Source organism: Sminthopsis crassicaudata, chromosome 5, assembly GCF_048593235.1.
Source record: "Sminthopsis crassicaudata isolate SCR6 chromosome 5, ASM4859323v1, whole genome shotgun sequence".
NCBI classification, from domain to species: domain Eukaryota; kingdom Metazoa; phylum Chordata; class Mammalia; order Dasyuromorphia; family Dasyuridae; genus Sminthopsis; species Sminthopsis crassicaudata.
Genome location: NC_133621.1, coordinates 182,654,899 through 182,943,256, shown reverse-complemented (window position 1 = coordinate 182,943,256; position 288,358 = coordinate 182,654,899). Strand labels below are relative to the sequence as shown.

The following is a 288,358-nucleotide window of genomic DNA, read 5'->3' as shown; positions in this document are numbered from 1 at the left end:
TAGCTGATTAGAGGATCCAGAATATTAGAGAGTGAAAAAGTGGTTGAGTTTATCTGCATTTTTTTTTAGGAAAACATCTTGATGAGCTTTGAAGTTTTTGGCATTCAAGAAGGTTAGCCAACACAATAGTATAACACTTTCTCGGTGCACTAAAAATAATTGTAAGTTAAAAGGCTTCAAGAGTTCAAGAATCAAAGAAAAAAATTAAAAAAAAACTTGGTAAGCAAAGGGTGAGGACTGGAAAAGTAGATAATAATTTCAAGTTTTCAATATTTCTGATGAACTAATGACCACAACACCTACAGAACAGAGTAATTAGTTATCTAAATACATGGGTTTTAACCCACATTCATGTGCTCCAAAATGATTTTTATTTTCATTTCTCTATCTGTGAAATCATTATTATTGATTTAGTTTTAAGTAAATAATTATATTTAAGATCTCATAGTATAACTATTGGGGATTCTATCATTTTGCTGGTACTGTACAAATAGCAATTATATCTGTGAGAGTTTGAGTGCAATGGTGGTGAGGAGAGGGAATATATCTTTTGCAGAAGGATTACCTTTAGGGTCCTGAAATAATTTAAGTATAGATGACATGTGATAGGAATCCATTTCTAATAATTCATACCTAACAGTTTGAGGCAGTTTGGCATAAGTGAGTAGCCTAGTAAGATCCACCCCAGAGGTGACCCTATTTTTGCTTTTTTTCAGTTCTTGTTGAAAAGATGAATAAATGTGAGACAGAGTACAAATAGGACAACTAGACCAACTTAAATGGACAAATTTAAAGAGCAGTCATGTAATCTTTAGTGATCTTATACTATTTATAGTTTTACCATTAACTTGGGACAAAGAAATAGAAGACATTCTTGTCAAATCTTCATATGACACAAGACTGAACAATAGCTAATGTATTAAACTATAATCTGGATTTTAAAAAATCTAACAGGGAAAAATGTTGAGTTGATTATAAGCAAATAAAATTTAATAAGTATAAATGCAAAGAGTTACACTTGGCTTCAAAATGACATCTTTAATAGTATAAAACGGGAGAGATATGACAAGGTAGTAGGCATTCTGAAAAAAATCCAGGGTTTTTATGGGTTATAGGCTCAATATGAGACCATGGCATGGTATATCAGTTAGGGAGCCTAATGCAATCTTACACTTCATTGAAGGTCTAAAATTTCTATAGCTGGAGAAATTATAGTCCTGCTAAACTTTGCCTTATTCACATCATGTCTCCACTAGTTCATTCATTTCTAGGGATTGCAGTAAACTGACTTTGTGTATATTGTATTCAAGATCAATGAATTTGGATACATAAATTGTTCTAATTGAAATCATCATTACCAAACTCTTGAGATTATTCAAGAAGATATCCATGATTCTAGACTTTGATTTTCCATTTTTGTATTACAATTAACGTGGAAAGGCCACTATAGCAAGAGAGGGAACAAAAAGCTTTTACTTGGGACTATTTGAGGGCAATAAGAAACAATCATAGCTAGAACATAATACCAAATAATTCATTTTTTCAGATTATTATGTCAGGGTGCCCAATTCTGTAGGGCCTTGACAGTACTTAAACTTCTTCAGAGCCAGGAAAAAAATGATCTTAGCACCTAGTTAGCAAGAATAAGCAGTTAAAATAAGAAGCTGCCAGATGGTGCTCTTCCTCATCCCAGCAGCCACACACCAGATGAGATTTTCCCTGGCCTAGCCATATTCATTCTTGAGGTATTCATTTTCTTATATTCTCTGGGTATTGTCCTGGGACTCATTCTGCCCAACTCTACTCCACCCCCCCAAATGAATTTGTCTTAAAAAGTCACAGTGATTTGAGGTCTCCTTTTAAGCTTCTTGCCCTAGGAGAATTTGTGAAGCTCACCCCTGGGCCACAACTTCTAGTTATGGTTTGGAGGGTTTGTAACCAAGGCAACTCTGTTGCTCCAAATAAGACTTTTCTGTTGATAATCTATTGTAATGCCAATAATTGCAGCTGAGAGTAATTTCTGTTTGTTGTGTGAGACAATTAGCACTTGAAATAAAAGAACAGATTTAAATAAATTGGAGGACTGAACAGTATGACCTGCTCTTTTAGGAACAAGCAACAGCTTTGGAATATGACTGACTGGTGATTTTTTTTATAGCAGCCTCTAGAGTAAGAGAGAAATGCCATCAAATATTAAACTAGGTCTCCTTTATAATTACTAACTCATGGTGAAAACAATTTGTTTCTTCTCAGCTCCTATTTGGAAATACGTTAACAAATCAAAGTCTGCAAAATGGTGATACTGCATTTTAAAGAGTAGTTTTATTCAAACAACTTGTCTTCATGTGTGATATCTTGTGAAAACTAGTTTCCTCCCAATTACAATCAGTGTTTCTTTACCTTATGTAGACATGCACACCTGCCCAAACACACACACACACACACACACACACACACACACACACACACACTGCATTAAATAATTGTTTCATTTCATGTAGAGTATTTGTGGCCCCAGGTCTATACATTCTTCTCCTCACCTATAAAGTGTTTTCCTCTTTCCAAATGAAAATCACTATGTGAGATACCATAGCCTGACAACAGTGTATTGTACAAACTCATAGCCAGTGTTAATTAACCTTCAGACCCATCACTCTTAAACATTTTTTCTTAAGCTTCAATTAATCTTTACTGTTCCAAGGAGAAATACATTCGCCCTGAGTCAACTATGCTTGTTTTCAGTGACTCACTATTTATATAATGATTCCATCTAAAAGGCATTATATAAACACAATAATAAAAAAAAGCATTGAAAGATAAAAATTGTCACCTCAGTTTCAGAAATGAAGAAACTGAAGTATTTGCTAACTCGAATGATGTCTTATTAAGAGGTTTGGAAATTAGAAATACATTTAAATTCCAAAGTTTATTCCCCAGCAAAGTTGGAAAGGTCTGAAATGAGAAATGTATGTGCAAGGCCAAAGGGAAAAAAAAGTCTGAGCTTAAAAAGCAGCAAAAGTCTGGTGATATATAAGTGGATCACTTAGAAATGAATGGAAAAAAAAATGTTCTTTCTCCTTACAGCTGATGGATATTGTAGAAGGCTTCAAGTTCATTTGTTCAAGATAACTGAGAATCTTAAATACTCAGAGTAATAGGCATATTAGTCTAATATGATCTCACTGCTGACCATAATCTTTCTTCAGATGTAAGAATGGATAGAGTTAGCCAAGAAGCCAAGAAGCCCTGCGTTTAAGTCTATTTTTGAAATACAATTACTTTTTGACCCTGGGCAAGCCACTTAACCTCTTAATGCTCAATCTAGGAAATTTGTAGAGCATGTCTTGATCTGAAAGGATAAAAAGAATTTTCCTGTACCAGTAAAATCAAAGGTCTATTTACCATCCCTCTCTTTTTCTGAGACTGGCATATAAATGGAAAGCATAAAGAGGTAGACTTCTGCTTGATATGGGTTGTCTTTCAATGGAGTGGGTTCATAGGAGGATTCATAAGGACTCCCCCTAGATGGAGTCTGGAAAAACTTTTGGTTTCAAAATAAGACTGTTTGATAGTAGGACGGCTCCCCTGTACAATTGCTACCTCCTCCTATTTCCATCCTCCTCTCTCCCATAACCTTGAAATCTTTCCCTAGAAACTTCTACCAAGAAATTCATGGCTTCTTAGCTAATTGGCAACTAATTGGCAGTATAAGAGGGAGAAGAAGTAAGGGAAGGGAATAAGCAATTGTCTATCACCTACTATATGCCGGACATTGTGCTAAGTGCTTTATAAGTATTATTTCATTTGATTCTCATACCAATTCTGAAAAATAGATGCTATTATTATCTCCATTTTATAGTCGAGGAAATTGAGGCAAAAAGATTAAATGGCTTATCCAGGGTCACACAATTAGAAAATTTCTGAGCCTGGATTTGAACTCAGTCCTTCCTGACTCTAGGTCTAGCACTATGCCATCTAGCTTCCCCTAACAGAAGTGTGAAGCCATCCAAATGTCCCTGAATGAGGCTATACCGGCCCTGTAAAGCAGCGACTCTTTGTCTTCTTCCCTGATTATGCCCTGATATTAGAGATACTCTATTACATGAAGAATCTGGAGTCTTCCATTGAACTTTCAAGACCTGGTTGTAATGATATGACAAATCTTGGGAGCTGTCCAGGATCACCATGACCTTCCTTCTCTTTCCATACATTAAAGATCACGGTGACTGAGGCTCTTTAGAGCTTGCCTTATTGTATCCTTTGTGGCTTTTCTCTCTGGCTTTGGAGAGGTTTATCCCAGTCCCTGGGATGACTGGGAATTGACACACTGCTCTAATTTTGGAGGTACCAACTGATACATCAATTTGGTGAAGTTGGATGTTGTCCTAGTTAGTACACTTTCTCTTACCCTTTCTGCTTCCTCCTATATGACAGAACCAAAGTTTTCCAGCAGTTTCATTCTTTCTTCCCATGACCTGAGGGGGAAAAAAAAGACCTAAAATAAAGTTAAAACTTCCCTTGGAACCTGATTGGCCCTAGCTTCCCTGGCAGCTTTTTGACTATATATGGACATAAAAATCTCAGCCATGTAAAGTATATCCCCAACAGATTTGGTAAATTTCTGAAGCTTGCACAAGTCAATTTACCTTGCATTTCTACATGGAGACTTTGCAATTAATGAGGGTGGTAGAATGTTTTCAGAGAAGACAATGTAAAACAACTTAATATTAAATATTCACTAACTTGAAATTGCTTCGTTTCTTCCCAACATTGAACATGAACAAAAACGTGTATCATCTATGATCATTTAGATGACAGTGGTTATTGATGACCTTTATTTAAATATACTGGAATCCTGAGATCAGGGGCACAATGGGGGAAAATATGCCAAATTTATAGTTCTAGGACTTGGACCAGCTATTTGCAACGTGTTTGGTATTGGGCAAAACTTTCTGAGCCTCCATTTTCTTTATTGTAAAATGAAGGAGTTGGACAAAATATTACATTCAGCTATAGATTTATGATCTCTTGTCTTTTGTCACTGATTGTCTTTAATTCTTTCACAAAAAGTCTTTATATTCCAGCAATGCAGTCCAATACCTTCCTAGCAGACTTCAGGTGGAAACTGGAAGTGCACACACCAGGGATGTTGTAAAAATGATTCTTTTCTGGGGATAGGTAGAACTAGATAGTAATAGCTAGCCTTTATATAGTGCTTTAAGGTCACCAAACCACTTTACATTTGCTATCTCATCTTTACAACAGCCCTGTGAAGTGGATGCTATTAGTAGCACTACTCTATAGTTGAGAAAACTGAGTCAGAAGTTAAGTGATTTGCCTAGGATCACACATCTAAGTACCTGAAATAGAATCTGAGCTAAACTTTTCCTGATTTTAATGAAAGTACCAGCTATCAACTGTACCACAGCTAGGCAGCTACTATTAAATGACTCAATGGATTCTGAGGTTCTTCTCAGTTTTGAGATTCTGTGACTCTCTTAAGCTTTTCCATGTGCTAATTATTCTATCTTTTCCTCCCCCAAAATTCTGAATAGTCCCCTTTTCCTCTGTCACCCAATGTCAGATATGTTGTTTAAAGGCAGCTAGGTGGTGCAGAGGATAGATAGGTGAACCTGGTCTCAGGAAAATATGAGTTCAAATCTGACCTCAGATATTAACTGTGTGACTGTCTCTGCCTCCTTTTGTTTACCCATCAATAGAGATAATCATAGTACCTACTTCTCAGAGTTGTTATGGAGGATCAGATGAAATGATATCTGTAAAGAATTTTGAACAGTGCCTGGCATATTAAAAAATACTTGTGCCCTTCAGCCCTACATAATCCACAATCTTTATCTCCCCTTTTAGATTAAGAACTATAGAAGCAGCTGAAGAATGGGGGTAATTACTAAATATTCCACTAAAAGCAAGTATTTTCACTTACCTCATCATGTTTTAAGGAGAGATCTCTCATTCTTGTCATCTGCACTTCATTATAACTCCTAATCATTCACTTAAATATATTTTTGTGTGTGTAAAATACTGTGTTTGGTGCTATGGGGAATACATGCACTCAGGTTTCTGACAAACGACCATTAGCTGCTCCCTGATATTGTCTTTCACTGTCTAGCTTCTTTCTGGGTTTTGCCCAGTCATCCCTCAAACATGGAATACAATGGTTCCTCATTTCTACTGGTCAAAAATCCTCTTCCTTTGTGTTCAGATGTTATCTTTATAAAGTCTTTCCTGTCCAACACCCCTTTGAATGCCACGGTGAAAGGGATATAACCCTTCTCAAATTTTCTTAAAATCCTCTCTTGAGTAGAGGAAATAAAGTTAGAGTCCAGAAGGCCTGTGTTTAAAAGGAAGTCTTTAATAATAGTTTCTAGTTGTATGATCCAAGGCAAGTAAGTCATTTAACCTGATAACTTCCTAACTCTTTTCCTCAATTTCTCAACTACAATGGCAAACTGTGATAAAAACAAACAAACAAATGTAACTTTCCCCTCCCCTCTCCAGCCATCTACAATGTTATATCTCACCAGTTGCTCCTTCAGAATTTACCTCTAGGATTCTCTTAGAAGGAGGAAGGGATATGGCTGCCATGAGGGTCACCATAATTGTACTCTATATGTAATGGAAAGATCTTCCACTTCTCTCCTTTGAAAGTTAAAGTTCTCTCTCTTCTCAAGATAGCTTTTATTTTTCTCCATTATAAGGGGGAAAACTCCAGCCTCCAGCTTTGACCTCTCATTAGCTTCTACTTTTCTAATGTTGGAAGGAAATACAACTAGCAGGGTCTTTATCAACTCGAGGCTACTTCCAAAGTAGACAGCCTATGTCTTACAAGAAGAACTGTTACATGTAGTAATTTGTGATATGAGTTGCCCAATTAGACTTTTACTGATTAAATCTGATTAAATCACAGGTCTCTTGTGTATTTTATCTTGATCTCTTTTGTATAAAAGTTATTATTATACATGCTATATCCCTCTTGTGATATTGCTGCCTTTTCCCTTTCAAGTTAGGCTAACTTTTCCTTAAAAGGTATTAAGATGAATTTTGAGTCTTGATTAGCTCAAACAGCTCATATTCTGCCTACTGATATTACTTTCTGGTCACCTGAGTACAAAGCAGCCACACAGAGTTGCAGATACTGTCTTAAGCTGGTAGATCACAATAAGCAAGTAATAAGGCAGTTTAGCTCAGCTAAATTAACTTGAGGTGTCTATACTTATAGAATATACTTTTCTTTCTATAGCTAAGTAATTTTTTGGTTATCTGTTGAGTTATCTTCAAATTTTTCATTTTATATTGATATTGAACCTAAACTACCAAAAGACTACAGTGAGTTGGATCCAGTCTAGAACATCCTTTCTAAGACTTTAAGACTGGGTAGAGCAGAAATTGTGACAACAATCCAATCTGATATAGTGTCCTGCACCAAGTAGATGTTCAACAAATGTTTATTGAATTGCATTAGAATATATATTCTACTCGAATTGACCTTAAAATATAACTAGGGGAAACACTATACCACAAAGCCCCCTAAATGTGAAGTTGGAAGATGGGTTCAGCATTTGGTTCTGTCACCAATCATGATTTTAAATAAGCAGCTTAACCTTTCAGTTTTTTCTGAGTCTTATTTCATCATATATAAAGTTAGGATAACAATGCTTATTATTGATGACCTCTCCTTCACTAAATTATCTTATATTTACTTAATTGTGTGTATGTTGTATCCTCCAGTAGAATATAAAGTTCTTGAGGTCAAAGACTCTTTTTGCTTTGGGTTTTGGATCAGCAACTCCAAGCCTAGTGCCTTGCACATCACACATGCTTGTTGAATCAGTCTTCTCACAGGGCTATTGTTTAAGATGTGCTTTGTATACAGTACGGTGTAAATATCAGCCACAATTATTATTGTAGTGATAAGATATAGCCATAAATTAATATTAATCAAAGAGCAATACAATATTACTAGACAATGTGGCACAAATACCCCATAATATGTTCTTGTGCAATGCAGCAGCAATTGGTACCAGTGTAAGTAAGTGCAGTGTGTCTGATCCTTCTCTGAAAACAGAAATTTTCCACACTGAGGCAGCCCTCTTTTCCAAAAGTGATTAGTTTGTGAGTATACCTTTTTCCTTCCTCCCTCACTCTCTCTCTCCCTTTCTTTTTCCCTTCCTTCCTTCCTTCCTTCCTTTCCTTCCTTCCTTCCTTCCTTCCTTCCTTCCTTCCTTCCTTCCTTCCTTCCTTCTTTCCTTCCTTCCTTCCTTCCTTCCTTCCTTCCTTCCTTCCTTCCTTCCTTCCTTCCTTCCTTCCTTCCTTCCTTCCTTCCTTCCTTCCTTCCTTCCTTCCTTCCTTCCTTCCTTTGTTCTTTTCCCCTTTGTTTACCCCTTCCTTCCTATTACATAAAGAATATTCAATAGATATAACTTATTTGGATCAAGCAAAATTATTTGCTATAGGGACTCTCAAAAAATCATCATCACAAAATGAATTCATGTTGGATTGTGTGTGAGCAGAATATGTGAAAAGAAAATTTTCTGAAGAATGATAACCAAAGGGTAATTCTAAATAGCAATGTTTTGACAAATGCAGCTAACACATCTAGGGAAATGTAATCTGAAGCACAGATATTCAAATGGAAGAAAAAAACTTGGAAAGTACTCATTCTGAAAGGGCCTAGGGGTGATAACAGGCAGCAAATTGGCTATGAGCATGTAATGTGATGTGATGGAGAGAAAAAAGACAATGAAATTTTGGGTAACATAAGCAAAGAAATCACATTATATATTAAAAAAATACTATAGTCAACTCTCTTTATATTTCATGTTGAGAGCACTCCTGTAATATAACTTAAGGCTCTAAGTATTTCCACACAAGAAAGATGTTAATAACAAAGGGAATTCAGAAATTAACAAAATAAGTGATCCTAAAATCCTGCCAAATTGATTTATTAGGTTTGAATGGCAAAATCATAGCCCAAAGATGTGTGTGTGTGTGTGTGTGTGTGTGTGTGTGAATACATATATAGGTATGTATGTATCTATTATAAGTCCCCATTGGCTCAGGAAAATAATTAGGATCCTTTTCATAGCTCTATTGTGAAGAACAATAATTTTCTAGCTTAACTAGGATTGTCTGCTTTCAAGAGAACAGTAGTAAGGCTAAAATGTTGAGTGAGGCCCCTGCTAGAAAATCTAAACATGTACGAGTTGCACAGAAATAAAGCATATTTGTGACAGTCATCAGGGAAAACTCAGTGATCACCAAAGAGTACTCTGACAAAAGAGATAATGAAGCAATTCTAACTGAGAAATGTGGAATAGTAGAAAACGATAACAAATCAAGAATCAGAAGACCTGGCTTAAATTTTTATTTCTCTAAAGATTTCTTAAGGATCTCTTTCTGAGGCCCTTTTCAATTCCAAAAATTACAAGGGCTACTTTCCAGTTATTCCTGGATATTTATTTAGCTATCACCTTTATTGTGAGAGGTAACATAGGATCATAGGTTTAGAGCTAAAAGAAATTTTGGAGGTTATCTCATTCAATCTTCTTATTTTACAGGTAAAGAAACTGAAGCCCAGAGAGTTAAATGACTTAACTAAGTCATACAGATAGTAAGCAACAAAGATAAAATTTGAATCCAGTGCCTTCAAATGCAAATCCACTTCTTTCCCCTCTCAAACAATAGTTCATATTTCTATTTATACTTTACAAAGTTTATATTTTACAAAGCAACCCTTAAAGAGGAAAGACAAGAATTATTCCTATTTCATAAATGAGGAAACAGACAAATGACTTTTCTTTGGCCCCATTGTTAGTAATTGGCAGGGTAGCACTCAGAATCGAGTTCTCCCATTCCTTACTAAACTTTATTGCTTCATGAATATTTGAGAGATATTAATGTGAACTTAAGAGAATCTAACATTTACTACCATTCACTATATGCTTTTACAAAGAAAAATTGAAACCAAAAATCAATCTTTGTCTCAACAAACTTATATTACATTGAAATATTTGGAGAAGTAATATGCTAATAATATTAAAGGAGTTACTTAAGGTTAAGTATTAAATTTTTAAATTATTATTAAGGTTAAATAACAGAATGAAATAGAAAAGGAAAAAACTGAACTGAATTGTAGGATGTATTCAATCAGCAATTATGTATCTGTCCTATGAAATGTAACACACTTTGAATGAACTTTAATGTAATTAGAAAGGTATAGGAAATGAGCTTTTTTGTTTCTAAATGCACTATAGATGATTATTATGTAATAAGGAAATATCTTTCTTATAATATCATTTGAGAGTAAAAGGGAATATCATAAGCTCTGATTTTCTTTTTTTTTTTAACTTGTGATTTAAATATTTCAACAGATTTATGGTTTCATAGATATGAGTATTTTGCCATCAGTATGGGAAAAAAATCCCCAAACCTCATTCACTTTGTTTTATCCTGTACCATTCTTGCTTATGTCATTCCACAAATTCCCAATAGAGACTCCTTCTAATGTATAAGACCTTCCTCTGAATCTTTTCTCTTTTTTCTCTATTGATCTCTGTTTCTCCACCTCTTTATCTTTCTGTCTCTATCTCTGTCATTCCATCTCTCTCTTAATTTTGCTGTCTCTATCTCTTGATATACTTTTTGTAACTACTGGATAATTCTTGATTGATAATACATTGTACTTTATATATATCCCTATTATTGCCTTTGAAGTGACCTGAAACTTTGATTTTTGGAAGATTGTGCTATTTCATTTAGATTCATAAAGCATCACCTGAAAAATGTTGATGTTAAAATTTGGGACACATTTTATTTTTTAAAATTTATAATAACTTTTTATTTTTCAAAATACATGCAAAGATAGTTTTCAACATTCATCCTTGCAAAACCTTGTGTTCCAATTTTTTTTCCTTCCTTCTCCTTCTCCCCCTCTCCTAGATAGTAAGCAATCCAATATATGTGCAATTCTTGTAAATATATTTCCACATTTATCATGCTGCATAAGAAAAATCATATTAAAAAGGGAAAAAAATGAGAAAGGAAAAACAAGCAAACAAAAACAACAATAAAAAGGTGATAATACCATGCTATGATCCACAACCACATCTCCATAGTCCTCTCTGTGGATGGCAGATGCAAGTCTATTAGAATTACCTTGAATAACTTCATAGTTGGAAAGTACTAAGCCTATTGTGATTGATCTTCACATAATCTTGTTTTGTGTACAATGTTCTCTTGGTTCTACTTTGTTCACCCAGCACCAGTTCATGTAAATACCTCCAGGCTTCTCTGAAATCAGCTTGTCCATCACCTCTTATATAACAATAATATTCCACTAAGTTTACATAACACAACTTATTCAGCCATTCCCCAACTTAGGAGCACACACCCAGTTTCTTTTTTTTTTTCTTTTTTAAATTAATTTTATAATTATAATTATAATTATAATTTTTTGATAGTACATATGCATGAATAATTTTTTTATAACATTATCCCTTGTGTTCATTTTTCCAAATTTTTCCCTCCCTCCCTCTACTCCCTCCCCTAGATGACAGGCAATCCCATACATATTACATGTGTTACAGTATAACCTAGATACAATATATGTGTGTAAATCCAATTTTCTTGTTGCACGTTAAGAATTGGATTCCGAAGGTATAAGTAACCTGGGTAGATAGACAGTAGTGCTAACAATTTATATTCACTTCCCAGTGTTCTTTCTCTGGGTGTAGCTGTTTCTGTCCATCATTGATCAACTGGAAGTGAGTTGGATCTTCTTTATGTTGAAGATTTCCACTTCCACCAGAATACATCTTCATACAGTATTGTTGTTGAAGTATATAGTGATCTTCTGGTTCTACTCATTTCATTCAGTATCAGTTGATATAAGTCTCTCCAAACCTTTCTGTATTCATCCTGCTGGTCATTTCTTACAGAGCAATAATATTCCATAACATTCATATACCATAATTTACCCAACCATTCTCCAATTGATGGACATCCATTCATCTTCCAGTTTCTAGCCACTATGAAAAGAGCTGCCACAAACATTTTGGCACACACAGGTCCCTTTCCTCTCCTCAGTATTTCTTTGGGATATAAGCCCAGCAGTAGCACTGCTGGATCAAAGGGGATGCACAGATTGATAACTTTTGGGGCATAATTCCAGATTGCTCTCCAGAATAGCCGGATTCTTTCACAACTCCACCAACAATGCATCAGTGTCTCAGTTTTCCCACATCCCCTCCAACATTCATCATTATTTGTTCCTGTTATCTTAGCCAATCTGACAGGTGTGAAGTGATATCTCAGAGTTGTCTTAATTTTCATTTCTCTGATCAGTAGGCACACACCCAGTTTCCAGCTCCCTGCCACTACAAAGTGGGCCCTTATTTCAGAGGAAAAAAATGGGATAATTAAATGTACTGTTCAATTAATAAAATGCACACCTATCTATTCACCTTCTGTTCAGTTATGAACTGGTCTTTATAATTTCAAGGCTATCATTTTTTTCACTGTGCTATGTAGCACCTTAAATTTCTTTTAGGAAAGTGATTTTGATTTCCTGAATCGAATGTTATTTTTTATACTTGACAACTAAAAGAGATCTTGTGTTTTCAATTGACATTTCAATTAAATGTTTTGAAAAATGCAGTCTATTGTAGACTGCCATTCTCTTCCTCTCTGACTCCTAGTGTCATCAAGGATGCACTTGATGTATATATAGATTATTTTTATCAAGACTTTGTAAATATGCAAAAGTAGACATATATATATATATGCATATTCACACACACACATATATATAAATACAATTTTGTTTTTACTGCTTCTGTTTCAGTAATAAATTTTCTTTAGAATCAGTTTCTCAACGATCACAAAACTGTGTCACCTCAAACACAAAAGTGTCTATTTTGCTTTTTCTTTCTTTGTCTTTCTAAGCTCTATTTCTACATACTCATGTAATGTTAGAGTTCAAGTGGTAGTTCATTGTCATTGATAAAGAAAATGGTTTATTATAGAAATCTTTACAGATCTTTTTCATCTATTCTGTCTACCTTTCAATTTCATCTTTAAATGTTCCTAGGAAGATTTTGTTCAAATGAATTTCCTGCCAATCTTTTTGTAGATTTATTTTCCCCTCTACCATTTCTAGCTATTTTATGAAGCGAGGCCACTCATAATATTCCAACATTTTTTGTAAGGTTTTACAAATGAACTTGTATTCTAAATTTGGATTGCCTTTGGCTGGTCTCTTTCTCTACTTGGCAAGGAGATTAAACATTTTCTGAATGAATTGATTTTTAGACTCTTTGATCTGCTTAATATGGCAATGCATTTACATTGCTTAAACTTTCTGAGGAAATTATGACTTTTTCATCTATTTCCAATTTTTGTCATCAATATATTGTTTAAATGGAATTTTGGTTGGAGCTAAATATATGCCCTATCTTTGCATTTTTATTTTTCTTCTGATTTGGCATTGATTTTGATCTTTGCTCTAACAAATTGGTAGTCTAATTGTACTGAGAAAGTGAATTCAAAAATAGAATATAGCTATATAAAAGGTGGATTTTTATGGTAGTGAATAACTTGAAATCATTGAAATCACAGCAATTTCCTAATTTTGTTGTCTCTTCCAATCTAGTTATAGGTCCAGCCCATTGTCTACTTCTAGTCTCTGTACTGATGAACTCATTCAAAAGACTATCTATCTAAATGTATGACATAATCTGGATAATATGCATTTCTCATCAACTTCATTTTTCCTGAGTTGATGGCTAGACTGATCTATTTTAAAGGACTAATATTCCAATGCTCAATGCAATTGGCATAATGCCATTCCCTAAAAGGCCTATGTATAGAACCTTTTAGCAAAGATATACACAGGGTGCTCTAGAAAAAATTTGTAAACACCTAGAGGAATTCTGAAAAGACAGGTAATCTTAGGATAGAAATCTCACCCATAATCTCTCATTAAATGGGATGATGCATGAAGATATAATAAAATCAAAAATGACAGGAGGAAAAAGGTTTTAAAAAATGAATTTCAAAATTATTCCAACAGAAAAAAAAGTGAACATCCATTGGTCCTGACATTTTTGCCGTAGTTTTCTTTCCTCTCCTATACTTGTGGTTATGTTTCACTACCCTATGGTTTTCTGCATTTGTACGCACTGATTCTTGGAACAAACATTTAATAGTGTCCCAGCAAAATTCTCTCCCAGAAGAAATCTCCCCAAACCAGCCCTCAAGTTTGAGAGGGGACAGATGGGGACAAAATAATACAGGTAAGAGGGGCTGAGAAGTGCTTCCTTGAGAATTATTTAGAATTGGACAGGATGAAATAAGCTAACAGCAAGGTTGAGAGAAAGGGAAATGAAAGAAGGAACCCAATTGCAAAGTATTTTCAGAGCCTCTTTTACCTCCAAATATTGTTTTGTAGGACCTTCTCCCAATCATCTTCTGAACCAACTTTGAATGATCTGATCAGAGACAGAAGAGAGTTCATTTCAGAGAATGGGACTAGGAAAGTAGAGAATAAATCAAATTACAAATAGTATCTGAGAGTGTCCCTTCGGCAGTATTCAATTAGCTATCAGTGCCCTGTTGAAGTTCATCTATCTCATTCAGCATTAGTGATGGAGAACAGGCAACAAATTTTGGGGGAAGAGCATAAAAGTGATGGCCCTAAAGAATTGAAAGTATTGGAAAATTTTAAAAAGATATGTTTTCAGCAAAGGAACTATAGTAAAAACAGGCAGAGGGAAAGATAAATACAAATAAATTCCCCAAAGAGAAACAGAAAGAGGAAAACTTTTTATACATACACACACACACACAGAGACACAGACACACACATATCTATCTATCTATCTATCTATCTATCTATCTATCTATCTATCTATCTAGTTAAAGATACTCTTTTTTGTGGTGGCAAAGAATAGGGAACTAAAGAGGTGACCATCAATTGGTGAATGGTTAAATTATGATAAATGAATGTGATGAAATATTATTGTACTACTAAGAAATGATGAAGAGGATACTTTCAAAGAAACCTGAGAAAAATCTGTAAAATTATGTTGATAAGATTACCTGTTTTGAATAGTAATTAATGAAGCCATGCTGTTTCATTTTTTCCTACTGTAGATGTTTACTAAGCAATTCTTTAATAATAAATTCTAGACTTTTCCCCAGATATATGAATCAAGCTCACATGCTTGTAGGTTAACTAACTCCTTTTTTTTTTTTTTTTTGAGAGTTGAGACATTTGCCCTTCACTAGGCTTATGATATTTTTTTAATGTTTCTGACAGTCTTTTAAATAAAATCTGCAGTGCTTCAGCAAGTCTATCTACTAGATCTTGAAGCACACAGGATATACTTCATGTGAGACAGATGATGTGAGTATATCATATTTAACTAAATTCTTTCTTACTATCACCTCCTTTTTTATCTTAGATACCAACTCCATAGAAACTATTTTTGTTCTATTCTCTTCACTCTTCTTAATAGGAAAGAAAGAAGCAAAATGAAAATTAAGTAGGTTTTTTTTTTCTCTCTGTTTTCAATCATTATCATTTCATCCACGTGGGAAAATTATCTTATCCCTTACTAGATCTCCATCTTTACCCTAATATAGCTTTAAAATCTTTACAGTTGTTTTTGTCATCCATACCTTTCATTTTAAAAAAGTCTGATGGATGTGCTTTGTTTTCATATCACAAATATTAAGAACTTATTCTCACTTCACAAGAGGTTTGTAACAAAGTAAAACAATGAAGTAAAGTAAATAATACAGTGACTTTATTTGAAAGTCCATGTGGTATTTCACATTTGTACTATTTTTAATCACTCTATTAAAAAAATAACAGTAACAACAACAGAAATCTATTTTCTCTACATTTTATCCCACACCCCATTGGGGAAAAAAGAGAAAAAAAGATTCTTTGTAATATATATTCAGTCAAACAAAACTAAACCCCTCATTGATTATATATTCTCTCTCTCTCTCTCTCTCTCTCTCTCTCTCTCTCTCTCTCTCTCTCTCTCTCTCTCTCTCTCTGTCTCTCTCTGTCTCTGTCTCTCTCTGTCTCTGTCTCTGTCTCTCTCTCTCTCTCTCTCTCTCTCTCTCTCTCTCTCTCTCTCTCTCTGTCTCTCTCTCTCTCTCTTTTTCTTTCCGTCTGTTTCTTTTAAATAGATTTAAATATGGACACATATATCTATTTAATTTAAATATTTTATATAGGTTATAGAAAAGACACATACATGCATACATGTCATTAGTTATTGATACCTTTTTTTGCCTTTCATTTTCAAAGTTGATTGTAATCCTTCCCCCATCCCTCATGTCTTTGGCATCATACCTTTTATTTTTAAATCTCTCTAAGCTCATGCCATTGTGTCACTTCCAACATGAATTTCTGCTATTTTAATCTTCTATTGTCTGGCTTTGCTCCCATAATCTGTATTTTTCTAATGGATATTGATTGACGATAAGTAGGCAAGTCATGTAATAAGGGTAAGAATTGACAGATGAACAGAGAGCTCCACAAAGACAAAAAATAGCAAGGAAAGCAGCTTTCAGCACTTTGGGTAGATCCCTTGTACTACATAGATGAGAGGATATGGCCAATAGTTGTAGGAGGAAAAGCGTAAGTAGATTTCAATCTACATCACTGGAAGCCTCTTCTAAATCAGTGAGATGGCAGATCTATTTGTATATTTGACTAATTTATGGAAGCAGTCAATTGAAGTTTGGACAGATTGTGGTCCACTTTGGTGAGGTAGTTGCTTCAGTGATAAAATCAAAGACCTTTTGATGTATTAAGGATACAAATATATTTCCTAGAATAGTGTTTAATTTGGTGTGTGATATTTTGAAATACACATAAAAGTTTCGTATCTAATTTTAAAAATTAAACAACAGTCACAAATTGTGTCTAATGAGAGCAGTCAGTTAAAAAAAATCTCCACAATTTGGAATTTATGATATTTCTAGCTTTCTCTCCATTACCCCTGTCTTGTAGTTCATAAAAAATGACCTGTTTAGGGAAGTTTGAGGAGATTTATATGAAATTATATCTGGGACATAGTAGGCACTTAATACGTGTGCATTGATTGATTGATTGTTGCAAAATGAAGTAAGCAGAACCAGGCAAACAATATTTGCAATGACTACAACAGCACAGACAGATAGAAAAACAACAAAGCAATTGAAACTAAATGCTATAAAATTATAATGAACAGGCTTGACTTCCTGAAGACCTACCAGAATGTATTTTTCCTCTCGTTTAAAGAGTGGGAAACTCTGGATGTGGAAAAGTAATTATAATGGGAATTGGTTGAGGTATTGGTTAGTGTTGCTGAACTGTTTTCCCTCTTTCTTTTCTATTCTTTGTAACTAGGAGGAGCCTTTAGGAGAAGAAAAGAGAAGTGTATGAGAAAATGTATGTGTTTCAAAATTCAAAATAATATTTTTATATGACATTTATTTACAAAAAATGCACATAAAATGAATTGATTTTTGACATTATTAATTTTTTGCTTCTTTAATCAAAGCAAGAAATTTCATGGAGAGATATAAGCGGTACATTTGGAAGAGAACTACAGTAGAGGTCCAGACATCTTGGATTACTCTTTATAAAGCCAAAATCTAGAGAAACTTTAAACCATGGTTCTTTAACAGATGGTACATTTGTGTTTTCTAATAAAATATCTCATCTGCATATAGCTGTCATTTTAAGATAATAGCTATGCATGATCTTTGGTAATCATTGAATTTGTCTCATTTATGTTATTTTTGTGTTGGTATAATCCTTCCCAACATCTTCATTTGGTTGGTTTTGACATTCACTGTGTCCAAATGGATGCATCTCCCACTCCCTTCTCTTTTCCTTTTACTCAGTGGCAAAATATATTCTGGCTCTTATTGCACAAGAAGGAATACTGACTCACAAACCCTTGGGTGAATTAGAACCTGTAGTGTTTACTCTGGCAATATGCCCAGTATCTTAAGATGCTAAACCTTTCCACTTTTTAAACTACTTCTTACTTTGAATGAATGTTGAACTATTAGAGATATCATGAAGAGACTCAGTCAGACTAATGGTTACTAATAAATGTCACTTTGTAGAGTAGTTAAAACTTATATTGGTTATGTCTTGTTTAGGAATTATTGAAATAAATATTTGTTTAATCAATATTTTTTTATCTCTTTCTCTCTATGTATATATATTTATTCCTGGAAACTTTGAAGAATAAGATGTTATATTTATAGGAGAAATTGTATTAGCCTTTAGACTAAGTGTGAAAGTTATCCCCAATTGTGAGACTCTCTCAGATTCATACTCTGTGTGGTCTCTAGACAAATATGGCTGTCACCTGTGGGATTTGGGGCTACAGGAATAATTACTTTTCATTCTTATCTCCCACAGCCAGAAGAAAACATCTGCCTTTTGAATTTTGCAATGAAGGACAGAAAACCCTATGGAGATCGCCACTGTTGTTCTGGCCAAAAAGGAAAAAGAAAAAAAAAATAAATATGGAAGGCAGTAGAGAATATTTCCAGTTCAAATCAATGGCAAAATGTTATATCACTGAGAGTAAGGAAGGATCTTTGAAGTCATCTAATCCAACCTAAAGCATGAATTCCTTCTGTATGTAAACATAATTCAAATTATTTGAGGGTAGACATGAATTCTTCAGTTAGGAACAGACAAATGTTGGCTTAAAAAATATCATCAGTTTTAATTATTTATTTAAATAAAAGTCATTTAATTGTTATTTTTTTACTTGGGGGGGTGTAGAAAAAAATCACTAAGCAACAATTTGACCAAAAGCACCTTTTGAGTGATAATTAACTTGCTACTTTTTTTCTTGTTTTATGTTACCATAAATATTCATGACACATTTCCTATCAAATTGTAAGTTCTTCAGAAAACACTGTTATCAGTATAAGAAGAACATGAATCAGACAGATAAAGCTAATTGGTTAGTATTTTTTTCTCCTTTATTTTAAATAAAGCTGTTGGAGGTTCCTAGGGTAATGAAGAGCTTTGTTGTTATGACAACTGCTTATTCCTTTCCCTTTGAATAAGCTTGTGATGGGTTAGGCAAATCATTGGGAATAATTAAAACAAATGATAAGTGAAGACACATCTACTTAGAAAAACAGGGCCATCAAAATTTTAAACTTTTTTTATGCTGATTTTAGGATGGAATTTGCATAACAAGAAATTAATGTCATCCAGTTTAAAAACAGAGATTAGTATAAAAGGTTTCTTTAAAAGTAATCACATAGCTTTCAATAGAATCAGAAGTTCTTCCCAGAATCTGTTCATCCAGTGATTTTTCTCCCATTTTGAACAATATATTCTCTTTAAAAGCTACCTCTATAGGTGATGGTCAACGAGGGCAACTAAGTATATTTTAGTATTGCTCAGGCAACTATTTAGTTTAGATGCTCTTAATTTCATCAGGGAACAGGAAAGTTACAATTCAACTTTATTTTCATAAGTATATTTTTATGTACTTGATTTTGGTCATTACCAGAAGAGGAAGTTATTTTGAATAATCCCAAATAGCCCCAGATTTTCTCAAAATGGCTTTCTTCTCTTATATTCCTTCCTATTACTCCTCAACATGTATCTTTTTCTGGCCTATGACTAAAATGAACAAATTTTTCCCTTTATAATGCTATTTTTAATTTTGCCTTTAATTCTCTCACTTACTCTAGACCATATTAAAAGAAAACAACAGCAAACCAAAAAAAAAAATCCAGAGTATGCCTTCAGTCAACTGATAGGTACACAGGGGTGATGATCTCTATAGGTCTGATAAAAATATTAAGAGGTTCTTACATAAAAGGATTGCTCTTGACTCACCATGAGTAAGATATAAATTTTATATTAGCTCTTCTGCTAATGGAGACATGGTGAGGCTGGATGTAGTTAGACCTATGGTCAATGATCCTGGAAAAGAACAAAGTCAAATACAGAATGTTATTAGCAATATGTAATATTACTAGTAATGGTTCTCCATTGTGTCAGTAGCAAAATGCCTTGCCTTCACAGTCTCTTTTAACATATCCAGTACTTTCTGATGTCTTAATTTTTAAAGGTTCAAGTATTTTAGTGTTTACCGTGGAAAGGAGATGGAAAGAGAACTGGAACATTCTCACTTTACAAAAAAAAAAAATTGAATCAACCTATTCCCCCAAACAGGGGCAAGTAAATGGGTAGTAATCAGAAGTGTGATTTAAAACAACATCTTCTTACTGTCCAATAGTCATGACATTATGCTTTGTACCACTCAGGAAGAAGTTTCTTGGATGAAACAGGACACTTTGGATTCAGAGAACAGTTTCATAAGGGGATGCTCCAGTGAGACTTTGGCAAAAAGCTGAAGGTCTTCAGAGGTGAGAAGAGAAAGCCGTCAGATACAAAATAGAAATACTTGCCCTAAGGGTCAAAGTCTTAGAAATACCTTAATTTCATCTAAAGAGGATAGAAAGACTATGTTTCCAGGGTATGGATTTAATTCCCATAGTTGTCCCTAGCCACTCATCTACATAAATTTGCCAAAAGAGGTTGAGAGGGGAAAAAAGACTAACCACCCTAAGGAAATATGGTTTCATTTTATGTTGGGAAGAGCATATAGATTAAGAAAGAATTTATCTAAAGGATAGGTATGTTTGCTCTCATCTCTCATTCATATAGTTGAAAAGAGTTGAAGAGAGAACACTATATATAAAGCTGGCTAATAGCTAAAGATGGGGAAAAAGACTCTAGTGGTCCATTAAATACTGAGCACAAGAAACTAGCACATTAATCCATCAAATCAATAGAGGAGCTAATGATTCCTTGAGTCCAGCGGCAGAGAAGCCTTCCTGGCCCTGCCTTGAAGCAGTTGTACAACACTTGAGAATGCTCTGAAGAGAAAAGGCATCAAACTCTGCAGTTCCAGAGTTGTGAACTGCTTTTGGTCACTTATGTTCACTACATGTATTCCTCATTACCAATATGCTTTGGGTTCCTGCCTACTCTTTCCTCTTGGACTCTGACTACATTAGTTTAATTTGTGGAATTCTCCTCATATCTATTTGCAGAGGTGGATAACTCTAGATATGGAACTTTGAACATACCATTCCATTTTGTCAATGGTACTATTGAACACAGTGTCTGGCTTAATAATATTTATTGATAGACTTACATTTGACTAATTTTGAGGAACTATTTTTTTTTCTCTTTTTTTCATTAGTTGTTACAAGGGAAAGATAACTCAATAGGCAGAGGAAGCAAGAAGGACATATTTAGGAATTAAGGTGATATAAGAACAAAATATTAATAAATTTTAAAAATAGAATTAAATATTGACACAAATCTGATAAAACTTCCCAGAAACTGGAGAACAAAAGATAATAGGATACCTAAAAGGCAAAAATAACCATATCACTTGCCACAATTTATGGGATACAACTAAAGCAGTTCTTACAGGCAAAATTTGTCTTTAAGTACCTGCATTATAAGCAAAGAAAAAAGAAAAAATAAGAGAATGAAGCTTGTATCTTAGAGTATTAATGAAGGAACTAAGGACAAAAAATATAAACATAAGAGCAGAAAATGACATAAAATGAACTGATAAAAGTAAGAGTTAAAACAAATCCATTAGCAAATTTAGTTTTTAAAAAGATGAAAATAAATGTTACAAATGGAAGAGGGATCACAATAAGCAAAACAATCAATAATATTATTAGGAAACACTACATAGAAATACATTCTAACAATCAGTAAATTGTTAAAAGAGGATCATAAAAAAATTGTCAAGTTGACATACTAGTAAATGAATTATTTAAAAAGAACAATCCCAGAAAAGAAATAATATTAATCAAAGAATTATTCCACATGAAAAAGCAAATAAAAACTTTTACTTCAGATGTTTTCACAGTATCTTTGTATTTTTCCCCCCAAGAACACATCAATTCACACACACAGAGACACATACATATATATATATTACATATATATATAATTCATAAATATAGATTCATCATTAGCCCTTAATTTTTATGAAAGTTTTTAAACCAGATGAAGATCTAACTAACAAAGAAAATTATAAACCATTTTATATGATGAATTTAGAGGCAAATAAAAAAAAATTAGGGTGATTAACATTAGAAATGAAGAGGGAAAATGTCATTATTTGCAAATTAGTGTATCTAGAAAACTCAATCTTGTCAAACAAAAAAAAAATTAATGGAGACAATAAATTAGTTCAGTGAACAATCTGAGAGCAGAATCAGTGGTGATGGTGATAATGGAAGGGAGAAGAAAGAGAAAAAAACATAGAATAGTTGGTCAATCTTTGTTAAAGGAATGAATAAAAAAAATAAACGGACTTAAATTAAAGACTTGTAGGTATTTACTAAGGGACAACAGGCAAGATTCATAAATATGCTTTTTCAAAACCAAACCTTGTGAGTAAGACTTCTGGTAAGAAATTTTCCATTCATAATTTTTACTCTTTCATGCTGGGTGCTTCAATATAGTTCCCAAGAATGTTTGATCTAGAAGAAGAGACTCAAAGTATAGGGATTTCTAGTACCTGTTTCCTCATTTCTTAACAGAAATGAAAAAATAAAAATAAAAAAGATCAAACTTATCCTAATGAAGAAAACAAAATTGATTATAAAAACAGTAAAAAACAAAACAATAACAACTCTGAACTGTATCATAGCATTCAGTCTTAAAGGCAGCATTTTGTGAAACAATATAAGATCGGAGAGCATTTCAAAGATTATTTTCCCACTGTAGTGATATGACATAGAAATCCCTTCTTTTCTCACCGATGAAACAATGTACTGTGTGCATGTAGTAATGGTTGGGAAGAGCCAAGTGAGGCAACGTAGAACATTATCTTTGCTGTGTGTAATGAGGAATCCTGCAGCTAAGGAATGCTTAAAAAAATGGAAGACTGCTGTGCTTACCAGTACTGCTGAGAAGCAGATTTTTTTCCTACATAAAGTGAAGAATAGGGTGAGTTTGAATAAAAGAGAGATAGAGACTAAGCTCACTGAGTAGCATAAAATTCTGGAAATGTGTGAACTGTCCTGCATTTTTCTTTGAAATCTTCCTTACTGTCTGCAGACTTTGAAGAGAACCCTTAATGAGGTTTATGGGAAGAAGCACATGCAGAAATTGTATATATGAAAGATTTGAGAAAATGACTATATTTCATGCATATGAAAGAAAAGACTATAAAATGGTTTTTAGAGTGAGGCAATATGTTTATTGACAGGGGAAAAAAAACCCAGAACACAATAACAGATCATAGCAAGATTAATTCTAGTCTATGCCTATTCTATTCCAGAGGGGAGAAAAAAAAAAGTCATTCTCTATTGATATTCTCAGTTCTTCCTCAAGTTGGTATTGAGTTAATCCAGACAGTTCAGCAGAAAGAGAGCTGGACTTGGTTTCAAATCTCTCTTTTGCTATTACTACTCCGATGTGGGGCATTGGGAAAAAAAAAAATTAACTTCTCTGGGCCTTTTGTTTCCTCAGATACCAAAATAATCTTGTTTTTTTTTTTTTTTCTTTAAAAACGAATAAGCCAATTCATATCACTTAGGATTTCTCTTTAAAATAGATAGAGCAATTTTTTTACCATGTGGAAGAGACATGAGATAGTCTTAGATGGTCCACATTCAAAAATATTTCATTTAGAATTAGAATTCTACCATTGGATTCATTTTCAGTGTCACTGACATTATGTTCTTGATCTTTTTCTTGGCAGATCACTTTATCAATTTCCTTTATTGGAGATTTTTGCCTTCTTGACATATATTACTCTGGTTACTGTGCTGGACCTTCTCTTTTCACTCTAAACTCATCTTTGTAGTGAGAGAAAATGAAAATAAAATCTGATGGTGGAATTGCTTTTCTTTTATTTTGGACTTATGAAATTTGACATGTCTACTTACAATCTAATTGGAGGTATCTAACAGGCAGTTGATGTTATAGAAGAGATTAGGGCTGAATATATCTTGTAGTCATATGAAATGATTATTGAACCCATGGAAACTGATGAAATCACCAAGATATGATTTAGAGAGAAGCAAAGAAAGTCAAAGGCAGGTATACTCACATTTAGAGATATGTGTGTAGGAGTGATGAACAAAAAACAGGCTAAGCAGTAGTTAGACATCTTTACTTCTGCTATTTAAAAAATAAGTTACACACTTCCAAAGTAATATTCCAGATCATGTATTTAATTCCATCAATCTCTACAATATATATGCATATACATGAACATTTATGTGTGCATACATATATAAGTGTTGCTGATATGGATGAGCTGTAATTCATGATTATATAGCTTTATTTGGTTATATATATGATATGAATCTATAATACAAGATCCATGGATTATGGATCACAATAATGAATTTTAATAATAGATATATACTTTTCAATATGCATAATGTATATATGCATATATATACATATATGTGTTTGTGTACATATATACATACATTTGTGTATCCTTGCATTAGGATCTACAATTTACCTTGTATATTACTTTTATGAAAAAGCCCATTATTTTATAGTTCCTAGTCACTGACTTCAAACCTCTAATTCATAAATTCATAAATGAATTCATTATTCAATCAATTAAATTAAGTCATTGATTTAATACTACTGGCTACTAATTTGGGTCTTCGACTTGATGGTCTTAGGTAACTAAGTTAAAAGGAAGAGTACATGAAGTTAATTATTAAGACCTACATTTTTTCCACCCTTTTTATAGAACTATATAGTAAACTGGCAGATGTGTGACTAATGCTAACATCTAGGAAGTGAACTTCTTTTCTTTTTGCTTGTTAACAGTCTAGTGCAATTAATGTTAACCAAACATTTTTTCTACATCATTTTATATATTTGACATATTGGTTTTTAGTGACTTGATTAACAATTTTTCATATCTTTCTCCATTCTCCAACCACCGTCTTTCTCTCTTTTCTTAACAGTTTGTGGAGTATTAAAATTGGAAGAGACATCTGAGGTCACCTAATCCAGAAATTTTTACCTTTTTTGGTTCTAATCTCTTTGGTAGTCTGCTAAAACCAAAATAATTTTTAGATCATAAAAGTAAAACAAATATAATTACAAAGGAATCAATTAAATTAAAATACCACCCAAATTCACAGATCTCAGGTTAAGAACCCTTGACATAATCTGACCTGTTCATTTTATAGATGAGGAAATTGAATCCTAGAAAGACTAAGTAACTTGCATAAAAGTGACTTAGCTGATGGTAGAACCAGAACTAAACCAGAAAAAGCCCTCTTTTTTTTTTTTTTTTTTTTTTCTGAAGTGGGTGTCTTACTCTACAACAGTTTACCAGCTATGTGTCTATGTAGTTCTTGGTAGGCTTTGCAAGTAGCTGTGGTCACAAAGCAAAGAACAGTTTTTATGATTTACAGTATAGAAGGTTTTGTTAGTGATACTCATATCCACATAAATTGCTTTAAATAGCATCATCTTTAAGGAGCAGTGAGATGTCAAGGTCCTTTATAAAGGCTAGATACTTGTGGAGTTTACATGGTAATACTTTAAATGGAATTGACAGGTACCTAATGCACAAAAATATAAGTATAAAAAGACAATAATTGCAAACATATCTATATTGTATTTCTTTTCTAAATAGGAAAGCATAGCTTTGGAAAGCCAAAAATGCCTGCTAATTTAAATGCCAGTTTTCAAAATAACACATGGATATGCTCATGAAATTAGTTTCCATCTGCAAGATGGGAATTCTGAGTTGAAGCCAACCTGAAGAGAGAGAGAGAGAGAGAGAGAGAGAGAGAGAGAGAGAGAGAGAGAGAGAGAGAGAGAGAGAGAGAGAGGCAGATGTGAGTTATTCTGGAAATTTGTTTGCAGATGACTTCTTGTTACAATTATACAGGGTGAAGCACAGAGCAAAAGCTCCAGTTCACAACTATTGATGTCTAAATCTGCTTCAAAATGCCTTAAGCACATTCTCTTAAAAGCTACTGAGCCAATTATTTCAATGAATATTGATGGATGCATCAGACAGGCAGTATGAAATAGTTAATAGAGAGAGCTGTCCTTGAATCTTGGAAGACCAAAGTTCAAAACTTGCCTATGACACATACTGGCTGTGTGAGCAAATCTGTTTTCCCCTCAGTGCTTTAGGCAGATAATAAAAGATTTGTTGTTGTGAGGGTCAAACAAGATAATATTTATAAAGCTCTTTGCAAACCTTAAAGTGTTTAATGATATTAGTTATTATTACTATCTAATTCAATCAGTGAAACCCTGAGTGTAGAATGACTAACTGAAGTTGACGTAGATATTAATAGAAAAGCTGGTACTTAAACTCAGGCCATATGACTGTGAACCTATATAATTTCTTCAGATTATATGCTTGGTAGCCTTACATTGTTTACTTACTTGGTTAGATGGTAATAAGAACTTTAAATACTTAGTAAAAATTTCAACCAATCCTCCTGGTTGATGCCCACTCAGTACATATTGATCAGAAGATTGAGAAGGAGAAGATTATATGGGAGAAGGATCTGGTGGAGGAAAAAAAGGAGAAAGAATTAAAAAGGGGATCAGTAGGATTTTGGACTTTTGAATAAAACCAAAGATTGAAGGGGAAGGGAAATAGAAAGTTTGAGGATAAATTAAAGGAAAAGGAGAATGGTTTGAGCTGAAGAAAGAGAAAGACTCAAGCTGAAGGAGAAGGATGAGAAGACGACTCTAGAAAAAGGGTCTAAAGAGGAGGTGAAAGGGGAATAGAAAGAAAAGACAAAGGTCTTTAGCTGATAAGAGAGGAAAGGAAAAGGAAGTAGGAAAAGAGAATGAAGTTGTGAAACAAGTTAAGCAAGGCAACATATGATGTTATTCACATGAAAAGAAGTTGAATGTGATAGTCAAAGTAAGAAGGAAAATAAGTTTGAAATTGAAGATTCTCTCCAAACAATTTCCCATAACAATGCTTCAGGGGAAAAACTATTAGGAAACGATAAATCATAGACTATCTCATTTTCATTAAATATAGAAAGCAGGAATAATTTTGACATGATCTGGATAAGCATGTGATGTTTGCATTTCTTTCATTGTTCAGTGATAGTACCAATGTTCAAAGGATAGGTTAATCTCCCTTCCAGAAGAAAAAGAAAGGGGTCTTTCTCTTCAAAACACAATTCGAACACAATTCGAATATCCAGATAATCAGAGAAAATTGTGTCATTTGAAAACAATGTTGAATTTCAATATTAATACAAAGAAGAAGGCTGCAAATAGAAAAGAATTATATCTTGCCATTCTTCTTCCTAATTTTTGTCCCTCTTTTTTAATAATTAGCAGCTCTAATACCAGCACTCTTTAATTCCAAGTTCAACATTATGAGAAAATGAGGCACTCAAAAGTCTTTGAACAGTTAACAAAAGGAAATGTACTTGTCCTTACACTCCAAGACTATGCAACAGTAGTACTTAGTTTCTTGGGCATGACAATCCCTCTAATCCATATTGAAATGTGTAGGAGATGGTGAAGGACATGATGAATTGTGCTGTCTTCAGACAGCTACCAAATCCAGGGGGCATTGACTACTGGGATTGGGATTTTTTATGCTTTTCAGCAGGGTTGTGTTATCAGGATAATGTTTTTAAATTTATTTCTATGAGGAAAAATGTAGGCAAGGTGCACTTTTAAGTTTAATCTGTATTATTCTCATTTTCTCCATCACAAACAACATAACCATTTGTAGTGTTTATTAATTTCTGAGGCATAAATGTTCACACTGAAAACTAAATAATTTCCTCTCTGAACAGTAGGTGCTGGGTTCAGCATACTTCTGTTTTCAGGTGTCCACTAAGCTGCATCAGAAAAATCAGAGCCAATTAGGTCTCTGGGACATCTTTGTTTCTTTTTTGGGAAACTAATCTTTCTGGGAAAAAGGAACAAAGAGACACTGTGGCCTGTCCTATTTTTGGCGCAAGGAGAAAGAAGTTGCTTTAGGGTAATATTAATTCTCTCACAATGTGGTAAGAAATTAGATGACGAGGATATGATATAGAGCAAAAAAACCCCAAAAACATAAGTGCAAAGAAAGTTGTAATTACTGTGATTTCTGACATTCTACTGGGGCTTCTCAGGGCTACATCAGGGGACAAAAACAACTCCTGAGTAAAGGTCATAGAAAAAGAAGAAAGAGACCAACTGAGACATGAACCTGCAGTAAACCACCTGTGGGAGGAGAGATAAAAAGATTAAAGCAGATACTTAGGTCTAATGCTAGCAAATGGGACTAGATTGGCAGTGACAGTGATAGTGAAGTGACGGGATCATTCAGATTATGGGGCCTGAGCCAAACTTGGCTTACCCAACCCATGTAAGAAAGCAAGAAAGGATTCCCATTTCAAACACAAAGAATAAACATTATGGAGTAAGAGAAGCCAAAGAGGCAGACTTAGAAGAAAAGAGCAATCCTACAGTCATAAGAAAAGACACAGAGGAGAAAAAAAAAAGGTTGTAGGTACAAAAAGAGTGACAAGAAGAAATTAAGCAAGAGGTGATAGCAAAATTATAAGTGAAATTAAAGCACTTAAGGGAAAAAAAAGCAATAAAAGGAGATGAACTGTGAATTTAGAGGGTTTAAGATGATTTCATGTTTTAACATATATTGGATCACTTGCCATCTAAGGAGGGGTGGGTGGAAAGTAGGAAAAAAAATTGGAACACAAGGTTTTGGAAAGGTGAATGTTAAAAGTTTTATATATATATATATGTATATATATATATATATATATATATACATATATATATATATATATATATATATATATATATAAATCTTTTATTTATAAAACATACGCATAGGTAGTTTTTCAACATTGACCCTTACAAAACCTTCTGTTCCAAATTTTCCCTTCCTTCCCCCTTCATCCCCTCCCCAAGATGGCAGGTAGTCCAATACATGTTAAATATGTTAAATATATATATTAAATCCAATAAATGTATACATAGTTATATAGTTATCTCACTGCACAAGAAAAATCAAATCAAGAAAGAAAAAAAATGAGAAAGAAAACAAAATGCAAGCAAACAATAACAGAAAGAGTGAAAATGCTATGTTGTAGTCCACACTCTATTCCCACAGTTCTCTTTCTGGGTGTAGATGGTTCTCTTCATCACTGAACAATTGGAACTGGTTTGAATCATCTCAATGTTGACGAGAGTCACGTCCATCAGAATTGATCATTGTATAGTCTTCTTGTTGCCATGTATAATGATCTCCTGGTTCTGCTCATTTCACTCAGCATCAGTTCATGGAAGTCTCTCTAGGCCTCTCTGAAATCATCCTGCTGGTCGTTTCTTACAGACCATGTATATATTTTGAAAATAAAAAAGCTTTAATTAAAAAAAGAAGTTAGTGATTTAAGGGAATTAAGAGTCAGAATAGCAATCAGGTCAGGATAAAAAAATTGAATATTATATGTAATAAACCCCATGTCCCCTCATAAGTTAATTAGTTAACTTACATCCTCCAGAGAAGTGGAGATGGAGAGATGCCCATAAGTAGGGGAACAGTTGAACAAGTTATTGTATGTGACTAGAATGGAATACCACTATGCTGTAAATGATAAAGGGAATGGCTTTAGACAAACTTGAGGAGATTAATATGAACTGATTCAAAGTGAAGTGACCATAATCATGAAAACATTTTATGTAATAATGATAATATAATAACGAAAAATAACATTAAAACCTTAGGACTTCTGAATAACACAATGACCAAACCATAGGATTCATGATGATATGTGCTACTTACCTCCAGATGGAATGCATATGGATTCAGAGTACAGATTGAAGTATATCTCCTTCCCTTCCCTCCTTTTCTTTCCTTTTTCTTGTCTTTTCATAGCTGAAATTTTTTAAAAAAGAGTTTAATTAAATACAAATGAACAAATAACTCTTGGAATATTAGAAAATTGCCTGAGATAGATTCAAGGTAGCCAGACTCTATCTGCCTGGATGTAGGAAACATATGATCAAAGTAATTCACACCTTTAGTGATTCAGGGCTAATTATCTTTTTATTTCTTTGAAGTATTATTACAAAAAATTTTATTAGCTATAGTGTATGTGAAGGACTGGTTGTTTTACTGATGGGCTGTGCTGATTCCTTGTAGGGCATAGTTGGATATCTCTCTTTAGAGATAGCTAGAGACACAGTGAATTGGGTGCTGGATCTAAAACCAGCAAAACCCAACTTCATATATGTTCTGATATGAGCTGAGAAAGCCTGGTCAAGCCATTTGACCTTTATTTACCTCAACTATAAAATGGGGATAATAATAGAACCTTCCTCACAGTAGTGTTGTGAAAATAAAATGAGATATTTTAAAAAGGACTTAACAGTGTTCAGAATTTATATTCCTTATAAATGCTTATTCTTTCCCTACTCTCTTACCCACTGCTAGGCTAGATCAAACAGATTAAGGTGCTGGGATTGCTGGATTTTTTTAGAGGCAGCTGTGATATTCAGTTACTTTAGCCTTCAATAAGGGCAATGCCAAAAGTTTTTCCTCCTTGACTGTGCTCTGAGGTTTATAACCTCTGGCCTCTCCTATTCCACAATCTTTTTCATTTTTAGGATCATAAATTAGAGCTGGAAGGAATTTTAGAGAAGAATATTAATAGAACTAAAAAGAGAATTAAGATTTTATATTCTAGGAATATTACCTTGTTTTAGAGGTATAGAGAGCACAAAGAAAGAATATGCAAGTCCATAGCTAGTAAAAGAGAGTAGAATTTCAGATTAAACAGAAAAATAAAGGAGGGGTGAAATAAATGAACATTTCTCAGAAAAGGCTGTTGAAAATAAGATTTCATTTAATTAAGAGAAGGAATATGTGTGGGAAAAGAGGGAGGAAAGGAAAATTATTATCTAAGAAGAATGAAGAATAGTGAAGAATTTATTTGTTGTAGGAGACCAGTGGGAGGTGTTCTAGAGCCTTAGTGTTTCTTTTGTATGTCCACTTTTCCCAATGGTGGCATATATATTTGTGGAGAATTTGTGGGGAAATCTTTCATTATTACTTTTCTTACTAAATATTTGTTTTCTTTAAAAATGGTTGACCAAGTCTTGGGAACTAAGATTTTAAGTGGATGAATACTCACTGATGTTCTGATAAATGTTTAACCACTACTTCTCCAAAAATTTATGACACACATAAATTTAAGCTGTTTGAAACATTTTCTCCATCATTTTCTTGAAGTAGACAATAAGAACAATAAATAAATCCCTGATTTGTAGTATTTGCCAATTTCTGAGATTAAATGCTCACACTGAAAATTTTGTGATTGGCTTTTACAAGTCAGTTCAAACTGACTCTAGTATATCCCTGTAACATGATGTGTTTGGAATTTATGGTAATTAAGCTTAGAATCTATGGGAATTATATTTAGATAATTCAAGCAGAGGTGAAGATTCCCATAGGGGTCATATTTTATTATAAGAGAGAGCTCAATGTAGGGATTGCAAGATATATTGGAAATGGCCAGTTTAAAAACAAAAATTGTTGATGAAACCAAAGCACAACTGTGCCTTACTTGGAGATGATTTTGTCAGAAGTTTGCAAAAACAGCCAATAAAGCCAATGGAATTTTAGACTGAATTGAAATAAGTATAGAGCTTAATGCAAAGGGAATGAATTGGAGACTTTTAGTTTGGTGACTGGGATGATTTAGAAGAGAAATGATCGTCGTCTTCCAGTATTTTCAGAGCTGTCCCATGAAAGAGAGATCAGAATTGTTCAGCTACAGAACAGAGAGTGGATCTAAGTTCAATAAGAGGAAATTTATAAGATGCAAATTTAGACTTGGTACAAGGAAAAATTTCTCAAGAGCTAAAGGTATTTTAAAGCAAAATCATTGTCTCAGGAGGTTTTTCTCTCAATGAAGTTTTTCCAAACAAAGACTAGATAACGACTTGTTTGGTACGTTTTAGGATTCTTTTGGGGGTATTGATTGGGCTAGTTGTCATCTAAGTTGTCATACTTTTCTGTTTGAACATTCTATGATTTTGTTTGTTGACATCCCTCAGACTTAACGGTTTCCACGATCCTGAGGACACTTTTAAAAAGCTATGGAGGTGGAAGTAGTTCACAATTTGGTTCTGTGAAATGAAAATTAAATCAAGTTTGCTTTTTCACGTGGCTTATTTCTCTTTTACTTGTTTCCTCACCAACTGGCAAGTGGCCAACTTTATCAGAGCTAAAACATCAGACAGCTAGAGAAGAGCTTCTCAGTTGATAAATATTTGATTTACAAAGTATTGAGAGGTTTAAAAAAAATGGAAGGGGTTTTTGCCTAATGGGACTTGTGTTTAATATAGTGAGGAAGATAACCAATAACCAGGTCTGTTTTGCTTTTCCATGGTCTAACTTTATCAGCCTTGTTACACTCCAGATTGCATTGAGCTCAGCTGACAACTAGGCAAAACCAAGGAGGACTGGGACATGTTGTACCCTTCTTCTCCACAACCTGTGATAAATATTGTATGGCTGAGCTGTACTGGGAAAAAAATGATTGATCCTTTCTTAGTGATATAGATATGTTTCTGTATTTGCTATATGCAGAATGCATGGTTATGAGAGAATGGGGGGAAAGGGGAGGAGTGAGAGAGATGTGTTAGAATTTCCAATGTCAATGTGAAAAATAGGCTAGGAATATTGGAACATACAGGGTGAATTTTATTCCTTATTTAGGAGGGGGAGTTACTGAGGGAACTTCTTTTAACCTATATTACTCATCACAGTTGTTAAAAGTAAAATGTAGAAAAGTTTAAAAAACAGTTACAATAAAAAGAAATATTCATACTTCTGCCATATGTCAAGGCTATAGGATTATGAATCTGGAGCTGGAAGGGACCATCTAGTTCTCATTTTGCAAATATAGTATCTAAGTCCTGAGGTAATTAAGTAAATTATCACATATCATGCAAGTAGTAAGCAGCAATAATGAGATCTGAACCCATTTTCTTTGATTTCAGAGCTGGTACTCTTTCTAGATTTATGTATAGTTTCCTTACATCCTGGTATAAAGTTGCTTGTATAAGAATTACTATCTACATTTTACAAGCAGGTATTGAAACTTAAAAGTACTTAGATTAAGGTTTCAAGTTCATATAACTACTAAGTTATTGATTTGTGAGTTGAAACCAGGATTTTTAATTCTGATTCAACTTTTTTGTAGTATCACCTATTGCCTTTCAAGTCTGGGAGGTACCACTTGAGCTAAAAATGGAAGGGAGTTACTTGGGGCAAAGATAAAGAGGATGAATATTATAACCATGAGGTATAACTTTTGCAAAGGCATGGAAGTGGAAGATGGGCTGCTGGATTTAGGAATAGACAGAATATGTATTACCAGCATAGAACCAAGGTTATCCCTTCCATATCTTAGGGCTTAGAGGAATAGTGCCTCTGTGATCTGAAAAATATGTGTAAAATTTTTTGGCCCTTCTTTTGTACTGTAAAAATTTTTTTCCTTTTTCTTTTATAGGGTGTTTATGTTACCTTATTTTAAAATTTGGGTTAAGTATTTGGTCATAGTTTATATTATACAGTTATATACATATATTTTTTGCATTTCTGAATTTCTAAACTTTTTTTGTGTTGTCTGCTGGCCTTTGCATCTTGCAACTTCTGCAAAACTCCCCAAAAATTCTCACTTAATTTCTTATGCTGGCCTATAATATGTAGAAACTGTGTTGAGAAAAATTGTGATATAGAAGGGATAACTATAATTTTAACTTGACCTAGAAATTCAAGTGCAAGCCATAATATGAAGGGCTCTAAATGCCAGTTGCTAAAGGTAATAGGGAGCTGCCACTCAATATTCTTGAGGAAGTAAATGACATAGAAGGACCTGTGCTTTAGGAATATAAATTTGGTAGCTGTGTGCAGTATAGATTGAAGAACGATGAGACTAGGACAGATTGACTAATAAGAGGGCAATTGAAATAATCTAGGAGAGTAAATAGTTAGACAGCTATTTAATTTTAATGATTTATGTGAACTCTACCAGAAGATACCTAATAAATATTACAATGGATATATCATTCTAAAATATATGTGTGTGCATATAATATGTATATACATATATCTATAAATATGCATATCAATCTATCAATCTCTCTATCATCTATCTAACAAGTTAATGAAGCTGTTTAAAAACTTTTGATTCAGATAGTATATTGTAACATCTTTCCCAATAGTCATTGGAGTTTTGCCCCAGATCTTCAGCTCAGATGTTGATTTGATAATAATCCCCCTTGGGCAGAAGAAGAAAGGGACCAAGTCTTCTGAGTTTCTAATCTAAGAGGTCAGATGGCTTACTCTTGAAAACTCTCCCATTTGTAAGATGTTGATGATTTACTAGGTACTAAGAAAAATTCTGTCCTAATATAAAAGCTTTATGAATATAATGATGATGATGTTTCCATCTCTAGTATTAATAGTGCTCTATTGGAGTTGATTAAGGAATGCTTGATGATTCAGAGCATTGCTAGTTGATTGCTAGAAAAAGCACAAAAATGAGAGATTTCTTTCTTTCAAGAAGTTTGTTTTTAGAGAAGTGAAATGAATAGAACCAAGAGAACATTGTACAGAGCAACAAGAAGATTATGTGATGGTCAACTGTGATGGAGTTGGCTCTTTTCAACAATGAGGTGATTTAGGACAGTTCCAATAGACAGAGCCATCTGCATCCAGAAAAAGGACTGTGGGGACTGAATGTGGATCACAATATAGTATTTTCACCTTTTTATTGTTGTTTGCTTGCTTTTTTTTTTCTCATCCCCCTCCCTCTTAACTGATTTTTCTTGTGAGCATGATAAATGTGGAAATATGTATAGCAGAATTGTACATGTTTAACATATATTGGATTACATTCTTCCTGTGAAGGAGGTAGAGAGGAGAAAAATTTGGAATATGAGGTTTTGCAAGGATGAATGTTGATGTATTATGAAAATAAAAAGCTATTATTAGAAAAAAAAAAAGAAGTTTGTATTTAGTATGCATATACATTCATATGTCTGTATGGTTGAATGTGTAGAGTGAAATAGGTTGGGGAGCCCCATGAAACAGAAAAAATGGGCCACATGATCTATGTATTCTGGGCTAGTGCTCTGTCCAAATTTCTTTTTTAAAAAAATCCTAGAAATTCATGCATCTTGGCAAATGGAAATGAATAAATTGCATCAATAAGCATAAAATAAAGATACAAATATGCCAGAATAAGATGTAAAAGATAGAAAAATCATAGGATGATGAAACATTAAAATTACAAAAAAGAAAAAATCCATGTTCTATGAGAACATGTGATATCTGTGTAGGTAGTTTGCTATGGACCATCTGGTGATTATATTTGGTTGTTTCCTTTTTTCTTTTTTTTAATCACAATGTCCACAAAACTCTGAAGGTAAAGCAGCAAGACAAAATTGATTAGTTATGTCCTGATTCTGAGTTTATATAAGTTGATCATAAGCAGCTATCATGTGAATATTCATTTTATCATCATATGTAGAAAGGATTATTGTGAAAAAACATTATAAATATATAAGGAAAACAAAAATGTATACTATATATACTAAATATTTAGTTCTACACCAGGTTCAAAAAAGGAAGGGTCATTTTCAACAAAAGGGGATCAGGAAAACCTTTATGTAAAGTAGCATTTAATCTAGGCCTTAAAGGAAAGATAAGAATCCGGTAGGGAGATTAGGACAAGTAAGTGTGCATTTTATTAGTCAGTGGAGATGGCAAAATTTGGACCATATATAAGAGATAAAATTTAAGTGGAATAGAGAAGAAGCAGCAGCAAAATAGTGAAATAATGGAGAGAAAGTTAATCTTGCAGACTGAATTATCAGGATTCAAATTTCACCTTTGACATAAAATTAGTTGTTCAGTCATTTTTCAGTCTCATCTGACTCTTCATGACCCCATTTGGAGGTTTCTTGACAAAGATATTTGTCATTTCCTTCTCCAGTTCATTTTACAGATGAGGAGACTGAGAGAAACAGGGGTAATCTAGCATAATCTCTAACACTTTTCATACCAAAACCCATTTATTTGTATTGTTTTGTAAAAGAGGCAGATTGATGTAGTAGAAAGAACAGATGAGAAAGGTTTGGAGTCAAAAGACCTGATTCTAGTATTAGCTCTGCTACTTAGTAGCTTTGTGACCTTAAATAATAATTATAATGTCTGGACTAGCTCTCTGGAGGGCCTCAGGACCAGTCAGAGTCAGGATTAATCAAAGTTCTTTGTCTTTAGGGGGAGAAGTGAAGGAGGCAGGCAAGCATCGTGGCAGTTTGTGATTCTGACTTTTCCCCCCTTGCCCTCCAATCCTTGCCTATGATTACCTCACCACCAAACATTCAGCAAGCACCAATGGTGAGGAGAGCCATCACATCACCATCTCATCTAAATATATGTATATAGAGAGAGCCATTATCTCACATCAAATAGGCAGTTAGCCTTAAGTTCTCTGCTGTCTGATTCAAGTACACCTTTTCAGAGTTTCAGCCCTTTACATCTCCCACTTTCTTTTGTTTTAGAACACAGGTGGTCACACCTTCTCTGACTTCTCAGGAAGAGAGATGAAAAGCACCAAAGGGAATTGGGGATTGCTAGCGGTTTTCTGGGCTGAAGGGTCTTAGTAGAAACAGGTATGCACAAACCCATCAGCATGGTAGGTATTACACAAGCACATAACAGTAATGCATAGGCTATTAGTGGTGACTCTCCCCACAGCTGGTGCAGGTTCAATGTGGTGTGACAAACATGAATTGTACATGCAAGTAGTGGTATAACAAACAATATAAATTAACATGGTCTTGTAAAAGATTTCCAGAAGTCCTAGAAGGAGGGTATGTAAACAACAGTCACACATATGCCTTCTTCAGCAGCCGAGAGATAGTCCAAAACCAGTCTATTATCCATTACTTCATGTGTCAGGGAATCCAATGATCCCTGCAAGTTTTTGAAGTCTTTCAACAGTTTTTTTATGTGATAGGGAATCCAATGATTCCTGCAGGTTTTGAAGTCTTTCAACAGTCTTATCATTTCTCAGGGAATCTAATGATTCCTGAGGGTTTTCAAGTCCTACAGCAAACTTTTCATGTCTCAGGGATCCCAATGATTCTTGAGGGTTTTGAAATGCATGAGGCTCATTAACAAGTTTTGATGTCCATAAGTCCATCACCACAGCTACCATGCTCTTTCAGTGTGGGCCCAATCAATGATGGAACCACTTGATGTTTCTTAGGTCTTCTCCTTCATTTCTTACAACAAATACTGGGGAATTCCAAGGACTTAGAGAAGGTTGTAAGTGTCCTTGGGCAAGTTGCTCCTGCACTATATCTAATAAGGCCTGAATTTTATCACTAGCTAAGGGCCACTGTTCTACTCACACTGGTGTATTAGTTTTCCATTGAATAGGAACAGGTGAGAGTGTTGGCAGACTTTCAACAGCAGTTCTGCCTAAAAAAACAAAGTACTCATTTATAATCCTAATTGTTTAAAATGTCTCTTCCCCACAGATTGATAGGGATTTTTTCAACTATAAAAGGAGAAAAAACTCCTGTTTCACCTTCAAATATCCATCATAAAAGAGTAGCACTAACTTCTGCTGCTATTGATCCTCCTACTTCAGACATGTAGGTGTCTGCCTTAATCTTTGGCCAGTAACTGGGCCAATTGGCACCTCTAATGACTGTACAATCTGCACCAGTGTCTACCAATCCTTCTAATGGTATTCCATTTATATAAATATTAAGCATAGACCGGTCAGCTGTCATGGCTGCTCTCCAGTATATTCCTGGATTTTGTTGCTTGGAGTCAGATTGGGCAACTATCACCAGATTGCTTCTTAGGAGTTTGTATCAGTAAACCTGATGCTACTACTTCTCCTGGGTGATAAGTCACACATTGTCTATCTGTATTAGAGACTGGGATATTATCTCCACATTCCCCAGTTTCCCACATCAGTGTATGGATAGACACTGTTTTGTAAGTACTCTCAGGAGGTGAAATGGTCAAGCCTACTGTGCCTGGAGGCAAGGGATCCATAGGCTGGAGAGGAACAGATTTCACCTCTCCAGGGGGTATCTCAGTTGTCCCAGTATGCAGCTCCAATTGTATTCTCCCCAATTGTAATCCCTTTCTCCTGTCAGATTGCTTCTTGGCTGATTGGTCATATTTGAGTACTGAACTTCTAAAGACTCTAAAGTCTAAAGACTGCCATCATGCCTCAAGTATTTTTTGCCTTGGGCCCTGGGGCTGGTCTCTCCATTCCGTTTCCCTGAATCAGTCTGCATTCTGATGCCCAATGGAAGCCTCTGTTGCATTTTGACCATGGGGTTTTGGGTCTTGTTCTCCCACCCTGTTTTCTCACTCTGTCTCTTCCAACATTGAGCTTTCAGATGCCCTACTTTACCACATTGAAAGCATTGACAAGTCTCTCTGGAAGTCCCTTGCCAAAAGGGATCCTGTCCTCCCATGTTCGGATCTTGGGAAGTCTGCCTCATTGCTTGGATATCAAAGGTCTTATGATCTCTAAGGGAGCATCCTTGTGTAGTTCTAGTATAATTCTTTTTCAGCATTTTCTTTAGCAAGTTGTCTTATAATTTCTGTTACTGTTTTCACCAATAGTTCATATGACAGCTATCTGCAGACATCCCACAAAATCAGCAAAAGGTTCATTTGGACCTTGCTCTATTTTCATGAAAGCCTCTCCTCTGTTCTCTTTACCTGGGATGAAGCCTGATGCTTTGATAGCAGCAGAAGCAATTTGCTCATATGCTGCTATGGGATAATTAATTTGTGCTGAAATATCTGCATAAGAACCCACACCTGTTAGTTGATCACAGGTGATTGGTGTATTAACTTCAGTTTGCCTATTTCTTTGGGCTTGTATCCTACAGAGTTTGCTATATTCATAAAGCCACAACAAGTTTTGTCCAGGTTCTAAGCATGTCCTTGCTATAGATTTCTAGTCACTAGGGGTTAAAATTTCATAAGCCAAATTCTGTAATAACATCTTAACACAAGGTGACGTAGACCCATAAAGAGTGCAAGACTTTTTTAGATCTTTTACAATTTCTAGATTAAAAGGAGTGTATCTTCTCCTTTGTTTCCTTCTTTCCTGAAGAGTTAAGCTATTCAATCACAGGATAAGTTTCTATTCTCAAATCAGTTGTATTCTGATTTCTTCCTCTTGGCTTTAAGTAGTGCCTTTTGCAATAGAGTCATGGGGTGGAGAGGAAGAGGATTGCTGGGGGGGGGAGGTGCTGGTGATATCACTGCCTTTCCCACTCCTCCTCCTCCCTCTACCCAGAAAGGTGAATTTGATGGGGGAGAGTCAAGAGCCTGCTTGGGTATAGATGGATATAAAGTTGGGCTGTGAGAGTGAGAAGCACCACACCCTTTTTGTTCACTTAACTCTTCATTCCTTTCGGCAATATTTTCATTACCTTCTCCCTTCTCTTCCTCTTTCTCCTCACACTTCTTTGTCTGTCTGTTCTCCTTAAAACTTTTCTTTTTTAAGGCCAAATTGTATTATGCTTTGTGTATATATATATATATATATATATATATATATAAGGTTTCCTTAGAAATGGAATCAGGACCTTTATCATTGTAATATTCACATAGTTGATCTCCTACTAGTTTCCAATTATCTCCTCATTCCTCTACCCACAACGCCACACTGCTTTTAGGTGAATAATAGTGATTGTTCACACTTCTTAGAGCATTCTGGTTTGTTAAGCACTTTCCTCTGACATAACCTTCTGAAGCATGTAAGAGATTGTTTTGTTTTTGCCTTAGAGAAGTAAATGCTTATTGCTTTGGATTGAATTGAGATATGTAGAGCAAATATCTTCTCTGTCTTCCAAATCAGTATCAGAATCTTCCTCAATCATCAATTAATAGTGTTGAAACTGGATTTTGAACCACATTCCCATTTAATTTCTGAGTCTCAATTTCTGCATCCATTTGTTGCTCAATTGTTTCAGTCATGTCTGATTTTTTGTGACCCTTTTTAGTTGTTTCTTGGCCAGGATACTGGTATACATTTGTCACTTTCTTCTTTAGCTCATTTTATAGATGAGGAAACTGAGGCAAACAGGGTGGAAGTTGGGTTCAAGGTCACATAGTTAGTGTCTAAGGTCAAGTTCAAACTCAGGAAAGTGATTATTCCTGATTCTAAGCCTGGTACTCTGTTTCCCATGCCCTTTCCTCTTACATAAAAGAGTGATAATAATACCTACTCTATCTTTTTTACAATATTGTTGTGAAGCTTCTATATGATGCAATTTATATGAAAATGGTTTATAAATATTAACCATTATGTAAATATGAGTGTATGGTGGCAGTCAGGGCATGGAAACATGACCTATGATTCTATAGAGAACATAAACTACTCTGAGTAAATGTAAACAGCAAAAGAAACTCCAACTCTCCCATGGGAGAACATGCACATGATCCTAGCTCATCCTTGGCACTATGCTTTTTTTTTGCTCTCTTTCTTTATACCTGCCTGATCTACGGTTGGTAGGAGGATCTTTATTATTTTGTCCTGCTGCCGTCCAAAACTAGCCCCTCAGGTGTAAGCTTCCCCAATTAACCTATTAACCAATAAAACCTATTTATAACCAAGGTGATATGGGCCCCTCTTTTTTGGCATCTAAGTATTTTCTTGGAGTGTTCACCACCCTATAATTGGTATAAACAAAGCAGAACAGAATCTGCCCTTTATATTTAGTGTAGTTGGCAGGATTACCCATGTTCCCCCAAATCCTGGTGATTATTTCCATGTTTTATCTTGTCTCTCAATTAGGTTGTAAATTCCTTGGTAGCAAAGGCCATTTATTGCTCTTTCTTATATCTACAAGTTCTAAAACAATGATGAAGTGCCAAATGAATGAATATTTATTCAGTACTTAAAGCTTACTAAGTTCTAAGAACTCTGAAAAGTCTGGAGGAAAATAAAATTGAAAAAAATTTAAGTTTCTCCATTGGAAAAGCTTATGTTTTGGGAAAAAAATTATTTTTGGTATACAAGAGTAACTTAGCTTCTGCCTAATTATGGGCAGTTTTTGGAGGGACAACTATGTGCTACATTCTGGAAACTCCAGAAGCAGTTTTGAAGGGAATACTGGAGCTATGAAAATGAATACTATCATGTTCCTTGACTTACTAGTTTTTCAATTCTAATGACTGCTGAGAGCAAACTTCCTCTGGGTGAGATTATTCCCTCATCTTGTGTGTCAATGAAGCCTTTCTGAAATGTCATGGAAACAAGGTGAAATGATTTAAAAAGGTATGCAGCATTTTATTCAGCATTTTCTCAGCCAATCAGGAGTCACATCTCCATGGGGCCATCCCTTTGCAATATCTCTGTAGGATTGGACAGAAGCAAGGTTATATAAGTGTGCATGTGAAAAACTTTAAATAAATGTGAAGTGATTTACATGTATACATTAAGGGAAACTGGATGAGATTCTTGGAGGATCAGGAAAAATTAGGGCAGATATGTAGAAGGGCAATGTCATGCCTTTGACTGTTTTCTGATAGTTTTGTTATTCTCTCCTAGACAGTCTCCATATGATGTTGCTCTGTTGTTCCTATGGTTGATTCTGGCTGTTTTCAGTCAAAAACATTCACACTGGATGCTTGCTTACAGTTTCTAGCTTTGGTCATAGTCTTAGCTAGGACAATAATTATGAGTTGGTATTGCCATAAGTTTTTCAATTTAAAAACTATAGGCTTTCCCTCAGTTCTTTTAGAAAGCAACTACCAGACTAGTAACTAGTTTTTGGTGGAGGAGGATTTTCTTTTACAAGTAATCTGTCTGTTACTTTCAGGACCTTGGCAAAAACTTCATTTCCAAAAACAATTTTTTTGGCTCCAAGTTGCATTTAAAACTAGCACTCTCATTGGGCTTGGTGTTTTTAGACTTAATTTTTTTTTAACCCATTATTTCCTGTTTGAGGCTTCGATCTCTACTAGAGGCTGTCTTCTACCTTTGGGAATTTCTTTATGCCTCCACATATAATTCCAATGGGGATGCTATTTCTGAAAATTCATTTTTTGGAAGCTCTTCCACAAAAATACCACAAAACAGGTGAGTCTGATTATTCACAGTTTTGGTTTTTTTTTTGGGGGGGAGGGATATGTAGGAACACAATAGGTTTTGTACCTGCTATGTGACTAAATATAATCCATTACAAAAGATTTTCTTCAACAAGTCAAGAAGCATTTACTAATTACTTACTCTATGCCAGATGATGTGCTTAGGATTAGGGATGTAAAGAAAGGCAAACATGGGTCTCTGATCTCAAGAAGCTTGTAGACTAATGGGGAAGATGACATCTAATAGCTACATGTCCAAATAACACATATACAGATAAACTAGATGTAAACTGAGAGTTTAAAAAGTTTTCTTGGAAAACAGGTGGGATATTAGTTTAGATTTCAAAGAAGCCAGGGAATGGGGCAGCTAGGTGGTGCAGTAGAATATAGATATATTCTTAGGATACCTAGCTTTTCATATTTACATGTGACAGAAAAGCCCAATCAGTCTATGAAGAAACCCTTATAAGAATATTATAAATCTCTCACATATAATTGTACTAGCCATATTAATGGTGAAAATAGTTTTCATGAAATTACATATAACACTTGCCTTTGAGGAATAATGATGATTACTGATTCTTTTGAGTCATTATTAAGGTTTATGTTGAAACCACTTACTAAGACAATGTGAGTGCCCTGACATTAAAACAAACTTTTTAAATGATTTAATGTACTGGGAATTAGTACCTTCTGCTTTGTGAAGTTAGTCACACCAAACAAACATTTCAGAGACAATGATAATCTTATTCAGTCACTTTTTTTCCCATTTCATAAAGATCTTGTTAGGAAAAAAGAAAGAAAGAAATCCAGAAGTGACTAGTCTGTATATGTCACCTAGTTATTTTCATGTTTGTATTCTTGTTTAGTCAGTGAGGTATTTGAAGACAATACATTTTTACCTTTTTTATATATCCAGTGCTTACTACAATGCAGTCTGGCATATATTAAGTTCTTTAAAATATTTTTTCAATTGACAAAAATTCATTTTGTCTCCTATATCCTTTTAGCCTCCTTCCCTACATTGAGAAAGAAAAAAAAACACAAAAAGAAAAACATTGTCAAATTATGTAGTCAAGTAAAACAAAGTCCAGTTTGAATAACAGTGAGGATTAAGTATCACTCCTACCCATCCCTCTTTACATAAACTTTTACTTATATATACTGCAAGCATCTGCATTAATTTTTCCTGTCTTTCACATACCCCTTTTTTCCTTGGTACATTTTATGTCTCCTTTTTCCATTCTTTTTATAAGGTCATCAAACAGAACTGAATCACTCTCAACAACTAAACTCCCTGAGGTTTGGAGGGAATACCATCTCTTATATTAGAATATGAAGTTTGTTTTTTATTAGTCCCCATTATTTGTTAATAATTGTCTGCTTGTGTTTCTGTTGTTTCCTGCGTTTATACTTTAGAGTTTCCATGTAGCCCTGGTTTTTCATCTTAGTTGTTTGGAAGTTCTTTATTTCAATAAAATACATTTTTTTAATTTATAGGATTATATCTAATTTAATGTTACATTATTTATTAAAAGTCTATATTCTTTGCTTTCTGGAATACTGTATTCCAAATTTCTTTTTTTTTTTTTTTTTGTATCAGTGGTCCTTAAATTATATGTGATATTGACTGTAGCTTCCTGGTATCTGAGTTCTTTCTCTCTAGCTATTTTCAGTATCTTTTCTTTGACATGGACATTATGGATTTTGCTTATAATATTCCTAGGAGTTTTCATTTTCTTCCAAAAGATGACAAATGGATTATTTTTATGCCCTTTTTTCTCTTTGATTTTAAGAAACCTAGTAAGTTTTGTCATCTCTTGAAAAGACCATAAATAGGCTCTTTTTTTTTTTCAGTACTTGCAGTTAGTAATTAAGTTTTAAGGTTATTTCTTCTTGATTTGTTTTCCAGGTTAAGTTTTTTTATTGATGGGAGTGATAGTGATTATTGTTGTTATGAGATACGTTACATCTTTTCTATTTTTTAGTCTTTTGATTTTATTTTAATGTTTCTTGTTATCTGATGGAGTTTATAGAATTATTTTCTATTTTATTTATTCTTATTTTGAGGTAGTTTGTTGCTTGTATAAAGTTTTTTTTTTTTAACTTCTCATGTCAATCTGCTAATTCCCTTTTCAATTCTTTCTTCCATAATTTCCATTTGTTTTCTAATGTTTTTCTCTTACACTCTCACATAAGTTATAATTTTTTTAACATAACAACAACAACAAAACCAACCCCTTTACTTTATTTCTTCAAGGAATTCTAGTTGAACTCGTGCCCAAGCTGTGTTGCTTACCTTATAGATGTTTTGAAGTAATTTCTTCCTTCTGGCTTGTGTCTTAATTATTTCTGACACCATAATAGCATTTTATGATGTAATATTTTTGTTTTTTTTTTAATTTGTGTGAATGTTACTAGGAAGCAGGCTTCAAAACGTGTGGGATGGCAACCCTTTACTCAAAATGACTACTTAGTGATATCTCAAAGTGAAGATCAGCAGCTTTATTAGAATCTCACAAGAATCAGGCAGTCTATTCACTGAATTCTCAGAGAGAGGAGGCCAATTTAACAGAGGCTTAGAGGAGATTTAAATAGTCAAAAACCATAGGAACCTGTGACCTCCTCCCCTTATCTGGTTAATTTTCATTGCCTGCTCAAGTGGAAGTAGCAAAGGCCTGCTAAATTCTAGTCAAGCCAATATAGTTTACTTATTGCAGTTGTGTTTTCCTAAGTTTATGATGATTAGTTTTGCAAATGCTTGCAGGTGTGTTTGAGCTAGTATGAGCACTCTTTTGTAAGGTTTATACAAAAAATTTCATTTTTCCCAAACCCATCAGATCTTCATAACTAAAATTTAGTTTATAAATCCAATCTACTTTAGTTAATGATTTTATGAGAAACCCTTTAATCCCTCACAATAAGGAGATTTATTTAGAGGTAAGTGATGGATTAAGCCAGAGGGGTTAAAGATTTCTAAAATAACTAAGGAGACTTGGTTTATCTCAGGCTCTCAATCATCAAATAGAGATAGCTTGTTTGGAGACTTCTTGGGTATTTCTAGGCCATTAAATTATTAGTCAGGTTCTTCTCTAAGCAGTTGAGTAAAGATCAAGGGGTTATCTCTCTCTCTTTCTTTTTTTTTTTAATTAATTTTATAATTATACATTTTTTTTGACAGTATATATGCATGAGTAATTTTTTAAATAACATTATCCCTTGTGTAACGTGCTCTCCTGGCAGTTACAATTACTAGCTTAATAACCGGTAGCGCACTCAAGAACAACCACGTGTAATCTTAAAAGCCTTTATTATACCTACTCACATAATGCCCTAACTGATGCCCTGACTTGTTGGTTCCCGAGTGAACACCTGGTCAGAAGACCCACGTGTTCACTACCAAAACCCTTACCTCTTTTGGCTATCCATCTTGGCTTGGCCACCCAGGCTAGGAAGCCAGGGTGAAGAGCGTCAGATTAAAGAGAGCGATTGCTGCCTGCAGTGGGCTTACATAGGGCCTGTGAGGTCCACACACAGCCAATCAGCGAGAGAGTCACCCATTACGAAGCTATCTCAATATGGCCAGGATCCCGCCCAAGGGCAGTCCTAATATCCACAGAAATTACTTCCGGGCCTCAATCTCCCTATTTGCTGTGGCACCCATTTAAAGGCCCCTTACACCCTTGTATTCATTTTTCCAGATTTTGCCCTCCCTCCCTCTACTCCCTCCCCTAAATGACAGGCAATTGCATGCATTTTACATGTGTTACAGTATAACCTAGATACAATATATGTGTGTAAATCCAATTTTCTTGTTGCATGTTAAGTATTGGATTCCGAAGGTATAAGTAACCCGGGTAGATAGACAGTAGTGCTAATATTTTACATTCACTTCCCAGTGTTCCTTCTCTGGGTGTAGTTGTTTCTGTCCATTATTGATCAGGTGGAAGTGAGTTGGATCTTCTTTATGTTGAAGATATCCATTTCAAGGGGTAATTTCTTAATGTTTTCTGCTGGAAGATCAAGTCTTTGCTCTTCTTCCCAGAGGCTAATGACTAATAGATCCTTGGTGCTGCATCTTGAGATACCCAACTTAATTATTCTGAGGAATCCTCAGTTTCCTCTTTCACTCAAAAACAATATAAAGAAATATTCTCAATAATTAGAGCTACCATTTGGGGAACTGAATTCTAATAGATTTCTTCAATCAGAGATTAAGGGACCATTTGTTATAGATATTTAAAGGTACTTTAGGGGCAACTAGGTGGCACAGTAGAGCATCAGCCTTGGAGTTAGGAGGACCTGAGTTCAAATTCGATCTCAGACATTTGACACTAGCTGTATAACCTTGGGCAACTCACTTAATCCCAATTGCCCTCTCCAAATAATAATAAAATCAATTTTAAAGAGAATTTGTATTCTTAGAAGGAGGGGATAAGATGATCCCCAGGTCTTTTATACTCTAAGAATCTATGATGATTCTATTGCTTAAATAATTAAATCTAAATAATGTATCACTCAGATAATTTAATAAGTATGATCATGACCTACAAAGGCATCTAAGTAGAAACCTAATTAACAAACTCGTGATAGCCAAGCTCTCAATTTAAGACCAATAGCAGTTAGACTTTGTAAAAGTCTCTTAACTTCCTTTGGCATTAGTTTTTTCATTTGAGAAATTAATGGGTTAAGTTATATAAATTCTAATGTCTCATCTCAAAAAAGAAATTGAGATGCTCATATCTACTTACAGAATTTCAAGCATTACATAGAGGAAAATAGAAAAATATATTAAGAGAAAGGGAGTCTTCCTTTGCCTTAAATTATTCCAGTAGTTGATAATCTATTTTATCTATTGGTAATTAGAACTTATCAGAGTTCATAATTATTTGAATTGTACAAGGATGTATGAATCATACTTCTTACATTTTATGTCAGGGAGCGAACCTGAGGTCATTTATTTGTTTATTTTTTTGTTTATTTACTTTAAAAAAATTAAATGAAATTATCATAGAGGAGACTACGAACAGAATCCCAATTTATGAATTTGATGATATATATATTTATTTAAAGCAGTAAACCATGTTTGTTTTTTTAGCGGTGACTGATGATTCATTGGAGTGACCTAGGCATATTTAGAAGGATGAGTAGCCAGCCTAAGGGGGTTCAGCTTCTTATCATTAACTCATCTAGCTCTCTTCAGGCTATGACAACTTGTTTTAATCTACCTTTGCAATGCAAAATTAAAGGCCAATTACCCAGCAACCAAATACAAGAGAGCTCTAAAGGATAACTGGAGAATGATATAAAAGGTTTACTAATCAGTATACCTAATTGTAAAGAGGAGTAAATAATTTTTATGAGTGTCTGAACTATAATTAAATACAAATAATCAACTTGCAGATTTCCATCATTTTTGTAGTGTGTTCTCTGAGGCAGTGAAAGTTTTCCCTGGAGGGAATGGAATATAGTTTCAGGTAAATTAAACCCTATGAAAAAATAAAAAAAGGGGGCATAATGCAAACCAGGAAATTGGGGGCATAAAGTCTCTTGGGAAGTAGCTGAAAGAATTCCTGAGATCAAGAAGAGGTAGCAGGAGCTTTAGAGGATTAAAGAAGAGGCAAATTAAATAAAGGAGAAGGATTTAATAAACAGGAAATAGGGTAGAATGGATGTAGAGGGAATAGAATACAAGCAGAGATCATATCACTAGTATCCTATGATCCAGTAAAAAATCATCAGTAACTATTCAATGGATTCCAATGAATGTGGGTTTTAAAAAATTGAATAATAAATAGATATTTCTCATATAATATGGGCTATTATCTATTAAGATATGGTACATGCAAAAATATATAAATAATTTCAAGAAGGAGCTAATTTGGGGATTCTTACATTTGTTATGTGTTATGGATTCCTTTGATAGTCTTGGTGAAGTTTATGGATTCTTTCAGAATAATTTTTTTTTGTTCTTTACTTGTTTTTATTAAAGCCTTTTATTTTCAAAACATATACATGGATAATTTTTCAACAATGACCCTTGCAAAATCTTGTGTCCCAGATTTTTACCCCTTTCTCACCCCTACCCTAGATGCCAAGTATTCCAATATATGTTAAACATGTTAAAATATATGTTAAATCCAATATATGTATACATATTTATACAATTATCATATTACACAAGAAAAATCAGATCAAAAAGGAAAGAAAATGAGAAAGAAAACAAAATGCAAGCAAACAACAACAAAAAGAGTGAAAATGCTATGTTGTGGTCCATACTCAGTTCCCACAGTCCTCTTTGGGTATAGATGACTCTCCTCACTAAAAGATTATTGGAACTGGCTTCAATCATCTCATTGTTGAAAAGAGATCTTTGTATAGTCTTGTGGTTGCTGTGTACAATGATCTCCTGGTCCTGCTCATTTCATTTAGCATCAGTTCATGTAAGTCTCTCTAGGCCTCTCTGAAATCCTCCTCCTGATCATCAGAATAATGTTTTTAAGTACATAAAGTAAAACACAAAGAATTACAAAAAACAAATTATATTGAAATATATTCATATATATATATTCATATATATATATCTATATCTATATCTGTGTATGTGTTATATAATTTGTGGACTCCAGATTAAGAATCTTGTGTTAGATAAATTAATGAATAAAAAGAATTGAGTGGTTGCTAGCAGAAGAGAAGGATTATAGGGGTTAGATAACACATATTCACCAAATTTCAAAACTAGGCCTCTGAGGTAATCTACTACTGAATAGAAATTCTTTCTATAACACCCCCAAGTTCCTTTTGTCTCCAGTGTCTTGCAAAGGGCCTGGAACATAGTAGGTATTTATTTCTTGTGAATTAATTGACTGATCATCTAAACTCCAATGAAGAAACTCTCTCCAGAAGCAGTCCATTCTACTTTTAGAGAACATCAGAGATGTAAAGGACCTTGGATTCAAGTCTGTCCAATCAGGATCTGAACCAGAATCTCCTTTATATTCTACATATATTAAAGAGTCATCCAGCCTTTGAAGATCACTAGTGGCAGAGTTTTGATCATTAAGAAATTTTTCTTTGAATCAAGCCTAAATCTGGCCCTTTGCAAGTTTCACTTCACTGGTGACACTAAGTTAGGAGGCAGCTAGGTGGTTTAGTGCAAAGCTTCTTAAGCTGTGGGTTGTGAGCTCATACAGGGCCATTTAGCTGAATGTGACAGCAAAAAATTTGGCAACAGTAAAAGATTTTTGGATTCAATTACCAAAAAATTATTCAAAATCAAATATGTAATGAACCCAAGATGCTTCTGGTAGCACTTGCCTATGTTGCATCATGTGACTTTACTATAGCTTTGGTTCTCAATTATCAAATATGCATAAATAATACCAGAAAATATCTCATCTCAGATTCAAGATAGGATCGCACAAAAATTTCTTGAAAAGAGGTGAGGAATGGAAAAAATTTAGAGAGCCTGGACTTAGTGCATACAGTGCTAGATCTAGAGTCAGGAAGACCTGTGTTCAAAATTAGCCTCAGATATTCATTTAATCTGTTTTCCCTAATCCATTAGAGAAGGAAATGGTAAATCACTCCAGTATCTTTCCCCAGAAAACACCATGAACAGTAGACATCATGGGATCATGAAAAATCAGACAAAAGTGAATAACTAAACAATAGCTACAAACATTAGAATTGTAGTCAGAGGCCTTGGATTTGATGAGAGTAAGATTCACCCACTCAACCTTTCCTTCCCCTTTCCCTCCACTGTAAAAGCTTTTTTCTTGTCTCTTTTTAATGACAAATAATTTGCACCATTCCACTTCTCCCTTTCCCTTTCTCCCAGTACATTCCTCTCTTACCTCTTAATTTCATCATTTTGTAAAAAATATATATATATATTATCCCTTTATATTCAACTCACACTTATGTACTCTGTCTATATATACTCCTTCTAACTGTCTAATAATGAGAATGTTCTAATGAATGACAAGTATCATTCTCCCATGTAGGAATATAAACAGATAAGCCGTATTAAGTCTCTTATGATATTACTTTCCTCTGATTATCTCCTTATGCTTCTCCAGTGTCTTATATTTGAAAATCTATTTTTTTATTCAACTTTGGTTTTTTCATTTAAATATGCTTGAAAATCCTGTTTCATTGGGTGACCATCTTTTCCTCTGAAAGATTACACTTAGTTTGCTGGTGATTCTTGGTTGCAATCCTAGCTCCATTGCTCTCTAGAATATCATGTTCCAAGTTCTCCAGTCCCTTAATGTAGAAGCTGCTAAATCTTGTGTTATCCTGACTATGATTCTACAATACTTGAATTGTTTCTTTCTAGATGCTTGCAGTATTTTCTCTTTGACCTGAAAGCTCTGGAATTTGGCTATAATATTCCTGGGAGTTTTCATTTTGGGATCTCTTTTAGGAGGTGATTGGTGGATTTTTTCAATTTCTATTTTGCTTTCTGATTCTAATTTTTAGCTGTTTTTTCCAAGGAGATATTTCACATCTTTTTCTGTTTCCATTTTTTTTTTTTTTTGGTTTTGCTTTATTGTATCTTGATTTCTCATAAAGTCATTAGCTTCCATTTACTCAATTCTATTTTTTTAAGGAATTATTTTCCTCAGTGAGCTTTTGTACCTCTTTTCCCAATTGGTCAATTTTGCTTTGTAAAGCATTTTTCTCCTCATTAGCTTTTTGTTTTTCCTTTCGCACTTCTCAATTCTTTCTCTAATTTTTTCTCATTCTCTCTTATTTAATTTTCATAGTCCCTTTTAAGCTCTTCCATGGCCTGAAACCAATTTTTAATTTTCTTGGAAGCTTTGGATATAGGAGCTTTGATTTTGTTATCATCTTCTGAGTGTGTATTTTGACCTTTTTTGTCACCATAATAACTTCCAATAGTCAGAAACTTTTTTTAAATTTGTTTTCTGCTCATTTCCCCAGCTTATTTCTGTGGTTTTAACTCTATTTTTTTTTTTAAAGTAGGGCTCGGTTTCCTGGGGGGGCACTGTCCCAAGCTTCAGGGATTTTGTGCAGCTGTTTTCAGAAATCCTTCTAGAAATCTGACCATAAGCACTTTTTTCTACCCTGAAGTTTTTAGGTGTATCCCTGTCCCACTGTTATTTCTTTTATTTATTTATTATATATATATATATATATATATATATATATATATATATATATATATATATATATATATATATATATATATATATATATATATATATATGTATATATATATATATGATGTAATACACATATATGTTATGTGTTAATGATATAAAAAAACAGTTCTTACTCTCAAAGAGATTATCTTCTAATGGAGACATAAAATAAAAATAGATAAATATTTATCATTTGAGGATGAAAAAACTTGCAATTAGAGCAAAGGGGTACATAAACTTGGATGAAAAAATATTACATCTTTATTTTCTATAACCTTTAATAGAAATATATCATTTCCTTCAATTCTAAAAAGTATGTTATTTTTGGAAGGGGACCATAGACTTCATCAGCTGCCAAAAGGCTCATGACACCAAAATACTAAAAACTCCTTAATTAGAATGCCAAAATATTTCCACAAGTAGGTGACATGATTCCATTCTTGAAATAACCTAATGATTTTGAAACAGGGAATGTATTTTAGCATGGAGCACAGCCTGTGCAAAGGCATAGAGGAGAGAAATAAAAATAGAAAGTTTATGAAATAGATCAGTGACTGGGATATAGAATGTGTGAAAAGCAAAAACTTAAAATAAGTATGAATAAGAAAACTGAAGCCAGGTTTTGAAAGGCTTTAAATATCAGAGTCAGGGTAATTTTTCTTAGACATAACAAAAAAAAAAAGCCACTGGAGATTTTTACACAGAGTCTTATTTTTAAGTCTTGTTTTTTAGCATTTGTATGGTGGATCATAAGAGAAGGAAGAGAATGGAAGGTAAAGAACATCAGGGGTGCCATTGAAATAGTTCACTTGAGATGTAATAAGGGACTGAACAAGGGAAAATCTGATGAAATCAGGAATATTAATATTGTGAGTGGAGAGAGATATTGTAGAGGTAGAATCAGTAATGCTCAGAAAGAAGGAAGAGATTAAAATTCACCTATTTATTTGTTTCTTTTTTCAATGAATATGAATAAGACCTACTTCAAAGTTGTGATTCTAATGAGTTGGACATTATTGGTAACTTCAACAGAAATAGCAAAGTTTAGCTAAGGAATAGATTTATGTGGAAATGACAAGTTATATTTTGTTCATTTACCTTAAGATGAATACTAGACTAAACAGATAGAGATGTGAGCTAGAACAAGGGGACAGATCAGAGATAGATATATAGGTCTATTAGTCATCTGGATAGAAAAGTTAGTTGAATCCATAGGAAGTGATCAGACTTCCAAGAGGGAAAATGTAAAGAGAAAATAAGGTACAATACAGAGCACTAAGAAACAGCCATTGGTAGGGATGGATGATCACCCAGCAAAGAAAACTGAAAAGTTGTTTAGATAAAAAGAAAGTGGAAAGGAAGGGGTCGTTAAAGCTGAGAATTCAAGAGAAAGGTATTGACTAAGTCAGAAACTTTCTAGAAATCAAGAAAGACTAAAGATAGACTAAAAAGACTAAAAAAAGACTAAATAGACTAAAGAAAAATAAGAACAGTTTTAGTAGAGTGGTAAGAATGGAAACCACTTAAGTATCACCTCATCATTCCTGTATGGATGATATAATTCTCAAGGTTAAATTAACTTTCTTGGATTCCATATCATCCTGTTGATTCATATTGAGCTCATAGTGCACTGAAATCACCAGACATTTTTTAGATAAATTCCTGCCGAGCCATGTCTCACCTATTTTAGATATATCAAGTATTTGATTTTTTGAACTCAAATATAATTTATCTTTCTTAAATTCAAAGAGTTCAAAGTACTAGTTTGTCATACATTTTTGTATCATCTCTCCCTTTATCTGCCCTCCTAGCTTTATGTCACATTCAAATTTCATAAGCATGTTGCTTGTTTAAAAAACTAAACAAAACAAAACAAAATTAAGGTAACCAATGGGTAAAATTAATGCTGATGATAGTAAATACTCTTGTCAGAAGAAAAGTGCCTTGTAAAGTTGTTAACAGCAAAAACCAAACCAAAACAAAACAAAATTGAGGTAACCAATAGTTAGAGTTAATCGTCAAGATTTCAAAATACATACCCTAATGTTCTCTTAAAGATGGAAGGCACTGATTGATAGAAGGCAATGAATAGCTTTTTGTGGTGGCAAATAGCTGAGCATAAAGTAGTTAGCCATCAATTGGGGAATGAATAACATTGTGATTCATGAAAGTAATTGAATAACATTGCTGTGTAAGAAACAACAAATATGAAGAATTCAGAGATGGAGGCTGAGAAAGACATACAAATTTATATGATGCAAAAAGAAGTAAACAATAAACATGGTATTTACAACATTGTAAATGGAAAGGACAAAAAAATGGAATTTAGCATTGTGGTCTTATAATGATTAAGCTTAATCCTTTAAAAGAATTGAGAATTGAGAAAATGTTTCCCTCCCTTCTTTGAAGGATTGTGTTTATGTTTGTTTGTTTTTTGTATGTGTGTGTGTGTCTGTGTAAACAATGGGTATGTGATATTGTGAATACTTTAAATATAGTTGATATTGTTATATTGGTTGGTTTTACTGATATAGTTTTCCTCCACTCACATCTGACCCAGTTTTAAAATATATATATATTGTCATAAAGAATAGCTTATTAAGTAGGGGTGAGAGGGATGAAAAATTTGGAAATGAAGGTGATATAAACCAGAAGATTTTGCTAGATTAAAAAAAATGAAAGAGGTTATACCTACCAAGTTATAGTATATTGTCAGTAATTAACAAGTAAAAATCATTCACCACTAGTGAAATTACCTTTAATGACATAAAAATAAAATTTTCTTTCTCATGATAGAAATGGAAATAAGCACCAGAATGCAAATTCAGGAAGTCCCTATTCTCTTTGTAAATGATATGAAAGTATTCACCTGAAAGATCACCAAGTTTATCATTTTGATTCATGCCATCAGTTAGAAAAGGTGTGCAAAGTAACATAGATTTTTAGGAATCAATGTCATTAATTGACAAAAAAGTAGTGAAGTAGTGACATACTTTTTGAAAGTGTGTGTTATGTGTGTGCATGGTTGTGTTTGTGTCACAAAATACAAACTAATCTAAAAGTCAAGCACATAAGTCATTGGCACCTTAGGGTGGCAGCAGCTTATCCACAATTGACTTAAGCAGATGTTGCTACTGTTATTATCTTGCATTTCAACATTCATGAATAAATTTCCTCATCCTGAGGCACACAAACACACGCATTCATGAAAGAACCTACACAAATCTCTTTATTTTTAGGAGATTACATAAAGTATTTATGGTCCTCTATCTTTCCAACCAATTACTTTTTCTAAGAAAAAAAGATACATATGAAATGTGATTAAAATTTTACCTTACGACAAATAACATGCAATTAACTCCTACATTTCCACATTTCTTTCAGATATGGTTGGTATATGTCAGAAAATAGCTATCACTTTTAAACAAACTAGCAATACTCCATATCAACTATGGCAGGCAAGTCAAAACACAGTGTAGATTTCTTATCAATCAGAATGTCAAATGATCTCATTATAGTTTCAGGTCTGTATGTAGATGCATTTCAACTACTCAGCCTTTTCTGCAAGAAGGCTTAGTAAAGATTAAGTCATTTACCAGCGACAGTTGGCTAAGGTAAGTGAGTGGAAGCTTTGATGATCCTTGTCAATTATTTTCCAGTAACTTTGCTTTAGACAAGTAGAGTATTAGGAATAACCACTGTCACAGTTATTGCCAAGATGTGACTATAAATCTTTTGAAAGAATATTCCTTCCTTGTTTCCTGTCTAACTGGTTTTGAGACCTTTATTCTAATAACCGTTTTGGAAAATGATTGGGTCAAATAGGTGTCTCACAAATTAATTAACAATATGTTGTTGACTGGGATTTTCTCCTTTCTTCAGAAGAGAAAGAGGTAAAGTTAACTTAACAAGTGAGTCTCCAGTCTTGTGTGTATAAATATCTCATCCTTAAATAATAAATATATTTCTTCTTATTCATTTGAAATTTCTATAAAAAATTGAAAGACTATTTTTTCCCTTCTCTAAATTACCTTCCTTTTGTTTTGAACAAAATTTTATTTCTTGCTTCAGTTTAAGTCTGGTGGTCAGATATTTGGAGTATAGTACTGTCTCATAAATCTTAGGCAAATTAAAATATAGGGTTTGGGCATTCAATAAATATATTAATTATTCAAAATACATGTGCTTAACATAATAGTAAAGATCAGAAAAGACAAAATTGAAAAGGAGTTTATATTCTATTAGAAGAGCCAACATTGGAACACAGTGTAAAATCATAAACCTTAAATAGTTTGTATGAGGGTCTTGTATCATTTCCGGTAGCTCTCACTTGCTATTAGGGACAGGTGGATTCTTTTGGAAGCCATTAGTCATAGTAGTCCAAGGCTGACTAGGGTCAAATGAAATGATATAACTAAAAGGGCAAACTTTGTCTATACCAGTGTGAGCTATTATCCATAAATACTTTCTCCAATAACACAATAAGCTTAGATTGGTTTCCTAGATTTCAGGTTTCTACCTACAAATAGGCACAGGTGGAATGAGATCTCCCCCACTAAGATTCACTCTTAAGAGCAAAGGTGAGCACATGTGTGCATACACACACACACACACACACACACATCTGCTCATGCAAAATGAACTATACACCCACAATACACGAATGATACCTCAGGGAACTAGTTCCCACCCAACTTCCCTTGCTCTACAGAGTCAGCAACCTGTCATAATTTCTTAGCAAAGCTTGAAAGGGGCTGATCAGAATAACTAGCACTGGGAGGCCTCTGGTTCTGATTTATATAGGGTACTATTTCTACACAGGGGGCAGAGGCTACTCTGCAGGGATAACTCTAACTGTGCCAGATGGTAACTTGTTTACAACCTACTGCATCTGTGTCTCTGAGCCCTGTGGCTGCTCTGCAGTGATGTTGCTGACAGTCATCAGCTCTGATCTGCTGACAGCTTGTGATGTATTTATATAGTGCATACAAATCTTAATCTTCCATGTGCATGAGTGGCTGAACATTCTAGGAATGACTCTAGTTGTTTCTGATCTTGGATTTTCAAAATACTGTTTCTCTTTTCTCCAAGAAATTAATAATATTCAAAACCATCTGGAATAGTGTGTCTAGTTCTGGGTGCCACAATTTAGAAGAAAAATTGACAAACTGGAATGTGTCCAGAAGAGCATGACAAAGATGTGAGGATACAAAAGTCAGTACCGCATGAGGATTAGTTGAAAGCACTGGGGATGTTTTAACCTGGAGAAGGGAAGACATAATAGCTGTCTTTAAGTGGTTGAAGAACTGTCATATGGAAGAGGAATTGGACTTGTTGTGTTTGGCCTCTGAGGACACAACTAGGAGTAATGAGGAGAAGCAGAAGAGAGACACGTTTAGGCTAAAGAGAGGAAAAACTTACTGACAGAATTGTCCACAAGTGAAGTGCTCTGATCTGGGAGGTAGTGAGACCCTTATCACAGGAGATCTCCAAACAACAACTGGATGATTGATATTATGAGAATGCATCTTTATAGAGACATGTAAAATATGAATGTTGAATTCATTAAATAACTGTGAATTTCTCTTAATAACATTTGGAGAAGATATTGGCACTGTCTTTTCCTTTTTTTGTCTTTCATAGAACTTTTATTTTCTGGGTGATTATAGAAGAGATTCCTGTGACAGGTTAAAGTAGGGAATCTCTGAGGCTACTTCTAACTTAAAACTAACAAATTACATGTTAACAGATAATACCAAACTATCTTTGGATTCCTTTGAATCACAACTCTGACAAGGGCTCCCTTGATTTCCAACTCTTAGACACTGAGTAACATAGATTGGATTGAGATGAGGTGATTTTCTGCTTATTATTAGAGAAGGATACTCAATTTTAAATCGACTTCTTCCTTGGAAAAGGAAAACCATTTTCATTGACCTTTGTAGTTAGCAATGTTTTTAGAAGTTAAGGAATTGTTCTTCACTCAGGTAAATTATAGAGGAGCGAGAAATATTTCCTGAAGATGTGGGCAAGGCTTCAAAAAAGGTCTTCTGAAGTATTTCTTTTGGTCATGCTTTATTCCTTCTGGTCAATCATGACAGCTGCAGACTCTTGGTTCTGCTCCTACTCTCTCCTCTATCTGACAGCAAAGTCAGCAAAAGCCTTTTGACTACTTTCTATGTTCCAATTTCTCTCTCTGCCGCTTCTGGAATGATAGAGAAGCAGGAGAGAAAAGAATGGGTCATTAGTTTCTCTGGAGACAGTAGTGTAATAGAAAACTATTACTGGTCAAAGCTTTGGTGATCCTGGAGGGTATATTTAAGTAGCAATTAGTTATATTTTACATATTTTAAGACTGTTTTGCAGAATTCTATTATTTCAGCTTTCTGGCAAAGAGAAGGAAGTACAGAATAAAGTAGGATTTTTGTTCTGGTGAGGCAAAGTGGTTACAGTAGTGTCTGAAAAGCTTTCCAAGGAGTGTGTTTCCCTCAGGGTGTTTCATATGTCTAGTCACATTGTTGCACTGGCTGGAGATCTGAGACTAGTTGCATTGTGGTGGTTTTATTTTCTTAAACTTATGGAAGCTCCATAGTAGATACATATCTTCTACTAATTCTCTTTTAATTTTTTTCTCAATAGTACTTTATTTTCCCAAATACATGTAAAAATAATTTTCAACATTCATTTTTGTAAGACTTTGTGTTCCAATTTTTTTTCCTTTTTTTTTTTTCCTTGCTACCTCCCTCTCCAAGACAACAATCTGATCTAGGTTAAATATGTACAATTCTTTTAAACATGGTTCCATATTTATCATGTTGTACAAAAAAAATCAGACCAAAAAGAAAAAAAAACACACGAATTCTCTTTTTTTTAAAGTATGCTAGGTAGAGGGGTAAGGATATAACAAAAGATCTTTCTTGAACCAATTAAAATAATTGCTTTAAATTAATACTACATAAAAGATCAATAAAAAGTCTTGCATGTAAATCTGAGCTAAACAACTCTTTGTTATATAGCAGTAATTTTTAATACCAAAATATTATTTTGTATTTCATTAATATCATTCAAAATAGAAAGTGAAAACTGCAGTTAAAAATATCCTAAAATTTGCTCTCAAATTCTTTCGTATGCAACTTCAACAGTTGAATATTCTTGGAATTTTGAATGTTAATTTAAGTCCTTAAAGAAAGAGACAGTCACTGTGGAAACAGAACCAAACAATGGGAACATTGATAAATAATTTATCTACATTAAAAATTATACTTACTTTTGGATTCATTTCCTGAAGAGGAAAATTTATTTCAATAAGAACTATGGGTGATCTTTTTTTTCCTATTTAATATATTATTTTTCCCAATTACATATAAAAAAAATTTAACTTTTTTTAAAATTTTGAGTTCCAAGTTTTCTTCCTCCTTTAACTCTCCTGACCTCATTGATAAGACAGCTAATTTGATAAAGGTTTTATATGTGTAGTCATGCAAAACACATTTTTGTATATTTCATTCTATGAAAGAAAACACAGACAAAACAAACAAACAAAAAACAAGAAAAATATAGAAAGTAAATTAATCTGCATTCAGACTTTAGTGAAGTCTTTCCTTGAGATGGAAAGTACCATTCATAATAAGTCCTATAGAATTGTCTTGGATCATTTTATTGCTAAGAATAGCTAAATTATTTACGACAGATCAGCATAAAATATTGCTATTAATATGTATAATGTTACTCTGGCTCTACTCATTTCACTTTGCATCAATCTATATAGATTTTTTTCATGTTTTTCTGAGAGCATTCTGCTCATAATTTCTTAAAGCACAATAGTATTCCATTATAATTATACATAATAACTTGTTCATTAATTTTCCAATTTTGGACATTCCCTCAATTTCCAATTCTTTGCTCCTACTAAAAGAACTGATATATATATCAGTTCTTTATATATATATATATATATATATATATATATATATATATATATATATATATATATATATACATCTATAGGTTCTTTTCCTTTTTTTTTTTTAAATCTCTAGGATACATACCTAGTAGTAGTATTGTCTAGTCAAAAAATATACATTGTTTTATACCTCTTAGGACATGTTCCAATTTGTTCTACAGAATGTTTCAATCAGTAATTCACCAATAGTACATTAATATTTTAATTTACCCACAACTCACAACCTCTCTAAATTTCTTTTCCTGTTATATTAGTCAATCTGATAAGTGTGAATTAGTAGTTTTTTTTTTTTAATTTGAGTTTCGAGATTTGTTTTAATTTGTATTTGTCTTATTAATAGTGACTTAGAATACATGTCTATATAAATATATTTGTGCTTAACCACAGCCTGCATAGGGGAAGTGAGGGGATAAAAGAGGAAAAAAAAAGAATACAGTAAAAAAAAAAAAGTGCCCAGCAGAGAACAAACAAACAAAAACCTACAAAAAAGCAAAGACACTCATGAAAATAATTTCTTCTACTATTATAAATTCTTTCCTGAACTGGTAATTTATTGTTATATATTTTGAATCCCTCCTGATGTTCCACTGAACACATGACACTGTTCTGTTTTGTTTTATTTTTCTGTTTTTCTTTTTTTCTATTTTTTTAATAACAGAAAAAAAAAGAAAGTAGAACTGGAAAAAATAGTGATTTAGAGTATTTAGAAACTATAGGTAGCTTTGTTTACTTTGTTTGAAAGCTGCCTATTCATGTCCTTTGAGCATTTATCAATTAAGGAATGGATTTTATTTCTAAAAGTTTGACTTAGTTTTCTCTGTGTTTGAGAAATGAAATCTTTATCAAAGAAACTCATTGTAAACATTTTTTCCACAAAAATGATTTTTAATTATGCATTTTCTGCATTTTATTACCCCTATTTATTCTCCTCTTTCTCTCCTCTTACTCACAATTCTCAAGTGTTTTGCTTTTGACTTTTCCCTCCCCCAAACTGCACTTTTTTCTATCAATTTCCTTATCCAGTATCCTTTATTTCCTTCCTTTTCTACTTTCCTGAGTGTAAGATAGATTTCTATATCTAGTTGAGTATGTATGTTATTCCTTCTTTGAGCCACTTCTGATGAAAGTAAAGTTTATGTGCTCCCCTTCTCACTTCCCCCATTTCCTCCTTCATTGTAAAATTTCTTTCAGGTCTCTTTTATGTGAATTAATTTATCCCATTTTACCACTCTCTTTCCCTTTTTCCCATCACATTCTTCTTTCTCATCTCTTAATTTTATTTTTTAAGATAATCATACCATCACATTCAATTTGTACCTCTACTTTCTGTCTATATATACTTCCTCTTACTGTGTCCTAAAAAGAAGAAAGTTTTTGGAAGTTATAAATATCATTACCATGTAGAAATATAAAGTTTGACATTATTGAATATCTTGTGATTTCTCTTTCCTCTTTACCTTTTTATGCTTTTTTTTTCTATCTTACCTGTGAAAGTGAATTTTTTTTTTTTTAATTTCTTGGCTTGTCATTAGAAATGGTTGAAAGTCTTCTATTTCATGGAATATTAATCCCGTTTCCCCCTCCGCCCCCCCCACAAAGAATTATACTCAGTTTTGTTAGGTGATTCTTGGTTGTAATTCTAGCTCTTTTGCCCTCCAGAATACTATATTTCAAGTCCATTGATCCTTTAATGTAGCAACTGGTAAATCTTGTGTTTTCCTGACTTTGGCTCCACAGTATCTGAATTGTCAGTTTTCGGTTGCTTGCAACAATTTGTTTGTGATCTGGGAGTTCTAGAATTTGGCTATAAATTCCTGAGTTTTCATTTTGGGATCTCTTTCAGAAGATGATCAGTAGATTCTTTCCATTTTTATTTTACCTTCTGATTCTAGAATATCAGGATAGTTTTCCTTGATAATTTCTTGAAAGATATTGTCTAGACTAATTTTTTAAAATCATTATTTCTCTTAGTCCAATAATTCTTAAATTACTTCTCCTGGATCTATTTTCCAAGTCAGTTGTTTTTTCCAGTGAAATGTTTAACATTTTCTTTTATTTGACCAATTCTACTATTTAAGTAGTTCTCTTCAGTGAACTTTTTGTACATCTTTTCCCATTTGTCCAATTCTGCTTTTCAAGGCATTCTTTTCTTTATTGAACTTTTGCATTTTGTTATTACCATTTGGACTACTCTGCTTTTTAAAATGTTATTTTTCTTCAGTATTTTTTTTTTTTTGGTGCCTCCTTTATCAAGCTTTTTCATGATTTTATTATATCACTCTATTTCTCTTCCCAGTTTTTTCTTTACCTCTCTTACTTGATTTCAAAAATGTTATTGAGTTTTTCCAGAGCCTAGGACCAATTCATATTTTTTTTCTTTGAATGCAGGGATTTTGACTTTGTTGTCTTCTTCTGTGTGTTTTGATCTTCCTTTTTTTTTTTTTTTTTTTTTTTACCACAATAACATTCTATGGTCAGTATTTTTTTCTGTTTTCTGCTTATTTTCCAGCCTGCTTCTTGACTTGTAATTCCATGCTCAAGTGGAGCTCTGCTTCTGAAGGGAGAGTGCATTTTTGTCCCAACTTTCATATTTTTTTGGTGCATTTATTTTCAGAGATCATCCTGGGGGCTTGTAAGTTCTTGGTTCTTCCAAGACCCTGTTTTCAACCCTGGAAATATGATTAGGAAAATAACCTTTTCCCCCATTGCTGCATGCTCTTCTGTGCTAATGCCCTTTTTAAAACTAGGACTAAGACCCAACACTGTGACCCAGATCAAAGTATAAGCAATGCAACATAGTCCAGTCCCTGGTGCCAGCAATAAAACTCCTGTAAATCTCTTTCTAATCCTTTATCTGATTCTCTTATCAGCTGTGAGATAAGAGGTATGGAAACTACCATTGCAGACATCAATTCAATTGGCTTGAAGTCTGCTATTGGTTTACTGAGGTCTGGTCTGTGCTAGACTGTGCTCTTCTCTCACCCTGGCACAACAGCCTTTCCTGTCCACTTTCTCAGTTGTCTTGGGCTAGAAAATTGTTTCGCTCTGTCTTTTTGTGGGTTCTAACCCTCTAGGATTTGGAGTCATTACTTAAAAGTCTTTGGAGAAATTTAGAGGAGAAACAAGGAGAGTTTCTGCCTTGACTCTGTCTTCAATTATAGATAATTTAAGAGATTTACTAAAACTTTCAGATTAAACATCAGGCAGATTAATGGATCCAATATTTTTATAAGTTCATTAAATCATTTTTAATCGACACTTTCTAATTTGCCTCATATTAGAATAGGGATTTTTACTTTTCAAAACACTTTGGTGTTGATGATGATGATGATAATGATAGTAATAAGTAATAAGATAGTAATAAAGTCCACATATAGAAAGTTCTACCTGTGGGGAGGCCCACATGTTGTCAGGCCTGTCATTGTGTGGCTCAAAGGAAGGGAAAATAGACATCTCTAACTTTTTCTCTCTCTACCTTTCTTCAAGGGAAATCTTCATCTCTGCCAGGAGGAAAAGCAGGAAATTAGAGTTTAAATCTTCAGGAATATTTGAAGAGAAAGAATCTGACTGATAAGTCCTAATGTTAGAAACAGAGCTGCTTCTCTATGAAAACAGCAATTCAGCCTGAAATGGCATTGCTGCTAAATGCTCATCCTGGGACTTTCACATGGCAGATCATCTTAAAGTTTACAATCCAATCTTGTAAGCATTTATTAAGTATCCACTATTTGTAAGGTATTACACAATAACAAAAGTAAAAATTATTCTCAAAAAGGTCACATTCATATTTATAGCAGCTCTTTTTGTGGTGGCTAAAATTGGAAAATTGAAGGGATGTCCATTGATTGAAGAATAGTTAAACAAATTGTAGTATATGATTGTAATGAAATATTATTCTAGTATAAGAAATGACAATTAGAATTATTTATGAAAAAACCTGAAAAGACTTACATGAACTTATTCATAGTAAAGTGAACAGAACCAGAAAAATATTGTACATACTGAAAACAACATTGTTTTATGGAGAATTGTGAATGGCTTAGCTATTCTTAGAAATACAATGATCCAAGATCTTCTGCAACAAAAGACCGATTGGTGAACCATTACACTTAATATTTTGAAAGACCATGGAAAACAAGAAAGATGTTGGAGAAGGACAAATGTCCTTTTTTTTCCAAAGAGGTAAAGAAAGCAAAGATATACAGGTTAATAATCTGAATTTCAATTCCAAGGAAATTTCTAAAACAAATCACTATAAAAGTTGTTGGTAGACATCTAGAAAGTGAAGCGAAATTTATAAAAAATCAATATGGTTTCATGGTTATAAATTGTCAATGTATAAACTCAAAAAGGGGGAATCCAGATTTTCCATCTGTAGTCAGACACTTTCTTAACTTTCAGCTTATTAGAATTTATGGTCCTACCCCCCAACCTGTTGGAACCAGATTTATGGTACTTGCCTGGAGATTCCTAGTTGAATGACTTTGGACTCCACTCCCCTGCCTTTGTTTAGCTACTGTGTATAAATGTCATTGAGAATTTGCATTGGCTGTTGGATGCTGACTGAATACTGGATTCTTAGAGACAATAGTGTCATTCAGCCCTGGGACCAAACCATGGATCCATTTGGTCCCAGTAAGTCTCTCCCTTTCAAATAAAATATTTAAAACTTTCTAATTTCTATCTTACCTCAGTTTCTCCAGCATTACAATACTTATTGATTGCTTATGATATACCAAGCACTTTAAAATGTTGTTTCATTTAATTCTTGTAACAACTCTGATAGTTAGATGATGAAGTCTTGCATTACTATGTAGGACCAACAGAAAGAACATGAAGTACTCCCGGAGGCAAGCAGGAAAGGATACTGTTGGGGATCAGTTTAATCTCATAGGCCCAGTTTCTGGAAGTTGTGGGTAACTCCACCTTGCAATATCTAGTAAGAAATCCAAATTACATCCTCAAGGTTAAATTTCCTCTATAAATCTGTCTATGATCCATTCTATCTTTACTGATTCTGATGTAAATTGTGTCCCCTTTAACTTTTGGGAGGCCCTGAAATTTTGTTCCCTTTTTGGGAAAGAATTCCTGAGTCTTAAACTCTCCTCTTGGGCAGGGCCACACCCCTCTGTCCATAAGAGATACTCCCAAGTAATCTCTTTTCAACTGGAAATCTAGGCCTGGGACATTGTCTACATTGAGTGACTCAAACTCCTAGTTAAATAATCTCATTCAGTTTTGAGATGAATTGAAGCCCCAAACCTCAGATTAATAAAAGACAACTCTGAACCCAGAATCTTCACAGATGTCTTAACAGGACCTTGCCCACTCCTGAAGATATTTTCTTCTCAGTGTAACACAACTTTGCTATGTTCCTTGACCACTAAGAAGTCTGTCTTCCTAGCAAGCTGGCTTCTTAGTGTAATTAAATCCTATTCTCTGCCACAAACCTCATGCCTGTATTCATTGGGGTCTGCAAATTTTTTCACAAAGCCTGCCACCCACCAAGGGGATCCCTATGCTGGTAGGGAATCTCTCGATATTCTGACATCTCATCATTTGCACCTCATCAAATCCCTCTAGCATTAAGCCTTCCATGGTGGGGTTTTGCCTTGTGTCTTTCTCCTCCCCTCTCCCTTATGCCTCATGATCCCTTTCTTCTTCCTATAGTTATCTAACTCTTTTAGGGTGCTAAATCTCTCTATGGATTTAGCCTGCCAGAGAAGGGCATACTCTCACCTCATGGAGTATTCTCTTTCTTCTGGCTAATTGTGAGTTCCACTAGGAAATTTGTCTTTTCCATTGTTAAATGTTAAAAACCCCTTTCCTTGCTACCTATATACTCTCCCAACATTATTTCATATTTTCCATTCCTAGTGTCTATTATAGCTCTTCATGTTCTCAATAATCTCTTCTAAACAAACCTCCCTTTAGGTAAGGAGAGTGGCCAATGTGAATTCTTCATATGATCCAACTCCATCATTTGTTGCTTACATCAATCATATCATTTGTTGCTAAACCCCAAACACATCTTTAGGAATAATGAATTTCTACCCTGAATACATCAGTAGGTACTATTGAAGGGGATTTGGTTCTAAGGGAAATATAGCTGCAATCCTAAGGTACCCCAACCTTAGAGTGCTATTGTTCTAACAATCTGTCTATGATTTGAAAGTCTTCTGGCCTTAGGATAGTGCTACAAATATTATTCACTGTCAGATAATCTGTCGTCAGTGATAACCAAGTTCCTGAGACAATAGTGAATTGACCACTCTTCAAACATACCTGTAAATCATAAAATTAGCAAATAAATAACATGAAGCTCTGATCTCTCTAACTTTGTCTTATAAGTTTATCTTCTCTGCTAAACCTTTTGGAACTTAGCCTGCTTCATTTGGTGTTACTATTATAATAAAGTTTGTTCCTTGACTCGGAGATGGATTCAAGCCTGCAAACTCTTTTTGAGACACCAAGCAGCACTGGTCTGTGACCCAACCTCTTGGGTCTTCTTTTGAACCTCAACTCTATTAGCTGGTAGAATAAACTGAGGCTGATAGAAGTTTATTGACAGGGTCACATAGGGACACCAGAGGCAGCTTTTGAATCCAGGTCTACCTCACTTCAAGAAGGCTTAGGAAAGTTTTGATTCTGCTGCTCTATTGACTGTATCACCCAGTTAATTCTAGAAGGTAAATCAATATCTTTTCCAAACTTTTAGAATAAAGAACCAGAATCTTTCCTCCTTGTATAGCTAGTATATTCAGGCTTCACTTTATATTTGAACATAACTTCTTGGATGATTGGAGGTCTTTTATTCTGAGATCTCTCTCTAGCATATAGCGGTCACTCCCAAAGCTTTTCTATTTGTCTATATTCTATTTGGGAGACTGATAACTTTGTCTAATTCTGCCTCATTTAAAGCCAATTCATGCACATATTTTTATTCTAACATCATGATATTATAAGTCTTCTTTGAAAATGAAGGTTGAACAACAACTTAATCTAAAAATCTTGGAAATTGTTTTGCCAAAAACAAAACAAAATAAAACAAAAACTACCAGAATTCCCTCATCAGGGATCCCTAATTTCTCAATTCCAACTTTTCAGTTCTTCCATTCAAATGTGTAGTTGGCTATACAGGAAAGAAAGACAAAACTAAGCTCAGTGGACTAGGTTTTATCTTCCAGATGCCTATTCCTTCCTTTATTATGTATATTTGGCCAGCAAAGCCTAAAAGCTTTCCAGCTTTTAGCTTCCTTACATACTAATTAATCTTTAAGTCTTTGTTAGAATTCAGTGGAAAAATCTGTCTAGACTGGGGTTTTGTTTTGTCCTCTCCTCCTTCACCCCCCTATTTTGCTTATGGCTTTTCCAATTTCTTTTATTCTCTTTTTTTTCTTTCATTCCTTAGTCCTCTTCTTTTGCTAATTTGGTTATAGTGTAATATTATAAGCAGTCATCCATTTCCATTTACTAATATAAAAGTCTGTGAAGTAGTTTCTGATATTTATTATTTTCACTTTTCATGGTGACATAACTTCATTCATTTTATATTTTTATGATTTGATTTTCATCTCTTTTTTGTCTTTGTGTTCCTTTCTATCTCTCTGTTTTTATTTTTGTTTTTTTTCCCCCTCTCTCTGTCTCTTTCTCCTTCTCTCCCTCTCTCCCTTTCTCTCTTTTTCTCTCTCCCTCCATATTTCTCCATATGTTGAATTGACTGTAGGGATGGTAAGGGTGGTTGATCTCTCTAGTCACACAACTATGGACATATTTGTAGCATAAAATTCTATACAATGCCTCCTTAGCACTTGATTCAGCCTATGATGATCTAAGTGCTCAATAATTACCATGTCTCTGATAATGGCCTTCTGCAACAAGATTCTTAGCTTTAGCTCAAAGTTGTAAGCTTTAACTCCTTTCAATTAGATTGTTAGGAACTCCATGAGTCTCCAAATATGTCTGTCACTTTTAAATTGCCAGGGCAGCATATTTAGATATTGTAATATGGAAACCTTGGGGAACTGCATCTTCAATGTACTTACAAAGTCAAGAACAGTTCTCCTGAGCTTCTCAAGTCATCTCATCAGAGAAATGCTAAATATAAGGCAGCTATAAGCATGCATTTGACAAAACCAAATTTAAAACAGCTTTCAGTAACTTAATTATAACTAACAATTTGATATATTGGGAGGCTGGTACTTTAAACTCTAACCTAATGTAGTTTGCTGAACTACTAATAAAGAATTTTTCATTTCAGCTTACTACACTGTACAAACAATTTCCAATATATATTTGTTGGTAAATCAGTCAACCTTGTGCCAATCTTCTTGCAAGGTCCATTCTTTTAAAAAATATTAAAGAAGTAGTTCCCAAGGACTCTTCTATTGCCAACATTCAATTCCAAATCAATAGGACCTGGTCCTTTCAGACATCTCAAAATGGTAAGCAGAAAATGGAACATCAGTTCATATTGTCATATTGACTCGATAAATAGGAGACCATAAAAAACATGCAATTGAGAGAAGGTAGAAAAGACAGTGACTGGCTGAATTTCACTACTTTTAAAGACCTAGGCAGCTAATCAAGGAGGTAATTCATTGCTCCTCCCCAACCCCCCAACATGGAAGAGGATGTGGCAGGCTTCATATCAGAGAAACTGGTATTGTTTTGGGAAAACAGTCTCCAAAATCTGAAATGGTTTTAAAAATAAATTTATTAAATTATTTGATAGAAGAGTGAGCTGGAAAGGAGTTAAGGTTTAAATTGTATAAAATTTAGACAAAAGAACTTGTACATGAATGACACATACAGTTAAGCATCTTATTCAATGATTGTGTAACAATTTTCCAATAACTGACATCATAAATACCAGCTCTGGAAAGGATCTCATGGTCACTTAGCACTGTTGAGGTTAAAAAGAAATCCTCAGAAATGTTGGGATTTCAGACCAGTGTTGTGAGGTATCTTAAAAGAATTTGCAAGCTCAAATCCATCTCCAAGTTAAGGGGCGAAGTTTATTATAATTATAATGCCAACTGAAGTGGGCTAAGTTCCAAAATATTTTAACAAATCACCAGAAACAAGGAGATAAATTTATAGGAAAATGTTAGAGAAGAGACCAGGAGCCTCATGCTAGTTATTTGCTAGTTTTTATAGTTTACAGGTAGGTTTGAGAAATGATCTATACACTATTGTCTCAGGAACTTTATTATCACTGATCAACATACTGTATATATGTCAGTTAGCAATATTTGTAGGACTATACTATAGTATTCCTAAGGCCAAAAAGACTTTAGGATTATTGACAAATAGATTATTAGAACAATACTACTTTTAAGGTCAGGAAGCCTCAAGATTACTGATGAATCTTCCCTAAAAGGTAGAGGAAGAAATATAGAACTATATTATTATACCATTCCTAAGTCCAGGAGACCCCAGAATTATTGCAACATTTTCCTTAGAAAGTGTACTCCATCAGTACAACCTAGAAACCGCAAAAGAATTCCCAAAGTATCCTACAACATACTGGGCAAGTAGTTGACTATACTCTGTTTGAAGACCTACAGGGAGATGGAACCCACCAACTCCAAGACTATCCATCCTTTTGCTAGACAGTTTGAATTATTAACAAGTTTTTCTTGATGTGAAGTTTACATTTGTCTCTTTGCAACTTCTATCCGTTTGCTCCTAATTCTTCCCTCTGGATCATGTATAGTGGAAGAAATATTCACTGAATTCAGATGTAGGTTTAATCCTGTTCCTCATACTGTATAACCACAGACAAGTCAACTTGTTGGACTTCTATTTGGACTAGAAGGCCTCTAAATCTGTGCTTTTATGCTCATAAGTCTAATTCCTCTTATAAATAACTATCTTTTACACACATGAAGTAAACTATCCCCCCTCTCCTCCAACCTAGCTTACTGATTTTTCTCTAAGTTAACTGATTTTCATGACATCAACTCAAGACCTTTCAGTATTATGATTGCCTCTTGCATGCTCTTCAGCCTAAATGGTCAATGCATATTATTGATGATTATACTCTAGATAGAGCTAGATGTATTTATGAAAATTGTAACTCACATTGTATCCCAAGATTCCATTAGCTTTTTTGATTACTGCATCACATAGTTGACTCATATTAACATTGCAATCCACTAAAACTTCCAGATATTTTTTCAGACAAACTGCAACCTTATTAAGATTCTTCCATATTATACTGAGACAGTAATTTTTATCTATATTTATCCTTATTAAAATTTATCCTTTTAAATTCAACCTAGCATTCTAAACCAGGAGTTTTCAAAGGGTGGTTCAAGGACCCTTATGAATCCTCTATTTTATGCAAGTAAGCATCTAGAGACATAAAATTTCTCCTAATAACCACTTTGGCTGCATCCCACAAATTTTGGTATGTTGTCTCATTATTGTCATTATTTTGGATGAAGTTGTTGATTATGTCTATGATTTTTTGTTTTACCTATTCATTCTTTAGGATTAGATTATTTAATTTCCAATTAATTTTTGGTCTATTTTCTCTTGGCCTTATATTGTGTGTGATTATTATTGTGTCATAATCTGAAAAAATGTATTTATTATTTCTGCCTTTCTGCACTTGATTTTGAGGTTTTTATGCACTAATACATGGCCAATTTTTGTGTAAGTTCCATGAACTGCTGAGAAAAAAGTTAACTCCTTTTTGTCTCCATTCAATTTTCTCCAGAGATCTATCATACCTAAGTTTTCTAACATTCTGTTTACCGCCCTAACTTCTTATTTATTTTGTGGTTTGATTTATCTAGTTCAGAGAGAGCAAAGTTGAGTAAATATAGATAAGTATAAGGCTACAAGCAAAAGTTCTTTAAAATTTTCAATAATTTTTAAGAGTGTAAAAGGGTCCTGAGATAAAAAGTGAAGATTTTTTAGTTCCTGACTTTGTCACTCGTGTTATTTGTAAATTTGCAAATTTGCTAAGAATGTCAAATGTAACTTTACTCAGATATGGAATATAAATGTTAAACAAGAAGAAGAAGAAAAGATTTTGGGTTTCTCCAATGAAGACCTCCTATTGACTTGACATGGAATTCTTTGGGAATAGCCATTAAAACCAGTTCTGAATACATCTTATTATATTATTTTCTAGCATATTTCTACATCTTTCCCAAAGGAAAAAAATATATGACTTTGTCAAATTTAGACTAATTATATCAATAGCATTTCTGATATGCTAGTTTATTAGTTATAGTGATAAGAACTGAATCTGTGATTTCCTTAGTATCAGTTCAATTGTTTTTCAGCAACCTCATTTGGGGTTTTCTGGCAAAAATATTGGAGTGTTTTGCCAATTCCTTCTCTAGCTCATTTTTACAGATGAGTAAACTGAGGCAAACATTGTTAAGTGACTTGCACAGGGTCATATAGTTATAAGTATCTGAGTCCAGGTGTGAACCCAAGAAGATGACTCTTCCTTATTCCAGGCCTGAAAGTCTATCTACTGCATGAGGTCATTGCCCTTTCTTTGGTATAGGGAAATCCCAGTGAGGAAACCCATATATACCAATGCAGGTGAGTACATTCTTTTTTTTTTTGTTTTTTGTTTTTTTTGTTTTTTTCCCTGAGGCTGGGGTTAAGTGACTTGCCCAGGGTCACACAGCTAGGAAGTGTTAAGTGTCTGAGACCAGATTTGAACTTGGGTCCTCCTGAATTCAAGGCTGGTGCTCTGTCCACTGCACCACCTAGCTGCCCCTGAGTACATTCTTTGAAATTCAGTCTTAGACAGTTGTCTAATGTACTGGGAAGTTAAGTCACTTATCTAGGGTCATACCAGTATTTATCAAAGGCAGGGCTTGAACCCAGGTCTTCTGGATTTATCAGAGGCAGCTAAGTAGCACAGTAGATATAGTATTGGGACTGGAGTTAGAAAGATCTGAATTCAAACGTGGTCTCAGTTACTTCCTATTATGACACTTGTTAAGTCACTTTATCTTTTGTCTGACTCAATTTCTGTAACTGTTAAAGGATTATAATAACACTTACCTCTCAGGGTCTTGGTGAGGATCAAACTATATCATATTTGTAAAGTGTGTGGCCTATAATGGGAATTCAAAAATGTTTGTTTACTGTTTGACTTCTAGAATAGCTCTCCATCCACTACATCATAGTTTCTATGTTTATGGCTAATGCTAATTATAAATATCATCTTCTTTCATAATGTTTTGAAATAAACTTGTACACCAATGCAATATTACCCTTAGCTTCCATGTTTTTCCATTATTTTTTTTTAAAGGAGGTCAGGTATTTATTGATTAAAGATTTCTGTCTTCTGTCGGCACCTCATTGAATCAACAAATCACCTCATAAGAATGGTAATAATCAGGGCAGCTAGATGGCACAGTGGATAGGGCACCAGCCTTGAATTCAGGAGGATCCGAGTTCAAATCTGGTCTCAGACACTTAATACTTCCTATCTGTGTGACCCTGGGCAAGTCACTTAACCCCAGCCTCAGGGGAAAAAAAAAAAAAAAAGAATGGTAATAATCATAGTAAATACCAGCCAATGAGCCAGAATTATCACTTTGCATATATAGGCCAGATTGTATTTGTTATGATTGTACATGGTGTCTTTTGATTTTTATCTTTTCTTCTAATATAATATTGCAAGTCTTGAAGTATCATATAACCTTCAAACATCATGATTAATCAATCAATCATCATCTTCTAACTCTACCTTGAAATTTTCTGAAGACACTTCTGGGCTTAAGTTGCCATAGGTTGGTACCACAAATCCCAAGTTACAAGTTCCTATGACAACTCCATCTATGAATGTAAATTGAGTCTCATTTGACTGGTATCATTGTCCACCATGAAACCCTCATTACGTGATCAGAATTTCCTGAAGTGACACTTGTTGAACCAACATGTCAAGTTCAAAGGAATAGTTGCCATTTTTGTGTTCTTCTATTAGGAGGGTTGCAACCTGTTAGAAATTTAGTATATTACCAGTATTTGGTAATGTATGTAAGAGGGATTCTCAACATTTACATCTTATTGGTTGTGAATTTAGAGCTAGATATGATGGAAAGGTTTTTGTGAGTTAAGGTCCAAAAGTAAGGTGCAGTTAAAACATACCTTATATGCAGAAAACTAGTAAAGCTAGCTAAAGTAAGAATGCTATTTCACACAATTTCAGATTTACTGACACAGATGCAACCATCTATTTACATAATACCAGAAATGCAAATATTACAATTCTTGGCTGTGGTAATCATACACCCAAGAAGATGTTGTAACATTTCACTGTTGAAAGCTCCTTGGAAGAGGTATAAGGGTGAGTCCCACTGGTGCTTTTGTCATTAATTCTGACATTTATTTGTAGTTAAGTGATGTACCCAACAGATGTCTGATAAGTAGACAACTGTATAAAGCTTTAAAACTACAAAATATATCAGTTATATAATTATAGTGTCCAAAGTAATTGAACCAAGGTCTCAGAGTAAATAGCCAGCAATGTGGAATCTACCAGAGGTGTGAAGATTAATTATACAGGAGAGAACTGTTTACAGACAAGGAATTAAGCTTTCACAGCAGCTCTAGAGAAGACTTTTGAATTAATGGCTAATTTCAAACAAAACATTTAATGGCACCACTTGAAATGATTCAGTAATAATTCAAATGGTTTAATTCTAAGCCACTTATGATTAAATTTCAAATATGCTAAGGTATTATTAGACATTTATGGGGAAAATAATTTTTTCCTGAAAATTAAACATTTTTCTTTGACAGTGATTTCAGTTAAAATAAGGTCCATGTTTCCTTTTAATTATAACCAAAGCACTTACAAGGATAAAGTGGCAGCATGATCACTATTTCATTTTGGAGTCATTATTACTGAAATACAAACTATCTCAATCCTTCTCCCTCCTTTGTACCCACCCCAAGGTTTTCTTTTTAATCCCATAAAAGCATCTGTCTTTGATTTCAAGTGGAGTACCTGCTGTGCAGGATGCAATGCAAATCCAATTTGTGTGTAACAAAACCAAATGGGCTGAAATGAACTCTGCATTTTAAAGATGTTTTTGTTTAATCATTGCCATCGCTCCTCTTTAATGAATGCATAATCAAGTTAAACTTCAAGCAAGATATAGAATGGCTCTTCTTAAAGAGAAAGCAAATCCTTGTGATGTCCCTTATTGCTGGTCCTCGTCTTATTCCTGAGTTGGCAGGAAGAAATAACAAAAGTCTTCAAATGCATATTACTTCAAGTTGTTGGGAACTAAGGAACGAGCAGAAGTATAACTGCTCTTTTCTTCACTCTTTAGAAATGGTACAAATTTAGGGTCAGAGAAAAAAAAAGGAGAATAAGGAATTCTTGCCTTTACTCTTAACAATGAGTTCTTGTGACATTTCTGTGCCCCAGATTGCCTAGCTATATGAAATCAGGACAGGATTTTGTCAGTGCAAATGGTAGTAATGGAAGAAAGTCTCTTTTAAATGTGGGAGATTTAATGTATGAACTGGATTTAGAATCTTATCTGTTATGTATCATATGGTCATTTTCTTTTTTCTGGGTTTTAAGCTTTCTCATCATTTAGGTGACAGGCTGGGCCAGGTCATTTTTAAGTTCAGTTCCAGTTCTAGCTATGATCCAGATTTGCACAACCATAGCATAAAGAAAAGAGGACTACATTTAAGAGTCAAGAATACAGGATTGAATTGTGGACAAAATACCTTACCACTTTGAGTCTTATCTATGATGATAATATTCTACCCACTTCACAGAATTGTCATGAGAATGGTGTTTTATAGAACTTAGAGTGCTGTATGAATGAGTGATTGAAACAGACCAAGCATTTCAATGGTATAGAAATTTCCAAGAAAGAACTTCTCTATAACAAAATAACTCAGTAACTGTGCTGTGATTTATAGTCTTTGAAAATGGCCCAAGGCACTGAGGAGTTAAATAATTTGTCCAGTGGTCACATAGCCAGTATATTATAGATTGACTTTAAAATAAAAATAATAATTAAAAAGTTATTATTAGAGAGAAATCAGTTATCATAGAGAACATAGAATCTCAGAATGAAAGAAACTATAGCGATATCTAGTCTTGCCATTTTATTCATGAATTAACTGAGGCACAGAGAAATGCCTTAGAGGATACATGTTCACACCAGTATTGGCATTAGATTTTAATTTTCTTGATTGAACCTTATTTTTCCCTCCTATTTTCCTATTACTTTTTTTTTTTATTACTTTCATTACTATCCCCAAATAAAAAGATATGAGTTCTAGGAGAACTGCCAAATTTTTTTGCATATTTTTTGAAAGTATAGCCATAAAAATACTTACACATGATGCATGAGTAATTGATAATCATTTCAGGAAAGTTTGCTTGACCCAAATCTGCAACTTATTCACTATGAATAAGTCTCTGAAATATTATTTTTACACATGTGGAAGCCCATACAGGAATTAGGGATACAAAAAAGACTTCTCATCCAAAACAACTATATAATCAACACTTTCAAAGTGCTTTCACTTCTTTCATTTGGAATTATTTCTTTGGGAGAAGACCAAATAAAACAACCTATATACAAGTAGTAAACTTATTGTAAAATTTATTGTTATGAATCATTAATAACTTCTTACTTCATTTACTTCGAGGATGCTTTTGTTGATGTGAGATCCATATCACCACTTCTTCCAGGTCTTAGAAGGCCCTTAATTATCATTATCTATTGATCAATTTTCTGATGATGGACTTCTCCAAATTTAGTCATGTTAGTCTTCAGAAAACAAACATATATTTTAGCACTGGAAACATGCTCAAAGTCTTTCCAGATTTGTAGGACTTGGCAGACCTTGAGCGTATATAACCTTTGGAAATCCCAGGTTAACTTCATGTTAAGATACGGAATAATTAGTATAGCCATCAACATTGGTTTGTGATTTACTATCTCGAGTGTATTTTCATATCTGGACATTAAGTGAATTCTAAGGCCATATGAATTGATCACGCTACTTTCCATTTTGACAATCTACTATAAGGAAGGTTCCTTAAAAGTAAAATACTGAGTTTACTTTGAATGAAGAGGGAGGAATAAGTTTGCAAGGCAGACTAGATAGGCCATGAAATGGAAGATATGGATAGTCAGGGAACAGCATGAGGACAAGAAATAACAGGGAAGAGAGGTTGAAGGACACAAGAGTCAATTTTTTGCCTGCTTCATATTTTTTCCCTAGGATGGTCCATGCTAAAGCTCACTAAAATGCAAAAAAGATGAGTGGAATAACCTAGACAAGGAAAAACCAAACACATCAAATACTTATAGAAATACTTTTAAAAAAATCTGATAAAACTGGAAATAAAGTAAATATTCATTGATTAGAGAGTGATTAAAGAATTGTAGTACATGAATGTAATAACAATTCATGTGCTTAATAAATGAGCATATTGAAAACAGAAAAAATCATAAGACATACGTATTAAAACAAATTCACTAAACAACACCAGGAAAGCAATATACACAATGACAATAATATAGATTGGAAGAACAATAAAAATGAAACAATTGAAGTAGAATTCTGTAAAATTATAATGACCAAACTTGCTTCTTTGCAGAAATGGAAGACTATAGATAAGGAACACTATAAAATGTCAAACTTTTGCTTTTTCTTCCCTTTGCTTTTTGTTATTTGTTATAAGGACTAGCTTTCTGGGAAGGGTAAAAGAAAGGGATATTTTGAAAAATGTTTAAAAAGCTAAATATTTGAATAAAAATTATGAAAGTGCTAACTTTTGACTTAGGAGTTTCAACTTGATTTTGTTCCTGTGGTACCCACTAACACTGCCTAGTGGAGGCTGGACTTCTCCTTGGGGATGATGTAGCAGAGATTCATGCTTCCAACAGAGGATTAGATTATATGGCCTCTAAAACCTCTTCCAGCTCTTGAGATTCTGATTTCTTCAATGATCTTGAATAAGACACTTCAGCTCTTCCTTACAGATTGCTTGTTTTAAAGGATACACATCTTCCCTGCTGACTGCCCCATTGATGTGATTATTTCTGTTAAGTGTTTTGATCTTTTTAAAATGAAAGGAACTAAATAAACATAAAGGGCTCTTTTGTATCTTTAGAGTCTTGTATTAGGAAGTCTTGCTTTAGGAAAAAGTGTTTCTATGATTGTCTCTATTTTAGTCTTTGAAAGGGATTTTATATTTGAGTCACTTATAGAAGATACAAATAAAGACCTGGATATTGCATTTTAATGGAATTACCATTTTTAAAAAGTATCTTGCCATAAAACCTTTCAGTTTTTTAAATATAGTATCTAAATTTATATATAATATTGTCTAAGAGGAGCAAAGATGGCCAGTTTTGTTGAAGCTGAAGATGCTGATAATTTTAATATCTTTGGAAACTAGTACAGGACCTCTGAGGCTTTGTCTCAGGTGCTATTAGGGGTTTGCATTTCCTTTCATATCCCAATCTAGGAGTGCATTATGTATCCTTTTGCTCATTGTTGTCTTTTATACTTGAGGACCAAAATGATATCATGATGACTAGTAAAGTAAAAGTAAAAGTAAATTGGAAAACTCTATCACAGGTCAGATATTGGAGTGGAGATGCTTAATTTTGCATATTTCATGTTTCTTTTGAGCAACTGTAGTTCTGCTTTGTTCATAGAGAATTAACACCTTCCTTGATGCAGACATACCATGTTGGACAGTCCTGTGCCAGTGTTTCCCATGTCTCACAATTTATACCAAAATTCTTCAGAGAGACCTTTATAGTGTCCTTGTATCATTCTGGCCTCTATGTGACACTTGCCTTGTGTGAGCACTCATTAAATAGTCTTTTAAGCAAATGCATGTTTGACATTCAAACAACATTGCCAGCCCAATGGAGTTGTGCTCTCTATGGAAGTTTAAATGTTTGGTAGTTCAGTTCAAGAATGGACCTCAGTATCTGATACCTTATCTTGCTGGGTAACCTTCAAAATCTTCCTAAAACAATTAAAGAGGAAGCAGTTCAATTTTCTGTCATAGACTGGCATATTGTCCAGATTTTATAGACATTCAACAATATGGTCAGTATAACAGCTCTGTAGACTGTAAGTCTGATAGGTAGCCACATTTCTCCCAAAGAACTAAATCTTCCAAAGAACTTCTATGATGCCCTGAAGGCTATTTATGGGCCAAAGACCTTTAATACATTTCAAAGACATTTTGTGCATCTGGGCTGGTGGGCACACTACTCAGTGATAAGGACAGTAATAAGGAGAAATGGGCTAAATACTCAACAAACTGTCATCAACCAATATTGAAACCATTAACCATTCACCTCAAGGTGAAGTTAACCCCTCGGTGATCAAACCTCCAATTGGAGAAGAGGTTTTTTGAATGCTTTCTGTATTACTGTGCAGCCAGTCAAGAGCTGACACCATAAGGATGGCCATTATATCTTCTCTCCTCCTCCCCCACCAGCTGACTTTCTGCATCATATCCACTATCCGAGTGACAGATGTCCAGGCAGAACCCATTGGTTTCTCCTCTCCCAATAGTAAACTTTGAGTTCATGGAAAGTATCTCACAACCCTTTTTTGGTTTCATGGCTTTGGGCACAGTTCTTTATTAGACAGTAAGCATTCATTAAACATTTGTCTTTTACAATTAGTTGGTTTTCTAAAACATAACCTTTCACCTTTTTCTCTCCCAGGTTAATCAACTAAAAAGACTATGACTTAGAGTCAAGATTTGCAAAACTACTTGTACACATTTTAAATAAAAAACTTTGAGTCAGTTTAATTTCTCTGCCCTTGGCCGACCAACATATAAAACAAATTCCTACCTTTTGTTTCTCCAATTTCTGTGATTCAGTTGATTCTTCTGCTTATGAGAAAGGTTCTCTCCCCGCTAGTTCTCCCCAAATTCTTCTCCACTTGAACTCTAGTTTTCTCCAGTTCCTTCCAAGCCTTCTCTTCACCATATCCTCTAGAACTGTTTTCTATTATGAACAACACTCCTAATCTCCATTGCCCTGTGTTTTCCCTCTCACATGTCTTCCTTCTTTTGTGCTTACTGAAATTCAATTCTTCTAAAGACTCTCTCTAAGATCAATTATTTTCCAATTCATAGAGTAAGAGCAATAGGAGTTGGCATATTACTTGATCTTCCTTATCATTTTATGACCTTTCTTTTGTTTTTATCTCTAAGCCAGTAGCTCTTCTCCCTTAAAATTCAATCTATATTTTTTAGATCCTTGTTGTTGTCTTCATTGGACTTTTAGGTTATTCCTCTTCCCCCCTGGAGAAGGAGAAACCAATTTCTAGTCCATAATCTTCTTCTCTATCCCTAACCTCTGGAACTCACTGAATTCTTAGGTCTTCATCCTCCTCAAATCTCATGACTTCTAACTTTAGATTGGCTTACTACCCACACTACTTAATTCTTCATACCCCATTCAAGTCAATTTGTTCCATTTCCTAGAATTTCTAGTTATGCTTCCAAAAGTAGATGTGAAAAAATATCTTATTAATATACTTTCTTATAGATAAAAGATTAAAATTCTTGGTCTTTCTAAATTTCCACTCCTGTTTAAACTGTCAATTGGAAGATTCATTTGATGATTGCCTACTTTCCACCCTCTAAGACCAAAGGGCAACAGAAAGGCAATGAATTGAGTCATTTAGAAACAATCATATTATATGCAATTGTTTTTTGAAGTTCAAATATGTTAGACAATTTCTGAATGATGGACCTTGACAATTAGACAGATGAAATGAGATATGATATATAAGGCATTTTACAAAACATAAAGCTCTATATAAATGCTAATCATTATTAAGCTTGTTTGAGCTAAATGTTCAACAACCTATTTTCTGGAGGTCATTGGAAAAATCATTGGCCCCTAAAGAGTAGCACAAGCTAACTACTAAGAAAAGATGTTTCATGAATAAGAGAAAAAAAATAAGACCTTGGAAAATTAGTAGCTTGAAGCATAGTCACATTACAGCAGAAGAATCTACGTCAAAAGTGAACAAGGCATGAAGATTTGTAAATCTTTTTTTTTTTTTTTTTTTTTTGGTTGGGGGATTCAGGTGCTATCAATCTGCATGGCCACTGGATGTCCCCACTCTTCCTCAAATGTAGCTGAGGTATCATTCAACTGGAAGTGACATTTTTCAGGGAACAATAAAAAAAAAATTACTCTAAAAGCACTGTACATGTTTGGTTGGGTTATGTGCTTTGGAAAAGGAATGTGCTGAGGAGAGAAAGGTGCTAATCAATGTTTAACAACCAGATTTCCAAAAACACACTACATACTTTTAAATTTAATCTGCATTATTAACATTTTTTCATCCCTTCCTTAAGTCTAGATAATCAACAGAATGGTAGATTAAGCTTTGATTTATACCATGTTTGAATTTCAGGTGCAAGCTGGCATTAGTGCATCCTTGGCTGTGGATCAAATTCAGTGGAAGGGAATATCACTAAAATAAACTTTTCATCATGTTCTTTGGGTCAGTTTATTTAATCTTCTGCTTCTCTCTAATCTTAAAAGTTTCTTAAAGTGCTCTAAGAAGCATAATAAGTATTGGAGGTGCCTACTGTTGTTGCAACCATAGATGGATCATCAGAGAATCAGAGCAATATGTATGGGTTCCTAGTGTATACAGACCTCTCAGTCTGCTTTCTGTGGATAATCTTTTCTCTCTCTCCCTGAGGCAGCTCTTTGTTCTAGATATCCTTTAAAAGTTTTCAAGAGTAATGCTCAGGTATTAATTTTATATCTAACATTTGTGTGGTACTTGATTTGTTCTTCACAAAAACTTTGGGAAGTGCTATTGTATACACACACACACACACACACATTATTATTATTATTATTAGAGAAAAGGAGGCTGAGACATCAATGTCAGTGGAAAATGAACCTAAATTGGAGTTAACTCCAATATGTTACCAGGACAAGATCAATTTGTACTTCCTCAAAGAGTTAATTTTGTTAAAAGAATTTAATATTTTGTCAAGGATACATCTTTAAGTGTCCATGAAAGTTTCCATCAGTGGGCAATATGGATTTTTTTGTCTTGTAGAATAAATTTCACACCTAAACTAAGGGCATTGCTTGAGCTTACCTTCCATATTTTCCCTGAGTTAAAAAAAAATGTTTTGTATCTAAAAACAATTACAGTCTGCCTTTAAAGCCCTACCTGAATCTCTATGGGAACTCTGAAGTATTGCATAGTTCATACAATATAGCTTCCTTCTTCTTTTTTTTTTTCTTTTTTTTAATTGTACACCTTCCTTAGTACTAGTCCTAAGCAGAATCTGAAGTTTTTTCCATATGTACTTTCTTTACTCTTAAATTCAATAAATTAAAGGCTGCTCAGTCAAAATGCTATATAAATGCTAATCATTATTAAGCTTGTTTGAGCTAAATGTTCAACAACTTATCACATATGTAGGAACATCCTGTAACCCATATGATAGAATCTTATCAGATGAACTACCCCAGGTTCAAGATACTTTGGAAGTCCTCACTTTAAAAAAATCTTATGAGCCTCCATCATTTATATGACACACAAATTCAAGAGAACACAAATTCAGAGCAAAAAAAATTTAATATAGCAATAGGATAAAAGAACATTTCCTCTATAAACCTGGGATATAGCGTATGGGTGAGTCTCTCTTTCTGTCTCTCTCTGTCTCTGTCTCTGTCTCTGTCTCTCTCTGTCTCTCTCTCTGTCTCTCTCTCTCTCTGTCTCTGTCTCTCTGTCTGTCTGTCTGTCTCTCTCTTTCCTGTTATCTCTGTGAGCCTTGCTCTCTGTTGGTTTTGCATAATTCTTGCCAGGAATAATTAACTCTACTGGGGATGAGGGTATAACATTTTTCTTAGCTTTCACCTTCTGGCTTCAACTGGAAGTTCTCAGATGAGATTCTATATCTATCTTCCCAAAAGACAGAGATTTGGCTCTGATATTACTCTTTTAGCTTAAAGTTAAGAGGCTTAGGATTTAACTTTTTAAGTGGACATATACCCACTCTAAGTTTGGGGGACAGTGTTACTGTTTCTCCTCCATACTGCTTTGTATTGAGATTCTGTTCTCTGAGCTTCAAGAATAATAATAATAAATAAATAAATAAATTATAATAAATTTTTGTAACACCATTAACTAATTAATGTTTGTAGACATTATATTTTTAACCTCAAATTTTTTTTGTTCACCAAGGAAAGGGTGTCTATATCCAAGTGATTATCTGTTTAAGGGCTAAGAACTTCTCTATAATGCTAGATTAATACCTGACTACCAAGACAGAAACATTTTGAGGATATTCTTTACATCAAAAGGTCAAGACTTATATAAGTCTAAGGCTTCTTAGTTTAACAGCCCTGAGTATTGTTGATTTCTCATGCAAATGAGGAGGAAATGGCAAAGAAACAAAATCCACATTAAAGCACTTTAAATATCAACCTTTATTACAGATAGGTGATTGACAGCAGTTGGAGAGTTGAAGATAGTAGGATAGTTGGATAGTGGTTAGTTGAAGAAGAACTCTTTACCATTATTGTAGGATTTTCTTTAGTCTTCCCATTCATTGGCTATCTCATCAGGATTATCAAACCAGTAAGAAACATTACAACCAGCAAAAAAGAACAGACAGACAGACATAGACAGACAGACACACAGACACAGAGGAATTCAGGGGAAGAGGCAGCTTCAAGGAGCTAGCCCTGGAAATCAAAAACTGAATTGTAGAAAGGAACAGATGTTGGGAGTTCAGAGATGTTGAAATCCAAGGAGATTTGCTGGGGGACTTTATATAGAAAGGAAGGATGTCCAGATTCTCTATTACTAGGGACTACAAATTACCTTTGCATATGTGTATCCTGAAGGTGTTTCTTATTAATATTATCCTTAAGTTTGTGCCCAGTCTTCCCAGGAGTATTATGTATATTTGTGGGAAAAAAGAATATGTATATATTATAATATATAAATATATATAGCTATATATATTTATATTGTATATTTGTGGGCTCCAGGTTTATGAATATAAAGTTTTTGTAGTACTACTTTAACAATGCTATCTCAGTAAATATCTTTAGTAAGTGCTAATTGAGAATATGGGATTATTGTTAATGGGAAGTATATCCATGAGGTAGCTGTAGTTTTAGAAAAGTGATCTCTTGGGGTGAGTTTATCAGGAGGCAGTAAAAGTAGGAAAAATCCTTTCATCAGTCTTGAGAATTCTACAGGTTGTGAATTCCCAGGCCAGGGAGGCAGTAACAGGGATCCTATGACAGGGATGTGATATTCTTGTGGGCTGGCATTGTATCTTTCTAGTGTTGGCAAGAGAGAAATCAAGGAAGAGGGGCAATTTGATTTTGATTTTAATTGGTCTTGAAGAGAGATGGAATATGGCAGGTATTAGAGGAAATTTGGAGGCAGATTTCAGCTACAAATTTTGTTTCTGTATACATACCATCTTTTTCATGTTTATCATTACTTCTAATCACACAAGTGCCTTCCTACTTCAATACCTCATCACCTCTCATTTGGACTACAACAATATTTGGTCTCTCTATTTCAAGTCTCTTTTCACTCCAATATACAAGTGGCAAAATGGTTTTCCTAAATTTCTAGATGACTACATCACTTACTTACTCAACAAAATCTGTAGGTTTTTGACTAAATATAGAAACAATGATCCGAAAAAGCCTATAGAGAAGAAAGGCAGAAGTTAATGCAAATTTTTAATATGGTGCTTCCTAGGTCTTGAAATACTTTCCTTGAAATAGCTAGGAAAAGAGGACATTGTTATTGTTATTGTCCTTATTTTACAAACTAGGAAATTGAAACTGAAGTAAATTAACTAACTTGTCTAGAATCAGAGTCATGGAGGTGGGACCTGAACTCTGTTTTTCTGAAATCCAGTCAAATCATTGTCCACTATATCACAAACTCATCCACAATTTGTGATTAACCTAAAAAGAAAGTTTGAATGAGAGACCAGTAATTTCTTTGAGTTCTTCAACCCAGCAACCTAAGTGAGGAACTGTATGAGCATTTGCAAATTTAGACTTCAGAATCAAGCACTCTGCCATCCTGGTGCACAATGGGTTGCATATGGTGATTTGCAGCTACCGTATGGGATGAAACTCCTGCCTCAAGAGAAAGTTCCTCTTGTTCACTGTGGTTGTGGGAAGCAGATTGGTTGTTGAAGTGTTATTAGTAATGTGAATTACTTCTGGACAGCTTGAATTGAAAGATAATTTATTCTCTGTGAACTTCTAATTGCAGAAAAACAGTTCATTCACTGCCACATTTGTCCATCTTGTTTGTTCCTCTCTTTTGAGCATGTTAGGCTGCAGATAATAAGACAGATCAGCCCAAACTGCAAAGAAATAAAACTGCACTCTTGAAGAGTTTATGGAATTTGATTTATATGGGTTTCCTTTTTAATTTGTGAAAGTTTTAAAGTTCAGGAAAGCAATTAACTATATTTGTTGAGTCAAAGTTCATAGGATCATAGATTTAAGAGCTGGAAGGTACCTCAGAGATCATCAAGTTTTATTCCTTAATTTAATAAATGAGGAAACTGAGGCTCAAAGATGTCAAGTAAGATTGCAAAGAGAGAAGTCACAAGAAAACCCAGTTTTCTTTAACAATCTCAGAATAGCAAGAATTGTGCTAAAGGAAAATGGCATGGTATAGTGGAGAGGTCAGTAGAATCAGAATTAGGATGACTAAGTGTCAAAAACCTACAGATTTTGTTGAGTAAGTAAGTTATGTAGTCATCTAGAAATTGTAGGAAAACCATTTTGCCACTTGTATATTGGAGTGAAAAGAGACTTGAAATAGAGAGACCAAATATTGTTGTAGTCCAAATGAGAGGTGATAAGGTATTGAAGTAGGAAGGCACTTGTGTGATTAGAAGTAATGATAAACATGAAAAAGATGGTATGTATACAGAAACAAAATTTGTAGCTGATTAGACATGTAAGGTAAAAGTGAAAAGACAGAAATATTAGTCAAGCTTGAGAAAATGGGTGACTGAAATATTCATGGTATCCTCTAGAAAAACAAAGAAGTTCCAAAGGGAAATTTTTAAGGGGAAAGTTAATGGATTTCTTTTATTGAGATTGAAATGTCTGCAGAAAATACTGCTAGAATGTCCAATTCAGTTGTTGGTGATGTGTGGATTGGTGTTCTTGAGAGAGCTAAAGCTCAGAGATGACAACTGATCCCATAGGAGCTGATGAAGTCCCCAAGAGAGAGTATGCAGGAAAAAAAAAAATTAAAGAGAACTCAGCTACAGAACTTTGAAGGATACTCACAGTTAATGGGGTTGCTATGGATGAATATCCAACAGAGGAAACTAGAAAGCAATCAGACACATTGAAAGAAAATCAAGAACTATTGGGGCAGCTAGGTACTGCAGTGGACAAGCTGAAGTCAGGAAGACCTGAGTTCAAATGTGATCTTACTTAACACTTCCTAGCTGGTGACCCTAGGTAAATCACTTTAACCTCAGTTGCCTCAGAAAACAAACAAACAAACAAGAACTATCACAACAAAGAGACCAAGGATTATCCAGGAGGACAAGCTTGTCAATAGTATTGAATGCTTCAAGGAAGATAAGAAGGATAAGGACTGAGGATAGGACATGAGATTTAGCAATTAAGAAATCATTGTTAACTTTGGAAAAGCAACTTCTGTTGAGTGTTGAACTTGAAAGCAAAAGTTTAAAAGAGAATGAGAGATGAAGTGATAACACTGATTATAGATGCATTTTTCAAAGATTTTAAGTGAAAAGAAGAAAGATATAGGATGGTATCTAGTGAGGACAGAAGGATCAATTGAAAATTTCTTTAAAATTGGGAGAAACATAGATATATCAATAGACAACAGTGAAGGAGTCAGTAGACAGGGAGATTGAAAATAAGAAAGAGATTAGAGTAAGATAGCAGAGTCAATATGCTAGAGAAAATGTGAAAGGATGGGATCAAAAATAGATGTTTATCAGGAAGGACCACTTCTCCATTAGAGCGTGGAGTAAAGGAAGAGACAGTCAGTGATGAAGGTAAGGATGAGATGCCATGGACCTCAAAGGAGAAGAGGCTAATTTTTAGAATATCTGCTGTGATGATGGATATAAAGAATCTATTATATTATCTACAGTTATTTTAAATATAATTTCTCTATATTTTGCTATTGGACTTTGTTAATAACATGTAGAAATGCCTATGATTTATATGGATTTATTTTGTATCCTGCAACTTTGCTAAAGTTGTTGTTTCTAGTAGTTTTTAATTGATTCTCTAGAATTTGCTAAGTATACCATCATATAATCTGTGAAGAGTGATAGTTTTGTTTCCTCATTACCTACTTGAATTCCTTCAATTTATTTTTCTTCTCTCATTGCTAAAGCTAACATTCTAATACAATATTGTTTCATCCCTGATCTTATTGGGAATGGTTCTATTTTATCCTCATTACATATGATGCTTGCTGATAGTTTTAGATGATATTTTTCATTTTAAGGAAAACTACATTTATTTCTATGCTCTAGTGTTTCTAATAGGAATGGGTGCTGTATTTTGTCAAATGCCTTTTCTGCATTAAAGAATCAATTATGGAAGAAGAGAAGGAATATCATGTGGTAAATGATGTAAAAATTTTTTTAAGATGTGGCGAAGGAATTGGGAAAGTGAAGAATGTGCAGAGTAGAATGTAGTGTAGAATTGAACAGTTTAACTTTAGGGTTCAGTTTGGTAAATAAGAAAATAAGAGATAGAATCTATGAGAGCATTGAGGGATGAAGAAGTTGTATTTCTAAATGAGGACACATAGAGGTTTTAGATGGGTAAAGAACATAAGGAAAATAATGATAAAGATTTTATGATAAAAGAGTTTATAAACTTGATCATGGAATATGAACATTTATAAACAATGGTGAGATCAAGGATCTGACTATCCTTCTGTATTACTGAGATAGAATGGAAAAGATCAAGGAATTGGAAGGTTATTGTGTATGAGAGGTCAACAACATATATGTTGGTATCCCCTAGTGTAAGGTCAGTGATTGGTCGAGGAATATTATCATTAAGGTAATGAATTCATTGAGAAAAAGTAAAAAAAGTTTTCTCTGTTTCTCAGCTCTACTTAATGGTACCTTGCAGGTGAATGACTATCTTGAGGAAGATGGAGGAAATGGTGATGTAGTATGACTAGTAAAATTCATTCTAAAAGGAAGAGAAGAAACGATTGCTCTTTTATAGTTCTACATTGTCTAAGGGTCAATGAAGTAACAAAGAGAGGTAAGTCTGGGGCTCCGGGTATTGGTGGTAGTGCTTCCAAAAACCAAAATGAAAACTAAGTTGTCAACAAAGGGACATGGGAGAAAGAAGGAAATAACTTAGTATTTCTTGTACTTGGAGCATTGAAGAAGAAACCCTTTTAAATATAGCAATGGAGTAAGAGGAAGGTAGAAATCTCATGAACCTTGCTCATTTGAGTAGAATGATTACTTGATGGGCTTATGAGGGCAAGGAAATAAAATGATTAAAAAGGTATTGGGGAAAGTCAGACAATTTGGTGCATTTCCTTTTAAAAGGAAATTATATTTCCCCATTAGAAATAAGATACCTTTCCTTCATATTTAGACAAACTTATAACCAATGCATCAAATTGTTTGAATGTTGTCACACAAAGAAAGGGTAAAGATGAACAAGTCAAGATGATAAAGTAAAAAGTAGTGTAGCTGACTTCTTCCTCATAACATTCTCCTGGATCTGGTGACATTGAACTTGCAGTTTCTTGAACAAGATATTCCACTTCCAGGTATTTCTGTTGGCAGTTAGCATGCCTGAAATGTGATTCCTTTTTTTTTTTTTTTTTTTTTTTTTTTGCCTCGTCCTGGTCTTCCTGATTTCCTTTAAGTCTCAGCTAAAATCCCATCTTTTACAGAAAATCTTTCCTAATTGTTAGGATTACAACGTGAGCAGATGACCGGACCTTCACACCTAATTCCCTTTAATTTAGTGCTTTTCCCATTGATTATCAATTTATCATGTGTGTAGTTGTTTGCATGTTGTCTCCCCATTAGTCTGTGAGCTCCTTGATAGTATAGTCTGTCTTTTATATTTATTTATATCCAAGTATTTAGCATAGTGTTTGGAACATAGTTGGCAATTGATAATTTTTTTGGAAATACTGATTCAACAGGGAAACAACAAAAGAGAGAAAGGAGAAGAAAAATAAATGGAAGGATAAATCAAGAGAGAGATTAGTTCCAAAAAAAAAAAAAACTCTAGCTGTGGAATACTGTATCATAAAAAGGAAAGAAAAAGAGAAGATCCTATGTTTGAGCTCTGGGTGAGGGAAAGAGAAGAGAATCAGGAGAACAAACATAATATACCAAGTCCAGAGTACTGCTTCTTTCTCACCAACTTCTTTTTCTATATAATTGCATAGCTGTAGTTGCCATCTGCAAGGATCTTTGAGCCCAAGAACATAAAAATCTGACAATGCTTCCATTTCTTCTCCCTCTATTTGCCAGGAAATTATGAGGCCAGTAGCCATGATCTTAACTATTTTTTTTTTTTTTTGTTGTTGCTGCTGTTGTTTTTCAGTTAAGCTTCAAGAAACTTTTAATTCTTCTATGCTTTCTGCTATGAGAGTGGTATTGTCTATGTGTATCTGAGATTGTTGATGTTTTTCTCAGCAACATTTATTTCTAGCCTTTGATTTATATAGATTGGCATTCACATGATGTAGTCTGTATATAATTTAAATAAGTGGTTGACAATATATAGCTTTTTCATATTCCTTTCACACTCTTAAACCAATTAGTTGTTCCATGTTTCATTCTAACTATGGCTTCTTGACCCACATACAGATTCCTCAGAAGACAAGTAAGATGATTTGGGACTCCAATTTTTTTGAGGATTTGTCACATTTTGTTGCCCACAAAAATGCTTTAGTGTAATCAATGAAGCAGAAGTCTTTCTGGAACTCCATTGCTTTCTTCCATAATCCAGTAAATGTTAGCATTTTTGTCTCTAGTTCCTTTGATTCATTGAAAATCTACCTGCACTTTTGGTAATTCTAAGTTCACGTATTGCTGAAGTCAAGCTTGTAGAATTTTAATCATAACCTTGAAGGCATGTGAAATGAATGCAATTGTTCAGTAATTTACACACTCTTTGGCATTATCCTTCTTTAAGATTAGAGCATGAAATAATTTTTTTCCTAAACCAGTGGCCACTATTGAATTTTCCATATTTGCTGGCATATTGAATATAGATCTAAAACAGCATCATTTGTTTTCAAATTTTAAATAGCTCAACTGGTATTGTCACCTCCATTAGCTTTATTGTTAACAATGCTTCTTAAAACTCACTTAATTTCATTCTCCTGTAAGTCTGACTCTAGATCAGCAACCATATCCTTATGCTTATCAGTATTATTAAGATTTTTCTTGTATAATTGTTTTGTATATTCTTGCTACCTCTTAATCCCTTCTGCTTCTTTCAAGTCTCTACCATTTTTGTCTTCTATCATGTGCATTTTTGATGAAATGTTCCTTTGATATAAAGTTTCTACTACTTTTGTCTTTTATTCTAACCATTTTTTTGCATGAAATGTGCCTTTGATAACTTTTGATAACTTTGATAACCTTTGACAATTTTTTCCCATTCTTTTTTCCTCCTCTTTCTTTTTGTTGATCATTTAGGAAAATCCTATATCTCCTTGTGATTCTATGGAATTTTACATTCAATTGACTATATCTTTCCTTTTTTCCTTTCTCTTTTCTTTCTTTTTTTCCCCCTCAGCTATTTGTAAAACTTTATCAAACACCCATTTTGTTTTCTTTGAGATAGTTTTCTGTTTTCGTTGTTGCCAGTTATCTATAACCACATTTTAAAAATGCTCCAAATTACTATTTTAAGAAATGCAGATTAAAGCAACTCCAAAGTTTCATCTCACACTCATAATATTGGAAAGGATGACAAAAATAGAAAATGATTAATATTTAAGGGCCTATAGGAAAATAGGCATATTAAAGTATTGTTAATTGAGTTGTGAATTGGTCTAGACATTCTGGAAAGCAATTTAGAATTATATTCCCCAAATTATTAAACTTTGAATGTCCTTTAATACAACTATATCACTACCGGGATTATAGGACTAGAGCCTACTGAGCTCAAAGAAAGAGGAAAGGGTTTCTCTCTCTTTTTCTCTGTCTCTCTCTGTCTCTGTCTGTCTGTCTGTCTCTGTTTGTGCTTGTCTCTCCACACATACACTCATACATTTGTGTGTGTGTGTGTGTGTGTGTGTGTGTGTGTGTGTGTGTGTGAGAGAAAAACTAAGGGGATGCCTACCAATTGAGGAAATGATTAAACAAATTATGGCATATTTATATGATGGGACATCATTGTAATGTAAGAATTATGAACGTGATGGCATCTTAAAAATCTGGGAAGACTCACATGAACTGATGCAAAATTAAATAGGCAGAAGAAGTGAACAATTTATACAATAACTATAGCATTGTAAAGACAAATAACTTTGAGACTTAGGAACTCTGAGCTGTTCAAAGACAAATCATGATTCCAGAAGACAGATGTTGAAAAATCCAACTCTTGACAAAGAAATGATATATTTGAAACAGAGAATGAGATATTTTTTTATATGGTCAGTGTGGAAATTTGTTTTGCTTGATAATGCATTTTTCTTAAAGAATTTTCTTTTTCTCCATGGGAAAAGGAGAAAAAAGTTTACTAATTAAAAAAAAATAACTTAAAGGAAGATTTTTTAAAAAGAATAGGATATAGAATAAAGGATATCATCATTAGTTGAAGACAGGATTATCCTGGGTTGGTCCTATGCTCTTGGGTCACAAAAAGCTCTTTCAAATATGTTTTCTCTCAGGTCTCAGTTATTGACACAAACAGAACACAAGAATATTTCAGAGAAGACCTTATATTTTCAGTTTGCTTTTTTCCTTCTGTATGATAAAAAGAACAAATGCCTGGAGGGATAGAGAATTCTTGCCACTGAGTAGCTGAAAAAAAAATAGAGGAGTGAAGAGATCCAAAACTTTGCTTGCCACTGAGCATACCATAAAAATACAGTATGAAACCCAGCAGGCTTCTGCAAACAAAGTGTTCCTTTAAGTTAATTAGTATTATTTAGAAAATGAACTCTTCTGCTTATTTACAAAGCTACAGATTTATGTAAAGCAAAACCAATTATACTTAATGCCTATACTGTTCCAGGTGCTCAGTGACAGTGTTGCTAAGCACTAGAGATTAAACTACTCTTTGAAAATGTCTTGTTCCAAATGGAAGAATGCATAATTTTTAACTGACATTAATATTGCCAAATTAGTTATTTTTCTAGGATTTCTATTGGTTAACAATTCCATGGGTTATCTTGTATTGTATGGGAACAACTAGATTTAATATTCATTTTTTGGATATCATCTACACATTAATGAATTACAAAAAGATTAGGAAAAAAAAGCCAAATTCCCAATTTACAATAAGATCTATTGAACAATCCTCATCAGAGGCCTGAGAGTGTTTTGACCATCTGATTCCCCTTTAGAAACCAATTCTGCAATAGTATATTTTGACTTCTGCAATAGAAAATGACTCCTTTTGTTGTGTGATGGAGGCCTATGAAGTCCCAAAGAGAGTGTGTATGGTTCTTCACTTATCTTTAAAATAGAACTGGAAACACCTGGAATTTTATAGCAGTTGCCTGGCAAAAATGAATATGCATACCACAGCAAGTCAGATTTTGCACATCTTTTGTTCTATAAACCTAAAATCTTTTACACACACTCTAAAGGGATTTATTACTATAGCAGTAATAGTAAACTTTACTTATCTTGTGCTTAAATAGCAGATGCTATAGAATAAATACCGTTCTTTCCCCACCCTTTCCCCAGTTTTCAAATTGGAAATCAGACATGGGTTATCTGACTTTCCAGTCTCACTTTATTGCAAAGCAGTCACTTTCTCTGCAGATGGCACCCTCCAGATATCTAGTATTACAGTAGCAGTAGAGATAGAATAAACCTTAGGACTAAGGATTTCCTTCTAGCACTTCTGTTCTGCTAGTTACTCTGGCCACTTTTCTGATCAGTCAATATCCCCATAACCTTTTTTAGTTCTTTCTCTTTTTCCATAGTTTGTATATTCTCATTAATTCATTTAAGCCTGACAGATCCAACATAGTCTGCTACCTCTTTTGATTATTGGTTCTTTAGGGGGAACTTAACCTTTAAACTTAGACCATGTTTTCTAATCATCTAATTCAAATCTTGGTTAGGGTAACATATAGGTAATATACAGATATGATTGTGATCCTCAAAGAAATCTATCATCTGTTGAGGTGTATTTTATGTTTTTGCTTAAAGTGACAAAAATAAAAAATAACAAACCTTGTGGTTAATATTATGAATGTTGCTTTTCAATAGCTATGCTCTCTCTACCTTAGGAATACATTAGAATTTCTCAATTTGAAAAGTAGCACAGTAATATCTATAAGAAGTTATTTTGTAGCATACATTAATTAGTTTTTAAAAAATAACTTTATCAATAAAATATTCATATGAAAGCATAATTGTTTGCAAAATCCAAAATTTTTTGGAAAAATTATATATTTTTTAATTTCAAATTTTTTTTCTCCATCTACCCCTTCTCCTACTAAAATACCTATTATGCATATGAAGTCATGCAAAACATAAAATCTAAATTTTTATATCTTTCCAAATTAAATAGAAAAAGTGATAGTGATGGAATAAGTCTCAAAAATATTAGGTATACATCAAGCTACACAAAACACACAGCCTGAAAATTACAAATTAAAAACACTGTGATGACAGATCAAATCCAGTTTTACAAGGTTGTCTCATTATGATCAATAGTGGAAGAAAACTCCATAATACTGCCATAATACTTTAGATACTGGTCATTTTGGAGAAGCATTTCTTCAACATGATGTCCTCTGGTTCTCTGGTTATGAAACTGATTTAGATTGTAATATCTAAGGAGAAGGAGCAGGAGAAAAAGGAAGAAGAAAAGTAAGAAAAGAGAACTGCTGCTTTTATTACTATGGTTATTATTTTCTTATATTTAAGATAATGTCTGTGGCAAGTATATATAGCTACATTCTTCTTCCTTTTTCTTTTTCTTTTTTTTTTTTTTTGCTGAGGCAATTGAGGTTAAGTGACTTGCCCAGGGTCACACAACTAGGAAGTGTTGTGTCTGAGGCCAAATTTGAATTCAAGTCCTCCTGATTTCAAGGCTGGTACTCTATCCACTGCACCACCTACTTGCCCTTTCCTTTTTCATTTTTAAAGCCTTTTTGATCAACTGGCCTAAAATATGCCCTCAGTTTGAGGAGAATGGATTTCAAGTTGGTCAGAGGAATTATAAATAGGTTCCTTTCTTTTTCACTGCTTGTGTGTCACTGAGTAAATTGATTAATCTTATGTATTCCACTAGATGAGTGGAGTGAGATTTAAATAGCCTTTAAGTGTCTCTCCTAGCTCTAAATCTATTATCATATATCATATGCTAAAATTTTATTGTATAAATTAGCTCAGGTGGAATGAGAGACTTTTAGGACTGACAACCTAAACAGAGAAAGAGAAACAACTCCGATGAAAAGGGGAAAGGGGAATTATCTAAATTAAAGGTCTTTAAAATGGAAATCCATGGGTACCATTCAAGAGGCTCGTGAAATTTTTTTTTATATTTCAATAACAATGTTTCAGCACAATTCTGTTACTTTGTAATTCTCTTACATTATTTGAAACACCTAAGAACATTATTTTGAGAAGGGATCCATGATACAAAAAAAGCTAAAAAAACCTAAACCCCAAACCATAGTCTAAAGAATAAGCAATGTGAAAGGATGGAGAAGTCACCTATCAACTTGGAAGAAGGTAACTATTGAATGGTACGAGTACAAAAGATAACATAGTCATATCAGAATTATGTCAGGGCTACTAAAGTTCAGAATGAATTAACTCTGATGAGGAAATGAAAAAAAATATGTATATATATTTTTCCCCCCTTGAGGATGGGGTTAAGTGACTTGCCCAGGGTCACACAGCTAGGAAGTGTTAAGTGTCTGAGATCAGATTTGAACTTGGGTCCTTCTGAATTCAAGGCTGGTGCTCTGTCCACTGCGCCACCTAGCTGCCCCCGAAATGAAAACTATATTGGACAAAAAAAAAAAAAAAAAAGGATTCTCAATTTTTTTTCACCCATGGCAGTCTGGTAAAACCTATAGACTCCTTTTAAAAATAATGCTTTAACATATATAACATAAAATAAATAGTATTTGAAAGGGAATCAATTAAATCAGAATAGGATTATTAAATTTTTAAAAAATGGATATCAAGTAAAAATCCTTGATTGAGGATTATTGATTAGTAAAGTTAGTATAGATAACTAAAAACACAGAGAAAAAAGAGCTGCTCAATTTTTATTTTAATTCTGTTTTCTCTGAAAAAGAAAATGATCCTTGCTCTAGAAAGAAGAACAAATATGAAAAATGGGAAGTTCATACTCAAGATAAATAAGGAGATGGTAAGAAAGTATATATTCAAGTCATCCAGACTAGGTGAACTATATTTTTGTACACTGAAAGAATTAGGAGATGCAATTGCTGGGCTTCTGTCAAGAATCTCTAGGAAGAGCATGGAGAATGCGAGAGGCACTGAAGCACTGGAACAAGCAAATGTCCTAATTTTTTAAAAAGGGAAGGGAATTGAAGACATAGCTTGTAAGCTAGAAAGTTTGGCTTTAATTTCTGGGGGGGGGAGGGGACAAAGCAAACCCTAAAATATATTATTAAAGAGATGTTTAGTGAATATCTCATAAAAAAGTGGTCATCCTAAAAAGCTAAGTACACTTCATCAAGAGCAGGTCATACCATACTATCCATATTTCCTTTTTCTTATGGGATTGTAGACCATGAGAATGTTTAAATATAATTTATATTTTTACCAAGTCATAAAATCTTTCATGCTTTTCTTGTTAGAAAGGAGAAATCTTCACTACATAATAGGATAACTGAATAGGTTCAGAACTGGCCAGATAACAAGATCTAGAGTCATTAATGATTTGAGATTAATTTGAAAGGAGGATCCTCATGGAATAGTACAACCAAAATTCTTCTCAGGGACCTGCTTGCTTTGACTTACTTAACAAGTGTGTCAACAATTTAGAGAAGCTCATGAAAGGAAAGTTTTCAAAATTCAATGATCCAGAGCTGCTAGAAAAAATTCACACATTGAGTCTTGTGTGGAGTCAAAATGGCAGAGAGAAGACAAGTCTTGGTCTGAGCTCATCCTGTCTTCCCTTAGATGAACTCTAGATCAAGCCTCTGAATGGATTTTAGAGTTATAGAACCCACAAATATTTAGAGAGTAACAAATTTCAAGCAGAACATATTTTGGAAGAAATTTAGGAAAGGTCTGTCTCAATCAGGCAGAGAGGGAGGTGGCCCAGCATGGGTACAGTGAAGGGATTCAGAGTGGAGAGGTATCCACAGTAGAGGGAATCTACTAGGTGGTTCTTAGTCAAAATATAGCAGTTTTGGCTATTCTATTCTGATTCAGAAACCAATGGATCAGCAGACTAGCTGTGAGACCTCCAATGCAATTCTAGAAGACAAAGAGTAAGCCCTTGGACTCCAGCCATGCTCACCCAGCACGGAAAGGAAGTCAGCAGCACTGGCCCCAGAGCAGCATGTAGCTGCTGTTGATTATAGAGAAAGCTTGGGACAATCTTTCCTTGCCCTAAGAGCAGACCTCAACCTTTAAAAATGAGCAAAATAGCAAAAAAGAGCTCTGACCATAGATAGGAGAAGAAAGAACAGACCTCAAACTCTGAAGACACTGAAGGCAAAATGTCTCCAGATGAAGCCTCAGGGGGTGATTTCCAAATATAAAAAGGCCTTATTAGAAGAATTCAAAGAGGATCTTAAAAGAGAATGAGAAAAAAAAATGGGGAAAGGAAATGAGAGTTTGCAAGAGAGTTCAGAAAAGAAAATGATGAAATAATCTGAAGAAAACTCCTTAAAATAGATTTGGTAAAATGGCAAAAGAAAATAACTTCTTATAAATGATTTGGTGAAATGGAAAAAAACCAACCAAACAAAACCCTCCACAATTCCTTGAAAAACAGATTTGGTGAAATGGAAAAAGACAATAACTTTCTAAAAATAGAATTGGCTAAATGGAAAAAAAAATCCAATGAATAAAATAACTCATTTAAAAGTTCAATTGGCCAAATGCAAAAGGAGGCAAAAAAAAGCTAACTGAAGGAAATAATTCACTAAAAATTAGAACTGAACAAATGGAAATGAATGACTTGATGAGACATCAAAAATCAGTCAAACAAAACCAAAGGAAAAGAAAAAATAAAAGAAAACATAAATTACTTCATCAGAAAAAAACAAAAACAAAAACAAAACAAAACAAAAAAAAAAAACTTGGAAAATAGATCCAGGAGAGATAATCTATGAATTATTGAACTACCTGAAAACCATGGTGAAAAAAAAGTCTAGATAACATCTTTCAAGAAATCATCAAGTGATGTCCTAGAACTGGAGGCTAAAATAGCCATTGGAAAATCCATTAATCACCTTCTGAAAGATATCCCAAAATGAAAACTCCAAGGAATGTCATAGGTAAATTTTTAGAATTATCAGCTCAAGGAGAAAATATTTTTTAAATTAATTTTATAATTATAACATTTTTTTTGACAGTACATATGTATAGGTAATTTTTTTTTTTTACATTATCCCTTGTACTCCCCTCTGTTCCCAATTTTTCCCCTCCTTCCCTCCACCCCCTCCCCTAGATGGCAGGCATTCCCATACATATTAAATATCTTATAGTATATCCTAGGTACAATATATGTGTGCAGAACCGAATTTTGTTGTTGTTATTATTGCAAAGGAAGAATTGTATTCGGAAGGTAAAAATAATCTAGGAAGAAAAACAAAAAAAAATGCTCACAGTTTACACTCATTTCCCATTGTTCCTTTTCTGGGTGTAGTTGATTCTGTCCATCATTGATCAATTGGAATTGGATTAGCTCTTCTCTATGTTGAAGATATCCATTTCCATCAGAATACATCCTCATACAGTATCATTGATGAAGTGTATAATGATCTCCTACTTCTGCTCATTTCACTCAGCATCAGTTGATGTAAGTCTCTCCAAGCCTCTCTGTATTCCTCCTGTTGGTCATTTCTTACAGAACAATAATATTTCATAATATTCATATACCATAATTTACCCAACCGTTGTCCAATTGATGGACATCCATTCATTTTCCAGTTTCTAGCCACTACAAAAAGGGCTGCCACAAACATTTTGGCACATACAGGTCCCTTTCCCTTCTTTAGTATTTCCTTGGGATATAAGTACAGTAGTAGCATTGCTGGGTCAAAGGGTATGCACATTTTGTTAACTTTTTGGGCATAATTCCAGATTGCTCTCCAGAATGGTTGGATTCTTTCACAACTCCACCAACAATGCATCAATGTCCCAGTTTTCCCACAGCCCCTCCAACATTCATCATTATTTGTTCCTGTCATCTTAGCCAATCTGACAGGTGTGTAGTGGTATCTCAGAGTTGTCTTAATTTGCATTTCTCTGATCAATAGTGATTTGGAACACTTTCATATGAGTGGAAATAGTTTTAATTTCGTCATCTGAGAATTGTTCATATCCTTTGACCATTTATAAATTGGAGAATGGTTTGATTTCTTATAAAGTCAATTCTCTGTATATTTTGGAGATGAGGCCTTTATCAGAACCTTTAACTGTAAAAAATGTTTTCCCAATTTGTTACTTCCCTTCTAATCTTGTTTGCATTAGTTTTGTTTGTGCAAAAACTTTTTAATTTGATGTAATCAAAATTTTCTATTTTGTGATCAATAATGATCTCTAGTCAAGGAGAAAATATTACAAACAGTAGAAAGAAACAATTCAAATATTGAAGAGCCATAATCAGGAATACCCAGAACCTAGCAGCTTCCATTTGAAAGGACTGAAGGAATATGATATTCTGGAGGGCAAAGGAGCTTGGACTGCGAGCAAGAATCAATTATCCAGCAAAATTAAACATTATCTTTCAGTGGAAAAATGAACATTCGACAAAATAAGGGAACTTCTTTAATTTTTATGAAAAAGCCAGAACTAAACAGAAAATTTGATCTTCAAATATAGAATTCAAGAGAAGTATAAAAAAATAAAAAGGGAAGAAAAAAACTATGTTTTTAAAAAGATTAAATAGTTTACATCCCTGTAAAGGAAGATGATATGTTTAATTCTTAAGAACTGTATCTTTGTTAGAGGTATACTTAGAGGGTGAGGGTGTAATTTGACTTTATTGTGATGATATAAAAAAGAAACTAGGCATGGAAAAAGAATTCTACTGGAAGAAGAGGAAAGGGAAGTAAAATGGGATAAATTATATCACATGAAGAGACAAAAACATCTATTACAATTAATCTCATAGGATTTGGCTCAAAAAGACATTTATTTTGATAAAGAAACTTGTCTCACTCTATAGAAAGTGAGAAAGGAAAGGGGAAAGGAAAGTGAGAGGCTAATAGAAGGGAAAATAGAAGTATAAGGGGAAAGGGATAAAAAAGAGGGGAGGGACTGTAAAAGGGGAAGACTTATTGAGGGAGATGGCAGCCAGAAATAAAATACTGGTGAGGAGAGAAAGGGGGAAAGGAAAGAGAAAAGTATTACTTGGGGGAAATAAAATGGTGGAAAATATGGATTTATTAATTGTAATTGTGAATGTGAATGGGATCAACGCTCCCATAAAATGGAAGTGGATAGCAAACTAGATTAAAAGCCAGAATTCTACAATATGTTGTTTACAAGAAACACATTTAAAGCAGAATGATACTTACAGAGTAAAGGTAAAAGACTGGAGCAGAATCTATTATGTTTTAGTTGAAGTAAAAAAAAAAAAAAGCAATCCTGATTTCAGATCAAGCAAAAGTAAAAAATAGATCTAATTAAAAGAGAAAAGGAAGGAAACTACAATTTGCTAAAGGATACCATAGATAATGAAGTAATATCAATACTAAACATATATGCATCAAATTCCAGAAGAGAAGTTAAGAGAGCAAATCTATACTAGTGGGGGATATCAACCTTGCTCTCTCAGAACTAGATAAATGGAATCACAAAATAAATAAGAAAGAAGTTAAGGAGGTAAATAGAATTTTAGAAAAATTAGTTTTGATAGACATTTGAGAAAATTGAATGAGGACAGAAAGGAATATACATTTTTCTTGGTGGTACATGAAACCTTATAAAATTGACTACATATTAGGGTATAAATACCTCAAAATTAAATGTAGAATGGTGAGAAATTGTAAATGCCTCTTTTTCAGATCATAATGCAATAAAAATTACATGTAATAAGGGATCAGGAAAAATAGACCAAAAAAATTGGAAATTAAGTAATCTAATCCTAAAGAATGAGTGGATAAAACAACATATAAACATAATTGATAATTTCATCCAAGAGAATGACAATAATGAGACAACATACCAAAATTTATGGGATGCATCCAAAGCAGTCCATAGGGGAAATTTTATATTTCTTGATTCTTACTTGCATAAAATAGAGAAAGAAAAGATCAATGAATTGGATATCCAACTAAAAAAGCTAGAAAAAATAAACAAATAAAAAAACCCCAATTAAATAAATACCAAATTTGAAATTCTGAAAATAAAAGGGGACATTAATTGAAGTAAGAAAGCTATTGAATAAATAAACAAAACTAAGAGTTGGTTTTATTGGGGGAAAAAACCAAAAAATTAGACAAACCTTTACTTAATTTTATTAGTAAAAGGAAAGAAGAAAATCAAATTGCTAGTATCAAAAATGAAGAGTGAACTTTCCACCAACAAAGAGGAAATTACAGCAATAATTAGGAGCTATTTTGCCCATACATACCAATAAATTTGATAATCTAAGCAAAATGCATGAATACTTAGAAAAATATAGATTGCCCAGATTAACAGAGGAAGAAATAAATTACTTAAATAGTCTCATTTTAGAAAAAGAAATTGAACAAAGTATTAATCAACTCCCTAAGGTAAAATCTCCAGGGCCAGGTGGATTTACAAGTGAATTCAATCAAACTTTTAAAGAACAATTAATTCCAATACTATACAAACTACTTGAAAAATAGGCAAAGGAGTCCTACCAAATTCCTTTTAATAGGGAGATATGGTGCTGACACTGAAACCAGGTAGGGTCAAAATAGAAAAATAAATTTATAAACCAATTTTCCTAATGAATATTGCTGCAAAAATCTTAAATAAAATATTATCAAAGAGATTGCAGCAAGTTATCCCCAGGATAATATACCATGATCAAGTAGAATGTGTACCAGGAATGTAGGGCTAGTTCAATGTTAGGAAAAGTAATAGGATAATTGACTATATCAATAACCAAACTAACAAAAATCACATGATGATGTCAATAAATGCAGAAAAAGCATCTGACAAAATCCAACATCCATTCCTATTAAAAACACTAGAGAACATAAGTGAAGTTTTCCTTAAAATGATTAATAGTATCTATTAAAAACCACCAGCAAGCATCACATGTAATGGGAACAAAAAAACAAACAAACAAACAAACAAAAACATTCCCAATAAGATCAAGGGTAAAACAATGTTGCCTACTATCATCATTTCCATATTCAATATTGTATTAGAAATATTAATTTTAGCAATAAGAGAAGAAAAAGAGATTTAAAAAATTAAAGTAGTGAAGAAATCAAATTATCACTCTTTGCAGATGTTATGATGATATGCTTAGAGAATCCTAGAGAATCAACTAAAAAACTACTAGAAAAAATTCACAACTTTAGCAAAGTTGTAGGATACAAAATAAATCCACATAAATAATCAGCATTTCTATAAGAAGTTACCAACAAAGTCCAGCAGCAAAAGATAGAGAAATTCCATTTAAAATAACTAGATGATATAAAATATTTGGGAGTCTACTTGCAAAGACAAAATCAGGAACTATATGAACAAAATTACAAAACACTTTCCACACAAATGAAGTCAGATCTGAACAATTGGAAGAATATCAAGTGCTTATGGGTAAACTGAGCTAAAATAATAAAAATGAAAATCCTACCTAATCTATTTATTCAGTGCCATACCAATCATACTACCAAGAAATTATTTTACAGAGCTAGAAAAAATAATAACAAAGTTCATGTGGAAGAATAATTTCAAGGCCATGAATTTCAAGGGAATTAATGGAAAACTTCAAATGAAGGTGGCCTAGACCTAAAACTATATTATAAAGCAGTGGTTATCAAAACAATTTAGTACTGGCTAAGAAACAGAATAGCTGATCAGGTTAGATTCAGAAGAAATAATAATCAGTGATTATAGTAATCTAGTATTTGATAAACCACAAAATCCCACCTTCTGGGATAAGAACTCACTATTTGACAAAAATTGCTGAGAAAATTAGAGAATAGTATGGCAGAAACTAGGCATTGACCAACACCTGTACTAAGATAAGGCTGAAATGGATTCATGATTTAGACATAAAAAGTGATATTATAAGCAAATTATAAGAACAAATGATAGTCTATCTCTCAGATCTCAGAATAAGAAAGGAATTTGTGACCAAAGAAAAACTAAAATACATTATGAAATACAAAATGGATCATTTTGATTTTATTATATTAAATTTTTTTGCACAAACAAAACCAATGCAGACAAAATTAGAAGAGAAGCAGAGAAATAGGAAAAAATATTTACATTCTGGTGTTCTGATAAAGGCCTCATTTCTAAAACATAGAGATAATTGACCCAAATTTATAAGAATATAAGCCATTCTCCAATTAATAGTCAAAGAATATGAACAGACAATTTTTAGATGAAATTAAAACCATTTTTAGTTATATGAAAAAATGCTCTATATCACTATTGATCATAGAAATACAAATTTAGGCAACTTTGAGATACCACTATACACCTCTCAGATTGGCTAAGATGACAGGAAAAATAATGATAAATATTAGAGGGAATGTGGGAAAATTGGGATACTAATACATTGTTAGTAGAGTAATTGTGAATTGATCCAACAACTCTGGAGAGCAATATGGAACTATGCTCAAGGGGCTTTTAAATTGTGTGTACCCTTTGATCCATCAGTGTTTCTACTGGGGCCTATATCCCAAAGAGGTCATAAAAAAGGGAAAGGGACCCACATGTGCAAAAGTGTTTGTGGCAGCCCTTTTTGTGGTGGCAAGGAACTAGAAACTGACTGGATGCCCATCAATTGGAGAATGGCTGAATAAGTTATGGTATATGAATATTATGGAATGTTATGTTCTATAAAAAATGATCAGCAGGATGAGTTCAGAGAGGCCTGAAGAGACTTACATGAACTGATGTTAAGTGAAGTGAGTAGAATCAAAAGAATATTGTACATGGCAACAACAACATTATCATATATTATGATCAAATCTGATGGATGTGGCTCTTTTCAACAATGAGGTGATTCAGACCAGTTCCATTAATCTTGTGATGGAGAGAGCCATCTATACCCAGAGAGAACTGTAGTGTCTGAGTGTGGATCACAACGTAGTATTTCTACTTTTTGTTGTTTTTTGTTTTATTTCTCATTTTTTTCCTTTTTGATCTGATTTTTCTTGTGCAGTATGATAATTGTGGAATTATGTACAGAAGAATTATATATGTTTAGCATAAAAAAAGAATACACACATTAGATGAGAGTCAAGATTCAAGAACTTGATTGACTAGACTATTGGATTTTATTTAATTGAATGAAATTTAGCAGAGATAAAGAGTAAGACTTAAACCTGTGTTAAGAAAAATTCTTGGGCAACTAGATGGCACAGTGGATAAAGTACCAGCCCTGAGTTCAAATTTGGCTAGCTATATAACCCTGGGCAAGTCACTTAACCTCAATTGCCTTAGCAAATATAAGAAAAAAAAGAAAAATTCCTTTGGAAATAAAATCATAAGAATCATGGTTATATAGCAGCTGATTTGAAAAAAAAAAGATCTGGTGATTTTTGGTGGACTGAAACAAAATGAGTATACAACTTTATATGGCATTGGTCCCTCACTCTCCACCCCCTGCCAAGAATAAATACATTGGAAGCTGTATTAATATGAGCATTAATATATTAGAATGAAGAAGTGATGCAATGCTACACTCCCTGGATTGGATCACCTCTGTACTGGACATCATATTTTAGAGATTACAATGATAAAGTAGAGAAAATAAAGGCAACTATGATGATAAAACTTTTTGAGATCCTGCAGTTTCAGTATTGGTTAAAGACATGACAGATGTTTAGCATAGAGAAGATAAAAGTGACATAATGGCTGTCTTCAAATATTTGAGGAGTTGAACCTGACAGAGGAATGAAAAATTTTCTATTTGTCCTAAATGGCAGAACAAGGAGCAGTAAGTAGTAGTTGGAAAGATTTATTCAGATTATAAAAAAGAATTCCAAACAGTTAAAGCTATTCAAACTAGGAATGGACTATTTGAAAAGTGGATGCCTTCTTATTCATGTGAGATGAATACTCCAAAGACTGGATAGTCACTTGTTGGGGCTACCATAGATATAATTCTTTTTTTGTCATAGGATATACTAGATGGTTGCTGAAGTCTCTTCCAACATTGCAATCTTGTAATTCTAAGGATACCTGCCTATCTAGAAATCCATATTCCATTGCTCTGACAAGGAAAAGTAATCTGAAGCAAAAGAAAAATACAGAATTAGAATTGGAAGAACAAATTGTAGGGTTTTTTTTTTGGGGGGGTGAAAGATGGCAAGAAAGAAAGGATTGAGTGAATGGCGCAGGGTGATTTTGAGATGTGATTGGTTTTAGGGGGGATAGCACTGAGAGCAAAAGAATAAAGTATAGATTAATTAGATATGTATAAATAGGGGAATATCACTGAATTAGTAGGTTGGGTTGATGGTGATATGGTTTAGAAGATTTATTAGATTGAGGTTCAGGCATTGAATGTTGAGATTCAGCCATGTGAAGAATTCACAATGGTCATTCTCTTTGAAAAAAGGTAAGTTTATTTAGAAGATGTTACAGATAAAATGAAGAGATACAATAGACACCAGGAATGATAAATATGAAATAGAATTGGGAGAGCATATAGTTAGCAAGGAAAGAGGTTTTAACAATTAAACATGGAAAAGACAAGTTCCCTGGCAGAATTTACAATTAACCAGGAGAAAGGGAATACTCCACATTCCACAAGGTTGGAATATGCCCTTAGCAGACAGGCTAAATCTATAGAGGGATTTAGTACTCTAAAAGAGTTAGCATTAGAAGGAGAAAGACACCATGAAGCTTGGCAGGTGAATGAGAGGAGAAACACCAAATGGCATGAGGGAGGGGTGAAGGGAAAGCTACTACAAGGTAGAGTGCCATTGTGGGCTATAACTCTAAAAAGGATTCAGCAAGGATGCCACGGGCCATGGACAGCTTTAAAGGGGAAATTTAAGCTCAGGATTTGACATAACTCAGGATTTGTGACCAGACACAGCAAGGTGGGGTTATCTACAATCTCCACAAAGGATGGGATTAGAAGATTGAACTGATCCCCATTATTGCCCTTTCCTACTTGCCTCAAGAAGTAGTTTTAGCAGTACATTAGGCTTTCTCTGTGAACCCCACCTAATGGCTCAGGCCCTCATCCTTGGGAGTAAGAATGAATAAATGGGACAAAAGAGACTATTTAATAATCTCAAATTATTGCCTAAATGGTCCTTAAGCTTTTGTTGATCCAGAAATGGATAATGATGCTTCAAACACTTACATGTAAGTGAGTAAGCAATGTTGGATTCTTGGTTATTTATTTATTTAATGGTATTTACTTTTAATGACTGTTACTATACTTTTCTTTTAAAAGTATCAATATTTAATGTAGAAAAAATTTGCTTTTTAAGAAATCTTTAGAAATGAGCAAAACAGTATTTTATTGAAAAAAATTAATGCAAGCCTAAAAGTCTAAATTTCATTTCATTCCTCTGAATAATCTATACAATATTTTACTAATATGTTCACCATAATTCTTGTTGAATTCTTGTTGGCATAATGATTTTTCCAGGACCAATATTTTATTGAATAAGAAATTGTTCGTACCACCACTAACTAGTATTTAATGAGGTACTTACCTGTGTGAAATGCTCCAGAATCCTAGGATGTTCAACAACATTAAAGATGCCAAAAAGAAGAAAGAGTTTTCTAAATTGCCTTTGTTTAATACATTTGGAAACCAATTGCCTGTATGGAACAAATATAATTGTTATTGTACTCCAAAGAAGTTGCTATGACTAATCATTACATATAATTTAGATATCAATAATGTCAACAAATTTTCTCCAAAGCTCTATTGTTGCTAGTTAATTTTATTTTGTAAATAGTGAGTAACATAGTACAGATAGAATATTAAAAACATTTTGGCATCTTTGAAAGTCAGAATAATTCAACTTCAGGTAACATAGTCTAAGAATTAAGAAATTTTGATTTCATTCAGATTTCATTGTTATCTGTGTGAACATTGGTACTTCACTTCCTTTTTCTCAACTGTATAAAATAGAGATAACAATCAATGAACAACTTAACACAGAGAGCCCTGCCATGTGCCAGACTTTGTGTTGAGACCTGGGGATACAAAAAGAAGCAAAAGACAAGCTTTCAAAGAGCTTACAACTTAATGGGGAGGACATCATGCAAAACATATATACAATGTTATTATTTAGCCCTTTTTTGTCATGTCCAACTGTTTGTGATCCAATTTGGGGTTTCTTTGGGAAATGGGAGTGGTTTGCCATTTCTTTCTCCAATTTATTATACAGATGAGGAAACTGAAGCGAACAGGAGTAATTGACTTGCCTAAGATCTATTATCAGAATAAAAGAAAGAGAGGAGGTAGAAGAAAGACAGATGGAGAGAGGGGGGGGTGGGAAAGAGACACACTTACAAACAGAGAGAGAGAGAGAGAGAGAGAGAGAGAGAGAGAGAGAGAGAGAGAGAGAGAGAGAGAGAGAGAGAGAGAGAGAAAGAGAGAGATGGGATATAGTCAAGAGAAATAATTGGATCTCATAGTCCTGGAGAGGGAGGATATACAATACAGTTGGAAAGATAGAATAGGACCAAGTTGTGAAAGGCGTTAAAAGCTAAATAGAGGAGTTTAAATTTGATTCTAGAGGCCATGGGAAGCTACTAAAGTTTATTGACTAGTGAAGTGACATAGTCACATCTGCACTTACAGAAAATTACTTTGACAGAAGTGTAGAGAATGTCCTGGCTTTCCAAGAGTCTAGGTGAGAGTTGATAAGAGCCTGAACTAAGGTGATAGCTACTCAGATAAGTCTGAATAAAGAGACTTGGTAAGATGCAAGAGATGCTGTGGAGTTATAAATTGAAGATTTTTCAACTGATTGGCAACATGGGAAGAGCAAGAGTAAGGAATTGAGAACAATGCGAAGATATCATCATTTCATTTTTATGCTTAAATGCATTTGATGTTAAGTTCATATCATAATATAGGAATCATTGGTTACATCAGTGAGTTTTGTAGCAGGCATATTGTTACTCTGTTTAAAAACCTACCTTCACAGTTTTTCAAATTACTCAATTCCTATAATCCATTTTTCCACCTAACCGCAACTACAGTTAGAGATGTTTGTACCTTTGATCTTGCCATCACCAGTAAGTATTCCACTTCCATATTTGTGAATTCTGAAATCCTTTTTCTGATCATAAGTTTTAGTTATTCTATGTTTCCTTGTCATATTATTTCTTACTTTATTGCTCTTTATGACCTTTAATTCTTCCATTGCTCAGCTCTTTTCCAGTCCATCAATCCTCCACTAGTTACAATCTTCCTTCTTTATTTGACCCCTTGGTGAAGCAGTTTAATTTTACTCTGTTCTCTATTTTTGAGTCTATTGCTCCCTTATTTCATCATCGATCAAGCTTTGCCTCAACCTTGTATTACTTTTATAATTCATTTCCTTTATTTTTATTCTTGTGTTGATAAATGAAGCTGGAGAAAGTCACAAAACCATCCTGACTGGGTCCATTACAAATTTACATTTGCATAATCTCAATTGGGTCCTCCATCAAGAAAATTTATATATCTCCATAAACAATTCACTGTTCCACTCATCACAGTGTCTATTCCAAATCTTTTCACTCTTCCTAGATTTTTCTATGATATCCTTCCTGTCACTCTTTTAACTTCCTTATACAGCATAGGAAAAAAAAAATGAGTTCATTCACTGAGAACTAGCTCTCTCTTCTGCCTTCTTCCTCATGTCATACCCCAATAGTATTACCTTACTATTTCCTGCTTTACCTTTATCTCACCTGAAGAGATGTGACTTTTCTTTGCCAACGAGAACAACTCTAAATATACAAGTGATCCCATTCTTCTCTTCCCCCAAAATTATTTTCTCTAATATTTTTAGTCTCTTAGTAATCTTCTATTTCTCCTTGTCTGTTGGCTATTTCTTGCTTCCTAAAAACATACTATATATCTCTTCCTATTTTTTCCTTCACTTGTTACTAAATCCTTCTTTTGATCACTCTTTTCCTACTAATTATTGTCCTACATTTCTTTTACTTTTTATGGCTAGATTCCTTGATAAAGCTATCTATAATTTGTGCCTCTACTTTCTTTCCTCTTAAATCTCTTCTAAACTTTCTACAATCCTGACAAGCAGAATGTGTTATTAATTTATATGTAATTATGACCAGTACTAAAAACCCATCTTTGCAAGACATAGAGATAAACTTTTTTTTTGGTGAATTCAGTACAAAATTTTAATTTCAGAGCTTACCAATTATAAATGCTTGTGTACATTTAGTCAGTCAAAAATCAAACCTCAGTTTAAGCCATTGCATATACACACTGAAACAAAAAGTACAAGTTGTGAAAAAATGCTTGGGTGCTTCTTTACCATAGAGAAATAATGATGTTACACTATCTTGCACACTAAACATCATAAATTTCAAAGTCAGCATTTTATATTACTGATTTTATTAACTTTTAAAAACACAACTATAGTTGAATATTACAAAAAAAACAATAGCTAGTAGTGAGTATTGTGAAGATGTGTATAGTCCTCCATTCATTCACTATTGCATACAAAAGCCAGCATTACAACGAAGAGCATTTTCTGGCCCCCCATTAAGAGGTTTGACATTGAACCCAGCCTCTGGGATGATGCTCATCATCCTCATAAACTTCTCCATTGTAATGGTGTCTTCTTTCTTGAGATGAGTCAAAGCCCACCAGTTCTACCTGATCCATATCTTCAGTTTCCTCTACTTCCTTTCTTTCAGGCAGCAACTTTTCCAACAAAGATAGCTTATCTGATAAAAGTAAGCCATTTTCTGAGAAGTTTACCTTAAATTCAATTACTAGAATTCCTTTCTCATAAGGTCCATGATAAATTGGCATACCTTCATTCAGCACACATTTGATATCTCCATGTTTAACAATCTGACCAGGATGGGAAGTAATGACTATAGTTCTATTATCAAGAGTTGTTATTTGTTTCTGAAAGCCACACAATGCTTCAACCAACTGGATAAGGACCTCGACGTGTAAATATAGCATTGTCCTTTTGATCCAAAACAATGATAATATCTCCTGGCTCAAGTCCTGGTTCCTGATCACCTTCACCATGGAATGTAATCTTCTGACCTTCTTTCATGCCTTTGTCAATTATGTACCTCCAGAATCTTCTTCTCTCGAACTATTTTTCTTCCATTACAGCTTTTACATCTATCTTTAAGGCTGATTCATTCCCCATGCCCTTGGAATTCCATGCAGACTGATTGAATTTGCTGAACCATTCCAGGTCCTATGTGATGATTTCTTATTTGCATCCAGTACCTCTGCAATTGGAACAACATTCTACAGCTCCTTTCTTACCACCCATCCTTCACATTTGCCACAAATTACACTCTTTTGCACCATTATATAAATCTTCCAAGGTCACTGACAACTGATGAACAACATTTTTACCTCTCCGTTCCCTTTGCATTCTTCCATCTCCTCTAAAAAACATGTCAAAGATATCTATTGGAGAACCAAAGCCACCACCAGAACCACCCTCTTTGATGGCTTGTTCTCCACCTTTGCCATACAAGTCTCTTTTCTTTGCATCAGAAAGCACTTCATAAGCTTGAGAAATCTGTTTGTTAGTTTTCTTATTGTTATGGTCAATCAAGATAATGGTTTTCCTTATACTGAACCAGCCCTGGAATAATCCTACCACATCTTTGTGTATTATCCTCATAATAAATCGCTACAATCTTTTTTACTAATAGTTTATTTAGCCTTTTTTGCTTTAATATTCATTAGGAAAATTGGTCTATAATTTTCTTTCTGTGTTTTGGCTCTTTGTGGTTTAGGTATCAGCACCATAATTTTGTCATAAAAGGAATTCTTTGCCTATTTTTCAAATAGTTTATATAGTTATATAGAATAAATTTTTCTTTAAATATTTGGAAGAATTTACTTTGTAAATCTGTGTGTAGTTGTTTTTTTCCCTTAGGGGATTCATTGATGACATGTTCAATTTCTTTTTCTAAAGTGGAGTTAAGTATTTTACTTCTTCTTCTGTTAATTTAAACAATTTATATATTTTTTTCTAGATGTCCATGCATTTTATATAGATTGTCAGATTTCTTGGCATGCAGTTGGGCTGAAAAACTCCTAATTATTGTTTTATTTTCCTCTTCCTTCTTGGTGAATTCACTCTTTTCATTTTTGATACTGGTAATTTGGTTTTCTGCTTTCTTTTTTTTTTTTTTTTTTTTTTTTTTTTAAATTCAACTTAACCCAAAGCGTATCTACTTTATTTTTTCCCATGAAATCATTCTTAGTTTTACTTATTAGTTCAATAGTTTTCTTTTAATTTTTATCAATTTTTCCTTTGATTTTCAGAAATAATTTGATATTTGGTATTGGTAAATACCAATAGCTTGGTATTTAATTGAGGATTTTTAATTTGTTCTTTTTCTAGCTTTTTTAGTTGCATACCCAATTCATTGGTCTCTTTTTTATTTGATTTCCATAAACATTTAGAGATATGAAATTTCTCCTAAAAATTACTTTGATTGCATCCCATGAGTATGTTGTCTCTTTACTGTCATTCTCTTTGGATAAAATTATTGTTTCTATTATTTACTGTTTGACCCACTTACTCTTTAGGATTATGTTGTTTGATTTCTAATTAGTTTTTAGTCTATTTTTCTATGATTCTTTATTGCACGTAATTTTTATTAGAACATAATCTGAAAAAGGATACATTGAATATTTCTGACTTTCTTCATTTGATAGTAAGGTTTTATGGCCTAATATGTAGTCAATTTTTGTATAGATGCCATGTACCATTGAGAAAATAGTATGCTTCTTTCTATCCCCAATTTTTTGCAAAAATTTATCATGTGTAACTCTTCTAAAATCCGATTTACCCTATTAACTTCTTTCTTGTTTATTTTATGGTTAGATTCATCTAATTCTGAGAAGGGGAGGTTGAGATCCCTCACTAGCATAATTTTACTATGTATTTCTTTCTTTAACTCTTTTAACTTCTCTAAAAAATTTGGATGTCATGTCACTTGGTGCATAAATGTTTAGTATTAATATCACTTCATTGTCTGTAGTGCCTTTTAGCAAGATATAGTTTCCTTCCTTATCTCTTTTAATTATATCTGTTCTTGCTTTTGCCAGAGCTTAAGTCAGAATTGTTACTCTTGCTTTTTACTTCAGTTAAAGCAAAATATATTCTGCGCCAGTCTTTTACCTTTAATTTGAGTATAGCTTCTGGCTTTAAATATTTTATTTTTATTTTTTTGTAAATAATGCACTATAGACTCTGGTTTTAATTCATTTTTCTATTTTTGTGAAAGAGTTCATCCTATTCACATCCTAATCACATTATGATGACTAACTTTGTATTTCTCTCCATATTATTCCTCCCCCCTCATTTATACTTTTCTCTTTTTGTGTCCTTTCTCACCTTTGCTTTTGATCCCTATATCCTTCAATTTATTCTGTCTTCTATCAACCCCCACTTTTCCTTCCCCTTTCCTATGCTGCTTCCCTAAAGGTAAGATAAATTTCTGTACCCAAGTGAGAATGCATGTTATTCTCTCTTTGAACCACATCTGATGAGAGTAAAATTCAAACAATGCTCACTTCCTCATTTTTCCCCTCTGCTATAATAGGTCTTTTGAGCTTCTTCATCTGATGTAATTTACCCTATTCTGCCCCTACCTTTCCTCTTCTTCCCATTACAATCCCTTTTTTCAGCCTTTAATTTTTTAATATCTTCACATCAGTCATCTTTTGTCTCCTTCTGCTTTAATAGAGATACAGTTTTTAAGAGTTACAATTCCATGTAGGGATGTAAACAATTTAACCTTATTAAATAACACAGGTTCCCCCCTTTACCTTTTTACATTTCTCTTGAACCTTGTAATTGAAGATAGAATTTTCTGTTTAGCTTTATCTTTTCATCAGGAAAGTTTGAAAATTTTCTATTTCATTGAATTTCCAATTTTTCCCATAAAAGTTTTGTTGGAGTAGTTGTTTTTTGGTTGTAATCCAAGTTCTTTACTTTCTGGAAAATCCTAGTCTAAACCCTCTTATTCTTTAAGGGAGAATCTACTAAATCCTGTGTAATCCTGACTGTGGTTTTTTGGTATTTGAATTTTTGCTTGAAGTTTTTTCTCCTTGACTGATAATTCAGGAATTTATATACAAATATTTCTTGTTTTCATTTTGGTGTCTCTTTCAAGAGATGAGTTAATTCTTTCAGTGATTACTTTTACTCTATTTCTAGGCTATCCAAAGCAATTTTTTTGAAAGATGTTGTACAGCTTCTTCTTCTTCTTCTTCTTCTTCTTCTTCTTCTTCTTCTTCTTCTTCTTCTTCTTCTTCTTCTTCTTCTTCTTCTTCTTCTTCTTCTTCTTCTTTCTTTGCAATATCTTTTACTTACATGATGTTGATCAGCAATAAACAAATTACAAAATTTTATTTTCTACCAGCTTTTCCAGTTTTTTCATATTTGTTTTTTAAATTTATTCTTAAAACACATAGTAATTATGATGCCTGTTAAACAAACAAACAATTGACAGGCAGTGAATACATGATAATACATGAAAAAGTCAGCAATAATTGTAGATGCTGATTCTGATTTTGATTCGTATTCTCTGTTGTTTAATTTTGAAGCAACACACAGGTTAGATTTGAACTCAGATCTTTCTAACTCTAAATTTAACACTCAATCTATTTACCACCAAGCAACCCAATTTAGGTAGTACCTTTTTTTTTTTTTTTTTTAAAGCAATTTGTTTACATTAGCATCAGAATTTTTGAGTAAGTTTCTATATCTATATAAAAATAATATAAATTCTTAAAATTATATTATTAATGGAATGTTTTAGTATTTAGTTGAATGATTAATATTTAATAGTCTTAGTATATACTTTAGTTTTATTCAAAATCTAGGCATTTGACTTTAGCATAATCTGCTTGAATGATAAGAGACATTTTTTTGTGTGTTTGTAGGGAGAACAGTATCACTTTTATTTGTTTTTTTTATTAATTTTATACTTATACATTTTTTTGACAGTATATATGCATGAGTAATTTTTTTATAACATTATCCCTTGTATTCATTTTTCTAGATTTTCCCCTCTCTCCCTCTATTCCCTCCCCTAGATGACAGGCAATCTCATACATATTACATGTGTTACAGTATAACTTAGATATAATATATGTGTGTAAATCCAATTTTCTTGTTGCACGTTAAGTATTAGATTCCGAAGGTATAAGTAATCTGGGTAGGTAGACAGTAGTACTAATATTTTACATTGAATTCCCAGTGTTCCTTCTCTGGGTGTAGTTGTTTCTGTCCATCATTGATCAGCTGGAAGTGAGTTGGATCTTCTTTATGTTGAAGACATCCACTTCCATCAGAATACATCTTCATACAGTATTGTTTTTGAAGTGTACAGCGATCTTCTGGTTCTACTCATTTCACTCAGCATCAGTTCATGCAAGTCTCTCCAAGCCTTTCTGAATTCATCCTGCTGGTCATTTCTTACAGAGCAATAATATTCCATAGCCTTCATAGACCATAATTTACCCAACCATTCTCCAATTGATGGACATCCATTCATCTTCCAGTTTCTAGCCACTATGAAAAGAGCTGCCACAAACATTTTGGCACATATATGTCTCTTTCCGCTCTTTAGTATTTCTTTGGGATATAAGCCCAGTAGTAGCACTGCTGGATCAAAGGGTATGCACAGTTTGATAACTTTTTGGGCATAGTTCCAGATTGCTCTCCAGAATGGCTGGATTCTTTCACAGCTCCACCAACAATGCATTAGTGTCCCAGTTTTCCCACATCCCCTCCAACATTCATCATTATTTGTACCTGTCATCTTAGCCAATCTGACAGGCGTGAAGTGATATCTCAGAGTTGTCTTAATTTGCATTTCTCTGATCAGTAGTGATTTGGAACACTCTTTCATATGAATGGATATAGTTTCAATTTCATTATTTGAGAATTGTCTGTTCATATCCTTTGACCATTTATCAACTGGAGAATGGTTTGATTTCTTATAAATTAGGATCAATTCTCTATATATTTTGGAAATGAGACCTTTATCAGAACCTTTAACTGTAAAAATATTTTCCCAATTTGTTACTTCCCTTCTAATCTTGTTTGCATTAGTATTGTTTGTACAGAAACTTTTTAGTTTGATGTAATCAAAATCTTCTATTTTGTGATCAATAATGATCTCTAGTTCTCCTTTGGTCACAAATTCCTTCCTCCTCCACAGGTCTGAGAGGTAAACTATCCTCTGTTCCTCTAATCTATTTATGATCTCATTCTTTATGCTTAAATCATGGACCCATTTTGATCTTATGTTGGTATATGGTGTTAAGTGTGGATCCATATCTAATTTCTGGCTGCTTTTATTTGTGACATACTGGAAAAAACAACCAATGACTAAGGCTATTTCTTCCAGAAATTGTAGAGAACAGTGGGAAGTTTGTAGTGATTTGCTTAATGTATGCCTTGAAGCCAGTGTTTTTTATCTATGCTCAAATAATCTTTATGAAAGCGGATAAGAAAACTGCCTATATAGCATTGCTAAGTTAGATATCATAGAACTGACAATGTAGGAAATAGAATTGCACATCAGATTTCAGAGTGGAAAAGAACCACTGAGAACATCTGGTGCCACCTGTAGCTAAAAAACAATCCTGTCTACCACATGCCTTGTAATTAGTCAGCTAGTTTCTTTCATAGTTAACAACTTCATGAAAGGAAAAACTTAATGTCTTTAAATTTTGCTGTAGTGTCAAGAATAGCAAACCTAATCACTATCCCTTCCATTCCTCACCCCACGGACTAATAATACTCATTCCCACTCTAAACATGCTCAATTCTGTCAACTGATCATCATATGGAATGAACTCACGCTATTCTCCACTATCTTGATTATTCACCTTTAATCATTTTTCAGTTTTTCTTAGTTCTTCCTAAAATATGATTCCCCCAAACTTAAAAGTACACACCAGAGATGATTTTGGCCAAGACTGAATATAGTGAGCCAACCATCTATTTGCCTGGTCTTGAACAATATGCTTCTTCAAATTCAGAGACTACATTAGCTTTTGTAGGTGCAGCATCATACTATTAAGTCATATTGATTTCACAATTCATAAAACCTCCTCAAGTCTTTTCAAATTGCTATCTAGCATGTCTCCTTATCCTGTTCTTATGATTGCTTAAGCCAAGAATAAAATTTACATTTATCTCTTTAAAATTCTGTTGTATTAGATTCAATCCAATGTTTAGGCTGTCAAGATTTCCAACACTTTCATGCAGTATGCTAGCTATCTTGCCAACATTATTGTTACTGTAAAGTTTGATCAGCAGGCCATTTTTGACAATTAACGATATTCAGAACTTTAGGGATGCAAAATTTAGTAAAGGAGCCCTCAATAAAACTCATGACCTTAAATTCTATACAAAAATGGATAAAGTATCAGGAACATAAAACCTGAAGATCAACGTGAAGTCTTTATAAAAAGAAGCCAATTTGCCCACTTGAGACTTGGTAGGATGCCATCTAAGATTGCTGTATATCTTTGGATAGGTATGTGTTATTCAAAAAGCATGAGAAAGATTAGAAAGGTGGTCAGAATAACATTGTTTATTAAGAGGTTATATAGTAGTTATGTATAGAAATCTAAGAACCAAAGTGAACCGAGGCATGGTGAAAGCAATTTGTATGGAAATTAATCTTAAAAAAGCCATTTTCAACAACAGTGTACTAAAGATAGCTTGAATAGGAAAAAAAAGACAAAACATAGATTGGCAGGCCAGAAACAAAACCCAAGTGTAGCATAGTGAAGATAGTGAGAGACTTGTAGTCCAAATGGACCTGACTTCATATCTAGATTCACATATTTGTTAGTTGTGTGATTTTAGACTTAGGCCTTTGAGTATTAGTTTTCTCATGTGAGAATGAAAATCAGAGTAATATCTACTTGACAAGATTGTGTTGAGGACCGTATGAGATTTTATATATGTAAAGTGCATAGCAAACCTTAAAGCCCTTTCCATTAAGTGTGAGATGTTATTATGATGTGACAGAAGAATCTAATTATCCTGACACATTCTAGAATTCCCTTTCTTAGAGATAAAATAAATAATAATTTCTGGCCATGTCTTAATGATAATTTCATCTTTTCAAAAAAGTCTGTCCGGTATTATTTCTCACCAAGGAGATATTTGTTTTTTGCATGGAGATGATAGGAACCTTCAGTGAAATTTGTGATTGGGATAGAAATTAGTACTTGACCTGAACTTCAGAGAATTTCAAACTGAGTATAAGGCCATCCCTTTTTATGTACATGCAATCCTGGTTCAGTAATTCCTCAGTCATTTGTTTTTCTGCTTTCACAGCCAATTAGAATATTTCCCCTCAATGTCCCAAGAATAAAAATTTACATTTATCTCTTTAAAATTTCATTCTATTAAGTTCACTGCAATGTTTTATGCTGTCAAGAGCCTTCTAATTTCCAATTCTGTCATCCAGTATATTAGCCTATCCTGCCAACACTGGTGTTATATTCAAGTCTGATAAGCATGCCATTTATGACTGTTAAAGACACGCAGAACTTCAGAGGATACAAAATAAAGGAAATGAGCCAGCAATAAAATTCATGATCTCAAATATCTATTAAAATAATCCGATGAGTCACTTCGTGGCTAGAAATTTGGCTCCCCACAATTGGGGATTTAAAAAGTGATTGTGATTGGATTAGAAGTGGACAGAGAATATGCATACAGAAAGATCAAAATGTAACATACTTCCTATGTTATTATTTTGTACAAACAGAAAAATAAACTTTGTCTCTCCACCATTGCCTAACATGAATCTCCTAAGTCAGATCTGCCTCAGACCAATCTAATGGGTTATTTGTCTACTATTTAGCATTTTACCAGAATGAGCTATAAAATATACCATTTAACATTGTTGGCTGACAACTCATAGATGCTATAACTTTATTTTAGTAGCATATAAGCTTTTACCATTACAATTCACATGTGCAATTTTTCAGTTAATGTTTCTAGAGACTGATTGAAAATAAGGAGCATCAAAGGATATGAACAGACACTTCAGAGGAAGAAATTAAAACCATTTCTAATCATATGAAAAGGTGCTCTAAATCACTAATGGTCAGAGAAATGCAAATTAATACAACTCTGAGACATCACTTGCCCACCTCTCAGATTGTCTAAGATGACAGGAAAAGATAATGATGAATGTTGGAGGGGATGTGGGAAAACTGGGAAACTGATGCATTGTTGCGGAACTGTGAACTGATCCAGCCAGTCTGGAGAGTGATTTGGAACTATGCTCAAAGGGCTATCAAATTGTGCATACTCTTTGACCCAGCAGTGTTATTACTGGGCTTATATCCCAAAGAGATATTAAAGAAAGAAAAGGGACCTGTATGTACAAGAATGTTTGTGGCAGCCCTCTTTGTAGTGGCTAGAAACTGGAAACTGAGTGGATGCCCATCAGTTGGAGAATGGCTGAACAAGTTATGGTGTAAGAATGTAATGTAGTATTATTGTTGTGTAAGAAATGAGCAGCAGGATGAATACAGAGAGGCCTGGAGAGACTTACATGAACTGATGCTCAGTGAAATGAGCAGAACCAGGAGATCGTTGTACACAGTAACAGCAAGATTATACAATGATCAATTCTGATGGACATAATTCTCTCTAACAATGAGATGATTCAAGCCAGTTCCAATGATCTTGCAACAAAGAGAGCCATCTATACCCAGAGAGAGGACTGTGGGAACTGAATGTGGATCACAACATAACATTCTCACTCTATTTGTTGTTGTTCCTTTGCATTTTGTTTTCTTACTAATTTTCTTTCTTTTTCTATCTAATTTTTCTTGTGCAGTAAGAGAATTGTATAAATATGTTTACACATATTGGATTTAACATATATTTTAACATGTTTAACATATATTGGATTGCTTGTCATTTAGGGGAGGGAGTGAGGGGAAGAAGGGGAAAATCTGAAACACAAGGCTATGTAAAGGTCAATGTTGAAAAATTATCCACGCATATGTTTTGAAAACAAAAAAGCTTTAAAAAAAAGGAACAGTGATCCATAAACATGGGCAAAGTTTTTTTTTTTTTTTGGGGGGGGTGAGGCAACTTGGGTTAAGTGACTTGCCCAGAGTCACACAGTAAGGACGTGTTAGATGTCTGAGACTATGTTTGAACTCAGGTCCTCTTGACTTTAGGACCAATTCTCTATACATTGTGCCATCTAGCTGTCACACAGCTAATGACTTTTTAAGACTGCAATTGGATCATAGGATTTTAGAGGTAAGAGGGACCTTAGAGAGTATCTAACCCCACCCCATAGTTTTTACAAATATTATGAAGTGATTTGCTCTGCAATGTATTAATTGGAAGAACCAGGATTTGAGTTCAGGTCTTTTGACTCCAAATCTAGTTTACTATTTGTTTTATCAGAATTTAAGTACAAAAGAGAATTAAAGGAAAGGCAGTTAGGTGGTGCAGTGGATAGAGTGTTGAGCCTAAAGTCAGGAGCATCTGAGTTCAAATTTGGCTTCAGATACTAGCTCTGTGACTCTGGGCAAGTCATCTAATGCTATTTCACCTCAGTTTCTTCATCTGTAAAATGAAGTGGAGAAAGAAATTGCTAAGGACTCCAGTATCTTTGCTAAGAAAACCCCAAATGGGATCATAGAGAATTGGATATGACTCAACAACAACAAAATAGAGTTCAAGACAGATGATCAAAGATAATTAATAAATGTTTAGAAGTATACTAACATTTTATTGGATTATAAAGTCTATAAAAATATTTAAGTCCGAGTACTTAAGTTTCCAAAATTGAAAGCATATGGGGCAATGAATAGATTCTCAAGATAAATATTTAGAGAAGGAATGAAGCCCATTGATAACAGTGACTTCATAATTCATAAATGTTTTGAATTTACCTGTAATGTAATGAATAGAATATAAACCTATTGAAGACAAAGACTACTTCATTATTATACTTTTCTATTTAATTCCTAGTAAGTGGCACAAAGAGGGATATTTTTTCTTTTCCCATTTACATAACTGGAGTCCAATGAAATGAACTTATCATGAGGTGGTGGAATAAGTAAAACTCAAATGCAGATCTCCCAGCTTTTGGGGCTATGATTCCTACCAGACTCCCTCTTCATTCCTGCTGATTGGGTCTGTGGAAAGAATAATTGATTTGGAATAAAAAACTTGGTTCATAACCTTTCTTGGATTCTTACCACCTAGGTGACCTTGATAATAATTAAAGTCACTTAGTGTTTCCAGACTTCAGTTTCTGCAGCTGCTAAATAGTAAGTTATACTTAATGGTCTCTGAGGAGCCTTCCAAAAGAGTTCACATGATCTTTCTTCAGTTCAAAGGCAATCATGGTCTTGTCTTAATTCTGGAACCTTGGGCATTATATAGTTAAATTAAAAAAATCTTTTATATTGTAAACTGAGAAAACAGCAAATATAAACATTATACAAAGAAAAACAAATAAAATTGGATTGTAAGTAAAAATTTTGAACTTCTGTTATATACAGTTTGGTTTTCTTTTTCCACCATACACAGCTTGGGGTATGTGTGTGTGTGTGTGTGTGTGTGTGTGTGTGTGTGTGTGTGTGTGTGTGTGTGTGTGTATGTGTGTGTAATTCAAATTTAACATGGTAGTTCAAACCAGCTTGTTTATGCTACTCTTATGAACTTCCTTCTGGTTTTTCTGTTTATTTATTTAATGATTCATTGACACTTTTTTTCTTCCTTTAAAAAAAATAGCACCTTTTCTAGCATTACTCTCCCAATTCCAACTGGCCAAAGCATGTCTACTATATCTTCCTTCAGCATCTCAGAATATCTCTAAGGAGTAGGATGTTGTTTTCCTCATGATATAGCTTATGAACCTCTGCCAGCGTGTTCTTTTTCTTTTTTAATATAAAACTTTTATTTTTCAAAACACATGCACAGATAGTTTTTGACATTCACCCTTGCAAAACCTTGTGTTCCAAAGTTTTTTTTTATCCCTCCCTTCCCCCACTACCTCCCCTAGATGGCAATTAATCCAATATATGTTAAACATGAACAATTCTTCTATATATTTCCACAATTATCATGCTGTACAAGAAAAATCTGATAAAAAAGGAAAGAATGAGAAAGAAAACAACAAAAAGTGGAAATATTATGTTGTGATCCATACTCAGTCCCCACAGTCTTCTCTGGGTATAGATGGCTCTCTCCATCACAAGATTATTGGAAATGGCCTGCATCACCTCACTATTGAAAAGAGCCACATCCATCAGATTTGATCATAGTATAATCTTGTAGTTGCCATGTACAATGTTCTCTTGGTTCTACTCACTTCACTTAGCATCAGTTCATGTAAGTTTCTTCAGACCTCTCTGAAATCATCTTACTGACCATTTCTTATAGAACAATAATATTCCATAACACTCATATACTATAACTTGTTCAGCCATTCTTCAACTGATGGGCACAGTTTCCAGTTCCTTGCCACTACAAAAAGGGCTGCCACAAACACTTTTTTGCACATGTGGGTCCTTTTCCCTTTCTTATGATTTCTTTGGGAAACAGGCGCAATAGAAACACTGCTAGATCAAAAGGTATTGCACAGTTTGATAGTCCTTTGAGCATAGTTCCAAATTGTTCTCCAGAATGATTGGATCAGTTCACAACTCAATAAATAGTGTATTAGTGTCTTAATTTTCTACATCCCCTCCAACATTCATTATTATCTTTTTCTGTCATCTTAGCCAATCTGAGCGTTATATAGTGATGCCTAAGAGTGTCTTAATTTGCATTTCACTGATCAATAGTGATTTAGAGAATTTTTTTCATATGACTAGAAATGGTTTTAATTTCTTCATATTAAAATTGTCTGTTCATATCCTTTGGCCATTTGTCAATTGGAGAATGGCTTGTATTCTTATAAATTTAAGTCAATTTTCTATATATTTTAAAAAAGAGGCTTTTATCAGAACCTTTGGATGTAAATTTTTGTTTATTTTTCTGCTTCCCTTCTAATCTTCTTTGAGTTTGTTTTATCTGTACAAAAACTTTTAAACTTGATATAATCAAAATTATCCATTTGCATTTCATAATGTACTCTAATGCTTTGAATACAGATTCCTTCCTTCTCAGATCTCACAGTAAACCATCCTTTCTTTTTCTAATTTACTTATAGTATCACTCCTTATATCTAAATCATATAAACCATTTCTGAACTATTTGGACCTTTTAGGGTATAGGGTGTTAGGTGTGTGTCAATGCCTAATTTCTGTTATACAAATTTCCAATTTTCCCAGCAGTTTTTGTCAAATAGTGAGTTCTTATTTCAGAAGCTGGGGTCTTTGCATTTGCCAAATACTAGATTGCTATAGTCTTTGATTTATGAACCTAATCTATTCCATTGACCAATTACTCTATTTCTTAGCCAGTATCAAATGGCTTTGACGATTGCCAGTGTATTCTTCCAGTGATCAACAGTTGATATCAATTAGTCAGCCACATTTAATGAGCTTCTAGAAAGTGGTATTTTACTAAAGTAGTAGATAAAGAACAATTACTACAAAATATTCCTCAAAAATCTGTTACCTACTCTTAAAATCCAGGGAAAAGTAGACTCAAGATTAGAGAGCATAAGTGGCAAAAAAAAATTCATAACTCCTAGAAATCCTTTGGTTGGAGACCTCAAGATATTCTTCTTTGGGATGATATGATTTTCTGCTGTGTTCTTCATAGAGCCTTAAATTTATCTTTGTTCATCATAATCAGCCTATTTTCAGGTTTTGATGCAGACATTGCACTCAATTGTTATTGTTCTGAAGATATTCCTTGGGCATTGATTTGAGAAAGTCCAAATTTTCTTTTTGCTAAGCTTAGTGTGGGAGAAGAGAGTTATTAGCCTTCCTAAGTTATTACTTCTCCCTTTTAAAATTACATATTTGCATGAGACTAAATTTTATTTATATATTCCAACACAAGCAACATGGTACAATAGCATAAATGTAGAAATATATCTGAAAAATCAACTTTCTTATATTGAACCAGACATTAAAAATATTTGCAAAAATTTTTTTAAACAAAGCTACTCTGTTTACTTTTTTGTATAGAAAATATATTTTTCATAAAATATTACTTATGTTGACATGCAATAGGTTTCTTCTTTTAAGATAAATTAAATATTTAAAAATGACTGTTTTTTCTAATTTGGTAAGTATAAATATATATAACCTACATTAACAAAAATGTTTTATTGTCTTCAATAATTTTTAAGATTATAAAGGGGTCCTGAAGCCCAAAATATTATGAACTAATCTAGAAAATTGTTTAAATTATGGAAAACACTTTGATCTACATTGGTAGAGGGAATTTCCTCATCTAGGAGTTCCTTATATTAATGAAATCACAGATCCAGTTTCTAAAGTAACAAAAAGTGCAACTATAATTTTTACGTAGATGCTTTTCTTCTCCTCCTCCTCCTCCTCCTCCTCCTCCTCCTCCTCCTCCTCCTCCTCCTCCTCCTCCTCCTCCTCCTCCTCCTCCTCCTCCTCCTCCTCCTCCTCCTCCTCCTCCTCCTCCTCCTTCTTCTTCTTCTTCTTCTTCTTCTTCTTCTTCTTCTTCTTCTTCTTCTTCTTCTTCTTCTCCTTCTTCTCCTTCTCCTCCTCCTTCTTCTCCTCCTCCTCCTCCTCCTCGTCCTCCTCGTCCTCCTCGTCCTCCTCGTCCTCCTCGTCCTCGTCCTCCTCCTCGTCCTCCTCGTCCTCCTCGTCCTCCTCATCCTCCTCGTCCTCGTCCTCCTCCTCGTCCTCCTCGTCCTCCTCGTCCTCCTCCTCCTCTTCCTCCTCCTCCTCCTCCTTCTCCTTCTTCTTCTTCTTCTTCTCCTCCTTCTTCTCCTTCTTCTTCTTCTTCTTCTTCTTCTTCTTCTTCTTCTTCTTCTTCTTCTTCTTCTTCTTCTTCTTCTTCTTCTTCTTCTTCTTCCTTTCTTCTTCTTCTTCTTCTTCTTCTTCCTTTCTTCTTCTTCTTCTTTTCTTCTTCTTTTCTTCTTCTTCTTTTCTTCTTCTTCTTTTCTTCTTCTTCTTCTTTTCTTCTTCTTTTCTTCTTCTTCTTCTTCTTCTTTTCTTCTTCTTCTTTTCTTCTTCTTCTTCTTCTTCTTCTTCTTCTTCTTCTTCTTCTTCTTCTTCTTCTTCTTCTTCTTCTTCTTCTTCTTCTTCTTCTTCTTCTTCTTTTTGATTTTTTTGAGTAAAAGTCTAGTAGCAGTATTCTACAACTCAGTAACTTTGGGGAAGAGTCCCAAATTGCTTTCCAGAATGATTGAAACTATCAATATTTTCTAGTTTCTATACCTATTTTTGTCATTGTCATTATCTTTTCGTGTGTTCTCTCCTCTTTAAAAATGTTTTCCACTGTAACAAATAAGTATAAGTGGCCCCCCAAAATTTACTCATTGACAGTGTCTGAAAAAGTATATATCATTCTATACTTTTACTTTACCATATCTCTTATTGGAATGAAAAAGCATGATTTATCATTAACCATTTGCAGTGAAAATTGGTCATGAATAGATTATAGTTTGAATTATTTTTTTAAAATTCCAGTCATAGAAATTGTTCTCCTAGGTCTACTTATTTTACTCTTTATTAATTCTAAAAAGACTTTTTTTCAGTTTTCTGAATCCCTTTCATTATTTCTTATGATACAGTGACATTTCTTTACATTCATATAACATAATTTCATCAGGCATCTCCCAGTTGATATATACCCCTTTGTTTCTAGCTCTTGGCTACAACAAAAAGTCTGTTATAAATATAGCCAAATGTATAGGACCATTCCCTTTTTCATTGAACTCTTTGGTGTATAAGCCTAGTAGTGGTACTCTATAGTAACTTTTGATACATTGTTTCAAATTTCTTTTCAGACTCATCAGACCAATTCACAGCTCTAACAAACATTAATGTAGCAGTCCTTTCATAGTTTTTTTCCAAAAATTGTCATTTTTTATCTTTTTTTGCCAATCTTATGGTAAAGCAGAATCTCCAAATAGTTTTAATTTACATTTCTCAGGAGTCAAAATTATGGAGCAGCAGGATGAAATACACTTAAGATTCCATAATCTTTTCAAGCCATCCTGGAAACACACTGGATTGATCCCTGGTTGGGAAATACACATGCAAAAAAATCACAATGAATATTTTTTTGCCTGGGTTGTATAAGGCAATAGACAGAAAGGTCTATGGATACTGGGTATAATGATCTAGCAAAAATGGCTGCAGAGAACAATGCATTTCAGAGAGACTCTGAGGTTCCAGATCCAGGAAAGATGGGTCCAACCTTATGCAGAGTAGAGGACATTTCATAGTCTGAGTAGCAAATACAGAATTGACAGAGGAGATGATCTATGTGTACAGTGATGCTCCAGGGAAAAGAACTATCCCAGTGCCAAGACTGAACAAGGAGTAAATTCAGAAGCAAGCAGTATCTGTGTGGTTTGGACTGAAGGGTTTCAGTTCCAATCTCTGGCCCAGTCTGAACTCTACAGTGGAACATAGGGCAAGAATCCTAGATGGAAGGGAAGCAAGAGTTTTTCAGATTCTAGCTGAAACTTATAGACACAGATCTAGGTCAAGTATTTTCTGAGCTCAGACTAGAAAAGTAGAAATTAGATTTTGTTTTGAATTAGATCACACTGAGAGTACTAATAGCTCACAGATTCTGAGCTTGCCCTGCCCTTGAGCTCTTGGAATAACTCAATACTTGATTCCTCAAGAAAGCAGCAGCAAGATCAGCTTGAGCTATTCCTCCAGAAGCAGGCTTAATATAAAATCTGAAGACAGAAAGTAAGCTAGAAGAATGAGAAAACCATTAAACAAGAATCCCATTATGAAAAGCTGTTGTGTCAACAGGACTGCTCAGGAAGGAAACCCAGCAAAAAGAGACTGAGTCAAAAATATCTACAAGCAAAGTTTTAGAGAAAAAAAAATTCCATGGGAACACATTGAAGCAGAACTCCTGGAAGAGATGCAGAGCAAAAAAAAAAATAGCTTACAATGCTTTTTATAAATGAAATGAGAGCACTAGAGGAAAGCATTTGAAAAAATAAAAATAAGAGCTATGTAAGAAATAATTGGAAAATTAATAGGTTGGCCCAAGGGTTACAAAACCTTATCCAAGGATTAAACTTTTTAAAAATTAAAATGGACTAAATAGAAGTTAATGACTTTATAAGAAAATAAGAATAAAGTTTAAAAAAAGAAATAATAAAGTTGTCAAAAGACTAAAAATTAATAGAAGAAAATGTAAGGTTTTTTATAATAAAAATGCCTATAAAACAAATCAAGGAGGAAGAAAAATATGAACAAAAAAAGAGAAAACGTAGACATAATATTTCAAGAAATTTTAGAAGTGCCCAGATTTCTTAAAACCAGAGGGCAAAGTAGAAATAGAATACACTGGTCATTCCCAGAAAGAAACCCTAAAATGAAAACTCCCAGAAAGATTATATCTAAAATCTTGAGCAAGCAATCATAAGGAACTAAACAAGAATAAATTGTTTACATTCCAATGTGAGGAAAAAATACACGTGTTTCATCAAATCTATAACATATGGAATCATAGAAGGATTATAATTAAAAAGAAGACATAAGAGTGTTCTATTATACACTGAAGAATGAAAAGGGAAGGAAAAGGGAAAGAAGGATGGGAGAAATTGGGTCACATAATCATTACTTGCAAATAGAAAACTGTACATGTGAGAAACAGGGAACTTCACTCTCATCTGAATTGGTTAAAGAAGGGAAACGTGCATAGACAAGTGGTAGAAAATACTTTTCACTAAACATAGAAAAAGGAGAAAAGTAAGAAATAAAAATGAGATGGAAAGTAGGTTAGGGAAAAGTTTAGTCCTATGTAAAACAAATTCTAAGATATCTATCTATCCATCATTTATCTCTGTTTTTCATTTCATTGTTGATAAATATATCTTTCTTCCTTGAGAACTGTTTAGTCACCTCCTTTGACTATTTCTACAGTCATTTATGTGATTCTGACTGTGATTTCTTTATACTTGAACTTGTTCTTTTTTTTTCAAATTGTAGTGTTTTTTCTTTGACTTGGAAGATCTGAATTTATTTATGTCATTCCTGGGTACTTTTACCTTGGAATTTTTTTTCTTTAAGGAGTTGATTGGAATGCTCTTTCTATATCTCACTTGTCTTATGATTCTAAAATGTCTGGTTTTTTTAAAAAAGATTTCCTGAAATATGCCATGTATGTGTTTTATTTAGCTATGGTTTTCAAAGAACTTGATGAAGTTTAAATTATCTCCCCTCCTTTTTTTCAGGCAAGTTGTCTTTGATAATAGAAGTCTTAAATTCACAATTTTTCCAACTTTTGACTTTGTTCTAATATTTTTCATCTTACAGAATCATTGAGTTTTGGCTGATTGATTCTATTCTTTCCCCCAGGGAATCCATTTCTTAGACAATATTTTCTCTCTTTCAAAGATATTCATTGGTCATTTATTTTTTTCCTCCTGAAATCTTAATTTACAATTTTCTTAAACTATTTTTCTCTTCTTTTTCTTTTCTTTTCTTTTCTTTTTAAAGAATATACTTATATCTGAATGGATTATACCCCTTCTTATGATCTTTATCTTCCATGTTTACCAACACTCATGTTGAGTTCCCTGATAAAACTTTTTCCCTGCCTTCTTGGGTTATATTTTCATGTAGTTCTTGACTGGATGGGGAAGTGTGCTCTGTTTCTTTTTAGTTTTACCTTTAATCATTTCTGGAGCCCTTTTTCATACATTTGCTTCAGTTTATGTAAATGAATTGGGCTTCTCTGTAATTTATTTTGCCATTCTAAGCATAAATCTTTTGCATACTTTTCCAAAAGAAAATTTGTTGAATTAAATTGATTTGAACCTTGCCTTAATTAAGCTTTGTATTCTCATCCCTTGCCTTTTCTGTATCTTGATCATAGTAAGTACTTAATAATTTTTGTAAAGTGTGATTTTTGAATACAGAAGATAGGTACAAAATGCAGTGTTCATTAATACTCATAATACATTTTAGGTTTAGTATCTTCATAGCAAATATAATTATTAATGCATATTATTAGATAGAATATCTATTGATAAAGAATAAAGGTATTCTTTAATATCATTGAAATTCTCCTTGCCTTGAACTTCTGGACCTTAGAAAAAATGTTCTCTATTTTGTTTTTATGATTGTTAAAAATCATTTATTGACAATTAATCACAAAAAGCTATTCTTAATAATAGTACACAATACAGTGCTTAATAGATTTCAATATGTATTCATGTTTATTTTATCTTTACCCATTTTCCCAAGAGTTGTATAAATCTAAGTGTTTGCTTTAGGTGATCCAAGAGGTTGTAAAAAAATACTGTCTTTTTCAAAATAGAGAGGTAGCAAAGTACTAAAAATATGAAATATTTCTTGCCCTTTCAGATGAGACCCATTATTAGCTTTCGCTTTGTTATAAGAGACTTCTTGATCTATTTAATGTGTCAGTGTGATGTTAAAAACAGAACACCTCAAAAAAGTTTAAGGGAAAAAATACAAAAAATGTATGTCAATACAAATATGAACAGACATGCAAAAAATTTCCACATTAACCATGTCAATAAACATTTTACTTTAATAAAAAGTTTAATAAAACTTTTTGTTTAGATAGGCAAAAGTATACCTTAAAAAAAAGATAAATGTTCATGTACAAAATTTTGATTGGCAGTCAATAGGCAAGATGTCTGTATAAATTCTTAGCAGAATAATTCCTTCACTCCATGAGCTAAAGGCAACAAAAATATATCAAAGCTAGAATATAAAGGGCTAGAACTAAGCAAATGCACTTGGATAATGGAGCACGTGAGACTAATTGCCAATTGGACAATTCTCTATTAACATGCTTGAAGGATGACCCTTCCCAACTATTCTGTGCTGGCTCGATTGGTGGGACAAAGAAGGGGAAGTGACTTGTGTGGGTGGAGTAGTAGGAGGAAATTGAGTCATTCTCTGGGTGGTGGGGAGAGAGGAAGGAGGTGTGGAGATTGCTAGATCTAATCCCCTGACTTCGACCCCAAAAGACCAAGAATAAAAATTTTTGGTGATCCTGACTCTGGCTGATTTCTGGGAAGACAGAGTTCCAGCACTAGAGTAATTAAAAGAAGAAGAAGAAGAAAATAAGAATTCTCCAAATAATTTAATGCTGTCTGAAATAACTGCAGGAGAAACCTGCCCTCAGTTACAATTCACAATAGTCATTCCAAATTTGTGACCAAAGAAGAATTTAAGTTCATTATCAAACACAAAATTGATAATTTTGGTTATATTAAGTTAAAAAGTTTTTGTACTAACAAAACTAATACAGACAAGATTAGAAGGGAAGCTATAAATTAGGAAATATTTTTGTATTTAAACATTCTGATAAAAGCCTCATTTCTAAAATATATAAATGACTCAACTTTATGAGAATTTAGGCCATTCTCTATGAAGACCAAGTCAGCACCCTGGATACCTTAGAATCAGTCGGAGTCAGGAAAAGCAAAAGTCCTTGGTCTTTATTCTTAGTCTTTAGGGATAGAAGTGAAGGGGATGGACTCACAGTATCTCCAGGACCTCTCCTCTTTGTCTTCCACCCAAAAAGTGACTCTGGCTAGTCTTACTCCACCCCCTCGTCCTTCCTAAAATTCTCTGTATGCACCAAATGATTGGCCCAGCACATAATAGTGGGAAGGGCTATTTTCCAAACATATTCTTTTTTTTTATTTTAAAATTATTTTTAATTTTAATTTTTTTATTAATTATAGTTTTTATTTACCAGATATATGCATGGGTAATTTTACAGCATTGACAATTGCCAAACCTTTTGTTCCGATTTTCCTCCTCCCCTCCTCCCCATGGCAGGTTGACCAATACATGTTAAATATGTTAAGGTATAAATTAAATACAATATATGTATACACATCCAAACAGTTGTTTTGCTGTACAAAAAGAATCAGACTTTGAAATAGTATACAATTAGCCTTGAAGGAAATAAAAAATGCAGGCAGAAAAAAAATAGGGGGATTGGGAATTCTATGTAGTGGTTCATAGTCATTTCCCAGAGTTCTTTTGCTGGGTGTAGCTGGTTCAGTTCATTACTGCTCTATTAGAATTGATTTGGTTCATCTCATTGTTGAAGAGGGCCACATCTGTCAGAATTGATCATCATATAGTATTGTTGTTGAAGTATATAATGAACTTTTCCAAGCATATTCTAATTGAGTATTATCCAATCGGTAATTAGCCTTAAGTACTCTAGTTGTCCAACTTCAGAGCATCAACTCAGTTTCAGCCCTTTAAAATTCTCCAATTGATAAATGGCCAAAATATATTAACAGACAATTTTCAGATGAAGAAATTGAAACCATCCCTAGTCATATGAAAAGGTACTCTAAATCACTACTGATCAGAGAAATGCAAATTAAGACAATGCTGAAGTACCACTATACCCCTCTCAGATTGACTAAGATGACAGAAAAAGAAAATGCCACATGTTGGAAGAGATGTGGGAAAACTGGGACGCTAATACATGGTGGAGTTATGAATTAATACAGCCATTCTGGAGAGCAATTTGGAATTATGCTCAAAGGGCTATTAAAATATGCATAACATATTTTACATGTATTGAACTGCCTCCTGGGTCGGGGAGGGCATAGGGGGAAGAAGGGGAAATTTTGTGGCAGGGGTTAATGATGGAAAAATTACCCATGCATATGCTTTGTGAATAAAATGCTTTAATAAAAAAATAAGGTAAAATGTGCATACCATTTCATCCATCAGTGTCTCTACTGGGCTTTTATCTCAAAGAGATCTTAAAGGAGAGAAAAGAACCCACATGCACAAAAATGTTTGTGGCAGCCCTTTTTGTAGTGGCCAGAAACTGGAAACTGAGTGGATGAACATCAGTTGGAGAATGGCTGAATAAGTTATGGTCTATGAGTATTATGAAATATTTTTGTTCTATAAGAAATGATCACCAGGATGAGTTTAGAGAGTCCTGGAGAGACTTATATGAACTGATGTTAAGTGAAATGAGTAGAACCAGGAGAACATTGTACATGGCAACAGCAAGATTATAAGATCAATTCTGATGGACATGGCTCTTCTCAACAATGAGATGATTCAGTCCTGTCCCAATGATCTTGCAATGGAGTGAGACATCTACACTTAGAGAGAGGACTGTGGGAACTGAGTGTGGATCACAACATAGTATTTTCACTTCTTTTGTTGTTGTTTGCTTGAATTTTATTTTCTTTCTCATTTTTCCTTTTGATCTGATTTTTTGGGGCAGCAAGATAATTATATAAATATGTATGCCTACATTTCATTTACATGTATTTTTCCCATGTTTAACATATATTGGATTATTTATCACAACATAAAGTTTTGCAAGGGTCAATTTTTTTCTTTATTGAGGCTTTTTATTTTTCAAAATATGTGTGGACAATTCTTCAACATTAGCCCTTGTGAAATCTTGAGTTCCAATTTTCCTTCCCTTTCCCCCACATCTTCTCTAGATGACAAGTGGTCCAATACATGTTAAACTTGGTAGAAATATATGTTAAATTCAATATATGCATACTTATTTATACAATTATCATGCTACACAAAAATCAAATCAAACCAGTAAAAAAAAAGAGAAGCAAAATAAAATGCAAGTAAACAACAATAAAAAGAGTAAAAATGCTATGTTGTGAACCATATTCAGTTCTCACAGTCTTCTCACTGTATTTAGATGGTTCTCTTCATCAGTGAACAATTGGAACTGGTTTGAATCATCTCATTGTTGAAGAGAGCCACATCTATCAGAATTGAGCATCATATAATCTTGTTCTTGCCTATATGATCTCCTAGGTCTGCTCATTTCACTCAGCATCAGTTCATGCAAATCTCTCTAGGCCTCTCTGAAAATCATCTTGCTGGTTGTTTCTTATAGAACAATAGTATTTCATAATATTCATATACCATAGTTTATTTAGCCATTCTCCAACTGATGGGCATCCACTCAGTTTCCAGTTTCTTGTCACTACAAAAAGGGCTGCCACAAATATTTTTGCATATGTGAGTCCCTTTCCCTCTTTTAAGATCTCTTTGGGATATAGGCCCAATAGTAACATTGCTGGACCAAAGGGTATGCACAGTTTGATAACTTTTTGAGCATAGTTCTAAATTCCAATGTTTGGATCCATTCACAGTTCCACCAATAATATAATAGTGTCCCAGTGTTCCCACATGCCCTCCAACATTCGTCATTATATTTTCATGTCATCTTAGACAATCTGAGAGGTATGTAGTGCTGTCTCAGAGTTGTCTTAATTTGCATTTCTCTGATCAATAGTGATTTAGAGCACCTTTTTATATGACTAGAAATAGTTTCAATTTCTTCATCTGAAAATTGTTCATACCCTTTGACCATTCATCAATTGGAGAATGGCTTGAATTCTTATAAATCTGAGTCAATTCTCTATATAGTTTAGAAATGAGGCCTGTATCAGAAGCTTTGAATATAAAAATGTTTTCCCAGTTTATTGCTTCCCTTCTAATCTTGTTTGCATTAGTTTTGTTTGTACAACAACTTTTTAACTTAATATAATCAAAATTATCTACTTTGTGATCAATAATGATGTCCAGTTCTTCTCTGGTCACAAATTCCTTATTCTGCCACGGATCTGAGAGGTAAATTATCCTATCTTCTTCTAATTTGTTTATAATATCATTCTTTAAGTCTAGGTCATGAACTCATTTTGACCTTATCTTGATATATGGTGTTAGGTGTGGGTCACTGCCTAGTTTCTGTCATACCAGTTGCCAGTTTTCCCAGCAGTTTTTGTGAAATAGTGAATTCTTATCCCAAAAGCTGGGGTGTTTGGGTTCATCAAACACTAGATTTCTATACTCATTGACTATTTTGTTCTGTGAACCTAATCTATTCCACTGATCGACTACTGTATTTCTTAGCCAGTACCAAATGGTTTTGATGACCGCTGCCTTATAAAATAGTTTTAGACATGGTACAGCTAGGTCACCTTCATTTGTATCTTGTTTCATTAATTCGCAAGGGTCAATGTTGAAAAATTATTCTTGAATAAATTTTGGCAATGAAAAGCTTCAATTAAAAAAAAGTCATTCCAAGACTGCCTATTTTTGATACATCCAACAGATATAATGTGATGGATTTGAAATTTCAACTTTGATTATGATGGCCTTTAATTTGTTGCCTCAAAGCATTCACTCGTCTGTCCCACTCAGATCACATGAAATATAGAGAAACAATGCTTCCTTATAAAAGAAAGAGGATAAAAATGTAAAGTGGTATAAAGACCCAGACTTGTAGAATTGATTTGAGGAGAAGGAGCCTCCATATTGGTGGGAAAAGGGTAATAAACCAAATTGAATTTGTCCTTCCATAGAATTTTCACACAGCCAGGATGTGGTCCAAGCTTCTAAACCTTTTAATTTAAGCATACTAAAGCCTTCATACTATAGGAGTCTGGATAGGGGAAAATTTATCCTATATCAGTGAAAGGAGGAAAATGAAACAATATATAAACTACTGGGAATAGAAGGTACAAGGTGAAAAATAGATCCAGAGAGAAATGGCAGATATACGTCAGCACCCAAGCAAGATAAACCAACAGTGAAAATAAATAAAGAAGGAAAAATGAACAAATATTCTAAGTCAGATTACAGTAAAATGGACAGAAATTCTGTTATCAAGGAAAATGAACCCCCACTGATAGAGAAACCTGATAATAAGTTACATGTGACTCTGAAACAATACCAAAGAGATTTTTTTTTTTTAAAAAGAAAATAATTAAAATGGAAAGGAAACATGCTCATAATGAAGTCAATGAGACAAAGAAAGCAGACTCAATACATGATATACAATATCTCCAAAATAGTGAAGTAAAATAACAGAACAACAGATTTGAAATTTTTAAATAATTGGAGAAATATTGTCAGCACAGAAATAAAAAAATTAACAATTTAAAAATGCTTCAATACTCTATAAATTGAAGAAAATGATTTTTGAAGACAGAATGAATAGATATATTTTAAGTCATTGGTTTTTCAGAAACTACTTCAGGAAAAAAAATACAAGAACTTAATTTGTAATAATTGAAAAAGTACCTCACATTTAGAAGACCAAGTTTTAAAAAATATTAACATAAATTCTTAAAATCGTGTGATTCTTAACAATTTCTGCTTCCTCTTTCCACTCTTGACATTGTGATTTTAGGGAAAAGCAACCTTGTAAAAGTTAGCAAATTAAAAATTTTTTACCTAGTTCCTACATGTTTTAGGGATTGACTGTATCCTGAGGATACAAAGAAAGGCAACAGAAAGACCTTGCCTTTCAGTCTAATAAAGGAGACAACATGAAAACAGCTACCTACTAATAAGATGCATATGGAATAAATTGGAGACAATCAATAGAGGGAAGTCACTAGTATTAAAAGTGGTTAAGAAGCACTTTTGAGGAAAGTAAGATTTTAGCTGGAATGTGAAAGAAACTAGAGAACCAAGGAGTTAAAGATGAGGTATAGGGAATAGCCAGTTGAAGAATATGGACATGAAATGTGGAGAGAAATAGCAAGGATGCCATAGGTCACACATGTAGGAGTAAATGAACTATGATTGGAAAGGTAAGGAAGCAGGATAAGTTATGAAAAGCTTTGAATATCCAAACAAAGGATTTTACATTTGATTCTGGAGGTGATAGGAAGCCACTGGAATTTATCTTGAGATGTTGCCTCTAACAAGTATTAATAAATTGTAGGAAAAATTAATTGGGGAAGATAATTAGTTCTGTTTAGACATGATACATTTGAAGTGTCTAGGTGACCTGGAGATATCCAGCAGTCAAATATTGTAGGATTGGCATTCAGAAAAGAGAATTGGACTAGATATACAGATTTGGGGGTCATCTTCATAGACATGATAATTGAAATAATAGATGATCGTGAATCTTTAAGAGAAAGGGCATAGAGAAAATGAAGGAGGACCCACAATTGTTGCTGAAAAAGAAAAAAAAAAACTTTTACATAAAGAAAAATGATAGAATCTACGTACAAAGAATTTAAATTCTTTATTTCTCTATTCCTTTCATATGTGAATAGTATGATAGCTCAAATGGGTTCACAATGTAAAGTTCTATGAAACCTTAAAGTGTTATATAAATGTTAGTTTCTACTGCTACTGCTGCTGCTGTTACTCCTTCTCCTTCTCTCCCTACCCCCTTCCTTATTTCTGTAAAAGAAGAAGAGAAAGGATAATTTTCTATGAAAATTAAATAAAAGCCAACTGCAAAGAAATACAGAATTCAGGTAAAGTGAGAAAAGACATAATCTATTAGGAAGACTAGATAAAGAACTGCCTCTCAGATGAATTACTGAGAAGATTTGTTTGAGGCCAGAAAAATAACCATGGCTTCAGGGCATTTCAATCCATTCTTTCAATTGCATTTGGGCATTTTTAGAATTTGGAAACTTAAAACTCACAAAGGGGTAAATCAAATAAGTATTTAGAGACTAAGGGAAGTTTAAAAAAGAACTGTTGTTTTCCCCTTTGCCAGAAAAGTAAATTTCATGAGTTTTACCTCAAAAAGGGAAGATGAATTCTGTATCACCTGAAAGCTCTAATTTTGGGCCTGATTGCTCTTTACTGCCCTCTTTAGTTTTGAGATGGAGGAGAATGGAAAAAAATATTTGCTTTTCTGTGAGAATAGGCTTGTATAGCTGAAAGCAGATTGGACAATGTGAACTCCTTCTGAGTAAAGAGGTAGCTAGATTTATCAACATTGCCTAGAGAGCCAATGTGAAGAGTTTTTTAGTTTTCTGGCTTAAAGGAACTACTTGTCACTGCAACAATATAGCACTTTCAAAGACCTCTTTAGGGTAACTGTTAGTCAAAAGAGTTTGTTACTACTTTTTCAGCTTGAGAGCAGCTGTGGATTTGATCAGCAGGAGAGTAATGAAAATTAAAAAGGAAGGAAGTCACAGATAACTAGCATGATGCGGGGCAGATTTTTTCCCTGAAGGGACAAAGAATATTAAGGCCTATAGTCCAGAGTTTAAATTGACCTTACTCATATAATTCACCTTAAATAACTTTTTGTGAACTCACCTTTCCCTCATGAACACTATATGCATTTGGTGAGAGAATGAAACCCAGGTTGATGTGTGGATTGTGATGTCTTGACTATTAATGCATTTTAAATATTGAGTAACTTATATTATTGTTCTTACCTCTTGTCATCTCTAGTCAGAAAGATAGATGGGGAATCCAAGGTGTGTAATGAGAGAGAACCAAAATACTTTGATTCTATTACAGTTCTGAGCATAGTCCTGGGACTGGTCACACCCATAATTGGCAGTCTCCCAGATTTCCCAGCTCTGGCTTTAAACTTAATCTTAAACGGTGGTTAAAAGGAGCAGAAAGCCACTAGGAACAAGAAGATACCAACAACAGGTCATTGGGAACAATTACTAAAAGATGTTGGTATGTTTGTTGATATTTATTAAGTTCATAATTTTTAAAAAAGAAAAATTGCAAAAAGAAAGCTTAATCATGAGATCTGCCAGATGGTTGGACCTAAATGAAGCAGAGCTTTGGACAGGAGGCGGAGGTGCACAGATTGTAGGTGGTGGAGATGAAACTAGTTGTGATTTAGCACTAGCAAAAATATCAAATTTTGGAATCTGTATCCCTCACCTCCATGCCAAGACATCCAGACATTTATTAGGAAAAATGACACCTGTCTATTGTTCTTTCTGTCTTTCCCTGGGAAAATACATTCTTTCAAGAGCTTTCCTTTTTTTTTTTTTTTCCTATTAGGGAAAGTTGTTTGTCATTTTATCCAGCAACAAGGGAAAGTAATCTGGGATTTACAAATGTGTTTGTTCCTTACTACTTTCAGTTTAGATAAAAAATTTTTAACTTGTTGTAAAACATATAAAGTCCTATTTGTTTATCATGTGTAATCTGAAAAGAAGGGAGATGCCAAGTAGAAAGGATTTGTTAACTCAAAGTGGCTTGGGGCTCAAAGCTGGAAATTTAATAGAAACAAGAGTATTTTATGTGATTTAATGACAGTACTAAAAAAAAGGAAAGGAAACTATCTCTAGAAAGATACCTTTAAGAAACGAGATGATATAGCCCCAGAAGTGGAAGAAAGAAGCAATAAGAAGCTATTTTCCTTACCCTTGAAATAAGCACATGCTTAATTTAAAAGGAAAGCTGTAATACAAAAGAGGAATGGGTTGTAAGATAAAGTTCCTGCCCATACCAAAGGAGTGGTGGATGATTCCTTTTGACATGTGCAAAATGATCCTCCTCCATCTTTCTTGATCAGCAGAACTCCCTAATGACCATATCAATATAGTATAGTGGAAAGGACTAGATTGGAAGCCAGTATAATTGGGATATAGTCCAGTTTCTTCTGGCAACTAGTTATGTGAGCTTAGGCAAATCATTTATCATTTTACCCTTGGGGTCTTCATCTCTGAAATGGAGGGTTGAGACTAGATAAGAGGTCATAATCTCTTTTTTTTGCAAAGCCTATTGCCCCCTTTGTAGAATAATTTTAAAAGCTTAAAATAAAGAACATAAGATTACAAAAAAAACCCAATTATACAAAAATGCAATCATCAAAATAATTAAAAGAAAAACAAGCTCATAAAACTCCAGGTTAAGAATTCTTGTACTAAATAATGTACAGGGCCTCTTTCAACTCTATACCTTTAGCTTCAACAACAACAACAAAAAAACATACTTTGTAGATAGAATGTTTCTGGCTAGTATTAATACTATCAGCATTAATTAAATGTACTTATCAATACTAAATATGAATCAATTATTTCTAAAGAATTTCTATTCTTTATGTGATCTTTAATGTAGGTTTTATTTATATTACAAGACAGAGCCCAGTATCTTGAACATAGAGGTGCTCAATTTTTATTAGCTGAATGAAAATAAATTCCCAAACTTTTTTGAAAAAAATTGAATGAATTTAAATAATGCAATATAGTTAACTATATTTCCCCTTTATTTTTGTTTTTAATGACAATTTATTCTCTTATTTGTGTAGATTATATGATGTATATTAAATAGTATAGACAATTGAAACATTCACTTTTGGCTTTTGAGAAAATAATTAATATTAAAGACAAGTTCCTTTATGATTTGAATCCTCATTTTTTTTAATTCTAAGTCTAAGATTGTGGTGATTGTACCAACCAGCTACCATTTTCACTTTCTATTTTCCTTATTTGCGAAATGAAGAAGCTGGAAGAAAGGATCACTGAGTAGCATTATATGAACTCTCCAGTTTTCTTCTCACTGGAACCAGGATCTAGGTTGAACTTTGAGGGAAAATGCTGAATTTAAAGTAAAAAAGAATGCATACCTTGAATACAGGAACAGGTTTGTCAAATCCTGACCCACCGCTTTTCTTTATATACAGTTTTTTTTTTCCAGGTTTATTTTAGCAGCAAGTTCCTATTTTATAAGTGACTCAGTGATTCATGCTGACATGCCTGTCAGCAGCCGCTAAAATTGATGGATATTTAAATGAGAGTTTTAAAAGGATCTCATTTTTATTTAATATGGTTTTGATGGAAATTAAATACCTAGATTCTTTGTTCCTCCTCTGAACTTTGAGGAGGTGGGAAAGGAGGGGTAAGGAGGTGCATCTCTTGGCCTCTTCTTACATCCAATTACCCTTTTCCTCTGAGGTATTTTGCTTTGGACCTTTTCTATTATCAGTGTGTCCATAACTAAGATATAATTTCCCCTGAATTCTATTTTGTTATTTATGTCACAAGGGTAAGTTGGAACTCACAAGTGTGAGAAAATTGATACTGTTGCTAATGGAATACAGTAGAAATAAGCAGTCTGACTGACTTCTTCATTCCCTTATATCTGTATTGCTATTCTATTGCTAAAGTATTCCTGAAATGATTAGTGTAGGAGGATGGGTTTGGTCTTGAATCTTCTCCCTTAAAGCTTTGAGAGTTGAAGATCCCAGAAGGATCAGTTTTCTCACTTGTACTGAAAATGTCACTCTAACAGTTATCTGTCTGCACAGTCAAATTTCAAGAATACGTTTGAATTTACCGCATTCACACCATTTTCTGTCATGGTGCTAAAAATGAGTAATGCAGTCTAGAGCTTGTGAGGTTGTGATAACTGATCAACTTTGCCAATAAAAAAAACAAAAAACAAAAAACCCACATACATATATTCAGCTGACATTATGAAGCCATAAAAGGTTTGAAAAAAATCTAAATATGAAATTCAAGTTTGAGGGATGTGGTTTTCACATTGTCTGTGTCTGCCCTCAACAACTGATGGCTTTGTGATGGCTGATTTAATAAAAAAAAGTCAATATGGTTGTTAGGATAAATTGCATTTCACTTTCCTGGATTTTAAATTAATTTGATCATCATAGTGTTTGATCTGCTATCAATAATAAAATCCTTAGAGTTGCTATAGCACTTTACATTTTTAAAGTATTTTCATATCCATTCAAAAGCAATTAATAATCTATTAGATACTGATTATGTGTATAGCATTATGCTAGGTGATGGGGATATGAAATAAATAACAAAGTCTCTGACTTCAAGTAGCTTAGATTCTGGATTTGTTATCTGATTTTATCTCCTGACATCTTTTTGAAGTAGAAAGGACAGGTATTATTAATTGCATTTTATAAATAAGGAATTTAACTGACCTACCTAAGTAATCTTAATTAAACACTTTTTGAATTCATACTTGTGGAACAAATGAAAAGCATACACTAGAAATCATCAGGGATTTATTCTGAATAAGGTCAAATTAATCTATTTTGCTTTTTTGGATAATATTACCAGATATGAAGACCACAGATATAATGTATAGTTATTTCAGTGAAGTAACTGAAAAATTCTTTCATGGTTCCCCTGTGGATGTGATGAAGCCATGTGTGGAGGCAGGTGAAATCATGTAGAATGTTTACACTTATTTCTGGTCCATAGTTGGAGTCCTATATTGGGTTTTATACAGTTCATCTCAAGACAGACATTAACAAACCAGAGTGCAGAAACAAATGGTTGATGTAAGATGAATGATTTGGCTAGTGTATTATATGAGGAACATTCAGAGAGTTAGTTTCAATTTGGTCTAGCAGGAAGAGAAAATATATGGAGAATGGGATAACTGTTCCTAAGTATTTAAAGGAATATCTTGTGAATAAAGGAGTAGTTAGGTAACTTGGGTCACTAAGTTTCTCTGAACATTAATTTCCTTCTCTGCATGATGAAGGTTCACTATAATGGTCTTTCATCACTACAGTTATGAGATAGCATTGGATAAAATGATGGACTTGGATTCAGAATGAATGACTTTAAATCCAAGACTGTAATTTATTATTTTTAAGTGATGGTATATAAATTTTAAAAAATTAGCTTCAGGTTTTCTAACTGTAAAAACAGGGACCATGTTTTTTTCAATAATCTCACAGAGTTGCTGTTAAAAAAAAAAAGAACTTTGTAATCCATGATATTAGAGTTATTTTATATAGCTCTCAAGGGAAGATCTGTTACCAAAGAACAAAATTAATGAACATGAATAATCATTTAGCATTCATTCAGAATTTGGAAGCATTCAGAATAATGATTAAACTCAATAAAAGAAATCTAATAACTTGAGGTACATTTAAGTGAAGTACACTGCTTAAATTAATAATGTGCTTTTAGGTATTTCCTGTGTTCAGGTAGAAAAAGAACGGTCATTTTAGAGTGATGTTAGTTTGCTTTATAAGTTAGGCTGAATGGTCAGGAGGCAACTAGATGGCACTTTAGATAAAAGATTTGGCTTGGAGTCAGGAAGAACTACTTTGAGTATGGCCTCTGACACTTGTGAATTGTATGACTCTATGAAAAACACTTAACATCAGTTTATCTGTTTCCTTAACTCTGAAATAGGGATGATAATAGCACTTACCTCTCAATTTTGTTGTGAGAATCAAAACAGATTATATTGAGAATTACTTCAAGCATATCTGACTATGATCTCATTTGGTTTTCTTGGAACAGATAGTGGAGTGGTTAACATTTCCATTACCTTCTCCAATTTCACAGATAAGGAAACTGAGGAAAATAGTGTTAAATGACTTGCCTAGGGTTACATAGCTTGTAAATGTCTAAGACCAAATTTGAACCCAAGAAGAGTCTTCCTGCCTCCAGGTCTGGTACTCAATCCACTGAGCCACTTAGTTGTCCTATTAAATTCATAGTAGGTGCTTAATAAATACTCATTCCCTTCTTCTCTTCCTTCCTTCCTTCCTTCCTTCCTTCCTTCCTTCCTTCCTTCCTTCCTTCCTTCCTTCCTTCCTTCCTTCCTTCCTTCCTTCCTTCCTTCCTTCCTTCCTTCCTTCCTTCCTTCCTCCCTTCCTTCTTTCCCAATTCTAAAGTTTTAAATTGGATAATTTTAAATTTTATTATGCACATTGAGAAATCAAAATGTTACTGTGACTATACACACACACAAACACACACACACACACACACACACACACACACACACACACACACACACATATATATATATATATATATATATATTTTTTTTTTTTTTTACTTTTCCTGTTGAAATCACTTCCTTTCATTGACTTCCCCAAAATGAAAGATGTGCTGGGATTATCAGCATGCTTATGTTTGAATTTTTGCTTTTGTATCATACCCAGCATATCATCTGTTGGCAAATAGTAATAAAATATTGCAACTTTCATAGTATATCAGGAAATGAGTATAATTAATAGATAAATCAATATAAGATTGTTTAGTATAGAGAAAAATTCTCTCCAAGATTTATACTCAATTTAAAAAAAAACAAAAAACAAAAACAACCTAAGTTAAATTACAGAAAGGATCTTATTAAAAGGCAGTTTCACTCTCTATATGGAACCCAAGGATAACATCAGAGTGAATCTCCATCACACATTGCCTTAAGCATACCTATATAGGAAAATCCATATTTTTTAAAAAAAGATAAATTTGGAGGATAATATAGAGCTTACAAAAGAACTCACACAAGGATTTCTTAAAATAACATTTAAAAATATACCTCCATTGTGTATTCTACAACTCTTTACTGTTGTAGCAATTGTTGTCTCTTTAAAATAGATTGCATAGCTTCAGGCTATTCTAAAAAAAGCAGGAGGTACAATAATGATTTCAGATAAAGCAATAATAAAAATTGATAATGTCAAGAGAAATAAAATCCCAAGAAACTACATTATGCTTAAAGGTAACATAGATAATGAAAAAAATAACATTATTAAATATATATGTACCAAATGACAATGTCAAAGTTGTGAAAAACAAAACTAAGATGAGATCTCCAAGATGGCAGAATTGTTTTCAGCATAACTTTTTCAACCTAACAATCTCAAAAGAAGGAAATATGAGCCAAGTCTAGTGTAATTAAAACTAAATCTGCAAGATATGAAGAGATATATACTGCACATGAGCAAAGCTTTATGAAACAATATCAGAGAAATGAAATAACTAAAAATCTGACTTACCAACTCCTTCTCAAGGGGGTTTGTAACAGGTTTGGCTAACTAAAACAAAACATAGTCTTATTTGGTTACATGACTTATTTGTGGTAGCCTAGCTCTATCTCTTCCCAAAATAGAAGTCAATATATAAAAAAAGAAAGGGAAGATAATTTGGATGTGAGGGCAGAAGTGGTAGCACAGAGGCAACTAAAAAGGGTACTTCCATATCCAAGAGAAAGGGAATTAGATACCTAATTGGAGTTAGTCCTTTCCTATAATGTATTTATTTGAACAGATAGTAAGCTGGGCATACAAAACTATCACCAGGGAAGAATAAAAAAGCTTAGTCTCATGAATTTATGTTGGAGACCTTCTATATGTCAGAGAAATTGGAGGAGAAAGGGCAATAGGGACAGAGTAAGGAGGGAAAAAAGAGATAAAGTACTAGAAAACAAATAAAGGATAATAAAAAATCAAGAGAGAAAGACTAGGAATAAGACTATCTCTTAAGCAAACAAACCAATAAGACGACTCATAAAACAGAAGAGAAAATGATTTAGACTTTTTTAATAAGCCTATTAACATATTGAGAAAATGTTATACTTTGAAGGAAAATGAATTCAAAGTCCTGATTGACGAAGAAACATTTGTTGTTTATCCAGGAATCACTGAATAGTGGCAAATAAATCCAGAGTTGTTCAACATAAAAGCAAAACTTTTCAAAGAAGATATTAGCATGATAAATAGGTCAGAAACCAGAGGTTTCAAAATAGAAATAACCAAGACAAAAAATTGAATAGATAACTGGGACCAAATGATGGGGGATCTCTCCATAAGCAATGGAAGTTAGTTTAGTACCTCATCAACTTTTCACCAGGACAATTACAATAGCTTTCTAATTTTTTCTCTGCCTTAATTTTCCTCTTACTAAAATCTATCATACAAATATTTGCTAAAGTGATTTTCCTATAGTATAGGTGTGACCATATGCCCATTCCACTCCTCAAAATAATTCATTGGATTCCTATTACCTCCATGATAAAATATGCCACTTGGCATTTCAAGGTCTTCATTACCTGGTTCCATTTCCTCTTCCACCATGCTCACACACATTACTCCTCATAACACATTCTATGACCTAACCATATGGTCTATTTGCTATCCTTACACATTTGCATTGGTTATTCTCAATGTTTGCAATGCTCTCACTCTGTATCTTTCCTTCTTAAAATCCTAGATTCCCTTCAAAATCAAGTACCTGTAGTTCCCCAGAGGTGCTAGTGACCTCTTTTCTGAAATTATCTCCCACTTACTCTCTATATACCTTGTATATACTTAACTACTTCCATATTATCTTCTCTATTAGAACATAAGCTTACTGAATGCAAAAATTGTTTTCATTTTTTATTTTTAGATTTGGAATAGTACTTGGTGCATATCAAACATTTGATGACTGCTTTTTAATTGAATTGCAAAACAAAATTATAAAAGTACAAGCAAATTTTCCAGAAGAAAAGTTAAGTAGTAATAATTTGAAAGAACAATATGTTTCATGAAAGAAATATGTTAAAAATATATGTGAATACATAATTAAAATGAGAGGCTGAAACAAATTTAGTATGTGTCATCAGATGAATACCAAAAAATCAGTAGTTGTAAGCAGGCTGTCAGGCTGTGGATAAGAATAAGGACTGGATATAGAAAATTCTATAGAAAATAGAGTCTTGGTATAGAGAAGTTTTGGATAATGAAGCTTCCTTGTCCAATGCAGGTTATTGCTTTTTTTTAAATGTTAAAAAATTGCTTAGAAAAGTAAAAAACTAATTTGCAAAGGGTCACATATATTTCAGAGACAGATCTTAAATCTAGTCTTTGAGGTAAACAAGATGTCTTTGAGGACAATACTTTATTCATTGTATAATAACTGTCTCTTCTTACAATTAGACAAGGAAAGGTTAAAAATTCAAAAAAAGTGACAAACAGGTAAAGTATATGATGCTTTAAGCAACCATACACTATGAAACAATATCAGCAATATACATATATACATAGAAGGTCATAACATCTAAATTCACAAGGAAAATGCAACAATTTTATAATTACATAGATTTTAAAAAGTATCTTTAGGAAACTTCAATGTTACTCTCTCAGACCTTGAAAAATCTAGCAGAATGAGAAAGTAAATATATGGACCTAAAGCAGTCTGAAAAAATTAGAAGTGAAAAAAATATGACATTTTTATGAATTGAGAGACAAAAAATATACACTTTCCTAAAATCAGGTGGTAGCTTTAAAAAGCAGACAATATGTTATGGCACAGAGAGATTGCAAATAATAAAAGAAGAAATATTAAACATATTCTCTTTATAGGCCATATTATAATAACATTAGTAATTAGTACAGAGACCATATAGCATAGACCAGAGAAATATATAGATTAAGATATAGTAATCATACCTCAGATAATAAGCAGCTCAACAGAAAAGTCATGACAAATTTAACAATTTGTGAAAGAGAAAAATAATCATGAAACAACATATCAAAATTTCAGAAGTACTATTCTCACAGGAAAATTTATTTCTGAAAATATTTAATAAGATAGAATAAAAGGATTAATAAATTGAGCATGTGATTTAAAAACCTATAAAATAAACAACTTAGTACATCAACCTTATCAATATTTAAGGAGTAATTAAGGACTCTATTGTATAAATTATTTTCAATAATTGAGAAAGTATTACACTAAATTTCCTTTATGAGAGAAAATTTAATGCCTGATTCAGGAAAGGAAAAAGCATAGAAAAAGAAATTTGGACCAGTATGACTAATGAATACTTATTTTAAAATTTAGCTAAAGTCCCAAGTTTAAAAAATACAGGAATATACATACAAACATATGCATATATGCAGTATTGCAAGCAAACAACAAATTATACAATTATAGAAACAGATGCAGAAAAAGTCTCTGGCAAAATTCAACATTCATTTAAGTTAAAGTGCTAGAAAGTACAGGCAAATGAAAAATGTTATATTAATTATGTTTACATAGTAATTTATGTTTTTATAGTAAGCTATTTACATTTCTCCATAGATGATGATGTATCTATATATAAACCAGTAGTCAAATTGGACATTTGAGTGCCCGAACTTTCTGTTTATATAAGATAGAGAGAAAATTTCCAAAAGTAAAATGAGTTTATATACATACAAATAAGCATATATAAAAATATATATGTATGAAACATATCTATGTATAACAATAATTACAATTATTTGCAATGTACATAAACTGAAAACTTCCTCAATTAAATTTAGGGGGTATAGCAATATCTTGCTATACCATTATTGAACATTTATATAAGACAAGAGATCAATATTATAGATAGAAGAAAAACAATTATTCCTTTTTGTAGGTCATATGAAGCTCTACTTAGAATATTTCAATGTGTTAAGGAAAAACTGTGATAATAATAGCTTCAACAAATTATCAAGCCACATAAATCTAAAATATATTAATATTTATGTTCAGCATTTTAAAAAGAATAGAAAATGATGAAAACATCCATTAAATATAACTTCAAAAGGCAAAAGGCAAAATGCTTGGTTGTTAATCTACCAAGACATACATAGATATATATCCTTTTGTGTAAGTGTTTGGGTGTGTGTATGTATGTTTAGAGTACACTTTACAGAATGAAAGGAAAACCAAATATTTGGACAGCTATTCAATGCCCATGTTTGGGCAAATCAATGTAATAAAATAATTTTATTATTCAAATTAATTTATAGCTGTAGGACTATATCCAATAGCTACAGAAATACTTTATAGAACTAGATGAAATAATAACCAAGTTCATTTGGAGGAACTAAAGCTCTAGAATACCAAAGCAAATAGAGGAGAGAAAGTAAGAATGAAGGAATCATCTCATGGCCAGATCAAAATATACTAAATAACAAAAACTATTTGGTATAATATAAAAGTATGTAAGTGGAGTGCCTACATAGAGAGAATTAAAAATAAGCAATCTCAAAAGACCATTGTTCTACTAATTGAGAACTTAATCTACTTATAAAAGAACTTTTTTTTTTTTTTTTTTTTTGGCAAATACTGTTATGAAAATGGGAAAGTAATTAGGCATAACCTGGGTTTTTTGCTAACACTTTATAATGTACACAACCAACATGAATGGATACCAATTTAAATATAAAAGATCAATCCTACAAAAATGAACTGAGAACAAGACTAAATACCTTTCATAACTATGATAAGGAGAAGACTTTTTAACTAACAATAGATAAAGGAAATTATAAAAGAAAGAAAAACTAGATAATTTCCATAGTTTGGAATTAAAATGCTTTTGCATAAATAAAATTCATGCTACTGTTAGAAAAGAGTAAACTGTCCAATAGGGAAAAAATCTTTTTTTGCTCATTGTCTGATATCTAAGATATATATTAATGCAAATATAGAAATTGAGGAGTCATTCCTCAGTGGTCAAAATAATTAAGCAAATAGTTCTCCAAAGAATAGCAAAATATTAACACAACATGAAAGAATCCTCCAAATCATTAATAGTAAAGGAAATGAAATTCAGAATAACTCAGATGTTTCAAATCATACCCAGAAAATTGGAAAAATGTCAGGAAATAGAAATAATCAACACTATAGAGACAGTGTGAAGATAGGCACACATTATTTGTTTAATTGTGAATTTGTCTTTTTTTGGAAAACAAATTGAAATAATGCTAAAAAGTGATTAAAATGTGCATATCTGTTTCAACAGATTTTACTACGAAGAATATGCCTCAATATTGTAAAAGAGAGAATGATCACAATCAAAATAGCTACGGGAAGAATTTTTTATAACAAAGAACTGGAAACAAAGTTGGCTGACCATAAATAAATAACTTTAAAAAAATCTATTAAGCACTTTTTAAGTGCCAGGTGACAGGAACAACAACTCCTACCCTGAAGTTTATATTCTAATGGGAGAGAAAACACATTTAGGACAGCAGTTGCCAGTATGGAAAGAATGGGCTAGGGAATTAGAGATTTTGCATGGAATCACAGAGCAGCTGATTGCCACATACTTTCTGGTACCAGTGGTAGTTTTAATTGGATTACTATTCATAGAGCAAGAAATAAAAAGAAGAGACTGGGGGTGACAGGGCAGATGATAAAATACTTATCAATTGGAGCATGGATTATGCTACAGAAATTTAAAAGAATTTCACTGTCACAAGAAATAATAAATAGGACATATTCCTATATACATGTGTTTTTTATGTGAAGGTTTATATAAAAAAGTTTTATATAAAAACAAAGTGAAGTAATAGAAGTATATACAATGATTAGATGTAAATAATAACAACAAATCTGAATGTGACAAAAATGAATGTGACAGAAGAGTTTAGTCTTGAAAAATAGTTAAGATCTTTTGGATTGGAGAGTAAGAGAAGTGAGAAGATGTAAATATGGCAGGGTTGTGGTGCTGAAAGTACAGAAATAAAGAGAAAGGTAAAACAATGACTGCTGGCTATCTAATCATTTTGTACTATTTATTTACCAATTGACTCTATGGTAAAAGCTAGCACAGATTTTATACATACTTATCCAAGTATATTTTTGCTTTGGTTTAAAGTTGCTAAAAAAAGTTTATCCTATGGTCATGTGGTTACAGAGCACCAGAATATACCAAATTCAAGAGATGACAGCATTTTGTCTATTAGTGGGACTCAGAGGTAATTTTAATCAGTTGCATGCACGAATCCACAGACTCCCTTGACAATGAATCATTCTTTAGAGAGAGAGGTATAGGTAAGGTCGGTGATGTCCTGGTTAACTATAGAGCACATTGTACTTCCTTGGGACTTCCACCTTATCAAGGCCGAACAATTTACCAGGACTCCTCTATAAATGGCAAAAAAAATGCTGCCTGGTGGTTAAACTAATGACAAAATTCTCTAAGTAATTAAATATGAATAGATCAGTTCCTCAACCATCATCCTGTCATTTAGCAGTTTGCTCTTTGAAAAATTCTGAAAAAAAATGTATTCTCCAAAAAATATCTTGTATACTTATAACTTGTCTCTAACAATTGTGTACCCTTAGGATGGATATGAATAAGTATTACAGAATAAAGCTCTATTGATAGATCTATTAGGTGTATGCTTTAGTCATTGTGTTTTAAAGTACACCAAAGTACACAATAAACAAGTCTGCAAGAGAAGTGACATTCTGTAATTACCTCTTCCTATCAAAAGAAAAACAATTCACAGAAATTTAATTAATACAACAAGTCTATTTCCTATCTTAATTCTATCTTAATTGCAAAAGCAAATCAATTAGGATCAACAGGAACTAGTGCAGCCCCTATGCTGTTTTAAGTTTCACCTAACAATTCCTTAGTCAGTACGATCAATATATAGAAGTGCTTAATAGACGTTGAATTGAATTTAATCATGAACATACCTTCTGAAGTTGTATATACCACCTTTACCAGCAGTGCCCCCACGAAGCAAGCAAATCCATTAAATAGAGCCAAAAAATTCATGGAGATTCCTCTGACTCTACTTGGTATGAACCTATATGATATTATGGAACCTTAGGGAGGCAAGAAAGGCAGAGTTCAGAAAAATCTACACCACAAAATGCTGTTTCAGATATTGCCTAAATTCTATTGTTTTAAATTCCAGATAAAATATTATGGAAGTGCAATGGGATAGGGTTGGTGTGTCAAAATGAGTAGCAGTCAATGTCTACAAAGATGAAAATCCAGCAGAGCATAATTTTGTCAGTTATGAAAAGTGGGTTAAAATAGGAATCTTATAATATTCAGGAAATCTCTCCACAATTTGTTAAAATGGTAATTTTTGATACATTTCTATACTGAGGTAGGCAATCTTTTGCATCTCATTTTAGTATAAGCATGATGGGATTCTGTTTACATTAATTTGAATATAGAAATTTAATCTTACTTACAAAATAAAATCAATTTTTTTGAGACACTACTATATGCAAGACACTGTCAGACATTAGATTGTTGTTGCTTTTTAAAAATTGTTGAGCTGATTGTTCATCTAGAGTTAGTGTAGAGCAATAGGGCCACAGTGAGTCTTTGGAATGATTCCTTTCTCTCTTCTCTACATTATTATTAAAGTAATTGTGTGCATCTCAGTCTCATAGGTTTAGGGAGGAAAATGAAAATAAAAGGTTGAAGTACTTTCTCCCCTGGCTCCTCTCTTCAGAAAATGATTGCTTTTAATCTCTTTCTCCCTCTTGCTGGTCCCATAGTTATGACCTTTTCTTGATCAAGACTAAATGAAACAGTCCATAGACTTGGAATTAAAGAGATCAGAGTTCAAATTCTGTCTAAATGTAAGCTATTCACTTTCTCTTTTTTCACTGACTATTCATGATTGAGAAACTAAATATATCACAAAGAAACAATAACTGTTCAAAATTTTGTATAAACAGTAAGACACTTTAACAGTAAGAAAAGAAATTGTAAGTAACAAAAGAAAAGAACAGAAAAATCTTAAGAGTAAATGCTTGCCATTGCTAGGAAGGGATGGAGTTAAATTGTAATTTTTTTGGTGTGGATTTTGGACAATTAGAGACCACAAAAAGGGAGAACTTAACAGTTACTCAAGGAATATCCATTAAATGCTTTCCATGAGATGGATACCATGCTAAAGACTCCTAATAGAAATACAGGCAAAAAAGAAAGATACTCCTTCTTCTCAAAGAACTTATACTGGAATGTGGGGTAGGATTGGGGGAAAGGAGGAAGACAATATATAAAAACAAAGTGAAAGGGAAATATTATGTTTGTGTGTGGGGGAGGGTAGTGGTGAAGGTATTCAGTATCAGAGCATGGTAGAGAAGTTGGGAATATATGCAGCTTGTTGAGAAATGAACCTTAAGCCACCTTGAAAGCCTAGTGTTAGATCCCACTTAAAATGTCTGCTGGAATCTGTCTATTTGTCTCTTTCTCTCTTCCTCTTTTTAAAAATATTATATAATATAGCATCGGGTGTACATGTGTATGTGTGTGTGAATACACACACACATAGAGAGAGTAACTATGAGGTATGAGACTAAACTTATGGGAAAGGAACAGATAAAGTGGGAGCAGGTTGCAATCAACATTTTAAAATGACTATTAAGTCATTAGTTTTCTTATCTTTTGACAATGCAAGCTCCTTAAAGACAGGGATTGTTTCATAATTTGTCTTTGTATTTCTAGCAATTAACAGTACTGAATAAACGCTTGTCAGTGGATTGATTGTTGATTATTATAATTTGTTCTTTTCACCTTTCTCAATTTAGATTTTCAACGTTGTGATTTCATATAAATAATATATCTACCCTTGATTTTTACTTTTAAAGTGGATTGCCTCTTCACACATAAATATCCTAATTTCGTCTAGTAGTTTAACATTTTTATTGTGCTTTCTATGTATCCTGAACATATATGTTTGCAATATGTCTTCCTTAAATTATCTACTTCCAAAAAGCCCAGAGTATATGGAGCCAAGGCATTCTTTTTGTATAGTACTTCATACAACATAAAGGAATCAGGTAATCAATAACTTGTTATTTAATCTTTTTTAAGTCATATTTGACTCTCTGTGACCCCATTTTATTTTATTTTTGGGGGGTTTGTTTGCCCATTTTCTTTTTTTCTTTTGTCCTTCATTTTCTTTTTTTAAATCAATTTTATAATTATAACATTTTTTTGACAGTATATATGCATAGGTAATTTTTTTTTTTTAACCACATTATCACTTGTACTCCCTTCTGTTCTGAATTTTCCCCTCCTTCCCTCCACTCCCTCCCCTAGATGGCAGGCATTCCCATATATATTAAATATCTTATAGTATATCCTAGGTACAATATATATATGTGCAGAACCGAATTTTGTTGTTGTTGCAAAGGAAGAATTGTATTCGGAAGGTAAAAATAATCTGGGGAGAAAAACAAAAAATGCTAACAGTTTACACTCATTTCCCAGTGTTCCTTTTCTGGGTGTAGCCGATTCTGTCCATCATTGATCATGCTCTTCCATCAGAATACATCCTCCTACAATATCATTGTTGAAGTCTGTGACTCCATTTTAGATTTTCTTGTTAAAGACATTAGAGCAGTTTGTCATTTTTTTTCTCCTATTTATTTTACAAAGGAGAATACTGAGGCAAACAGGATTAAGTGAGTTGCCCAGGGTCTCTCAGCCAGTGTGGTCAGAGCCCAAATTTGAACTCAGGAATATACGTCTTTCTGATTTCAGGCCTGATACTTTATCCATCTAGCTGCCTTTACTTAATAATATTATAAATATATATTATTGATGATGATGAGTGATGATGTAAAATCATATGAAGAAATGGTTTGAACTTTTTACAGGAAAGACATTATACAAATTTGAGGCTATTTTGTATAGTAACTTTTCAAATGATGGCAGAAAGCCTGAGTCTAAATTTTAGTTTTATATAAAGAATGTATATATAAGAAAAGCTATAAAAGGTCAAAGAAGTTTTGGGGGAAAATGATTATTAAAAGAAGAAATCTTGCTTATGGACTTCACTATGTATAAATGCAGGAATACAAATAATTGTCTACGTAGTCCTATTTTTTCATTGTGAAAAAGTAGGATTTTCAGTCCATTATTATTCTGTTAATTATTAATTGACACTTTTTTTCTTGCTGGAATTTCTAGTACAATATAATTCATTAACACACTTTGCTAGCTCTCAGCCTGCTGCATAATCCCTCTTCTGTCACTTTAGTAGTTTTTAAAGTATCTAGTTCCCTTTTACAGTACTTAGGTTTTTAAGATCAAAAATCTCTATTTTGACCCTTTCCATATCTCTTCCTTCATGTTCTATTTCTCAAACTAAGTAATTATCGGACTGATCATTTTTAGGACCAAAGATATTTCCTTTGTCTCAGCCTTTTAACTGCAGGCATGAAACAAATCAACAATTATTCAAAAATTCTTTATTTTTCCTCTAAATTACATATATTATTAATAAGCATTAAAACCAAATCTGAATTCTACTCTGCTTGTCAATAATTGCTAAAATGTGTCTACAGGTGAGGGTTGACTATTCACACACAGATGTTTTATTACAATATGATCAGAATAGACAAAACATAATATTATAATAATCTTTTTGAAGTACCTGATATTGAAAGCCTTGGAAATTTCATTAGCTTTTGCAAGGAGATGGAGGTCTTTCCCTAACCAAAATTTAGAACTGAGGCATAATAAAGACCAGAATGGGTGTCTAAGTAAATGAATAATATTGATTTTGCCTCCTTACTTACCTTTGGCTCTGGTGCAAATTCATTTATACAATAGACTAAAATATTTGGGGAGTATTTTGCCATAAGTTAGATCATTATTTGCAACAGACTCATTTGACTTCCCATAAAGACGTAAGGGAGTAAAAAATAAATATCTAGTATTAGTCTGGGAATACTCTGTCTGGTTTTTGTTATTGAGTATGGTGGTAATAATGAAAGACTTATGAATCTGCCCTCATCAAGAAGACTATGGAATCAGTAAAGGGAGAGGATGAAGAACAGGTAAAGAGCAACATACCATTAGAGACTACATAAATAGTGTTTGACTAGAGCAGTAGAAATCAGCAAAGCAATGTTCCCTATAAAAATACCACAACCAGAGAGGAAGTCCAGTTAGATAAATGTGATGTCATTTGAAGATATTGATATTCCTGCATTATCAAAAGAATAAATTACTTCTTTATACACAGTCCTTATATATGAGTCCCTAGTTTGTGACCCTAATGAATGATAGCTTTCTTCAATGATGGTGTACATATTTATGGGAAAATGTACTCTGCATTTATGCAGAGAGTGCAATTTTGTGTATCATCTTATTATTTCATTCATTGCTAATGCTTTCAACTAATTGTATCCTCTGAGTGAGTAAAGATAAAGTAAGCACATAAATGGGGCTTGTGAGTTCTCTTTTTGAGTAGAATGAACTCTCAGAGTACTGTCAATCTGAGTTAGCTATTTTGGAAATACTAGAAGCGTGTCCTGTGTACTGTACTGTCATTGCTTTTAATAAATGTTACAAACTCTGTTATCCTTTTTCACATTCTAGTTGACCACTGATGAATTCTGACAATTTGAATAAGATTGAGGGCTTTAGAAGAGATGGCCCCCTCTCCATCTAGTCGAAAAAGGAAGAAAAATATTTTGCTCCACTCTTGCTCAACCCTATATACCTTATATCATATATTTTCTTCATTTATACTGAATGTTGTTGGAGAAGATAACTATACTAATGGTCTACTATAAAAGAATGTTATCTAACCTCAAATTGGCCCTCACCACTACCGAGCAAAACTTTTATTTTTCCTTTTTTAGTTCTCTATCCCAATTCCTTAAGCTCCAAGTGATCCCATTTTAGATTTTCTTTTTCTTAAGCCTCAAGTCTTCTCTCTCTCCATTTCTCAGCTTTGGTAGGTTCTTTTATTGAGAAAATGAAGACCATATGCTCTCCCTTTTCTCCTATGTATGGTGAAGAGGTGGGCCTTCTCATTGCTAAAGGAAATCCCTATTCCTTGGCCCTGATATTACTTACAAACTGGGTGGTCCTATGCAATCATTATCATCATTATTAAAAGTTTGAAAGTGAAAGGGAAGCAGTGGCTTCAAATATCAAAGCTAAGAATATGGTTCCAAAATCCATATGTCTAATCTTAATTCCTTCTGAACTTCACTTCTGCATTGTCAATGTATTGGACATTTCTTGGTTGTCTTAAACATCTCAACCTCATTATGTCCAAAAAGAATCCATTATTTCCCTTTTCCTCCCAAAGCTGTCCATCCTCTAATCTTTTTTTAACTACTTATAAGATAAAAACTCTTTAGGCTGGCATTTAATGCTCTTTACTATCTGGTTCTCACCAACACTTCCAGTCTCATTTTATGTTACCACTCTTCACAAGTCCTACATTCCTTTAATGCATGTTTAATTTACTGCCTTTTTACCCTTGCCATTCCCTGTGCTTGGCAGGTACTCCCTTTTCATCTCTACCTCTTGGATTCCTTATCTTTCTACAATAGTTAGCTCAGTTGTCATTTCCTCTATGAATGAAAGCAAGGCTAGGATATACATTTTAAAACAAAGAGAAATTTTGACACAAGATAACATTCACTTATGTTGTAACCTAATATCACTGAATTTCTTATTCAATATAGTTTTGGTTTTATATTCATGTAGTCAAATTGTAAGATTTTCTGCTTATTAGAGATTTTACTGTATTCTTTTCTTTCTTCCCTCCCTCCCTCCCTCTCTCTATTCTTTATCTTCCTCCTTTACTCTCCCTTCTTACACTTCTCTCTCTCTCTTCCTTTCTCCTTCTTTCTCTCTTTCTCTTTCTCCCTCTCTCCATTTTGCCCTCTCTCCCTGTATTCCCTCCCTATCTTACCCAGGATAAAAGTGTAGAGGATACATACAGTCTCCTCTAATACCAGGGAAACTTTAATCTGCTGTGTTTCAAAGTTGGGATGATTCAGCCTTTGTAAAGCAACCTGATTCCCCTTCCCAGATGCATGGTGTGTGTGTGTGTTGTGAATATATTAATATTGAATTTAGTATGAACATTTTATCAACTTATCTCTCTGCAGTTCACTACAGTTCAGAACTCCCCTGCCCAAGAGATCTGTTAGCCTCAGTCTACTTGTAACAGGAATGACAGTTATGCATCAAGGTGTGTGATCACATCTTAAAAATCAAACATTTAATTCATAAATATGAACAATTTAGATAACTGAACTACTCTAGATTTTTTCTTGAGTTAAAATTTGAATTTTTTTATTGGCTTTCTGATATGTTACTGATTCCATTCTAGACTTAAAACTTTTTTAATAACACTGAATTATCTGGATATAATATTTACTTCTTTTAGGCTTGTTTGTGAGAAAGTCACAAAAAGATAATGCTCCTCAAAGGCGGAATGCTTCCTTCAAAAGATTTTTTTTATTTCCTTGTTGAACATCTGGCCTAATGATTATTCAGTTAACATAGCTTTCATTCCACATAGTTTTGATGGCCTCAATTATTATTCTATATGTGACAAAGAAATAAAAGAAAATTAGAAACTTTTAAATATAGGTGATACACAGGTTTGCTCAAAATTGTGGAAAACAGTCAGGATGCAAAGAAACAACAACTTAAATCATTTTTATTAGGTTGATATTATTTTTCATGAAATAAATCCAATAGGTTCTAATATTGACACTTCTACTTACAGGCTGGATTGACTAGCGCTTCAGCCACACCAAGTAAAATGTATTGAGGGATCAGTTGGAGACAAGGCATGGAAGAAACTGGAAGAATTTTGCCAGAAAGAATCTGCTCCACCAGAGGGAAGTTTTTTCTATGTATCTCAGAGAAGCCAGCTCCCATCACAGATAATGCAGCAGAAAAATTACCAGCAACTGAAAGAAACAATAAAATTTAAAAATTAAAATTCCTGAAAAAAGGATGTACTAATAAGTAATAATGATTCTTATAACAAAACTCCTTCAAATCACTAACAATAAAAAAGTGTATTAAAGTAGCGCTGATGTTTTCCTACATAATTAACAGATTGGCAAAAATGACAAAAGCTAGAGGGACCATCAGAAAACAGGCCCATATTAATGGTATTGCAATTGCAAATTGATGTATCTATTCTGGAAAACAATTTGGAGGTAGAGTCCAAATGTCACTAAACTGTGTGTGCCATTTGATCCTATGATATATCTACTAGACATGTACCTAAAATAAGTCAAAGATAGAGAATAAGATTCATTTGTATCAACATATTTATAACAGCTCTTTTTGTTATAGCAAAGAACTGGAAAGTAAGAAGGTGTCCATTAACTTGGGAATGGTTGAACAAATCATGGTATATGAACGTAATGGAAAAGTTTTATGGTTTAAGAAAAGATTAAAGGGAATAGGTTCAGAAAAAAATGGGAATTTTTAAAATGAACTTAGAATAAAATGAGCTGAATCAGAAGTACATTAAACAATAATTAAAACAATGTAAAGACGAACAACATCTAAAGCTTTAAGAGGTCTAATTAATATGGTAACTAAACTATGATCTCAGAGGACTGATGATAATACCATACCATTCAAGATGCTGAATACAATAAAATGTTGAACATGGGCAATGTGAGAATTTGTTTTTATTGACTATGCATATTTGTTATAAGGGATTACTCTTTTTTTTTTTAATTGGAGGTGGTAGGAAATGAAAAGAAATGCTTGATAATTAAGAAAAGGTAAATAAGTAAATAAATGATGTGGATTAATTTAAAAAAGTATGTCAACTCAAAAAAACAGTTTCTTGGAAAATAAAATAAGCTAATGAAAGATTAGTTTTTTACTTTGATAATACATGCATGCACATATACACACACTCAAATATACATTTTGCTACTCAAATTGTAAAATGTGTAAGAAATCTAATCTGTTTTTGAGGATTTATAATAAAATTCACATTCATATAGGGGCTTAGAGTTATAAAGACTACATTTTATCTCATGATACAATAACTCTCTGACTGGAGTAATATAGATAATATTATCTCTGTTTTACAAAGAGGAGAAAGTTGAAATTTTAAAAAAATGTCTTTATCTAAATTCAAATAGCTAAGCTACCTGATCTGCAACTAGGAATTTTCATTGGGGGAAAATTCAGTTGACTAGAATTAGGTGATCCATAGGATTTCTTCCATCTTATAGTTGACCTGACCCTTTCTCCAGATGGAATGGGACACAGGGACCCATGCTCTTTTCCTTAGAGCAGACTGAGTCTGAGGATTCAAAGTCCCAATATTCTCTAAAAAAGTCCTATGCTTATGTATTTTTTTCTCCCTTCCCTGTGAGAAGTGCCACCTTACCCATTACTGGAAGACACTATAAGTGCCTTGCATTTGCAAGCATTTCTTTCTCTTCTGAGCACCTCCACATCTCTACTTAGGGGTAGAGGTAAAGAGGTTTGACACATCAGGAAAAACCTCCCCTCTTCTGAATCGCTGCAACTCTGCCTTGAGAAAAATGAGGACTGCTATCCAATTGGAAATGTTCCCAACCACCCTGGGAATTCTTAACCCTTATTGTGAGGATTCCTGGAGTTCTAAATTCATCTTTCTCCCTGGGAAGATTACGGTTGAAAATTATTTTTTTTTGGCCATGGATTTATAAGATCTATTTTTTTTCTTCTGTTGCCTATACTAACCTGTAACTTTTCTATAAATGCTGTATTCAACTTGGAGGAGTAGAGAACATTATTGGATTCATTTAATACCCACTCCTTGCCCTGAGACTGATCAACTGGGGACTTGGAATTTATTTCCCTTTCTCCTTCCTTGGATGGAGGGTGGAAAATGTCACTCATTAGAGGCTAATGCTATAATATATCTTTAATCTAGGTAAATCCTGGTGATTCAATCCTAATAATGGTTCTAGAAACTACAGATTCTCTTGACTTCAAATCTCATCTTCTTTTCCTCTTCTTGAATTAATTTCTTATGATCATTTCACAATTTTGTAATATTCTATGGGAAGTGTAGAATTAGAGACACTCCCCTGACTCTAAGATTTCTCCATTTCTTGGCATTGTCATCATAGATAAAAATGTTATAATAGAGATAATGTAATTATTACACAGATTAAGGGAAAGAAAATTCTGAAGTTAAAAAACAAACCATCTTATTTCTATCTTAAATTTGTCCACTAAACTATGACAATCCTTTTGCTAAAAGACATAAATTTGGTGACTCTCTCTCTCTCTCTTTCTCTCTCTCTCTGTCTCTCTGTCTCTGTCTCTCTGTCTCTGTCTCTCTCTGTGTGTGTCTCTCTCTCTGTCTCTCTGTCTGTCTCTCTGTCTGTGTCTTTCTCTCTCTCTCTCTCTCTCTCTCTCTCTCTCTCTCTCTCTCTCTCTCTCTCTCTCTCTCTCTGTCTTTCTGTCTCTCTCTCTGTCTCTCTGTCTCTCTCTCTGTCTCTCTCTCTGTCTCTCTCTCTGTCTCTCTCTCTCTCTCTCTCTCTCTCTCTCTCTCTCTCTCTCTCTCTCTCTCTCTCTCTCTCTCTCTGTCTTTCTGTCTCTTTCTATATTTCTTCCATAACCTACCTGGGAGGTCAAGACAATATAATTGAATTGGATGTCTAAACTTCGGTACTTGCTCTACTCTTGGATCTGACAGACATTGAACTCAGATGCTAAAGAGAAAAAAAATTCACCCCACTACTTATCCTAAGGACTTTTATAGGGTAATTAGAAGAAACTATATTTCAATTTCAACTATTAAAGAAATTTTCTTTTACTGGTGGATAATTTTCACCTTTTGGAGAAGGCAGAGTTCAAGAGAAGAAGCAAACTATACAGTAAGTATTTTGAGCTAATGACTGCTCACTAACCAAAGAAGATTTTGTAGGTGCAATTTTTTTCTCTGTGGAAAAGAATAAAGGTTTGGGAAAATATTTGGATCTTTGTAGAAAAAGAAATATTCCATTATGGAATATTATTGTTCTGTAAGAAATGACCAAACAGGATGATTTCAGAAAGGCCTGGAGAGACTTACATGAACTGATGCTGAGTGAAATGAGCAGAATCAGGATATCATTGAATATTTCAACAACAATACTGTATGATGATCAATTCTGATGGATGTGGCCATTTTCAACAATGAGATGAACCAAATCAGTTCCAATAGAGCAATAATGAACTGAACCAGATACACCCAGCAAAAGAACTCTGGGAGATGACTATGAACCACTACATAGAATTCCCAATCCCTCTAATTTTGTCGGCCTGCATTTTGGATTTCCTTCACAGGCTAATTGTACACTATTTCAAAGTCTGATTCTTTATGTACAGAAAGACAACTGTTTGGACATGTATGCATATATTGTATTTAATTTATACTCTAACATTTTTTTCCCCCTGAGGCTGGGGTTAAATGACTTGCCCAGGGTCACACAGCTAGGAAGTGTTAAGTGTCTGAGACCACATTTGAACTTGGGTCCTCCTGAATTCAGGGCTGGTGCTCTATCCACTGCGTTATCTAGCTGCCCCTACTCTAATATATTTAACATGTATTGGTCAACCTGCCATCTGGTGGGGGGGGGAAGGAGGGGAAAAATTAGAATACAAGATTTGGCAATTGTCAATGTTGTAAAATTGCCCATGCATATATCTGGTAAATAAAAACTATTAAAATATTATAAAAAAGAAAAAGAAATATTCCTGCTTCTACACAGTTGAAAAATAGGGGAGAAACAAGAAGATAATGACTCCATTTCAAAGTCTTGGATAAAGTGGAGGCACATTGAAATAGTATCTTTAATCAAGAGTAAGTTTGCATAAACAGGATAATCTATAAAAAGAAAAAGAAATTAATAATAAAAATATCTAGATATACTCTTGGACTTAGGAGAGAGAAGCGCTTGAGGCAAAATTGAGTCAAAAACGTTCCACAAAAGTGATATCTCAAATATGCTTACTTTACAATGCTTTTCTTATATTCTTTATATAGATGAGGTAGACTTCTTCCCCTTAAAAATGCTCTAGACATAGGGACTTTCTAATTTTTTATTCCATGTTAAATAATAGTAATAAGATTCATATATCCTTGTTCTACCTCAGAATTTATTGGAATTCTTCCAATAGTTATTTATTGCAAATAATGCTATTATTGCTTTTAGTTGTATAGATTAAATAGCATTTAAGAAAACCTTACCGATTCTGTGACTTTTAGAATTTTAGCATGAGTTCTCTATTTTATCAAAGGATTTTTCTTTATTCATTATATAATCATTGTGTTACTTTCTTTTTATCTTATGATAAATTTTCCTAATATTGACTTGAATCTCTGACAAAAATTTGTTTTAGTCATATTTAAAAATTTTTGGATATATTCCAGTATTGTTCTCTGCTAAATCTGTGTTAAAATTTATATCAATAATAATTTGTGATTTAAAGCTGAAACTGATCTTTGAGTTCAAGCATTTCATTTTGCTAATGATAAAACTGAGGCCCATAGAACTTAACTGATTTCCCTGAGTGTCTGTCTATAATGGGTAAATTGCAGATTTGAATATCTGAACTTGCCTAGATCCATTAATATTTCCTTTGCATAGCAGTATTCAACACATAATGTACAGAGTTTATGTGATTTGGAATCCTGTAGATAAGGGTGCAAGTCCTTATAACATGCTAAATGTGTCATTATTGATTAATCACTTAATCTCTCAGTGCTCTAGTCAATACTTTAAGACCTCAAACTACAGAATAATTGTGAATTTGCTTTTATATAGGAGTTTTTATACAAGAAGATTTTTACATCACTGAAATAAAAGATCTGGAATAACAAAAAGACATAATAATGATATTTACCTATGGTTTTTTTACACACCCACACACACACGCACGCACGCACACATATATTCTTACCTATACTGGGAACTAGGAATATATTGTTTCATAAAAGGAATTTCTTGTAGTACTCTTTTCTATTTCATTGAGTACAATTATCAAAATTATTGATATTAATATATTGAAATTGGAGCCCTATTGCAATGTTTCATAATGAATAGAATTGAACCTGGTATCTCCAAAACTTTGTGATGGAGCAAAAGTTCCTTGATTTTATGCTTCCATTTGACTCTAACCAAAACAAAAACAAACACAAAGAACTATGTTTGCTTTCTAATATCAAGTGTGCTAAATAAAGGGAGATTCACTACCAATAAGCCTAGCCATGTGGTAATGAGTTCTTTGGTCATTACAATCAATGAACCACCACTACGCGCCTGGGCCATACTTCCACCCAAAATACATATATCAACAGTGGAAAGAATTTACATATCTAGAAAACATTTATAGAAGTGTATACCTATATGTGTCCAGACCCCATACATTGAAGGGGGAATTAATTCCTCTAAAAGTACAAGACTCCAATGACTTCTGATAATAACAGCACAAAGTCCCATAAATAGTCACATAGTGATTATTTACTGACATGTAGTCTCTATTGGATAGAGCTCTAATCTTATAATCATTGATCAATGGGGTTATACTGGCCAAGTAATTGTGACTTTCTATATGTCATGAAGTTCAGGTTTTCATCTTTTCAAATACATTGGTGGCCATTTTGATTACTGTTTATTGTAATGCAGTGACTAGAAAATCTCAACCTGATAAGAATAGACTGATAGATAGTTCCTTAGTTATAGCCAAGATTATAAGTTATCAGATTTATCTAAGGGCCAAAAAATAAGTAAAGTACCCCAAATCTCAGATTGCCTGTCTTCTTGATTTTTTTTTTTTTTTGCCTGTGTATATCAGAGTTTCCTGTCCCAGGTCAATTTAACTTAATCTTGGAAATTCCTGATATCTTGGATTTGATGCAAGCTTATTTTGTATCAAATTGCAATATATTTTGTTATTTTGTTTATTTAAGGCAAATATGAATATGGGTGAGATTAGTAAAAATATGCAGGCAAATATGGTTCAGCAATAGGAAATTAAAAACTTATAGATTTCATGGAAACCCCATGCTTACACATGTATATTTTCTCTGAGTAAAGAACTAGATAAATTTAGAGACAGAAAGTACCAAATAAAATTGCAGAAAATTAAACTTATAGTTTAACAGAGAGGAAATTTATTATTATTTATGCAGAAGAATTATTGAATCAGTTATATGTATGTATATATAGAAATGACATTATAGAAAATATGAAAATAAATACAAAACTAAAAGAAAAGAAAAATGATGAAAAATATGCTATACAATTAAACAATTCTAACTGACCTACTGAAATGAGTTATTGATGCTTAAAAAAAATGGATGGAATTACATCAGTTCTTATGACAGCTTTACATAGGAGTTTAATTGCATCATTGCATAGTCTATTTCTACAATTGGGAGACCAAAAGAATTCCAAAACTATCTAAGAAAACATTTGACCTGCTTGCAAATTAAAGTTCTGAGTATTAAATTTAACACTCTTTGAAAAGGATAGTGGAAGGTTTTCTGCATCACAACTTCATGAGACAAATAAAGAGTGGAGATTAAAAATAATTCAAGGAATGTTTTTTTTTTAACAAATTCTACTAATAAAATAATTTCCAGAGCATTTAAAGATGAAAGTTGAAGATCATGATTTCCAATTTTTAAAAATTTTACTTTCTCTTTACTTTTGTAGATTTTTAAAATTTTAATATTTTATTTACAGGTAAAAAACAATTTTTAACATTCATTTTTCTATCTTTGAGTTATAGATTTTCTCCCTTGCTCTATGCTCACCCTCTCCTCTCCTCATTCCCTGGAGAAGATAAGTTATTAGATATAGGTAATGCATGTGAAGTAATGAAAACTATTTCCCTAATGGTCATGTTGTTTAAAAATGTATATAGGCCAAAAGAAATGAAAAACCTTTAAGAAAAATGAAGTTAAAGTTTTTCTTCAATCTGCATTCAGCACCATCAGTTCTTTCTCTGGATATGGACAGCATTTTTCAACATAAGACCTTCAGAACTGTCTTGGATCATTGTATTTATTGCTGAAAAAAACTTAAAAGCATTCACAGTTGACAATTCTCCAGTATTGTTGTTACTTTGTACATAGTACGTTCTACTTTGCACCAATTCCAGGTTTTTCCAAGAGCATCCTGCTCATCCTTTCTTATAGCACAATAGTATCTCATTAACTAACATACAAATTGTTCAGCTATTGCTTAATTGATGGGTATTCTCTCAATTTCCAATTCCCTGTCCCCATAAAAAGGCTGCTATGAATATTTTTCTACATAGATGTTCTTAACTTTTTAAAAAAATCTTTTTTGGGATATGGACCTAGCAGTGGTATTGCTAGATCAAATGGTATATGTATGGTTTTAAAATCCTCTGAGCATAGTTCGAAATTGCTCTAAAGAATGATTGAATCAGTTCACAATTCCACCTACATTGTATTAATGTGTCATTTTTCCTGTATTGCCACCACTATCTGTTATTTTACTTTTGTGTCCTATTAGCCAATCTAATTGATATGAGGTAATATTTCAGAATTGTTTTAATTTGAATTTCTCTAATCTACAGTGAATTAGAGCATTTTTTTCAATATGGCTATAGATAATTTTATTAATGAATCTGAAAACTATTTATATATTTTGATCATTTATCATGTGAGGAATGGCTCTGATATTTTATAAATTCAACTCAGTTTTCTATATGTTTGACAAATTAGTCCTGTATCAGAGAAACTTGCTTCAAATATTTTTTCAGTTACTATTGCTAACTGCATTTCTCTTTCCTTTTTCCTCCCCTATTTATTCTATACTCTCTTTCCTTTCACCCTGTCTCCTTCCCCAATCTATGCTCCTTTCTATCACTACTTTCCCTTTTCTTATCTCCTTCTCCTCTTTTTCTTCCAATAGTCTAAGATAGATTTCTATAACCAATTGACTATATATATTATTCCCTTCAAGTCAGTTCTGATGAGATTAAGGTTCACTCACTTCTGCTTAATTAGCTCCACTGTAAAAGCTTTTTTTTTTTTTCTTGCCTCTTATATGTAAGATAATTTACCTCATTCTGCCCCTGCCTTTTCCTTTTCCTCCAGTATGTTCCTCTCTCACCCCTTAATTTTATTTTTTAGATACTATTCCTTTATATTCAATTCTGTGCCTTCTGTCTATATATATTCTTAACTGCCCTAATAACTAGAAAGTTCTTATGAGTTAAAAATATCATCTTCCCATCTAGGAATGTAAGTAATTTAATTTTATTAAGTCCCTTATGATTACCCTTTTTGGTTTACCTTTTTCTGCTTCTCTAGTCTTGTATTTAAAAGTCAAATTTTCTGTTCAGCTTTGGTCTTTTCATAAAGAATGCTTGAAAGTCCTCTATTTTGTTGAATATCTCTCCCCCAGAAGTATTATACTCAGTTTTGATGAAATAGGTGATTCTTGCTTGTAATCCTAGCTCCTTTGCACTCCAAACTATCATATTCCAAGCCTTTCTATCCTCAAATGTAGAAGCCATAAATCTTTGTGTTATCCTGACTGTGGTGCCATAATACTTGAATTGCTTCTTTCTGGTGGATTATAACATTTTCTTCTTGACTTTTATAGCTCTGGAATTTAGCTATAAAATTCTTGGGAATTTTCATTTTGGTATCAGTGGATTCTTTCAACTTTTTATTTTGTTTTGTCCTCTGGTTCTAGAATATCAAGACAATCTTTTCCTGAAAATTTCTTGAAAAATGCTGGTTAGGCTCTTTTTTTTGATAATGACTTTCAGGCAGTCCAATAATTTTTAAATGATCTCTTCTAGGTCTATTTTCAAGATGTGTTGTTTCTACAATGAGATAATTTCACATTGTAGTCTATTTTTTTCATTCTTTTGATTTTGTTTTATTGTTTCTTGATTGCTCATAAAGTCATTAGCTTCTATTTGCTCTATTCTAATTTTAAGGAATTGTTTTCTTTGTTGAGTTTTTGTGTCTCCTTTTCCATTTGACCAATTTTACTTTTTAATAAGTTTTTTGCAGCTGTTTTCAAAGATACTTCCAGGGACTTGTAAGTTTTCCATTCTTTCAAGTTAGTATGGGCTAAAAAGAAGTGTTTGCCACTTTCATGGCTTTTGCTCTAGTCTATGAGTGACTATAAATACTCTTTTTTTGCCCTGGAAGTATGAGGAGATTCCTTTCTCCATTGTACCTGCAAACTCTAGTGTACTAATGATCCTCTTGGTCTTGGAACCACCTCTCAGAACTGCAACTGAGATCCAACTGTGGGAAAAGCTCTATTGCTTTTGTACTTGCCTTAGTACCAGCAAAGAGTTCCCTGTAAGGTCCTTCTGTCCAGTTGTTCAACTCTCTTACCATCTGTGAGCTGAGATAGCTCTGGAAATAGCTACTGTCACTGCTGATTCAGTGACTACCAGGTCCTGCTTCTAGTTTTCTGGTCCAAGCCTGTACTGGCACAACCTGTACTGGTCTGTGTCTCACATTGGTGCAACAGACCTTTCCTGCTGATCTTCCAAGTTGTTTTTCTTTGGAAAATTGGTATTTGGGACCATTTAGAGTAGAGCTCAAGTGAATCACTGCCTTTATTTCACAATCTTGTTTCAGACCCAACTTTTTAAAATTAACAAACTTCTCATCATCATGGATGGTGAAGCCACCACAAATGCAATCTAATTCATGATTGCTAATGTGTTTTTAAAGCAAGTGGAAATTTCACTGGAGAAAATAAAGAGGGGCAACTAGTTGGAATAGTGGATAGAGCACCAACCCTGAAAGCAGGAAGACCTGAGTTCAAATCTGAACTCAGACACCAAAACATTTTCTGGTTATGTGACCCTGGGCAAGTCACTTAACCCTAATTGCCTTGCAAAAAAGAAAGAAATGAAGAAGAAAGAAAGAAGGAAAGAAAGAAAGAAAGAAAGAAAGAAAGAAAGAAAGAAAGAAAGAAAGAAAGAAAGAAAGAAAGAAAGAAAGAAAGAAACGAAGGAAGGAAGGAAGGAAGGAAGGAAGGAAGGAAGGAAAGGAAGAAAGAAAAAAGAAAGAAAGAAAGAAAGAAAGGAAGGAAGGAAGGAAGGAAGGAGGAAAGGAAGAAAGGAAGATAGAAAGATAGGGAGATAGGAAAATGATAGGAAGATAGGAAGAAAGAAACTGAACTAGACCAAATATCCAAAGGAAGAATCTATAACAGAGAAAAATAATTCTGCGGGAACTGTAAGATGAAGGATGAGAAAAAATGCATTGTCAATATCAAAAGCACTGAAAAAATCCCAGGTCTTATCACTTGCTCAGTTAATCAATATTTATTAAGTGTCTACTATATGTTATTGATTAAGTTTGATGGTTCATTAGAGAGAATGCTGAGACTGGAGTTAGGAAGATCAGAGTTCAAATCCAGCTTTAAACTTTTACTAACTTTGTGACTCTAGGCAAGCCCTTAACCTCTATTTGCCTTAATCCACTGGAGATGAAATGACAAATAACTCCAGTATCTTTGGGCAGCATTACCATATTAGGATGCACAGGATCACTAAGAGTTGGGTAGACTGAACAACAAAAACAAAATATATTATTATACAAAAGCAACTGAGAAAACATCAACAATGGTCAACTTTCATATTCATTTTCCACATTTATATAAAATACTTATGAAAACAAAGTCCAAAATGAAACAGGATTATGCAGAGATCATGAGTTTCTTCAGATATTTTTCTCTGAGTGGCATTGTGACGATTGCATCAAGTCCTAGAATATTACAAAATATATGGATCTGGAGTCAAGAAGACCTGAATTTTGATCCTATCTCATACATTTTCTAGCTGTGCGACTAACAAATCACTTTACCTCTGTTTACTTTGGTTTCCTCATCTATAAAATAGAATTAATAATAGTAACTACTTCCCAGGGTTGTTGTGAGAATAAAATGAAATAGTTGTAAAGGATTTTGCAAACCTCAAAATTCCATATAAATGCTAGCTATTATTGTTATTATTTCATAAATCATGAATTTGGCTTAACTATCAACATAGGAAAAAATGGGGAGAAGACCGCTTATCGAATAGACTAATTTCCAAATCTCTTGATCTCTTAACTACTTAGTTAAAAAAAATAAAAATTGTAGCTTTGCCCTTTATGTCTACATACATGCAATACATATCTATATGTATGTGTTTGTATATATATGTATATACATGTATAATTATATATATGGTCTGCTATTTATGTTATATATCTATAAAACTTACAAATACAAATTAAAGTGATGCAATAAAAATAAAATATTTTAAAGTAAATCCTATTTTATTTATCTATGGTACAAAAACCCTTTCTTATATCCAGTAAAACAATTAATTATATTAATATTTTAGAAATAGCAATGTGTTTAAATGTTTCATCATTTTAAAAAATCATAGTTTAATGTTTTGTGAAATAGTGATTCAAAGGTTCCAAGTTCAGTTATTCTGTAACTATATTTTAATGACTGAAAATGATTTCTTACAAAAAAACAAAGATTGAAATGAAAGACACACTTGGTTGATTGAACTGATATTTATTTTCAGTCTCATCCACTAATTATGAAAATTATTTATTGTTGTTGAAATTTGACTAGAAATTTCCATTTTCTTTGATTCTAATACATTATTCTTGTAAATAATCCAAAGTTTTAATAGATTTATATTTTTAACAGATTTTAATAGCGAAATTCTTGACTTGGAAAACTTTTAATTTAAATAGATTATAAAGTTCTGCTCCCAAGTATTTAATAGTCGACACATATAAATTTTTGGTAACTCTAGCTTCATTTTTAAATGTCTTGCTAATTGTGATGGCTTCATAATGCCTGGCAAGATTCATTATTAATAGAGAGGGTACAGATACATGCTCCAATTTTTTTTATATATGATTTTTTTATGGCTGTCCTTTTATCTTATTTGATTAGATGACCATTGTTTTTATCTTACAATGGGAGTAATAAAAGAAAGCCTGAACCTTCTATTGTTTACCTATATTTGCATTACTAGCATTAACTTCATTCTTTATTGTTTGGTTTTGTTTTGTTTTTACAGCAATCTATAAACAAGTTCAGTTCAGCAAAAACTGGATAATATAAAATGAAAATCCATTTAACTGGATATAAATAACTGAAAACAAATGAATAAAAGAAGGAGGCACTATCTGCCTCTCTGTACTGTGTAACTCTATATACTATCCTTATTCACTCTAGGTGACAAGCGAGCATTAGAGTAAGTGATGATGCCAGTGTCAATCTATATATGAAATATTGATACAGCTTACTTATTTTGTTTTTAAGATAATAAGTGCATATAGCTATGCATCTTATTTTTCCCTTTTACCCTAATAGAGCATCTTACGTATTCCCTACTTTGGAGTCCACTGATGGAGGAGCTGATATTGGGGAAAAATTCTGTAGTTTTCATTTATTAGACTATATATTTTGGATAGAATTAATAGGAAGAAGAGAATTAGTTGAATTGCTTTTAGGAAATTACAAATTTTTTTTTAATGGTTTCAAGTTTCTCCTAGAAACAGAGCCCATGTTTTTAATCCCAATATTCTTCTGGTGATATGGTACAGTATCGAGTCATAGAATGTTATAGTTTTTAAAGAAATGAAATTAATCACTCAGAAGACAATGGAAAGACATAGTTGACATGAGCAATCTGCCATACATTACATAGAAGATGCTATGAAGGAAAAGATATTTAGGATAATATCAAAAATATACAATTAAAAATGATGAACAGGTCACATCAGAAAAAGCAAAGGAAGATTAATGAACATTTTGCTCCATTGGTTTCCTCTTGATGCTACTGATACTAAGATAACTCAAGGAATGTTTATAGTATGCTGGGAAGACTCCTTGTGGTGAATTTATGGGAGGAAATGGGAAGAACAACATAGGATGTGCAGACAGGTGGTGATATGTATTGCTGGAGGGCATAGCTATATTGATGAAATTATAGGATTAATAGAGAGTTAGAGGTATAAATTCCTCTTTTGACATTTGGTGGCTTATATATTCATACATATATAAAGTTATATCTAAAATGGATATGCCCTTCAGCAATACATATCACTATCATGTCTATTCATTCCATGTAACTTATAAAAACAAATTAGAATAATGTAATAAATATGAAATATTTTAAAATAATTTTTATTTTATTTATCAATGGGATTTAACTTTTTCATTTAATTAAAATAATTATTGATATTGTTAGAAAAAAATAATGTTTTATTATCTTTTAAAATCTTAGTTTGACATTTTGTGATATGATGATTTCAAGATCTGGTGCTAAGTTTAGTTTATTTTGATACAGATTTTAATGATCAAAAATGATTATTCTTAAAAATACCTAGATCCAAATGAAAGATGTGCATCACTGATTGCTTGATATTGTAAATACATATAGATGAAGTAAGATTAAATTCTGTTATTTAAATTATTTTCTCCAATTTAAAGTCAGGATTTAGTCCTTACCATTTGTTTATATTATTTTAATCTCATACTGGTCTCCTTCTACAAAAATTCTCTCTGTCTCTGTCTCTCTGTCTCTCTCTCTCTCTGTGTCTCTCTCTTTTTCTCATCTCATCTCAAAACCCAGCTCAAGGTAAGAGATCTAATATTGTTCAGTGAACAATAAGAAGGATCCAACTTTACATTTGCCCCACTGTCTATTCCTTCTGTTCTTTTCCCTTATCCAAATAATATTCCTTTGTAATTTTTTTCTTCCAAAAATGTTGATTCATTCATTAAGGAATATATAGATTAATGTCTGCAAAATATTCTTATGTTTTTTCTTTGTATCCTTATCGCTTAGCACAATGCTAATTGGTTGATTTTGATTCTGATATTTGTGGAGCAAAATAATATTATTTGCTTCTTAAAATATCATAATTCAATTTTCTATTTGCTTTTTGAAGCATTATCTTGGGCAATCTGGATTGTTTTTCCTTTTTAAGTGAATAACTTTTTCTTGACTTCTTGCAATACTTGCTGCTCGGTGCTTTTTTTCTAAAGCTTGTCTCCACTAATTTTTAGTGACTTAAACTTGGGGTTTCCCTCATCCCACATTATGCATTTTGGTTCCACTCTAGAAGTTTTCATTGGCCCCAATATATTTGGGTTAGCTCATCTGTCATGATTTAGAATATTTTAAAATAAAAACATATACACATAGACATAAATGCATGTATACAAACACACACACACACAAGTAAATTGTACTTACTAATGCATATTGACAATGGTAGTCCACTCCTCTTTAGAGGAAATAGGCAAGTGTTGATACACTCAAGAAAAGGAGCAAGAATTAATAGAGGTATGATGCTTATCACATTCATTGCTGCAATTGGCAGAAGAAACCCATTCAAATTCAAGTTGGAATTCATAGTCTGCAGATAATATCCTGAAGGAATCTGAATTTGGGAAAGGGGAAAAAAAGACTCTTTCTTAAAATAGCGACAGCTTCAGAGAAAATATTTTATATATTCTCCCAGTGAGCATTATTTTACTGACTAAGCATCTGTGAAAGACCAATGTAAGAATCCTCATCTTTTTAATAGTCTTAATTCTGAAGTGATAAAGCTTTTCTAAATGTATGGTAGAAGTTCTGTTCACTCATTGTACAATAGTAGTAAAATTCATGGAAAATTATTTATAAAACCCATCTATCTTCATAATTTTCTCTGTTGAGTATGCATGCCAGCCAGAGTGTCCTTTCTAGGTTGATAAGTAAGAGATGAGATCCCCTTAGGTTTTGAATTGGAAGAAGTTTTTCTTCCTCCAACAATGAGTAGGAACCACTTAAAAGTGTTATTGTTGCTTTTATCTACATCCTTCATCACAAGATATCGCATAGCCGCATCATGACCAATGGCAAAATCGCCAAGGATTTTTGTTTTGTTTTGCTTTATTTATTTATTTATTTTTTGCTTTCCCAAGACATACAGGGATTGGTGGACACATTTTTGAAATTGTTACTCGCTGATTTATGCATTCAACTATTCACTAAAGGGCTTAAAAGTATTACCAATTAAACCTAAGTTACCAAAAAAAATGGAGAGAAACCAAATATTTTATCTACTTTATGGTTTGTGCAGAAATACTTGGGTGCTATTATCTCTCATTCTAAAAGAAAATTAAGTAAAATAACTTTATGCCCTTAAGCACAAATCTATCAATATACTTGGAGACTAGGAGAATTCAAATAAAAAAAAGTATACATTTTAAAATTGCTATTTCACTTCCTGCAAACTCCATAAAATGTTTGCAGACTGAGAAGAGATTCCAGCCTAACCAATATTCCTAAAGAGATTTCTTGTATAACAATATATGGTTTAAGCATATAAAGTTTACAATAAGTGAGTTTATATTTGAAATTCTTATTAGTTCATCCTCCAGAGTTTAAAGGGAAATGAAGTCATGATATCTGCAAATTTTGATAAGCAGCAAATTTTGATTAGAAGATATTCTAAAAGCATTATTTAAAATGAAGCATATATAAAGGAAGAACAATGTGAAATAAATAAGAAATTCGTCTTTACATGCACTATCCTTAACTTAACACAAGAAGTAGTTATAAAATGTCTTCTTAGATAATTATTTTCTCTTGCCTTCAACTTCTCCATTTGCTAAATGGAAATAAAGACTCATAGGATCATAAAATTGGAGTTAGAAAGTACCTTAGAAACCCAGCCTCTATTGTTCCCTAATTGATACATGTTGTGCTCTTCTGATATATATATATATATATATATATATATATATATATATATATATATATTTTTTTTTTTTTTTTGTTCTATATCCAGATTCATGGAATTATTAGGAGAGTAATTAATCTGTTAAAAATAAAAACATACCCCTATGCCAGAACCATCCTGATAACACATGAATTAGTGCAAAGAAGTTTAAAATAAAATGACAGTTCAATAACATGGAAGTGAATGAGATAAGTACTCTTTTCATACCCATTTTCATACAAGTGGTAATTCTAGTTTGTTTCCCAATAGTTCTAATCAATTCCCAATTAACTTCTTTTTGTCTTCCCAACATAGCAAAAGAAGGATATAGTATGAGTGATCTGATAAAGTGATCTGAAAAGTATTAGAGAAACATTATATTGGAAGTAGAAAAAAAGTAATTGTTGGCTTCTCTGGGTACAGCAGCTGTAGTCTAGGGTTCATTGATTCCTTGGTGATGTTTCCCATAGTCTGGTCTAGATGAAGCTGCACATTTTCCTCATCTCTTTCATCTATTCTCTCTAGACTCCCTGGTGTGACTAATAAGCTTTTAAAAACTGTACACTGGCAGTGTGCCTGCCCCCAAAGAGTCCATGCTGAGTGACATGGTCATAGTGTAGAGTCCATGAACAGGTTTCCAAAGGCAATTTCCTTCAATGATCTAGAAACTTTTTATCCCGAGCATTATGGGAAATAGGTTTTGTACATGTAAATCCACATAGTCCCTACTTTCATAACACATAAAATAAATTCTATATAAATTTTATTTTTATTTAAAACATACTTTATTGCATTCTCATGTTTTCAAAAATGACTGCATTTATTATTTCATTTTACACAGATAAAATCTCCGTTAAAGGCAAAAAATTATGAAATATGACATATCAATGTAGTGTGCATTTGACCCTGGGTCCTTGAAGGTTATTGTAATGGACCATATCCTTTACCAAGCTAGACATCTTTTTTATAATGTACCTGGCAGTAAATTGTAATAATAAAATCTCTTCCTCCCTCTCTCCCTTCTTCCTTCCCTCCCTCCTTCCTTTTCTCTATCTCTGTCTCTGTCTGTCTCTCAGTCTGTCTCTATCTTTCTCTCTGCCTGTGTCTGTCTCTCTCCCTTCTCTTTCTGCCTTTGTCTCACACACACACACACACACACACACACACACACACACAGTACTAAAGTTTTTAATGCACTGCATATACATTGCAACACTGTGAGGTAAATAGTTGCAGATATTATTAATGTGGGACATATATGTGTGTTTGTTCCCCATGTAGTTGTGTATATGTCCATATAGGATTGCATAAATGAGGCTAAAAGGAACATCTCTGGAATTCTGATTTAAGGGAGACTTTGATTCTTTCTGGAGAAAAGCATGAGATTGGGATTATGAATCTAGCTTGAACTGTTCTCCTCAGAGAACATACTATAATTATATCTATCATCTGCCATAAATATTACTAGTTGAGGTTAACGCCATTTTTTAATGGTTACTATCCTTTTATGGAGAAGTGCCTTCTATATCCAAAGGCTTGACTCCCTACAAACCAAATATCATTGCAAATATTAGTCAGTGAACAATGCCGTTTATTCACATCAATAACAAAAAGAAGATAACAATACATTAGTTATTTCACAAAATGGACACAGAGAGAGATAAAGAGAGAGGGAGACAGAGAGAAAACAAAGCCAGATAGACTGAGACTGAGAGTGATAGAGAGAGATAGACACCTCAATTTCACCCATGGGTAAGTTCTCTAGAAGAATTTCTATGCCACAGGGAGACAAAACATCATGTAATCATTATCTCCACATCTGAGGAAAGTCTTATGAAAATATATACTGGGTTTTAGTCCCCATAGTTTAGGAAATGGAGCTTCAGAGATCTTTTATGGTTACACAGCTAGTATTAAGGGCAAATTCCAAACACAGCTCTCCTTTTACTCCACATCTAGTATTCTTGGAAGCTTTTAGGCTGAATTTGAAAAGATCAAAAAATTGACCATTAGAAGATGAATCTTTTTCTTCCATACCAACTTCTGAATATTGTCCACTAAGATGTAGAGACCTTAAAATGGAAGTATCACTCACTATTAAAATTATGGATTTTAAAAGTGTTCAATTATAGAAATATCTTCAGAATAGTTGTTTTTGTGAGGCAGACAGGAACTTATTTTGAAGATTAGGGAAATCTGGAACAAAGATACCCAATCATTTTTTCTAATATCCCAAAAATGATAAAGAAAGGACAAGCCCTATTTAAAAGGAAATGATTAGATACAAGAGATGGTAGGATTAGTATATAATATATTCTTTTGTATTTAAAATATTCTTTTGTGAGAAAAATTATGAACTAAAATGGGTATGTTGTTAGAAAGCATTTGGGAGAATATTAGCAGGTGAGTGGGAAGGACACATATATGCACATATATATTGGAATATATAGCAGACTGGAAAGAAGAGAGAAATAATGAGTTTTAGAAGTTTATCACAAACTTGGCATGTGAAGAGGATATTATAATAATAGTGAGAGGTTCCAATTATCAAAGAATGAATTTGAACTTCCTTTTTACTAGAAACAGCACAACCAATGAATTCTAAGTTTACTATAATAATTTCATTCTTCAAATAATAGAAGAAATTGAAGAGAATTACACTTAGATATGATTTTGAATAAAAAATAGGAAAAGATTGCCAAAGTAGAAATAATGATAATCATAAGGAGGAGGAGATTACTCCTTAAAGTTTGTTATAGAGATTTAGAGAATAGCTGAGCAAATTGGTTTTAAAGGAGCACTTTTCAAAACTTAAAAGAGTTTAGAAAAAAATTGTCTCACAATCTAAAAAAGGAAACTATGTGAAGATACTGATGGAGAGGCAAAAGGATTTGATCAGAATGTATTTTAGGACATAAAATCGTTGAATCTGAAGACATATATACTGAGGAAGCCAAAATTAAAATTAACTTCAAGTATTTAAAGGGAAGTAATTTGGGAAAAAAAAGATAACCAACCAATCAACCTGAATTTTGTTTGATTGAAGCAAGAGGAAAGAATTAGAAACAATGGAAGAAAGTTACATAAAATTAGATTTTTATTTGGTATTAGGAAAATATCAAGTCTATTTAGATTTGTCTAAATCACAATATATTTCATTAACAAGTAGTAAATTACTATTAACTAGAAATATTAATGCCTTGAAGACACATTATTGGGGAAGCTGTAGGATAATTCCCCCTCTAGTGTTGTTGAACTTCAGGACCTCTAATGTCCTTTCATTACTGAGATTCTGGGATTCCCTGATATTATTAATATTAGTGAGACTGAGTTCTTTTGAATTTGAATATAAAAACCATGTAAAAGACCAATGTGCAGTCACTCTTATAATGTTATGAAGCCAAAAAGAGATTAGAGAGGAAAGTTGACCAACCTTTAGTTTTATGATCAAGAAAACTAGATTGAATCTCATACTTGAAATTTTCTAATGAAATGACCTCCAGAAATTCACTTTGCCTTTCTTTTGGTCCACTAAAACTCCTACATATTTTTCAGTTGAGTTATTGCCTAAGTTTGCCTCTTCAATGTTGTATTGATTAAATTAGTTTTTTTTTTTTTTTTTTTTTTTTTTTTTTTTTTGGAGGATGAAGATGGAGGAGGAAGTGTAAGAGTTGTTATCACAACTACATTTCTTATTATATGTTAAATGATTCCCAGTTGTAGAGATCTAATTGAATTCTGACTCTTGTACTTATTTAAGATTTAAGTTACAGTAAGAGAACTATAATGATCATTGTCAGCTCTAATGACTATTGTAATGACTAAAGTCAATGGCTATTGACTTTGAATGTATGTTGAAATCAACTCCACCATCTCTTCCTTTTATTTATCTCTCTGAGATGAACTTGTGCCTTTTCTTCTATTTAGCTCCAGGCCTTTTATGTCTTTTCCTTTTCAGCAAGATTGCTAATATTAATGTACTTCAATTCCTCCAGTAAAATGATCAATGGACAAAAATTAGACATTAATAGTGCTAATAATTAAATTCATGATTTTAGATGTCTAAGATCTTTATACTTCTCTCTTTCCTCTTCTTATAATTCTCACATTGACACTACAGATGTACAACTTGTGTTCTTGTCCATTTAATACATTGCTATTTTTATTCTCCAGTTAGTGGACAGACATTTATGCATGAGCCTTTTAAAAATTTGGTTGGTGCTCATAGAATGATATGTTTATATGTTAAGAACTAGAAGAAACTGAGATACAGAGGAATTGAGTGGCTTTTTCAGGGCCACACAGATAATAAGTGTCTAAACTGGAAGTTAAACACAATTCTCTCTGACTCTTGAGTGGAAACTCTAACCACTTACAATATTACCCACTTGGTAAAGAATAAATTTTTAGGTCTACACTTGACACTATTCTAGCTTAGTCATAAAGCTTGCCAGAGATTATGCTCTATTGGTATACTTCCTAAAAAAAAATAGAGTATCTTCTATGTGACAAGAGGTTTTCAAAGAGGATCTTTATGGAAATTTTGGATTATACTACACTACAAATTCTAAGAAAGAAAGATTATTGCTTTCATTTTATTTCTAAGAAAATCATTTCCTTTAAATGTATATTTTTAAAAAATGCTTCCTTCATTACCTGCATGTAATAATGTCTTATTGTCTACAAGTAAGGGGTGGGAATACATAACTTTCTCCAGTCTCTTTTAACTCTAATTTTTAAATGTGTTCTGATAATGGGTCTCACAACCAATAATACAACTCACTGGGAAGTAAATAAGAATCAGTTTGGTTGGGTGCCAAGGATTATTATGATCTAAATATCAGTTATTAACATTAATAGTTCAAAAGATTTATTAAAAACACATCCACTAATCAAAAGGGAAAATGAATAGTATGTTTAAAAAAATGCTGGCAGCTAAGCTATTACAAGTAGCAAGGGCTCCTAGCACAACTTTCAAGTGTCTGTTAACTGATTTGAAATGAGAATTATTGTTAAAAGGAATAAAGTTATTATCAGCATGAATCACAGACACAGAAACCTGTTAACTTAATAATGTGGCAAAAGTACTATTAATCTTTAGTGAAGCAATATTAATATATTGCCTAATCTAAGAAAAGGCTCCAATGTCTTGAAAGCTTGAAATCATTTTGCTTCTGCCTCAAGTACTGAAATAATTCCCTCTTAAAATTTTAAATACTTTTATTTTATATATGCCTCTGAGTATTCTATTATAATTGTTGTCAATAGAGTTTCATTATCACCTTTGAGTGTCCAGGAATATCAAATGCCAACATCATTAATCTTAAAATCAAAACATTTTAAAAATATTTTACTAAAATTAAGGATAGTAATGACTACTAAAATTAAAATACAGAATTAAAAATTATATGATATATTCTCCTTTGATCATCTTTGAATGACTTATTTTTCCTATCTTTTGATAAAAGCCAAAGACCTAATCAATCTCATTAGGAAAGTTTCTATTTTTCTTAAGATGTGGAAGATACCACTGATTCTTTTGAATTCCCTACTCTAACATCATTCTAAATAACTTGCAGGTGGACATTAAATATCAGCAAAAATAAATTTTAAAAAGAACCATAGTAGAAGAAGTTTAGAATTCAAAGGCCCAGGCTAAATTCTGATTTTTTTTATTGCACAGATAATTTCATATCTATTAAACTTAGTTTCCTCATTTGTAAAAATGAGAATTAATGTATTTTACAAATTACTTCACAATGTAGTTGTGAGTAAAACACTTATATAAGCTAGTAATCCTAACAATGAACCACTGTACAAATGAGATAGTAATAATCAGTTAATTGATCAATATTAATCAATTTAAAACATTAATAATGAATTCTAAGTTTTACAGAAAACAATAGAAACTATGCACTGTAGCACCTATCAAGTAAATATTAATTATCTAATAAGATATGAGCTAGTAGCTAAGATTCCCAGGGGCAGCTGGGAGTTTCAGTGCATATAATGCTAGTTTAAATAAGTTGTTCCTTGGAAACTTAGTAACTGTGTGAAATTGAGCGAGTCACTTTGCTTCAGTTTTCTCATTTGCAAAATAAAGATGATAATAATAGCACTAACTTCCCAATATTGTTGGGAGAATGAAATGAGATAATAATTGTAAAGTACTTAACACATCTCCAGCACATAGCAAGCACTATATGTTAGCTATTATTTTACACCAGAAACTCATAACATAATAAATAAATATGTAGACTGCAAATATAAACTTCAAAATATCCTTGTGAATTCAAGATACAAACTGTAATGGAATAAAACTATTGACCCCAATTACCCAGAAAATAAAAATTTATGAACATAAAGTTTTAGGATATGATTTATGATAGATATTGACATACCAAATACTTATTATCTCACAACTTTGTAGAAAGAAAAGTTTTCCAAATATAGAGATGTAGGAGAAGAAATAAAAATAATGTGGACACTGATGAGGTGCATATCATCCCTGTTATCCTCTCTGTTAATGGGGTTATCCTAAGACGTTTTTACTAGGCAGGAGATGAACTTACATGCCATTTTTCTTATTAAATTACAGAAAGTCTCTCTGAAATAGTCTTTAGAATATTATCTATAAAAGAATAGTGGTATTGTAAAAATGTCCATGGACAATTTAATTTTGGATTCAATCTAAAAAGATGAGAATAAGATTAATAATGGAGATAATAATAATAATGAAAAAACATCAAAGTTTAATCTATCATCCATGCATTGAGGAGTGAGAAGGGGGGTATGATATTAAATTAAGAGGTCAACAAGGTGATTATAGTGGGGAGTTTGCTATGAGTTCACTATGGTAGCAGTGAAGATCTGGCAGAAACGCTGAAACTCTGGTCATGTGGGTTTTACTAATACCATTGAAATTGGGTAAATAAATAGCCCAATAAAATGTTCCTAAGAGACAATGAAATAGACAAGGTAGCTAAAGGCCCTACCCTGTAATCAGCTCAATACAGTAGTGTAAAGTTCCCTGATTTCCTTGTATCACCAGATGGCAAGTTACAGTAGAATAAAACCAAAATACAGTAGTAGCTCACTTGCCAAAAAAATACATTAGTATAGTGCTGCACACTAAATTAGATGAATCACAAATACACACCAAAAAACTGAATAAAGACATGAACTCTATCATTATGAATCACTAATACATCACAAGAACATGGGGAATTGATATTGCCAGTTATAGGCAAGAACATCATATTGTTTTTCTTAACCTGTACCCTAAGTTCCAACTCATATAACAATGTACTGTCAAAAAGTAAGGGGAAATTATAAAAAAAAAATCTTCATACATAAGTGAATATTAGGTGAAATAAAAGATGAAACCAAAGGGCAACCAAATCCAAAGTGGCGAAAATCACATAATCTGAGACCACTGAAAATTTTTGACCTAAAACAAATTTCATCCGAAAAGCAGTGCATGTCAAAGGCCACACCAATATTTCTGTATGGTAGGTAGAGGCAGGTAGATAATAGATTTCATAGAGTACTGGACTTGGAGTTAGGAAAACTTAATTTCAAATTTATCATCATACACTAGCTGAGTGACCCAAGTCGTCGGATTTTTCATATCCACAAAATGGCCAAAATATTGTTCAAGGTTATCCTGAACACAAAGTGAGATATTTTAAAAGCCCTTTGTAAGCTTTAATACCAATGTGAATGTTGTTGTTTTTATTATTAATAATAAAAAAATGAGCTTTAAAAAAGATGGATGTAACTTGGATTAAAAAAATCCTTTTGTAATTTTGATACCATGTATCTAACTAGCAGATTTATGATACTAAAAGCGAAAGTTATATTCAAGAAAGATAGCATTCATTCATATCATCATGAAGAAGCACATTTTCCCAAAATACTTAATGGAAAGTCTTAAAAACAATTTAGAATTTACAAATGACAGTATATGCGGCAATCAATGTAATGGTTAGACCTTCAGGAGGAAAGGAAATGTACATAAACAAAACATCAAAAAGTGTCATGGAAGAAATGACTTCAGAAAATTGTAGAAGGTCAGTGGAAAGGAGGTGTCAATACTTATTCAAAGACAAGCATCAAAAATGCTTCAATCATTAGAACAGGATTGAAGGTATGTAGAAAAGCATAATTAGCTTGTATACATAGCAGGAAGCACAAAAGAAACATCCTCATTATCTGTAAATTCACCTACTCACTAAAATTTATTTGCAACCCTAAAATCAGTACTAGCAGTGTAATCTTAGCTATTCATCAGAGGGGCAAAAACTTACATTTCCAGCTGATAGTAGACAAGGTGCCTTCCTGTTTCAGCTTTCATAATGAAAATGAGTAATCTTTTTAATTATTGAGTGCCACATTTTTTACATATTGGTGCTTTTTTGTTGGTGATTTTGCTTTTTAAAATGGCCCCTAAGCATTGTGCTAAAGTTCTCTGTAATATTCCTAAACTCAAGAAGGATATGATGTGCCTTACTAAGAAAATACCTGTCTTCGATAATCTTCATTCATTTATGAGGTATAGTGTTATTGATTTGTGAGTTCAATATAAATGAATTAACAATATGGTAAATATGGAAAAGGAAGAGGAAATTTGCATAGTAATTAATTTTTGGAAGAACTGTATGTCTCTCTCTCTCTTTCTCTCCCTCTCTCTCTCTCTCTCTCTCTCTCTCTCTCTCTCTCTCTCTCTCTCTCTCTCTCAATCAATAGGTGAAAATGTTGTGGACCAGAGACTTGCAAGAACATAACCCTATATTCCCCTAGGAGCAGTGGTTCACTATTTGCTAATTCAGTGTATGTAGTGACTTGAGAGAACATAACTATCATGAATGATGAGAATTAGCTGTTTGTCAGAATTTCTAGATTCACTTAATAAGCAACTGTAAACAAAAGTGCATAGTTTAAAGGTGATATGGAGAGTTAAAGCAGTTCAAAGAACAAAACAAAAAATTGAATGATAAAACTTTACTATAGGATATTGAGGAACAAAGAAATAAAGGGAAAGGGGATTTTGTGCTAAAGGAAGATAAGAAAAATTTCTGGTCCCTTATAAGATCAAGAAGTCTAGCACAATAAAAGGACAAGTTAGATCAAATGTGAAATAGAAATGAAGTATACAATAGTTTTGTGATTGTAAATGACTGAAACTCTAGTTTTCTGAAAAACCAGTTAAGCAATGGTATTGGATAAGGTACAAATAATATTTGTGAAAATGTTTCATAGTGGTGATTGAATTACTAGCAATGCATTTTGCCAGGTTCTTCTAAGACATAACTATTCTTAATAGAAGGACTCATCTATTTCCTCCCAAAAGATAGAAGCTATTGTAGCAGTATAGGACACATGATATATATCATACAAACCATTAACACATATTATATCACTAAAATCTTAAAAAGAACAAGAAAAATATACTCAGGACCAATAAGTATGTGTTAAAAATCCCAGGGAAATAAAAGATGACTTATGAGCAATCCACTGATTATTCAAGAAGTCATTCAAATGTATTCTAATATTAGTAATGCTTCTATTGATAAACAAAAAGCCTTTTACTTGATCTTGCATTAATGACTTGTTCATGTACAATCAATAAGTAAAATAAATTTAATTCTACTAAGAACATTAATTACTTTACATCCACATAGAAAATTACCTTCTATTTAAAACTGTCAAGAACAATTGAAGAAAAATTTGGTGTATAGCTGTGGCTATTCTTTACCCACCTGATTTTTCTTATGTTGATAATTAGTCTATCTTCTTTACTATGATTATCGACATCATTTCCAAATCATTGCATTGTTCTGGGGTTTGATATAATAATCACAATGTTATTAGTACAAAGTAACAGGGAAAGGCTATTTGGATTCTGTGCTATACATTTTTGGACAGTGGTAAATATCTTTTGTTGCATATTAAGTCATGTTTTTTTTTTTGTGTGTGTGTGTGTTTTTGCCCACATATGGCCAAATGGTTTGTCTATTGTTGGCTTGTAGGCAGGGATGAATAGATATTTCTGGAAGATTACCAAGGGTTTTTTGGCTGGAGAAGAAATAGAGAAGGGGGGCACAATACTGAATCCTCTGTCTTCCTCAGAGAGAAGATGCCAGACAATAATTATAATTTTCTGACTCCCTAAATATTGCTAGTTTAAGGAAAATGCTTTTCCCCTTAGATTCAAGATGTTTTCCTAATTTCTAAACAGGAGTATCCCTTCCAACCAAATGTTAGTTACACAAAATGGCAACAAATGGTTAATAATGATTATACCCATTTATCTAAGCAGGCAGAAAAGTGAAACCAGAGAAGATATATAAATAAGAATGAGATTCCCCCAAACAGAGAGAGAAAAAGAAAAAGAAAAAAAGAAAAAACACAGACAGACATAGACAGATAGGTTCCGATCTCATCCTAATTATTTAGGTAATCAAGCTGGAGATTGGGGACATATTTAGGACTGTGCTTTTCCCTAAATATCTGCCTTCCAAAATCTATTTTCTTTTTCTCTATATTGATTACAATCTAGAATCATATGGGTCTTCTCTCAAATCAGAAAGGAACACAGTATCTCTTCTCTTAAAATGTCCCTTCAGTGACACTTCTAACACATGTATGTAGCATGATTGACCATTCTATTAACTAATGAGGAAAGTTTTATGCAAATGTACCAGGCAAAACTCAAATTACATTTGAATGCCTGTCTGTATTATATGCCATAATTTGAATTTATAATCAGAAATATAGAGTAAAATGTTTTTGTCATATATTTAAAAGGATTTTATTAAATTAAACATGAAAAACTTGCTGGAGGAAATCCTTTATGATGGCATTTTTCTCTATCAGAAAAAATAGTTTTATGTAGGCAAAAAAAATCACAAGTAGGACTTCAGTTGTGCTATATCTTTTAATTAATTGTGTAAATGTAACTGTGTGTGTTTTTTTTGTGTGTAGAATATCATATGGGGAAAAAAGCCTTCTCATTCCCTTTTTATATTCTCATCAAGGATGCCTTTGATGTGTGAGAAGATTATACTTAGAAATTTTTTTTAGAGATGGGAAGTAGGCATATGGGTCAATACTTATTGATATTTTCTCAGTTGCCTTTTTTCCTTAATAATATGATCCTATTTTTTTCCTAAGTCTTTGGTGTAGTCCTTTCATATATCTTGACAGACCATCCCCTCAATAACTTTAAAACTTTTTTACTTTCACCACAACCACTTTTCTAATTTTTGTTTTCTTCAGTATCATTTCTACTTCTTTATATAGAACACCGAGAACTTATAATGTTAGAGCACACAAACAGTAGCTCCAATATCAGTGACAGAGAAACAAGAGTTTGTTACAGAATTTTCTCAGATTTTTTGCCCCCACTTTCCATCTGTTTTGTGACTTCCTTTCAGGTTTATGCTTTTGGGATCATTTGGCTCATTTGAATCTCTTGCAGACTTTCAATAAACTTGCTTTTCCCTTCATTGCTTCTGTTTTATCAAATGATATTGTTCACAATCTTCTAAAATCTTCCTTTATAAGATTTTAAAAAATGAATTTGTATTCTTATCTGGTTTTATCTTTGGAAGCCATATTAAGTTGGTTGGCAGGGAGAACAAGTGTTCTGACAGAAGGAATTTCTAGGTTCTTTTGCTCTCTTCATTGTGGCAATTGATTTACATTGGTTAAACCTCTTTAGGAAATGGTAATCATATGATATCAGTTCTTGTAAATTAATTTCTCAGTTTTGTAAATGACTTATTCAAATAGGTTGGAGTGTTTTAATTGTCTACTATATATTTTAATTTTTTTCTTGAAATACGGCATTGCTTTTGATATTTTCTTTAGCAAGTCAATGGCCAGATTATATAAAACAGCTGATACAGGAATAACTCCAATGTCTAAAAATACTCATTTTCTGTTTGTTAAACTATAATAAACTTATTTTTAAAAATTATGTTATTTAGTGTTTACAAAAGCCTCTCCACTCTCCCCAGTATTGATACAATTCAGTTCCACCAGAAGGATTCTCTTTAATTGGTCACTAAACAAGAATCTGATATTTATAATTCTAATGACTAAATAAATGTTTGTAAATGAAACAAAATCACATGATTCTCAATAACTTTGGATCCTGTCCCCTTTTAAAACTCTGCTACTGTAAATTTGGAAAGAATTGAAGTCAACTTAATTTTTTTATTCACCTTCACTGCCAAGGTCAAAGAATAAATTACCAGGTGATTGATCTATTAATCAATAGTCTTCTCATTCTTACCTAGGCTAGTCTTCAGAAAGAAGAGAGATTCCTTTGTTGGAACCATTCCAACAGGATAGAACTTGCAGAAACTTGTCCTTTCTCCAGCCCTAGCCAACTGGAGACTTTGAGAACCCAGAATTACTTTTGCTTTAGAACAGATTGGGGAATTATAGAGAAATACTATTATTAACCAGTGATTTCCTGTCTTGACTTTTCAACATCTTTGCACTTCTGTTATGTGGATGATTATGGGAAACATATTTTTAAAATTCTTACAATATTTTATTTTGATGTATAAATCATACATTTTGTATAAAGAATTTGGATGACAGAATTGAATTTGAACTAAATTATTTTTTTATTTTTTATTTTCCCCTTTTTCTGAGGCTGGGGTTAAGTGACTTACCCAGGGTCACACAGCTAGGAAGTGTTAAGTGTCTGAGACCAGATTTGAACTGGGGTCCTCCTGAATTCAAAGCTGGTGCTCTATCCACTGCGCCACCTAGCTGCCCCTGAACTAAATTAAACAGAAAAAAAATCCAGTAATTTTAATTTCCTAAAGATCAGTTACCATTGTTGATACAGCTTTGACACTTTGGTTTTGACTACTAACTAGAACAACTAAAGAATATTGAACTGGGAGTCAAAAAACTTAAATTGTAATATAAACTTTGTCATTTAGTAGTGGTATGATCCTGGATAAATAATATCTTATTTCCTTTGATGAAAGAGTTAGTAAAATGGCATATCAGAGAAATGCTGTAGATATATTTTACCTACATTTTAGCAAACAATTTGAAAACATAGTTCACATTATTCTTGTGAACAAAAGTGAACTGATACTGACTTGATGACAATACAGTTCAATAGAGTTAAAGGGGTGGAGGCGGATTTGGACTATAAGGATTATAGCTGAAGGAAACTAATGTCCAAGAACACAGCTCATCTGTTTACCACTATATTCTAAACTGAAATTCATAAACCTAAAAATTGCCTCGAAGATTCACATTCCTTTAGATATTTATAATCCTTTGACAATGGATACATTAAAATTATCACTGAAAAGATAATACAATTTTAATCATCTCTTATCTATTTACCTATTTATCATGTAATTTTATTATTTCTGTACTTCATTTCTTCATATTCTGATTTTCTAAGAGTCTTAAAGATTAGATAAGGGAGACTTAGTGGAAATAGGCCAGGTACTAAATCTATGGCAAATTTGGTACTTTTACTATTTTTCAAGAAATAGTCAAATGACAAGAATAATTCACCCTATTAACAACCAAGCTACTAATAATGAAAGAAATACAAATCAAAATAATTCTGAGGTTTTATTTCACACCAAGGAAAGTGGGGGAAATTACAGCAAAAGATAGGAATACTTCATGTTGGAGGAGTTGTAGAAAGATGGACACACCAATTCATTAACTGGGAGTTGTAAATTGGATCAATTTCCTTCTGAAAAAAGAAAATTGTAAACTACTCCAACATCTTTGCAAAGGAAACCCTAAATGAGATCATGAAGAGTTGTACATAACTGAAAAGATATAACTGAAACAACGACCACAAAGAAATTAGTTCAAACGTTTTGTAATTATGGGAAATGAATGACAAAATATCTAAACCTTTTGACCCTAAGATTAAACTGTTAGACATATACCCAGAAGTCAAAGTCAAAAAGAAAGCATCCATACATGTCAAAATGTTTTTAGCAACCTTTTTGTAGTAGCAAAAACTTGGAAAAAAAACTGATGCCCATCAATCAGAGAAATGGCTGCACACATCAATAGTACATGTATGTCACTGAATTTTATTGGGTTGTAAGAATGATTATGGTGAATACAGAAAATCATGGAAATACTTTTCTATATTGGTACAAATTGAAATAAGCAGAACCAGGAAAAGAATACAAACACACACACACATATCCTACAACAATGTAAATGGAAAGAACTATAAAACAATTGAAAATGAATCTTATTAAATTATATTGACCATATTTAGTTTCAAAGAAGAGATATGAGAAGATTCTTTCTACTACTTCATTGCAAAAGTGGGGGACTAAGGTGATAGAAGCCTGAATAGATCAGCTTACTTTTTTAACATGTTAGTTTTGCTGAATCTTGTGCTTCTTCCTAATTCCTTCTAATTTTGTAATAAAAGGAATATCTCTTTGGAAGAAGAAATACATTGAAAATTGTAAATGTAAAAACAAATTTAATGATATAATTTATTATTTAAAAAAAAACACACTGCTCCTTGTTAGCATCTCTAAAGGTTTATTGGAGGAAGAAGAAGAAACTTTGGATTAAAGGTAGGTTTTGCAATTGCCTATAGGTTTAAATTTTCCATGTGTAATTACACATGCTTCATTAGAGGACTGCTTATATTGAACACCCATTGAGAATTACTCTCAGGTATAAGTGAGCAAATAACTTCATGCTGAGATTCTCCTAGCAAAAATTCTATCCAGTTATGATTGTGCTTTAACCTATTATGGGTTATTATATCAATTATTCTGATTCTACTTATGAAATCAGAACCTAGCATTGTTAGGAGGAATACATGGATCATAGGATTTACAGCTGGAGGAGACCTTGGAAACCATCCAGTCTGATCTCCTCATTTAACAAATGAGGAAACTTTCATCCCCAAAAGGCAAAGCCATTTAAGGCAAAGTCACCTTTATAAGAGGTGACAAATTTAAACCAATTAAGGAAGGCAATTCAATATAAAGGTTCCTGGGTTTGAAATCAAGGGACTTGGGTTCCTATCTCAGCTCTGCCACTTTAACCTCAGAACTTAAATAAGAAATCCAAAGAAGACAGTGATTCAGTGGAAAGAAAGTAGATTTGGAGTTGAAGTACTTCAGTTCAAATCCAAGTTCTGCTGTTTAATTCTCTATATGACTTTGGTAATATCACTTAACCTTTCTTGGCTTAAGTTTCCTCATCTGAAAAATGAGAATTTTGGTTTAGATGACTCTAAGTTCCATTCTGATTCTATATCTATTATATTGTATATGTAGGGTTATACTGACACCAAATGTAAGCTGTGAGATCAGTTTTAAAAATGTGATCACCTTTATGGAATTCTCACCTGCATAATGCACACGCGATATAAAAGCTGAAAGAAGAAGAGAGGAAAAAGCCTGAAGAATGATTTTGTGTTTTCCACTTGAAGTTCACTGTACCAGCCACCATTGTTTTCCTTGGCTCGATCTAACCAGTTAGTCACATTGGGGCCTAGATGATTATATTTCAGACAGCCCATTTTCAGTGCATTAAAAAACACTCCCCAAATTGTCCGTAAGGAGCTACCTGCAAATAATAAGAGACATCATGTATTGTTAAAAGACATAAGACTACCAATTTAAAACTAGAAGAAATCTTAAGACACTAATAAATCCAATAATCTCATATTATAGATGAAGAAATTATGTCCAGAAAGGTAAAGTGTCTTGGGTTTGGACAGAAATCCCTTCACTTCCAATTTAGTGTTCTTTTCATAGCATCTGTCTTCCTTGAACATGTTGTCACTTATCAATATTAGTCAGTCAAGAAACTAACCATTAATTAGTAAGGACAATATGATATTTGGGGTGCTAGGGCCTTTATAAGGCTAATTAAAACCTGTGTTGATCTCTGCATAGTCCAAAAAAGAGTGTTTTTTTTAAAGCCATTATAATACAGAAAAATATAATATCTTAGTTTAAAAAGAAAAGAAATATGGCAAAGAAGAGACATTGAAATATTAATTTAAAGAGCTCAGACTCTCAAGCACTTGTCTAATGTATTAAATTTGCTTAAGAAAGTCTTTCCTCTAATAATCATGTTAATAAGATTGAGCTTCACCTTTAATCATGGATTTAGAACTGAAAAAAATCTTAGAGGACTTATAGTCTCATTCTAAAGAAGAATAATTAGGAATTAAATGAATTGACCATCATTAAAAAGTAGAAAAAAAAATGTAAAATTTGAACTCAGGTCTTTTGACAAAGATTCCACAATTTTTTTTTTTTTTTTTTTACAAGAAAGGGTCATGGATACTAATCATAGGCATTGGTGTCATTGTAAGATAAATTATATTTCTTCTGTATTGGTACAAATTGAAATAAGCAGAAAAAATTTTCTTTGAATTTTGGAAATAATTGTAAACTTTGAATTATTTACATGTAAAGCCCCCCCCCCCAAAAATGATGAGCTTAATTTAATTTGGTTTTCTCTAGCTGCTTCTGATAGTTCTATAATCATGAATACCAATGTTTGGTGTATTATACTTATGCCTAAATACATTGCCATGAATATGCCAATATATTTTAGATTTCCTAATAGAAAGAAAAAAAAAAAAACAAAACAAAACCAAACAAATCGAAACCCTTGATCAATAATTATTTTGCCTGCATAATCTTGATTGCTATGGTTTTGGGGGGAACTCTCCTTGCCTAAAAAATTTTGATCATAGTTATTCATTCTATAAATTATACAAGTCCCTAGCATGGATATTTCCAGGATAAGTCAGAGCTTAGAAAATGCTTTGAGTTATTTAGAAAGGTGCTATACAAATCCAAAGTATAATCATGACTGTCATCATCATTATTATTAAATTCAATTTTTCTGTAATATGGAATAGACCAACATTTAGCTGCACAGCTCATTTTTAAAGTGTCATGGACTATTTAGTCATGAAGTTTGAATGAAGAATATTTATTAATATTTCTCTTTGCAGCTGTAAAGTAGTTTGATTTGATCAGGTCTTTTCCGTAAGCATTCTAATGGATCTATTATGTCAACCTTTGATTAATTGGGGAAGCATGGAGGCCTGGTAATTGGATATGGAGCCTTTCACCTCCAAGTCATTGAATCAAATCTGGTCCAAATTGGTAGTGACCAAGAATGATTATAGTGATTCCTCTTTGGTGGCCTCTGTGAAGTGTGTCTAGGGGATAGGAGGTGTGTCAGAAGAGAGCCTAAGAGGAGAAGGATTTGTTAATGAAAGACCTATTCTGCATTTGCCTAAGGTTAACAGTCTCAAAGGACAGTCTCAGGAACTAATTGAACCAATGAGTTAGAACCACCTCTAAATAGGTAAACCAATCCTCTGAAGCAGGGAATATGGATATAGCTGTTCTTATTACTGAAAATGACTTGCTCTATAATGAAACTTATAGATTTTTCAATTAGTTATGTTTTAGCTAGAAAAGAATATGGGACAAATTGATGAGGAATTAAAAAAAAGGTTGGATCTGAAAAGTATAGAGTTAAAGGGATAATTTTATTTTTTTATATATATTTTTTGTGTACTATGCATACTGTTGGTGCTCAAAAAATTGTTAACTGAATGAATAAATGAGTGACTGTGCTAGCAATTTATCTAACTTTCCCACAGCATTTCTTTCTTTCTTTTTTTTTTTTTCCCTTTCTCTTTTGACTGTCGGCTTTCACATTCACATTTTGTGAGGGAAGGAAGTTTCATTAGGGAAGTTTTTAGAGAACAGAAGGAAGTTGTGTAGGGACAAAGTTGTATCACTGTTAGGAAAAATGCTTCAGAAAACTGCTGTTCCATTATACCTCATGAAATAAATTACTTGCTTATCACCTAAAATAACTCTTATAATGTAAGAATTGGCTTATCCTTCATCTACAAAGAAACATCAGAATATCTGATTAAACATGACTACTAGATTCTAAGAGACACAAGCAAAATAACCAAAAATTACTTTATCATTAGAATTTGAAAATTGTTTTTATGTACTAGGAAAAGAAATGGGAACATGAACAAACCTAGAATGAAGCATTAAATCAAAATGAGGACAATTCTGTTGAAATGCCCAAAACTTATGGTCCACAAATAAGACTTTGAGTTCACACAGGCTATTTCAAACTTTAGGAATTTCTTGTATAAACATTAAACTATATTTTTGTCTTCTCACCTAGTGTTCCTCTTGACTAATGTCAAATTTGTCTCAAGTCTAAGTCTCTGCAACGAAGGAAAAGGACTGTCAGCTTTCTTTTCAGCACTCAAGCAAACAAAATATTAAATAAAGGGCAAAGTTTATTTAACCTGACAAAAATCCAAAAGAGATCCATATCTAAGACTATAAATGATAAAGACAAATTCATTTTTCCTCTTTATTGAAGCTCACTCTTTCAGAGACCTGTATGTACAAACTTACAGTATGCTTCTGAATAGACTTCTCTCCATGAGGGGAAAAGACTTGGAGTTATTAAAAAGTCAAGCAAATCATTCCTACTATGGTATGCCCTACTTCTCCAGTCATCTGTATAGTGCTCTTGACTTAAAATACTACACTGAATTATCACTACCAAAAGGGGAAAGATCAACCTTATTAGAAAGTTAACTAACTTCCAGATAGCTCCACAGTCTTAAAAACTCACAAAACCAATGAAGGGAAAAATCCAGGTTTACTTCTCTACTTAATAGTCTTTTTTTTTTTTTTTTTTTTTTTGAGCTTATGTCCATTTCTTGCCATCCTTGTTGGCCTAGAAACACCTCTGTCAATATGTCATTTGTCACCTGTATGAATTCCTAGGATACAAGGCATTCTTCCTCATTGCTTATTTTCTGTCATCTTGTTGTCTCAATTTTGATGACTTAGAGTGAATATAAGAAACCATTGTTTCTGTTCTGACTAGAAACTCTGAGAGTATTCCCCTTTCAGATTGAAGGCAAACTTTTAGGAAGGCAAACTAGGCTATGTGTTGCCTCAGTTGTTGTCTAGACTTTATTTTTTGAATATCTGTTTTTTCATACAAACTGAGACCAGATAAAGATGTTAGGTTAAAAAAAAACAAGGATTTCCACTGCATCTGAAGCCATCAGCAGTAGTCTTGACCAATGTCTTGCCATTGGATTCTGATAACTCTGGAGGAGAGAATGAGACTGATGACCTTGCACAGTCCTGCCTCAGTTAAATCCAATTCATTTGTAAGTTAAGGCATTACTCTCCTAATGTTACTGGTACTCTTTGAGAATGAAAGATGAATAACAATTTTCTGCCATCTTCAGCTCAATGTGATTCTTTCCTTCCTGATAGAAAATGCCATGTGATTCTTTAATATACATAGTTCTCTCATGCATATGGTACTTTTTGGGGTAGGATGTATGTGTGTGGATGATCAGATTTCCTTTCTGGGAATCAGGACAATACATACATGATCATCTCCTCTCCATCAAGTCTCTGAGATTTTAGGAACATATTTTATTGTGTCTGTGTCCTTTGCTTTTGCTCTCAATTTTAAAGCCAAATCTTAGGGTATAGACCAGGCGCATGATCTGGTAATGAACCCATCAGTCATCTATAATCCATTGTCAAAAAGGGCAATGGAGAATTAAGGAGAAGGAAAGGAATTCATGCTTTATTAAAAATTATTTTTTGTCAAGGGGAAGCTAGATAGCATTGTGGAGCTAGAATCAGGAAGTCTCATCTTTTCCTCTATTCAAACCTGGCCCCAAACACTTATTATCTATGTGACCCTGGGCAAGTCACTTACCCCAGTTTGCCTCATTTCTTTATCTGTAAAATAAATTGGAGAGAGAAATAGCAAATCATTTCAGTATATTTGCCAAGAAAACTTCAAATGGGATCATGAAGAGTCTAATATGACTGAAAAATGACTGAACAACAGATTTTTGTCAAGGAAATTTTGTACCTTATTGAGAGTTCATTGTTAATGGCTGAGTAAAAAATTGATAAATGGAATAATTTGTATCTTCCATGAGAAATATTATCAATCTCAGAATAAAGATTTCCTCGTTGGAGGATTCTTGAACTTTGTAGAAATAAGACATTTTAAAAAATGAATGCTATAACAGAGTCCTCATCAACTGGGGTAATGCACAATGACATTTCTAATGGGCAGACTAACTATAAATCTTTTAAAATAAATGAAGCAGATGAGCTATTTTGAATGCCTTTTTCAAGAAGTAATGCTTTACCTGGAAATTAACACACACACACACACACACACACACACACACATTTTAAGAAATAATTTTTCCCTATTCTCTGTACTTTTAAATCCTTAGCTCTGATTCTTTGACATTGATCTAATCATGACTATCTAGGCTATTTAATTATAATTTTTTAAAAAGCCTACATTGTACTCTTGATGGTAGATGCACATTTTTTCCTCTTTGGTCACCTGCCAGTTCTCAAAATTATAGTAGTGGGAAGAAATGCAAATGAAGGTAGCATTTGACAGCTAAATATAATGGAATGCATGGTCTACATTTGAAAAGTTACCTTAAAATAAAAGGTACCATATATAAAATCACTTCTTTAAGGTCACCTATGGCTTTGAATTACAGCTTTGAAGAATTTCCAATTTAGTCATTATAGAGAAAGAGGGCAAAATAAGGATTACATACTTTGCTGGAAAGAAGACAGAATTTACTTCATCATAGATGTAGGATCTTATAAATTAGAAGTAAGAAATTCACAACAATCATACTCATTAGATAAAGCATCATAAACACAGGTGAATGCTCTCACCTCAATTTTATGTTGCTAACATATTTTAAACATATTTATGCTTGTTTAATTCAATTCAATATAATTTTATTAATAGCTTGTTATTGAAAAGAATATTTTAGGACCCAGAAATAGCAAGATGAAATCAAACAGCTCTCATACCAAAGGATCTTTCAACTTATTTGAGGTTATACTATGAATATTATATATATATATATATATATATATATATATGTATATATATACACATTATGCATATGTACATTTATTTAAATATACATTTAAATATACAAATATATATCTATACATACACACATGTGTATAACATCTCTAGATATTTATATAGATTTGTGTTTATTGTGGATATGTGTTTCTATTCAGGACATTCCAAAAGATTCATTGTAGGTTTAAACTTTAATAGATCCCCTGGATTTTGTAAATAAGGAAGCCATAGAAAAATGAGACTGAAGGTCTAAGAGAGAACTAGTAGGTGAAGAGATCAGTGGCATCTTAAAAAAATATTTTCAAGTAAGTTGAATCTTGATAAGATTTTGAGAGGCAGAAATGAGAAGACATCACAAGAGACAGCTTTTGTCTATTGATGTGGGCATCCTAGAGCCACAGAATAATTAGAATCCTAGAGTTGGAAAAGAATTCCACCACAATCACCTAGTCCAACCCACACCAGAAACAGACAAGAAGTGATTAAGCCTTTGCCTGATATGTTCCTGTGAAAAGGAATTTACTACTTTTGAAGACTATCCATTTAACTTTTGAAAAGCTTTAATGTTTAGGAAATTTTTCTTGACATCAAGCCTAAAATTTTCCTCTTTTCAAATTCTACCTACTATTCCAAGTTTCATTCCCTGGAGCCAAATAGATCATGTCTAATGTTTATTCTATGCAATAGTTCCTCAAGTACATAAAGAGGTATCAAATTATTTCTGTGCTTTTTCTCCTTCCTCATGTACCTGACACATTATAGATACAATAAATACCTGTTTATTAATTGGTTAATTTATTCAGTACCTCCATCTACTACAGTTACTTACAAGGATTATTCCTAAAATATAAGGTAGTATCCATTACACATGTGAAATACTAGTCTCAAAGTGGGAATATGATCTGAGGATGGATGGGGACTTGAAAGGATGCTACATGAAAAATAACACAATATTTGACCTTATCTAGTTATTCAGTACTTTCCCCTCACAATCTCAGTCTTACAAATATCACTATTAAGGGTTCAATTCTTTCAGTTCCTAAAAATACAATTCATTTATTCTAGGTGAAATATATACATTAAGGACAGCTAAGCTTTCCACCTCCTTACTTATTTTGAGTATTAACCTCTACTAGCTATTTGTGTTTTGTTCTTTTCACTTTTCATCTCCTTAAGAGGCAAAAAATTAGTAAAATAAATAAATAAACAACTCCACATTTAATATGTCAGTAATTGTCCTATCTTGTTGTGACCCTGGATATCTTAGAATCAGCCTGAGTCAGGATAAGCAAAAGTCTTTATTCTTGGTCTTTTGCTGTGGTGGTCAGGGGATTAGATCTAGCAATCTCCACACCTCCTATCTCTCTCCACCACCAGGAGTATGAATAGATCTCCTCCTCCTACTCCACCCACTGATTTCACTTCCCCTTCTTTGTCCACACCCACAGATCCAGGAAGCACAGAATAGTTGGGGAGGGTCATCCTTCAAACATGTGGCAATAGAGAATTGTCCAATTGGTGATTAGCCTCGTGTGCTAGGTTACCTTGCATCTGCTCAGTTCTAGCTCTCTACGCCATCTATCCTGAGAAATAGTCCTAGCTCTTTTTTAATTCTATTCTTTCCCTCAATATAACAAAAGCATAACTTTGCATCTTTTTTTTTTATCAGTCTTAGCTTAGTCTGAGCTTAGCACTTCTGATGTCATCACACTTTTGAATACATCTTCTGATACTTTCATTTACATCTATGTCTATATAGAGTTCTCTCTCCATACATGCCAACTTCCATTTGTCCTCCTTTCTTTGTGGGTTTTTTTTTTTTTTTTTTTTAGGATTTTGTTCTTGAGAGTTTCTTATATCTTCATAGATGAGTTCCATTATAGCATGTCAAATCCATGCAATTCTACTGGAATCATGTGAAATCTGCTCTTAAAATCATGTGAAATCTTAAGTCTATGCTCTAATAGAGTGTTTACATTCTTTCAAGTTTCCTCTTTCTACCATCTAGCAATCAGTTCCTCTCTTGGAGAAAAACAGATTACAATTCTGCTTTGTTGATTCTTTCACAAATTGAATAATGAAATTATTATTAAAGCAAATCAAGAGGATATTTGCCATATCTATGTCTTTGACATAGATATATAGATAAATAGACAAAAAGAAATGGAGACAGAGCTTCTTTGAATATGTCTGAATAACTGAAATCCCCAATCACTACTATATCATGCTCTTTTCTCTTTCCATCTTGTGCTCTCATGTCAAAATTGCTAGTTTATCCCCCCATTTTGGCTTTGTTGCTTTCTTTTATTTGTATTCTCACTCATTAAAATCTAAGTTTTTTGAGAGCAGAACCTATCTTTTTTCCTGCCTATATTTATATTTCTAGTTAATAACATATAGTAAGTGCTTAATAAATGCTTATTGATTGATTTGACTTGCTTAAATCCCTTTTTTTTTCAGGAATAAGTTTATCTCAGTTCTTAATTTTTTATTCTCTTGCTCTCAATTAAAATTCTATCTATTTACTGTATTCAAGACACTAAGCAAGGTGCTTAAGGATAGAGAGACAAAATAAAAATCATTTTTGTCCTCAGGATGCTTCCATTTTATTTGATAGATTATATGAATATGTGTATGTATTTACACATATATGTGACTGTATGTATGCATGTGTAAACAAATATATAGAATACACACATACTTGTTTGAAGAAGTATATAATAAATAACAATTAAGAAATCAGGAAAAGCTTCCTGTAGGAGATAGTATTTCAGCCTAACCTCAAAGAAAGCTAGGGATTCTAAGAGACAGAAGTAAGAATAGAGAAATTTCTTGGCATAGGGATGGATAGTGGGGTGAGGAAGGGATGGAAAGCTTATGGAAAGCTTATGCAAAGGCATGGAAAGAGATAGAATGGAGTTTGGAGATGAACAAATAAATGATCTAGGTTAGAGCAGAATATACATAAAAGGAGAAAAGTACAATAAACTTGCAAAAGTAGATTTGAGAAACATTATCAAGAGCTTTAAATGTCAAACTGAAAAAAACTATTTTTTGTAAAGCCAGTAGGAAGGAATAAAAGGTTTTTGAGTGAGGGAGTGATATTATTATGTACAACCTTTAGGAAGATTATTTTTAGTGCCCATGAGGAGGATGGTTAGAGACAACGAAAAAAAGAAAACAAAATTAGGAAGTTGTTGCAACATTCCAGGCAAAAAGTGATGATGGTCTAAAATAATGTCCATGTGACTACAAGAAGAGATTTTTTTTGAGGTATAATCAATTAACCTTAACAGCTGATTTGATATAAACAAAAGGGAAGAAGTAGAGCAAGTGGAGAAGTGGAGCTGCTAAAACTGGAAACTTGATTGACTAGAAAAATGATGGTACCTTAAAGCAAGTAGGGAAATTTCAAGAAGAGGTTGAGCTAGGGTGGCATATTAAATTTAAAATATTTATTGAACATCCAGTTTTAGATTCCCAACAGATAACTGATGATGTAGGATTGAAGCTCTTGAGAGACATTTGACTGGATATATGGATTTAAATATAATCTACATAGAAATGATAATTAAATCTATGAAAACTTATAAATGATTAAGTTGATTAAAGGGAGAAGATGGCTCAGAATAGAACCTTGAAAGACACATATACTTAGATCACGAATAACATGGATGATGATCCTGAGGAGACAAGAAGAGAAACAGAAGAGAATAATGCCATAAAAACCCAAAAAAGGCATATTGTTCACAAGGAGGAGGTGGATAACAGTGTAAAAAAATGTGAGATGTCAAGGAGAGTCTAAGGCAATTAAATCTAATGATAAAAAGCATACTAAAAATCTTGGAGAAAGTTGAGTGGTGAAGCAGGCTGGAAAACATTGCAAATGTTTGAGAAGTGAATCAGAACCTAAGAAGTGGATGCAGTTAGTATAAATGGTGCAGTATAGACTACACTAGATTTTCTAGTATTTTGACTGGTAGATGAAGAAGAGATGTTATTTGAGGTTTAGTGGTAAATAATATTAATCTCAAAAAAGTACATGCAACATATTTTAAGCATTATTATCAGCATCGTTACCATTTCTCCATCATTTTCTTAAGTTTAGACAATCAACAAAATAATGACTCAAGTACTAATTTCTTTGTAAATTTCTGAGATATAAATTCTCACGTTGAAAAGTTAATGAGTAGCTCCTGCTAGCCAATTTGAGCTGGCCCCAGTGCATCCTGAATGTGATGTGATAGTATGGTGGTAAAGCTATGTGAAGATTTTTTTCGAGGTGGGGTAAGGGTGAAGACCATAAACAGCAGGAAGATATGGAAGATTATGGAGATAGAGAAAAGCACTCAGAGGAGATTATTGATCAAAATAAGGATACAGGTAGAGGTTTTGGCTTTGTAAAGGGGAAGTCATACTTTTTCCCTTGAGGATTGGGGAAATGAGAATGGAGGATGATGTTGAGAAGTTTAAAAGTGCAGATTATGGAAAAATATATTCTTGATTGGTGGACTATCTTTTTTTGCACAAAGTGGAAAGTGAGAAAGGGAGACAGGAAGAGAGAATATAGGAAGCTAGAGGAGAGAAGACCATGTAAGAGGAGAGAAAGTAAATAACGCAGATAAACCCAGGTTGTAGTTTTGCCATATATGAGAGCTAATAGGATAAAGAGTCAAAGAATTCACTATAAAGGATAGAATATAAATAAAATAGTTAACTAAAAGTTGGGATTTTTTGAAGGCATAAAAAATTAACCCGACTGGGAGATGGAGAAGAGTAAGTAACATGAGAGTTTATGGAAAATTGTGATTGGGAGCTAGGGAATATAAACAAATGGCATGAATTTCAATGGAAGACAAAATGTTAAGTCATAGCCGTAGAACTAGGATCTGGAAGTATCAATGAATAGCAAAGAGAATTTTTCATTACTCCTTTCCTCTAGGTGCTAAGAAATCTAAGAGAAGATGCAACTAGGACTAGAAAGAATGCCTGGCATCTACAATTTTTATGAAATCTTCTTGGTTTCATTGAGTTCATAAACAGAAAAGGAACATGATAGGAAGAAGCCTAATTGAAATATGTTTGTTGACATTGAAATGAGGATTCCATAAAACAACGGAAGGAGAGTGCAAAACACCCTGTGACTTCCAGAAGGACACACTTAAAGAGGAAGATAAGAAAATGGATAAGTATTAGTAGACAAGTTAAGCTTTCATTTAGGAGACTTTCACAGAGAAAGTAGGATTTTGCTATTCATAGAAATAATAGAACATCTGACCTGAACTCCCATCTTCAAAGATTATATTATCATATTCTTTTTCAAATACAGAAATAAAGGAAATTTGGTCAGTCCCCTGGGTCTTAAAATGCACTGGAATTGATTTCCAACAATTTGATTAAATTTTACATTCACTATCAAAAAATAACACCAAGATTGTAGGGAATATAATGCACAGTTGAAAAGTTTCCTGCATTTGGAAACAAATATTAAAGTCTATTCTTAAATGTATTCTGATCTGTGAAGATTGGGTTTGGGGCTCTGGTAAGGTGTGGCTTCAACTATAGGAGCTTCTCTGCTGTATTATGGTGGTAATAGAGACTTCTTGCGTTATTGCAGTAAGTTGGGTGTTTGTAGCATCTTTGGGTGATTCTTACTCTACAGAATATTTTCTTATGCTAATAATGGTTTTTATTTTCCACAGAATAGGAAATTGCTTCTGTGTACCACCTGGTTAGACCCTAAAGTTGATTTTCTGAATGCTTCAGTATTTCTAGAATTAAAATCCCAATACATCACACGTTCTTGTTCTTGCCTCTATCATGAGGATATATTGCACAAAGCTATCTCAAGAGAGATAAATCACATACTCAGAGAAGGAGCAGATTTATTGGCATTCATGTCTGGACAACTCATGTTTTGTTATAATGAATGCTATGATAAATATTGCTTCCCTTCCTTAACTGTAACTTTCATTGGGTAAATTAGTAATAACAAAATTTGCTAATTTATGCACCCATCTAGCTGCCTGAATGAAATCAGGGTAGCAATACACTTTTGTAGATATGGGAATGGATTATTGCATATGCCTTGTACAAGTTGAAATGAAGCTCAAAACAAGGGTATAGCGCAAGATAAGGGAATTTTGTTAATTAGAGAGCAGAGATTTTAGAGGACATGATGGAAGCAAAGAAGGAAAGGGACTGGGAAATTGTGGTAATAAGTTAGATGGGAATGAGATTTTGAGAAGATATTCAGAACAAAATGTGGTGTTGATTTGATCTCAGAGATTAGGGGAACAGAAGATGAAAGTTTGCTAGCCAGTGGATAGGTAACATACCAGTTCATCAAAAATACTTAAGACTCAGAACTCAGAAGGTTGATGACAGTAGAGGTTGGGAAGGTTATTTTGTGAAGGAAAATACTCATTTTGGGCAATATGTATTGAGGGCAGTTATTTGGTCTTTCATTGTTCTTCATACTAATCCTTATGTGGGGCTGTGTGAAGACTAGAAGAGACAGTGTAATCTGCCTAAGAAAGCTTAGTTTCTTTTATTTTGATGCTGATCATATATAAAGAAGTAATGATATTCATAATCCAAATGACTGAATCTTGAGGATTTAGTAATAGAAATAAAAGGGATTATGATAGCAATTAAGAAATGTCATCTTAAGAAACCCAGAATTATTGATTCATGTAGACAATACAAATAAATGGAATTAACTGTGCCACACATCATTTCAGGCTGCAAAAATTTCATACCTACTGAATCCTGAGCAAAATGTTACTTGTTTGTAGGTATGTTAAAAACTCAATGTCTTTAATAAACCAATATGTGGCAAATTCGTATAGTAAAGGTAAAGACTTTGAAATTGCCTTAAAATTTTAATAAATAAACTCTAGTGGAACTTGAGTATTATTGGAGATGGAACTGTGATGAGCATAGGACATCAATTTATAAAAATTTAAGAACTTTTTATCAATTTTTATGCCAAATATTTATATTTTTCAAATTGCATCAAATTGAAAGATTTCAAAAATAAAGACCTAGCATAAAAATTTAAAGTATAGTAAAACATAATGAAATACATAGCTCAGTGAATGCTGGACTAGTAGTAAAGAAGACATGAGTTCAACACTTAGATATTGTCTAGCATTATGACCCATGACAAAGCTTTTAATTGATGTCAACTTCTTCATCTTTTCTTCATCTGTAAAATGGAGTAATATCACATTTTCAATGGTCATTTTGAGAATTAAATAAGATAACATATATACATATATATTTGCAAACCTTGAATTCCTATTTAAACATTAGCTATTAGATTTTTATTATAATCTTATTGCTTTCAAAAGGCCTACAGAAGTTGAGAGAGAAAAAGAGAGAGAGAGAAAAAGAGAGAGAGAGAGAGAGAGAGAGAGAGAGAGAGAGAGAGAGAGAGAGAGAGAGAGAGAGAGAAAGTAGCTTCTCTACTATTTCATCACATAGTAAATGTCAGAGCTAGGACTTAAGGGCAGGTTTTTTGATTTTAGATTCTATGATCTTTGTCACATGCCATATTTCTAGTAAAAAGAATACCTTTGTTCCTTCCACCATACTAATACATCTATCCTCTTCAAAAAGTCAAATCCCTTTATTAATATTAGCATATTTTCAAATGTTAGGCTAAAATGAAACAAAGTTAAAAAGCTACTCAGTAAATTTAAATCTACCCAGGCAATTCAGCATCTCCCCTTCAAATTAATTTTCGATCATCAAATCCATTCCTTTTTTGGGCAAAGTACATGTTGCAAAATGGACTAAAGTGATCTTTCAGTGTAGATAATTAACATTGATTTTACCCCTTATATTTTTTCTTGAATGTCTTAAACAGTGTTTGCCTTTTGATCCAGTAGAACCACTACTAGATATGTATTCTCAAAAAAATCATGAAAAGGAAAAACAACTCATATGTATAAAATATTTATAGCAGTTTTTTAAATAAAGCTTTTTTATTTTCAAAACACAAGCACAGATAATTTTCAACATTCATCCTTGCAAAACCTTGTATTCAAATTTTTTTTCTCCCCCTTTCTTAGATGGTAAATTATCCAGTATATGTTAAGCATGTGCAATTCTTTTATACATATTTACACAGTTATCATGCTACACAAGAAAAATCAGATCAAAAAGAAAAAAAAATGAGAAGGGAAACAAAATGCAAGCAAGCAACGGCAAAAAAGTGAAAATACTATGATACATATTCAGTCCCCACCACTCACGGAGTACAGATGGCTCTTTCCATCACAAGACCATTGGCATTGCCTGAATCACCTCACTATTGAAAAGAATTATGTCTATGAGAATCGATCGTCATATAATCTTGTTGCTGTGTATAATGTTCTTTATAATGTTCTCTTGGCATCAGTTCATGTAACTCCCTCCAGGCCTTTTTGAAATCATCCTATAGCAGTTCTTTTTGTGGTGACAAAAAAATTGGAAATTGAGGGGATGCCCATCAATTGAGGAGTGGCTGAAGAAGTTGTGGTATATGAATGTAATGGAATACTGTGGTACTATAAACAGAAAACCTGGAAAGCCTATATTGTTCTTTGTTAATTTGAAATGTGTTAATATCTTTCCTTGAGACTCATTTTCCCTATTATTATCAATACCAGATACCTCAGCATTATTCAGAAAGGAAATTTCAAGGTCACTTCAAGGATTTGAATATTTCCATCAATTGTTCTAAGCTTCAGAATGCCTCCCCCTTCCCTGATTCCATTTGAGGATTCAAGAATAGTGCTGTGCAGGTTGTCTTGCAAGTTCTGCTAGTATAGGTTATTAATTGAGAGATCTTGTTATCATTGAAAATGTAATTATGGATTTTTTTTTTAGATTATCATTGCCTTCCCACTAAAATCCTACTCTGATACCTTTCTTATAGTGTGGAAATTACTGCAAATTCTCAGGGGTTTTGCCAATGACAAATCAAATGGCAATCAAAGGTTTGTACATGAACTCAATATTAGTTGGTGATTCTATTGTCAATGGCAAATTTAGGAAAGGTTAATTACCAAAAGGCTGGTCAGCAAGTGAGGCATTTTTAAACCAACATGTTTGATCACTATTTCATAAATTTGAAATCTTTTAGAATGTCAAAATATAATATGATTAGGAATCAGACCTGGATACTGATTTAATTTTTCCGATTTATTGTTGTTGAGTCAAGTTTGACTCTTTGTGATCCCATGGACCAAAGCAAGTCAATGCTATCTCTAGTTTTCTTGGCAAAGATACTAGATTGGTTTGCCATTTTCTTTTTCATTTTAAGCTGACAGCATCTGGTATTCTCAGTGCCATTCAAGTGCTAACCAGGCCAACCTTGCTTACCTTTGGATATAAGAGAAGATTTAGCATTTTCAGGGTCTTATGATCACAGATGACCTACTGACTTTTTCTGTAACATTGGAAAGTTGCTTAAAATGTTATCTGCAATAGCAATCTAATAGGGATATTCTATTATAAGGAGAACGCCTGGATGTGTCATAGAAGGTTTTTAATTAAAAAAAAAAATCACTACAGAAATTTAAAGCATTAAGTTATATCTTAAATATCTAATAGGCTATCCTGGATTCTTGAAAGTAATATCAGTGAAACATGAATTCTGCTAGATCTTAAGAAATTAGAATGATTTCTAGAACAGGCCTAAAATCAGCCTCACTAAATTTGCAATCAATTAAATTCAATAAATATTTATTAAATGCTTATTATGTGCCAGGCACAAATAAAAAGAAAGACAGTCCCTGCTTTTAATGAGCTTACAATCTAATGGGGGATGATTATATTAAAAAAGCTGAAAACCAAGGAGGCGTGATGTTCTTTGGACTTGAAAACAAGTAGATCATTGTATATATAAAGGTAGACTTTGGGAAGAGTTTTTTGCTCTACCTTCCAACCCTCCAATAAGCAGAAATTTGTCAACAGATTGGCTACACCATTATGAATTTGTTGTCTAGAGTATTCTTGAAGAGAATTTTCTGGAATGTGATCTCAGCAAAGGAAAATTCATTAAGAGCAGACACCTCATCATTTTTCACTTGTCTGTAAGACTCTACCATGTCCCTTAATCAGGTTCCCTTCTTTTCCCAGTTCTTTTGCTCTTTGAAATATTGCATGTGATTATGATGAAGTAAAGTCTAGTTTTTGGAGTTCCTGGTGAGGGAACCAAAAATATGATGAGGTTTAGGTTTAGGGGTTCCCTTTCAGGGAACCAAATGAGAAGGTCTAGTTTAGGGAACCAAAATGAGGTTAGGGTTTCTGGTGGTCAGGGAGTTAAATGGTTAAGGTCTAGTGGCAGGTTCAGGATTCAGGGAACCAAATAGAGAGATTTGGCTCCCCTGTACTCCTTTGGGAGTCAGCACAAGGGTAGGGAGTTTTGGGGAACCTCCTTCTGGTGGCACAGGGATTCTCTGTAAAGGAATTTACAGACCCCAAAACCTAGATTGATAAAAGAGGTTTATTATAGGGATTGGGAAGTAAGGTTAGAAATCCTGACAGAGTCATAAAGTGTCTTTAGGGAAATGGATGAGGATAAAGAGAGGGTAGCACTGGAAAATAATATTATTCCGGTGGGCAGAGGCCTCCTTGGCATGGCATAGCATGGCATGTTTAGAATCTCTGCAAAGAGAGGATTTTAGATTGTCTCTTTTATAATAAGAGCTTTGCCTACTAGTTGTGAAGGGGGCTAGTGGGTGGAGTTCCAAGTAGGCTCCTCTACAAGCCAGGTTTCAACTTGAGCTGGAATTTGAATAGAATTGAATGAGTTTCTTTAATTCAATAGGGTTGGAATTCTTTTGCTCAGGACTGAACCAAGCCCACCTAGATAACAGAATGAAACTGTTTGTCTTGTTTCTCTCTGATGGGGTCCCTCACTGAGGCAGAGTTGAAGGAGAATTTCTCTTTCCAGAGTTTTAGAGTTTTGGGGTCCCTTCTTCAATTATAATTTTGGCTCTACCATATTTTCATTGTTGTTTTTTTCTTGGTGCTTATAATATTTTCTCCTTGAGCTGTGTGTTTTGGATTTTATTTTTCCAATTGCATGTAAATATAGTTTTCAGCATTCATTTTTGTAAGATTTTGAGATCCAAAATTTTCTCCCTATCTCCCCACCTCTTCCCTTCACAAAACATCAAGCAATCTGATGTAGGTTATACATGTACAATAATTTTAAACGTATTTCCATATTTTTCATGTTGTTAAAAAAATGAAATCAAAAGAAAAAAATCTATGAGAAAAAGTAAATAAACACACAAAAAAGATGAAAATAGTGTGCTTTAATATACATTCAATCTTCATGATTCTTCCTCTAGATGTGGATTGCACTTTCTATTCCAAGTCTATAGGAATAGTCTTGGATCACCACATTGTTGAGAAGAGTTATTCTATCATAATTGATCATTGCATAATCTTGCTGTTATTGTAAACAATGTTCTCCTGGTTCTGCTCACTTCACTCAACATCCGTTCATGTAAATCTTTCCAAGTTTTTCTGAAATCAACCTGCTCATTATTTTTTATAGAACAATAATATTCTATTACATTCATACACCATAATTTTTTCAGCCATTACTCAATTAATGGGCAACCACTCAATTTCCAGTTCTTTGTCATCACAAAATAACTGCTACAAACATTTTTGCAAGTGTGGATCCTTTCACTCCTTTTATGATCTCTTTTCATCCTTTTTTTTTTTTTTTTTTTTTTTTGCTGAGACAATTGGGATTAAGTAATTTACCCAGGGTCACACAGCTAGGAAGTATTAAGTGTTTGAGATCACATTTGAACTCAGGTCCTCCTGACTTCAGGGCCAGTGTTTTCTCCACTGTGCCATCTAGCTGCTCCCCTTCCCTCTTCTTTTAACACTTCAGGACAATTATCTTTAATTATTTCTTGTATTTTTGTATCAAGGTTCCTTTTTTGATTATAGCTTTCAGGTCATTGAATTATTTTTATATTTTCTCAAGTATCTGTGAAGAGTAAATTGAGGGAAGATGGCAAAATTATAAGACTCCAAGAAATAATAAAACAAAATATAAAAAATAAAAAAGAAGGCAATCTTTTTTGAAGCTCTATGGCTGGGTTCCTTCTTTGCCCATTTCCTTTGTTTGCTTAAAGAGGATTGTTATAGTAATCATCTCTAGTCCTGGAGTTTGGGGAATGGTGCCTCTAGCCTTAGATCCCCCTTCAGTTCTCCCCTCTGGCCTAGAATCAAAATCAAGAACTCTGCCCTCCTTTAAGTGTCCACAGGCAGGAGTACTAGCACTGCTTCTGTACTCACTGAGTTTGTTCTGATTCTTTCTTGCCATTTCCCTCTTTAAGGATAGCTGGGTCAGGAGTCCCTTATCAACAGAGATTCTCTCAATCATCCCCTTCTAAGACATTTAATCCCACACTGTTCTTGAGGCAAAAATTCCTGTGCTTAGGGATGAGGCTGCTTCCCAACCTAGCTAACTAAGCTTAGAGCTTGCTACTTGCTGTTTTTGTGAAGCTAAACTGAAGATCACACCAGCCAAATCTCTGTCCTTAGATGTTTCTTTGGATACTTTGTCCCACGAAGACCACTGTTCTGTCCCAACTCTTGTTTATTTTTACCATTCTATGTTTACCTCAAGGCTATTTTTTGTCTTGTTTCTGGGGGAAATCGAGAGAGCTTGGACTTTTCTGATCTACTCTATCATCTTCCCAGAATTCTCTTCTCTGAAGGACTGAATATGAAAGAAACATTAGATTTGTTTACCCCCAGAGAATATAACCAAGATCAATGGGTGGGTACTGGGAAGAGGCAATTTTTATGTTTGATATCAGGAAAATAACTTCCTATCCACTACAGCAGGCCTGAAGTGGAACAGGCTATCTGGGAAAGTGGTAGACTCTCCCTTTTATTAGAGGTGTTCAAGTAACAAATGTATATCCCTTTATGGGGTATGTTGTAGTACAAATTTTTACAGTAATGTAGGTTATACTGAAACATGTTTATCCCTACATTCTTTGTCCCTAAATATCCTAAATATCTCTAAAATTCTTTCAAAATAAAAAAAATGTAATGCTGTGAAATGGCAAAAATAAAATGGCAATACTTGCAAAGTAAATTTGCTTACCTTTTTCTGGTAGATAAATGAGTTCACTGTGTACCATGTGAATAGTAATCAGAGTCATAACCACAGACATGCATGGAATGAGAAAAACAAAATTTCTGGACATTGATTGCTGAATATAACATATTCCCAGAAAGGCAATAACTGCATTTAGATTCTTCAGCCAACAGCACCTATAGTAAACAGAGAGACAAAAATCCAACATACTAATGAGTCTATTTAGTTTACAAATAGCCATTGTAATGTTTTTGATTTGATCTGAAAGTTTAAGCAAATGTCAAAAAGATTGCTTTCAAATAGTAAGTCTACTAGGTGTATAGTCAGAGTATGAGACTTCAGTACATACAATTTTCTTTACTCAATAAACATAGTTATAGGCTTGTTAAAATATATGCAATTTTAAGGGGATGTATTTTTCCCATTGGAAATGTTACTTAAGCAAATTCTTCATCTAGAAGGAGGTAAATCTCATTTTTAATGGGGGAAGGGGAGAGGGATTTGGTAGTAGTTCCATTTTCATATCTAAGTTTATGCTTGGTGGAGCAGCAAAAAAAATATTAAAACCAGAAACTTTGGTAAAGAGTTGGAGATGGTATAGTTGCAGAGTGCAGGGCCTAAAGTCAGGGAAACCTGAAATCAAATCTTATCTCAAATACTTAGTAGCTGCATGATTCTATACAATAACTTAATGTCAGTTTGTATCAGTTTCCTCCTCTATAAAAGGAGATAAAAATGGTAAAGTAGTAAGTGCTATGTAAGTGTTAGCTGGCATTGTTATTATTATTATTTTACTTCCAAGTGCCCCAGAGTACCAGAATTAAATAAGAAACATACAGGGCACACAAGGAAATGAGTGACCATTGAAAAACATTTTAAATCCTTCCTTGTGAACTTTACAAACAAGTCTAGCTAAGTAAGTATAGAGTGTTTTGAGGAAAATTTTCAGCTTACAGGAAAACTTTCTCTAAAATATTCTCTCAAATGCACTAAATGAAATCACTAAAACTTCAAACTTTAAAAAAAAATCAAATCATAGAATTATATAGTTGGAAGGGTTTTCAGAAGGCATTTTTACATGCTCAGGAGGAATGCTAACTTTAACCAGAATTTTCCATACTACAAAAAGTGCTTCCTTGAGGGGACACAGGACTCTTTTGGTGAGGGGAATAGCTTGTAGAGTGCAAAATTATAAACTTAAATGACTAGAAATGCTCATTTATTACTCTTAAAATGAAGGGCTGTGTATATGCATGTGGATTTGTCTAGATGTAGCTCATAAGGAGGTTTGAAAAGGAATCTCTAGTGTCTCCTATTATTCTTCACTAAGGGAAATATTAATTACTACCAGGGAGGCAGGGAATTGGTCTTCTCTACTCTCCTTACAAAGAAAGTAATGAGCTATTGTATCTATTGCATCTATCTGTCCTTCTAAATATTGCCATCTGAGGGGAAATAGTTTCTAGATCTATTTTTGGTCACTGTCCCTTTAACAAGGAATGTTCCTAGATATATCCAAAGGATTGAATTCATCCTCAAATGTCAGTTGCACAAAGACCATCACATATAGTGAATACTAAATAAATTCATTTATTGAAGCTTAGAGCAAACAGAAATCATAGCAATCATACCAATTAGAATATGTTGGTTATTGAATACTCACACTGGGAACGAAGCAAAGGAGAAAGAGAAAGGAAGAGACAAATAGATACAGAGAAAGACAGACACCAAAAGTCAGTCTCAGATAAGGGAAAATTCTCCAAAATATTTAACGTATCAAGACAAGAATAAAAAACATGATCAGAGTGCTAGCTCTTCTATATGTCAACTTCTTCACAAAAGAATTAAATAAACTTTTAACCTTTAATGAAATAGAAGGGGAAAACCTTATTATTCACTTAACTGGTCCACCAAAATAATTTTCTTTTTAATTCTAAATACTTTAATTATAAAGTATAATAGTTATAAACATAAATGGATAAATAACTAGTTCATCACCATGGATAAATAGGACACATTTCATCTGAAATAGAGAAAGATGAATAGAATTCTTGTGGCAAAATATTGAAATAAGCATTTTTTTTTGCCTGAACATCTTATTATAGTTTGACTAGAAGAAAAAAAATGATTTTTCTGATGCATCAAAGTGATGCCACTTTTGCTACTGTTCTTAACAGCCTATTTATATGAAATGTGATTTTTCTTCTATCAATGTAATAAAGACAAAATATTGATCTTGATTGGTGATTAAAGTAATTGAATTGAAATATTGTGGAGAAACTTTTTTTTTAAAAAGAAACTTTGTGCAATGTCTTATTATTATTTCTTATTATTATTGTTTTTATTTTATATGTTACAAATACAAATATAAAACTATTTTATTAAAAGCATTGTACATTATTTTATTGTATTTTAAAATATTTTTGCATTTGTATTTCTACTCTCTACCTTCTAACAGCTTATCAAGCATTATTTTGTAAGATTCTCGTTATCTGTTTTCTATGTTTTTTTTTTGTGAATAGTTTTCTGTGAATAAAGTTACTTATAGATTCATAGGATTTTAACTAGCAGGGAACCAGGTATCTAGATCTCTCATTTAATAAATGTATTAAGTATGGTACAGAGAAGTTAATCAATACATCAATCAATGGATATGTATTACTCATCCTACTATAAACCAGATACTATACTAAATGTTAGGGATACAAAGATAGAAATGAAATATTCCTTTCCTGTCCAAAATGACTTGATGATTATCACAGAAGCTGTTGCTGAGGCATAGGTATCAAGTACTAAGATACAGATATTAAGCACTTTTACTACTACTATTATTATTATTATTAAAAACAAAGACAAAAAGGAATCTTTATATAGTTTTAGTATTTGTAAAACATTTTATGTACAAGGATCAAGAAAAAGAAAAAAACCAGCTATGTACTTCATAGAATAAGAACCATATAGTTTTAAACTTAGAAAGTCTTATTTTTCAATATCTCTTCTCTCCCCACGATGTAGTGGTCAATAATAGGAAAATATGTGTATGTGGGCTGATGAACATGGGTTGGCTTACATCCAGAGAGTTACTAGTCATCTCTCCTCTGATTCATTTTAGGAATACTCACTGTCCTCCTATGCTTGTACAGAGGTCCACCATTAAATAACTATGTAATCATAGTCCAAGAGACCATAAATGTGGCATAATTAAGGGAAAATAAGTATGAATCCTTACCTGTTTCCATAAATTATTCATGGTCTCCTCTGTCATAGGAGAAGCTTTGTTCTACTATTTCAAAAGTGGCATAGCAAAAGTCTTCTGTCTACTGATAAATAATTCTGGTATTACCTTTAATCTGATTCCTCACCTTTCAACAATATTTACAAACAATTCTTTTTATTTTGATTGCTTTATTCACACAATATGCTCATTTTTATCTCCTTACCTTTGGTTATGTTGCTTTCATTAATTCAGAAAAATGCCCCCTTTATTGTCCTTTTCTATACAAATTGACAACTTACTCCTAAGACCCAGATCAAGCCCCTCCACAATATTTTTATTGTATTTCATTTGAATGATCATTGAGCTCCTACCATACACAATACATTTTTTCCTAGGTTTCTCCTTCAAGAAATCTTCCATGAATGGTCTAGTAAACATCAGCTATTGTTATGGGCCACACCTATAAAACAAGGATTCTAACAAGTGTTAAATCAGTGGAATTGATAAAGACAATGGTTATCTAGTTTAGCATGGTGATTAATAGTTCTCTAAGTTCAGTATGATTGATTTAATCTTACAACATACAATGATTTCCTAGTGATATAATGATTGGTTTATACTCAGTGTAGAGCATATAAACTAACAGCCTCAGCAGGAGTGAGGGAGAAAAGACAAAGGACTGGAGGCAGGAGCTCAAGCTCTTGGAGCCAAGAAGAGAGATTCATTCCACTGCAGTCAGGCTCCTGGTGGCCCTCCTGGAGAACTGAGAGACTCGGAGATAGAGCTAGAGAAGACAAGAGCACTAGAGGCAGGAGCTCAAGCTCTCAGAGCCAAGGAGAGAGAGAGAAATTTATTTCCATTTTCATCAGCCTCTTGATGACAGGCTCTCTTCCTTAGCTTCTCCACTGAAACCAAGCCTCTGGAAGGCCTTTAAAAAGGCTTAATGGGGCCCCAGGAAAGGAGACAAGACTTTGAAAGAGATAATAAAGGATTTGGAATTTAACACCTGGCTATTTTTGTGGTGATTACTCTACTGAAAGGAAGGCTGCCCGGAGACCTCCAGAAAACCAAGCAAGAACATTACAAGCTACCTCCGGAATTTTGACTTTATCACACATTTTAATAGGTAATTGTAGATTATCTTGTATTTTTATTTGTTTCAGTTATATTCTTCTCCATAAATGGATTGAATATAATCTCTGGGATAATTTCTCTCATATCTTCTGTTTGTATGTAAGAGGTAGAGCCAAGATGGCATAGAAAAGCCAGGAATGTGCCTGCTCTGCTCAGGTTCCTTCAGAAACAACATCATATCCAGGCTCTATATGAATTATGGAGTGACAAAATCTATAAAAGATGGAATGAAACAATTTTCCAGTTTAAGATCATTTAGAAGGACTTCAGGAAAGTTTTGTTTCACTTGGATAAAAGTGGAGTGCAGCCCACCACAGACAAAACAGTGATAGCATAGAATAGGAATGAGGGTGGCTTGGTCCTGGCTCATCAGGCTAGTGGAAATCAGGCTCTATTCTCCGCATAAGAGGCAAAGTGCCAACCTGAGAACCCCCTAGCACAACAAGTGTTACTACACTGGGTCAACCTGGCAGAGTGGGCCAACCAGCAGCACATAAATCACCAGTAAAGAAAGCCATTGACTAACCAATGACCTAACACAAAAAACTTCAGACAGTACAGTCTGTGGCCCAGGTGCAGAGCTCAACTTTAAAAGTCATGAAATAGGTTTAAAATTGGGGAAAAAGTAGAAAAGAACCCTGATCACAGAAAGCTACTATGGCTAAGGGGAAGATCTCAGAATCATCTCAGAAGAGATCAACAATGTCAAAATTCCTATAGGCAAATCTATAGTCATATTAAAAAAATCTTCTAAATCACTGTTTATTAGAGAAATGCTAATTAAAATATCACATCGACACTTCATACTAATGAAGAAGGGACCCTGAAACTCTAAAAATCCTTGAAGGAGAAAATCTCCTTCAAGTCTGCCTCAGTGAGGGACCCTTCTGGAAGGAAAGCAAACAAGACAGTTTCATTCTGTTATCTAGCAAAAAGAATTCCAATCCTATTGAATTGAAGAAACTCATTGAATTCTATTCAAATTCCAGCTCAAGCTGAAACCCAGTGAGTAGATGAGTCAAATTGGAACTCCGTCCACAAGCCCCCTTTAGTTTGTAGCCAAAGCTCCTATTATAAAAGACCCAAACTAAAATCCTCTCTTTGCAGAGGTTCCAAACATGCCATGCTATGCTATGCTAGGCTATGCCATGCTATGCCAAGGAGCCTTTTCCCACTGGATAATATTCTTTTCCAGTGCCACCTTCTCTTTATCTTCATCTATTTCCCTAACCTGACTTTATGCCTTTTTGTCAGGATTTCTAACCTTCTCTATAATCTCTTTTATCAATCTAGTTTTTCAGATTTGTAAATTCCTTTACAGAGTATCTCTGCACCACCAGAAGGGGGTTACCCAAAACTCCCTACTCGCGCCAAATCCCAAGGGAGTACAGGGGAGCCAAATCTCTCCATTTGGTTCCCCAAACCCCGAACAACTGGACCTTATCATTTAACTCTCTGACCACCAGAAACCCTAATCTCATTGTGGTTTCCTAAATCTAGACCTTATCATTTGGTTCCCTACTAAAAGGAATCCCAAAACCTAAACTTCATCACTAAGATGACAGGAAATAATTCTGTAGTAACATCTCATACTAAAATAATGATAAATGTTGGAGAGGATGTGAGAAAACTGGAATATTGAGCCAAGCATTCTGGGAAGCAATTCTGAGCCATGCCCATATAAGTGTGAATATCCATTTGCAATTGCCACTACTAACTCTGTATCCCAAAGAGATCATTAAAAAAAGGGGAGAGGCCCCAATATGGGAAAATGTTTGCAGTAGTTCTTTTGTTAGTGGCAAGGAATTGGAAACTAAGGAGATGCCCATCATTTGGGGAATGGTTGAATAAATTGTAATTACGAATCTAATGGAATACTATAGTTCTATAAGAAATGATAAGCAGGTTGATTTCAGAAAAAAACATGGAAAGACTTACATGAACTGATGCTGAGTGAAATGAGCAGTATTTGAAGAACATTATACTTACTCACAGCATTATTGTGTGATGGTCAACTATGATAGAATTAGCTCTTCTGAATATGTGGTGATCCAGGATATTCCAATAGACTTGGAATAGAAATTGTCATCCACATCCAGAAAAAGAATTATGGAGACTGAATCCAGATAAGAGCATACTATTTTCACTTTTTTTTCTTTCTTGTGGTTATTCCATTCAGTTGTGATTTTTCTTTCACAAGACAACTAATATGAAAATATATTTTAAATGATTGTATATGTATAATCTATCAACTTTGGTGGAAGGGAGAAAAAATGTGAGACCCAGAATCTAATAAAAATGAGTGTTGAAAACTGCCTTACATATAATTGGAAAAAATAAAATCCTATTAAGAGGATTGGAAAACCCCAAAAATTCCTACAGGCAAAGATTCAAAGGAGAAGAAGAATTGGTCTGAAGACAAAATTCTTGAAAGAGATCAAAAAGGATTTTAAAAATCATAGAGGTGGAAGAAAAATTGGAAAAAATGAAAGTTATGCAAGAGATAATCAATATCCTGGGAAAAGGAAGTACACAAAGTGACTTAAGAAAATAATTTTAAAAATTAAATTGCCAAATGGGAAAAAATTCAAATGAAGGAAAATTAAGCATTAGAATTGGCAAATTGGAAAAAGGAGGTATAAAAGCTAATTGAAGAAAATAATTACTTAATAATTAGAATAGAGCTAATGGAAGCTTATGACTCTATGTATGAGTCATCAAAAATCCAAGAAAATCAAATGAATGGAAAAAAAAATAGAAGAAAATGTAAAATACCTCATTGGAAAAATAATTGACGTGTAAAATACATCCAAGGAAGAGAATTTAAGAATTGTTAAACTACTTCAAAGCCATGATCAAAAAACTAGGATATTCAGAATTTTCCAAGAAAATTTCAAGGAAAACTCCCCTTTTAGCCCAAAATCAGAGGTTGAAAAAGTGATAGAAAGAATGCACTGACCATCTCCTGAAAAAGATACTAAGGTGACAATCCTGAGAAATAATATAGACAAATTCTAGAGCTCCCAGGTCAAAAGGAAAATACTACAAAAAGCCAGAAAGAAACATTTCAATCAACAAGGAGTTTCTGTCAGAATCACACAAGTATTAAAAGCTTTTTCATTAAAGGATAGAAAAGCTTGGACTAGGATTTCCCAGAAGACAAAAGAGATTGGATTACAACTAAAATCAACTACCCAGCAAAACTGAGTAGAGTCTTTCAGGGAAAATGATAAATTTTCTTTCTTTCTTTCTTTCTTTTTTTTTTTTTTTTTTGGAAATGACACATTTTCAAAGAAATATGGAACTTTCAAACTTTTCTCATGAAAAGACCAGAGTTGAACAGAAAATTTCATCTAATACAAGACTCAAAATAAACATAAAAAGGTAAACAGGGAAAAACACATGTATATTTTATTCAATAAGGTTAAACTTATTACATTCCTACATAGAAGATGATATTTGTAAATATTCAGAATTTTATCTCTATTGGGGTTATTCTAAGTATTACATAGACAGACAGTATGGATCTAAGTTGACTTTGATATGATATAAAAAATTGAAAGGATGAGAAAAAAAATTTTAAAGGAAGAAGAGAAAAGGTGGAGGCTAAATATATCACATAAATAAGTGCAAAAGATCTATTACAGCAGAGGGAAAAAAGGGAGGAGTGAACATTATTTGAACCTTATTTTCATTGGATTAGATTAAAAGGAAATAGCATACACACTCTGGGTATAAAAATTTACCATATAAGGAAGTGTGGTAATGACAAAAAAGAAGGGCAGAAGTAGAAGGAGAAAGGGGAGAGAAAAATGGGGGAGTATGATTAAAGGGAGGTGTTGGATAGAAACATAATATTGGTGAGGAGGGACTGTGTGAAAGGATAAAGAAAAATACAAAACAGGATAGAGGAAAGAATAGAGTAATCATAACTGTCAATTTGAATGAGAAGAACTCCTATAAAATGGAAGCAGACAGCAGAGAAGATTAAAAATCCTACAAAATGTTGTTTATAAGAAAAAAAAAATGGAAGCAGATATACACAAATTAAAGATAAAAGGCTAGAGCATAACATATTACAGTTCAGCTGAAGTATGAAGGCAAGATAACAATCATGATTCCAAACACTGCAAAAGTAAAAATAGATCTAATTAAAAGAGATAAGGCAGGAAACTATATCTTGCTAAAGGTACCATAGAAAATAAAGTAGTATTAAACATATGTGCACCAAATGGCACAGCATCCAAATGTTTAGAGAAGTTAAGTGCAGGAAGAAATAGAAAAACTATATTCAACCTCCCCTCTCAGAACTAAATGAAACCAATCACAAAACAAGTAAGAAAAAAGTTAAAGAGGTAAGTAGAATTTTAGAAAAGTTAGATATGATAGTCTTCTGGAGAAAACTGAATGAAGATAGAAAGGAATATACCTTTTTCTCAATGGCAAATGGCACCTACACAAAAATTGGCCTTATATTAGGAATAAAAACTTCATTATCAAATGCAGAAAAACTGAAATATTCAATGTATAATTTTCCAGATCATGATGTAATAAAAATTACATTCAATAAAAGAACATGGAAAGATAGATTAAGATTAATTGGAAACTAAATAATCTAATACTAAAGAATGAGTGAGTCTAATAACAAATCAGAGAAACAATCAATAATTTCATCCAAGAGAATGACAACAATGAGATAACATACCAAAACTCATGGAATGTAGCCAAAGCAGTTTTTAGGGGAAATTTTATATCTTTAAATGTATTTTTAAAAGAGCAGATCAATGAAGTGGGAATTCAAATTAAAAAGCTAGGAAAAACATCAAATTCAAACCCCTCCAATTAAATACCAAATTGGAAATTCTGAAAATTAAAGAAGAGATTAATAAAACTAAAAGTATAAAAACTATTGAGCTAAGAAATAAAACTAAGAACTGGTGTCATGAAAAAAAAAAAACACCCAATAAAACAGAAAGGTTTTCATTAATTTGATTTAAAAAGAGAAAAAAAAAAGGAAATCAAATTACCTGCATCAAAAGTGAAAAGTGTGAATTCACTACTAATGAAGAGGGAATTAAAGCAATAATTAGGAGCTCTTTTGCCCAACTGTATGCCAATGAGTCTAAGTGAAATGGATAAATATTTACATAAAATATAAACTTCCCAGATTAATAGAAAATAAAAATAAAATACACATTTCATTCCATTTTAGAAAAAGAAATTGAACAAGTCATGAATGCACTTCCTAAGAAAATATCTCAAGGGACAAATAGATTTATAAGTGAATTCTACCAAACTTCTAAAGAAGAATTAATTCCAAGATTTTATAAATTATGTAAAAAGAGTGGAGTCTTAACAATTTCTTTTATGACACAAATATGGTGCTGATAACTAAACTTGGAAGAATCAAAACAGAGAAAGAAAATTATAGATCAATTTCCCTCATGAATATCGATATAAAAATTTAAATAGAATATTAGCTAACACATTACAGCAATTTATCACTATAATTATATACTATGATCAGATGGAACTTATATCAGGAATGCAGGGCTGATTCAATATTAGGAAAACTATTGGCAAAATTGACCATATCAACAGAAAAACCAAAATAAATCATATGATTATTTCAATAAATACAGAACAAGCTTTTGACAAAATACAGCATCCATTATTATTAAAATATTAGACAGCATAGGAATACATGAATTTTTCCTTAAAATGATCAATAGCTCCCATCTAAAACTATCAGCAATCATTGTATGTAATAAGATAAGCAATAAGCATTCCTAATAAGAATTAGAGTGAAACAAGCATGCCCCTTATCACTATCCTATTATTCAATATTGTACTTGAAATGTTAGCTTTAGCAAGAAGAACATCAAAAGAAATTGAATGAGTTAGAATAGGTAAGAAGGAAAGAAAACTATCCCTTTTTTTTTTGCAGATGATATCATGGTATACTTAGAGAATTATAGAGCACCAACTAAAAAAAGTACTTGAAAATATTAACAACTTTATTATAGTTACAGGATGTAAAGTAATTACACAGAAGTCACTGACATTTCTAAATATTACCAACAAAGTCCAGCAGCAAGTGTTAGAAAGAGAAATTCCATTTAAAATAAATGTAGATGATACAAACAAGACAAACTCAAGAACTGTATGAACACAATTACAAAACACTTTTCACATAATTAAAGTCAGTTCTAAACAATGAAAAAATCAATTGTTCATGCTCATAAACCAATATAACAAAAATGACAATTTTATCTAAATTATTTTACTTATTCAGTGCCATATGAATCAAACTACCAAAAACTGTTAGGATTCTTACAAGGTGCTAAGTCAGTTATCTAATTTAGTATGGTACTTAACAGTTCTCTAGTTCACTAATGTACTTAGTACTTATTGGAGTTCTACAAGATTCACACCTTTAAGAGCATATATAGGGAGGAGCTCCCACAAACCTACAGAAGCCCACAAGCTCACAAGCCCACTCTCGGAGGCAGAGTCAGATTCATTCCATTTTCCACCTTTGTACTGGCTGGAGGCTTTGGATTCAGAGGGAGCTAGAGGCAGAAGCTGGAAGAGACAAAGGACTAGCAGCAAGAGCGCTTGGAACCAAGGAGAGAGAGAGAGGCCTCAAAGAAAGCTAACCTGGTTATTTTGAAGGAGACAATAAAGGATATGGACTTTAAGAAAGGATATGGCTGCAAATGAAGGCTGCTTTCATCAGCCTCCCAAGAAACCTGTTCCCAGAGAACTTTGCATTTTAGAGAAGAGAACATTACATTTATAATATTTTATGAAACTAAAAAAATAACAAAATTAATCTGGGAGAACAAAGGTAAAAAATATCAAGAGAATTAATTTTTTTTTTTAAATGGAAAGGACCATGACATAGTCATTCCAGATCAAAAACTATGCTATAAAGCAGCAATCTTCAAAACCATTTGATACTAGCTAAGAAATAGAATAAAGGATCAGTGGAATATATGTTGAGTATTCAAGACACTGTAGTCAATGACTACAGTAATCTACTGTTTGATAAATTCAAAGAATTTAGCTTCATGATTCTATGATCTGTTGTTTCACCCACCCACCCCGTTTTTGTTTTTTTGTTTGTTTGTTTTGTTTTGTTTTGTTTGTAATTTGGATTAATTTGACTTACCTAGGCTCACACAGCTAGGAAGTATTAAATGTCTAAGACTGTATTTAAACTCAGGTTCTCCTGATTTCAGGGCCAGTGCTTTATCCACTGCACCATATAGCTGCCCCAGACTCCAGTTTGTGGGATAAGAATTAACTATTTGACCAAAAACTGATAAGAAAATGGGAAATAATATAATAGAAACTAGGCATAGACCAACATGTCACCACTTATATCAAGATAAGTCCAAACTGGATCTATGATTTAGACATAAAGAGTGACACTATAAACAAATTAGGAGAACAAGAAATAGTTTGCCTGTTAGATCTATGGGAAAGGGAAGAATTTGTTACCAAATAGGAGATAGAGAACATTATGAAATGCAAAATAGATAATTTTGCAATAAAACAGTTTTTGCACAAACAAAATCAGTGCAACCAAAGAAAGCAGAAAGCTGAGAAACAATTTTTACAACCAGTATTTCTGATAAAGGCCTCATTTCTAAAATATACAGAGAAATTAATCAAATTTCTAAATATGATTCTAAATTTCCCAATTGATAGTCAAAAGATATGAATAGGAAGTTATCAGATGAAGAAATTAAAGCTGTCTATAGTCATATGAAAAATTGCTCTACATCAATGTTGATTAGATAAATGCAAATCAAAACAACTCTGAGGTACAATTTTATACCTTTCATATTGGCTAATGTGACAGAAAAATAAAATGATAAATGTTGAAAGGAATGTGGGAAAATTAGAACAATAATGCATTGCTGGTAGAATTGTGAACTTATACAATTATTTTGGAGAACATTTTGCAACTATGCCCAAAGGGCTATAAATGTGGGCAAACCCTTTGATACAACAATATTACTCCTAGTTCTGAATCCCAAAGACATCATAAAAAGGGGGAAACAATTCACGTGTACAAAAATATTTAAAACAACTCTTTTCTTTTTGGTGGCGAAGAATTGGAAATTGAGGTGATGTCTATCAGTTGGGAAATGGGAGAACAAGTTGTGGTATATGAGTATAATGGAATACAGTTGTGCTAGAAGAAATAATAGGCAGGCAGATTTCAGAAAAACCTAAAAAGATTTGCATGAACTGATGCTGAGTGAAGTGAGCTTCAGGAGAACATTGTATACAGTAATAGAAACATGAACATAATATGAACAAGGTTGATTCACGTAAGGTCTTCTCAGTAATACAATGATCAAAGACAATTCCATAAGACTTATGATGGAAAATGCTATTCATATCCAAAGAGAGAATTATTAAGTTTTTCCCTTTTGTTTTGAGTCTTCTTTTATAACATGACTAATGTGAAATATGTTTAACATGATTATACAAGCATAACCTCTATCAGAATGCTAGCTGTTTTAGGGAAGTTGGAGGAGATAGAGAGAGATACATTTCAAATTTAAAATCTTATGAAAATGAATTTTGAAAACTTTTATATGTAAATGGGAAGGGAGTAATCTAACAGTATTATGGGCACTTAGTATTCTATTATTTTTTGTTGATTAGTTGATGAGAAATTTGGGATGTTATATGGAGTTGTTTAAGAGTTAGTTTGGGAAATTAGAAATCTTTTACTGTAATTCTGTTAGAAAAGGAATATTTGAACTCATTGAAGCAATACAAAGTGGGAATTTTATGAAGTTTCTGGATGAAGTCCCTAGGCAGCCTCAGGACATTCTTTAATGCTGCTGCAATTTGCACATTTGAGTGGTGACTACAGGAAGTAGCACTGAACTGGAAATCTTACCATATTTCTTTTAAGCTTTTGGAAGTAATTTCATTCAAAAGTAAGAAATGTTCAGAAAATTTAAGAAGACATTTTGTGATTATTCAATGTACTATATCTTCTTGTAAATTTTAATTTTTTTAAAGATGGTCAAGGAAACACTTTTAATTCTTTTTCAATTTTATTAATCTCACCTTTTATTTTTAGAATTTCAAGTTTCATGTTTGTCTGGGGGTTTTTAATTTGTTCCTTTTCTAGCATTTTTAGTTGTAAGCTCAATTCGTTGACCCTCTCTTTCTCTATTTTATGCAAGTAGGCCTCTAGAGATATAAAACTTCCCCTTATTACTGCTTTGGCTGTATCCCACACATTTTAGTATGATGTCTCATTATTGTCATTTTCTTGGGTGAAATTATTAATTATGTCTATGATTTGCTGTTTCACCCAATCATTCTTTAGTATAAGATTATTTAGTTTCCAATTATTTTTGGTCTGTTTTCCCCTGGCTTTTTATTGAATGTAATTTTCATTGCATTGTGGTCTGAAAAGGATACATTTACTATTTCTGCCTTACTGCATTTGATTTTGAGGATTTTATGTCCTAGTATATGATCAATTTTTGTATAGGTTCCATGAACTGCTGAGAAGAAAGTGTACTCTTTTCTGTCTCCATTTAGCTTTCACCAAAGATCTATCATATCAAACTTTTCTAGTATTCTATGTACTTCTTTGACTTCTTTCTTATTTGTTTTGTGGTTTGATTTATCTAATTCTGACAGTGCAAGGTTGAGGTCTCCCACTATTATAGTTTTGCTGTGTATATCTTCTTGCAGCTCTCTTAATTTCTCTTTTAAGAATTTAGATGCTGCACCACTTGGTGCGTGTATGTTTAATATTGATACTTCTTCATTATCTATGCTACCCTTTAGCAAGATATAATGCCCTTCCTTATCTCTTTTAATTAGATCAATTTTTGTTTTTGCTTGATCTGAAATGAGGATGGCTACTCCTGCTTTTTTGGCTTCACCTGAAGCATAGTAGATTCTGCTCCACCCTTTTACTTTTATTCTGAAGGTACCACCCAGTTTCAGGTGTGTTTCCTGTAAACAACATATAGTAGGATTCTGGCTTTTAATCCAGTCTGCTAACTGCTTCCTCTTTATGGGGGAGTTTGCCACATTCACATTTATGGTTAGAATGACTAATTCTATATTGCTTGCCATCCTGTAACCCCTGCTTATGCTTTTCTCCTTTCCTTCCCTCTTACCCCCCCTCAGTATTAAACTTGTGAGCACCCCTTACTTTTCACAGCCCTCCCTTTTTAGTATCCCTCCCCCATCTTAAAGTTTCTCCTCCTATTTTATCCCTTTTCCTCACAATTTCTGTATTCCCTTCCCCTTAGCTTACTCCTTCCCACCCACTTTTCAATGAAGGGGAAGAAGTTTCACCATAAATCACATATGTCAATTGATACACACTAGGTTCATCCTCCTTCTTTCTTTCTCTCAGATATAATAGGTTATCTTTGCCTCTTCATGAGATATAGTACTACCTCTTTACCCTTTTTTATGATATAATTTCCTTTCCACCTCTGGTTTCTAGGATAAATTATACATGTGTTATTTACATATCTTTATGGCAGAAATATAGTTCTCAAGATTTCTTTTTACCTTTTTAGAAATCTCTTGAGTTCTGTATTTGAAGATCAAACATTTTGTGTAGATCTGTTTTTTTCATCGAGAATAGATAGAATTCATTTATTTTGTTAAATGTCCATCTTCTTCCCTGGAAAAGGATGCTCATTTTTTTCTGGGTAAGTTATTCTTGGTTGCATACCAAGTTCCTTAGCCTTTTGGAATATCATATTCCAGGCCCTTCGTTCCTTTAATGTGGATGCTGCTAGATCCTGGGTTATCCTTATTGTGGCTCCTCCATATCTGAATTGCTTTTTTCTAGCAGCTTCCAATATTTTTTTCCTTCATCTGATGGTTCTTGAACTTGGCCACTATATTTCTTGGTGTTTTGATTTTAGGTTCCCTTTCAGTAGGTAATTGATGAATTTTTTCAATGTCTATTTTACCCTCTGTTTCTAAAACGTCTGGGCAGTTCTCTTTGATAATTTCCTGGAAAATAGTGTCCAGGCTCTTTTTTTCCTCACATTTTTCAGGGAGTCCGATTATTCTCAAATTGTCTCTCCTGGATGTGTTTTCCACATTTGTTGTCTTTCCAATAAGGTACTTGACATTCTTTTCAATTGTTTCATTTTTCTGGTTTTGCTTGACTACTTTTTGGTTTCTCTTTGAGTCATTCATTTCTACTTGTTGGAGCCTAATTTTCAATGATGTATTTTCTTCGGTCACATTTTTTATATCTTTTTGTAATTGTCCAATTGAGTTTTTAAGTGAGTTTTTTTCTTCTATGGAATTTTTTTCCATTTCATCCATTTTATTTTTTAGAGAGCTGTTTTCTTTTTCCAACTCACTAATTTTATTTCTCAGTGATTTGTTTTCTTTATCCACTCTGTTTTTAAATGCATGGGATAACTTCTTCAGACTCTCTTGCCAAGCTTCCCTTTCCTTTTCCCATTTCTCTTCTAGCTCTCTTGTGAGAGCCTTTTTGATTTCCTCTATGAGAGTCTTGTGTATTGAGGAACAGATCACATCCCCCTTAAGGGATTCCTCTGGAGACAATCTGCTTTTAGTCTCTCGGGGTTTGAAGTCTGCTCTCTTTCCATACAGAAGCTGTCAATGGTTAGAGTCCTTTTAAATTTTTTGTTCATTTTGTCAGAGGGGAATCGAAGAAAACAAATTTACAAGAGAAACAATTGGTCTGTTTCTGGGCAGGGCATGGGGCTGGACGGTGTTACCAGGCTTTCTCTGCAGACTGTGGAAGACAGCAGCGAGGCACTAGCAGGACAGTGATGGCTGTGCTGCATCTGTGCTCTGAGGCTATGAGGCTCTAAGAACTCATTGAGTCACTCCAGGTTGGGGTGGGGGTGGCCAGCTCCTGAGAGATACTAGCTTTCTGGGGTTTTATTTTTTACCTTCGGTGTTTATACCTTCTCTGCTGATCCTGGCTTGCTGCCAAGACTGAACATAAACACTGGGGTAAAAGTCGTTTTGCAGAAACGGAAGAGATCACACCCCTCCCCCCTCCAGTCTGAGCTGTGTGAGCTGCCTGCCTCACTCTGGCTGCCTGCCCTCAGTCTGCGCCCAGTCTGTTTGTTCCCTCCCTGGAAAAGACATAGACCTTCTCTGGTGAATTTCAAGGATGTCTTCTGTTGGTGATTATTTGTGGGTTTCTTTTCTAGTCAAGCATTAATTCTGAGGCTTGTCATGAAGTAAATTCTGAGAGAAAATGCGGAGCTCAAGCAGCTGTTTGCCTCCTCTCCACCTTCTTGGCCAGAAGTCCTGAAGTCCAATTCTTTTTCTTTTTAAAGAACTATCAGGGATAAAATTCTCAGAAGATGGTGGAGTAGATTGGTAAATTTCAAGGTCCCCCAATTTCCTCCCCAGATACAACAAATATGAGCCTCGTGGTGAACATGGACTGGTGAAAAATCAAGAAAACTTGGAGCAGAAAATGGTCCTCCTGATAAAACCTGAAAAGATCTGAAGAAAGACCCAGGCTAAGAATTAATCTGCCTGAAGTGCAAATATGCCCTGCAAAAAGATAAAGTGGGAGCCCTCCGGCTAGTTCAGTGTGGCTGGAGCCTCAGCAGGAATCACAGAGATTTTCACCTCCTGGACTGTTTGTCCAGTCAGGATGAAGGGGGAGTGAAACTGTGTACCCTTTAAAATTATCACTCTGAAACTGTGTTCCTTTTTGATTTTGGAGTCTTAGGCCCTCCTTGAAAAGCTTATCTACCCAGATAAGTTGTGTCATTATTCAATTAGAAATCTTGTTCAAAAAGCACCCCATTGATCTTTTGGGGATTCCAGACCCTTTTAAATTTCAACTGGAGACCTGGGCTGCATATCAATAAGCATCTAAGCCTAGGGACTTTGGCTTTCTTTTCAACCTGAAATTTGAGTCTCAAGATTCCTTTTTAAAGGGAAATTTCTGAACCCATTCTTTGCAGAAGATCCAAAGCATCTAGGACCCTGCCTGCTGAGAAGGCATTCTTTTCTCAGTGCCAGCCTCCATTTCCCTAATAGGATTTTGCCATTAAGGAAGTCAGTCTCTTAGCAAAACTGGCTTCCTATCCAACAATAAACTTCCATTTTTGCCAATTAATATTTTGAGTTCATGAATTCTTTCATGAAGAACCTGCATTGACTAAAAGGGGAATTCTACAACTCTCTGATTGTCACTAACCTTATCAAGGGTCTGATTCCAGGAGGACTCTGTGAACCTCACCTGATTGAAAATGCCAGGCACAGCTATGTTGCAGAATTGGGACTTTGCTCAAGATAGAACCAGCACCTGGTGAGTGCAGAGGCAGTAGGGCAGGGAAGCTGCTGGCTGCAGGCACTTACTTGCTGGATGGTGGAGTGCTTGGTTTAGGGTTCTTGGTCAGAGGGGAGAACTGAAGGGAAGCTTGAGATACCATCTCCCCACCCCATGATTAGAAGGACTTACATTAATATTCTTACTAAAAAGAAAAATGAAATGGCAAAGAAGAAAGAATCCTACCATTTCAAACATATTATGGGAGCAGGAAGGACAGAGGGGGGAGGTGTTCATCTTCTGAGGAGAACACTTTAGTAAAAACAAAAACAAAAACAGCTTCTACTCTAAAGAGTAACATAAAATGGCTCTTTGCCAAGAGATAATTTATAGAACTCAAAAATCAAATAAGATATTGAGAAAGAACTACAAAAATAAAAAAAATAAAAACCATGCAAGAAAAATAAGAAGATTATGAAAAAAAAGTTTATCAACTAGAAAAGGTGATATAGAGTCTCAAAGATGAAAATAATTCTTTGAAAATTAGAACTGGGTAAGGGGAAGCCAGTGAAGCTATAATAGACCAAAAAAAGAAAAACAAATGATAAAGAATGAGAAAATTGAACAGAATCTGAAACATAAGAAAAAGACAAATCTGCAGAACAGATCAAGAAGAGAAAATAAAAGAATAATTGGACTGCTGAAAGTTGTGATCAAAAAGAGAACCTTGACACAATAATGCAGAAAATAATCCAAGAAAATTGTGTTGGAGTGATAGAATAAGAGGGGAAAGTAGAAATAGAAAAAATCCACAGATCACCATATCAAAGAGATCCTTTGTGGAAAATACACAGGAATATTATTGCCAAATTTTAAAACCCACAGATCAAAGAGAAAATTTTGCAGGAAACAAAAAACAAAACCAATTCAAATAAGCTGGAGCTACAATTACAATCGTATAAGATATTTCAGCAGTACAATAAAAGACCACAGGTCCTGGAATCATATCTACAGACAATCAAAAAACTAGGCCTGTTACCAAAATATCATATCTAGAAAAATTATTTTTAATTTTAAATGAGAAAAAATGCACTTTCAACAAACTTGCAGATTTTTCAGGATTTTCTATCAACCAAATCTGAACTTAACAGAAAATTTAAAATATAAGTGCTAATATCAAAGATCAATTTTAAAGAATTCAATATGAACACACTGTTCAAACATGAACAAATTATGGTTTTTTTCCTACACAGAAAATGTATGCTATATGTTTAAAATTCACATCAACAATACAATAGATAGAAAAAAGATTGACAAGAGTTCAGGTAAAAATAATAATTATGTTATACCAATGAGATACAGAATAAGAATGGATACAGAGGCATTAGAGGGAGAAGATTCTGAAAACCTATTCACATCTGGATTGGGTTCAATAGGCAACACTACATATATACCATGAAAAGCATAACATCTGCCAAAATCTGTAAAAAAATAAGAAAGTTTGATAGATGAATGGGGAAGCAGAGGGTGAAAGGAAGAAGACAAGGCAGGGATTGTTGAGTGGGGGGAGGTTAAGACATAGCAAGGCAAATTCTGGAGCAGAATTTAATTAAAAATCAACAGGCTTAGAAAAGATACATGTGTGTATGTGTATGTATACATAAATATACCTTTTTTAAATTCTAGCTGGCTTGGGGGTGGTGGGAAGAATGAAAGAGGGAAAACGAGTAAAGTAAAAAAGATGCACATTAGAGAACCAAAGAACAATTTACAAGGAAGTAAAGAAAAAATGGACATTCATGAATATAATTTCTTCTACTAATATATATTAGTAGAAGAAATTATATTCACGAATATATATATGTACTTTCTTGATCTAGTAATTTGTTGTTACATATTTTGAATCCTTCCTGATGTTCTGCTAAGCACATGATAATGCTTTCTTTTGTTTTGCTTTATTTTATTTTGTATAACTTTTCTATTTTCTTACTCTGCTTTTTCAAATAAAATAATTTTTAAAAAGACCTATCAATAAAGGAAAAAGAATTTACAGTTTGTCCTAACCAGAGTAAAAAGAATATACAAACATGAAGGAAAGAGTGGGAGAAATAGATATTTAATGCACCTCATATACATAACCACACTAAGAGTTTGGTGCAGAATTACTTTAAGCTCAAAAGAGAAACAGATAAATAAACTATGAAGAGGAATAATTTCAGAAGGAAAACCACCTGAAAAGTATACTGATCATAAAAGATGGATTAAAAAAAGAGATGAGAGTTTAAGAAAAGAGATCAGTCTGGGTGTGGTGAAGAAAAGAACAGAAGAGTAGGCACATATGATTTTAATTATTTATTACTAGTGTTGGTCAAATTCTGTGCGTTTTGGTCAAGCTTCTTATATAATGTTCACTTGGGATATGAGTTTATGGGTCTTCGTCCCTCCTTCCTTACCTCTTTCCCTCCTTTCCTTCCCTCCTTTCCTCCCTCTCTCCCTTCCTTCCTTCCTTCCTTCCTTCCTTCCTTCCTTCCTTCCTTCCTTCCTTCCTTCCTTCCTTCCTTCCTTCCTTCCTTCCTTCCTTCCTTCCTTCTTTTCTTTCTTTTCCTTCCTCCCTCCCTTTTTCCTCCCTTCCTCCATTTTCCCTCCTTCCTACTTCTCTTCCTTCTTTCCTTCTTCCTTCCCTCCCTCCCTTGCTTCCTTCCTCCCTCTTTCCCTCTCTCTTTACCGTCCTCCTTTCTTTCTTCCTCCCACCTCCTTCCTTTTCTTTCTCCCTCCTTCCCTCCATCCCTTCCTTTCTTTTTTTAAACCATATTTTAGCAATCAGAACTACATTTATCTAATGAGAAGAGTTTTTCAGAGAGTTATATTTTCAGTTATTGAGACCAATTTTGGAACATATTTCTTTAAAAGTTTGATATAATTTTTATAAGCTTTATAAGTGTTTGTTATTGTCTTCTGGCACAGCTCAACTCATAACATCAAAAGCAGAAGTTGGTGATTCTGTATTAAATCTGTCCTTTAAGAGATTAAACATAGGAAATGAATGAAATGAATATTTTGTAGCCAACTTGGTGCTACTATTGGAGATGGAATAAAAACCTGTGTTGACTTACCATTACTACAATGGCATGGAAAACAAAGATAAATATATCAAAACATACCACAAGGGATTTACAAACTGTACTGTAAAATCATAGTAGAAAGATGAGTGAGATAAAGAAAATGAAGAATGAGAAAGCAAAAGCTGGGAAAAAGGCTTCTCTCTTCAGTAATGGAAATTAGGTTTAAGGGATGGAGTTAAAAAACTAGAAATTAATAAGGCATCTATAACTGCTATTTTTTCACTGTTTTCTAAAATAAAAAATGTTCAGGAACTTTCTACTGCTACTAGATCTACTGATGCTACTTGATCCTTCATTCAATTACCTGAAATGTTCATGGGTGTGAGCTTTCAATAAGTGGCAAATGTTTATTTATTAAGATTATGTAGTTTGTAGTCTTCAGTGTATGGAAAAATAGAAATTCTGACATATACATATCAGAAGTTAAGGCAGACATTGAAACCAACTAAGCTCTATTCTTGACTGAAAAAATTTAAGATCTGGAATATAAAAATAAAAATAAAAAGTCAAAATTCCTCATCTCAGTAGCTCTTGGAGAATAATTGCAAGTTGTTTTCTAGACTGGATTCATGAGCTGTGCTTTAATGTATCTGTTTTCCCACAACTCCTTCAACATTTGTTATTTTATTTTTTGGCTTGTTTTGGCAATTTGATGGGTTGTGCTTCTTTTTAATTTGTTAATCTGTTCATATTATAGCTTTTTACAATATATAGTGTTCATTAATTATTACTTTTTCCATTGTGTTAATTTCCATTCTTAAAGGTACAATTTTACCTCTGAGGACAGCCACAATAGCATCCCAGAATTTTTTGTAACTTATTTTCATTGTCTTTTACCCTTTTGTTCCTGCTTCTGTGATGCTATTTCACCCATTATTTTGGATGTTAATACATAGTCTTCTTTAAATCTATAGTGAATTTATCACTACTTTGAGGTTTTGGTTAGCCGATTTATCAATTAACTAGCATTTATTAAGTGTTTATTATATGAGAGACACAGTAGGAATACTAACATAGGCAAAAGCTTAGCCCTTGCTCTCAGTGAGTTCACATTCTAATGTGAGAGGGAAAGGGCATCAAACAAATCAGCATATGTATACAAGACATCTAAGTGGATTTATATATCTAGATCTAGAAGTAATTGATATAGAGATGTAGATAAGAACTATAGTGATAGAGTGATATTTAGATGATATAAATGTATATAGAGATAGAGATATAGTTACTGATACATAGATTTATGTATATATATACATACACAAAATATCTTATTTTGAATTCCTACATATTATATATAGCGTGTGTATGTACATATCATATATGTTTACAAATTACAAATAGAAAACAATGTCAAAGAGAAGGAAATTCAAGTGGGAGTGAGATGGGAAGGGGGAAACATTCTCTTGAAGTACAGTATATCATCTGAAATCTGAAGGAAATCAGGAAAGCAAGGCAATAGAAGAACCTTTTAGTTAAAGGAGATAGACAGCAAAGTGAGAGATGGAGTGTGATATGTGAAAAACAGAAAATAGGGTAGTATAACTGAAATTGTAGAGGATATAGAAGAGAGTCAATACAAGACAAAAAAGACTGGAATGGAACAAGTTAAAATTGGCTTTTAATGTCAAAGAGAATGTTTTGTATTTAATTCTAGAGGTAATAGCAGCTACTGGAATTGATTGGCTGGAGGTTAGAGTTGATATAATCAGATCTGTGCTTTAAACAAGTAACTTTGGTAGCTAACAGGAGCATGGATTTGAGTGGAATGAGACATTAGTCTGGTCAAGCAGTTAGAAAGCTAATGCAACAGTACACCTGAGAAGTAATAGAAGCCTATATTTAGGTGGTGGCTGTATGAATGAAAAGACATTTACTAGAGTTCTTGTAAAGGAAGAAATGACAAGGTCATGGATATATAGGGTAAATCAAAGTGAAGAGTCAAGAATAAAATTGAAATTATGAGCTATGGTGACAGAGAATGCTGGTCTTTTTCACCAAAATAAAAAAGGAAGAGTGGAAGATTTGGAAACAAAGATAGTGAGTTCTATTTTGCAATACTAAGCTTGAGATGCTTATGGAACATCCAAATCAATCTCTCCAAAAGGTACTTGGTATTGCAGAACTTCAGTACAGGATTCAAGATATATTAACACATACATCTGGCAACTACATGGATAGAACTGATAAATGAACACATGGAAACTGATATAATCACCAGCTAAAACAGAATCAAGGGAGAAGAGAAGAAGTTCTAGAGCAGAGCCTTAGAGGGATATAAATGGTTTGTGCACATGACGTAGTTGAAGATCCAACAACAACAAAAAAAATTAGGGAAGAACAATCACTTAACAAGGGATAATTGTATTTAGATAAAATGGTGTCCAGGAAGAGATAGTGATGAAAAATGCTAAAAACTTTGAAGAGGTCAAAAAAGATGAGGACTTTTAAAAGACAAATTAGGACTTTGGAGGACAACTAATTCAAATATAACATTTATTTCTCTGGACTCATGTGCTAAGATAAATGTGCTGATATCTAAACAAAAGATATTCAAAAAACCTACAGACTAAATAATGAATATGGATGCAAAAATATTTTTTTAAAAAAATTAACAAAGAAATTGAAGCAATATATTAAAAGGATTATATATTATGTCCACATTGGATTTATAGTAGAAGAGTAGGATTGATTTAATAAGGAAAATCATAAACATAATAGATTATATTATTTTTAAAATAAGATTTTACATGATTATTTCAATAAAGTCAGAAAAGCTTTTGGGAAGATACAATACTTATTTATGTTTTTTTTTAAAGCATTAAAAAGCTTAGCAGCAAAGATATCTTTTCTTAATATGCTAAAATTTATCTATCAAAACCCAAGAGCTATTATTATCTGTAATGGTGAAACACTAAAGGCCTTATGAATGACATCAGCAGTAAGGCAAAGGTGTCCATTGTCATTTCTATTATTTGCTAGAGAAATAAACTGAAGAAACAGGCATAGGTAAAGAGAAAATAAATTATCAATCCTTGCAAACAATTTTGATGCTTTATTTGGAGAGCCTTGGGGAATTCAAGTAAAAAAGGAGATGAACTAATAGCTTCAGTAATGTATCAAGATATAAGAGAAATCCACAAAGACAATCAGTTTTCTATATTACCAATAAAAACTACCAAGAAGAAAATAGAAAGGGAAAATGCATTAAATTTCCCTTTAGAATATATCAAATATCTGGGATCATACCTAAGAAAATATATAAAATGAGATATGAATATAATTATAAAACACTATAGAATTGAAATTTATAAAGATTTTAATTGCTCATAGATGGGTCCTTTCATCATCATAATAATAATCCCATATTACCTAAATTAATTTATATATTCACTACCATAATAATTAAACTGCTAAAAGGGTTACTTCATAAAGCTAGAAAAAAACAATAACTAAATTAATATTGAGCAATGAAGGTATAAAAATGTCATGGTAAATTTGGGGAATAAAAATGGAAGGAAGAAAGCAGTACTATATTTCAAACCATACTACAACAGTAATTGTCATAGCATTTTGTATTGGTTAAAAAGTAGTCAAAAAATTGATCAATGAAACAAATTAGATATACAAGGTACAGAAGAAAATGAAGATAACAGAACAATAGTTGCTAATTTTCTCCTAACAACAAGATTTCAGCTCCTGAAATAAGCAGTCTGGTAGAATTTAGCTTTATGTAAATACTTTATCTATTTTACCATACACAGTAATCTTTCATTAGATACATGACCTAGAGATACATGACCTAGAGGGGTAGATCCCAGTAACTATAAATGGAAAATTTTGATAAAATAAAGTGGTTTTTGTTGGTAAAAAAATCAATGCAGTTAAAATTAGAAGAAAAAAGTTATATGTGAAAAATGTAAGGAAAGTTACTAGATAAGGGATTGTTGTACAAGATATAATAAGGAACTGATACAGAATTTGGACTGAGGTCTTCTAAATCTTCTAAATCCAAATAACTTCCTAGTAAGAGAGTGATGATCACATATAATCAACACAACTTTATCAAGAAAAGATCATGAAAGGTTCATCTTAATTCATTTTAAGGCAGCATTAGTTAAATTTGTAAATCAGAAAACTTATGTGTATGTATTTTACCAATATCTTAGCAAAGTTTTTGATAAAGCCTTAATATTGATCTTTGTAGAAAAGATAGAAATAGGATAGACAGGAGTGTAATCACATGGATTGAGAACTGACAAATAAGTCAAAGAATCCTCATTATGTGTGCACAGAATGAGGATCAGGTGTTCTAGCATACCAGCTCCAGGTTCTTCATGTGACTTCATTTAGCATGATATGATTCTTTGTCCTTGTGGGAAGAAATCTCTTTTGGAATTCCCCAAGTATCTATAAATGGTTCCTGTGCACTTAGATAAAGCTAAAAATAGTATGCTTATTAATTTGAGAGACGATACAAAAAGGTGAAAAATAGGATAATTTTTGCACTGGATGACAGAGTTAGGAGCCATTCAGAGCTAAATTTTATGATATTTAATAATACAAATGTGAGCTTTCATTTTAGGTTCTTTATGTTCTGGTCAAAAGAACATTCTGTTCTTTTCATAAGTATAAGATGGAGCAAATAGCAGTTATGGTAAACTCAATATAAATACACCAATGTCATATAATGACCAAAAAACTAATGTGATTTTTGGATTGCCTTTAGAGAGGGATAGTTATAAGGAATAAGGAGGTGATGCTTCAATTGTAGTCGGCCCTGGTCAGTTCCATTGGTAGCATAGTGTTTATTTCTGGGTACCATATTTTAGAAAGAGCATTTTTAAAAATTGGAATTCACATTAAAGAGGACATCAAGATAATGAAGAACTTTGAGTTCAATGGCAGTTGAAGAATCAGTAATGATTAGGGAAGAGGAGGGAAAAGAAGAGGTAGAAGAGGCATATGGTAGGACTCTTTAAAAGGCAGTTAAGTCAATGAACATTCATTAAGATAAGATATTAAGATCTTAGAGTAGAAGTTTCAAAGAGGCAAATGTAAACCTGATATCAGTAACAGGTTTATAGCAGTTAGAGATAATTTCAAGTGTAATGGGTAGGCAGGTAGTATCAGGTTCCTGCTCACTTAAGGTTTCCAAGAAAAGACTGGATGACCACTATGGGGAAATATTATAGTGGAGATTCATTTTTCTTCCATTGGGGAGGGGATTTCGATTGAGTTAGATATTTGCTGAGAAATTTGAGTAAACATCTTCCAGCTCTAAAATACTATGATTTTGTTGTCTTGACTCAAAACTCTATACTAAATCCACTACTCTAAAAATGGTAAAATACTTATAGTATGCAAGGCTTTCTACATCTCATTTTTGTGCTTACTTGAATTTATTATTAGGAATTTCAAAACCAATCAGTTAATAAACATTTATTAGTACTTCCTATATAATAGGCACTATCCTAAGTTTTGAGGATAAAAATACAAATAAAAAAAAAGATAGCCCTTGTCCTCAAGAAATTTATAATTAATGGGGAAAACAGCACAAAAAGGGAAATTAAAAAGTGAGAAGAGAAGAGAGGAAGAGGAAAAGGACTTGGCATGAAGGGCATAAGGGAGAATTCCAAAGAAGTCCAAAATCAGTGTAACTAGTGGGAAATATGGAGAATAACTATTATGTTTAATAACTTAAACAGAGGCTTTAAAGTTTGTGGCTTTGCCCTCCAATCCAAAGGGCAGGAGATATCAACAAGATGTGAGTATTAGGCAGATTCAATGCAGCCTGATAATAAAAATTTTCATTGATTAATTTCCTGGAGAAGGAAAGCATTTTTAAAAGTTTTAAAGAAATCCAAAAGGCAGGATCTGGTGTGAAATGTAGAGAAAAATAGTGTCCTTTTGTTTTGTTTTATTTTCTGTAAAAAGTCAGCTGTGACAATCTTGAAATTATTTTATACATTTTTAGAAGAAAGTTGTTATGTCTTTCCTTGAAATCATAAGAAATGAGGGATTAACAAAGGATATATCCTACCACAGTATTACTGTGCAATTTTAAAACAGGAAAATATCTTACTTCAGTAGTAAGCAATATTGTGATTTGCTAATGTGGTAACATTAAATTGTCTAGGAACAGTCAGAGAAATATGCAATGAATGATTCAGTTTATTTTGGTCTGTCAATTGTTGCTTATTTTAGAATAAGCATTTTTCTCTCATAATTCTATTTTATGGAGTACTCTGGTAGCTAAAAATTTAGAGAGGATATGATCTTTAAAGTCCTTCCTTCTAAATTTTTCAGTGGAATGGATTAGATTTATACTTTAATGAAAGAGGATCATTGAATTTGGTCTAGGGAATGAAAAGTTAAAATTAATTTTTAAACCTTATTTTATGATTTTTGATTTGTAAAACCTTGTAGCTGTTTCTCTTTCTCTCCTTTCTCCTTTTCTTCTTTTTATTTCTTCCTTTTTTAGTTGTCCTCTGCAGACTGTTTCAGTAGCCTTGAACTCTAAAATCCTAGTCAGTCCCTTCATGTAAATAACATTTATTTCAAGCATCCAGAGCCTAAAAGCCTTTCCTAAAAAGGGAAATCAGTCAACAAGTCAAATCAGAAGTTTAATGTATTCTGTCTCTTCTATTTCCATTTTGGTTCGATTTTTACAGGTGTATGTGTTGGGAGCAGAATTCTGAAGGAATTTCCTGCAGGTTTGTGTTCACATTACCCTTTTGATGTGAGGGGGCTAAGGAAGAAGGTATTTGTTTTTAAGAAGGGAGGATATAGCATTATTAGTGCGGATAGAATGCCAATAGAATTTTAGTGGGGCTACTTTTTGTTGAAAGATGTCTTTAGGCTGCAGCTGAGAATGCAAGCCTAAGGATATTCTAAAGATAAAACTAGATGATATTAAGACAAAAAGGCAAATTTGATGTCTTGGACATTATTGTGACTTGAGAGGATGAGAGCCATGACATGGCTTTGTAAGGATAGACTTCAGTTAAAAGAAACAAGATAGGCAAAATGGAGACTCTGAGATGCAATAGTATTGCAGATTATCAAGATATACTTATTTGAGGAAAGTCTGGTGTCAGAGAGGAGAAACATAGAAAGCATTTGGGTGGAGATCAATTGAAGGAGAAACAAAAGCATTATTGAGTACCACCTGGAGGAAAGACGATATAGGTTAGAAGTTTGGGAAACAATAAAGCTTAGAGCTGAAACACAATATTGTAGTGATGAGGGACTTCAATTATATTATATTTGCTAGAGCTCACTGACAAAAGACTAACTAAAAGTGTATTGATTTATTTGAATAGTAACTTTAATCTTTCCAAATGTGGAAAAACCATCCTGAAATACTTGAATCAGATGCTAGTGGTTGTTGAGGAAGAGAATTAACCATACTATCTTAGAGTTTATAAAAAGAGATAAGAAATGGGCATGCAATAATCTGACATTCACCTTAAAATTTAGGAGAGCATTTTTCAAAGCATTCAGAAGTAGATTCCATGGACATAAGTTATAGGATGGAAGTCAACTCAAGAGGAATGGAAAGTTTGAAGGAAAAAAAAGAATTAAGAAATAATTCCAATGAGGCAAAGTGGGATGGGGTGAATCAGGATATCAGTGCATATACACATGTAATTCACCCAAAATTCTAGAATTTTAAAAAGATATATGTAGAAGATGAAAGCAAGTGTGGGTTATAGGATAAATATCCAATGGGGTCCCCATTACTCCTAATTATCATTTTTTGTGTCCAAAAATAATGAAGGAATGCTCATGGGAATGTTATAGAGCCCAAAAATAATTATTCTTTTTGGACTATTTGGACTATTTCTTTGAAGTTTTATAAAATTTTTCTAATTGTTTTACAATCTGCCCTCAAGAGAACATACCAGATGACATTGCACTAGGGGAAAAAAAACAAAAAACAAAAAACAAACAAAAGCTAATGAGTTTAAATGCCTTGCAAGTAGAGGTTGCTTCTTTTGTTGTACAGATTATCAAAAGTCCTTATAGCATAAAAATTTGTATATTTGTGTCTTCAGTGCTTGACACATAGTAGAACTTTAATACTTATTGATTGCTAAATATTCATTCCAAAAGAATTTCAGAGAGAGTAAGAAATATTTGTAAGAGAGGCTTTAAGCATTTGAAAAGTCAGAGATGTTACTTGGCACAGGAGAGATAATGACTTTGCTCCTTGAGTTTGACTTTATCTCTAGGTCCTTTTATCTATAGCAGAAGAAGATTTCAGGACCTCAAAATTTGAGGGCTGAGAGATAATACCCATGAAAGATAATCCAGCATAGTGTTGCATTCAGAGATTAAAACTGGGAGACAAATGAAATTCTCATCTTAAATTGAGATTGAAGTCTCTAACAGACATTGAAGGGAATTGAGTTCACAGAAAAGACTAATATTGAGGCTGCTAATTAACTTGAAAGGAGGATTTGACATTTGTTTTGGATATGAAGGTAGGTTAGGGAGAAAGGAGAATTAGGGAGAGAGATGATCTTGAAATATTTGTGAACTTGAGTCATTGGAAGAATTGGGTTCTCTCAACAAAAATGGGATTAATTTGGGCATATATTTGGTGAGACAATGAGTTCTATTTTGAATATGTTGAGATTAGGATCACTATGGTGAATTCATTTGGAAATGACTAATAAAACAACTGGTGATGAGAAATTGAATTTCAGGGAAGCAATTAAAATTGTGTGGATAGATAATTGATAGATAGATAGATAGATAGATAGATAGATAGATAGATATGGGAATAGAAAAAATAGCCACACCTATTGAAGCTATTAAGGCCAAACAGAGAGGCTGTAATGATACAACAAAAGGAACTTGGAGAGAATGTTGGGGGATCATTCATGACTAAACTTAGTGACCCTAATAGTGATTTATCAGAGGAGAATGTAATAAAGTATTTAGACAGACAAGAGAGTAAGAGGAAATTAGTGCCACAAAAACTAGAGAATAAGGTGAGAAGAGGGTGATAAACAATTTCAAAAGGACAGACTATAGAGAAAATGGATACTGGATCCCATAATAAAGATACGATAAATTTGGAGAGAAGATATAGTTGAATAGTAAGGTCAGAAAGCAAAGTATAAGGGATTAAAATGTTTCCATTAGTATACAGGAACCTAGAATGTTGGGGACCTCATTTCTTGAGTCATTTTTTAGAAGCTGAATTATAACAGTAAATTAAATTCCTGCAATGCCAACTTAGTGTCCTCTAGATTTTCATTTGTCCAAAATAAACCTCTTTTTGCCTTGTTCTTGTTTTGATTCTATTCTTTCTAAGAAGCTTCCACAATAGGAAATTTAGCTCACTATTATTTAGCATCATTAAATGATAGTCATTTTGTGACTGATCAATTAGAAAGAGAACTCTTCATTTCTGTCTTCCTTTTTCTTTCTCGGTTTATTGACAGAAAACTGACAGTAGTTTCTCTTCTTAATTGATCAGCCACAAAATGACTTTCTTTTAATGGTGCTAAATAATAATGAGATGGATTTCCCTAATGCAAAAATTCCTCTCTAAGAATAAAATGGGTAATTTTAGAAGCTGGGTTAACTCTTTCAGCTCATTAAGTTATCATTTGTTCAAACACTTGCCTCATCCTGTGTTACCCTTGTGACCTGTATCAAAGTACTTCAAATCAATTCCACATCCTGGATTTCACACCAAATGATTCTAAGTTAGTAATGTGTGTCTTTATGTAGACTTGAGTCTCAAAGCTTCAGGTATTTTTCATTTACCAGCAAAGAAGTCAAGAAACTATGGATATTGGCTTCAAAAGTTGTGGAAATGTGAATCTTTGAGCCTCCAGAGACTCACATCACTATAAACTATCATCCTTATTCCTTACATCAACTTACAAAGTGATAAAACTTCAGGATGATATCTAATGATGAGAAAGTAGCACAGGATTCAATTCTCAGAGTCTGTAATGAGATTAAGAAATAATAAAAACCAAAATTTTAATTATTCATCCTATAGTTGTAATTGAATGGCCTGGATACCACACAGCTGGAAACAAATTCATTTTCACCTCATTCCCCTCCCTCTTATTTTCAAAGACCCTTCCACTCCCCAAAGAAGTAGTTCATTCATATTATGTCTCCTTTGTAATCAACACTGAGAAATGTCACTTTGATTAAACACAACTTTGAATGACTAAGACCACAGTATAATAAATTATCCAGAGCTATCTTTCAGAACAACTGATTGCTCTCCAGTCTTAATCCTCCAGAGTCTTATTTAATCAAAATGATGTTGCTAATTAAGGATTAAAACCTCCAAATAGAGTTTTTAAAAAAGAAGGATTTTTTCTTTCTCCTTTGGGCAGGTCAAGGAGGCAGAATCTGCTATAAGGAACTGAATAGTCCCTCACTCCCCTAGTAAAACTGCATTATTCTCTGACATTTGGATTTAATCCAAACAGGCTTGAGTGCTTTGTAATATTAACATAATTGAAAAGAATGAGTCTAACTTGGAAAGCAAATCCACATAGGCAAAATTTGTTCTAATTTTTCTCACTTATAAATGCATATATATAGTTACCAAGTTTAAAATTATATAGAATAGATGCACATCAAATTGCTGATAATGAAGGATTCCTGTTCAGATTTTCTATCAACAATGGCTGAAGCAATAATGCTTGTGTTTACTGGGAGAAACTCTAAGACTTCAGAATTGTGAATCACTTGGGACTAGACATAGGGATTAAATCAGGAAAGTTGACTTGATGTATTAGAAGAGAATTGAAGGGAAGAAACATTCATAGTAGTGTCATAGGATATGAAAGGAGTTGCTTTGAAATCTGCTTTCTGATGACCAGGAAAATTATATATATGCTTATTTTATATATGTATAAACACACACACACACACACAGAGAGAGAGAGAGAGAGAGAGAGAGAGAGAGAGAGAGAGAGAGAGAGAGAGAGAGAGAGAGAGAGAGAGAGAGAGCTGAGATGACTTGCTGATGTGAAAGCAAAAGGAAAACTGGGGGAGGGAGGTATTAATAGAATGAATATGAAATAATATTTCTAGGACCTAAAGTATTGGGAGGACCTTGATCATTCTAAAGCCATAAGGTGAATAATGCCATCTGAAATACAGCCATGGAACTCCATGACTAGTTGAGAAGAGAAAGGAAATGCTGCCTTTGAAAGCGTAAGAGGAATAATTTAGCCCCTCTTACGGTTTTTCTTCAAGTCATTACTTTCCAACTTATATAACTTATATCATTATTTTGGGAGTAGAAAGGGATAGTAGATTGTATAGGGAGATTGGAGGTGAGGATTAAAAATGATTGTTTTGACCATTTATGCTCCTCTAAGTTACTGCATTATTCTAACTGATATTTAAAAATCAATTTCTGGCTCCTTACTTGTGTATGAACAGAAAGAATACACTGAAACATGGGTTTATGCAATAACAAATTAGAAGTGGCTAAAACAACTTATAAGTGAACATGAAGGTGCCTGGGCCCCAGTTACATTTTTTATATAAATTCATAGAAATAGCTAAAATTCTAAGGAGCAAATTGCTTATATTAATAATATTAAACCTTGGTAAAGTCACAACCTCAAAGTCAAGAATACCTGGTTTTAAGTCTTGCCTCTGATGCATAGGGGCTGTGTGACATCAGACAAATATCATTTAACCTCTTAGAGTTCTTGGAAGCTCTTGATCTACCCCATGTTGGCTGAGGGGGCAAAGAGCAGAGTGTTAGATAAGAAAGCTGAATTACAGAAGCTGAAGTGAATTAAGCCCTGAGAACAGCTTTGTCTCCTTTAGGTAAAACCTCCCATGTTATAGGTAGAAAGAAATTACTTTATGGAAACACTGCTTCTATCACAAGGCTATTCGATTTGCTTCACCAGTATTCAATGGTAGGAGCAAACAAGGAAGATAGTAGATATAGTTGGGTTTTGGAAAAGAATAAATAATTAATAAGACAAGAAAGCTAGACACAGTGTAAAATTGAATTATTTAACTATAGGATTAAAATTATAGAGGAAAGAAAATGTGAGGAGCTGGAAAAGAAAGGAAGAATGGAGGAACCGGAGGTTTCGTGAGAATGAAGGATTGGATTAGGAAAGGTGAACTATAGTGAGAATTGAAAGGACATGATGAAACATAGGATGTTCAAAACTATATATTATAATGTGGGCCACATAGGAAATTGTAAAACTAAAGGCATGGTCATCTCTTTGTGTGGCTTAGATGAAGTGAAGCTTTAGATAAAAAAACTGAGCAGTTAAATGAATTTAAGGACTTTTTAGGAGTATTAACATAGAAAGTAAAGTCTCCAAATTAAGGATAGAGTCTGGAATGGAGAGGGAGACTCTGAGGCAGGGATTGAATTCCTGGAAAAAAGTATGAGAATGATTTCTATAGATAGATTTATAGAGTTTTCAATCAAATCTATAAAGCATGTTATAACTGAATGAAGTGAAGCTCAAAGGTGGAGAGGTTGCAGTTAAATGATGGTAAGAGAAGACTTTGAAAATGTCAAGGAAAAAACAAGAAACCAATTGAATGTCTTCCACCAAGCTTATTGTGTTGGGCAAAAGGAGCGAGCATCCAGAAAAACAATATCTTTCTGGCAAATTTCTGTGATTATAAGGAGGTTGAAGGAGTGGGAGGTGAAACAATAAAACAAAAGACACTATATAAAAGAAGGGAAAATTAAGATAAGAATGTTGAAAGGGTAGGACAGCCATGAATGAGCATTGAGGGAGTCAGGAGTGGTAAACAGTAAGACTTTTTTTTTGGTCTTTACAATATGCTGAATTACAAGAATTCTTGGTTGAAAAGAAATAGTTAAAAGATAACAGTAAAATTCTCCTTAGGAGCCTTGGTTCATATTGGAGAAGTAAGAGATTAAGATGGTTTTGGTCTAGGATTGATAGCAGGTAATACACTCGACAGAGGCCATTTATTGAGAGCTCAATTTTCCCCCTGCTCATCTTACATAATTCATATGCTTTCTGCCACTATTTCCTCTTTTCCTTTTGTCTCATATGAAGGGGAAGCCCTTCTCCTCAATAAAGCAAATCTCTTCTACATACTGAAATGATATATTGTTCCCATGTTTAACCTACTCTCACTAATCTTTGATCTCTCTTCCCACTGACTCCCTAATTGTTTAAAACATGTCCACAACTCCCCCATACTTAAATACTCCCTCTAGCTATTATCCTATATCTCTTCTCCCTTTTGTGGCTATAGACTTTGAGAAAGATGTAAAAAATCAATGTCTACACTTCCTTTCCTTTCACTTTTTTCTTGATTCTCTTTAGTTCAGTTTTCAACTTTATTGTTGAACTGGAAATGTTGAATGAGTAATTTCAAAATTATTAATGATCTATAAATTACTAGCTAAGAGATCTTTACTCAATCCTTATCCATCTTGTCCTCTGTAACCTTTGGCATTGTCCATCATCCCCTTTTCTTTGTCAGACTTGGTACTCCTCTTACCTATGTAATAACTTCAGTTTCTTTTGCTAGATCTTCATATAAGTTCTTGGATGATCCACAAGGATTTTTTTTTCCTTGTACTATTTTATTTAGTGATATTATCAATTCCCATCGATTCTCTCATCATAATTATGCTAATGATTTTCATATCTACTTATCTAATCCTAACCCTAATCTCCCTCTTGACCTTGATTCTCATATCTCCACCTGATTATTGTCTATCTCAAACTGTTCATCATAGACGTTTTAATTAAATATGTTCAAAACTAAGCTTATTGCATTTCACCTACAACCCCATGTTGCAAGCCTTAATAACTTTTCTATTACTGTCAAGACTGCCAGTTAACCAACCTCATAATCATCCTCAACTCTTTACTCTCACCCTTCCTCAAATCCAATTTGTTGCTTAGGCTAATCAATTTGATCACTCTTAGATAACTCCATCCCCTCCTTCCATTTGCCAGTTCCAGGCTCTTACCAGTTCATATATAGACTGTTGCAATAGCCTTCTATCATATCTTCTAGCTTCAAGTAGCTCCCCTTTCAGAACATCCATTACAATTGACAAAGTGATATAAAAGCATGTTTCACTATGTTACTCTTCTATTTGAAAAACTTGAGAGATTTCAGGATTAAATATAAAATCCTATGTATGGCCTTTAAAGCCCCTCAAAGTCTTATACTTTCTTATCTTTCCAGTTTTCTTACACTGTATTTACTTTAGTGTACTTTATCATCCTGTTACATTCACCTCCTTAGACACTCCATCTCCTTATCCCATGATGATCACTTTTTGTCCCACATGCACAGAATGCTTTTTCTCTTCATCTCCAATTCCTGGCTTCCCTGATTTCCTATAAGTCTCATCCAGAATCCCATTTTCTACAAGATACCTTTCATGATCTCCCTAAGTCCTCCAGACTTCTTTCTTCAAGGTATTATATATTAAAACAATACTAAAACACTTTTATGTGTATGATCTATGGGAGCAATGTAAGAGGACACATTGGAAAGTTCTGAGAAATGAAATGGTGGCAAACTATTAATGTCAACTTGAAATTTCCTAAGAACTTATATGCAACAGCAAGAAAGTATCTGTCTTGGCTCTAGTGAGTTCAAATCTCAAGTGTTGATTGGACTCAGTCTCTACTTCTTCCAAGAATTAGCAGAACACTGTAGGTTATATTCTAGAACTAAACATTTCCATGTCTTGACACTCCAAGGTTCCTATACAGAAGCTTACAAAAAACTAGAAGAAAGTAGCAGCAGAGAGCATCATAAGAAGAATGAATCTTCTAACTCAAGACTAGATGTAGATTGACTAGACTTTGTTAAGTGTCAACTGTCTGAAGAATGAAAGGTTCATTTGAGGGAGAAACTCAGTTTAATAATCTGAGTTTTCACTATAGAAGTGGGATACAGAATGTGCCCATGGATTAAAAAATAGAATTTGCTTCAAAATGACTCCTGAAATTTTTAAAAGTATTCTCAGAAGATTGTTTTATCAAAGTTAGACAACCTTTTAATCCACCTGAAAGAATTGTTAGTCAGATATCACCACAAAATCTGGTAGTCTCTTTATGTTATCTATAATGATGAAAAAAACTTGCCAGTTGAAAATGTATGTAGGCTTGAATGTAGGCTTGGGATACAAAGAGGTAGAGGATAGGAAAGAGAGTAGTGCATATAAAGTCAAGGAAAAGTGATATAAAATGTCGTGTGTAGAGAACATTAAGTAATCTAATCTGATTGGAACACAGAATTGAGAGGAGAATCTGAAAGGGTATGTTATACATATCATTGTGAAAAGTTAAAATGCCTACTAGAAGTTTTTATTTATCCTAAAGGCAATAGAAAGCCTGGTGGAGGTGTCAAGTAGGCAGTTGGTAATGGGACAGTAGAGCTCAGTAAAGAGATAAGATTTGGTTATGTAAATGTGGGATTCATCAATCAATAAGCTGGCAATTAAACCTGTGAGAAAATATTGATTTAATAACAAACCTTTAAGTATTTTCTGTGTGCCAAGCATTTATTTGATATTAGGAATATAAGAATGAAAGAGTCATTTTCCTTACAGAGCATCCATTCTATTGAGTTGATAAAATCATGAGAAAAGAGTATATAGGAATGAAAAGTCTGGAGAACAAAGACACACACACACACACACACACACACACACACACACACACACACACACACACAGTGTTGGATTAGAGGGAGACTGAAAAGGAGCAATTAAAATACCACAAATTAAATTTGCCAGATCTTTTAGCAATAACAATAAACAAAGTAAAATTTTGGTGGGCACATAATAGTCCTTGATGAATGTTTATTGATTGATTTGTTTGAAATGTGTTATTACGGAAATTGTAAGATATGTATGGAGTTCAGTTTCAAATGAGGACTAACATATTTTGAATAACAATAAGTTGGATGATGCTATGAATTAGTGTCCACTGTATGTCAGGGAAGATTAATGTGAATGTAGATGATAGGACTCCTGGACTGCATGAGTTCTAAGCTACAGTGATATCTATATATCTATATAGGGTGAAGGTGTTCTCTGAGATTCAGAGATTCACACCTTTTCCAAGTGAAATTATAGCTGAGAATCTTAGACTTCCACCAGAGAATATGCCCCATCTGGGTTGTAAATCTTATTTCTTTGAACTAGTCTTTGAATCAGTTGTCTCTGGATGGTTGGTATTGAGGGTTTGATTCTTAAGCATTCAGATTTAATTCCCCAGAGACCCCCTTGCTTTGGCACCACAGAAGAAGTTAAAAATCTGCAGTAGAATGCTGAACCAGATTGACTGATCTCATACTTATTAACCAATAAGCACTTCCTGGTACCCAAAACACTTCAAGTTATGGCTGTGATAATACTTTACTGTAACTTTGGAATGTGGGTCAAGAGAGGATAATTAAACTACTAAGAATCAGATTTTACTTGTCCCAAATGGCAGCAAAATGTGAAATGTGCTCAATATGTTTAAAGGAACATGCTGCCAATTTGTGCTGCATACTTAGAAACTGTAAGTACCAGTAAGCCTTTGGAATCTGTTTGCATTGGCTTTCTGTCCCTGGAAGGATATGGGAAAAACATAAGCAACATCTTAGTGGTAATAGACCAGTTCACTTGGTATACACAGGAATCCTCAATGATGATACAGAAAACATCTAAAATTGCCAAAGTATTGTGGAAGAACTACTTCTCTATGTAGGGTTTTCCTGTCAAGATTCACTCTGACCAAGATAGAGTCTTTCTCCTTACAGAAGTAGTGGTGTTAGTAGGAATCAAGAAGTCCAGAGTCACACTTTTACAATCTTTAGAGAATCCCACAGCTTAAGTATTTTAATTCTACATTATTAAACATTTTGAGAATCCTGAGACTCTAACAACAAGTCAAGTAGAGTTAAAATGTGAAACTGCTAGTACTCGTAAACAATATTACAAGGAATGACACTAATGTTTTTGTGACGATCATACCTGCCCATTTACTTGTGGGTTGGAATTTTAGAAGAGAGAAAAGATGGAGAGAATCACAACCAATATGTTCTCAGCTGAGTGACAGTGAAAGAAGGGCTGCTGCCTTAGTTGTGGTGTCAGCTCAAAAAAATTCTGACAGAGAAAAGTGATAGCATAATACTTGAATTTGTTGCCAAGATTTTAAGCAATGTGATAAGAGTTCTGTTAATGAATCTTGGGGTGAATGGCAGACTGATAGAAAGCAGTCCAGGGAAAGAAGTTAAAAAACTGGAAACATAGTTTTCAAATATCCCCAGAAGATGGTAAGAGATCCATCAAGACAATGAATTCATCACAACGATCTATGGAAAAGTTAGAACTCTTTGGTAAATAGAAGGAAAAGAAAGTCACCAAGTGAAGCAGATCATGCTCAGTAATCTCAGTGATTTTAGAGAAACTGTCTGAGCTTGATAACTATTCATCCAACTACTTAGGTAAGAAAGCACATAAATGTTCCCTGGTTCCATCATAGAAGTTAAATATATCCTGGTCTTAAAGGCATCTCTATGCTTTGTACAGACAAAGTAAAGGCTGGATATAGGGACAACCCCTTTTTAACATGTCAACTTAAGTGACAGAAAAAATGCAAAGACCTTGTAGAGAGTGATAATCAGCCTGAGTCAGATCAAAATCAGGGCTACAGGGGAGGAAGTCTGTGGATATAGAACCCAAGTATATCTAGTCAAGTGTCCAGTGACCAAACTCACTGATTTTTTAGGAGAAAGAAGAGAAGCAGCTACTTATGTAGCATTACTTATTACAGTGCTTGGTATGTAGTGTTTATATGTAACTGAGACATTCATTCTTATATGTTGTATAAAATCAATTTGTTTGCCATTAGTGTGCTTTCATTGCTTATGCTATATATGTTCTCTATTCATGATGGTGTTTTGCCTAATTTGCTATGCATACATATTTGCAGATAAGGGCATTCAGTTAAGAGCACTGCTTTAGAAATCTGGAAAATGAGTTCAAATTATAACTTAGAGGCTTACTAGTGATGTGAAACCAGATCTAACATCTTTAAACCTCAGTTTTTTTATTTGTAACAATAATATAGATGATAGATAATAGTGTCTTTCTCACAGAGTTGTTTTGGGGATTGTGTAAGATAATAAATGCAAAAAAAGTCAAATCTTTGCTACTACTACTGATGATGATAATAATAATAACAATAGTACTACTAATAATAGAATTGCACAGAAATGAGAGTCAGAACCATATTTGGATAATTAAGATTAACCCCAAACACTCTGCATTGCACTTAAATGTAGCTAAGAGCCCCAGAGACATTTGTGAGTTTACAGGTTGTATACACAAACATTAGATCATCTAACCATTTGTTTTCTTTCTATGTCTTGTTTGTATTTTCCTTGATCTTTTTGATTATAAGTCCTGAAATACCATTTTACAAAATAGTACATGGTCATTTTGTAGGAGGAAAAAAGATACATTGAAGTTGTGGGACAATTAATATCTGTTTTACATGAATTTGGGAATATTGCATTAAAGACCAAAGTGATCTCTTTCAAATATAAACTTCAAAGCCTTAATTCAATTTTCACTAAATAATAATATTTGGCCAAATAGTTTCTATTATGTAAACCATTTTATTACCTACCAGGTGAAAAAAGACATTAGTTTCTTTGGTCCATACTCCTGAAGTCCGTAGGAACTTAGTGAACAGACTATGGTTCTTATTCCTCCAGTTCCAAGGCAGGTTGCTATTAGTCCTAAATAGAATAGGACATTTTGTTCCTTTTTAGGTAGGCTGTGAATTATATAGTGAGAATCTATAAAAAAATCCTCTGAGGGAAAAGCAACAGCAGGTAGCAGAACAGTCCCTGTGGGCAAAGCAAAAGATAGAATTAATAAGATCGGACAATCAAACAAGTTGTAATTTTTTATTCCATTTGTTAGGACAACAATTCTAAGCTTAAAAAACAAACTAAATAACCATTCTTAGAACATCATGTTTGTAAATTGGTATATTCAACTGACTATAAACTCATGAACACAATCTCCAAAGATAAAATTAGGTAAGCAATGTTCCTTGGGGGAATTGTAAAAGGTACAATTTTTTTCCTTTTTTCTTCATCATAAACACTTTCTGATTAACCCCACCCCACTAAAAAAGAATCTCCCTCGTAACAAAATAGGTCTAGTTAAACTATACATGAAAACAAACAAATAAATAATAAATGAACACATAGACCATACAAAGAGGTGCTTTGATTCTTCAAGGGTGCTAAATTGTAATTAGATGAGTGAGAGAAAACTTGATTTGATTTAAGGTGTCTCAGAAAATTCTTTTGATTGAGATTAGTTCTCCAGCTTGAAATGAATCTATAATTCCCATCTCTATTCTTTTTTCCTTTATTCTGATTTTTTTTCCCTACTTTCCTGTCTCCTTTCTTTTCTTATATGCTAGAAGTCAGAATTAGATATTAACCCATATAGGACTGGAAGAGGAGTTTGAGTTTATGAAATAACTTGAATAACACAATATTGCAATATAAACAGACAGGTGGCATGAAGGGCATGAGAAACAGGATATCCTTTCCAATTGTCCTTTAGAGGGCCTATATTTTAGATGGTTTTCCCCCCAATTCACAATAATCACTCCATTCTCTGTGCTTCAATAGCACTTCTTTAATATTCAGTTTCTCTTTATTTCATACATGTTAATTTCGTCCCTGAAGTTAGATTGCAAGCTCCTTGAGGAGCAGCTCTTTTGCTTCTGTATGATCACCTGGAGACATAGTGCAGTGCCAGGAATGTAGTAAACATAGAACAAATGCTCATTGTGTAATTATTATCATCACTCTTCTTTCAGTCATGTGAAAGAGTACTCATATAGAATTAGACAGAACTGTTTTTCCCCTGAGGCAATTGGGGTTAAATGACTTGCCCAGGGCACACCCTAGGAAGTATTAAGTGTCTGAGGTCATATTTGAACTCTGGTCCTCCTGACTTCAGGTCTGATGCTCTATCCACTGCGCCACCTAACTGTCCCACAGAACTAATATTTTTTACCTTGTTTCTTTTGATTCATCCTTCTCAGCTGACAATAGTGATAGAGACCTTATGAGTATCAAGCCTCATCCAGGAGATAGTCCAAAGATAGAGAGATGTATGAAATCTTTTTTAGGAGGATTGACAATAGTTGTAATAGAAACTGAGGAATGACGACAAGCTTGTCTTTGATCTTCCATTTACCAAGATGAGAATGAATGATAGGCCTGATGAATTATGAGCCTAATCAGTCACGTGCAAAGAGTTCTCTAAATGACCAGACTGAATGTCCCAAAAATAACTTACTCTGTTAGAGAGTAATAATCCACATGTATATAACAAATATTTTCTTATAAATTGATTATTTGCTCAATTTCTGACTTTAGTGTACTCCATCCAATATTTTAAATTGCAATGCCTCTAAACATTCTCATCTGACCAGAAAAAGTATTTTGAAAAAACAGACAACAAAAGATTCAAAAAAAATGAAAAAAACATTTCTGGATAAAGATTTAGGTTCAACTTAAGTTTTCTTATAAGTCCAATATGAAGGTTACACCCAACCTATTTGAAACATTCCTTATAATCTTTTATTATCTTGGAGATATAAAGTTTATTGTCTCTTGTTCTCTTTACATAATCCACTGATTCCATTTGCGGATCACATATGTCCATAATATTTGCCACTTCTCATCTGTACATCATTGTTGGTTACTTGCTGCAATCTAGGCAGTATGATGTAGAAGAGAAGTATAGTATATGAAACTAATTCATAATTTGGAGATCTGGATTTTAATCCTGGCCCTGTTAGTTAGTGACTAGTTATGCTACTTTGAGCAAGTCAATTAACCTTTCTGTTTTATTACCTTTGTAGCTCATGAAGACTCTGGTCTTCTTCTATCAATTCCCAGGTGCATTACCATGCTTACTTCTCAGAACTAGGGCCCAGAAAGAGAACTCAGAATCCAAGGTTAGTCCTGAGGGATTGATTCTAACACTTTAATTTATAAGTCCTCACCAATGTGTTTTTCTGCTGACTAATCAAATGTTACTCATAGTCAGCCAGACAATTTGCTTTTAGAAAGGGACATTTACTACGATGATAAAATTGGAGAGTTTGTGTGAAAAGACTAGGATCAGATTAGTAAACAAAACCAGAGTAAGTTCTGATTTTATAGAGATGCATAAGGAAGAAAAAAATGAATTATTTAATTTAATGAGAGAAAACACAAATTATAACTTTAAATAGGAATGGATTAAAGTTTTTAATAAAAGAAAGTGATGGATAATAAACAGGAGTCCAAAAATCTATTGTGTTTATATGTAGATCTATGATTTTAACAGAGACACATCAAGAATGAAAATGATGAACTTATCAAAAAATCTATTAAGCTTTGGGACATTTTAAATAATCAGAACTAAGATTATGATTTTATTTTTTTTTTTTTTTTTTTTTTTTTGGTTCATCTCATTGTTTTTTTTTTTTTTTTTTTTTTTTTTTTTTTAATTTTTTATTTTATTTTATAATTATAACATTTTTGACAGTACATATGCATGGGTAATTTTTTACAACATTATCCCTTGCACTTACTTCTATTCAGATTTTTTCCCTTCCTCCCCCAACCCCCTCCCCCAGATGGCAAGCAGTCTTATATATGTTAAATATATTACAGTATAATTTAGATACAATATATGTGTGTAGAACCGAATTTTTTGTTGCACAGGAAGAATTGGATTCAGAAGGTAAAAATAACAGTTTACATTCATTTCCCAGTGTTCCTTTTCTGGATGTAGCTGGTTCTGTCCATCATTAATCATTGGAATTGGATTAGCTCTTCTCTATGTTGAAGAAATCCACTTCCATCAGCATACATCCTCGTACAGTATCATTGTTGAAGTGTATAATGATCTTCTGGTTCTGCTCGTTTCACTCAGCATCAGTTGATGTAAGTCTCTCCAAGCCTCTCTGTATTTCTCCTGTTGGTCATTTCTTATAGAACAATAATATTCCATAACATTCATATACCATAGTTTACCCAACCATTCTCCAATTGATGGACATCCATTCATCTTCCAGCTTCTAGCCACTATGAAAAGGGCTGCCACAAACATTTTGGCACATACAGGTCCCTTTCCCTTCTTTAGTAGTTCCTTGGGGTATAAGCCCAGTAGTAGTATGGCTGGGTCAAAGGGTATGCACATTTTGATAACTTTTTGGGCATAATTCCAGATTGCTCTCCAGAATGGTTGGATTCTTTCACAACTCCACCAACAATGCATCAGTGTCCCAGTTTTCCCACAGCCCCTCCAACATTCATCGTTATTTGTTCCTGTCATCTTAGCCAATCTGACAGGTGTGTAATGATACCTCAGAGTTGTCTTAATTTGCATTTCTCTGATCAATAGTGATTTGGAACACTCTTTCATGTGAGTGGAAATAGTTTTAATTTCATCATCTGAAAATTGTCTGTTCATATCCTTTGACCATTTATCAATTGGAGAATGGCTTGATTTCTTATAAATTAAAGTCAATTCTCTGTATATTTTGGAGATGAGGCCTTTATCAGAACCTTTAACTGTAAAAATTTTTTCCCAATTTGTTACTTCCCTTCTAATCTTATTTGCATTAGTTTTGTTTGTGCAGAAACTTTTTAATTTGGTGTAATCAAAATGTTCTATTTTGTGATCAATAATGGTCTCTAGTTCTCCCTTGGACACAAACTCCTTCCTCCTCCACAAGTCTGAGAGGTAAACCATCCCATGTTCCTCCAATTTATTTATGATTTCGTTCTTTATGCCTAAATCTTGGACCCATTTTGATCTAATCTTAGTATGTGGTGTTAAATGTGGGTCCATGCCTAATTTCTGCCATACTAATTTCCAGTTTTCCCAGCAGTTTTTGTCAAATAATGAATTCTTATCCCAAAATTTGGGATCTTTGGGTTTGTCAAACACTAGATTGCTATTTTTATTCACTATCTTGTCCTGTGAACCTAACCTATGCCACTGATCAACTAGTCTATTTCTTAGCCAATACCAAATGGTTTTGGTGACTGTTGCTTTATAATATAGCTTTAAATCAGGTACACTTAGACCACCTTCCTCTGACTTTTTTTTCATTAGTTCCCTTGCAATTCTCGACCTTTTATTCTTCCATATGAATTTTGTTGTTATTTTTTCTAGGTCATTAAAATAGTTTCTTGGGAGTCTGATTGGTATAGCACTAAATAAATAGATTAGTTTGGGGAGTATTGTCATCTTTATTATATTCGCTCGGCCTATCCAAGAACATTGAATGTCTTTCCAATTATTTAAATCTGACTTTATTTTTGTGGCAAGTGTTTTGTAATTTTGCTCATATAATTCCTGACTCTCCTTTGGTAGATATATTCCCAAATATTTGATACTATCGACTGTTATTTTGAATGGAATTTCTCTTTGTATCTCTTGCTGTTGGATTGTGTTGGTAATGTATAAAAATCCTGAGGATTTATGTGGATTTATTTTGTATCCTGCGACTTTGCTAAAATTCTGAATTATTTCTAATAGCTTTTTAGCAGAGTCTTTGGGGTTCTCTAAGTATACCATCATGTCATCTGCGAAAAGTGACAATTTGATTTCTTCATTTCCTACTCTAATTCCTTGGATCTCTTTCTCGGCTCTTATTGCCAAGGCTAGAGTTTCTAGTACTATATTGAATAGTAATGGTGATAGTGGGCAACCTTGTTTCACTCCTGATCTTACAGGGAAAGGTTCTAGTTTATCACCATTACATATGATGTTTACTGAAGGTTTTAAATATATGCTCCTTATTATTTTAAGGAATAGTCCATTTATTCCTATACTCTCAAGCGTTTTTAGTAGGAATGGATGTTGGATTTTATAAGATTATGATTTTAATCAAGGCAACAGTAAAAATTGATGTCAGAAAAAATTAATACAGAAACTTCATAATATTCAAAAGGTAACAAATGATGAAAAAAACCTAATATGTACAAATACATAATAATATATATTAAGCTTAAATATATTAATAATTATAACAATTAAATTATTATTACATATTATATAATAACATTAATCTTAAATATAATAATAAATCATTATATATTATATATTATTAAGTTATAATAATATATATTAATCTTAAAGAGGGGCAGCTAGTGGCACAGTGGATAGAGCACGAGTCCAGAAGTCAGGAGGACCCAAGTTCAAATTTAGCCTCAGAGACTTAACACTTCATAACTGTGTGACCCTGGGCAAGTCACTTAATCCCAATTACCTCAGCAAAAACAAAACAAAACAAAAAAAGCATCTTAAATAAACAACAAAAGATCATTGAGGGCAATAAAATATTCATAAGAAAACATTTTTTTCTCTCTGAGTTGATTAAATCTAACAAAGATTTACAAGACAGAAAAGAGAAATGAACAGAATGAGGACTAAAGTCAAATTAAATGCTCTTTGACAATTTTTGACGCATTATTAAAGAATATATATTTCATTCCATCAACTGCATTTTTATGAACATTGATCATGTTTTTTAATTTAAAAAAAATTTTTTTAAATACAGATAAGAAAAACCTCTATTCCAGACAATAACATAATCAAGGTTTTTGTGCTTCTGTTTTTAGAGCTAGTTTGAGTGATTTGCAAGTTTTTGGTGCCTCCAAGATGATATGATCCAAGGGGAGATGTGGTTTGTGTCTCCTCTCTTGTGCTCTGCTTTTTACCCAGAAAAAGACCTTGCTCCCTTACAGCTTCAAATGCTGTCTTCTTTTGGCTCTGGAACTGTGACTAAGTCCCTTATTCTCCTGCAGCCACAACCAGGGCCCCTGCTCCCATATGTATTATCACTAGTATTCTTCACCCTGGTACTGTGACCAGAACCCCTGCCTCTCTGCCCTTAAGTTCTAGTCCTCCTTTTGCTCTGGAACTGTGACCCAGAACTGCATATGAATAATACAATTGGGTTCTGCACCTAATGCCAGCAAAGGGTTCCCTGTAATCTTTTTTCTTTACTCTCTGTGGAATGAAAGCTTCTGAAGCTGCCCCTGTTGTAGCTGCTTCCAAGCCCTGCTGCATTCTGGGCTGATTCCCACCTCAGCATTAGAGATTGTATTGATCTTCTAAGTTGTCTTGGACTAGAAAAATATCAGAATTTGGTGTGAGGCATTATTTTAAGGATGGAGGATAATTTCAGCGGAGAAAGACTTCAACCCTGTACTCCCTTATATAGACTCTCAAATGTCATTTGTTATTAATGCTATTTTCAATTTCAGCATGACTAATACTAATTTGTTTCACCACTGACTCATTATCCACTGGACATGGATATTCTTTCAAAATTTGGTATTATATCCACTCCTTTTGAAAAATATATATTGAATATATCAACTATGCTCTTATTCTTTTCATATTTCATATAATGGTTGGGATAGATGTATTATACATTGGCTTTGATGCTCTAGTTTTTTCAAGTATGCGTGTTGTCATCTCTATTGGATATTAATAATATCAAAGGATCTATTTTGTGACTCAAAATGCCCAGAAAAGTGATAAAGCAAAACAATAGGTCAGTAAATGCTTAAAAATCACATATTTACAAGGCAATGATTGTATTCAAGGATTACATAGGATTGTATTCATTTACTCAATAAATGGGGAAGCCTTCCTTGATTTCATTTGATATTTTGTAAATATCAGTGAAGACTATGAACTGTCCCCTTTGCTTTGAATAGGTTTCTAACATTATCTTTTTTATTCATTTATTTATTGACATCCTTTAGTTACTTCTGTTTTACAATTCCTAATTTATAATATTTTATAGCTTACTCTCAATTGCTCTGTATCTTCATAATTGGGCTATACTTTTTTTTTTTGCAATTCTTCAGAGACTATGGTTTTTCTACAACTCATAGTCATACACCATCACTAATAGAATTGGTAGAAAATGTGGGGCCTCCATTTTTGGAAGAAGTTTGGAATTATTAAAGAATTTTGACATTTCCCTAAAACAATCTAACCCACTATCTTTTTTCCTGCTCAACTCAGGTGCCAAATTATTTTTCCTTTGAAGTTTTATTCTAACACATCTCTTCCACTCACAGTCTCCTTCAATGAAAGTCTCCTTCCTTTCATCAGAAAGAAAGAAAGAAAAAAAAAGATCCTTTGCGTGTTTTTCAAAGCCACTCACAATATTGTTCCTTTCCTACTGTTCCAGGTCTCATACTATATTCCCTTCTGTGTATTTTATAATACAGTAATGCTGGCCCCATTTTTCCTGGCACATGACTGTCCATCCCCTAATGGTGTATTTTCATTGTCTTCCTAGCTTGGAATACTCTCCCTCCTCATCTTTACCACCTGGTTTCCTTGACTTCCTTCAAATTTCATCTAATGTTCTACCTTCTAGAGAAGACTTCTCCCAATCTTCCTTAATCTTAGTTCTTTTCCTCTAAGAATATTCTCAAGTTATCCTATCATGCACATGGTTTTTTGCCTGCTGACTCCTCTATTAGGCTCCTTGAGAACAGACACTGTTTTTTCCCCTTACTTTTTATCTTGAATAGTTAGCAAAGTGCCAGGCATTCAATGCTTAATAAATATTTCTTGGTTGACTAACTTGTCAGCTGCCTATATGTCTGACTTGTTGATTTTCTATCCAAGTATCTATCATAGACTTAACAATAGATGTTTTTCATTCACTATCTTGCTTAGATAGACTTCTTTTTTGCATTATTACAGATTTCATTTAGGGGTTTTTGAAATGTTTTGGCATAATGTCACTCACATGTAGCACCGTACTATAGACTTCATCATCTATAGGAATTCTAAATTCTAGTTCAACTTTCCATTGGATCTCCTCCAATCCAATGGTAAATGCTTTGGAGAGTTTACTGATCTCTATTGCATGCCTTGATTGTCATTCATTAGCAGGATGTTGTTAAATAGGGTCATCTTGGTTGTTAATGTATTTCATGGAATCTTGAATAAGTTTGACTTGCACAAAAGATAATTTGTTAGAAATGTGTCTTTAAGTTTTGTTCTATTATTAGGACTATATTCCAAAGACAACAAAGCAAAGATGAAAATGATCTATTTTTAGGAAAAATAGCTATAGTTCTTTTTTTTCAGTAGTCCCCAATTGGAAACGAAGAGAACGCTGTCCTAATAAGGAAAAGCCTAACAAATTGTGGCATATTATTGTTATATAAGAAATGATAAAATGGATAATTTAAGAAACAAGTGGTATGACCTTTATGAACAGATGCAAAGTGAAATTAGTAGAATCTGGAGAATACTTTATACAATGGCAACAAATCTGGAAAGTAAACACACAACTTTGACAGATTTAAGAACTCTGATAAATGAAATAATAAAGTAGAAGTCCATAATACAGAAGTATAGAATTCTATAGAAGTATAGAATACTTCTCCTTCCAGAAAGACTTAAAATACACATGCAATACAGATATCTATATCTACATATAAAGAGAAAAAGAGAGAAAATGAGACTTTTTTGTACTTAACTAGTGTGGGAACTTGCTTGCTTAAACTATCCATATGTGTATGAAAAGTTTTTGTTTGTTTGTTTGTTTGTTTCTTTTATTACTTAATGGGGAAGGGGGATGACAAAATTGATGTGTTAAAAAAACAAAGAAGTTGGGGGAGCTGTGAACTAATCTGGCCATTTTGGAAACCACTTTGGAATTTTGCCACCAAAGCTATTTAGCTATGCATTCCTAATAACACAGTGATAGTTCTACTAGGTCTTATATCCTAGTAAAGAAAACAGAAAGAAAATATTTTTAAAAGTGTAAATATATAGAAAATATTTATAAAAGCATTTTTCATGATGATAAAAATTGAAAACTGATAGGGGTACATCAGTTGTGGAACAACTAGCTGAACAAATTATTGCATTTGCATTAATAAAATACTAATAAAATCTTACATAATTAATTTAAGAAAATTGAAGAGCATGGTTTTAGAAGATACTGGGAATATTTGCATAAAACTGATATAAAATAAAGTGAGCAGAACCAGACCAATATATATAATAGCAACAATGCTGTAAGGAAAAATAACTTTGAAGGAGTAAGGAACTCTAACACAACAGAAGCAATTACATTTTCATAGAACTATAATTAAACATACTATCCATCTCAAGATAAAAAGGTGATGGACTTAGAATATAGAATGAAGCATTTTTTGGACATAGATAATATAGAAATTTGTGTAAAAGTTTGTAACACATTTTGTTTTCCTGAAAGAAGAGAATTCAGAACTGAAAATAAAATAAAATAGACCTTAAAAAGAAAAGGAAAAAATGTGGGGTTTTGGGGAAATGGAGAGAAAATAAATGTTTATAATAAATAAATCAAAATTAAAAAAAAAGTTTTATTCTAAATGAACCAAATGCTGATTTATAGCCAGAAAACTGAATTACAGTGGATTAAAAAAATCCTATACTGCTTTCAATTAATTCCATAGTGATAAAAGTGTAGCTTATTGCAGAATCTTACTTACAAAAACTTGCTCATTATCTCTTAATAGTTTCATTAAGGATGGCTTTGATATGTCTATCTTATTAAAATAATTATATAAATGGAAAAAGTGACAAATTGGCACTTGATATTCTCTTGGCCACCTTTTTGGGGAGTGACAGTAATAAGTTGTCTTTCCCTTTTTTGACTACCTAGAAACTTCATTCCTCAACATCTTTATAATTACTATAGCTTCCAACTCAAAATTTCTCTATTTGCACTTTTTATGGTCTAGTTATTTTCACAAATTGTTCACAGTGCCATTTCAACAAGTGCTTACTAAGTGAAAATTATTGTAGACAATTGATCCCCAGATTACAAAATAGATCAAAGTGATTCATTGAGCCTAAAAACATCAGTTCATGCTAGTTTTTCTCCACCTACAACCACTAAAAATGTTTTATTTCTGGATAGATAACATTATTATATTATATTATATTATAAATATTGAACAATATTTTCCCAGAAGTAGAACCTTCATTTCACATAGCTTGTCCACATTTCAGAAAGTGTTACTTCTTTTGCTTTGTTCATTATTGACTAGATTATTAGGTGAAAGATTTTTTTTCCCTGAAAACCATTATAAAATGGAAGGTCTCTTTGTATTTTTTGCATAGTCACTAAATGCCCTTTAGCATATTGAATCTTCAGAGTTACAGAGAATAATTTCTACAATAGCCATGCAAATAAATGTAAACATTTCACAATTCATATTAAAAACAGACAAAAAAATTCCACTAACTTCCTCCTAAATACTTATATACACAGAGTATAAGAAAAAAAAAATCTTTTGCCAAATAGTCTAATTCAGACAGAGCAGGATAGCAATAACATAAGCAAGAAACTGAATTTAAACTATAAATCAAATCTCAAAAATATATAAAGAGGTACTACTAACCTAAGAAATGTAGAAATGAACAAAGGTAAACCAGTTTGGTCCTCTCCAAACAGGTGTCAGCCAGCCATCCCATAAACACAGGAGTGAGCATTGAAGTCCCAATGAAACTGAGATTAACAATGACAGCTTGGTAATTGTGGTAGCCTAGCTTTACTGTGCAAAAAATAATCATATTACAGACGATGGCAAAAAAGGTGAATCTTTCACACAATTCCACCAGCAACAAACAAATTCGAGCCTGAAGTTTTTTCTTGGTTTGTGACACGGGGAAATCACCACCATCTCTTTTCTTCTTCCTTTCTTTTTGGTGGTTTAGAAGGAGTTTTTCTTGAAATTTTTTAAAGTTTTTAAGAGGCATGACTAACCTTCTTAAACAAGACTGGCATAGTTTAAACTTGTATTTTTTTCCTCCTTCCCTCTAATGAAATAAGATCTTTGCTTTGAATTTCACGCCTCCATGCTACAATTTTGTTGTATTCTTTGCACATTCATGTTATTCATGCTAGTGATGTGAAAGCACAAAATACATGAGTATTTAAACTCTATTGTCACTCAGCTGTGTCCAAATCTGATTTGTTTGTTTAATTAGTTTATTTATACTCTTCTTCTCCTTCTCTAAATTATATTGTTACATGAATCCAGCTGAATATGTGTGGGAACTCATCTGCTTTACACTGATAAAGGTTTAAGTAGTGACGCAGGTGAAGCAATATTCCAGGAGAATTTGAATAATAGATCAAGAAATAATTTGAGTCTAATAATTTCTGATACTTTAATTAAAAAAACCCAGAACACTGAAAAGAAATAAAGAAAATCTGTTTTGGAGAGTGTGAGAGTGTGATATCTTATCATTATTATATTTCTTTTTATTTTTGGTTGAAATTCAGATAAGGAAGTTAATTAGGTAACAAAAATCCTAGTACTTTCAGGTGACTATCTGTGTTTATAATAGAGTAATTTGAGTTAATTAACGAAATGGGAAAATATTAAACAAATGGTAATGTTTGAATGTTATTATAAACTAGTAACCAGGAATAAAGAAACAAAGATATTTTTGGATAAGAGATTATTGGATTTCTGCTCATCTAAGTGAGTGGATAATGGCCTACAATTTTAGAAAGTAGGAGTTTACTGATTAAATCAAACAGCATTAAGAAGAAAACACTTCAAATTTCAAAGTATAACTATGAGTCTATGAGAAGGAGAATGGCATATAGACTTCATAGAGGCATAAGAGGTATAGCTTTATATAGTGGAAAGAACTCTGATTTTGGAACCAAGGGATTCATTTAGAACCAGGATTTTAATGTATCAAAGTATAAATTTTTCAGCCAAAATGTCACAGGGCACCCTCTTCCAATAAAGAACCCTAGCTTTCTGTTCACACCAGTGGGGTTCAATTTCAAGGAGAGTCTGATCCCCAAAGTCAAGACTTTTTAAAATGCTTTTTCAAACTGCATTACATGATTCAATACTCTTGGACCTCCATTAAAACTCTTGGAGGAAAATATCCAAAGCAAAATGTGTTACACATAGCACATGACAGTCTCTCTAAAAGGGATCAAGATCAAAAGATCTTCAAAATATATTCAATATAAAATATAAATCAATTATACCTTAGTTATTTGTTTCCTCCAGCAGAAAAATCAATGCTTAAAATACAAAAGACTCATAGACAAACGTTGACAAAAAATTTAAATATGAAATAGTCACCCCCCAAAAATTCATGGCTTCAAGTGTCTATATACAAATTACAAAAGTTTAAGCATCAGATAAGAACTAGAGGTCCTAATACAAAACAGCTAATATAATGTAATACGTAATAGATGTGCTGAAATGATACTCATGAGTAGACTGTAACTCTGGATGGATATGGCTTATTGCAATAAATATAGAATTGCATTTTAAGAAAGTATGTTCTTAGATAATTTGATTAGAAAAAGTAAAGAAGAAAATAAAATTGTTAGTCTCAAAAATGAAAAGAGGTGGGGAGAGGCAAGGTAGCAGAGGCAACACACGTTTCTCTCTGACCTTCTCTATAGACCTTATGATAATTATCAAATTGAGCCTCTCAATTAGCTCTGGACCAGCAGAACCCACAAATATTGGGAGTGCCACAAATTATCAGCAGAAGATAATTTTAAAGATCACCAGAAAAGGTCTATTTCAATTGGAAACAGGAGGGAGGCAGCAAAGCACAAGCAGCTGACAATAAACATCAGCACAGACAGCTCAGAGTCCTAAGGCATTGCTGACTCAGCTGGCACTGCTGACTCCACAGGACGGTGCAGACTCTGAGTGGCAGAGAATCTAAGGGAGGAATCTACAGCAGTGTTGGCCACTCTGCCCTGGTTGCAAGCTGGTAGATCAGCAGAAAAGTTATAAAACATCCAATACAAATCCAAAAGCAAATAGTGAACCCCAAAATGCCAGAATCTCATGGGACCTGGGCATGCCCACCTAGCTCCAGGAGTGAATCAGCACTGACCCAGTGCAGCCCTGGTATCTTGGAAAACCTCCCCCATCCTAAAGGTAGATCTTAACTTAAAAAAAATGAATAAAAAAGTAAAGAGAACTCTAACAATTAACAGTTTTTATGGCAAAAGAGAAGAACAGATTTCAAACCCTGGGGAAACTAATGGCAGATTGTCTCCAGATGAAGCCGCAAAAGACGATATTACCTAGTCCCCATCACACAAGGCTCTCCTAGAAAAAATTAAAAAGAATCTTAAAAGAGAGCTAGAAGAAAAATGGAGAAAAGAAATGAAAATTTTGTGAGAGGGTTTGGAAAATTCAACACAGAAATGATCTGAAGAAAATTCACTACAAAATAAATTTAGTGAAATGGAAAAAGCCTAAAACACATTAAACGATAAATTTGATAAGATGGAAAAAGAAAGCAACTCCCAGAAAAATAGAATTTGTGCAATGGACAAAAAATCCATAGAACAAAATAACTCATTTAAAAATTCAACTGGACAAATACAAAAAGAAGGGAAAAAAAGTAAATGAAAATAACACAGTAAAATTCATAATTGAACAACTGGAAATGAATGTCTCAATAAGACAACAAGAATCAGTTAAGCAAAAACAAAAAACAAAATAGAAAAACATGTAAAATACCTAATTGGAAAAACAACCAACCTGGAAAACAGATCTAGAAGAGACAATCTAAGGATTATTGGACTCCCTGAAATACATGATGAAAAAAAGAGAAATCATCAAAGAGAACTGCCTGGATATCATAGAAACAGAAGGTAAAATGATCATTGAAGAATTCACCAAACACCTCCTGAACGAGAACCCAAAATTAAAACCCCAAGGAATATCGTGGCTAAATTTGAGAACTACTGGACCAAAGAAAAATATTACAAGTATCCAGAAAGAAATAATTCAAATACTGATGAACCACAATAAGGAATACTCAGAACCTAGCAGCTTCCACTTTAAAGGATCAAAGGGCCTGGAATCTGATATCCTGAAAGGTAAGAATAAATTACCCTGATAAACTGAGCATTTTCTTTCAGGGAAGAAGATGGACATTCAATAAAACTGGTAAATTCCATGTATTTTTTATGAAAAGACCAGAGCTAAACAAAAAATTTGACCTCCAAATATAGAACTCAAGAGAAGTATAAAAAGGAAAAAAAAAAACCTCTTGAGAACTGTATTTCTGTTATGAATATACATTGAAAGTTATACTGTTATAATATAAAAAAGAAACTCGAGATGGAAAGGGGATTGTAACAGAAAAAAAGAGGGAAAGTGGAGGTAAAATGAGGGAAATTACATCTTAGGAAGAGGCAAAGAAAATATATTATAATTGAGGGAAAGAAGGGAGGGTAATGAATATTGTGTGAACCTTACTCTCATTAAATTTGATCCAAAGAAAGAATATTAGATATATTTGGTTTCACCAAGAAACATCTCTCATCTTATGGAAAAGTGGGAAAGGAGAGGGGAAAAGGGAAGGAGTAGGCTAAATCAAAAGGGAAAAGAGAAATAGTAGGGGAAAGGTATAAGAAATGGATAGGGTCTCTAAAGGAGGAGGACAGCTTAAGGCAAGTATTGCTCATAAGTAAAATACTGGGGAGGAGAGAAAGGGGAAAAGGAAAGAGAAAAGTATAATTTGGGATTAATAAAATGGCAGGAAATACAGAATCAGTAGTTTTAACTGCAAATGTCAATGGGGTGAACTCTCCCATAAAACGTAAACAGATAGCAGACTGGATTTAAAACCAGAATTTTACAATATGTTGTTTACAAAAAACGCATTTTAAACAGAGCCTTATATACAGAGTAAAGGCAAAAGGCTGGAGCAGAATCTATCATGCTTCAGGTGAAGTCAAAAAAGCAGGAGTAGCCATCCTGATCTCAGATCAAGCAAAAGCAAAAATTGATTTAGTCAAAAGAGATAAGGAAGGAAACTATATCTTGCTAAAGAGTACCATAAATAATGAAGCTATATCAATATTAAACATGTATGCACCAAACATTCCTACAGGAGAAGTTAAGAGAGTTGCTAGAAGAAATAGACAGCAAAACTATAATAGTGGGAGATCTCAACCTTGCTCTTTTGGAACTAGATAAATCAAACCACAAAATAAATAAGAAAGAAGTTAAAAAGGTAACTAGAATACTATAAAAACTAGATATGATAGCTCTTTGGAGAAAATTGAATGGAGACGGAAAGGAATACACTTTCTTCTTGGCAGTTCATAGAACCTATTCAAAAACTGACTATACAGTCAGTTATTAGGACATAAGGACCTCAAAATCAAATACAGAAAGGCAGAAATAGTAAAATAGAAATTTTTTTTTCAAATCACAATGCAATAAAAATTACATTCAATAAAGGGCAAGGGAAAAATAGATAAGAAGAAATTGGAAACTAAATAATCTTATCCTGAAGAATGAATGGGTGAAAGAGCAAATCATTAGACACAATCAATAATTTCATCAAAGAAAATGACAATAATGAGACAACATACCAAAATTTGTGGGATGCAGCCAAAGTGGTAATAAGGGGAAATTTTACTTACAAAAATTAGAGAAAAAGATCAATAAATTGTGCTTGCAACTAAAAAACCTACAAAAAGAACAAATTTAAAAACTCCACTCAAATACCAAACTTGAAATCCTAAAAATTAAAGGAGAGATCAAGAAAATTGGAACTAAAAAACTATTGAATTAATAAATAAAACTGAGTTGGTTTTATGAAAAAAAACAATACAATAGATAAACCTTTGGCAAATATGATTTAAAAAAAGGAAAGAGGAAAATAAAATTGTTAATCTCTAAATGAAAAGGGAGAACTCGCCACTAATGAAGAGGAAACTAGAGCAATTATCAGGAATTATTTTGCACAACATTATGTGAATATATTTGATAACCTAAGTGAAATGGAGGAATACCTACAAAAATGTAGATTGCCCAGATTAACAGAATAATCCCATTTTAGAAAAAGAAATAGAACAAGTTATTAATCAGCTACCTAAAAAAATCCACAGGACCAGATAGATTTACATCTGAATTCTACTAACCATTTAAAGAACAATTAACTCCAATACTATATAAACTATTTGAAAAAATAGGGAATGAAGGACTCCTACCAAATTCCTTTTATAACACAGACATAAACCAGGTAGGACGAAAACAGGGAAAGAATATTGATGCAAAAATCTTAAACAAAATACTAGCAAAGAAATTACAGATAATCATTTCCAGGATAATACACCACAACCAAGTAAGACTTATACCAGGAATGCAGGGCCGGTTCAATATTAGAAAAACTATTAGTATAATTTACTATATCAATAACCAAATTAACAAAAGCCATATTATTATCTCAATAGATGCAGAAAAAGCATTTAATAAAATACCACACCCATTCCTATAAAAAACACTAGAGAGTAAGAATAAATGGACTTTTCCTTAAAATAGTTTATAGCATCTATTTAAAGCCATCAGCAACCATCATATGTAATGGGGATAAACTAGAATCATTTCCAGTAAGATCAGGGATGAAACAATAGATTGCCCATTATTACCATTGCTATTCAATATCATCTTAGAAAAAGGAATTAGAGTAGGTAGTAAGGAAAACAAATTATCACTCTTTGCAGATCATATGATAATATGCTTAGAAAACCCCAGAGAATCAACTAAAAAGCTATTAGGAATAATGAATAACTTTAGCAAAGTTGCAGGATACAAAATAAATCCACATAAATAATCAACATTCTTATACATCACTAACAAAATCCAACAGCAAGAGATACAAAGAGAAATTCCATTTAAAATAACTGTTGATAATATAAAATATTTGGGAATTTATCTGCCAAGGGAAAGTCAGGAACTATATGAACACAACTATAAAACACTTTCCACACAAATAAAATCAGATCTAATCAAGTGGAAAAATATCAAGTGCTCATGGGTAAGCTGAGTGAATAACAAAAATGACAATACTACCTAAATCATTCTACTTATTTGATACCATACCAATCAAACTCCTAAAAAATTATTTTATAGACCTGGAAAAATATAACAAAGTTCATCTGGAAGAACAAAAGGTCAAGAATTTCAAGGGAATTAATGAAAAAAAAATGCCAATAAAAGTGGCTTAGCTGTGCCAGACCTAAAACTGTATTATAAAGCAGTGATCATCAAAACCATCTGGTCCTGGCTAAGAAACAGTGGAATAGGTTAGGATCACAAGACAAAATAGTCAATAACTATAGCAATCTATACACAAAGACCCTTTTTTGGGAGAAGAGCTCACTATTTGACAAAAACTGCTAGGAAAATTGGAAACTAGTATGGAAGAAACTAGGCATTGACCCACACTTAACACTGTATACCAAGATAAGGTTGAAATGAATTCATGATTTAAACATAAAGAGTGATATTATAAACAAATTAGAAGAACAAAGGATAATTTACCTTTCAGATCTGTGGAGAAGGAAGGAATTTGTGTCCAAAGAACTGGAACTCATAATTGAAAACCAAATAGATAATTTTGATTATATTAAATTAGAAAGTTTTGTTCAAACAAAACCAATGCAGACAAGATCAGAAGGGAAGCAATAAATTAGGAAAACATTTTTTATATTTAAGGGTTCTGATAAAGGCCTTATCTGTAAGATATACAGAGAATTGATTCAAATTTATAAAAATTCAAGTCATTTTCCAACTGATCAATGGTCAAAGGATATGAATAGACAATTTTCAGATGATGAAATTAAAACCATTTCTAATCATATGAAAAGCTGCTCTAAATTACTATTGATCCGAGAAATACAATAAGACAACTCTGAGGTACCACTACATACTTCTCAGATTGGCTTAAATGACAGGAAAAGATAATGGAGTCATTCTAGAGAGCAATTTGGAACTCTGTTCAAAAAGTTATCAAACTATGCATAATCTTTCACCCAGCAGTGTTATTATTGCCTATATTCCAACTCATAGTGGTAAGAAACTGGAAACTGAGTGGATGCCCATCAGTTGGATAATGGCTGCATAAGTTAGGGTATATTAATGTTAGGGAATCTTATTGTTCTGTAAGAAATGACCAGCAGGATGATTTCAGAGAGTTCTGAAGAGACTTACATGAACTAATACTAAGTGAAATGAGCAGAACCAGGAGATCATTGCACACAGCAATAACAAGATTATACAATGATCAATTCTAATGAACAAAGCTCTCTTCAGTAGTGAGATAATTGATGTCAGTTCCAATGATCTTGTGATGAAGAGAACCATTTACACCCAGAGAAAGGACTGTGGGATAACATTCTCACTCCTTGTTGCTGTTTGATTGCATTTTGTTTTCTTACTAATTTATGTTATGGGCCAGAACTCTGAAACAAGGATTCTTAAAAGATGTTAAGTCAGTGGAATTAATGAGACAATGGTTCTCTAGTTTAGCATGGTGCTTATTAGTTATCTAAGTTCAGTATGATTGATTTAATCTGACAACAAATAATGGTTTCCTAGTGATATAATGATTGGTTTATATCAGTGTAGAGCATATAAGCTGTGAGCCTCAGCCATATTCAAAGCTAGAGAAGACAAAGAATGGAGACAGGAGCTCAAGCTCTCGGAGCCAAGGAGAGAGATTCATTCCATCTTCTATGAGGCTCCTGGTGGCTTTCCTGGGAGACTTATGGATAGATTCATTCATCCCATCGTGGTGGCAGGTTCTCCTCCTTAGCTTCACCACTGAAACCAAGACTCCTGAAGGCCTTTATGAAAGCTAACCGGGCCCCAGGAAAAGAGACATGACTTTGAAAGAGACAACAAAGACTTTTGGACTTTAACACCTGGTTATTTTTGTGGTGATTACTCTGATGAAAAGAAGGCTGCCCCAAAGACCTCCAGAAAAACCAAAAGAGAACATTACACTTTTACTCTCCTTAGTGATCTGATTTTTCTTGTGCAGCAAGAGAATTGTATAAATATGTTTACACATATTGGATTTAACATGTACAACATATATTGGATTGCTTGCCATCTAGAGGAGAGGATGGGGGAAGGAGGGGAAAATCTGAAACACAAGGCTATGCAAGGGTCAGTTTTGAAAAATTATCCATGCATATGCTTTGAAAATAAAAAAAGCCTTATTAAAAAAAGTATATTCATAGAGGGAAAAGATCCCAATATGCAAAAATGCATGTGTCAGCTCTTCTTTTAGTGGCAAGGAACTGAAAACTGAGTGGATGCCCATCAATTGGAAAATGACTGAATAAGTTAAGGGATATGAATGTAATAGAATATTATTTCTAGAAGAAATGAACAGCCTGATTTCAGAAAAGCCTGGAAAGGCTTACATGAACTGATGCTGAGTGAAATGAACAGAACCAGGAGAACATTGTACACAGTACCAGCAAAATTATGTGATGATTAATTATGATAGACTTAACTTCTCAACAGTGCAGTGATCCAAGACAATTCCATTAGATTCAGGATGGAAAGTGCCATTCATTTCCAAAGAGAGAATTATGGAGACTGAATGTGAATTGGATAATAGCATTTTCACTTTATTTGTTTGTTTTCTTTCATGTGGTTTTTTCTCTTTTGATCTGTTTTTTTTTGCACAATTTAATAAATTATGGAAATATATTGTACATGTTTAACATGTTTAACCTATATCATATTGCTTGCTGTCTTAAGGAAGGAGGAAGGAGAATAGGGAGGGAGAAAAACCTCCAAAAAATCTTACAGAAATGAATGCTAGAAACTATCTTTACATCAATTTGAAATAATAACATACTATTGAAAAAAAAGGACAAAAAAGAAAGTGTATTCATTTGAGGAAATTTAAGAACCAGAATGGAAGATGTATGTTGAGATTTTTGTGATTATTGATAAGATTCTGAGGAAAATTCTTTTTAAGTTTATAAATAAAAATAAAAAACATCTGAAATAAAATTTAAACAGAAAATGAAGATTTTCTACTCTTAATTTTTAGGTTTTCTTGTCAACCTATGGTCAAATGAAAGCTATAGTTGAAAGATGACCTGTTCACAGTGAAAATATGATTTAATTGTTATAAATGGGATGCTTAATATTATTTTTCATAATTATAACAAATAATCTCAAGAAATACAAAATACAAGTGTAATATCACTCTAATCTAACTTTAATATTTGAACTATTTACATTTGACTAAAATGATAATATACATTTTCATAAGAAAATAATAATACATTTTTTATTAGTATCTAAAAGTTTGTCCCCATTTTGGTCCTACACAATATTTTAGCAACATAGATATTATTCTTAGGCTGTCAATCCTGATTTATATAATTGTGTTCAAGTTCTTCCCAACCTTTTTGTATTTCCCATACTTGTTATTTTTATATTGTATATATGGGTAGTCTCAGAGTGTCAGTTACCATCTGTCCAGAAATTGACATTTGTTTCTGGGATATGGAATGAGAGTTTTAAATAGCAGAAGTGTTTATTCATTGGTGCTCCTGAGGCATTCCTGAATTTCTCTCCGTCCTAATCACTAAGCTCAAATTCAGAGCTGTTTTTGACCCTGCCTTTGAACCTCAAGGTCTTTCCAAAACCAAAAATTAAACTGCTTCAGGATGAAGAAACTGTTTTGTTCAATTCATATCTGTTATCATTTCCCTAGATCTCAAAATTATGTTTTGAATAAACTACTGAATAGAAACTTTGGTAGGGTTAGGTATATCAGGCAAAGCAAAAAAATAAAAACAAAAATAAAAATGGACACAACTCAGATTCCGATAAAACACTGAGTAGACAAGAAGGCTTTATTTGTAAAAAAGGAATTGCTGACATTTGAAAATTAGAAAATTATATATGGACTAGTTAATTTAACAAAAAAGATTACAAGTCAGAACCAGAACTAGAGTAGTTAAGTTTCTTATGGTACAACACAGTGATTAGGGGCACAACAAATAAATGTTTTTAGTATTTTTTAAAATAAATGAATATATTTTTAAATTTGAAAACATTCAGCTCCTTAGATATTTGTCTGAATATAAATTAAGGCACCTGGTAGACAGGAATACACAAAGGATGAATTTATCAAAGTTGGGAAGAGGGAACAATTTTTAAAAATAGCCAAGGCAAACAAATGATATTAACATTATTTTCTAAATGTGTGACCCTAAAGAAGGCACCATGGAATAATGAAAAGAAGATTTCAGAATCAGAAGATATAGTTTCAAGTCCTTGATACTAACTGTCACAAACACTTGAAAAACAAATATGGATGCAAATAAAATTCCTGTCTTTAAACAACTTCTATTCTAATAGGGAAGATAGCACAGATTCTCAGTATTGGACCGAGAGAGATATTTCAGTTTATAAGGAATGGACCCAGGTTGTGGTTCAGTAATTTTCACTTGTATCCAATTCTTTGGGGCCCCATGTGGGTTTTTCTTGGTAAAGATTTTTGATTGAGTGATTTGCTGTTTCCTTCTCCAGCTTATTTTATAGATGAACAAACTGAGGCAAATAAGATGAAGTCACTTGCCTAGGATCACATAACTAGGAAGTGTCTAAGGCAGATTTGAACCCTAAAAGATGAGTTTTCATGATTTCAAGGCTGGCACTCTATCCACTGTGCTACTTACCTGCTCGCGTGAAGGTATGACTTTGATTATGAATAGTGTTGAGTTGGATGGGAGTAAATATGTGGCTACTAATAAGATGATTAAGATATAAAGTGAACATGTCTAGGGCTAGGTAGATAGAATGGAACATTAGCTCTCACCAATTAGGACAGGGTTGACTTCAGGAGAGGAAAATCAGAGCTGAAAGAGTTAAGTCCTCCTGGGCATAACCTCTAGTCCAAAGGGTGCACGTGATGATGGCCAGGATACATCTATGTTTTGTTTTTGCCTGTACTCAAAAAGAATGGCAGAGGAAAATGAAATATTTTAAATGCTATCTTTCTTAGGATTCCTGATCTAAAGAGGCTTATGGAAAGAGGACTGAAAGCTCCTTGGATCTAGGAGAGTTTAGGGGCATACAGTCCAGCAATAGATGTTTTATTATGCATTGTTTTATTGTTATTATGCATTATTTATTATATTTTATTGATCCTCTGCCAGAAGTAAATGCACTACCTCTTTAGGCAGTGTCCTATGAATCAATACTATGCGCAGGAGAGATTTTGGCAAGCAGCAAGATCTGATCCTAGCTGTATAACAGATGCTGTACTATTCAACAAACCACATATAAATGTTGGGGCACAATTAGTGATGTTTTCATATGTACATGTCAAGTCTCCTCTTGCATTTGGTTGGTATTTAATCTCTGTCCAAAGTCTGCTTTGGTGCCCTCTCATTACATGATTTTCAATTAAATGGTAAAAGTTGTTAACCTATTTAAAGAGAGAGAGTGGATTGGTTTCATTAAAAACATACTTCACCTCATAATTTCTATGAAATTTGTCTTTTAGTGCACCAAAGACACCTCAATGGTACTGACTTTTGAAGAAATCAATGAATAGACAGTCAAGAGAGCTTGACTTCTAGTTATGATTTGCTATATGAATTTTGGCAAATTGCTTAACCTGTCTAAATCTCTGTGTCTCTAATTATGAAGGCAATATTGACTTTTTCTGCAATATGATGAAGCTTTCCTGGAATATGATGATCACCTTTGAGATCTTCAGAAGAAGCCCTATCAAAGAGTTCAAGATTATTAGTCTCAGTTGATTAACTAAAGGAATGATCAAGGTTAAGGGTACAATCTCTGCAAAGAGATAAAAGGTTATCTATAATTTGATCAGCTATTTTACCATTGCAATTCATGAAATCATCTCCTCAGATGAGAATGGACTGGCCACATTCTCAGTGGTAAGAGTAATGAAATTCCAGATTTTTAAAAAAGTATTGGGATATTGTACCAAATCATCTAAATGTATTCAACTGCAAATATCACAGTTCTCATTAAATCAACTAAGCCATTTTCTTAGAAAAGAAGCTAAAAGAAATTAAGCAAAATATGTTACACAAAGAACTTAAGCTTTTCCTAAGTAATATGCTTTTTAAGAAGTGGGTAGAATCTGTGATTTAATTGGCTTAGAAAACTCCTTATTAAAGCACATTAGCAACTACTATGCAATGAATAATCTTGGTTGTCTGAGTCATTGAGAGAATATACAACTTGTCTAGAGTCAAGCAGCTAATGTGTGTTAGAAGCAAAACTTGAATCCAGATTTTCCTGATTTCAAGCCTGGTTCTTGATCCACTACATCACATCATAACTATCTCAATATTCAAATGATCTTTGATTTAATTAGTATGGGTACTCCCTCTGCCATTTTAGTTAGCAACTCATCTGCATCTTAATAGTTCTTCATCATGAACTGCTAATGATCAACCATTTACTGATCTACCTTTATTTATGTCAACTTTCTTTTTTTTGTGTATAATTCATTTAATTTTATTATATTTATATTTATTAAATATATTATATATAATATATATAATATATATAATATATAATATATAAATATATAAATTAAAATATAAATTATATTTAATTTAATTTATATATATTTAATTAATATATTAATTAAATTAATTAAATATTAATACATAAATAAATAAATATCAATTAATTAAATAAATAAATATTAATTAAATTAATTAAATATATTAATTAATTAATTAAATTAATAATTTATATATATTTAATTTAAATTATATTTAATTTTTTATTATAGCTTTTTATTTACAAGATGTATATATATATATATGTATATATATATACATGTAGATGTATATATATATACATGTATATATATATACATGTAGATATATATATATATATATGCATGGGTAATTTTTCAGCATTGACAATTGCAAAATCTTTTGTTCCAACTTTTCCCCTCCTTCCCCCCATTCCCTCCCCCAGATGGCAGGTTGACCAATGCATGTTAAATATGTTAAAGTATAAGTTAAATACAATATATGTATACATTTCCATACAGTTATTTTGCTGTACAAAAAGAATTGGACTTTGAAATAGTGTACAATTAGCCTGTGAAGGAAATCAAAAATGTAGGCGGATAAAAATAATGTCAACTTTCAACTAAATATTTTTGAAATGACCTAAGTTGGTCCTTAGAAAAAGGCAAATACTTCAAGATCAGGCTAGTACTGAGCCCTTTTTACTTTGCAAGGACATCCAAAGATCGTACTATGCCTGGCCTGATATTCATGAGACTGAAGTCACCTCTGTGCCATAATTTAAGCATCAGAGTAGAACTTTAGTCAAGGAAGGAAGAATTCTTTTTTTCCTTCTCTCCTTGGGCTGAAGTGGAAAGGGAGATTTTAGCCTTATAGGGTCAAATAAGGGACTGTTAAATCATATCGATAAGAAATTGTATTTGTTCACAGTAAAAATTATACAGATATATGTGCTTATACACAGAAATGTCTGTGTATATAAACACAGACACTATATGTACATATACACAGATATATGTGTATATATGCAAATATATTGGGGTGTGTATACATGTACATGTATATTAACACACATACACACAAGATGTTTTTTCATTATGTAAGAGAAAGAGCATTTGCTGACCTGGGAATAAGTAAATCTGGTTCTAATTATAACTTTATCTATGGATATTTAAAGAAATTGTTTAATATAGAGTTCCAGTTTTCTCATCTGATGAAAGGGGATAAGATTAGACAATCTCTAATGTTTTTTTCAACTTTATAGACTAGATTTCACTGAGTACTGAGAACAATATTTTCAGAATAGAAAGAGTTATGTAAACTTAGACAAATCACAATCTAAGTGGAAGGCTTTCAAATATTTTGGTCTCAGGACCCTTTTATACTTTAAAAAATTGGGGGCCTCTAAAGAATTTTTGTTTATTGTATATTATATCTATCAGGATTTTCTATAATACATATTTAAAATGATAAATATTTTAAATATTAATTAATTTAAAATAGTAGTAACAAACCAATTACATGTTAGCATATATATTTTAAAATTTTTTATATTTCATTTTTCCAAATACATGCAAAGATAGTTTCTAACATTCACCTTTGCAAAATCTTGTGTTTCAAATTTTTCTCCCCCTCTCACTCCCGTCCCTTCTCACTAAGAGAGCAAACAATCTGATATAGGTTAAATATGTACAGTTCTATTAAACATACTTCCATATTCATCATAGCATACTTATTTTCCAGAGGCAGTTAGTTACTGCAATGGATAGAGAACTGAACCTGGAGTAAGGGATATATGTATTCAAATCCACTCTTAGATACTTATTAGTTGTATGACCCTGGACAGGTCTCTTAATCCTGTTTTTTTTTCTGTTTCCTCCTCTGTATTGTGAATTAGAAAAGGAGATAGCAAATCATTCTTTGCCAAAAAAAAAGTCCAAATGGGGCCATGAAGAGTCAGACATGATTGAAGAACAACAAAAAATAGTTGTGTTTAATTCATTTAAATACTCCTTTACTTAGCTATATTGAACTGTCTATTATATTTTGAGGGAAGCTAAATGATACAGTGGATAGAACACCAAGTCTGGAGTCAGGAAGAATTTAGTTCAATTCTAACCTCAGATAGTTGCTAACTGTGTGACTCTGGGTAAATCACTTAGCCCCGTTTGCCTCAGTTTCCTCATCTATAAAATGAAATGGAGAAGGAAATGGCGAATCATTCCAGTATCTTTGCCAAGAAAACCCTAAATAGGTCAATGAATTGTCAAACATGACTGAAAGGATTGAAAGGCAACAACAAATAGTTTCAAGAAATAGTGATAAGAATGATTTTGTTTTTACATATTTTTGAAAATCTCTTTTATGGCTGGCTTAGAAAAAGACAGCTGGATACTTATATCTACTTCTTTTAATCAATCAAGTTATGTTATTTTGGCTGATACATGTGAAGAAAGAACAGTTCCACAAAGATATGAAATTTTAAAAGGGAAGAATATTTTAATAAGCTAATAAACCCTTAGTATTATATAAAAAGAATTTTGATCTTATATACTCCCCCAAATTTTCAGGGACCTCCATGGATCCTCAGATTATACTTTGAGAATCTCTGCTTTAGATAAAGCTGGTTCTCCCTCAAAATATGTGGGGTAAGGAGAGAGAAGTTGTCTTCAGTAGATGATCTCTAAAGTTACCTCCAGCTCCAAGATCTATAATCCTATTAAATATATTCTTAGAAACACTTTTACTTTCCTTATGTGTAAATTATGCACAGAATTTGGCTGCAATTTCAGTCTTTAAATTAAAAAGATTTTATAACTGGTTATAGCTGGATTTCTGTCCTTTGTAGTTTTGTCCCTGTTGTAGGTACAAGTTGACAGCTGGAGAATGTGGGGAGTAGTTATTACTTATTTCATCCTGCAATGTGCTTCAATGTAAGGGGGGGAAATTATTCCCTGGCCTTTGAAAACCTTCAAAGGGGAAAAAATAGAAAATTCAAAAATACAGCTATAAATAGAGCTTTGGGTCTGATTTCATTGTTTCTTCAAACACTGCAAATTTTATTCTGGGGATTTCATTCAGACATATGTAATTACCTATGCTAAGCAGTTTTTCATACTCTCAAGGTTCTTGCATTATTGCACCTGTACGACGGTTTTATAATTCAGTAGTAATTGAACAGCAATTATTTTTCATGATGCATGTACATTTTTATATTAGATTGTTGGCAGATATTCTTTATGATGATGTCGTTCTTTCTAATGAGGAAATTAGAACTCGTTATATCATACAGTGAAATGTATTTTTCTGAGTCATTGCCTACTTCTTCTTGACATGTGGAATTTTAAGTTAGGTTTCTGAGTAATAAAGCAACATCTACAAAATGATGGGGATCATGTTATCGATGAATCAATGCAGTGGCAGAAGGCAGTTAAGGAGGTGAGGTGCTCTCTGGCATCTAGGATCTATCTGCCCCAGTACTTGCTATCTTAGCCTAAGATCTAATTGTGCTTTGATCATATGTTCTCACTTAGCTTCCAAGTGCTTGAGAGACAGAAATTATCTTAATAAGCCCCTCAGCCCCTAGCACAGTTATATACACATAGAAAATCTAACATTTTATTGGACTTTCTATGTTGAATTAATGAATATTTACACACATATTACCCATAACCCAAACCCCCCCCCCAAAAAAAAAAAACCTTGCTGATGGTATTATCTGGTGAATTCAGGCATCAGAATCAATTAATCTACACCATCAACTGCTAATTCTTTTGAAAACTTCGTTAACACTTTTAACCTTGATTAATAGTCCATAGTTGTACCTGATATGTTTAGTAAATACATCCAATCTGTGATTTGCAATCTTTACTTCCCAATCAATATTCTTTTATTTTATTTTTATCAGCACACAATTGGCTGAGGGATACAGACTTCAAGATTCTACTGTGATTATTGTTTGTTGAATATTAATTTGATACATTAGAGAAAAACTGGCTTTCTACTAATGAGGTATTTTCCATGTACATGTAAAGAGTATAAATGATTTTATGAAAACTATAATAACAGAAATAACCTTGTCTGATGACTCTCTGATCATTAATATCAAGTGAGGCATAAAATAGGGAGACATATGTTGATCAAAGATGGCAACCAAAGTCCTGGAAGAGATCCAGTACAGAGTCCAAATGGAGAGGGAATCTTTTTATATGGAGAAGTACTCCAGATGCTCCTATATTTGGATGATATTGCGCTGAATATAAAGTCCTAAAACATCACAGACCTTACTAAATGATATCCATAATCTTAAAAGGATTTGGCTTAATAATGAGCAAAGGAAAACTAATGAATGAAGAATGCATATGGTCTAGTCCAGAGGTATCAAACTTACTGTCTGTGAACTGGTTTAAGTCCACAAAACTTCTGAATGAAATCCAAACTAGATTAAAATATACTTGGGAAATATTTAGCTAAGTAAATAAAAATGAAACAACATATAATTTAGTTTGTGTTCATGTTCATGTTCAATTCTTCACATATATTTTACAAGATTATGCAAATTAAATTAGACAAATTTACATAAAAATTCTTTGTAACTATAAAGTATTATACAAATATAAATTATTGTAATAATTAAATGAAGTAGGGAATCGAGTAAATTTTAGTAATTCAGCTTTAAAAGGACATTTACCACTATTGAGCAAAAGAGGAACATTGGTAAGAAGAATGAAGGAGAATATCTTTTAAGAGTAACATTCATGTCAGATTAATTGCATAATTACAAAATCTCATTTATTTGACTTGTAAAGACAGCCCTTTCCAGTTAATTTAGGTTACTTTTTCCCTCTTTATACATACCCACTTTTTGACTTACAATATCCAATTTAGCTACTTATAGTGATTAAACTAACTCAGTATTTGCCAAATTTATTCGTGCTGTGCAGACAGTCCTTCTTTAACATCCTGAGAGCACAGAACATTTAGTTGTTGCATTCCCTTACATTTGAAAATCATTTTCTGTGTCAATTCATGTGGCTGATACTATAAAATCATTTTAAACCTAGTTTAACTTTTCTTTTTTAACGTTTGGCTTATTCATAATTTTATGAGCTATAAATTTTATTGCATTGTGAATTGCCTTTCCCATCTGAGGAAAGCCTTGGAGGAATTGCTTAGGATGTGGTGAAAAATTAAAGGAAATAGACTTCTTTTGTGACTTCCTGCATGTTAGGCCAAAATATATCCTTGGGCAAAAAATGAACCAAAAGGGAAGAATTTAACCCTTTCACTCAGTATTTAAGTGACATTTTATTTTAAGAAATCTACTCTGGTAAGACATAAATGATGTAGCTATACAAAACAATGGGAGATTTGGCAAATATATTGTTTTCTCAGTCAATGAAAATCCATCAGTCATTCAGCAAATAGCTAGCCACCCTTCTCACTTCCTAATTCTCCTATTACTATTGAGGGTACCACCAGCCTCCTAATCACTCAGGCTCATTCTTGACTCCTTACTTTCTCTTATACCGTCTTCCTTACAAGCAATTAGTTATCAAATTCTGCTATTTCCATAATATAGCATTTTTCTTATATACCTCCTTATTTCCTCTGATACTGCCATCACCCTGACTGGTGATAAAATCCTCTAATTAGCTTTCACAGCCATTCATAACTTGGACTCTTCTTATTTTTTCCAGTCTTCTTGCACTTCTTTCTACAAATTGAGATCTATTGACACTGGTTTCCTTACTGTTCTGAAAATATAACACTCCATTCCAATCAGGAGATTGAGAGTTTCCACATTCCTGGAACTTTCTTGTTCTCCATCTTTACCTCTTAGCTTTCTTGGCTTTCTTCAGGGCTCAGATGGAGCCCAAAGTTCTATGAGATTCCTTTACTTGTATTTCTTAGTCTTAAGGAGGGCTGCTTCTTTGATGTGGCCCCAGTAAGAAAGTACATTTATTAAACACAAATTTTTTCAAAAGTTCATGTGGGAAATAAACTTATTGTATTATTATATAATATGCATTGTAATGTGTAATGTAATAAACTATATTAGAGTGAGATAATGAATCATAATTATGAAATCATATGTGATGTGTAATATAATATATTTAGATATTTATCTCTATGCTGATAAATATTGATGTATAGATAAATACATACATATGTGTATAGATAGATAGATAGATAGATATAGATATATATGTATCTATCTATCTCCAATACATTAACCTTTTTCTTTTGAACTTAAAAAAAGACAGAGAGAATGAAAAAAAACAACCTTAAAAGCCCTCATGTGTGAGGATAGATGCCTCTTTTATCTGCAGGTACTAAAGAGGCTAAAGTTTTGCTGCTTTTTCCTGAGAATACCTTAGTGCTATTAAAGCAGTTAAGGCTCTTTACTTTTGCTTCTGCTATCAGAAAGTACCTTGATTCTTGTCAGCATGTCCTCAGGTACCGCAGATATATGCCTATAGAGTTTATCATGCATCCTTACCCCATTTAACACATGTTCCTATATGATCAAACCATACTAATTTGACTTTGGATAAATCATTTTAGCTTTTTAGATCACTTTGTTCTTTTGAAAAAATAGAATTCCAAATAAATTTATAAAGAACTTAGCATGATATTTGACACATAGTAGGTGTTTAATCCCTCTTCTACTATATGTACTATTTGTTTGTTATTTTCCATTGAGTGCTCTGCTTGCTGACATAATTTTATTTGTAATGTTTTCTTTAAATAGTTTTATTTTTCTTTTAATTCTTTCTACAGATGATCGCTGATGTTCTTCACTCTGGGAATTCAAAACTTTTCTTTTTTAACCAGGAAACTTTAGTTCATTTTTATTCTCCATATAAAACTTGTTCATAGTGTTTTGGTCATACTCTGAATTTTTATTCATATTTCTTTATGTCTTTAAGATCTCTTTGTTGGAGTCTTTGCTTGTGAACTCTGGTTTTTATTTAGGTTTTCTCTCTTGGTCTTTTGATCTTTTAACTTACTTCTTATATTCTTAGTAACTTTTGGCTTCATTACCCTTTTACTGCTACCCAGAGTCCTGAGTTTGAGTGCCTTTAAGTTCTTTAAAGACTTTAGGGACCCAGTGTATGGTGCTTGAGGAAGGAGACTCTAGAAATGCTGAACTAAGCTGAATGTATTACATCTTCTTGGAAATGAATATTGACCTGGAGTTCCAAATACAGGAAAAGGCTTGAATTAAAGGCCTCAGAAGATGAGGGAATTGAAATTCAGAGAGGTTTACTGATTTGTCCAGGATCACACAATTGAGCTACAGTTATACCTTACTCTTTATCTTTCTTTACATATACCATGTTTATAAACTGTGATTACAATTTCTGCAAAGGATGTATCCTCTAGTGTGTTTATGGAGCTTCTGGGTACGGTTTTAAAAGTCCTCAATGCTAGAGAATTTCTATTTCCAGTCCAATTAACAACTAAGCACTGTGGTAATGTCCTTCAAATGGTTCAAATCTCACTTGATGAGGAGCATGAATGACAGAAAACAGATTAAGACAAAATCCCATGAGGAAATCAGTCTGGATCTCAAAACTGGCCATCTTGGAATTATCTTGTCACAGATCAATGAAAGAGATGCACAAAAGAATTGCTTTGTCCTGATGATCTTTGTGAGACCTCTATAGATAGAACTACTAGACACTCGCTTTTGAATTTAAGACAAAATAGACTAACCATGCTAGAACCACTATTCCCTTAAGTTGGACACTCTGCAAAGTAGAGATCTTTTTGTATTGCAAGGCAGGAGACAGTATTTTATGACATAGACAGTTGATCCCAAATCTATATCTTCATTATACCTTCCTAAAGAACATCTCTAGTCTATATTTTCCATTGACCTCTATTCTAAGAATGAAAAATCTTCTGTTTATCAACTCAGAATGAAATGAAGCTGACACAATCCTAGAGCATGACTTTGATCATACCACTTGCCTGAAGACTTCCTCCAGCCTCTGGCCTCAATGGATGAGTTTTTTTTCTTTTTACAATGATATACCTCACTTTGGGATCAGTGAGAAATTTTTTTTGTTTTGAAATTTTCCAGCAATGTAATGAATGCATACTAGGGGGAAGTCATCATGTGAAATATTGATGGTCTGCAGGTAAGTGACAAAGTATGCTTTAATAAACCATGAATTTAGAAATTGATTTCCAAAATACATAGATGAAAAGAGAAATGATATATCAAAAAGTAAAAAATAAATGTAAAAAAAAATAGAAAGTTTAAACTGAATTTGAATAAAGAGATATGAGAATTGATATCCCTTAGTAAAGATGGGAAATTCACAGGTATAAATTACACATGTTTTCAGACTTTCTCAAGTATCAATCAGTTATACTGATTTTATTTTCCTCTCTAAAAAATAAACTACTATTTGATATATGGAATGGCTCATAGGAAGGAAAGGGAAGAGAATGATACTTGGGACACTTGTAATGATACAAAAATAGAAAACAAAAATAAAAATCATTTTTAAAAAGATAAAGAGAAGAATCTAGAGTTCCAGTTGGGAACCCTGCCCAGAATAAATTCAAGCAGTTGGAGGAAAACACTGGTGTAGTTAGATCTCCCCTTTTCTGGGGAAGGTGGTCCAGTTAATATAATACTGAACCTTGAGCCAGGATATTCCGAATTCAAATCCAGCATCAGATACTTACTAGCTATGTGATAATGACACATTTAAAATTAAAAAAAAAAAATCATTGTTCAATGAGTGCTACCAATTAAGAGAAATGAAACCAGAAAACTTAGCAATGAATATTATCCTGGGATAGTTGCCTTTGTCATTAACTTGAAAAGGATAATGGTATGGATAGTAAATGCATATGCAGATGATGAGGAGTAGCCTGAGGTACCTTGCACAGCAACTGCATGATGCTGCCCTACAATAAGATGCAGATGAATATCAGAGCAGGAATTTTTAACTTTACAGAGCTGCCCAAGAATGAAGAAGTTACAGAAGACTATAACAGCCAGTATGCAATGAAAATAATTATAAACAAAACTTCCTGAATGAAAATGAAGAGTTTCTCAGACTGAAGAGAGTGAAAAATATACTTAAATGCATCTTCTCCATAAATACATTGGGACGGGTTGTGTAGCAATGTTGACAGAATAGGTTATATTAGTTAGAGATTGGACTACAAAAATGACCAAATCTTGATTCTCCCTTCTCCCTAGAGTAAGTCAATGATTCTGTTATTCATACATAAATGGATACGATAAGGACAAGATTGCAAATTCTGCTATCCTGTGGATCTGCGGTTTCATTGTGCTGAGAGGCCATGTAGTTGAATAAATGAATGATTTTTATTATACATTTGGAGGCAAAGTCATGTTACCCCATCCACAGCAACAAATCTCCTAGGAAGTTCAACAAAGGAATCAGATGGGTTGACACCATATGAAATCCCAGAGTGCATTTCTAGTTGATATGAAACTTGGTCTGGTTCTGTGCCAAGCAAAGTACATCGGAATGAAGTCCATTCCCTGCTTTGCAAAATTAGAATTGCTGCCCTTGCTATTTCTGAATACTCCTTTAGTAATGGACATTTATTTACAGAAGTCATGAAGGTGAAAGATGCACTTAAACAGGCACTTATCAAATGGCTACTGTCCTATGTCCTGTGCTAAGGATTTACAATTTCTTATTTTATCTTCACAGTAACACCAGGAGATAAATATTATTATTGTTCATGTTTTCAGTTGAGGAAATTTAGGCACACAGAGATTAAATGACTTGCCCAGAGTCACATAGTAAATGTCTTAAAATTGATTTAATCTCAAATATTTCTGAGTCTAGGCCTAGAACTCTATCTACCAGCTACCTTTTATCAGGATACTACTTAGCTGAGCTTGACTAATATATAATAATCTCTAGAATTGATATAGTGCTTGCTTTATGTCAAGCAGCTTTACAATTGTTACCTTATTTGATTCTCACAACAACTCTGGGAGATAGGTGCTATTATTATTCCCATTTTACAAATGAAGAAACTGAAGCAAAGAGAATTTGGAACAAAAATTATCCTCAAAACAATCCTTTAAGATAGGTACTATTATTGTCTTCATTGTACAGATGAAGGGACCAAAATACATTTTAATTTTTTTCATATTTAAATATTCTGCTTGATTTCTTTTCAGACATTAAATGACTTGCCCAGAATCACAGAGTTAAAAAGGATATATGGCAAAATTTGAACTCAGATCTTCCTTATTACATGTCTTTTGATCCATCCACTGTACTTTTTAACTGTTCTTCACCAGGGAACTTCTTCACTGAAACTGAGTAGTGTATAAATCATGAAATCATAGAGTATTTCAGGGGGAAAAGATCTAGAGGTTCCAGTCCAAAACTTTTATTATAGGTAAAGAAACTAAGGCACAGAGGGGCTAAGTAATTTGTACAAGTTTTCACAGTGAGTTAGGGACTGAATCACTGTTTTAGAAGGGCAGAATAGAGGAAAAATGGAGGAAAATTCCCCAAACCACTTATGTAACCATCTCTTCACTGGCCTCCAAACATATAGGAAGCCTCTTTTCCCAGAGCAAGAGGGAGAAAGTCAGGGAGACAAGAAAAGGATCTCACACAGTTTGTCTTGTGCTCTGAAGTGCTGCTTCATGTAATTAATAGTAGTAATTAATGATAACCATGTGATAAAGTAACAATAAGTAATAATAATATATATAATGCTATATAAAGAATAGCTAATGTTACTTACATTATGCTGTTTTACACCCTTTTATGAGACATATCCCTTTTAATAGCACTTTTTTGACTTTTTATAGCTAGATATAAATAGAATGTTAGAATTTGGAGTCAGGAAGACCAGAATTCAGATTCAGCTTTAGATATTTACTTGCAATGTTACTCTGGGCAAGGCAATCTTAGTGCTAACTGGATTTATCGATTGTTTTCTTGATTATCATGTAGTACCTAAAATTATATTGAAGTATTTTTTTACTCCAGTCATTCAGTGGCCTTTCAACAAAATTTTTGCCATCATTGAGTTAATCTTTTTTGAAGTCTCAGAGTGAACAAAACATATGAATTGCTATTTGGGTAATATAGAAGAAATAAGATTTGTGTTCTTATTCTTCGAGAAACTTCAACTACAATAGTGGAGATTGGATAGATATGAAAAAGGACATATGAAAGAAAACTCCAAAAGATAATATAAAATAAAATATGAGTTAATATGTCAATTATGTATATGATAGCAAATGAGCAAAAGAAGAAGTAGCTGAAATACATTGAGACTTCAAAGAAGAAGTCAGTTTTAAATAAGATTTTTAAAGAAGGAAGAAAGAGATGTGAACTGACAGAAAATAAGAAAGGCAATCTGGAAAAGGAAACTAACACCTCCAAATGTTTAAAATTGGAAACATAGTTAATTAACAATAAGTATTTACTAGGTATCTAGTATGTGCCAGGAACCAAATCAGGCTTTGGAATTCTAAGACTAAATTAAATTGCTATGGGTTATATTATGCCTTCATTTACCGTTTCCACTTTCCTAGTCTTCCACATCTGTTAACATTCCTCGAATACTTGGAGAACAGTTAAAATATGGAATGGGTAAGGAATTTCCAGTGTTACAATTTTCATGGTATTTTTTTTTTTTGATACCTTAAGCAACCATGAGGGATTTTTGATTGCAATAGAACTTTCAAAATCAATGAAGGGATTAACTCTTAAATGTGATATATTATCTTAGTCTGATTAATCAAGAAGAACTTACCTTGATTAGATTTTGTAGCTTGTGTTTCAGAGCTTTAGTCACTTTGTATTAAGATTTGGTGAGATGTACCCAGAATTAATTTTTCTCTATTTGATAAATTTTTTATAAAGTAGTTTTCCTAGCATTTATTGAGTATTTTAAAAGTGCTTTGTAATTGTTTTTAACAGCTCTTTATAAGAACTGTTAAATTAGCTCTAGTTGATGAAAAATAGTTAATAAAAGCAGGTGTTCATTTTTAAATTGCCTGTAGTCTACAACTAATGCCCATTAAATGTGCCACTGCAGTATTTATTTGGATATTTTTACATAAATCTGCATATCATAATCAGGAGACTCTACTTACAAATATGAAAAATAAGCTACACTTACTTAACTACTGTTACGGATTTTCATTATTCAAACCCAATATTCACAGATATGACATTTATACAATAGAAGTGGGCATTTAAATTGAATAATTTAATTTTATGTTTATATAAGGTAAACAGATATATATATATATATGCATATATATATTAAGGAGGAGAGACAAATAAATATATACTTGGTATCAATTTAGTAAAGAACTATGATGTCAAAGGTTGTTTCTGTTGTTTTTCATCTTTAATTCTGGAAGAGGATCAATGACATCATAAGGGTAATGTCTCCACTTGTGAGTGAATTGGATTTAGGTGAGGCAGAATTCTGCTGTTATCAGCTTCACTCTTTCCTCCAGAGTCACTGAAGTACAGCGACAAAAGTCAAGATGATTGAAGATGTCCCAGAAATGTCAAAGAAGGATTAAACTTTTTCTGCATGGTTTCAAAATCCAGAATTAGGAACAGGAGTAGAAAATGTGGAGAGTCAGAGTTTGCCTGGGCATGAGGGAAAAAAACAAACATCAATAACAAGAAGAAAACCAAACATCATTAACAATAAGAAATGGAATGGAGTGTACCAAGAGGTATCAGGGTCTCTATTATTGGGGGCTACAAGCAGAAGTTAGATGGTCTTTTGGGAATATTATGGAGGAGAAGGGGCTCCTGTTCAGGCTTGTGTTGGACTAAATGGTGTTTGAGCTTTCATCCACTCTAACATGCTCTAGTTTTGGTTGCCAGCCCTCTCAAACACCCAAATGACATTATGGATATTAGGTGTTCAGAAGATACTATGAAAGTCCTAAGACAATAGGAATCCTCTATCTATTTGAAAGTTAAACTGTTAATTACTTTAAATCACCTAACAATGCTAATTTATAAATAATTTCAAGGAATCTTGCATGATTTTAACATTTTCATAGCAGCCTAGAAACTAAGATAATAAACACTTGATTTCAACATGAGGAAAGATGGCCACAAAGGATAATACCCATTTAAAATAAACACACTAAGAGTTAACATTTGTATAGCCCTTTAAATTTTACAAAGTTTTGTAGAAACATTTTATTTTATCCCTACAACAACCATGAAGGATAGGTGTTTTTATTAATTTATAATTTTATTTTATATAATTTATATTTACATAAAAGTCTGAATTACCTCATTACAACTTTCACCTATTGTTCATGTTACTAAATCTAAAAGTTTTTCTAAATGAAACCCTTAAGAAAGGGACCTGTATGTGCAAAAATGTTTGTGGCAGCCCTTTTTGTAGTGGCAAGAAACTGGAAATTGAGTGAATGCCCATCAGTTGGAGAATAGCTGAATAAATTTTGGTAAATAAATATAATGGAAGATTATTCTTCTATAAGAAATGATCAGCAGGATGATTTCAGAAAGGCCTGAAGAGACTTTCAGGAACTGATGCTGAGTGAAATTAGCAGAACCAGGAGATAATTATATATGGCAAAGCAAGATTTTTCAAGGATCAATTCTTAGGGACATGGTTCTCTTCAACAATGAAATGATTTAGGCCAGTTCCAATGGTCTTTTGTTGTTCTTTGCTTGCATTTTATTTTCTTTCTTAATTTTTTTTCCTTTTTGATCTGATTTTTCTTGTGTAGAGTATTTGTGGAAATATATATAGAAGAATTGTACATGTTTAACATATATTGGATTACTTGCCATCTCAAGTAGGAGGTGGGAGGAAGAGGGAAAATTTAGAACACAAAATTTTGTAAAGATGAATGTTGAAAATTATCCATGTATATATTTTGAAAATAAAAAGCTTTAATTAAAAATAAATGAAATCCTTAAAATACTTGAAAATGGCTATCATTTTTCTTCCTCATTCACATTTTTCTCTTCTTCAGTCTAAACATGTCTAAGTGCTCAAGCTTAAGATTTTTCACTATATTGGCTGCCCTCTTTTGGACACTATAGTTTATCCATGTTCTTAAATTCAAATCTGAACACAATACCCAGAATAAGATATAGGACAAGAGCAACTATATGGTAGAAATATATGTTAAATTCAATATATGCATACATCTTTATACAATTATTTTGCTGTACAAGAAAAATCAAATCAGACCATAAAAGAAAATGATGAAGAAAATAAAATGCGAGCAAACACAACAGCAAAAAGAGTGAGAATGCTGTTGTGAACCACACTCATTCCCCACCTCTCTGGGTGTAGATGACTCTCTTTATCACAAGATCACTGGATGTGGTCTGAATCAACTCTTTGTTGAAGAGAGCCACACCCATCAGAATCCATCATCTTATAGTCTTCTTGTTGCCATGTATAATGATCTCATGGTTCTGCTCCTTTCACTCAGCATCAGTTCATGTAAGTCTCTCCAGACCTTTCTGAAATCATCCTGTTGATCTTTTCTTACAGAACAATAATATTCCATAACATTCATATACCATAACTTATTCAGCCATTCTCCAATTGATGAGCATCCACTCAGTTTCCACTTTTTAGCCACTACAAAGAGATCTGCCACAAATATTCTTGCACATACAGGTCCCTTTCCCTTCTTTAAAATCTCTTTGGGATATAAGCCCAGTAGAAACCAAAATCCTTACTTTTGAATGTTGAAGACAAGCCTCATTGGAGGGAAATAAGAGTGAGGAGGGCTAGGAGCATTGTACAGGAGCATTGTAAAGAAAAAAAGCAAAAACAAAAACAAATAACAGGAAAATCATCAGTGCAACCTAGACAGGAACAAAGACATGGTCTTTTCCTTTCCCTTAAAAGTAAAATTCTCAGACTAACAGCCAAGCAGAGAGAAGGAAAGGCCATAGAAACAGAAGTTACTCTTAATGTGAGAAATAGTCCAAGAATGGAGTGAGCTTCTGAGGTAAAGAGATTTCTATGACATGATAGAGAAAATCCTGTGGAAAATCCAGTAGAATAAGCAAAGCATAATTCTTGTCATTTCTTATCATTAAGCTTCTTCCTTCTTTTTATTTGGCTTTATTGTAGTTAATAGCAATTTCCAGAAGTTCCACTGCTGGACAGGGGAATACGAAGAGAAAACTACTCTGTTTCTCTTATAAGGAGGATATCTGAAGTTTGAATTCTGAGCACCTAGTTACTTAAAATGGGAATCAAGTCACTTAATCCTATTTGCCTCATGTTCCTCCTCTGTAGAATCATCCTGAGAAGGAAATAGCAAACCACTTTAGTATCTATGCCAAGAAAATGTCAAATGGAGTCACAAAGAGTCATACATGTCTGATAAACAGCTATTAAACCACAAAGAATAAAGCCAAGGATTCACTTTTTTCCACCTTCTTTATTCTCCTGATCAGGAATATTTGGACCACTATTTGATTTGAAACAGGAAACTTGGAGGAAGAGATATGCTTTGCTAAAGCTTTCACCAACATTGTTAATATAGCTGTGTACAGTAGGTGTTTGATTTCATAGGACTTAAGCAGAAATGAAGGGAACAAATTATGAAGGGCTTTAAAAGTCAAATAGAAAATAATTTCTTTCATTTGGGAGATAATAAGAAGCCACTGGATTATGATGTATAGAGAAGGTGCATTGCTGGATCTGAACTTAGGAAGATCAATTTGGTAGCTGAATGGGGAATGAATAGAGAGGGAAGACTTGATATAATAAGAACAAGAATTATTTGATTAGATTACGATTCTTGGACCAGGGTTGGGGCAGGGTCAGAAGATAGATGGGGCAATATTTGAGAGATGTTGAGAAAATAGAAATGACAGAACTTAGTGCCAGATTGGATTTAAGGACTGAAACAGAGTGAGAAATAGAGAATGGTACTTCAGATGATTGGAAATATGAAAATGCTTTTGCCAACAAAAGGAAAATAAGCAAGACAGGAGAATTTTAGATGGAAAATAGTTTCAGTTTGGATATATTGTGTTCAAAATATTTATGGTAGTCAGACTAGAGATCAGGAAAGGGATGAAGGCTAAACGTATAAATTTAAGAATCCGATAACTAGAAATGTTCACTGAATCCATGGGAATTGATGAAATTAAGCAAACTATTACAAAGTGAGAAAAGAGGACAGTTAGTTGTTATGCCCTGCAAAGAAATCCAGAAATACAGACTGAGGAGAAATAATCATACATATAGAAGGAGAATGAGGAAAGAGGAAATCTAAAGGAAAAAAGTTATTTTAAAGGAGAAAATGTTAGACAGTGTAAAAGACTGTGGAAATGTAAAAAAAAGGATGAAGAATGAAAACAACGTCTCAATCTTTGGCAATTAATATCCCTAGCCACTTTAGAGAGAACAATTTTATTCAAATGATAAAGTGAAAGACTGCAAAATGAAAGAGAGAGAAAAAGAGAGAGCAAGAGCGAGAGAGAGAAAGTTTGAATCATCATGTCCATCAGAATTGATCATTGTATAATCTTGCTCTTGTCATATACAATAATCTCCTGGTTCTGCTCATTTCACTTAGCATTAGTTCAGGTAAATCTCTCCAGGCCTCTCTGAAATCATCCTGCTGACTGTTTTTTATAGAACAATAATATTATGTAACATTCATATACCATAACTTATTCAGCCATTGCCCAACTGATGGGCATTCACTCAGTTTCCAGTTCCTTGCCACTATAAAAAAAGCTGTTATAAACATTTTTGCCCATGAATTGTTGTTTTTTTTCCCCTATTTTGTATTGGATATAGATATGGTGTGACTTTTATATCGAATGTCATGTATCTCTTTGGAGTCAATCTTGAGATATTGTGGGTTGTTAATGTAATCCTAATTTCTGCCAGAATGCTGTCCAGTTTTCCTACCAGTTTTTTGTCAGTGAATCTTTCTCCGTAAAACTGGATTGTTTGTGTCTGTCAAGCATTATATTATTGTGGCTTTTGATTCTATAACATTGTATAGCTATGTTTTCCCTTGGTTGACATCTTTTCCTCTTTTTGTAAAACTTGAATCAAGTCATTTTAGTGATAACTGCTTTGTAGTACAGTTTGAGATTTGTCATGGGTAGAATTTTTATTTTTTCAATTGTGCTTCTTGTAAATGGTTTATTTCTGCATTCTGTTTCCAATATATTCTATAGTTCTCCTCCATTTTCTGAGTGACTTCATTCCATTCCAGTTCATGGCAATACTTGTTAATTGTATATTTATGTCTTTGAAATACTCTTATACATTTCTATCTCTTTGTTTCCTGATGTCTTTTTTTTACATAAAGAAATAATAATGAAAGAAAAGAAATGTGATCAACATTAATTCTTTATCATTGAGACAATGTGTTTCCACATCACTGTCCCTCTTCTATTCTCTTTACCAAGATCCTTATTAAAAAAAAAAGTATACATTATTTCTCTTTAATCCTTCTTTTATGATCTACTATGTTTTAATTGCAACTCTTCCCTCCCCTTTCTATAGCCTCTTTTATTTTGTTCCAAGATATTTCCTTATATTTCTTAATCATTATTATATTTCTCAATCATTTATAATCTCCCCACTAAACTGAAATGATCTTTTCTAAAGTTTCAGTAGACTAAGTTCTTACATCCAACGACATTTCCCCTAATTTCTCATTCTTCTTGACCTCAATGTCATTGACCAGATTTTCAGAATTAATATATATTTTGCTCCCCCTCCCAATCAGATATTCTGCATTCCAATCAAATTTTCTATTATCTCTATTTTACATTACATTTCCTCCCTTCATGTGGTTGTATAGACTGTCTCTTCTGTCTGTAATGCATTCTCTCCTTACTTCTAATCTGGTAAAACACTAGTTTGCTGTGGAGTTTTCCTCAGGTACTACTCTCTACATGAGATCTTTCCTGCCTGACTTTCTACTCCCATCAATTGCTAGTTCCCCCCTATCAAATTACTTTTAATTTTCTTTTTATATATTTCATATTTTCTCACATAGGTTTATGTAGTTGTTTTTTCCTTTATATAATGTAATCTCCTCAGGGGAAGAACTATTTGGTTATGAGTATTTAATCTTGATACCCAATACAGTGCATGACACACATAGTATCTGCTTAATTGAAACTTGATTGATTGATTGATTGAAGGTTGTAACCATGGATAAGTTATTTTAAATTTTGAAACCTCAAGTAATTCTGGAAGGCTCATTTACTATGTTTTAGACATATAGGGGGAGAGTATTCCTACAATAAAGAAATCAGGGATAAATCTCTCCCTTATTCCTTTATGTTCTCTCCTGTATAAAGTCCTATGATACCTTCAGAGGTACTTCTACTAAAACTTATCTAATTTGGATACATTCCTTATTTTGTTTACCTACTCTCAAATGTTTAACTTCATTCTCCTGGTAAATTTTTGTTACTTATCTTTTGCTATTTTGTTCTGAAGATAGTCTATTTTTAATTGACCTTAGGTGTTAACCTCTTTGCAAGAATTTATATAGTCATGACAAATGTGTTTTTCTGATTCATACAACTATCTTAGATGATCCTGAATTTAGATTGTGTAAAATTTGTTCTCAGTAATCTCTCTTTAGCATACTGTAATACCTCAGCCCCTGAACAAAGCTGCGGATTTCAGAAAGTATCTAGGCTGATATAGAATGTTGAATTAATTCCAAGAGATGGCCTTGGATAGGATGCTATTTCTCTTAACATCTCAGCCACTCTATCAATTGTTGCCATGGAAGCATTTAATTAATAATTCTGTGTTGTACCCCAATATGATTTAGCACATTTAAAAATCTCACACTCTTGGCTCTTCCATGAACAATTAGAAGCACATTTCCCAAGCCTCCATACCCTTCCATCATGGCCCTTCCTACTTCTAAATATAAGATTTTCTGAAGTGGAATGGTATAAAAGTTTTCAAAACAAACCTAAAATTATAGCAACAATGACCCCTGAAATCCAGTTATTCATCATTTATTTCAGTGTGTTTTCTTTCTATGTCTGACTTATAGCAATACTATGGGGAGGCGGGAGAGAGCAAGAAAGAATTCAAAATTTTTAATGACACTCTAGAATTCTATCTAATAAACCACAAATATTTGGGTCGCTTTGGCAGCAGTTTGAACACAATGAGCTACCACATAGCCTGAAATTTCTTGTCAAAAGGTTAATAAATATTTTGGGTATATAATTTAGGGGTGTACACAACATATGGATAATGTAAAACGCTCACAAAATTATAGATTATTATAAAATGTTCACAAAAGTTATGCAGCGGAACTTTGGCTCGAAAAATAAAGAGCCTTATCACAAACACTGGCAGAAAAGTCAGGCAAAAAAGAACATGTGTACATTCATACACATAACTGTAATGCTCAACAAAAAATTGATGCTCACTTTGTCCTGGCTTGGACCCAGGCCATGATTATCTTTCAGTTGTCCCAAAGCTCAAAGTTTTTTCTTATTTTATTGGGAAGTGGGAAATGAAAGGCTATTTTTCTATGATCAACAGCGTCATATATTCTTTAGACACAATATCTCCCATGTCCTCTTCCTGGATAGCACATTTTTAGAGTCATTTTCTCATTTAGTGCCACAAGTCTAAAGGAAATTCATCATTAGACATAGCACATGGATGGACAGAAACATGCCTACACACACACCTATACATAGATACACATACATGCACACAAGTTCTAGTGTTGAAAATGAACAACTGTATATTTCAGGCAGTGTTCTGAGAAAAGATTTTCCTCCAAATTGTTCAAATCTCATAAGTTCTTCCTATCAAAGCAGGCGGTGCCAGGAAATGGACTGTGATGATGTTTCATATATGTCATCATATAGGACCATTTTTGTGCTCAAAGTCATTCAATGAAACTTGTGAAATTGGAGATGTCAGAGTCTGCACAAATCTTTTTTTTCAGCATCATTTGGGAGCACCACTCATTTTTTTTTTATAAGAGAAGATTGAGTAGAAATTTTTGATTTCCATACAGATAAGCACAATTTTATAAAATGTAGAAGGTGAGAGATTTAGAGCTGCACAAGAAACAAAACATTTTTTTTTAATCCAGAAAATAGAGAATTTTGTAAAATACAGGGAGCAGGGGAATTCTGGCAAGGTTGTTGAAAGAAAAAGTTTGTGTTAATTCCAACTCTCCTCAACTCAACCTTAAAAATAATATGAAATGAATCAAATGAGGTTAAAAAAACACAATCAAAAGAAAAGAAAAATTCCTGCAAGCACAAGGTAGTTGATAGAGAGAAGAAAGAGGAACTAGATCATTCTGACTGCTGCTGTTGTCACCATGGGAGCACTGTTGAAAGGACACAAAATACTGAGGGATGGAGGTGAAAATGAGGGAGAAAGAGCTAGTGAGAAAGACAGAAAAACACAAAAAAGATTCAGAAAGAGACAGAGATTGACAGACAGAGACAGAGACACAGGGAAAGACACACATACATAGAGGTACAGAGAAAAACAGAAAAACAGAGAAAGAGAGAAGAGAGAGAGACAGCAGACCACAGTTGGTATTGAGTGTGAGTACATTCCACTGTGGTCACCATTTTTATCTGCCAGAGTGGCAGATAGGACAAGTAGTCTGGAGCAAGGATATACCCAATCAGTGTTTAGAACTCAAAAATAAATGCCACTCATGTTTTCTCTTTCCTTCTCTTTCTCTCCATGAGCAGGCAGATATCTAATTCAGAATTTTTCTGCTCTTTGCATTAGTTCACAATTCCTGGCTTAGTTGGGATTTTAACACTAACTTACACTAGATGATATATGT

At 33.1% G+C, this 288,358-nt stretch overlaps 1 protein-coding gene and 1 pseudogene across 1 annotated transcript; both read right to left on the bottom strand.

The window, feature by feature from the left end:
• Positions 1-92,308: 92,308 nt before the first annotated feature.
• On the bottom strand, positions 92,309-254,900 carry SLC15A5 (solute carrier family 15 member 5). Its single transcript, XM_074269592.1, has 9 exons — positions 254,543-254,900; positions 243,703-243,925; positions 204,277-204,446; positions 185,521-185,741; positions 168,620-168,806; positions 154,096-154,284; positions 147,277-147,408; positions 104,679-104,787; positions 92,309-92,456 (listed from the first exon to the last, which is right to left on the bottom strand). The coding sequence occupies exons 1-9, from the start codon at positions 254,898-254,900 to the stop codon at positions 92,309-92,311; spliced, it is 1,737 nt and encodes a 578-aa protein (XP_074125693.1).
• Positions 107,541-108,405, bottom strand: LOC141542576 (dnaJ homolog subfamily A member 1 pseudogene; annotated as a pseudogene).
• Positions 254,901-288,358: the final 33,458 nt, after the last annotated feature.

What these genes read in the sequence shown, in the direction of transcription:
- SLC15A5 (XM_074269592.1), bottom strand. Translation starts at nt 254,900, where the DNA reads ATGCCTCTTAAAAACTTTAAAAAATTTCAAGAAAAACTCCTTCTAAAC. An exon ending in ATCGCGTGTGCATTATGCAG is followed by an intron (nt 168,807 to 185,520) that starts GTGAGAATTCCA and finishes TCCCAAATTCAG; the next exon opens with ATTCCTTCAGGATATTATCT. An exon ending in TTCTGGAGCATTTCACACAG is followed by an intron (nt 92,457 to 104,678) that starts GTAAGTACCTCA and finishes CCTTCTCCTTAG; the next exon opens with ATATTACAATCTAAATCAGT.